The sequence below is a fragment of the Hemitrygon akajei genome, chromosome 18 (genome assembly GCF_048418815.1).
Source record: "Hemitrygon akajei chromosome 18, sHemAka1.3, whole genome shotgun sequence".
Lineage (NCBI taxonomy): Eukaryota > Metazoa > Chordata > Chondrichthyes > Myliobatiformes > Dasyatidae > Hemitrygon > Hemitrygon akajei.
The window spans coordinates 24,076,497-24,320,289 of NC_133141.1; the positions used below are offsets into that span (position 1 = coordinate 24,076,497).

Consider the following 243,793-nt stretch of genomic DNA (forward strand, 5'->3'; position numbering starts at 1 on the left):
AAGTAGGTACAGAGGAGATGTCAGGGGTAAGTTTTTTATGCAGAGAGTGGTGAGTGCGTGGAATGGGCTGCCGGCGACGGTGATGGAGGTGGAAACGATAGGGTCTTTTAAGAGACTCCTGGATGGCTACACGGAGCTTAGAAAAATAGAGGGCTATGGGTAAGCCTAGGTAGTTCTAAGGTAAGGACATGTTCAGCACAGCTCTGTGGGCTGGAGGGCCTGTATTGTGCTGCAGGTTTTCTATGTAATCCCTTTTGTCTACACAATGTCCATATCTCTGCACATTCAGGTGCCTATCTAAGAGCCACTTAAGCATCTCTATTGTATTTGCCTCCACTCGTCGTCGTGGCTATCCCTCGAGGTTGAGGATGATGGTCTTCGTTCCGTTGATCTATTTATGGGCTCTCGAGTGGCTTACGAGTCTAATCTTGGCTTTCAAAGTTCTTCAGCAATCCGGACAGGTAGTTCCAGATGGCAGATCAGACTTTGGTTGTTGCTGCCTCTCTTTCCCTTCTCTTCTAATTCTGCACATCTGTTGGCTTCGAAAGTTGTTGTTCCTTCTCGGATGATGGCTTGCCAGAGTTTCCTGTCCTTGGCATTGGTTTCCCAATTGTTGATGTCGATGTTACATTTCTTCATGTTGGCTTTTAAGACGTCTTTGAATCTCTTCTGTTGTCCGCCTCTTTTACGTTTGCCCTCTTTAAGCCGGGAGTAGAAGATTTGTTTCGGCAGACGTTCGTCTTCCATTCGAACAACATGACCGCTCCATCTTAGTTGGCTCTTGATGACGTAGGCTTCACTGCTTGTTGTTTTTGCTTCATTTAGCACGCTGACATTGATTCTTCTATCTTCCCAGCTGATATTTAAGATGTTTCGAAGACAGCATTGATGGAACTTTTCAAGTGCCTTCAGATCACAAAACAAAGAAGCACAATAGAATTCACCACAAAGACAGTCGTACATCCAATGTGAATGAACAAATCATGCAAGCAATTTTTTTAAAAAAAAAGTAAACAAGCAATCCACAGAACATGAACCACCGAATCCCCAAAAGTAAGTTCACAGCCACAGAGCCAGTTCAGCGTTGCAGCAGGTCCAGGAGCTCGTTGGCTACAGGCTACAACCGTGGAGCCAGGCTCAACGCTGATGAATGCTGATGACTGTAGGTCACGGCTGCAGAGTCAGTTCAGCGTTGAGAGCGAGTAAAGCCTCACAGAGCAGTGAACTGAACACTGGATCGTCCTCCACCCTCGCCCTCAACACCTTAATCTTTTTAATCTGGCCCGCCACTTAAATCAGCCAAGCTTTGGTTTGTTATGTACCCTTGGGATGGGCCCTGCCACTTCAGTCCAGCCCCAAGCCTGCCCCAGCACTGGCTGCCATAGCAGTGCCTCTATTCTCGAGAGTCCAGTTCACCGAATATTTCAGGGTACCACAAACGTCAGGTTATATAGAGGGGTCAGAAGCACGCCTCCCAGCAGGAAATTACACGCTGCAGATTGCAGTGATCATAGTCCCGAAAAGGTATATTTAGTAGAATTGTCACGAGTCTTGTTAGCTGCCTACAAAGCATTGCTATGCCTCACCAGCGCCATCTTCGGTGGAAAAACAGCCAGGACCTCTTCCCAGCCTTCCACTTTTTTGATCCCGCTCACCTCCTGGAGGAGGGAATAAAAACCAAGTTTGGCATGAAGGAGCCCGCACTGCTTCCCATCCACCGCCCATACAAAAGTCGTGGATACAGCCCAGCTCATCACAGGTAAAGCCTTCCCCACCACTGAACATATCTACGAGGAGTGATGTCACAAAAAAGCGGAATCCATCATGAACGACCCCCATCATCCAGGCCATGATCTCTTCTCACTTCTGCCATCAGGACGGAGCCTCGGGTCCCACACCACCAGGTACAGGAGCAGTCACTACCCTGCAACCAGCAGGCTCCTGAACCAGCATGGATAACTTCACTCACCTCAACACTGAACCGATTCCTTATGGACTCACTGTCAAGGACTCTACAACTCGTATTCTCAGTATTATTTATTTACTTATTGTTTTAAAAATTGCGGTTTGTCTTTTTGCACATTGGTTGTTTTTCAGTCTTTGTGTGGAGTTTTTCATTAATTCTATTGTATTTCTCTGTTCTACTGTGAATGCGGGCAAGAGTATGAATCTCAGGATAGTATATGATGACATATGTGTACTGTTTAATTTACTTTGAACTTGGATCTCTTGCTCACCTGGTTTAACTGGCAGCTGTTTTTGTTTACCCATTTCATCGTAGCAGGGAGATAGTAATTTCACACGGAACAAAGGACAGTCTCTGGTCCAGTCAGAAGTGTGCAGAGATTCTGGCTGTGTTGGAATCGGCTCCTTCTGTTGTTTTTATACCATTCTAGAGATGCTTTTAAAGATCAATTGGTGTTAGGTCACAAGTCAGAGGATGAATCACACAGGGAGATTAGGAGTTTTGATCTTCAAGTAAAAACTTGCTCTGTTGCGAGGGAAGTTAGGACAAGGCATGCCAGTGCACTACTGACTTTCCTGGAAGCAACCCAATCAGAAATCAAAAGTACAAACCGCTGGAGGAACTCAGCAGGTCTGGCAGCATCTATGGAGAGGAATAAACGGTCTGTGTTTCGGCTGTCTGATGAAGGGCCTTGGTCTGAAACATCGACTGTTTATTCTTCTCCAAAGATGCTGCCTGACCTGCTGAGTTCCTCCAGCATTTTATAGAACATGGAAACATAGAAAACCTACAGCACAATACAGGCCCTTCGGCCCACAAAGTTGTGTCGAACATGTCCCTACCTTAGAAATTACCTGGCTTACCCATAGCCCTCTATTTTTCTGAGCTCCATGTACCTATCCAAAAGTCTTTTAAAAGACCCTATCGTATCTGCCTCCACCACTGTTGCCGGCAGCCCATTCCACGCACTCACCACTCTCTGCGTAAAAAACTTACCCCTGACATCTGCTCTGTACTTACTCCCCAGCACCTTAAACCTGTGTCCTCTTGTGGCAACTATTTCAGCCCTGGGGAAAAGGCTCTGACTAGCCACACGATCAATGCCTCTGATCATCTTATACACCTGTATCAGGTCACCTCTCATCCTCCGTCGCTCCAAGGAAAAAAGGCCGAGTTCACTCAAACTATTCTCACAAGGCATGCTCCCTAATCCAGGCAACATCCTTGTAAATCTCCTCTGCACCCTTTCTATGGTTTCCACATCTTTCCTGTAGTGAGGCAACCAGAACTGAGCACAGTACTCCAAGTGGGGTCTGACCAGGGTCCTATATAGCTGCAACATTACCTCTCGGCTCCTAAATTCAATTCCACGATTGATGAAGGCTAATGCACTGTATGCCTTCTTAACCACAGAGTCAACCTGCACAGCAACTTTGAGTCGCCTATGGACTCGGACCCCAAGATCCTTCTGATCCTCCACACTGCCAAGAGTCTTATCATTAATACTACATACTGCCGATGTTGGCAAAACTTGCTGCAGAGTTTTAACTTAATGCGGCCGTTTACACTGCTTACAATCCACCTGTCTTTGTGTCATTGGCAGACTTTGATATGTGGCTTTCTATCCCATAATCATTATTTCATAAAGTTAGTCTGGAAACCTCGGTGGAAACTTACACCGTGCTTCACGTCAGCAATCCTGCAAAAAGCATTGGCAGAATGTCAAAAGAATCCAGGTCCCATCTAGATGAAGGGTTTTGACCTGAAACACACACTGTCCATAGATGCAGTCCGTCTTGCTAAGTTTCTCCAGCAGTTTGAATGTTGCTCCAGGTTCCAGCATCTGCAGTCATTTGTCTCTCTAAGTCTAATGAGTTGGCTGGAAATTTACTGATCATCCATTCAGACAGCCATTAACCCACCAGTCCTAGTCTGATATATTAATGCAGCCAGATTGGAAATATTAGGCCATTATTATGAAAAAATCTTTTACCTAGTTACCAGCACTGCAATATCCTGGGAGAAATCGTTAATAAGTTTTTTTTCACAAAACTTTGTGAAATGCATGTTCAAGTTTCAAGTTTATTTATCACATACACATTGAAACTTAGAGTGAAATGCATTATTTGTGTTAAGCAAGACATCTGAGGGTGTGCTGGGGGCAGCCTACAAGTGCCTCCACGTATTCTGGCACCAACAGAGCATTCCCACAATGCTCGGCAGAACAACACAGCGCACAACAAGCAACAAAACAACAACAGCAAAATAAGCCCCGTTCCTCCCTCCTACCAATGCACGTGCACAGTCTTTTAACGCCAGGTCAGTCCTCCAGCCTACAGCCGACACATACTCGGGCTTGCAGACACTGGGCTTTGACCTCCCCTGCCGTCTTGCACAGATTTGCAGACTTGGCTCCAGCCAACAGGCCTTCTGGCGTTCTGATTTGACCCTCAGGCCTCGATCCTCAGCATTGTTCTCCACATTCCTGTCCCTAAACCCTAACTTGACCCCTATCCATCCTTATAAACCTAAAAAAAATTATTTAAAAACTGCTAAATCTGAGCTACGATGCAACAGAGGTTTGCAGCTTGGCACCATCTAGAAAGTATATTCTGATGAAGATGCAGCAGGAAGATAGGAGAGTGTTATCTCCAGGTCTAAATAGAAGGCCTTCAGTACAGACTTCTAGTTTGAACTTTAATTGAGGGCACAGGGTTTTTAGGATTTACTTCTGTCTCAAATGAACCAATTAAAGAGTGTGAACCAGATCAGCTAGAAACAATATAAATTCCTGTAGTTCAGCTCATTGCCACTGTTCTGGAATTTATTTGAAAGCCAGCCTTCAGCTTTATGCAATAATCGTTAATGAGGCAGAGACTGTTGGCCAGCTTCTTAGCTAACAAAATTGGACAAGTGCCGAGCAGGGAAGTTAATTGTCCAGTCCCTTCTCAACAAGTCTTCAAGAAGTGGCAGCTCAACAACCTGTTACCCTGACTGTAAGCGGGAGGTTCTTTAATAAAATTCCTCTGAACCACGAGGGCAGGAGTCAGGCCATCTGGCCAAGAGCATTGTAGTTAAGAACATTGTGATGGAAATTAATTACAAATGACCTTTGGTCCCAGAGCTCAGCTCCTAGGAGTTCTTCTCCCTGACTGCACTGGTTGTACACACTCGTTCTGCTGTTTGCTGACCAACCCCAGCTGTGAGGGGAAACTTGCATTAGTTAAAGTCCTCAACACTTAGCAACGTTAATGAGCACTGCTTGGATCTGAGGCTGGGGTTGGCCCTTCCCTGGCTCATGCATCATCCTGTCTTGCAATTCTTCATGCATGATCCTGAAGTGTGGTTGCCAGGACTCTGCACCCCCACAACATAGAAAATCGAGAGTTCGAGTAAATGGGTCCCTTTCAGGCTGAAGGGATATAAGCCCTCGTTTGTTTACTATTTACGTGAATGACCTGGAAGATCGGACAAAATTAATGCTTCCAAGTTTTCCGTTCAGTGTTGTGATGAGGACGATGTTATTCTGCAGCAGGATATAGATAGATCGAGCGTGTGGGCAAAAACCTGGGAGATGGAGTTTAATGTGGGGAAGTGCCAGGACGTGCACTTCGGTAAGGGGAATCAAACGGCGGATTATTATCAAAATCAAAGTTCAAAATAAACTTATTATTAAAGTACGTATATGTCACCACATGCTATCCTCAGATTCATTTTCTTGCAGGCATTCACAGTGGAACAAAGAAATACAATGGATTCAATGAAAAACTACGCACAAACAACGGGACTGAAAAGCAACCAATGTGCAAAAGTAAACAATCTGCACAAATACAAAATGTATTGTTAATGATAATAATGAAGAATACAGGAAACCATGCAAGCATATGCAATTCCGACACCACTAAACTTAAACGAGAGCACAATCCAGAAAAGTGAAGACATTATCACTAATGAAGAAAAAGCTAACCAATGGAAGAGCATGACCCTCCATGGAAGACATCCCCACCATCTGAGCAGACTAGGTGTTGACAAGGAAGCATTAACCACCTGGCTCAGAGTTAGAGACCTATTCCCAGAAACAGAAGGGTTCCTTCAGGCAATACAGGTTAACACAAAAAAATCAAAAATACATAATAGAAGACCAACAAATGCAAGGTGATAAATGCAGAAAATGCTGGAAAAAACCAGAAACAATCTGACACATTACAGGATCCTGTAGCAGTTTAACTCAATCTGATTGCTTACACAGACACAATCAAGCGGCAAACATCATCCATCAAAATCTTGCTTTAAATACAAACTCATAAATGAAATCACACCTTACTATAAATACTGATCCAGTTTTAGAGTCAGAAGACCACAAATTACATTACGATTGATCCGTTATTACAGATAGGACAATCCATAATAACTGTCTGGATATAATATTACAGGATAAACAAGCAAGACCAATTTACTTAATAGATATAGCCATTCCAAACACACATAACACACAGAAATCAGTAGTGAAAAACACCAGAAATATGCTGAACTAAAAGAGGAAATTTTGGACACAAGGTATACATTGTCCCAATAGTAATATCTACAACTGGTGTCATCCCAAAGTCACTACACAAGGGCATTAAACAATTAGAGCTACACAGTAATGTCTATGTAAATGTTCAGAAAGCCACAGTACAAAACACCATTGGAATAGTCCATAATTTTCTACCAATGACAAATGAGTGTGCTTGGCTATGCCCATACCTCAGGTTTTACCAGCCTGAGCTGAGAAACAATAAATAATAATAATAATTTTTAAAAAACCAAATAAATAAATAAACAAATAATACTGCGATGTAGTGTCCTTGAAAGTACATCCACAAACTCAGTAATCAGTTTAGTGTTGTGGTGAGTGAAGAAGTCCATGCTGGCTTAGAAGCCTGATGGTGAAAGGGTAATAACTGTTCCTAAACCTGGTGGTGTGGGACCTAAGGCTCCTGTACCTCCATCCTGATAGCAACAGCAAGAACACATGGCCTGAAAATAGAGAGATAGCAAATTAATGAATTACAGAGGAATCTAGGTGTTCATGAACACCATGAATCACTAAAAGATAGCAGGCAGGTTCAACAAGAGGTTAAGAAGGCAAACTATTTTGGCCTTTCTTGTTAAGGGGCTAGAATTTAAAAACAGGGAAATATTGTTCCAGTTGCACAGGATGTTACTGAGGCCACACCTGGAACACTGTGCACTGTTTTGAAACCTTTACCAAAGAAAGGATACAGCTGCATTCACCAAGGTAATAACTGGGATGAGAGGGTTGTCTGATGAGGAGAAGCTAAATCGTTTGAGTCTGTATTCCCTGGAGTTTAGAAGAGTGAGTGGAGACCTTATTCAAACATATAGAATCTTGAGAAGTCTAGTGGGACAGTCACGAACAAGGGGGCATAGCTACAATGTTATAGCTAATTGTAATGTATGGGTCTATTTCTTTTAGAGCAATGACCCCCCCCCCCCAAGCACTATGTAGTGATCTGTTGTCTGCGTATGGCTGTTGCCTATACATGCGCATTGCTCTCTTGCTCTCTCTCTCTCTCTGCAATGTAAATACACCAGTTAAAGCCATCTCCTACCTGTGTGTATTTACTTAATATATATGTAGTTGTGTACAGATACAACAAATTGGCGACAAGTATGAACCTGAATGTCAGAAAGTATCACGACTGCACTGACAATTATGGGATGAAACATTACAGCACAAGAAGGCCAAAGGTTCTGTGATTAACAGTGAAAGATACTCTGAACTTAATGTGAAAATAATGTGGCGATGGCTTCAGTCGGGCAAGTCGATAAATTTGATAGCACTAATGAAAGCTAGGAGTCATATATTGAGTGGGTGGAACTGTATTGTAACGTGAACAATGTGAGGAAGCAACAGAAAGCCCTCTAGGCTTAATGGGTACAAGAACATACAGTCACTTACGCATCTTAGTAGCCCCTGAAAAGCCGGCAAACAAGACGTTCAATTAAATTGTTGCAATTTTACAAAATTACCTGAACCCTAAACTGCTGGTAATAGCTGAGAGATTTAGATTTTACAAATGGAACCAGTCAAAGGATAAAAGCATATCTGAAAACTGTACATTGCAGAGCTGCACAAAATTTCCTAGTACTGTGACTTTAGAGATGGACTTTCTGATGCATTAGGGGACAGACTTTTATGTGGCATGCAGTCAAAGCATTCAAATGAGGCAATTGGCATAAAGAGACCTAACCTTAGAATGGGCATTAACCTTTGCAATATGGTTAGAGACTGCAGCAAAGGATGCAGCAGAACTACAAAAAAGCAGGTTAGAATGTGAAATGCACAAAATGTCCCTGAATGGTTCAAAAAGCCAAAGATGTTATCAATGTGACAAACCCTCCCATGATGCAACTGACTGTTGGTTCAAAGAAAAAGTTTGCAAAAAGCGTCACAGACAAGGTCACATAGAGAGAGTGTGTGAGGCAGACAGAAAGCACAACTGAGTGAAAAGTCCCAAACACAAAACTAAGCACATGCATAAAGTTACCGAATGTACAACAGAATCAGACAATGTAAAGCCTGAAAAAGGTGAACTGTCATGCCTAGAACTGCATAGTGTAACTGAAGCAGATCACAAAATCATTTGGATCACAAATGATGTGTCCAGTGTAAAACTTAAAATGGAGCTAGACACAGGGTCAGCCTGGTCTATAATTCCAGAGGCTAACTACAGCAGACTATTTTCTAAGGTACCATTAGAGGTGACCTCAGTGATGCTAAAAGCCTACACAGGCGAAAAATGTGTCTCCAAAAGGCAAAATGAAGGTAAATGTGACATATGCAGGCCAAACACAGCAGTTAGAGCTTTATCTTTTGAAAAGTGGAGGGCCAGTACTTTTCAGATGTGAATGGTTGAGAAAAATCCAACTAGACTGATATTCAATCAAAGCTCTCAGCGTGGCATCAACAGGCAACTGCAGCCCAAATGGTAGCACTAATCAGAGGTTGTCATCGCTGCTTAATGCTGAGAAGGTGTTTGAGAAGGGGATAGATAAACAGATTGAAAACACGGCCAAAAGCTGTTCAGGATGCCAAAAAGATCAAATGCACCTCTATGGGTACTGTTATGCCCATGGGAGTGGCCGTCATTACCATGGAAAAGAGTACATATTGACTTTGCTGGGCCATTCATGAACTCCGTGTTCCTGATTGTTGTGGATGCTCATTCGAAGTGGCCGGAGGTTATACCAATGAAGTCAACTGCCTCAGCAAAGACTGTCTCCGCTCTGAGGACTGTCTTCACAAGAAATGGCCTACCTGAATAAATTGTGAGTGAAAACAGACCACAATGCACGTCATAAGAATTCCGAATGTTCATGAAGTAAAATGGCATCAGACATTTCAAATCAGCTCCTCACCACCCAGCTACGAATGGGTTAGCTGAAGGGTTTATCCAAACCTTCAAGAATTCCATTAAAGTGATGGACAAGGAGGATATTTCTCTACAGCACAAGGTGGACAACTTCCTTCTCGTATATCGGAACTCTGCTCAAGCAACAACAAATCCAATACCTGCAATGCTGTTCATGAGCAGGAATCTGAGATCTTGCATAGACCTCCTGAAACCAGACCTCCGGAGGGCAGTGAGAATACACAGTTCAGCTAGTTGCCAAGTGAAGCAACAAGGAGCTTCGAGATTGAACAGGATCTTAGCACATGATTACTGAGAAGACCAGTGGACACCCGGTAGGATAGCTCCAAGAACTGAAACACTGATGTACACAGTGGATGTTGGAGATCAGACATGGAGACGTCATGTGGACCAGATACTGAATGCTCAACCTGAGTGGACTGCATCCAACAAGATGGACACATTACAGTCACCGGACCTACCTCTCACTGATAGATAGATAGATAGATAGATAGATAGATAGATAGATAGATAGATAGATACTTTATTCATCCCCATGGGGAAATTCAACATTTTTTCCAATGTCCCATACTCTTGTTGTAGCAAAAACTCATTACATACAATACTTAACTCAGTAATAATATGATATGCATCTAAATCACTAACTCAAAAAGCATTAATAATAGCTTTAAAAAAAGTTCTTAAGTCCTGGCAGTTGAATTGTAAAGCCTAATGGCATTGGGGAGTATTGACCTCTTCATCCTGTCTGAGGAGCATTGCATCGACAGTAACCTGTCGCTGAAACTGCTTCTCTGTCTCTGGATGGTGCTATGTAGAGGATGTTCAGGGTTTTCCATAATTGACCGTAGCCTACTCAGCGCCCTTCGCTCAGCTACCGATGTTAAACTCTCCAGTACTTTGCCCACGACAGAGCCCGCCTTCCTTATCAGCTTATTAAGACGTGAGGCGTCCTTCTTCTTAATGCTTCCTCCCCAACACGCCACCACAAAGAAGAGGGCGCTCTCAACAACTGACCTATAGAACATCTTCAGCATCTCACTGCAGACATTGAATGACGCCAACCTTCTAAGGAAGTACAGTCGACTCTGTGCCTTCCTGCACAAGGCATCTGTGTTGGCAGTCCAGTCTAGCTTCTCGTCCAACTGTACTCCCAGATACTTGTAGGTCTTAACCTGCTCCACACATTCTCCATTAATGATCACTGGCTCCATATGAGGCCTAGATCTCCTAAAGTCCACCACCATCTCCTTGGTCTTGGTGACATTGAGACGCAGGTAGTTTGAGTTGCACCATATCACAAAGTCCTGTATCAGTTTCCTATACTCCTCCTCCTGTCCATTCCTGACACACCCCACTATGGCCGTGTCATCAGCGAACTTCTGCACATGGCAGGACTCCGAGTTACATTGGAAGTCTGATGTGTACAGGGTGAACAGGACCGGAGAGAGCACGGTACCCTGCGGCGCTCCTGTGCTGCTGACCACCGTGTCAGACCTACAGTCTCCCAACCACACATACTGAGGTCTATCTGTCAAGTAGTCCACTATCCAATCCACCATGTGAGAGTCTACTCCCATCTCCGTTAGTTTGTGCTTTAAGATCTTGGGCTGGATGGTGTTAAAGGCACTAGAGAAGTCAAGGAATGTAATCCTCACAGCACAACTGACCCCCTCTAGGTGAGAGAGTGATTTGTGCAGCAAATACGTGATAGCATCCTCCACTCCCACCTTCTCCTTATACGCAAACTGAAGCGGATCCCGGGCGTGCCTGGTTTGTGGCCTCAGATTCAGTATTATCAGCCGCTCCATGGTCTTCATCACGTGCGACGTCAAGGCAACAGGTCTGAAGTCATTCAACTCCTTTGGTTGTGGTTTCTTGTCACTGACACTGACACTGACAGCAACATGACACATTGTCTTTGACAAGACTCCTGCCAAACCTGATGCCATTCCACAGGTCCAAAGATGCTATCTTGAAAGAAACTGAGTGCCACCCTAAAGACTGAACCTTTCAAACTGTGAAGTTAGTCATGGACTGTTACTGTGAAAGCATGTTTATTTGGAATATGTATTTATGAAAGGAAAATTGAACATTTTGTACGTACATAGTTTATGTTGCATTAATCTAAAGGGGGAGGAAGTGTAATGCATATATCTGTTTCTTCAGAGCAACAACCCCTCCCTTAGCACCACATATCGATCTGTGGTTTGTATATGCACTGTTGCCTCGCTGCAATGTGACTACACCAGTTAAAGCTATCTCCCGCATGCATGCTGTTATTTAATTGATATGGAGTTGTGCACAGACACAGCACTAATCATTAAAAATATCTTCCTTCAGTGGGGCATGAATTCTCTGCCCAAGGGGTGGTGGAGGCCAGATCATTTGATATATTCAAGGTAGATATGGATAAATATTTGAAGGATCAAAGAATTGAGGGATTCCAGGTGAGCAGCCTCTGTTTGCAACATGAGAAAGACTCTGCAGAGACTCTGCCCCATAAGGCGGCCAGGCCAGCCAACATCCCAAGCTGAATACTCAGGACTCACTCACTCCTGATGAAGGGTTTCGGCCCGAAACGTCGTTATTACCTCCTCTCATAGATGCTGTCTGGCCTGCTGAGTTCTGCCAGCATTTTGTGTTTTTTATCTGAACACTCAGGAAGTGTGCACACAGCTCACTGATGTCTTCACGGACATCTTCAACACTTCTCTCACCCAGGCTGCTGTCCCCACATGCTTCGAATCAGCCACCATCATCCCTGTACCAAAGAACTCTGCACCTTCAGAATTAAACGACTACCTCCCAGTGGCACTGACGACTATCATCATGAAGTGCTTTGAACAGCTGATAATGGCACATATCAAAAACTCCATTCCTGTCACACTGGACACTCACCAATATGATTACCAACAGAACCGCTCTACGACAAATGCTGTAGCATCTTTCATGTACCTGGCCCTGCACCTAGAAAACAAGGACACTTATGTCAGAATGCTGTTTCTGGATTCCAGTTCAGCATTCAACACTTGACCCACAGACCTTGGTGAACAAACTCCTACTCCTTGGTCTAAATACACCTCTGTGCAACTGGGGTTGTTGGACTTCCTAACCAACAGATCTCAGGTAGTCAGGATGCACAATTGTTCCTCCCTCTCCATCAACCTCAACATGGCTGCCCCCCCCCCCCCCCAGGGCAGTGTGCTGAGCCCACTGCTGTACACTCTGCTCACACACGACTGCCCAGGCAAACACCCGAGTAATCTGTACAATGTACTGTGTATGTTAATCAAAATGGCTTCTTTGTTTTGTTAAGAGTAGGAATGCTTCTTTGTATGATAAGTGCTTTCTCTCGCAGTTGTTTAGCTTTAGACTTGCTGATATCGGGATTGTATTCATTTGTTGACCAATGGGGAATGTTATTTTGTCTTGGGAGGCTGGGAGCTTGGGGGTTTTCGCGGTCTTTTCAGGGGAGTCGGGAAGAAGATGCCGAGGAAGGTGGACGTGCGCCGGACTGCTCGGTCGACCACCCGGGTGGTCCCAGGTGCGAGGACATAGAGGTCGGAGGAAAGTGACGAGGGGTCGAATGGTTCGATGGTTGAGCTCCAACGATGTGCACTAAACTGACTGAACTTTGACAAGTTGGCACCTTTTACTTTATTTTCTTTTCCTTCATATATATTGTATTGCACAGTACTCTTTTAGTTTTAGTAAAATCTTTAAAGTGTATTCCATAACGGTATCTGGTGTGAGTTTGATATTGTGTGTGTGCGCGTGGCATAAACTTGATTCTCACAGCACCTGCATGTACGGGAGGTGGGGTTGGTGTGTGGCTGGATCTCCTTTTCCCCTAGACATATACCAGCCTGTTGGGTAAGTGTTACAAATCACATTGTCAAGTTCACCGACGACGCGACAGTGGTGGGGCTCATCACCAACAACAATGAGGCTACCTAGAGGGGAGGTGAAAGAACTCGAGGGCTGGTGTCAGACAAAACCTCTTCCTCAATGGCAACAAGACAAGGGAGATAGTTATCAATTTCAGGAGAACTCGCACCACTCACACCCCTCTGTATATTGGCGGCACAGCAATGGAAACTGTGAGTTTCAAACTCCTGGAATGCACATCGCACACAACCTCTCCTGGTCCCAGGAAAGGGCCAGTAACGTCATGAATGATTACACCCACCCTGCTCACGGACTGTTTGTCCCACTCCCATCAGGGAGGAGGTTACACAGCATCCAAACCAGGACCACCAGACTCAAAAACAGTTACTTTCCCCAAGCAGTAAGGCTGATCAACACCTCCACCCACTAACCCACAGCTCCAGTATCTTATCATATCCTGTCAGCCACCTTGTGCCGATCATCATTTTATGGCCATACAATCAATCTGAGTATATAAGCTATTTTATCTATTTATATTTATTGTATTTTTAAAAAATTATTGTGTTCTTTTTCTTCTTGTGGGTTTTTTCTTTGTGCTGCATCGGATCTGGAATAATAATTTTTAAAATTCTCCTCTGCACTTGTTTACTGGAAATGATATTACACAATCTTGAATGTTGAATACTTAATCTCATGGGGAACTGGCACAGAAGCCAGCATAGATCAGTCACGATCATATTGAATGGTGGGGGTAGCCTGAGATGCCGAGTGGCCTACTCCTGCTCCTGATTTCCTGTGTAACCCAAAGTTATGTAGCACATTCCTCTCAGCCCAAAGAGGATAGCACTCAGTAACCTGGGCAAAAAACAGCGCCACATCGTCCTTCTATCTAGAATTCAAAAGGCACAAAAAATGCAAATCCTTGATGTGGGAATTGTAGTAATGAGGAAGATCCTAGGTTCAATCCCTGACCTGTGCTATGAATTGACTTTAACAAGAGCTGACTTTATGTTTAATCGTAATGCCACTGTGTCAAGGAGGGAAAGTCATCCAGAGCTCCCCCTTTTGGTGTTGCTGGAAAGTGCATGTGGCTGGACATCAGGTGAAGGCTGAATCGGTTGAATATCCCACCACTGCGATCTCAGCCCACACATAAGGCATGACTTGAAATAGCGAAACAAAGCAGTTAAAGAACAGGTGGAATGAAGGAAAACATTTGAAAACTTGATGTTAAAAGGTCTTGACAAACAGCTGTACTCGTTCGCATGCTCCGCACCTCATCCTGATGACAGAAAGCTGTCCCGCTCCGTGGAAGTCACATGCATCTCATTAATTCCAAATGCCAAGTCAAAGTGCTTTAACACAGGAGCCTTTCTTTTCTACGGGACCAATGCCTGGTTTTAACTTCCACATTCCGGTATAGGTCAATACTCTGACCAATGACTTTGCATATAATTCTGTGCTTTTTTAATTCATGTGGGCTTAAATGTGTGGCTCCTTATATTTATTTGATGTAGCAGGTCTTGAGACTTTGCAAGGCCCCATTGTGCCTCACAGGCGCAGAGTTGCCTGTAAATGTCATTATATAATTGCCTCCAGTGAGACACAATTACGATAGTGTCACTGATTTATTTTTTTCATTTGAGGTCCAAGCAGAAACCTTCTTGAGGTCACTTCCTGTTTTTAGGTTTCTTCACTTGTGACTTCAGGGTCCTGCTAACTAGAAATATGTTCCTTTAACAAGCAGGCCACTGGCCTGCCCAGTACACTAATCCTTAAGGTGAGGCATTAAAATGAGGGCATTGCTCTTCTGGCTATTGACCTTATCAAGTCCTGCTGGATCCTAGTAACAGATTCTTGTCAGTCCCTTCATCCCTCTCTTTCCCCACAACCTGTAAATTATTCCCTTTACAGTGTTTTTCCAATTCCCTTTTGAAACCCGAATTGAGTTCCAGATCATCATCACTCTCGATGTAAAATAGTTTCTCCTTATACCCCCGCTGCACCTTTTGTCCATCACTTTGAATCCGTGTCCCAGACCTTAAGCCATCCACCAATTAGAATAGCTTCCATTTGTTCCTCCTCTCTAAACGGATTGTAATTCAATCCACCTCGATTAAAACCCCTCACAATCTCCTTTGTTCCAAGGAAAACAAGTCTTGCTTTTCCAGTCTAACCCTGGAGCTGACATCCTTTTTCCCCGAAATCATTTGAGTAGATCTCTCCCTTGTCCTTGCTCGGACCTTCATATCCTTCTCAAAGTGAGATGACCAGAGTTTGAGGTGATACTCCAGCTGCAGGCCAGCCAGGGTTTTACAAAGCATCGACATAACCTCCCTGCACTTGTACCCTATGCCTTATTTATAAATCCAGAATTCCATTTGCTTTACTTAACATACCCAAGCAGCTTCAAGTACTTGTGCACATGTTCACCCAGGCGCATCTGCTCATGAACACTCTCCAGAATAGTGCCATTTTACTGAGCCGACCCTCACTTCTGTCTTGAGCTCTCATTCATGAAGTTCTGATATCGGGCTGTGTGCTGTCACTGTCGGTCACTGCCGTCCCTCCTGACTGGTCTTCTGTGCCCCTTGCTCGATTTTCCAGCACCAGATGTGAACTCAAGTCCTCAGAATAATGCTATAAGTAACCCAGGGGGAAAATCACAGCTGCGTCGGTTAAGAAATGGTCCTCCTTTAGTTTTCCTTGAGCACATTTAACCAGTTATCAGCAATTCAAAAAGAGTTTGTTTGGCCATGAGAGATTTGATCATTTTGTAAGTGACATTCCAAGGAACCATGGTGATGAACATTTCCCAAATCCAGTGACAGGAGCCAGAGAATGGGGCAGTTGGAGGCAGATCAAGATAAAGATGGCGCCGGTGATATATGGCAATGTTTTGCAGGCAGATCACAAAACTAGTCGATATACTTCTTCTGAACTACAATCTGCAGTCTGTAATCTCCCTTTAAGCAATTTGGTTGTTTGTCGGGGTTTGTGTGTATTTTATATTGATTCTTTTACATTTCTCTGTTCTACTGTGAATGTCTGCAAGAAAATGTATCTTAGGGTTGACATATACAATGCGTACTTCGATAATAAATTTACTTTGAACTTCAATCATGTGATGAAAACTCCAGAAACATATCCAATTTAGAGCTGACAACTCTAAGTTCAGGTGACTGGGTTGCTGAAAGAAGCCCACTTTTCCTTTTAAGTCTAGCTGTTCCATAAACTAGCGGAAAGTGAGAGTAGAAGGCTGAATACATGTGCCTTTTTAGAGCAGCAGGCCAGAGAGATGAGATTGCCAACAGTCAGAAAAATGTAAGAGTGCAAGATAAGAAGCAGGCGAGACTAAACTGATAGCTGGCAAGCCTTCGAAAGAAAATTGCTTCCAGATTCTAATTATTTTCCTTGATGCTTCAGTTGGTAAAGGGAACATGTACAGATCACAGCTTCTCTTCCCTGTTGGCCAAAATCAATTTGAGCTGTTTTGATTTGCTTCAAAGGAATAAGGTTATTGAGCTGAAAATTACCCATGGTTCAATCTCCTGATTAGTATCATGAGACAGGTTTAATGTGAAAACTGTACTGAATTAATCTTCTGAATTAGATTGAACAGACCCTTGTCATTCAAAATAGAGGTATACCAAGTGGAATTGATTACTTTAATATAAATGGGAAGGAAATCAAAGAAAGACTAGAAAACCTAAGCAGATCTCAGGAAATGTACTGTATGTACTTTGAGACAATTCAATGTATAAAAGTTGAGATTATTGTCATGTGCACAAGTATATGTATGAACAGGTACAACAAAAAAAACCATCTTGCAGCAACAGCACAGGCACAGAGTATCAGGTAAGCCACATTCACAATTACTACAAGAAAGAACACAGAACAAAATACAACGAGGTCCATTTCGTGCAAAGTGCAAAATGGTCATAGTGTTACTGAACCATAGTAATTAGGGTTGTACTAATTGGTTCAAGCAACAACTAGATGAAGGGAAGTAGCTGTTCTTGAACCTGGCGATTTGGGACGTCAAGCTTCTGAGCCTCCTGCCTGATGGTGGCTGTGAGAAAATGCCATGGCCCAGATTGTGTGGATCTTTGGTGATGGATGGTGTCTTCTTAAGGAAGTTCCTCCTATAGTGGAGAGAGGAGTGCCCATGATTGGGCTGTGCCCGCTACTCTCTGCAGCTTCCTACATTCCTATGCATTGGAATTGACATTGCAGTTTGTGAGGCAACCAGTCGGGATACTTACAACAGTACATCTAGAGAAGTTGTTAAGACAAACCTCCTTAACCTTCAAAGAAAGTAAAGACACTGGTGCACTTTCCTTGTGATTGTATCTATGTTCTAGGGCAGGGATAGTTCATCCAGGAATGTAAAGTTATTGGTTCTCTCTACCACTAATCCCCCAGTGTAAACTGGCTCATGTTGACTTCATGAAGTACTGACTCTCACCCTGAGTGATTCAATGATCACAGGCTGGATTAGATTTGGACAATCAATTATGAGTCTGGTTTTAAGAATGGTGATGAACCAAACCTGAGTAATAACCACAAGACCACAAGACCATAAGACATAGGGGCAGAACTCGCCCATTCAGCCCATCGAGTCTGCTCCGCCATTCCATCATGGCGGATCCCGGATACCATTCAACCCCGTGCACCTGCCTTCTCGCAATAACCTTTGATGCCCTGACCAATCAGGAAGTGATCAACTAAAGCCTTTATCTTGCGTCAGCAACTACTGAAGTTGAGCAATTAGGACAAAGTTGAAGAGCAAATATTGAACATTAAGCATCAACCAACATCATTTTAATGGTCAAGATCCTACCTGAACAATGTACTTTTTCATTGTGAGGAAGTGACAATGATACCTCATACCCACATCTCCACAAAGCCTTCATAACATTTCAAATGAAATGTAGTCAAACAGATTTAAGGGATTGGTTACCTAGGAAAACGTTTACAGTGATTACTAAAGTGACCATCTGGTTCACTTAATACCCTTAAGGAAATGAAATCTGCCTTCATTATCTCTTGTAATTCTGGCTAATGTATGATTCCAGACAAACAACAATGTGATTGACTCATAGCTGGCCTTTGAAATGACCCAACAAGCCTTTCACTTGTATCAACCTTCTGCATTTAAATACAATAATAAAATCAGATGGAACTCCACATAAGCACTTAAATCACTTAGGCATAAAAGGGTTTGGGCTAAGTACTAGGAGATGGAATTAATGTAGAAGAGTTTCCAATGGTTGATATTGACATAGTTGGTCAGATAGCCTGTTTCCCTGGTGTACCTCTCTATGACTCTATGAAGAGGCATCAGATTCAGTTATTATAAATGTATAACTAGACCAGAAGATGCTGACAAGTCCGACGTGTAACTCTTTGGTTTTCATGAATGCTGTCCTACAAGTTAGTCAAGCAGTTGTCTGGCACAGCTGACAGCTATGATTCTATGTTTTGGTGAACATCCACTTGTATCCTTGAGTTTATCCTGTCCCACCAATAGCCCAGACCCATCAAAAGAGGCTGAACGTTAGTGTACAGACAGGTATGAGGGAGACCTTGGAGTTTTAACATTGATTCCAGACCTCATAAAGTCAAGTGACATCAGGTCAAACATGGGCCAGGAAAGTCCCTCTGATCCCAACTTCTCATCCTCCCTGAGATGTTTAATCAGGGCTCTGTCACATTGAACAACACACAGGAGAAGGACTGGAGAAGGAAGGGCACAGAATGTGATCTCTGGGGGAACTCAATGGCCATTGCTCTGGATCGGAAATCATTCAATGTCCACCACTGAGAGGTTTCGCAGCATTACCACTTATCGAGCTGGCCAAGTCCTGAAGGACCGGGTTTATGGCAGGCAGTGAGTGAACCATAACAGGGATACACCTACTGACCAATGCACAGTCCTTGTAGAGGCAAAGTCATGTCTTCAGACCAAGATCACCCTGGAAACTGCTTCAAACTGGGCATCCATGAAATGCTGTGGAACATCAACAGCAGAATTGTCCACGGCCCATGTGTAACCTCACTGCACATCCTTCACTCCACAACCACAGATTGAAACTCTGCAGCACCATTTGCTATCCCACCAACAAAGGAGGGGCAAATTTATTTGGACAGAAGGTTGAAGGGGAAAGGGATAAAGGGATGTGGTGCCAGGTAAGCAGAGTGGATCTTGATTGTTGCTCACATGGACGATGAATGGGTGGGCCAAGTGTTATAAGGCTGGGTGACTGAAACAGAGCACATCCTGTTCCTCTGGGCCCGGGCAGTGGTCCCTCACCTATCTCTACATCTGTTGCATCAGGTGGTGCCAACCATCCAGCAGTATGACAGTGGCAAGGGGCAACTTCTCCGTACCAGACCAGCATGCAGCAGAGCTAAACAATGAAGTCTGGAGCCAAGGTGGGCATAGGTTTATGGTTAGAGGGTAAAGATGTAAAGGGAATGTGAGGGGTGAGTTTCCCACACAGAGGGTGGTGGGTAGATGAAATGAACTGCCAGAGGTAGTGCTACAAGCGAGTACAATTACAAAAAGACATTTGAACAGGTATGTGGATAGGAGACCTAGAGGGATACGGGCCAAATGCAGGCAAATGGGACTAGTTCAGTTTGACAACTTGGTTGGCATGGACCAGTAGGGCCAAAGGGCCTATTTCCACGCTCTCTAACTCAAAGAACTTAGCTGATTTCTTACTCTTCCGATCCTGATGCACGGTCTTGACCTAAAACATCAACAATTCCTTTCCCCCCCCCATAGCTGCTGCTCAACCTACTGAGCACTTTGGTTTTTGCCCAAGACCGCTGAACCATTGGTGCTTTAAAGCTGAGGTAAGAGGGTGGAAGAGGATGGCTCCTTAAGCATCATGGACAGATAGGACTGTTCCTCCACCTACTCCAGCACGGCTTCTTTTCATGTCCAATTCCCAGAGGAAGTCCTACCACCCCACCCATATCTAAGACAGCTATGTCAACACAAGCTTTTAGAGCACAGAACACAGGAAAGTACAGCACAGTTCAGAAAATTTGGCTCAGTGTGTTGTGCTGACCTTTTACCCTACTCTAAGATCAATCTAATCCTTCCCTCCTACACAGCCCATAACCACATTTCTTTCATCCAAGTCTCTTAAGTATCCCTGAGGTATTAGATTCTGCCATCACTCCCTGCAGTGCATTCCAGGCACTTACTGCTCTCTGTGAAAGAAAACTACTTCTGACACCCTCCTATACTTTACTCCACTCATCTTGCATTAGCTGTTGCTGCCCTGGGGAAAAGGCATTGGCTATCCACTCTTATGATCTTATACATTTCTATGAAATCACCTCTCATCCTCTTTCACTCCAGAGAGAAGAGCCCTAGCTTGCTCGACCTTCCCTCATAAGACATGTTCTCTAATCCGGGCAAATCCTGGTAAATCTCCTCTGCACCCATCTTAAGCTTCCACCTCCTTCTTATAATGAGGCGACCGAAACTGAACACAATACTCCAAGAGTTTTATAGAGCTGCAACATTACCTCATGGCTCTTGAAACTCAATGAAGGCCAGCACACCATACACCTTCCTAAGCACCCTAGCAACTGGCACGGCAACTTTGAGGGATCTGTGGTCTTAGGTTCCAAGATCTCGTTGTTCCTCCACGCTGCTAAGAATCCTGTTTTCTGCATTTGAGCTTGACCTTCCGAAGTGAATCACTTCACACTTTTCCAGATTGAACGCCATCTGCCACTTCTCAGCCAAGCTCTGTATTCTTTTTTAAACCCCTTGTAAAGTACTTTTGTACGCTCCAGGCCACTCTCTGTAAATACATCAACCTTCAGGCAAGTACAGGAACCCACCAGATGTTCACATAATTGCCCTGGCAGCAAGAAAAAAATAATACTGCAATGGATCTGTCCATAGCTCATGATTTAAGTAGCACTGGTGAGGTGGGAAGTTGGGGGTGGGGTGTTGCTGTGTGTTCAGTGCACCATAGTTCTTCAGGGATCTTCAGTCTGAGACATCCTCCTGTTGATATTAACTGGCTCCGATATTTCTGTTCCAGTGCCTGGAGGGCTGTATTTAACTTTCCAGACTGAGTTTTAGCATTCAAGTGAAATTCAGCGAGATTTTCCCTTGCTGAGAATTCTTCCAGTTTTCAATGTTCCTGGGTCATTTTCCAAACTATAATTTGTTCCAAGAATTATTTAATATCTCTCCTTTATTAGATTAGTGGTAACAGAATAGCAGCCCTATAATGCCACAGTCCGAATTGGCACCCAATGCAGACTGCAGCCCAATTCAAGCACGTAATCTGGCAAAACGCAAACTGGTTGAATAACTTGCTAAGTGCTGGGAGGGACTCTAGCCATTTGGGTCCTTCAGCCCATCTAGTCTGCACCGAACTATTATTCTGCCTAGTTGCATGCACCTGGACCATAACCCTCCATGCCCCTTCCATCCATGTACTTATACAAATTTATCTTAAATGTTGAAACCAAACTCACATCAGTCACGTCTGCTTCTTTCTGTAGGGGCAACTGCCATGAGGGGCTCTCTAAGTGAGCAGATTCAGATTTATTTATCACATGTACATTGAGACAAACGGTGAAATGGACCATTTGTGTTGACAACCAATGCAGCCCGCAAGTTTCGCCACAGGTACAGGTACATGGAGCTCAGAAAAATAGAGGGCTATGGGTAACCCTAGGTAATTTCTAAGGTAAGGACATGTTTGGCACAGCTTTGTGGGCTGAAGGGCCTGTATTGTGCTGTAGGTTTTCTATGTTTCTATATTCCAGTGCCAACATAACATCCCCACCATGCTCGGCAGAACAACACAGAACAGAGCAAAACAGAATATACTATGTGGCAAAGCAACAGCAGCAAAGCAAGCCCCATTCCTCCCTCCCACCCGCCCACATACACAGTCCTCTAACCTCAGGACAGGCCATCTTTGGCCTCTAGCCTCCAGTGGACTAGTGGATTCACAGGCATTGGGCCTGTGACTTCCTCAATAGACTCACAGAGATTCGCAGACTCAGGACTCTGGCCACCAGGCCTCAACTTCTGGACTTTTGATTGACCTTTGGGCATCGATGTTTAGTAATGACCCAAGACTCGCTGATGACAATGAATGAGGACCCCGGATGAAGACCTGGAAACCAGGCCTTGAGTGGACCCCGAATACTAGCTGGTCTGCCGGCCCAACATCCAACCACACCCATGTTGCTGGCCTTCAAGCATGGAGTAGGGGGTCAGACTCCAGCCAGTCCTCGAATTCACCACATCCCTGTCTCTAAACCCTAACCAGACCCTTAACTCCCCTCCCTGTCACCAAAACCATCCCTACAAACCAAAAAATACCTAAAAACCAACAGTCTGAGTCACATGTAACAGGAAAAGGGATCTGGGAATACAGGTCCATAGTTCACTGTAAAATGGCATCACAGGTAGATAAGGTCATAGAGAGAGCTTTTAGCACATTGGCCTTCATAAACCCAGACGTTATGTTGAAGCTGTATAAGACGTTGATGAGGCCAAATTTGGAGTATTGAGTGCAGTTATGGTGACCCACCTACAGGAAAGATGTAAACAAGATTGAAAAAGTGCAAAGAAAATTTACAAGGATGTTGCTGGGACCGGAGGACCTGAGTTAGAGGGAAAGGTTGGATAGGTTAGGACTTTATTCCCTGTAGCGTAGGAGAAAGAGAGGAGAATTGATAGTGGTATACAAAATTATGAGGGGTGTAGATAGGGTAAATGCAAGCAGGCTTTTTCCACTGAAGTTAGGTGAGATGAGAACAAGAGGTCACAGGTTAAGGGTTAAAGGCTAAGGGGAACACGAGATGGAACTTCTTCACTCAGAGGGTGGTGAGAGTGTAGAACAAGCCACCAGCAGAAATGGTTGATGTGAATTTGGTTTCTACATTTAAATTAAATTTGGATAAATACATAGATGGGAGGGGCATGGAGGGCTAAAGTCCAGGTGCATGGGACTAGGCAGAATAATAATTTGGCATGGACTAGATGGGCCAAAGGGCCTGTTTCTGTGCTGTAATACTCTATGACTCTTAAACTGTGACTAATTTTACATCCCTTTCAATCTTACAACTATGCTATCTTATACACCATGTCCGGTCTTACACCCAAGTTTATATTCTGTCCCATTTTACCCCCAGTCCAATCTGATTATTCTTACACCTTGTCCAGGCTTAGCTACAGTCCAATTTTACATCATAGCTGCTTGACATTCCCTCCTCTCTGATCAGGCCTTGTCAGCTTCACCTGAGGCTGCTTGTGTTAAGTTTCCCAGCCCTGCATTGCAGCCCGGTGTGCCGTGTGCCGAGGGGGGAGTGAGATCATTGTGATTATCCTCAGTGCCTCTTGGTTAAGAAGGGAAAAATAAGCCCCAGTTACCTGATCTGAATGATGTCCAGAGATCCCTTCGTGAAGGAGGTTGCAGGACAGATGGACTTCCTCCGGGTACTCCAATTTCCTCATGCATTCTCATAATTCGGTTAATTGGTCACATGGGTGTAATTGGGTGGCGTGGACTCATTGGGCTGGAAGAGCTTGTTACTGTGCTGTAGCTCTGAATAAATAAAATCTGCAATCTGGGTCGACATCACTGCTTGCTCGATTCCCTTGCATTTCCTGTGCTCAGTCAACGTAGCGCAAGCACAGGGGCTGCATCATGGTACAGTGGCTAGAGCTGCTGCTTCACAGCTCCAGGGACTCGGGGTTTGACCTTGACCTCCAGTGTTGACTGTATACAGGGTTTTCACATTCTCCCCATGAACGTGTGGGGTTCTCTGGATGTTTCTGCCACATCCCAATGAGAGTGCAGCTGGTGAATTCAATCCGTAAACCACCCCTCAGAGAAGATGGGTAGCGTAAGAGTCAAAGAGCGCATGATAAGGTACAGGATAGTGAGGCTGATGGGATTGTTGCTCTGTGGGCTAGCATGGGCTCAGTGGGCTAAGTGGCCTCTTTCTGTGTTGCAGCAATTAAGTTAGGATAACATGCTCTATTGTGCATATGGAATGCTCGAATGGGCAGTGTCCAACACAGGAAATTGATCCTTTGATAGGATGGCAATGGTGGAAGATGGGGCAATTCAGCAGCGTACGCTTTGACAATCAATTCTTTGCCTTTAAAAGAGTTACTTACCAAACCCATGCCTCTCCAGTCTGGACAGGAACATTTGGGACTACCTTAAAATCCTCAGAAACAAATGGCTTGTTTGTTCAGTGCTGTTGGACATTGCAATCACATCAGGACATCCATGAACTCTTCTAAATTTAAAGTGCTTCACAGTGGAAGCCATTACTACCCATCTGTGAGGATTAATGTTGAAGTTATGACAGGAGGGCTTGAATCTATTCCAATCCAAGAATCCAAAAAAGTGTAGACTGATAGGAACTGTATCAATTGGAAGTGAGTGAAGAAGAAGTGACTTGATCTGTTAGAATATGAGACTTGGACCATGAAGCTTTCTTTTCTCAGGCTGGACTGGGAGAAGTGAAACTCTCTGGGTAATCTTTCACAGAAATATTGGCTTAACAGTTCACAGAAATCTGATACACAAAAGCAGGCTCCAGAACTTGAGCTGTGGACAATAACATCACAAACTCAGATGGATTATAGATGTTTCCCGTTCAGCCCATCAAGTCTGTGCTGGGTCTCAGAGTAATCCCATCAATCCCACTCCTCCAGTTATTGGTGCAATCACTCTCGGGAAGTGCGATAGGTCTGTTGTGCCTCTGTCAGGAGGATGAATTGGTTGTAAAATACGATTCTGCACCATTGCAAAGGGAGTTCAGGGAGTTAGGTGCTGAGTTAAAGGGCAGGACATCCAGGGTTGTGATCTCAGGATTGCTACCTGTGCCACGTGCTAGTGAGGCCAGAAATAAAAATATCATACATATGTGGCTAAGGAGTTGGTGTACAAGGAAGGACGTCAGATTTTTGGATCATTAGGCTCTCTCCCAGGAAAGATGAGACCTGTACAGAAGAGACAGTTTATACCTGAACTGGAGGGGGACTAATATCCTAGTGGTATATTAATATCCTCGGTTTGCTAATGCTGCCCGGTGGGCATTTAATTCGAGTTGCAGGAGGTGGGAACCAGAGCACCAGAACTGATAATGGAGAGGTTGTGGAGACAGATGTTAGTAAGACCGCAGACAAAGTCAGGAATCAAAAAGTTGAGTGTGGTAGGACTAATGTTCTGAGTTGTGTATATTACAATGCGAGAAGTATTGTAGAAAAGGCAGATGAGCTCAGGACATGGATCAACACCTGGAATTATGACATTCTAGCCATTAATGACACTTGGTTGCAGGAGGGGCAGGACTGGCAGCTTGATATTCTGGGAACACACACAAAATGCTGGTGGAACGCAGCAGGCCAGGCAGCATCTATAGGAAGAAGTACAGTTGATGTTTCAGGCCAAAATATCGATTGTACTTCTTCCTAAAGATGCTGCCTGGCCTGCTGTGTTCAACCAGCGTTTTGTGTGGGTTGCTTGAATTTCCAGCATCTGTAGATTTCCTCGTGTTTGCGTCAATATTCTGGGGTTCCTTTGATTTAGACCCAACAGAGCAGGAGGGATTAAAAGGGGTGGAATTACTGGTCAGGGAAAGTGCCAATGTCACGGCAGTGCTCAGGCAGGACAGACTGGAGAATTCGCCTAGTGAGGCTTTATGGGTGGAACTGAGGAATAAGAAAGGTATGCCCACATTAACGTATGCAATACTTGGTCTGCTATTAGGGAATGAGACTGAGCAGGTGACAGGTGTTTGTGTCAGAGAACACTTTGCATCCAGTGATCATAATGCCGTTAGTTTCAAGTTAATTATGGAAAAAGATGGGTCTGGTCCGCGGGTTGTGATTCTAAATTGGAGAAAGGCCAACTTTGTTGGTATCAGGAAAGATCTGGCAGGTGTGGATTGGGACAGGCTGTTTTCTGGCAAAGGTGCACCTGGTAAGTGAAAGCTTGTTTGTGTCTGTCAAAATAAAAGGCAAGGACAACAGGTTTAGGGTACTTTGGTTTTTGAGAGATCTTGAGGCTCTGGTTAAGAAAAAAAAAGAAGGTACATAGCAGATATAGGCAGGCAGGAACAAATGAGGTACTTACGGAGTATAAGAAATGCAAGAGAACACTTAAAGAAATCAGGAGGGCTAAAAGAAGGCATGAAGTTGCTCTGGCAGACAAGGTGATGGAGAATTCCAAGGGATTCCACAGATATATTAAGAGCAAAAGGATTGCAAGGGCCAAAATTGATCCTCTTTAAGAATAGTAATCTATGCATGAAGCAAAAAGAGATGAGGAGATCTTAAATGGGTATTTTGCATCTGTATTTACTCTGAAAACAGACACAGAGTCTATAGAAGTGAAGCAAAGTTGCAGGACCTTAAACAGATTACAGATGAGGAGGTATTTGCTGTCTTGAGGCAAATTAGAGTTGGTAAGTCCTCAGGACCTGACAAGGTGTTCCCTCAAAACACATGGGAGGCAAGTGCAGAACTTGCAGGGGCCCTAGCAGAGATATTTAATTCATCCTTAGTGACAGGTGACGTTCTGGAGGATTGGAGGATAGCTGATGTTATTCCGCTGTTTAAGAAAGGCTCTAAGAATAAGCCAGGAAATTATTGGCTGGTGAGTCTGACATCAGTAGTGGGAACGTTATTAGAAGGTAACCTAAGGGACAGGATGTGTAAGTATTTGGATTGACGTGGACTGATTAAGGATAGTCAGCATGGCTTTGTGTGTGATAAGTCATGTCTAACCAATCCTATAGAGTTTTTCAAGGAAGCTACCAAGAAAGGTGGATGAAGGCAAGGCAGTGGATGTTGCCTATATGGACTTCAGCAAGGCATTTGATAAGGTCCCAAATGGGAGGTTGGTGAAGAAATTTCAGTCGCTTGGCATTCAAGATGAGGTAGTAAATTGGATTAGTCATTGGCTTTGTGGGAGAAACCAGAGCGTGGTAGTAGATGATTGCCTCTCTGGTCCCGGGATAGATCCTCTTGAGATGTTGACACTTGGGAACTTGAAACTGCTCACCCTTTCCATCACGACCCCTCAGTGAGGATCAATAACGAATATTACAAATATAAACAGAGGAAATTTCCATCTGATTCCCTGTAATCCTACATAACCTCTGTACTTTTCTGGGATTTCCACAGTTCTCTCCAGTAGTTGCGGGCACGGAGAATTCGCAAGTGAATCGCTGAAGGTGCTGACTTGCAATGGTTCCGTTCTACCACATGGTGGCAGTGACATACTTTCTGCACAGTTCAAAGTTTTATGACTGACGGTTAAAAATGTGATTGTGGGATCCTTTCTCATTTCCACCAAGATTACTTTTATCTTTTTATTTTAAGGGTTTTGTCACTTAAAGGTTAATCTCTTCTCCAAATTTGACTTGTTTTTCTATCTTGATATCTCTACTGTGAGCCACTTACAGAGTGTGGCAGATTGAAGCAGAACATTAGCTGCACAGTGTTGTCTTGAAAAGGCCGCATTATGCGATGTCGTGTTGGCCTGCTGCTGCCTTTAAACCGTATTTGTCAACGAGAAGACAGTCCTGCATGACCCCTCCAGGCGAATCTTTCTGGCTTCTCGGTTGAGTGTGAAAAGGTCGAATGCCAGTGTTTCAAAGAAGAGCTGGAGAGCTGCACACGGTGTCCTGGGCAATATTTATCTCTCAAACCCCAACACAGGTTCATCTTTTTATTATCAATCTGCTTAGCTGTGTGTAAACTATCAGCTGTGTTTCTTGTATCGCAGCACTAGCTGCACTTCGGTATCACTTCATTAACTGCACAAGTTTATGATAATCTGAGGTTGTTGAGCAAGGTGCTGTATAAATACAAAATTTTATGTAGGTGAAAGCACTTCAGCAGCACTGAAGGACTTCTGAGGCACAGATAGCTTCACAGTGCAGAGAACAAGGCGGCCAGTTCCAATAACTGACCAGTGGATGCCGGCTCAAGGTGCCACCCTGAACTGATGTCATAAACTCAGCGCAGGACTGGGAAATGCAAACTGACCGAGCCACCAGGAGGAGACGTGAGTCCAAATTAAACAGCTCAGTGGTGGCTGAAGAGAAATGAGTACTTGGGTTCTTCAGATAGGGGCAGGCGTGAGTGAGTGGGGGAGGGGAGGAGCTGTGGGGGTGAGTGGGCAGGGCGGGGAGTGAGTGACTATGGCAATGTGTATGGATGAGTGAATGAGACTGGGTTTGTGTGGGTGGGGTTTAGTTCAGTGAGGGGGCGAGTCAAGATAGCTGAAGTTCCCTGCTCCCAAAGCCAGGGGTTTATTCCAAGGATGAATGTTTTACATGAGCAACAGTATCGAGCGGCCACGATGTAGCTCACAGACGAAACAGGCAGGAGGGGCTAGATGTTCTCCTCCTGGTCTTGTGATCCTAAACATCCTGAGATTTGCCTGCTACAGCCTTAATGTGACTCACATCCCTCAGCATGTGGCTTGCTCTAAAGTTGCAGTGGTGCATTCAGGGCCTGGCAGCCTTGTGGCTATGCCCCTTCCATTGAGAATGAATTCAAAGGGGAATTGAAACTGCTCATTTGGTCATGACAGCAGCTGTGGTCTGTCATAGTTGGCATCCTCCAGCCATTGGGGATTAGAGTATGTTGGCTCCATGGGCTATTAACCCCCTAACAACACCCAATGCAAAGCAACACCCACAAAATGCTGGAGGAACTCTGCAGGTCAGACGGCATCTATGGAAATGAAAGAAGAGTTGGCGTTTGGGGCCGAGAGCCTTCATCTGGTCTGAAAAGAAGAGGAAAGAAGCCAGAATGAGAAAATGGACGGAGAAGAAGGAGAACAAACTGGCAGGTGATAGGTGAAACCAGGTGAGGGGGAATGAAATAAGAAGTTGGGAGGTGATAGGTGGAAGGGGTAAAGGGCTGAAGAAGAAGGAATCTGATAGGAGAGGACAGTGGACCATGGGAGAAAGGAAGTGAGGAGGGGAACCAGAGGGCAGTTATGGGCAAATGAAGAGAAGAGAAGGGGCAAGAATGGGGAATGGAAAAAGAGAAAAGGGGAAGTGGGGAGGATGTTAGAAAAAGGCAGACATTAGGGAAATTGTTCGTGCCCAGACGGAATATGAGGTGTTGCTCCTCCACCCTGAGGGTTGCAGAGTGTTCCGTTTGCAGCGGCTGACCTCAGAGCAGTTCTTTAGGAATCAGAATCGGGCTTATTATCACTGACATATGTTGTGAAATTTATTGTTTTCTGGCAACAGGACAGTGCAAGACATTAACAAATACTATAAATTACAAACTAAATAAGTAGTGTAAAAGAGGAACCATTCAGGAATATGATGGCAGAGGGGAAGAAGTTTTACATCTTTTGTAGCAGGCAAATGGACAAATCCTTAAGCCACTGCCTTCACACTCACGATGCCCGGGTGTTCGGTATGCACCCTTTCAATGGATGCAAGACACTGGAATCTAGAGAAGCAAGCAATCTGCTGGAAGAACTCAGGAGGTCGGGCAGCATCTATGGGGGGGGGGGGGGGGATAAAGGTATTGTCAATATTTCAGGTCAAAACCCTGCATTAGGACTTTAGTCTCAGGACCTGGTCTTTCTGTAATCGTGTGGATCAATTCCTTCTACCATTTGGAGACATAGGAGTCTGAACAACACACAAATATGCTGGAGGAACTCAGCAGGAGGAGCAGCATCTGTTGGACGAAACGGACAGTCAACGTTTTGGGTCAAGACCCTTCATCAGGACTGAAAGTAAGAAGGGAGATAGACAGTATAAAGAGATGGAGGGAAGGGGTGGAGCAAAAGCTGGCAGGTGATAGGTGGATCCAAGTAAGGGCAATAGGTAGATGAGAGATAGAATGATGTTAGAAGCTAGGAAGTGATAGGTGGAAGTGACAGAGGGCTGAAGAAGGTGGAATTTAATAGGAGGGGACAGTGGAGCATGGAATAAAGGAGACAAAGTGGGGAGGGGTACCAGTAGGAGGTGTGTGTGGGTAGGGAAGGGAAACAGGATGACAGTGGGATAAGGGAAAAATAAGGAATGGGACAGAGGAGGGTTATTGGAAGTTAGAGAAGTGGATGTTCATGCCGTCAGGTTGGAGAATACCAAGGCAGAACATGATGTGCTGTCTTCTAATCTGTGTCTAGTCTCAACTTGGCAGTGGAGCAAGTCATGAACAGACATATCGGTGTGGGAGTGGAAGTAGAATTCAATGGGCTGGCCACCAGGAGATCTCAATTGGTACAGTGAGCCTGATCTGGTAGACAACCCCTCTGACGGTGCAGCACTGCAGTGAAACAGGGCTTGAAATCCACATCTATATTCCTTAATAACATCCCACCTACAGAAAAAGCTACACCCGAATAAAGGGCTTCATTTTACTTACAGAACTGTTTCCAGTCTATGGGTCATTGGGCCTAGCTGTTGCAAGCTTCTGTCATGATGCCAATGGAGGATGAGAGGTGACCTGATAGAGGTGTACAAGATGATGAGAGGCATTGATCGTGTGGATAGTCGGAGGCTTTTTACCAGGGCTGAAATGGTTGCCACAAGAGGACACAGGTTTAAGGTGCTGGGGAGTAGGTACAGAGGAGATATCAGGGGTAAGTTTTTTTTAACGCAGAGGGTGGTGAGTGCGCGGAATGGGCTGTCGGTGACAGTGGTGGAGGTGGATATGATAAGGTCTTTTAAGAGACTCCTGGATAGGCACATGGAGCCTAGTAAAATGGAGGGCTATGGGTAACCCAAGGTAATTTCTAAAGTAAGGATATGTTCGACACAGCTTTGTGGGCTGAAGGGCCTGTATTGTGCTGTAGGTTTTCTATATTCCCACCCTGTTTTCTCAACCTGCCCCTTCCAGCTCCCTCACTAAGTATCCAGGTTGTCCAGGGAATGAGCTTGCTCCCAGTGCAGGAGGGAGACGAGAATTGGCGTGCCTGGCTGAGTGACCTCTTTGAGACTCCTCGCCCATGCTCTCTGGCAGTTCACCGAAAGGGCAAAGGGTGGCAAAGCCACCCTGCTAGATGTAGACACCGACTGCTTGTTTTCTCTGCTCTCACCACCCCCATCACACCTTTGCTGCCTTTCTCCATGACACAAATACATCGATGAGTCATACTTGTCTTTCAGTCATCCTCTTCCGCTTCACTAACCCTTCTGTCACAATACCAAGGTTTTCAGAGCTTCCGCCCCCTCAAGTCAGGGAGCTCACACTCTGCCTCAGTGCCTTTTGCTGCACCACTTCCTCATCCCTATGTGAGAGACAAGACCGATCCATTGTCTTCTTGTACCATTTTACCCCAGGTTCTAATAGCACTCCCACCTGTCAGAGGATCAACGTTCAAAGTAAATTTATTATCAAAGAGCATATATGTCACCAAATGTGACTTTGAGATTCATTTCCTTGAAGGCATTCACAGTAGATGCAAAGAAATACAACAGAATCACACACAAGCAAAAGAAGACAATCTGTGCAAATAGTAATGATAAAAAATAAATAAATAAAAGTTCAAAGTACATTTATTATCTAAGTATGTATAAATTATACAACCTTGAGTTTGTCTGCTTATGGGGAGCCACAAAACAGGAAACCTGAAAGAACTCAATTAACAAAAAGACCAACACCCAACGTACAGATAGAGAGAGAAAAAACAAATTGTGCAGACAATAAAACCAAGCAACAGCTTGCAGAATGAAAGAGGCTCCACAGACCTGAAGCCCAGAGCAGCCAGAGTAGGCCTATAGCCTCAGCCTTGCCTCAGTTCATCACATCACACAGTGGGGAAAATCGTTGCGAAGCTCACCAACACGAAGCCTGGATCAGGCGGAGAATAAACCCTTCAGCCCACCTTGTCCATGCTGCCTATCTACTTTAGTCCCATTTGCCCTCATTAGGCCTGTAAGCCTCTACTGTTGTAAACAGTAGATTCCAGTTAATTGGGACACATCAGGATCAGTACATTTTGGCCCAATTAAATGGCTGCACCAATTAGTCAAAGTTTCATGGAAATAGTTAGAAGGCATTAAAAAAAAGACAAACTACTGTTTACCTGAGTAACAAATTATGTATTTAAATGAAATGCAGAACAAATTAGAACACTACCAATACTACTACAGTACTATAAAATGGTGTATTAGTTCCCAATAGTTATTGACAGAGCAATTCATCCAGTGTACACTGCCACACTCTATTGATTGACTGTAAATGAACAAAATCAGCACAGGCACCTAGGGTAATTTTTCAGCTAGGTCAAATTGTTTCGTGGCTTCTTGGAAAGGGTCTGAAATTTTTTTCAAGTTAAACTAACAAACAAAATGATCGAAAATCACTGTTTTTAAAATCAGCATCCGATAGCCCAAATGGATAACATAACACAAGCACATGCAACTGATGCTATTTAAAAACTGTTCGCTCCAAGCACACAAGTGCACATCACTGATGCCAGTTAGAAACTGTTCGGCAATAGTCTCCTGCCCCATTTAAGCAGCACAGTGTCCCAAATAAACTAATCCTGGCTATTTTCTCAATTAGTTTTTTTCTCTTTAAGAGTTGCCCTAAATACACACTGCCCCGATTAACAATGGCCCAATTAACTGGAATCCATGTATTTGGTTAGCTCGAACTTGGACTATTGTGTGCATTTCTGGTCACTCTGTTATAGGAAGGGTGTGAAGACTTTGGAGAGGGTGCCGAAGAGGTTCACCAGGGTGCAGTCTTGATTAGAGGCTATGAGTTATAAGAAGAAGCTTGACAAACTTGGGTTGTTCACTCTGGAGTGGAGGAGGCTGAGGGTGTTCTGATGGAGGTTTATAATATTATGGGAGGATTTGATACAACAGACAGTTGGAGTCTTTTACCCCAGGGTAGAACTGTTAAAATACTAGAGGATGTGGTTTTAAGGTGAAAGGGGGAAAGTTCAAAAGAGACTTTTTTCATAGAGAGTGATAGCAGCCTGGAAAGAGCTGCCAAGAGAAGTGGTGGAAGCAGTTACAATGGTGACATTTATGATGCATTATAGAGGGAGATGTGAAGTTCAAATCAAACCTTTGTTATCTTTGCTAGCACAGACATTGTGAGCTCAATGGGCTTATTCCTATGTTGTACTTTTCTCTGTACTGCTTCTATCACCTCCTCTGCCAGCTTGTTTCAGATAACCACCACCCTCTGTATGAGCCCTCAGATTCTGTTTATATCTCTCCTCTGTCACCTTAAACCTGTAACCTCTAGTTCTTGACTCTCCAGCCCTGGGAAACAGACTCCAGCTATCTACCTTATCTTATAAGCCTCTATAAGGTCACTCCTCAACCTCCTGTGAAGAATAAAGCCAGCCTATCCATATAACTACAGCAAACTACATCCCAAAGACATGTTAATGTCCACTTCATTGACCTCTGTAAATTGCCCTGAGTGTGTGAGTGGGGGGGACAACCTGAGCGGTGTTGATGTGAACGTGGAAGAATAAAATGGGATGATTGTAAGATTGGTGTAAGTGGTTGGTTGTTGGTTTCATTGACCTGAAAGACCTGTTTCTGTGCTTTGTCAATCAATTACTTGATATCAGCTATTTGGACATTTGGTATGTCACCAAAGACTCCAGCAAATTTCTACAGTGTCAGAATCAGGTTTATTATCACCGGCATGTGACATGAAATTTGTTAACTTAGTAGCAGCAGTTCAATGCAATACATAATATAGAAGAGAAAAAATAATCATCATAAATAAATAAGTAAATCTTATTCCATATACTTTATACAGTATACGTATATTGAATAGATTAAAATTGTGCAAAAAAAACAGAAATACTATATATTCTTTAAAAAGTGAGTTAGTGTCCAAGGATTCAATGTCCATTTAGGAATCGGATGGCAGAGGGGAAGAAGCTGTTCCTGAATCACTGAGTGTGTGCCTTCAGACTTCTGTATCTCCTACCTGATGGTAACAGTGAGAAAAGGGCATGCCCTGGGTGCTGGAGGTCTTTAATAATGGACGCTGCCTTCTGAGACACTGCTCCTTGAAGATGTCCTGGGTACTTTGTAGGTTAGTACCCAAGATGGAACTGACTAGATTTACAACCTTCTGCAGCTTCTTTCTTCGGTCCTGTGCAGTAGACCCCCCCCCCCACACCCCCATACTGGACAGTGATGCAGCCTGTCAGAATGCTTTCCACAATACATCTATAGAAGTTTTTGAGAGTGTTTGCTGACATACCAAATCTCTTCAAACTCCTAATAAAGTATAGTCGCTGTCTTGCCTTCTTTATAACTGCATCAATATGTTAGGACCAGGTTAGATCCTCAGAGATCTTGACACCCAGGAACTTGAAACTGCTCACTCTCTCCACTTCTGATCCCTCTATGAGGGATCTGCCGTAGAGAACATTCTAATTGGTTGCATCACCATCTGATATGAAGAGACCACTGCACAGGATCAGAAAAGGCTGCAGAGCTTTGTAGACTCAGCCCACCCTATCATGGGCACTAGCCTCCCCAGCATTGTCTCAAAAGGCAGTGCCTCAAGATGGCGGTGTCCATCATGAAGACCCCCACCACCCAGGACATGCCTTCTCCTCATTGCTACCAGCGGGTTGAAGTACAAGGGAGAAGACCCATACTCAACACTTTAGGAACAGCGTCTTCCTCTCTGCCATCAGATTTCTGAATGGGCAATGAAACAACCCATCAATACTATCTCTATATTTTTGCTGTCTTTTCGAACAGCTTATTTATTTATATACTGTATATTTCTAAATGTGGTTCCTTAAGGTTGCCATAGCTGGGGGTGGTAGTGGGGACAAGCTCTCACTGCCTACTAAAAGCTCCCAATGGTGTGCATCTCAAATAGCCTCTGACAACCGCGTCCAGCTCCTGGCCTTCATATGTGGCTTAGCTACTAAATCTGGTGGAATTGTTTCTACTGACAGGAGAAGGGCCAAAGGCGGGCTACTGGTCTTAAAACCAGTTGCTTCGGGCAGATGGGGCTCGTCAGCTGTGGTTGGCGGCTCATCGGGGAGAAGGAAAACTGAGCTCAGACCTCCACTGCCTTGTGGCTGTACCCACTGATGGAGAAGGCTTCGGGAGTAAGCCGCAAGGGTAAAATCCAGAGCCCCTAAGGCAGTCCTACACTGAGTTTGATGCTGACTGGCAACTCCTGCGACACTGCTGGTGCCAAACTGTATGGGTCTCTGCCGTACATCAGATGTGTGGAGCGGGAGAGCTTGCTCACTATATTGTAGTGCCCAGGCTTGTGTATCCAGACAGCCAGGACGCAATATCCATGGTCAACTCTGAATGATGGAGGCCTTGGATTTCATATTATAATTTATAGAGAGTGAGCAATTTCAAGTTCCTGGGTGTCAATAATTCTGAGGATCAATCCTGGGCCCAACATATTGATGCAGCTACAAAGAAGGCATGACTGTGGCTTTATTTCATTAGGAGTTTGAGGAGATTTGGTTTGTCACCAAAGACACTTGAAACTTCTACAGAAGTACTGTGGATAGCATTCTGACTGGCTGCATCAGCGTCTGGTATGGGGGGTGGGTGGGGGCTACTGCACAGGATCGAAGTAAACTGCGGAGAGTTGTAAAATTAGTCAGCTCCATCATGGGTACTAGTCTCCATAGTCTTCAAGATATCTTCAAGGAGCAGTGCCTCAGACAACAAGCATTCATCATTATTAAGGACCCCCACTACCCAGGGCATGCCCTTTTCTCACTGTTACCATCAGGTAGGAGGTACAGAAGCCTGAAGGCACACACTCAGCGATTCAGGAACAGCTTCTTCCCCTCCGCCATCCGATTCCTAAATGGACATTGAAGCCATGAACGCTACCTCACTACTATTTATATTTCTGTTTTTGCACTACTTATTTTAATTTAACTATTTTATATATATTTACTATAATTCAGTTATTGTAATATATTTATCATGCATTGCATTGTACCACTGCTGCAAAGTTAACAAGTTTCATGAGATGTCAGTGATAATAAACCAGATTCTGCATTCTGAATGACTCAAATTACACTAAGGTTTGGCCACAATGATCACCACATTACAGGATGGATGTGACAGCACTGGAGAGGGACCAACAACTGGAGAATTGTCATAGTTACAGTGAGCAAACGGTACAGAAACAGGCACTTCCACCCACCGAGTCTGCACTGACCATCGTGCATCCCTCGATACCAGTAACTTGGTGGTGGTTTTGCCTCAGTGATGTAATGGGAGCATCCAGGAGTGAGCACTCTGCTAGTGGTCGATGAAGTCACAAACTCTGGCCTGCACTTCACACTAAGAGAAAAACAAAAAACTAGAAACGTGCAATAAAAACACAAAATGCTGGAAATATTCAGCTGTTCAGACAGCATCTATGGGGAGGGAAACTATTTATGTTTCAGGTAGGGGACCCTTCATAAAAGCTGCGAAAGAAAGAACAAGAACATTTTCAGTAATAGAGAAGGTAGGGGAAATTATAAGTAAAACAAATGTGTCTAATAGAATGAGACCAAGTAGGAGTAGGGGGCAGTTAAGTTTCCATGTCAGTGTAATCTGTTGTACATGTTGAGGCAGTGGGACATACTGGTATCTACATTGTCCTAGAGAGCTCTTGGCTGTGCACTAATGAGGCAGCAAGCCAAACTCTCTGGACACTGCTGTATCCTGAGCGTTATGTACACAGTTACTGTAGTTTTACTTAAAATAAAAGTTGTCTGCACTTTGAATTGACCCTAGCTACACTTATTGATTAGGTTGGTTGCAGGATGGCTTCGGGCAGTTCTCTGCTGTCACCACGGGGTCTGGAGTCGTTTCGGAAAAGTGGATGATTTTTGAGATAATGTGGCAAAACTGCCTTGCGGGGACGGAACTGAGGCAAAATCCAGCGTGTCCAAGAAATGATACTTCTTACCAGGACAGAGCTAGAAGATTACTCCACCTGGAAAAACGGGACCCAGTAGAAAGGTGAGTGCATATTGCGGAGGCAGTTTTCTCGGTACTGTCAACTATGCAAAAATATTCCCTTTTAACAAGGGAAGGAAGGATGGTGTTGAGGCATGTGGCCAATGTAGAACAGCACTGCAATTCCTCTGGAAGAAATGGTAAGAGGCCGAATTGGGTTTTGAATTGCGAAGTTGAAGCGTTGAGTAAGATCCCACCAAGAAATCATAACTAGGTTTATTATTACTGGAATATATCATGAAATGTGTTGTTTTGTTGGAGTACAAGGCATAAAATTACTATAAGTTACAAAAATAAATAAATTGTGCTGAGGTGGTGTCCATGGGCTCATGGTGGAGGAGCAGACATTGTACCTAAAACTTTGAGAGTGGATCTTCAGACCAGGTGAAGTAAACTACGTGGAAGTAAGCATGGAATTCAACTTAAAGCAGCTTAAAGAGAGAATGCACAGAAAACTCATGGGTGAGAAAAAACAAACTGGAAGCCAAAGCTAAAGAGACCCAAGAATGCAAATATGTCAGAAATGTGGCAGGGAACTGAAATTCTGCAGGAGGGAAATGTGTCCTGCTTTTGGGAAAATAATGCTGAAAGATGAATCCTTTATCAGAGAAATGCCATGGGAAAAGAATCACCTTCATGTAAACAAACAGGACAATTGATGAGGAACTGGGGACAACAAGTTCCATTGTCAGGCAGGTCAGTGCTTTGGTCTGGGAGATGTCTGTGTAAACTGTAAGTCAGACTACCTGAAATTCCTTTTCACTTATACGAGAAAGGAATAAAAATTTCACAAAGACAGAATAATTTCGCTTGTGATTGGAGCATAATGGGAGAGTGGCCATCTTGTTAAATGCAATGGCTTCACCATGAGCTTGTGGGTAGCAGGACTGTGACCTCCTCTGGGCAGTATGATATGTTTGAGCATGAATATTCTTAAGCGTAGAGGTGGAGTTGTTATTCACAGAACAGCATACACTGGGGTCATGTTCTAGGCAAAGGGTGACTGTCAGTAATTAAAGAATGTTTAATGCAGAAATGTCTTTGAATGTTTGATTGGTCGATTTGGGCCCAGTGATTTGGGCAGGCTGAGAGAATAGATCCGGTGCTACATATGACAATGAGATGATTTGGTTTTGGCATGGATGTTCTGGTGAACAGTCAACATATTTAATCCTTTTCCACACACCTTCAAGAGGTACTGCCTTTGGAATTTTACCCCATTGTTGTAAGACTATTGAACAGCCCCTATTATGATAAGATGGACTCTTGACCTCACAATCTACCTTGCACCTTACTGTCTACCTGCATAGCACTTTCTCTGTAACCATAACACCATGTTCTGCACTCCGTTATGGTTTTATCTCAAAGTACTGATGTGATGAATTGATTTGTATGAATGGTATGCAAGACAGGTGTTTCACTGTACCTTGGTACATGTGGAAATAATAAAACAATTTACCGACATCTGCAACTCGAGGTTTTCCAAAGGAGAATGTGAGAGTTGGTGGAAGAACTTCAGCAAGTAGAAGTGGATGCTGATGACTGTAGCTGCAGCTTTTGGCACATCTACAGGGAGCGCTACCACAAGAAGCAGCGTCAATCATCAAGGACCCCACCATCCAGCCACACTCTCTTCTCACTACTGCCATTGGGCAGGAGGTATAGGAGCCTTAGGTGCCACACCACCAAGTTCAGGAACAAATATTACCCTATAACTTCACTCACCACAATTCTGAACTAATTCTACAACCCACGGATTCACTTTCAAGGACTCTACAATTCATTCTCAGTATTATTTTCATTTGCATAGTTTGTCTTCTTTTGCACATTGGCTGTTTGTCAGTCTTTGTATAGTTTTTTATAAATTCTATTGCATTTCTTTATATTCCTGTCAATGCCTGGAAGAAAATTAATCTTTAGGTAGTATATGGTAACACTAATAATAAATTTACTTTGACGTTGACTTTGACTTTGAAAGCTGGAACCATGATAAGCAACAGGATGGACACTCAGTGGCCACTGTAGCACGTACCTCCTATACCCAATTAAGTGGCCAATGTGTATGTTTGTGGTCTTCTGCTGCTGTAGCCTATCCACTTCAAAGATTGACGTGTTGTGCATTCAGAGATGCTGTTCTGCACTCCATTGTTGTAACGCCTGGTTATTTGAGTTATTATCACCTTCCTGTCAGCTTTAACCAGTCTGGCGATTCTCCTCTGACCTCTCTCATTAACAAGGTGCTTTCACCCACAGAACTGTCGCTCACTGGATGTTTTTTTCTTTTTCGAAGCAGTTTCTGTAAACTCTAGAGACTGTTGTGCGTGAAAATCTCAGGAGATCAGCAGTTTCTGAGATACTCAAACCACCCAGTCTAACACCAACGTGGTCAAAGTCACTTAGATCACATTTTTTCTGCATTCTGATGTTTGGCCTAAACAACAACTGAACCTCTTGACCATGTCTACATGCTTTTCTGCATTGAGTTGCTGCCACATGATTGGCTGATTAGATATTTACGTTAACAAGCCGGTGTATGGTGCACCAAGTGCGCGATCTGCTGGAACTCACCAGCTCAAGCAGCGTCTGTGAGGATAAAAGAATTGTCGATCTTTCAGGTTGAAACCCTGCATCAGGGCTGAGAGGAGAGTGGAGATGGCCAATATGGATATGTTGCTTTGGGCCAAAGACTTTGCTCAGGTTCAGCCAAAGTTGAATCAGGTTTAGAGATGCCAACGTTGAGAGATAGAGCAGGAGTGCAGTGTTCATTGGGACATGCCCAGCATTTCAATATGTTTCTCCTTCATCTATCAGATGTGGTGAAGCTGCTCAGAGACCACAAAAGCATAAGGACTAAAAGCAGAAGGGATGCCAATCCTGTGCTGTGTGATGTCACTCTACTGTTATGCCCGCAGCCCCCTCCTTTGTGAGAATCGCAAGAGCACTAGTGGGTTGGGTCAGTGGACCCAGGAAATGGGAGAGAGACGTGCCGGATGCCTCGTTCCCCGGCGATGCAAAATAACGCGACATTGGCCATTGTCTCTTGGAGACACATTTGTGGATTGGGGACTAGGCTATGTGCAAGCCCTCGGGCAAAGTGGGCTGGTTGAGAGAGAGATTGCATCACCCCCAACCTGATTGACATCTACTACCCTGCGAGTCCAGATAAAAGAGGGGCTGTAGAGACAGCCCCTCAGACGCACCAGAAGAAACGCTAGCGATCCCGTAATAGCGGGAAGCCATTTGAAGGAAGCCACGTGCGTTCGGTTCCCTTGCCTGGGAGCCGGTAGCGGATACCACAGAAACGATTTTCTTGAACTAACAACGGGGAACCAACTCCCCCGACTCAACGGATTGGCCTCATCAAAAGACCCGGGCAAGTTTCTTTTCTCACAAATCTCTCTCTCTCCAACAAGTGAAAACCCAGCGGTCCCCAAAGGCTGAAGCCTGCAGGAACTGAGTGACTTTTATATTTCCATCGGACAATATATTATCCCCTAGACAAACGATAGAGATACGTTTGAGATACATTTCAGGACATGCCCTGGGTGCTGGGAGTTCTTAATAATGGATGCTGCCTTTCTGAGACACCGCTCCCTGAATGTCTGGGTACTTTGTAGGCTAGTGCCCAAGATGGAGCTGACTAGATTTACAACCTTCTGCAGCTTCTTTCTTCGGTCCTGTGTAGTAGCCCCTCCATACCAGACAGTGATACAGCCTGTCAGAATGCTCTCCACGGTACATCTATAGAAGTTTTTGAGTGTATTTGTTGACGTGCCAAATCTCTTCAAACTGCTTATAAAGTATATCCGCTGTCTTGCCTTCTTTATGACTACATCAATATGTTGGGACCAGGTTAGGTCCTCAGAGATCTTGACACCCAGGAACTTGAAGCTGCTCACTCTCTCCACTTCTGATCCCTCTATGAGGATTGGTATGTGTTCCTTCATCTTACCCTTCCTGAAGTCCACAATCAGCTCTTCTGTCTTACTGACATTGAGTGCCAGGTTGTTGCTGCGGCACCACTCCACTAGTTGGCATATCTCACTCCTGTACACCCTCTCGTCACCACCTGAGATTCTACCAACAATGGTTGTGTGGTCAGCAAACTTATAGATGGTATTTGAGCTGCCTAGCCACACAGTCATGTGTATACATTACACAGGTGCAATGAAACACTTGCATAGCCACATTGCATCAGATACACAACACTCAAAAGATAAAATATAAATTATACACAATTTTTACAAAAAATAACTCAATTAGAACAAAACAAAATCTATTTTAGTGCATTGTGGTCAAAGTGGTCTTACTGAGGTAGTGCTTTAGTGAGGTAGTGATTAAGGTTGTGTAGGTTCAAAGGGATCAAAGGGGAATAACTGTTTTTGAACCTAATGGCTTATGTATTTCCTGCCTGCTGGTATGGCCTGGCTGGTGGGGATCTTTGATCTTGCACGTTGCCTTCTTGAGGCAGCACCTCCTGTAGCTACGACTCATGTTAGGGAGGGTTGTGCCTGTGATTTATCAGACCGAGTCTACTAGTCTCTGCAGCTTCTTGCATTCCTGCTATCTGAATCACCCTAACAAAACATGATGCAACCAGTCAGGATACTATCAACAGTACCTCTGTAGGAGCTTGTTGGAGTGTTCAGTGACAAACCAAACCTCCTAAGAAAGCAAAAATGCTGGCACATTTCCTAGTGATTGTGTCTATGTGCTGGGCACAGAATAGGTCATCAGATATGTTACCCGCCCAGGAATTTAAAGCTGCTGACTCTCTCCACCACCAATCCCCCAAAGATGACTGACATATGTTCACCTTCTTTCCCTTCCTGAAGTCAATGATAGCTGTTCAGTTTTACTGAAGCTGAGCAACGGGTTGTTGTTGTGACACCACTCAACCAGGTGTCCTGCTTCACTCTGGTAAACTGACTCACTGCCTCCAACAACGGTGGTGTTGTCAGCAAATGGTCAGGCCCATTCATCACTATACTGGGCACCGGTCAAAAACCCCAGCATGTATTGACACCTGCTGCTCCCATTGCCCATGGTCTACGCACAGCTTGATGCAGGATCACTGTCAGAATGATAGCCGCATTAGCTACGTTTCTCCACCCTCCCGCCCCCCCCCCCCCCCAATTTCTGAGGATCTGTACATTATGCCCATGTGGACACAAGCCATTTGGATTCTGTGAATAAAATTGGATCTGCGACCCATCAGAGGTATTGGGAGCAGCTTGCACTTGATGACAGAGTGTACCCACCTTTGAGACGGAGCCCCACTCCCACAGTGACAACTTTTCCTTGCACGCTGACTATCTGCTCCAGCCATGCTCCTGCCTTTTCCAAACCAGGCTCCCCACGCCTTTGGGTAATTGGATCTGACGGTGAAGGGAGCAAAGTATTAGCTGGTCCAGGGTCCGAACAAATCATCCGTACACAGGTGGATATTTGTCTGAGCGCTGAGATCATTGCCTTTCTTGTGTTGGTATCCTTCCTAATGGACTCGGTAAAAGACTGATTTGGAAAGCATGTCCATAATATACGTGTGTGTGTTATCCCATCAAAGACCTTTACCCGGCCCAAACCGACCAGCCAAATTATAACCCTGACTAATGCAGACAAAATGCTGGAGTTACTCAGCTTCCATGGAGAGAGATGACGAAGAATAATCTCAGTCTGAAATGTTGACTGTTCATTTCCCCCCATGGATGCTACTCGTCTTGCTGAGTTCCTCCAGCAGTCTGTGTGTGTTGCTCAGCTTTTCTAGCATCTGCAGAATCTCTTGTAACTAAGTTCTCGCGCCTTTCCCCACACAGCCAATCAGAGGTTTTCTGCCAAGTACAGTGCAAGCGTGTTGTGTGTGGATTTCCTGCCCCAGAGCAAACCTGATTCAGTCAGCAATAACCTTGAGCAGAATCTGGTAATCCAGATTAATCGGTGAGATGGGTCACTGATTTCTGCTTGTCGATGAGGGTGGTAATGCCCTCCTCGTGGATTCCAACACACTGCCAGCCAGAAGCACTGCATCGTACGCTTTCAGCAAATCGAGGCCCATCCACTCCCACACAGTTGAGTCTTAACTTCCTGAAGTTTTATTCATCACAGACCTGGTCCAGGGTTAGCAGCTGCTCCACATTCACCCGCTGGCTGCTGACTGAAACCAGGAGGACAGGAAGTTCCCGGAGGGTGCACTGTCTGTCATACAGTCCAGCACATTTGGAATCTTGTTATGTCCACTGTGAGGATGTTACTGAGCCATCCTGTTCTTCAAGGTTGTGAATCATAGAGCTACCCCTGTGAACCTGCGGGAACAAAGTAACAAGAATATCCTGCTCCATCGAGCAACTCTGGATCATGAGTCCATAAGACATAGGAGCAGAACTAGATCATTCAGCCCATTGAATCTGCTTCACCATTCAATCATGGCTGACTTATTTGTCAACCCCATTCTCCCATATTCCCCTGTAACCATTTACCTTTTTTTTAACCAATCAAGAACCTATCAACCTCTGCTTTAAATGCACCCAATGACTTCACTTCGACAGCCACCTGTGGCAATGAATTTCACAGATTAACCACCCTCTGGCTAAAGAAATTCCTCATCTCTGTTCTCAATGGACGTCCCTTAATCTGACACTGTGCCCTTAGAGCCTGGGCTTTCCTAGTGATGGAAACATCATCTCTACAGCTACTCTATCCAGGCCTTTCAGTACCTTGTGGGTTTCAGTGAGGTCTCAGAGGATTCCAAGGCTTGCCAGCCCTTGAAGCTCCTCATCCACATCTAGCCATAGCAGCAGGTGTGGATTCTGTATGCGTTTCTGGAGCTTACATAATTCCCTCTGACTCTGTCTAGCTTTCTGAACCCCTTTGGCGATGAAGAACCTGATAATATAAGAACAGAGACATTCAGCAAGTCAGGCAGCATCTGTGGAGAGAGAAACAGAATTTAACATTTAAGGTTGAAGACTGCATACATCTCCTTGTGTCACAAGTCCTAAGTCACAACATAATGGCTGTCCCAGGGGAAGGGTAGGCTCCTCCACACCCTAGTTCTGGGATTCCAGGATTGGAAAAGGCTTTTTCACTTTCATCTCTAGGATTCTGGGATCAGGGGAGGCATCTCCGCACCAAGAGCTTCTAAATTCTGGGAGTGGAAAAGGCATCTCCACACCCCACCTCCAAAAATCCTGGTCTCAGCCCGGAACATATGCAGCCAGCTGTGCATGCAGCACTGCAGCTAGAAAGACTGCTGAAGACGTCATGCAGCTCTGCATTTCTTACCACTTCATTCTGGACACCCACAGTACTGCTGCATCTGTGCGACATCTTCAGCAGCCTTTCCAGCTGCAGTGCTGCATGTGCAGGTAGCTGCACATGTCCCAAGCTGAGACCAGGCCCCGATCTCCCCCAGGCACTCAACCAGAAAATGTCAGTGTGGACACAAGGAGAAAAGACGGAATAGGGGCATACATCAGTGGCAGGAGTTCACTGGACTTAATTTACAGTAAAGGAAACTGGTAACAGAGCAATTCACAGGACCTGCTGTGGCTCAGTCTGCAAGGCCAAACCATTTAAACTTCATGGTGTTCAAGGAATAGGTAAGTTAATTGTAGTTATGTTAGCCATAGTTTTTCAGCGCTCTGCATGTTTGGAAATGTGGCATTGAACCAGAAGTTTGCAAGTGTCACTCTATTGTCCAAGAAAGGTGAGAAAGTGATTGAGATTCAGTTTCAGGTTAGTTTATTGTCATATTCATCAGGTTACATTGTTTGTGTAAGGCTCACAGAGTAAATTCTGTAATAATAAACACAGCAATGAGTGCAAAACAGCAAAATGGGGCAAAGATCAGAATCAGGTTTATTTGACCTACAGCATGTTGTGAAACTTGTTGTTTTGTGCCAGCGGTACAGTGTAAAACATTAAAAAATCTTGATGTTATAAATTGACAGAAAGATCGATAATAGATAGTGCCAAAGAGAAATAGTGAGGTAGTCTTCATGGGTTCATTAACTGCTCAGAAATCTGATGGAGGTTGGGAAGAAGCTGTTCCTAAAACATTGCCTGTGTGTCTTCAGGCTCCTGTACCTCCCCCCTGATGGTAGTAATAAGAAGAGGGCATGTCTGGATGGTGAGGGTCCTTAATGATGGATAACACCTTCTTGAGTCATCGCCTTTTGAAGATGTCCTCGATGGCAGGGAGGCTAGTGCCCATGATGAAGCTGGCTGAGTTTACAATCTTCCGCAGCCTCTTGTGATGCTCTTCACAGTACTTCTGTACATCACTGTATAGATTGCCAGTTGGTTAAGTACAGTTCTTCAGAAATTCTATTGTATTTCTTTATTTTCCTGTATGACTGCAAGGAAATTAATCTCAAGGTAGTATATGGTATGTACTTTGATAATACTTTGATACTGCTTTGACTATAGAAATTTGCTAGAGTCTTTGAGTAGAATCTCTTCAAAATGCTGATACAGAACCTCCCTCTGCAACTGGATCCTCGACTTCCTAACTGGAAGACCAAACTCTGTGCAGATTGGAAATAACATCTCCACCTTGCTGACAATTAGCACTGGTGCTTCACAGGGTCTGTGCTTAACCCACTGTCCTACTCTCTCGTCACTGCGTGGCTAGGGATAGCTCTATAAATTTGCTGATGATACAACCATTGTTGGCAGAATCGCAGATGGTGATGAAAGGGTGTACAGGAGCAAGATATACCAGCTAGTTGAGGATGTCGCAGCAACAACCTTGCACTCAACGTCAGCAACACCAAAGAGCTGATTGGGCACCTCAGAAAGGTTAAGACGAGGGAACGCCAACCAATCCTCATAGAGGGATCAGCAGTGGAGAGAGTGAGCAATATCAAGTTCCTGGGTGTCAATATCTCTGAGGAGCTAACCTGGTCGCAGCATATTGATGCAGCTATAATGACAGCAAAACGGGCTATATTTTATTAGTAGCTTAAGAAGATTTGGTTTTGTCACTTGAAAACTTCTTCAAATACACTGTGGAGAGCATTCTGACAGGCTGCATCACGGTCTGGTATGGGGGGGCGGAGGTGTCTACTGCACAAGATCAAAGTAAGTTGCACAAACCTGTAAATTTAGTCGGCTCCATTTTGGGTACTAGCCTACAAAGTACCCAGTACACCTTTAGGGAGCGGTGTCTCAGAAAGGCAGCGTCCATTATTAAGGACCCCCAGCACCCAGGGCATGCCCTTTTCTCACTGTTACCTCAGGAAGGAAGTACAGAAGCCTGAAGGCACACATTCAGTGATTCAGGAACAGCTTCTTCTCCTCTGCCATTTGATTTCTAAATGGACATTGAACCCATGAACTCTACCTCAATACTTTTTATTTCTGTTATTTTTACATTACTTATTTTAGCGTAACTGTTTAATAGACATGTACTGTATATACTTAAATGTAACTCAGTTTTTTTCTCTATATTTACTTATCATACATTTCATTGTACTGCTGTTGTAAAGTTAACGAATTTCACGACATATGCCGGTGATATTAAACCAGATTCTGATTCTGATGCAGTACAGGCGTGGGCATGCCTTCTTCGTGATTGCTTCAATGTGTTAGACCCAGGACAGACCCGCTGAGGTGTTGACACCAGGAACTTCAAGCTGCTCACACTTTCCACCCCTGACGCCTCAATGAGGACTGGTGAGTGTTCTCCTGACATCCGCCTTCCTGAAATGTGGTGTAGTGCAATCTGAAGTGGAGCAGAAAGAAATGCTAAAGTGACAAGAGGTAGAGTTAAGAGTCTGAGAACATGCAGCTCCACCGGGAAGGGGATGAGAGGGAGATGATTGGTCCAGGAGTCTGACAGCAGTGGGGAAGGAGCTGTTCTTGAGTCTGGTTGTCTGGGCTTTAACTTGGAGCAGCTTGTCTTTCAGGGCAGAGTGACTGAATGCTTGAACCAATACGAGCTGGCCAAAAAGAGGCAGTATTGCTTTGTTTAAGTGAAATCATGACTGTATTGAGAACGTCATCAACAAAATGCCATCAAGGTCTTGTTCAAAAGCTGACTCGAAAATGAGAAGGCATCAAACCTTGTGACTAGGTTTGAAAGTTGACTGGGTTTTACAATACAAATGTGCAATAGTGTATTGAATGGCATGCATAAAAAAAATAGGTATGCTGATTTGCAGAAAGTGACATGTGACCTTGCCTTTAGATCTGTTCTGGATTCTTAACATGTTATGTTCTTAACATTTCACCTTATTCTGATTCAAATTCAGATGTATTTATCACGTGTACATGTTAATGCAGAGTGAAATGCGTTGTTTGCATTAACAACCAACACACCCGAGGGTCTGCCAGGGCAGCCCACAAGTGGTGCCAGACATTCCGGTGCCAATATAGCATGCCGACAATGCTCGGGAGAATAACACAGAACTCAAGCAACAAAACAACAGCAGAAAAACAACCCCACCCACCCACTCACACGGACAGTCCTCCAGTCTTAGGTGAAGAGATCAATAGTTACACATCCAAGTCTGGTACTCATAAAAATCAGGAGAGTCTATATTAGTACAAAGGTACTTGTATAGACTGAGTGAGGGGGGAAAAGCTAAGGAAAATGAATTCAATATGATGAGGTAGATGAAAGTACTTTCTGAATTCTCAAAAACTTCCTTAATAAATGTTCAGTACACCATTGCAAGGACTCTAAGAGTTATTTAGATTACATGATGGAGTGTTTAGTAAGCCCTCACCACCCTGTCTGTCAACACAACCGGTATCTGCATCACTGCATTCAACAAGGTCTCCACCCTTGCCACTCGCACCCCTTCCCCTCCCACCTCTCTATTGCAACTTAAATTAAGCTTCCTTTCCAACTTTGCTTGGTTCTGATGAAAAGTCTTCAACCTGAAGCATTAACTCTGTTTCTCTCTCTACAGAGACTGTCTGACCTGCTCAGTGTTTTTAGCATTTGGTCAACTGGTTTTGTAGCTTTTCCTGTTTACTTGTGTGTTTCCTTGGTAACCTGGAAAAAGCCCTTCTCAGCCAAATCCAGAGCAGCTCCAGTCTCTGACCTGTTCCTGTAGCCACAGCATTTATGTGGCAGATCCAAAGAAATCTCTGCTCACTAGTTGGCCCAAGCTGTTGACAGTGAGAACCTAGAAGTGGTAATAGAATTCACAGGTCGATCATTAGACTCTCTCTTGTCAGAGGTGGTCATTGGCTGGCACTTCTGTGGCCAGCGATACTTGCCACGTCCATTAATGCTGTCTGGGCCTTGCTGCAGGCAGGTGCGGGCTGCTTCATTCACTGAGGAGTTGTGAATGGAATGGAACTCTGTTCAATCAATGAATAATCTCACTTCTGACCCCATGATGGAAGGAAGATCACTGATGGAGATGGTTGGGCCTGGGACACTGCCCTGAAGAACTCCTGTAGAGATGTCCTGGTGCCAGGATGATTAACCTCCAACCACTTCCCCTTTACTGTAAGTCTCTACGATATTCACTGATCCCTGTGCAACCTCCTCTAATCGCTGAGACCCAATGTAGAACATTGTCGAACATCTTCACTCCTTCCACCACTACACGCAGGTTTTCCCAGTGGCCACCTCCTTCACATTCACATTCCAACATGTCTGTCCATGGCCTCCTGTACTGCTATGATGAGGCTTTTCAGGTTGGATGAGTAACACCTCATAATCTGTTTGGGTGGCCTCTAGCTTGATGGCATGAACAGTGATTTCTCTAACCTAGCAATTTCTCTCCCTCCCCTTCTCTCTTTTTCCATCCCCCATTCTGGCTCCCCTCTTACCCTTTCCCTTCTCCTCACCTGCCCATCACCTCACTCCAGGGTTCCTCCTCCTTCCCTTTCTCCCATGGTCCACTGTCCTCTCCTATCAGATTCCTTCTTCTTCTTCAGCCCTTTGCCTCTTCTACCTATCACCTCCCAGTTTCTCACTTCACACCCCCTCCCCCACTTACCTACCTTCCACCTCACCTGCTTTCACCTATCACCTGCCAGCTTGTACTCCTTTTCCTCACCCCAACTTCTTATTCTGGCTTCCTCCCACTACCTTTCCAATCCTGATTATTCCCCTCCAAAAATGCTGCCTGACCTGCTGACTTCCTCCAGCATTTTGTGTGCGTTGCTCTGGATTTCCAGCATCTGCAAAATCTTTTGAGTTTATCATTTCCCTTTGATACCAAAACACCATGATGTTTTACCGAGACACCTTGATGTCACACTCGGTTACTTGCTGTCTTGATGTTAAGGACAGTCACTCTCACCTCTGGAGTTCTTCTCTTTGGTCTGTGTGTGGATCAAGGCTGTGTAGGGTCTGGAGCAGAGTGGCCCTGGTGAGTCCCAAACAGGCATCCTTGAGCAGGTTAATGATGAGTAAGTGCTACTTCACAACATTGCTTCTGTAATTTTGCGCCTTGATGTAGACGAGGTGTTAATTAGATGGATTGCATTTGTCCCATTTTTATGAACAGAATGTACCTGGGCAGTTTTCCAAATTGTCAGGTAGATGCCAGTGTTGCCAGTGTGATGGAACAGTTTGGTTAGGGGTGCAGCTAGTTCTGGAGTTCAGGTATTCAGTATTACAGCTGTGACGGTGTCTGGTCCTAGAGCCTTTGCTTTGGGATTCATTCGCTTATTCATTGGCTCTTAACGTTCCCAGATCCTCTTCTTTATTAGTCAGACACAGCTAACTTATAATAGTCACTGGCTGTACTTCAGACAGTTGTCCCTTCATCTCTGTAGCACCGTTTGAAAGCAGTCTCCAGTTAGTTTCACTCTCCCCACCTCTCCTCACAGCCCTGAGCACTTTACCTCAGTAAGTATATCTCCATTTCCCTTTTGACAATCCTTGCTGAACCTGCTTCCAGTTCAGTCTCACAGCATAAAAATAATCTTTATTTCCCGTCTAGTTCCTCTGGCCACAGGTCCACCTGTCAATGGATGCTCTTTTCTACTGTCTAATGTGTCTGAATCCTTCATCCTATAAGAATTGACTATCAATGTGGCAGCTCCACTGTAATGTCCTCTTGTCTAAAGAATCATTTTCTCCTGATCTCTTGCTGCACCTTTGTTCTTTTATACCAGGTGCCAACCACACACCTTGCTGGGGGGCAGGGCAGCATCAACCTGGGAAATTCAAGGCCAGTGCATGGAACACAAAAGTCCACAGAAAGTCTACAGAAAGCCCAGTCCATCACAGGCAAAGCTCTCCCCACCCTTGAATACGTTTACAAGGAATGTTGCCCAAGAAAGCAGCATCTGTCATAAAGGACAGCCATCATCCAGGCATGCTCTCTTCTGCAGGAGGTACCACACCACCAGGTTCAGGAACAATTATACTTTGATAATAAACTTACTTTGACTTTTTGACTTGGAAAGGACTGACCCCCCCCCCCCCCCCATGTCCAACCCTCCATCTCAGAACCCTTGAGCTCAAGAACAGCTTCTTCCCCACTGCTGTCAGACTCCTGAACCGTTCACCTCTTTCACATCCCCTTCCCGGTGGTGATGCCACGTTCTTGGACTCTTTATCTGTATTGTTAGCTCCATTATTGTCACTTTAGCACAACCTCAGATAGCACTGCTATACTTCCCACCCTTCTGTTGCATTGCTCTCATTGCTGTGTTTATTGTTGTATTTATTATTACACCATTTACTCTGCATGCTTCACACATGCAAGGAATTTCATTACACCTTGGTGTATATGACAAATAACTAGACAAACTAACCAAGATGTTGACCATCTGTGGAGTTTGCCTTCCAAAGGGTTTGACTTAACACTTAGATCATCTACCTGGGGATTTCACCAGTAAATGCTAGTGGGCCTTTTAACCAGGGAATGGATCACAGTTTAACCTGAAAATGTCTAAAATCCATGTCTGCATGTGTTTTCTAACAGGATCTGATGTTTTGTGAGCTGAGGTGGTTTTCCTACTCCTCCTTAGACCAGTGACACCAAGGCACACTAAGTGTCTGATGAAGCCAAATTGTGGAAGTGGAGTTGGGATATGTGCCAATCACAACTAATGTCAGTGCCACCTGACCTCTCACTTGATGATTGAAAAGATAATACTGAGTTATCCTCTCTTGAACCTCACACTATAGAACCTTACCCTGAAGGGATGCTTAATAATAGGGCAATGTGATTAAAAAGACTGGCTTTTACAAGGAAATCTGTCATTTGCTAAGCCTTCCCATATGTGTTTTATAGCAGCACAATGAGTTACCAATGACTCAATTATTCAATGAACAGACTAATTTTAGACTTTGTGTTAGTTGGACCTCCCACTTAGGCAGTTCCTCTCACTCTTTTGAGGTCCTAGCCTTGTTTAACATATGAAGTGTGTTTGATGGCTCTGACCTATTACTTGATGGAGTCAGAAGGATTAGGATGATTTGAAATATACCAGATACTGAAAGGACTGGATATGTTGAATGTGGAGAGGTTGTTTCCATTAGTAGGAGAATCTAGGACCTGAGGACACAACCTCAGAATATGGGACACCTCTTTAGAACAGAGAAGAGGAGGAATTTCTTTAGCCAGAGGAAGGAGAATCTGTGGAATTCAATGCCACAGAAGGCTTTGGAGGCCAAGTCATTGGGTGCATTTAAGTTTTTGTTTGGTAAGGGGTTAAATGTTACAGGGAGAAGGCAGAAGAATGGAATTTAGAAAAAAATTATCAGCCATGAATTAATGGTGGTACAGACTTTGATAGATTGAATAGCCTAATTCTGCTCCTGATGATGGGTCATCAAGTTCATCAAGAGAGGTACACAGTTGCAGAGAGTTAACCACCAACTTTGGGTGGTCTTTGCCTTTTCCATTCCCCTTTGAGTTGCTGGGGTGATCTTACCACAGACTCAAGTTCAAGTTTAATTGTCATTCAACCATACATGAATACAGCCAAACAAAACAGCGTTACTCTGGAGCCAAGTGTAAAACACAGTACCAACTGTCATACACAGCACAAGGCACATACAGTATAAGACAGCAGTAAAATACAGCCACACAAAAAAAAATCTTGTTCAAGTCCCTGAGTCCATGAATGTTGCAGCAGTCTGCAATTGAACACAATGCATTTTGCCTTCTGCCAAGCAAACACTGGAGGGGAGCACTGACTCCAGCCTGTATGATGCGTCACACTGGCTCCCGCACTCTAGTGGAACACCCCGACTCCAATGCCTCTCTCCTGGGCAGCTGCAAACAGGCGACACCCAGGCTTAAGGCCTAGTCCTCACTGCAACTGTGGCAACGCAGCTCTCCCGCTGCTTGCCAATAAACCAGTGAATTGGATTTGCAACCTTTCCACATTAACAATGTCCAAAAGGGTCCTGCAATCAGAGGAAAGGTGACTGGGATGGTCACTTGCTATTAGACTGCACACCACCTTCGCACACCGACTCCTCTGACACTTCCCTGACGCAGGCAGCAGCACGATCCACACCAAGTCCAGCTCCTTCAGTTTCTCCGCCAATGAGGAACTCGCTGATGGGGTAGACCTGCAGTACTTTATTCTCTTAATGTCTAGCAGGGTCTCGCAACCTAGCGGGGTAACCTTTGGTTGGCCCAGTAGAAGCCACTGTGTTTGAGCGTGTCACCATTGTACCAGAGGGCCTCCTGGAGCCCATTTTGGTTTCAGGCCATTGATTTACATACTGAAAGGGGCCCAGTTGTTTGAAACAGGTGGCTGTTTTGGAGTGCTGGAGGTCGGCCCTAGACAAAACTGATGCAAGCTTCTTCACCATCGTAGTGTTCTCTAACTTATGGTAATTTCTCCCCCCCCTTTCCCTTCACTCAGTTGCTAAAGGTTGCCATAGCCAGGGAGGTAGTGGGGATAGGCTCCCACTACCTACTAAATGCTCCTAATGGCATGCATCTCAAATAGCCTCTGACAACCAAGTCCAGCTACTAATCGTCATGTTTGACTTAGCTACTAATCCCTGCAGAGCCATTTTTACTGACAGGAGGAGGGGCAAAGGCAGGTTACTGGTGCCTTAAAACCAATCACTTCGGGCTGATGGGGCTCGTCAGCCGTGGCTGGCAGCTCATCTAGGAGAAGGAAAACTGAGCTCAAACCTCCACTGCCTTGTGGTTTTACCCACTCATGGGGAAGGTGTTGAGAGTAAACCCCAAGGAAATATCCAGAGCTGGGGTCCCTAAGGCAGTCCTACACCGAGTTCAATGCCGACTGGCAACTCCTATAATGTCGCTGGTGCCAAACTATTGGTCTCTGCCATTCCTTTGGATTCTTCAGCTGCATGGAGAGGGGGAGCCTGCTTCATGGGCAACAGCTTGCTCTCCATATTGTACTACCCTGGCTTGCGTATCATAAGGACAGCTGGGACATAACATCTACGGTTTATCCCCACCAACAGAGGTGGTGCACTCTTCACTCTTTTCCCATCCCCCATTCTGATTCCCCTGTCACCCCTTCTCTTCTCCAGGTCACCTCCCTCTGGTGGCCCTCTTCCTTCCCTTTCTCCCATGGTCCACTCTCCTCTCCTATCAGATCACTTCTTCAGCCCTCTACCTCTTCCACCCTTCACCTTCCAGCTTCTTTCTTCATTCTCCCCACTTCCCACCCATACACCTTCCTCCTCACCTGGTCTCACTAACGCCTGCCATGTTATTTCGAAGTTCTCCCCAAATGACTTTGTTAGATGATCCCTCAAGAAAATCCTCTCTGACCATTGCTGTATTTGTGTTTGTGTATGTTGTGTGTGTTTGTGTGTGTGCATGTTCATGTGTGTTTCTACATTTGTGTGTGTGTCTGTGTTGTCTGTTGTGTATGTGCATTCATCTATGTATTGTGTGAGTGTGTGTGTGTGTGTGTGTGTGTGTGTGTGTGTGTTTTGTTTGTGTCAACATGGCATTGACTGAAACTAAATAAAATGGAGCCATCCTGAAACTTTGCTCTGAGCTGGATCCACTTGCAGTTTCTAAGTTATCTCAGATTGTGTCCCTTAGTCGCTGTGTAGAGCAGTTACACTTGAAACCAATTCCAATCATTCATTCCAGGGCTGTAGAGGCTACAGGTCATCATTGCTTTTCCCTGACGAGTGGTTAATTATATGGGATGTCTAAAATTAAATCAGCATTAAGTTGCGTTTAGAACCAAAACTGCATTTGCAGAATGTCAGGTTGCTAATCTTACAGCTGGGAGCCTGCCCAAGAGGCCGGAGTAAGTGTCCCCTACCAATCTGCAAACTCCAGCTCTGCTTTGGTCCTTAATCTTCCATTGCACAATTCCCTACGCTCTGCATTCCTCCAATTCTCCCCCTCCTGGGCATCTACAAATGGAAACCCACCCCCCCCCCACCCCTAGTGGCCATACTTCAGCTGCCAAGGCCATAAGCTCTGGACTCCCTAAACCACCTCACTACTGATATGCATTTTGTGTTTGGAGCCAGTCTCATAGAGCTTACAAATATCATCCATATCTACAATAATCACTTCAGAGACATTAGGAGCTTCACTACATGTGTTGACTCTTTTTTAAAGACTTTGAAATACCAGTGCATGTGTTTACATCATGCATGATGACATCATTTTGTCAGGTGCAAATGTGACTGTCCGCACTTTTCCCTCCGAGTACACTTCTCCCTCTTTGAAAATGTGTTTCACAAACGTGCGCCGTGTACAGGTTCACTTTGTTGACTGGCTTTCTTAGATGTGTGTTTTGTCTCTCAGCTGTCTTTGACTTTGTAGTTATTGATGTAACACGCTATAAGGTTTCAGTGCTAATGTAATGGCTTCTCTGTAATGGTCCACTGCTAAGGTAATGGTTTCTCTGTGGCAGCAATGTTTGGATTATGACTAGAGATAACGGGGCATGATAGCCAATGAGCGGGATGTTGTTCTTTCTTGTGTGTCCGGGAGCTGGGAATTCACGGTCTTTTGCCGGGGAGAGATGAGGAGAGAAGACGCGAATGGTGAGAGTTGGTAGACCTCGGACAAAGTGGACCTGGAGCGAGGGTCCAAAGGTCAGCGACGATCGGAGGAGGTCGATGGTGGATGAACAGCCTTATCAGTGAGCTCCAACGTTGCGCATTAGACTGTTTCATGAGAATGGGCCCTTTCTCTTTTCTTGTTTTCTTTACTAACCATATAATCAAATTAAGAATTGTAAAACTCAATCGTTTAATTGCATATTGGGTGCTGTTTGTTATTTTGTGGTACTGATTTGTAATGGGGACACATCGTGCAGCATCCACCCAAATGAGATTTCTTAAGTTTGGCCGGACCGGGGGGCTGTCACCCCTTATATTAAGCTGCTAGCCAAACTGAGAGTTACATTGAGATTAGAGATAAGCTTTATTTGTCACATGTACATCAAAGTATACAGTGAAATGTGTTGTTCGTGTCAAATCAAATCAGCGAGGATTGTGCTGGGCAGCCCACAAGTGTCACTTTGCTTCCAATGCCAACATAGCACGGCCACAACTCACTGACCCTAATCGATACGTCTTTGGAAGGTGGGAGGAAACCAGAGCACCCGGAGGAAACTAGCACTGTCATGGGGAGAATGTACAAACTCCTTAGAGGGAGCGGCGAGAATCGATTCCTCATCTTACAGCTGCTGTTTTAAAGTTTTGAGCTAACTGCTACACTGCCGTGCCATCTTTTGACTCGAGGAATGTGTGACATCTTGACTCAAGTTGCTGTTGGCATTGGTCGCCTCTTTAGTCATTAGTTCTATATCCACTTTCAGAATAAATTTGTCAATGGATCTTTTCTGAGTGTCGCCTCATGTGCCTCTTCCTACAACAGCTTAGCCAACCTGGACCCCTCGGACTTTGGTCTAATTTAAACAAGATTTTGTTGAATACTGAGCAGCACACACAAAATGCTGGAGGAACTCAGCAAATCAGGCAGCATCTATGGAGAGGAATAAGCAATGACATTTCTCAGCCCAAAACATTGACAGTTTATTCCCCTCCATGGATACTGCCTGACTCGCTGAGTTCCTCCAATATTTTGTGTGTTTGCTCAAGACTCCCAGCATCTGTTGAATCCTTTGTGTTTATTATGCCTACTGCAGGGTTGTGCCAACTCACCTCTATCCCGCTCGGTGTGGTACTAGTTCGCTAGCCTCAATGCCCCCACTTTCCCGTGTTGCTTGAACTGCTTCCCAATGAGCTGTTTGGCTGTGAATCGTGATTTTGCTTTTTTTTCTAAGTCCCTCTGCACTCTCTTCCAAGCTGGGCTCCAGCGAACTTGAGTGCATTTGGCGTCTGCAGTGCCCCAACAACGGGCAGGGCTGGCTCTGAAATTAGAATGTGGCCTTATTCTACGCTTGAATGGGAAGAAAGTTAAATGATGATCCCTGGTTGGACTTTAACAACCTTGCAAAATTTGTCTTTTGGGCGTTTCCTTGAGAATGCATACAGAAATTGGGCGGCATTGTCAGAGGCTGCAGGGCATGGGGAAATTAATGAGTGCTTAATACCACTGCATCTCATGATCCTTTCAGACTTGAACTGAGGTGTGCTGTCTGACACCAACTATCTGAGATCAGTCTCAACCTCTGGACATGTACAAAACCACGTTATTGAACTTCAATCCACTTAGAAGGAGCATCGATGAGAATACGTGAGACACTGTTGCCTTTCTGACTAGAAAGTAAAATATTTAAGGGGAATCTGAGGGGAAACATCTTCACTCAGATGATGGTGCAAGTGTAGGAAGAGCCACAGGTGAAGTGGTGAATGGGGATCCAAATGCAACATTTAAGAGAAGTTTGGATAGGTAGGGGTATGGAGGGTTATGGTCCAGGTGCAAGTAGATGGGACTCGGCAGAATAGCAGTTCTACACATGCTAGATGGGCTGAAGGGCCTCTTCCTGTGCTGTAATGCTTTATGACTTTATAGTTGCTGTGGGTTCTCTGGAATGGTCAAGTTGACCATCTCTAAGGGCGAGAATGTATTGCTGGTAGTCAAGCTCCACATTGTTGACAGACTTACATTTGATACTGAATCTTCTAGTTCAACCCACCGGATATGAAGCTTCTGACAACATTGTTAATTTTTACAGCCGAAACATGCTCCAAGTACAATGCATCTAGGATTCATCTTCTCAGGAGATTCTATGGTCCTACTTTAGACATCATGAAAAAACGTTCTGATGAAGGGTCTCAGTCCAAAACGTTGACTGTTTATTCCTCTCCATAGATGCTGCCTGACCTGCCGAGTTCCTCCAATGTTTTGGGTGCGTTACTTAGGTCTCATACCATCGGGTTCAGGAACAGTTATTACCATCAGGCTTCCGAACCAGCATGGATAGTTTAGCTTACCTCGACTCTGAACCACTTTCATAATCCACGTCCTCACTTTCAAAGACTCTACAATTCACGTTCTCAGTATTATTTATTTCTTTATCTATTAATTAATTGCTTAGTCTGTCTCCTTTTGCATATTAGTTATTTGTCTGTCTTTGTTCATGTGTAGTTTTTCATTGAATCAGTTGTAGTTGTCTGTTCTACTGTGAATGCCTGAAGAAAATGAATTTCAATATAGTATATGGTGACACATATGTACTTTCATAATAAATGCACTTTGAACTTTGAACATCTGGAGCCTTGTTTGTATTGACCCTCCCTTTGATAGTGTTATGACACACACCCACCCGGGCCAGCTTCCGGGGTTCAGACACTCTAACTCTGCGGAATATGGATAGCTGGCATGGCCCCTTTTAAGACTTAGGACCATCTCATTAATTGGCAATCATGGTTTGTGCACCAATAATTGAGGATTTAAAGATCACCTGAGTGGAGCCTCAGTACTCAATTGTAACTCCTTCTAGTGATGTTGTTTTGTGCTCATTTCTCAATCTAGTTTGATACGGTTTCTTCATCCTAGCCTTGGATACTCCAGCATTTGGGTCCAAACCATCCTTGTCAGGGACTTTTGTCACAGGTAGGTGTTCCTTACCTATTTCAGAAGTCTCAGTGACTTCTGCTGTAACTGGAAGATCATCCACCAGCTCTAGGGTAAAGACTGTGTTTCCATTTGTTTGGAGGAACAATACACAATCATGCAATTTATATTAGGATGGTAGAATTAGCCTATATCTGCATTCTGGAGGCAGCTATGGTTAAAATCACTTGTCTTGAACCTACAGGGGTCTATGAGGAGAGAGAGATTTAAAGGGGTTTTTGGTGGCACAGTCATGATTCATTGATGAGGACAAATAAAAATAAGGCAGGGACAAGTGGAGCAGCCATTGTTGGAGTGGGCCAGTGTCAGAGCAAGTAGGCTTTGGTGAGATAAGTATCTGGTGAGAGCCTTCTTTTCCATTCTTCAACCATTAGTACATAGTTAGAGCATTGAGGATGGTTCCAGGGGCTGTGTTGTGTCCTTTGTGTGAGACGTGGGAATTCTAGGAGACCTCCAGCTTCCTGGATAACCACATCTGCACCAGATGTACTGAGCTGCAACTGCTCAGAGAATGTGTCAAGGAACTCAATGACCTTTGACTTGTACAGTAAACTAAGGAAATTATAAATAAGAGCTACAGGAGGGTAGTTGCCCCGAAGCTGTAGGAGGCAGGAAAATGAGTGACTGTCAGGAGAAGGAAGGGAACTAGGCAACCAGTACAGAGTACTCCTGTGGCCATTCCCCTCAATAATAAGTAGACCATTTTGAATTACATTGAGGAGGACAGCCTGCAGTGACTGGGTCTCTGGTGCTGTGGCTCAGAAGGGAAGGAGGGAGAAGAGGACTGCAGTAGTGATAGGGGATTCCATCAGTAGAGGAGTAGACATGAGATTCTGTGGATGAGATAGAGACACCTGCGCGGTATGTTGCCTCCCAAGTGTTGGTGTCAGGGATGTCTCTTTGGGTCTGCAACATTCCAAAGGGGGAGGATGAGCAGCTAGAAGTCTTGGTACATATTGGTACTGATTGCATAGGTAACAAAAGTGAGGGGGTCTTGCAGAGAAAATTTAGGGATTTGGGTAGAAAGCTAAAAAGCAGGACCTCCAGGGTAGCAATCTCTGGATTGCTGCCTGTGTCCCACTCTAGTAAGGGTAAGAATAGGATGACTTGGCAGGTGAATATGAGGCTGAGAAACTGGTGCAGGGGAAAGAGGTTCAGATTTGAATCAGTGGGATCGCTTCTGGGGAAGGTATGACCTGTACAAAAGAAATGGGTTCCACCTGAACCCCAGGGGGTGGGGGGGGGGGGGGGGGGGGAAGGACCAATATCCTTGTGGGTAGGTTTTCTAGAGCTGTTGGAGATGATTTAAACTATTTTGGTATGGTGATGGGAACCAGAGTGACAGGGTGGTTGGTTTACAAGCAGTGGCAGTGTGTAGTGAGACTGTCAGGAAGGACAGGGCAAAATTGCAGTCAGTGAGGTGAGTTGCAGTATAAAAGGGGGACAAAATCTAAAAGGGTGATGATTACAGGACTGAAGGTGTTATATTTCAATGCAAGCAGTCTGCTGAAGAAAGTAGATGATCTTGTAGCACATTTAGAGACTGGCAGGTATGATGTTGTGGGCATCAGTGAGTAGTGGCTGAAAGAAGGTTATAGTTGGGAGCTTAACATCTGAGGATACACATTGTATCATAAGGACAGGCAGGTAGGCAGAGGGGGTGAGTGGCTTTGTTGGTTTAAAAAAAAAATGAAGTTAAATCCTTAGGAAGAGGTGACATAGGATCGGAAGATATATAATCTTTGTTGGTAGAGATAAGAAACTGCAAGGGTAAAAAGACCCTGATGGCAGTTATATAGATGCCTCTGAGCAGTAGCCAGGATGTGGGCTACAAATTACAAAGGGACATAGAAAATGCATGTCAAAAGGACAATTTTATGATAGTCATGGGGGATTTCAATATGCATGTAGATTGGGAAAATCAGGTTGGTGATGGATCCCAAGAGAGAATTTGTAGAATGCACACAGGGGCAGGAATGGTTACTTTGAGTACCAGGCTTTAGGTGTTTCAGAAAGGGCAGGCAGGGAGGTAAAAGAGAAGGGGGTGTGACACTGTTGATCAGAGATAGTGTCATGGCTGCAGAAAAGGAGGAAGTCATGGAGGGATTGGAAAGCATCAAGTTGGATAAGTCACAGGGACCGGACGAGATGCACCCCAGGCTACTGTGGGAGGAGATTGCTGAGTCTCTGGCGATGATCTTTGCATCATCAGTGGGGATAGGAGAGGTTCCGGAGGATTGGAGGGTTGCGGATGTTGTTCCCTTATTCAAGAAAGGGAGTAGAGATAGCTCAGGAAATTATAGACCAGTGAGTCTTTCTTCAGTGGTTGATAAGTTCATGGGGAAGATCCTGAGAGGCAGGATTTATGAACATTTGGAGAGGTATAATATGATTAGGAATAGTCAGCATGGCTTTGTCAAGGGCAGGTTGTGCCTTTCGAGCCTGACTGACTGGTTTGTTTGTTTGTTTATTTGTTTGTTTATTTTTTTGGGATGTGACTAACACACTGATGAAGGTAGAGCAGTAGATGTAGTGTATATGGATTCCAGCAAGGCATTTGATAAGGTACCCCATGCAAGGATTATTGAGAAAGTAAGGAGGCATGGGATCCAAGGGGACATTGCTTTGTGGATCCAGAACTGGCTTGCCCACAGAAGGCAAAGAGTGGTTGTAGACGGGTCATATTCTGCATGGAGGTGAGTGACCAGTGGTGTGCATCAGGGATCTAATGTGGGACCCTTACTCTTTGTGATTTTTATAAATGACCTGGATGAGGAAGTGGAGGGATGGGATAGTAAGTTTGCTGAAGACACAAAGGTTGGAGGTGTTGTGGATAGTGTGGAGGGCTGTCTGAGGTTACAGTGGGACATTGATAGGATGCAAAACTGGTCTGAGAAGTGGCAGATGGAGTTCAACCCAGATAAGTGTGAGGTGGCTTATTTTGGTAGGTCAAATATGACGGCAGAATATAGTATTAATGGTAAGACTCTTGGCAGTGTGGAGGATCAGAGGGATCTTGGGGTCCGAGTCCATAGGACACTCAAAGCTGCTGTGCAGGTTGACTCTGTGGTTAAGAAGACATACGGTGCATTGGCCTTCATCAATCATGGAATTGTGTTTAGGAGCTGGGAGGTAATGTTGCAGCTATATAGGATCCTGGTCAGAACTGACCCTGGTCAGTTCTGGTCGCCTCACTACAGGAAGGATGTGGAAACCATAGAAAGGATACAGAGGAGATTTACAAGGATGTTGCCTGGATTGGGGAGCATGCCTTATGAGAATAGATTGAGTGAATTTGGCCTTTTCTCCTTGGAGTGATGAAGGATGAGAGGTGACCTGATAGAGGTGTATAAGATGATAAGAGGCATTGATTGTGTGGATAGTCAGAGGCTTTTTCCAAGGGCTGAAATGGCTAGCATGAGAGGGTGCTTGGAAGTAGGTACAGAGGAGATTTCGGAGGTACGTTTTTTATGCAGAGAGTGGTGAGTGCGTGGAATGGGCTGCCAATGACGGTGGTGGAGGTGGATACGATAGGGTCTTTTAAGAGACTCATGGATGGGTACATGGAGCTTAGAAAAATAGAGGGCTATGTGTAACCCTAGGTAATTTCTAAGGCAAGGACATGTTTGGCACAGCTTTGTGGGCCGAAAGGCCTGTATTGTGCTGTAGGTTTTCTATGTTTCTAAAATGGCTTTTTTGAGTAGCTCATGGTTGAGGCCTCTAGTCTGGAATGGGGGTTGTGTAATGAGCCAGATTTGTTTAGGGAGATTAAGGTAAACGAGCAGTGATCATAATATGATAGAATGCACCCTGCTGTTTGAGAAGGAGAAGCTAAAACCAGATGTATCAGTATTACAGTGGAGTAAAAGGAATTACAGAGATCTGAGAGAGGTGCTAGCCAAAGTTGATTGGAAGGGGACCAAGGTGCTGAAGGTTATGGCGAGAAGGCATGTGTATGGGTTTGAGTGGGATCTGGGATCAGCCATAATGGAATGATGGAGCAGACTCAATCAGCTGAACGGCCGATTCTGCTCCTATGTCTTGTGGTCTTACAGGACATTAGCAGGATTGATGGCAGAGCAGCAATGGCTGGTGTTTCTCTGAGCAATTTGGAAGGAACAGGAAAGATACTCCCCATAGCTGAAGAAGGGATGACGAGGCAAGCATGGCTGACATGGAAAGTCAGAGGCAGCATAAAAGCAAAAGAGTGTCATGTAATAGAGAAAATATTAGTGAAAAGTTAAAAACCAACAGAAGGCAACTTTTTAAAAAAAAAAAGCTATAAGGGAGGAAAAAGTGGAATACGATGGTAAGCTAGTCAAACATTTTTTCAGATTATATAAAGAGTAAAAGATGTGAGAGATGATATTGGATCACTGGAAAATGATACTGAAGAGGTAGTAATGCAGGACAAGGAAATGATGGGCAAACTGAATAAGTATTTTGCATCCGTCTTCACTGTAGAAGACACCAGCAGAATGCCAGAAGTTCGAGAATGTCAGGGGGCAGAAGTGAGTGCAGTTGCTATTACTAGGGAGAAGGTGCTTAGGAAACTGGAAGGAATGAAGGTCATTAAGTCACCTGGATCAGATGGACTACACCGCAGCATTCCGAAAGAGGTAGCTGATGAGATTGTAGAGGCACAAATAATGATCCTTCAAGAATCAATTGATTCTGGCATGGTTCTGGAGGACTGGAAAATTGCAACTGTCACTCCACTCTTCAAGAAGTGAGCGAGGCAGAAGAAAGGAAATTATAGACTAGTTAGACTGACCTCAGTGGTTGGGAAGATTTTGGAGTCGATTATTAAGGATATGCTTTTGGGGTACTTGGAGGCACATGATAAAATAGGCTGAAGTCAGCATGGTTTCCTGAGGAAAATCTTGCTTGACAAATCTACTACAATTATTTGAGGAAATAACAAGCAGGATAGACAAAGGGACTTGGGAATCCTCTTGCAGGATTCCTAAAGGTTAATTTGCAGGTTGAGATGGTAGTGAGGAAGGCAAATGCAATGTTGCCATTCATTTCAAGAGGACTGGAATATAAAAGCAAGGGTGTAATGCTGAAGCTTTATAAGACACTGGTGAGCCTCACTTGGAGTATTGTGAGCAGCTTTGGGGGCCTTGTATAAGAAAGAAATTGCTGTCATTGGAGAAGGTTCAGACGAGGTTGACAAGAATGAAAAGCTTATGAGGAACGATTGATGGCTCTGTGCCTTTACTCGCTGGAATTTAGAAAAACGAGGGGGATCTCATTGAAACCTATCAAATGTTGAAAGGCCTAGATAGAGTGGATATGGAGAGGATGTTTCCTCTGGTGGGGAGTTTAGGACCAGAGGGCACAGCCTCAGAATAGAACCATAGAACATTACAGCACAGAAACAGGCCTTTTGGCCCTTCTTGGCTGTGCTGAACCATTTTTCTGCCTAGTCCCACTGACCTGAACCTGGACCATATCCATCCATACACCTCTCATCCATGTACCTGTCCAAGTTTTTCTTAAATGTTAAAAGTGAGCCTGCATTTACAACTTCATCTGGCAGCTCATTCCACCCTCCCACCACTCTCTGTGTGAAGAAACCCCCCCCCCCCAATGTTCCCTTTAAACTTTTCCCCCTTCACCCTTAACCCATGTCCTCTGGTTTTTTTTCTCCCCTAGCCTCAGTGGAAAAAGCCTGCTTGCATTCACTCTATCTATACCCATCATAATTTTATATACCTTTGTCAAGTCTCCCCTCATTCTTCTATGCTCCAGGGAATAAAGTCCTAACCTATTCAACCTTTCTCTGTAACTCAGTTTCTCAATTCCTGGCAACATCCTTGTAAACCTTTTCTGCACTCTTTCAACCTTATTAATATCCTTCCTGTAATTCGGTGACCAAAACTGCACACAATACTCCAAATTCAGCCTCATCAATGCCTTATACAACCTGACCATAACATTTCAACTCTTATACTCAATACTTTGATTTATAAAGGCCAATGTATCAAAAGCTCTCTTTACTACCCTGTCTACCTGTGACGCCACTTTTAGGGAATTATGTATCTGTATTCCTAGATCCCTCTGTTGTACTGTACTACTCAGTGTCCTACCATTTACCTTGTATGTTCTACCTTGGTTTGATCTTCCGTAGTGCAATACCTCACATTAGTCCTCATTAAACTCCATCTGCTGTTTTTCAGCCCATTTTTCCAGAGTCAAGTCAACTTTTATTGTCATTTTGACCATAACTGCTGGTACAGTGCATAGTAAAAATGAGACAACATTTTTCAGGACCATGGTTTACATGACGCAGTACAAAAAAACTAGACTGAGCTACGTAATTAAAAAAACACAGAGAAAGCTATACTAGACTACAGACCTACACTGGACTGCATAAAGTGCACAAAAAAGACACATATGTTCAGATGCTGTTCATAGACTTCAGTTCAGCATTCAACACAATCATCCCTCAGAAACTGATTGGAAAGCTGAGCCTACTGTGAGGATTACATTCCTTGACTTCTCTAGTGCCTTTAACACCATCCAGCCCAAGATCTTAAGGCACAAACTAACGGAGATGGGAGTAGACTCTCACATGGTGGATTGGATAGTGGACTACTTGACAGATAGACCTCAGTATGTGCGGTTGGGAGACTGTAGGTCTGACACGGTGGTCAGCAGCACAGGGGCGCCGCAGGGAACCGTACTCTCTCCGGTCCTGTTCACCCTGTACACATCAGACTTCCAATATAACTCGGAGTCCTGCCATGTGCAGAAGTTCGCTGATGACACGGCCATAGTGGGGTGTGTCAGGAATGGACAGGAGGAGGAGTATAGGAAACTGATACAGGACTTTGTGATATGGTGCAACTCAAACTACCTGCGTCTCAATATCACCAAGACCAAGGAGATGGTGGTGGACTTTAGGAGATCTAGGCCTCATATGGAGCCAGTGATCATTAATGGAGAGTGTGTGGAGCAGGTTAAGACCTACAAGTATCTGGGAGTACAGTTAGACGAGAAGCTAGACTGGACTGCCAACACAGATGCCTTGTGCAGGAAGGCACAGAGTCGACTGTACTTCCTAAGAAGGTTGGCGTCATTCAATGTCTGTAGTGAGATGCTGAAGATGTTCTATAGGTCAGTTGTGGAGAGCACCCTCTTCTTTGTGGTGGCGTGTTGGGGAGGAAGCATTAAGAAGAGGGACGCCTCACGTCTTAATAAGCTGGTAAGGAAGGCGGGCTCTGTCGTGGGCAAAGTACTGGAGAGTTTAACATCGGTAGCTGAGCGAAGGGCGCTGAGTAGGCTACGGTCAATTATGGATAACTCTGAACATCCTCTACATAGCACCATCCAGAGACAGAGAAGCAGTTTCAGCGACAGGTTACTATCGATGCAATGCTCCTCAGACAGGATGAAGAGGTCAATACTCCCCAATGCCATTAGGCTTTACAATTCTACCGCCAGGAATTAAGAACTTTTTAAAAGCTATTATTAATGCTTTTTGAGATAGTGATTTAGATGCATATCATATTTTTTACTGAGTTAAGTATTGAATGTAATTAGTTTTGCTACAACAAGTGTATGGGACATTGGAAAAAAGTTGAATTTCCCCATGGGGATGAATAAAGTATCTATCTATCTATCTATCTACTGGGCCTGAACACCTCCCTCTGCAACTGGATCCTAAACTTCCTGACTGGGAGACCTCAGTCAGTCCAGATCAGGAGCAGCATCTCCAACACCATCACACTGAGCATAGGGGCTCCCCAGGGTTGCGTGCTCAGTCCACTGCTGTTCACTCTGCTGACTCACGACTGTGCTGCAACACACAGCTCGAACCATATCATCAAGTTCGCCGATGACATGGCCATTGTGAGTCTGATCAGCAAGAACGATGAGTCAGCTTACAGAGAGGAGGTGCAGCGGCTAACGAACTGGTGCAGAGCCAACAACCTGTCTCTGAATGTGAACAAAACAAAAGAGATGGTTGTTGACTTCAGGAAGGCATGGAGCGACCACTCCCCGCTGAACATCGATGGCTTCTCGGTAGAGATCGTAAAGAGCACCAAATTTCTTGCTGTTCACCTGACGGAGAATCTCACCTGGTCCCTCAACACCAGCTCCATAGCAAAGAAAGCCCAGCAGCGTCTCTACTTTTTGCGAAGGCTGAGGGAAGTCCATCTCCCACACCCCATCCTCATCACATTCTACAGGGGTTGTATTGAGAGCATCCTGAGCAACTGCATCACTGCCTGGTTCGGAAATTGCACCATCTCGGATCGCAAGACCCTGCAGCTGATAGTGAGGTCAGCTGAGAAGATCATCGGGGTCTCTCTTCCCGCCATCACGGACATTTACACTACACGCTGCATCCGCAAAGCAAACAGCATTATGAAGGACCCCATGCACCCCTCATACAATCTCTTCTCCCTCCTGCCGTCTGAGAAAAGGCTCCGAAGCATTCGGGCTCTCACAACCAGACTATGTAGCAGTTTCTTCCCCCAAGCCATCAGACTCCTCAATACCCAGAGCCTGGACTGACACCTTGCCCTACTGTCCTGTTTATTATTTATTGTAATGCCGGTACTGTTTTTGTGCACTTTATGCAGTCCAGTGTAGGTCTGTAGTCTAGTATAGCTTTCTCTTTTTTTTAAATTACGTAGTTCAGTCTATTTTTTTGTACTGCGTCATGTAAACCATGGTCCTGAAAAACGTTGTCTCATTTTTACTATGCACTGTACCAGCAGTTATGGTCAAAATGACAATAAAAGTTGACTTGACTTGACTCTGGAAAAATGGGCTGAAAAACGGCAGATGGAGTTTAATGCGGACAAATGTGAGGTATTGCACTACAGAAGGTCAAACCAAGGTAGAACTTACAATACCTCACATTTGTCCGCATTAAACTCCATCTGCCGTTTTTCAGCCCATTTTTCCAAAGGGATGTCCATTTAGAATGGAGATGAGGGGGAGTTACTTTAGAGAGAGGGTGGTGAATCTGTAGAATTTGTTACCACAGGGGGCTGTGGAGGCCAGGTCAATGGGTGTACTTAAGGCAGAGGTTGATTGGTCAGGGCATGAAAGGTTACGGGGAGAAGGCAGGAGATCGAGTTTGAGAATGAAATGTTTCGGCTGTGATGAAGTGGTGGGGCAGACTCGATGGGTTGAATGGCCTAATTCTGCTCCTGTGTCTTGTGGCCTTATGATCTGTGACGAGAGTGAAAAGATTGTCTTCATCAGGGTTGAGTTATCCTGGGTGGAGAATATTCTGTATATGTCCTCTTCTTGCTGCTATCAGATATATAAATTTTGCAGTAATTTTAGTGACTTTTGTGACATTGCATTGCACTGCTGCCACAAAACAACAAAACTCTTTTCAGATAAGTAACTGATAATAAACCTGATTCTGATTCCTTCCTTGTTCCAGGCTCATTGCACAACCTCCACCTTAATCATTGCTTGAAGGCTGGGAGGAAACTGCAAGGTGCAGTTCCAGGAGGGTAACAAGTTTCAGCAAGGTTCTTTTGAACTGCAGGAGCCAATTGACATTTTTTTGTCTCAGTTTTTGATTGCCGTTTCTCTCTGATTGAAGGGATGGCTGGGGTGGTGGGGGAGCTTCTGTTCTAGTGCAGAAAGACAAAGGTGAGTGGAGGAGAAAGATGGAGGCCCAAAGGCAGTGAGTGTCACAACCAGATGAGTGGAGGGGAAGACAAATGGTAGAGTTGTGGGGGGAGCATGTTGCTAAGGGAAGGACAAACTCTAGGTTTAGAGGCCAGAGCAGAGATCTTGCACCAGATGGACTTCAGGATCAATGGTTGGAGATGGGTGCATTGGTGGCACAGCAGTTGTCTACTGCACTAATAAACCTAAGGCTAGGGCAGGAGCAATCCAAAGATAGGAGTTCATGTCAGGGTCAGGATCAGAATCAGACTTAATATCACTGGTGTGAGATTTACTGTTTTACAGCAGCAGTACATTGGAATACATAGTAATAAAAACTATAAATTATAAAAAAGTACAGTATGCGTGTTGATATACATTAAATAAGTAGTGTGGAAAGGAAGGGGGAAATACTGAGATAGTGTTGATGGGTTCATTGTCCATTCAGAAATCTGATGGCAGAAGGGAAGGAGGAGTTCCTGAAGCATTGAGTGTACGTCCTCAGGTTCCTGTAAATCCTCTCTGATGGTAGCAATGAGAAGAGGGCATGTCCTGGGTGATGGGCTCCTTAATGGTGGATGCCTCCTTTTTGAGGCATCACTCCTTGAAGGTTTCCTGGATCCTGGATTATCACAAAATTCTTGCCTTATAAGTGACTCTAAAATCTGCTAATGTTGTTTATCCTGAAGTGGCCCAGCAAGCCAGTCAGTTGTACTATTACTGCAGGACAGACCACCCAGCATCAATCTAGGCACTAAATTTGGACATGGCATTTAACCTAGCAGAGCCCTTTCCATAAATATCCAAGGAATACTGTCAAAGTTGGGAGACTGGCCCTGCCCAATCCTTCAACAGTCTGGCACAGTTGTACTCACCAATTCCAATACTGAGCCAGACTCTGGATTCCCAGTTCCCGGGTATGCACAGCTGGGAGGGACCAGCCTTCGGACATCTCGTCATTGACTCCGGACCCCATCAGCACAAACATTGGGAACCATGGAATGTGGGGGACAGTGTATGAAAATGGAGCTGAGGTAGAATGTTCACGAATAGTGGAGCAGGCTCAAGGGTCAAATAGTCAACTCTAATTAATGATGCTATGTGCAAGGAAATTTCTTCCTGATTGCCACCTCCCATCCTCTTTTAGCTGTTTAATCAGGAGTCCTCCACATTGAGCAACATAGAGCAGAACATGGAATATACTGTAGAATAGTACAGCACAGTATGGGCCCTTCAGCCCACAATGTTGTGCCAATGTTTTAACATCTAAGCTCAATCTAACCCTTCCCTCCTACACAGTGCATAACCCTCCATTTTTTCTTTCATCCACGTGTTTATTGAACAGTCTCTTAAATGTCACTACCACCACCCCCGCAGGACATTCTGGGCATCCATCACTTTGTGGGGGGCGGGGGGAGGAACTTCACTCTGACATCTCCCCTAAACTTTCCTCCAATCAGCTTGAAAAGATGTCCTCTGGTATTAGCCATTACTGCTCTGGGAAAAAGTCTGACTGTCCACTACCTATGCCTCTTATCTTGTACACTTCTAACGAGCCACCTTCAACACTGGAGGGAAAAGCACTGAAAGCCCCAAAGTGCAGAATGCAATCTCTGGATTGGGGAATAGGGTTCGATGTACAGCATCAAGAATGGCTTGGCAGGACCCTCACTGTCCTGAAGGACACAGCGGCCAGGTTAGATCTGCAGCAGGTAGTGACTGAACCAGCTCAAGTTAAACTTGATCTCACTCTCACCAGTCTATCCGTGGAAGATACATCACTCCGTGGCAGCAGAAGTGGAACTGACAACTGCTAAGTCCCTGCAGAGACAAAATGCCATCTTCACACCAAAGACAACCTCTATTGTGCCAGTTGTGCTGAATGGGTCCGGCTTGGACTGCCACCATCTGCAGGTTCTTCTCCAAGGCGCATGCCATTCTGACTTGGAAAGAAATCATTAGTGGGCCTAAATCCTGGAATTCTTTCCTCAGTTGCATCCTGGGACTGATAGAATCTGAGGGGTGTTGATGGGAATATGGGGAGCATTCTATTTGCCTGTCTACTTGGAAAGAGCTAGTGCCATAAAAGTAAAAGGCGATGGCTGACATCCTGGATGAGGCTGGGGTATTGACTGCAGCAGGTACCTCAGAGGACCAACTATCTTGTCCCTGTTCCTCACTTCAAGTTCAACCTTCCGCAAATTCTCTTGTACATTTTTCAAGCATATTTTACAAGATAGCAGTAACAATGACACAGGAGATTCTACAGATGCTGAAAATATTGAGCAGCACACATGAAATGCTGGGATGAGATCTTAGCAGGTCAGGTAGCATCTAGGGAGAGAAATGAACCGTCGGTGTTTCAAGTCGAGACCTTTCATCAGAAATAAAATGTGTCATGGTACTCATTAATGACTGGATGCAGCATATATTTCAGTAGTTTAATTATGGGTAATTTTAGAGTGAACATGAATGAAAAAAATTGTAGCCAATGTACGTAGAGCGATACCAAATGAGTACCTACAGAAAATGGACATTTCTGACTTGCAAACAAATTGTCTCGTGGGCAGTTCTCAGGGATTGATCCTTCCATAACCTGGGGACTGCATGCATTGTGAAGAGAAGCGTCAGAAAGGTAGGCACACTTCCAATATTACAGCAGCGGGCTAGTCTTCTACAAAACTATTGGTTGTCCCAGAACTCCCATTCTGAGGAACATCCATCTGCACTTAACATCAAAGCGCTGGGAGGGGGTAGAGGATTCCAACTGAAACGCACAAGAAGTGGTAAAGACCGAGCTGTTCTCAGCCAGCATTTCAGGTCATACTCTGCTGATTGTTGGATTCAAGCCTGGGCTCAGTGACCTAATGTGCTAACCCAGTGTGCTGATGTCATTTGCATATCCTGAATTACTGAGTGAAATGTGTGGGTGGTGGTGAATTTATCCCTGCATACTCACTCCAGTATTGCTGCTCAAGCGCATTGCCTGTGCCAGCTGAGCTCACACCAAGAATGTGAGGCATCATTCTGAGCAAAACAACCAAACTCATTTACAGCCCTGCCAGGTGTACTCAGGGCACCACATCACTTGTTTAATTTCAACCTGAGCAATTCTTCAGGCAGCGAACATCAGCCATTGTTGCTTGGAAATTGATCCAATGCCACCTGGCATTCAAATTACTTCAGGATATGCAAATACTAGCAAGTGGGGCTCTGTGGATTTGGTTCCTCAGCTGGGCCTGAATCCAAACACAGCTTTCACAGTGGACACTACAGTTCCCTAGCTGCATGGCCACTTGCTGGATTTTTCGGTCCTTGGAATGGGTTGCCTGGGAAAGTGTCCAAATACTAAAGTAATGGTGCAAGTATCTTGCTTTTAGTGGGTTTCATGCAATTCAGACAATCGGACCTGGGAGCTTTGCAATAGATATCCTGGTCAAAATGCTGGGTGGGGGGGAGGGGTGGGTACGAGGGTTTCAAAGGGAGGTCTTCACTTCTACTTCTCCCCTCCCACCAAGACTGCAGAGAAGGGACAGCGGAGATCTACATAAACATACAGTTCTATTGTTGAATAGGCTGAATCTCCTAGGAATGCCATAGATGGCCGAATAGAAAAAGATTGTGTGCTGATTGTGGAATTCTGTACATTGAAGTACTGAGTCGCACTGTGTACTGAAACCTATAAGGACATAACATAAGAAATAGGAGCAGGAGTAGGCCATCCGGCCCATCCAGCCCGCCCCGCCATTCAATAAGATCGTGGCTGATCTGTCCGTAAACTCAGCTCCATCTACCTGCCTTTTCCCCATAACCCTTAATTCCCTTAATATGTAAACACCTATCTAACTGTATCTTAAATATATTTAGTGAAGAAGCCTCAACTGCTTTCCTGGGCAGAGAATTCCAAAGATTCACTACTCTCTGGGATAAACAGTTTCTTCTCATCTCCATCCTAAACCTTCTCCCCTGAATCTTGAGGCAATGTTCCCTAGTTCTAGTCTCATCTACCAATGAAAACAACTTTCCCACTTCTATCTTATCTATCCCTTTCAAAATTTTGTATGTTTCTCTAACATCCCCTCATTCTTCTGAACTCCAGAGAGTACAGTCCCAGGCGACTCAATCTCTCCTCATAGGTTAACTCTTTCATCCCTGGAATCAACCTGGTGAACCTCCTCTGGGCTGCCTCCAAAGCCAGTATATCTTTCCTCAAGTATGGAGACCAGAACTGCACACAGTACTCCAGGTGCGGCCTCACCCTGTATAGTTGCAGCATGGCCTCCCTGCTCTTGAATTCAATCCCTCTAGCAATGAAGGCCAACATTCTGTTTGCCTTAATAACCTGTTGTACCTGCAAGCCAACTTTTTGAGATTCATGCACAAGCACTCCCAAGTCCCTCTGCACAACAGCATGCTGCAATCTTTCACCATTTAAATTTTAATCTGCTCTTCTATAATTCCTTCCAAAGTGGATTACCAACATTGTATTCCATCTGCCAGACCTTGGCACACTCACTTACCCTATCTATATCTCTCTGCAGACTCTCCACATCCTCTGTACAATTTGCTTTTCCACGCAGTTTAGTGTCATCAGCAAATTTTGCTACGCTACGCACCTTGTCCCCTCTTCCAAATCATCAATGTAAATGATAAACAGCTGCAGGCCCAGCACTAACCCCTGCGGTAACTCACTCACCACTGACTGCCAACTGGAGAAACGCCCATTTATACCAACTGTCTGCCTTCTATTGGTTAACCAATCCACTCTGCATGCCAACACACTTCCTCTGACTCCATGCATCTGTATCTTACTTATAAGTCTGTTGTGCGGCACCTTATCGAACGCCTTCTGGAAATCCGAGTATATGACATCCACCTGTTCCCCTCTATCCACTGCACTCATTATGTCCTCAAAGAACTCCAGTAAGTTTGTCAAACAGGACCTGCCCTTTCTGAATCCATGCTGCATCTGTCTAATGGAACCACTCCTTTCTAAATGTCTCGTTATTCCTTCCTTAATGACAGCTTCAAGCATTTTCCGGACTACAGATGTTAAGCTAACTGGCCTACAGTTTAACATCGGTAGCTGAGCGAAGGGCGCTGAGTAGGCTACGGTCAATTATGGAAAACTCTGAACATCCTCTACATAGCACCATCCAGAGACAGAGAAGCAGTTTCAGCGACAGGTTACTATCGATGCAATGCTCCTCAGACAGGATGAAGAGGTCAATACTCCCCAATGCCATTAGGCTTTACAATTCAACCGCCAGGACTTAAGAACTTTTTAAAAGCTATTATTAATGCTTTTTGAGATAGTGATTTAGATGCATATCATATTTTTTTACTGAGTTAAGTATTGTATGTAATTAGTTTTGCTACAACAAGTGTATGGGACATTGGAAAAAAAGTTGAATTTCCCCATGGGGATGAATAAAGTTATCTATCTATCTATCTATCTATCTATCTATCTATCTATCTATCTATCTATCTATCTATCTATCTATCTATCTATCTATCTATCTATCTATCTATCTATCTATCTCATCCTTTTTAAAAAGTGGTGTGACATTTGCTGTCTTCCAATCCGCCGGGACCTGCCCAGAGTCTAGAGAGAGTTGATAAATGATTACCAACATGTCTACTATAACCTCGGACAAATCCCTCAGCACCCTGGGATGCATCCCATCAGGACCAGGGGACTTATCTACCTTATCTAGTTTGCTCATCACTATCTCTTTAGTGACAATGATTTTATTGAGGTCCACACCTCCCATTTTGTCCGTAATATCATTTGGACATGAGGATAGGAAAACATTGTATGCTTTAGTCTGTAGTAATGCTGTTAGTGTATAGAGGCACACTGAATCTCATGGAAATACCATAGACTGCAGATTAGAGGTACATCGTCTGTTTGTAAGAATACGCTCCATATCACGCAAGCATGCAGCACACTGAGTCACATCAGAGCATGGTACACTGCTTTGTACTGCACCATTTAGCTGAAGTTTTAAACCTATCAGGTTTCCCTCAGCCTCACTCCAGAGGGTGGTGAATCTGTGGAATTCATTGCCACAGACAGCTGTGGAAGCTAGTACATTCGGCATAATTAAAGCAGAGGTTAACAAGTTCTTGATTAGGCAGAATGGCAAAGATTACGGGGGGAAAAGGAGAAGAATGGGGTTGAGAGGAAAAATAAATCGGCCATGATTGAATGATGGTATAGTCTTGATAGGTCGAATGGCCTAATTCTGCTCCTATGTCTTATGGTGTACTTCTGGGGACACCTCCATCCCTGAAACATGCAACATATCTGCACTTCTCCAGTTCCAGCCCCAGCACAACATTCAGAGTTACACAGCACGGTTACAGGCCCTTTGGCCCAGCTCATCCGTGCCAACCAAGTTGCCTAACTGAGCCCATTCCATTCACCTGCGTTTGGATACTGGCACAAAATTCGGCCTGTCAACAGTCTGGGCTTAGGGTGGCTTCAGGGGCCAAAGTGATTCCAGTCTGGGGATTGTTATGCATACAGGTATTCATAACACGGGCCTTGCTGGCTCCCAGGTTGGGAAGGACATTAACACGTGTGGTGTATATCCTCTGCTGCAAGTATGCAGGATAATTGGGTTGTGACATCAATAGGCAAGTGATGTGATTTTAACACCAGAGCTTAAGGCCCCAGTTATTGTCATGTTTAGCTGACAAGGTTCAGTAACAGGAAACGCTCTTCACCACAGCTGATTAACCACTGACAAGTTGCTGCCTGACTTCGACTGTCCTTTGTTTTGTTTGACAATTCGTTGCTGTCCACGTTACTTTTAAGTTTCCAAAATCTAGAGGGAGTGCCATGTCAGAGGCTGGAGTAGGTGGAAGCTTCTGGACAAACCAGTTGCTCCCAGCAGCGGGCGTTCCCTGGGTGGGGAGTGACTCGGTCAGGACAAGCTTCTGGGCCGGGGTGGGAGTGATATGATTCCAGCAGGATGTGTGGTGCGCTGGGAGAATCTCTTGAATGTGAGCTGTCATGAGTGACGAGGTGTGAGATGTAGATTTTAGAAGAACGGAAGATGTAGAATATTCAGCCCATCAAGTCTGCTCCACCATTCAACCAAGGCTGATTTTTTTTTCAACTCCATTCTTCCACCTTATCCCCGTAACCCTTAAACCCCTTGCCAATCTAGAATTTATCACTTAAATACACCCAGTTCAGATTCAGGTTAGTTTATTGTCATATGCACCAGGCTGCAATGAAGTTCCTGGTTTGTGAGAAGCTCAGAGTAAACAGTGTACATGGTAATAATACAAGAGAATGGTGAAAAAATTGTTATGCAAAATAAAAGTCTGATCTTCAGTAGTAAGACATCTGATTTCTCATGCAACTCCTTGCTGAATCTTCCACTTGTTCTGGCTGTAGATCAACCAGAGGAAATACTGCTACAGCAGAGTGCTTTCACACCTCTGGCTCCTTGCAGACTACGGATGGAGATATTTGCATTCACAGTACTTGAGGTTCACAGACACATTGCTCCAAGAAAGCGTGCTGCACTCCTTTCTTTTGACTGGGCAGTCGATAGGGAAAACCTTCCTTGTGAATATTGTGCATGGCACAGGGTGATGGTGAACACACACACTCAGAAATGAGCTGCAGCCAGGAAGGATTCCGTTTTCTTGTTAGCCATATTCACGGATAAGAAAGCGTGTCAATGCCTCTTCAGCAGGCCGAAGAACTTCAGCTTGTCTGAGACTCTCAACAATTGTCACAGATGCACTATAAAAAGCATCCAAACAGGATGCATCACCAGCTTGGTACGGCAACTGCTTTGCCCAAGACCACAAGAAACTGCAGGGAGTTGTGAACACAGCTCAGTCCATCACAGAACCAACCTCCCATCCGTTGACTCTGTCTACACTTCCTGCTGCCTCAGGAAATCAGCCAAAGTAATCAAGGACCCCTCCCACCCCAGGCATTCCCTCTTCTCCCCTCTCTGGCTGGGCAGAAAATACAAAGCTTTAAAGCACATACCACCAGCCTGTTATCAGATTCTTAAGTGGACCTCTTGCATGATGAAAGGTGGAGTCTTGACCTCATTATCTACCTCCTTGTAGCCCTTGCACTGTATTTGTCTGCCAGCACTGCACTTTCTCTGTAACTGTAACACTCTATTTTACATTCTGTTTTCCTTTTGTACTAACTTGATGTACTTATGAATGGAAACTAAAGATTTTCACTGTATCTCAGTACATGTGACACTAATAAACCAATATCAATTCCATTAGATTGAGGGCATTATCAAACCAAACTTTATTTTCTCAGTGGGCAATCAGCACAAGAAGTCATTTGTTGGTGACACAGCGCGAGTTTTAAAAAGACCTCTGGTGCTTTTGGCATTTTTCTCAACGGCAGCGATCAGCGCAAGAGATTGTTCATTGGTGATGCAGCGTAAGGTCTAAAGAAAGCTCATGCTTTTCAACTTTTTTTCCCTTAGTGGGCAGCAATCAGCGTGAGGCCACTAAGAAGAAAGGAGGTGTAAGCGGAGTGGCCATTGTGTGAGTGGGCAGAGTTAGAGTGGTCCAGCTTTGGCTCAACAGGCTCAAGCAAGAACAGGCAGAGGTTCTAAGTAAGCAAGTTTATAATATTTTTTTCTCTGTTAGTACATAGCTAGTGCACTGAGAATGGGTCCAGAGTTAGTGGTATGTTCCTTGTGTGAGATCTGCAGTCTACCTGATAACTATGTCTGCATGAAGTACACAGAGTTGCAACTCCTTAGAGACTGTGTTAAGGAACTGGAGCTGCAGCTGGATGACTTTCGGTTCCTGTGGGGAAAATGGGAGGTAATAGATAGGAGCTACAGGGAGGTAGTCACCTCTAAGTTACAGGGAGCAGGTAACAGGGTGGCTGTCAGGAGAGGGAGAGGGAATAAGCAGCCAGTGCAGGGTAGCCCTGTGGAGGTTCTCCTCAATAATAACTATAGAGCTTTGGATATTGTTGTGGGGACGACCTACCAGAGGGAAACTGCAGTGATCTGATCTCTTGCACTGGGTCTGTCTCTGTGGCTCAGAAGGGAGCTGAGGAGAAAAGGAGTGCAGTAGTGACAAGGGATTCCACAATTAGAAGAGCAGACAGCAGATTCAGTGGATGTGTAAGAGACACCTGGTTGTCATGTTGTCTACCAGCTGCCAGGGTCAGGGACATCTCAGATCAGGTCAACAGCATACTAAAAAGGGAGGGTGAACAGCCAGAAGTTGTGGTACACATTGGGACAATGACATGGGTAGGAAAAGGGAGGAGGTTCTGAAGAGAGAATGTGGGGAGCTTGGTAGCAAGCTGAAAAGTAGGACCTCCAGGGTAATAATCTCTGGATTGCTGCTTGTACCACGCACCAGTGAGGGTAAAAATTGGATGATTTGGCAAATGAATGTGTGGCTGAGGAGCTGGTGCAGAGGGCAGTGCTTTAGATTTCTGGATCAGTGGGATCTCTTCTGGGGAGGGTATGACCTGTACAAAAAAGATAGGTTACACCTGAGCCCGAGGGGTCCAATATCCTTGTGGGAGGGTTTGCTAGAGCTATTGGGAGGGTTTAAACTAACTTGGCAGAGGGATGGAAGCCAGAGTTGGGATGGGCTAGTTGGTATACAAGTAGATGCTGTGTTTTAGTGAGACTAAGGAAGGACAGGCAGATGATAGTCCAAAAATTACTGTCAATGGGATGAGTTAAAGTGTAACAGGACAAAATCAAAAGAGGTGATGAATACATGACTGAAGGTGTTATACCTGAATGCACACAGTGTATGGAATAAAGTTGGTGATCTTGTAGCACAGCTAGAGATTGGCAAATATGATGTTGTGGGCATCACTGAGTTGTGGCTGAAAGAAGATCATAATTGGGAGTTTAACATCCAAGGATACACCTTGAATCGAAAGGACTGGCAGGTAGGCAGAGGGGGTGGAGTGGCTCTGTTGGTAAAAAATGAAATCAAATCCTTAGATAGAGGTGACATAAGATTGGAAGGTTTTGAATCCTTGTGAGTAAAGTTAAGAAACTACAGGTGTAAAAAGACCCTGATGGGAGTTTCATGTATACAGGCCTCAGAACAGTAGTCAGGATGTGGGCTGCAAATTACAATGGGAGATAGAAAAGGCATGTAAAAAGGGCAATGTTGTGATTATTCATGGGAGATTTCAATATGCAGGTAGATTAGGAAAATCCAGTTGGTGCTGGATCCCAAGAGATGAAATTTGTAGAATGTCAATGAGATGGCCTTTTAGAGCAGCTTGTGATTGAGCCCACTGGGGAAATGGCAATTCCGGATTAAGTGCTGTGTAATGACCCAGATTTGATTAGGAAGCTTATGGAAAAGGAACCCTTTGGGGGCAGTGATCATAATATGATAGAATTCACCTTACAGTTTGAGAAGGAGAAGCTAAAACCAGATGTATCAGTATTACAGTGGAGTAAAGGAAATTAGAGGCATGAGAGAGGAGCTGCCCAAAGATGATTGAAAGCAAGCACTAGCAAGGTGATGGTAGAACAGCAGTGGCTGGAGTTTCTGGGGACCAATTCAGAAGGCACAGGAAAGATGCATCCCAAAGATGAAGTATTCTAAAGGCAGGATGAGGCAACTGTGAAAGACAAGGAAAGTCAAAGGAAGGCAGTATAAAAGCAAAAGGAAGTGCATACACTATAGCAGAGATTAGTGGGAAGTTAAAGGATTAGGAAGCTTTTAAAAACCAACGGAAGACAACCAAAAAAAGCCATAAAGAGGGAAAAGATGAAATATGAAGGTAAGCTAGCTAATAGCATAAAAGAGGATACAGAAAGGTTTTTTTTTCCCAGATATATAAAGAGTAAAAGAAAGGAGAGTGGATATCGGACTGCTAGAAAATTATGTTGGAGAGGGAGTAATGGGGGACAAAGAAGTAGCGGAGGAACTTAATAATTATTTTGTCAGTCTTCACTGTGGGAGATACCAGCAGAATGCCAGAAAAGCAAGAATATCAGGGGGCAGAAGTGAATGTTGTTGCTATTACCAAGGAGAATGTGCTAGTGAAGCTGAAAAATTCTGAAGGCAGATAAGTCACATGGACCAGTTGAACTGCTTCCCAGGGTTCTGAAAGCAGTAGCTGAAGAAACTGTGGAGGCATTAATAACGATCTTTCATGAAACATTAGATTCTGGAATGGTTCTGGAGGACTGGAAAATTGCAAATGTCACTCCACTCTTGAAGGGAGGGAGTCAGAAGAAAGGAAATTTTAGGCTAATGACAAACAAGAGAAAATCATCAGATGCTGGAAATTATAGGCCAGTTAGCCTGACTTAAGTGGTTAAAAAGATGTTGAAGTCCATTATTAAGGATGAGGTTTTGGAGTACTTGGAAGCACATGATAAAATAGGCCAAAGTCAGCTTTGCTTTCTAAAGGGGAAATCTTGCCTGGCATGTCTGCTGGAATTTTTTGAGGAAATAACAGACAAGATAGATAAAGAAAAATCAGTTGAAGTTGTGTATTTGGATTTTCAGAAGGCCTTTGACAAGTGCTGCATGTGAGGCTGCTAAACAAGATGAGAGCCCATGGTATTACAGGAAAGATGGTAGCATGGTAAGAAGATTGGCTGACTGGCAGGAGGGAGAGTAGGAATAAAGGGGGCCTTGTGGTGCTCCTCTACTGTCGCAATGAGGCCACGCTCAGGTTGGAGGAGCAGCACTTGTATTCTGTCTGGGTAGTCTCCAACCTGATGGCATGAACATCGATTTCTCAAATTTCCAGTAATGCCCCCCACCCCATTCCCCATCCCCTTTTCCCTCTTTCACCTTATCACCTTGCCTGCCCATCACCTCCCTCTGGTGCTCCTCCCCCCCTTTTCTTTCTTCTATGGCCTTCTGTCCTATCTGATGCACCATCAATAACTCTCAGAGACGTGAGTTAAGGTAGGCTTTTATTGGCTGGAAGAAAGCACAAGCAGCAAGTGACCATCACACGACATCCTGGAGACTGAGGGAGGAGCAGTGCCTCCAATTGCCTTTATACCGGGGTCTGTGGGAGGAGCCACAGGAGCAGTCAGCGGGGTGGGGGGGGGGCGTGTCCAGACAGGTATATGTAGTTCACCACACTATCAGATTCCCTTCTCCTGTCCTGTATTTCCTTCACCAATCAATTTCCCAGCTCTTTACTGCACCCCTTCGCCTCCCAGTTTCACCTATCACCTTGCATTTCTTCCTCCCCTCCCCCACCTTCTAACTCTGACTCCAGTCCTCCAGTCCTGATGAAGCGACCTGGCCCGAAAAGTCAACTGTACCCTTTTCCGTAGATGCTGCCTGGCCTGCTGAGTTCCTCCAGCATTTTGTGTGTGTTGCTTTGGATTTCCAGCATCTGCAGATTTTCTTTTGCCTGTGATTGGACCTTCAAAATGTGTTGTTTTGTATCTTTGCACTGTACTTCTGCTGCAAAGCAATATATTTCATGTCATATTTCAGTGATATTAAACATGATTGTGATTCTGAAATATGAAGGTAAGAGCTGTCTGGATTCCTTATGTAAAGAGTGTAAAGTAATTCATTTTTATAGATACTGTCTGACCTGCTGAGTTCCTCCTGCATTTTGAACATGTTGCTCTGGATTTCCAGCATGTGCAAGAATCTCTTGTGTTTATACTGTAATTCAGCCAAGCACAGCTTTACTGGAATAAACTGCACAACTATCAAATGTCACCTATTGAAGTGCATGATTGGCTTCAACACCAATTTAATGTAACTTTGAACGTGCTTTCAGCATTGTGGAAAGGAGTCGTTCACAATGGAGTTACTATCAGTGAATCCCTCAATGGCCTCTCGTATCACTGAACAGCAGCTCCAAGTGCCGTTGGCGTTGACAGCGCATTTATCTCATTTGCTCTCATTTGAACTGATGGGATGAGGAAAAGCTCAAAAGAGTTCACACCCACTCAGTGCTATCAGCAGTGGTCAGGTCACCAAGCGAGAGGGGCATAGGGGAACACACAAGCAAATGGAAGGGAAGAGACAAAGGGGGGAAAGAGTTCTCTGGTGCCCTTCACTCCCCCCCCCCCCCAGAATGTCTTGAAGCACATTCCAAATGATATAAGCATTTTTGGAGTGTAATTTCTGCTGTCATTTAGGTTTCATGGCTCACTGATTAGGGTGATGCAAACCCCCTTGTTCTACAGGACAAATCAGCTTAACAAAAACTTCAAAAGTGCTTAAGTAGCTGGGAAGTGCTTAAGGAAGTCATCAAGTCAGACAGGATAGAATTGGGCCCTTAGCCCCAACTGGCTGATGAGATTTTGACCTATTCACCCCATTGCCTGTGTTTGGCCCATATCCCTCTAAACCAGGAGTTCCCAACCTGGCTTTCATGAACCCCTCAGTTATTGGTAGGGGGCTGTGGCATAAAAAAAGGTTGGAACCCCCTGCCCTAACCCTTTCCTGTCCCTATCCAACCAAGTATCTTTTAAATGTTGTGTTCTACTTGCCACATATACAGACAATTCTCTTCATTGAAAAGTTGCCCCTCTGGTTCCTATTAAATCTCTCCCCTCTCACCTTAAACCAATGCCCTTTAGTTCTTGATACTGCCACCCTGGGGGAAAGACTGAAGGCATTCACCCTATCTATACCCTTCATTATTTTATGCACCTCTATGCTCTATCATGTGTGAAAATGAATCGCAGGGTAGTATATGGTACCATAAATGTACTTTGATAATAAATCTACTTTGACTTCATTGAATAATATCCTAACCTGCCCAACCTCTCCCTGTAACTCACTGCCTTGTGTCCTGACAACATCCTCAGAAGTACTGGAGAAAGGTAGAACTCTCTTTTTCTCTCTCTTGTACGTGTGTGCGTACCCACACATACACACACACAATCTGTTATCTGTTTGGTAGCGCCTTGGCAGCAATGAATATGGCTCATAAAAACAGACCACACCCTCATTTACCCACTTTCTGGTGTGACATAAGGACCTAAAATATAAGAAAGTGGCTATCCCCCTTTAACCCTGCTTCATTTCAAAAAGATAGTGGCTGATATTTTATTTCTCCTGTCTTATCCATATATCCCTCATTTCCCATCATATTCAGAAATCTATCAGCCTCTGTGTTGAATGAACTCGGTGACCAAGCTTCCTCTGCTCGTTGGGATAGAGAATTCCAAAGTTTCACCACTTTCCAAATGAAGCAATATCTCTTCATTTCAATCTTAAACTGCCAGCCACATATTCTGAGACTGTGCCCTGGTTCTAAATTCCTGAGCCAGAGGAGTGTCCTCTCCATATCTACCCCATCAATCTCAAAGAACTTCGTATGACAGACCTGCTTTTCCAAGAACTAGTCTGGCAAATCTTGCTGCATTCCTTCAATAGCAAGTATATTTTTTTAGATGAGGAAATAAAAGCTACACAATCTTCCAGTTATGGTCTTACCAAAGCCCTGTATAATTATTATAAGATATCTTTACTGTCTTACTCAAATACTTTTGCAATGAAGGCAACCATATTTTTTGCCTTTCTAATTGCCTGCATCTGTTTGTTCACTTTCAATGGCTTGTGCCCCAAGAAGCCCAGGTCTCTTTGAACATCAAGACCTCCCAGTCTATCACTTGGTAAAACTGCACAGCTTTTGTTTTACCCACTGACCTCACAACTGTTTCACATTCTGCTCCACCGGCCATGACATTACCCAGTCACTCAGCTTGTCTACATTCACTTGAAGCCTCTTGGCATTCTTACCAAGATTCCAACTTGGCTTCATATCATCAGCAAACTTTGAAATGTTGCATTTGGACCTCTCGGGCAAATCTTTGAGAGAGGTTGTGAACGGCTGGGGTTCAAGCACCGATTCCACTGGTCCCAGCCTGCCAACTCGAGAGGGATCTGATTGTTCTTACTTTCCATCTTCTATCTTCTAGTCAACTCTGGTTCAAAGTGGAGTTTATTGTCAGGTACACAGTACGTCTAAACACGGGTGCAATGAAAAGCTTCCTTGCAGCAGCATCACAGGCACACAGCATCAGATAAGCAGCATTCATAAGAAAAAAACATTTATTAAACATAAATTATGCACAAATTTTACAACCAATTATAACAAGGAAAGGCAAATTCCATTTAAGTGCAAAGTGGTCATGGTGCTGCTAGACTGTAGTGATCAGGGGTTGTGCCAGTCAGTCCAAGAACCAACTGGTTGAAGAGAAGAAGCTGTTCTTGAACCTGGTGGTGTGGGACTTCAGGCTTCTGTACCTCCTGCCTGGTGGTAGCTGTGAGAAGATGGCATGGCCCGGATGTTGGGAATCTCTGATGATGGACATTCCACATTAATGCATCAACCTCAATACCATGTGCTTTAATCTCGTTCAACAACCTCCTGAGAGGAATTTTATTGAAAACCTTCTGAGAATACAATCTCTCTCCATCCACTGGTCCTCCTCATCTATACTGCTAGATACATCCTCAAAGAACTCCAGTAGATGTGTCAAATTTGATTTCCCTTTCCTACATTCATGCCGACTCTGTTCAATCGTGATTTTATTTTCTTGCTTTTCAATAGAGAGCAATGCTGCATTTCCCATGTGTATTTCTGATGAAAACAAAACACTTTCTTTAAGTAATTCATTGAGACAAATGACGCTTTGTTTTGAATTACAAATGCTTGGCCTGCGTACCATTGCTAGCACATTATCGCTGGTTGGCATTTCAGGGATCCTTAAAAAATGGATGTTGCAGCATAGAATCATAGAACACTAGAGCATGGAATCATGCCTTTCAGCCCATCTAGTCAATGCTAAACTCTTATTCTGCCCAATTCCATTGACCTGCACCTTGACCATAACCCTCCATACTCAACCCATTCATGTACCTACCCAAATTTCTCTTGAATGTTGCAATCCAACCCGCATTTATCACTTCCACTGGCAGCTCGTCCCACACTTGCACCACCCTCTGAGTGAGGATGTTTCCCCTTAGATTCCCCTTAAATATTTCACATTTCACCCTTCACCTATGATCCCTAGTTCTAGTCTCACCCAACCTCAGTGGAAAAGGCCTGCTTGCATTCACCCTATTTATACTGCCCATAATTTAGTATACCTCTATCAAATTGCCCTTCATTCTCCTACACTCCAGGCAATAAAGTCCCAACCTATTCAGTTCTTCCCTATAACTCGGGTCCTCAAATCCCAGCAACATCCTTGTAAATTTTCTCGTACTCGTTCAGTCTGTACATAGGTAACCAGAACTGTACACAATACTCCAAATTGTTTATTAATTTTTATGCATTTCTACAAACCAACTACAAACAAAATAAACATATCAATTGTATAATTCATAACAATAAGGAAACAGCAGCCAGAATAAAATCGTATAAAGTTAGTATCCTCCCCTCCCTCCCACTAAAAAAAACTCCAGGCCAACCATTACAATATGTAAAAAAATATAATCAGAGCATTCAACCCCCCCCAAAACTGTAAATATAAGTAAAAAAAAGAATAATGCCTACTACCAAAACTATAATGTAATTTCCATCAAAAAGAAACCATAAAACTTACAGAGAGAAAAAAAGCTGTGAAAGTAAGGGATTAAAAAGTATAAGCTTAATCTAAAGAGGAGTTTTGAAATTTTATGTCTGAATTGAGAAGTAATGATTTTTTCCAAGGTCTAAACAGGACATAATATCATTAAGCCATTGAGCATGAGTGGGTGGGGCAACATCTCTCCACCTAAGGAGAACTAAGCGTCTAGCCAAAAGAGAGGCAAAAGATAATGTTCAACGTTTAGTCAGACTCAAATGCATGTCTACCTCACCCAAAGTACTAAAAAGGGCAATCAGAGGATTAGGTTCTAAGTGGCAATTAAGAAAATAGGATAAAGATAAAATAACTTCTCTCCAAAATTTCTCTAAACTAGGACAAGCCCAGTACATATGGATAAGAGAAGCCTCAACACTTGTCACAAACAGGACTAATGTCAGGATAAAACCGTGACAATTTAGTTTTAGACATGTGAACCCGATGTACAACTTTAAACTGCAAAAGACAGTGGCAAGCACATAAAGAGGTTGAATTAACTGACTTAAGAATTGAATCCCAAACTGCATCAGTTAAAGAAATATTTAGATCATGCTCCCAAGCAGTTCTAATTTTATCAAAGGGGGCACGCCTCAAGGTCACAAATTTATCACAAATAAAAGATATTAAGCCTTTGCCCAATGGATTAGTACAAAGAAACAGGTCCACAATGTTTTTCTTGGGCATCTCAGGAAAATTAGACAATAAAGGGTTAATGAAATGTCTAATTTGAAGGTATCTAAAGAAATGGGTATTGGGTAGATTAAACTTCGCAGACAGTTGTTGAAAATTTGCAAAACGATTATCCATGAAAAGATCTTCAAAGTGCCTAATGCCCTTTCTATACCAATCATGAAATGTTGAGTCTTGCACAGAAGGTAGGAAAAGATGATTGTGTAAGATAGGACTAGAGAGAAAGAAACCATGAAGGTCATTAAATTTCCTGAACTGAGCCCATATTCTCAGAGTATGTCCAATAAGAGGATTAACAATTAGTCTAGGCAAGTGACAAGGAAGTGCAGAAATAGAGATATTCTTAGAAGAGTTCAAAATACTCCAAGTTTGTCCTCGCCAGCATCTCATACCAACAGAACGTCCCAAGTCTTAATACTGTGATTTATGAAGTCCAATGTGTCAAAAGGTCTTTTTACGACCCTATCTACCTGTGTGCCATTTTGAAGGAATTATGGATGTGTTCTCAGATCCCTTTGTTCTTCTGCACACCTCAGTGCCCCACTGTTCACTGTGCAAGTCCTCTCCTGGTTTATCCTCCCAAAGTGAAATATCTCACACTTGTCTGTATTAAATTCCATCTGGCATTTTTCTGCCCGTTCTTTCTGATAGATGGCACCAGCTTTGGGAGGCTGGGAATCCACCTACTGAGTGTCCATTCACAGGTTTCACAGGGTCAGAGCTGAGCATCTGCTGTTGACTGCCTCGTGTCCTGGGTCGGCACTTCCCCGAGCCACTTACTGTGGGTACGGGCCTTTGCGAGCAAGGGAAGCCGATCTGGAGCTCATCTCTGTGTCAAACAAGTGATGTTCATTGTGGGACACAGCCACATCGCTACCACAGAGGGAAGGGCAGCCAGCTGGATTGGGTATCAAACATTGACTGCTGATGAAGTTGTATTTCGCCCATGATCCCATGACTTGTACTGACAGGAAAGAGCATCAATCCAGGAATCAGCCACGCAAGTCTCAGTCAGTTAAGTTGGATACTAATCCTGCTCCTGTTGTTGGTAAGTTTGCCTGGAGCCCAAAATGAACACTTAATAACCAGCAAGCCATGAAGTTGGGCCAAGGTCATGGGGCAGAACACAGTGGCACAGCTCATAGAGCTGATGACTCACAGCTCTAGCAACCTGAGTTCAATTCTGAGCTCTGCTGCTGTCTGTGTGGAGTCTGCACATTCTACCTGTGACCCCACAGGTTAACCCCCCCCCCCCCCACCCCAGGTGCTCTGGTTTCAAACAACTTCCACCCATCCACTATTTTAAACACTCCCTCCCTCCACTACAAGTGTGCCCATGTATAAAATGCAGTGCAGTTGCCCAGGCTGTTCTAACAGCACCTTCCAAATGGGAGTAGGGAGACACCAATTTTTGTAGGTTCCCCTACAAGTGCCACACCACCCTAACTTGAAAATACATCGCATTGGGTCTTAAAACAGAAACCCCAACAGCGACTAACTCTGACCTTAATCAGAAGAACTGTTCAAGAAGGGAGATCACCCCACCTTCTCAAGGGGTGGCAAGGAATGGGCAATAAATACTGGTATTGCCAACAATGCCCATATTCTAAGAAGAAATCAAAAAAGCCAGCAGGAGCTCTTAAGAATGGACTATGAAATTTACATGCAATTAAGAATTTCAAATGAATCAGAATTGGGTTTGTTATCTCTGGCATATATCGTGAAATGTGTTGTTTTACAGCAGCAGTGCATTGCAAGACATAAAAATGCTCTAAGTTACAATAATAAATAAACAGTGCAAAAGGGGAATAGTGAGGTAGTGTTCATGGGTTCATTGTCCATTCAGAAACTTGATGGTGGTTGGGAAGAAACTGTTCCTAAAATGTTGAGCAGAAATGCTATTGAATATCTGAGTTCTACTGAACGGAGAATGTTCACAACATCTCTTAGACCTGCTTGCACAGCAAAGTGGAAGTTTAAAACTAGGTACAACTCTAGTCCTAATGGATCTGGGCAGTACAATTTTCTGATGACTTTTGTACACAAAATGCAGGCTGGCATTAGCATATCAAATCGAGGGGGGAGGTGCTGGCAGCTGCAAGATCCAGTTGCAGACTGTCTCGAATTTATGTACCAAAATCTCTGCTATCACACTGAATACAATGGCCTTACTGTATGTTATAGAAACTCACACTGAGCGCCAGCTGATGATCCAACACTTCGGGATTTGCAGAGCGCAAGAGATGGGAGGGTACACGAATCCCCAGCTTTGACACAGTGAGGAGGTTATGACCTCCTTTATTCAAGGTTCCACCCTCCATGGATGCCCTAGCTAATCTCTCTGAAGGGCCAAACCTCCCTGCTCCATTCATCCTCAAAACACCTGAATATATCTGCCTCAAAATTTCTCTGATGTCTCTCTTCTAGTTAGATGGTTGATTGACAGTTGGGGTGTACAGTGTATCGCTGAGGAACCTCCTTCATACCTGGGAATTTGATGGGCAGCAGATGATTTTCATTTTACATTTGCCCACCATTATTCATTGTTGTGGACTTTGCCAGCACAAACACCATTTATTGCCCATTCCTAATTGTTCTTGGGAAGGTGGTGTGAGTAGCTTTCTTGAATGAAGTTTGGGTTTTGTCCAAGAAGACAGTGGAAGATCAAAACCCTACACTAACGATGGTTTGAAAACTTATTTATTTAGAGATATAGCATGGTAACAGGCCTTTCTAGCCCAACAAACCCATGCCACCTAATTGCACCAATGCGACCAACTAATTCATACATTTTTGGACTGTGGAAAGAAACCAGGGCACCCAGAGGAAACCCACACAGTCATGGGGAGAATGTACAATCTCCTTACAGCCAGTGGCAGAAATTGAACCGGGGTCACTGGCGCTGTAATAGCAATACGCGAGCCACTAAGCTACCATACCGCCCCATTTTTAAAACACGTGAACTCCAATTACCTTCCAAGCTTTAGCAACGAAACAGTCTGCTGTTGGAATTCAGCAGACGAACAGCATATGGGGTTGGGGGCGGGGTGAGGAGGAAGGAGGGAAATTATTGCAGGTTTTCAAACTGAAGGGTTGATGACTCCTTTATAGAGGGCACAGGTTTAAGGTGTGAGAGGATAAATTTAAAGGGTTTATGAGGGGAAAATTGATCATGGATGGTGGTGGGTGTGTGGAACGAGCTGCCGGAGGCAGATCCTTTAATAATATTCGAAAGACATTTAGATGGGAAAGGTTTAAAGCAGTGTTTCCCAACTTTTTAGCCCAATGCCCCCCCCCTAAGCACTTTGGCTTCTTTCTTGACAAAAGACCCAACCAGTTCCCCTCCACCACCACCACCACTACCTTCCATCTGGCAGAACTGTTCCTTATCCTCAACAATTTTTCCTCTGGCTTCTCCCAATTTCTCCAAACTCAAGGGGTAGCCATGGACACTCGCATGGTCCCCAGCTACGCCTGCCTTTTCATTGGCTATGTAGAAAAGAAAATTCAACCACAGTGTCAAAAAGATCAAAGAAACATTTTAAGCAGCAGCCTTTTGACAGCCAATGCTGTGTGAAGAAGCAAGCATTCCAACTCTTCATTGTTATCTTGACGTGAAATATTCTGCTATTTAATGGATGCGCTTTAAATTTTTTGATAACTGATATTACAAGAGTCATGCTTGAAAAAAAGTTGCTGACTGAGGTTTTTTGGCTGCAAGATCTTGATGATGAATCACACAATAGATTGCAAACAGACTTAGAATGTCTTTTTTCATAAATGCCACTAAACCAGAATGATGACCTTTCATCTATGATGCTCAATCTGTTGCACAAGAAATGATATTCCTAATCAAAATACTTTTATCCTCAATATACATTTTGAGCTCGCCATAGATTGATTCACTGTTGATATTTGTTAACTTTTTACAAAAGAGAATTTTTTCATAAACTTTTTTTCATTTTTGATAAATCGCACATACGTCATTAGCAATGCCTCATTATCTCACACAGTTGACTCATCCAGTTGTATCCCAAATTCTGTTTTCTGTAGCTCTGTGCATCATTGATACTCAATGTCTTCACTCGTTTTGTCAATACGACAAGCTACAAAGTTATTACTTAGAGGAATTGATTTTAAAATACTGGTATCCATTTTGAGAACAGTGATGAGCACTTCTGATACAGCACGCATTATTAATCCACCAATTGCATGAGATTTTCCACGCTTTTGCTATCATTTTGGAAATGTTGTAAGAAGCAATGAGACCACTATCAAAGTAATTTTTAGCTTTCTTGGCAAATGACTCGTGTGTACAATGCTTTTCAAATGTTTCTTTCATCTTCTGGAACTGAGTAATACCATAAGTAGCCTTTTCAGGGTACCTTTTACAGAAGTGTTACTCCAATCTTGACGGTTTCATGGCTTCATTAGACAGTACTGTATTACAAATTAGACACGTGGCGTTGCTAAACTGACGAAACAGAATAAAACCATAAATTGTAACATTGTATTGACACACCTTCTGTAGTTTCTGTATCTTAGCAAGATTAGAATTCAAGACTTCACCGCCTTCAGACTCATGAAGATCTGAAGACCATATGTATTTATCCATCATTAACAGGGCTAACTAAGAATTTAAAAATCTCACAAACTGTGAATGTCTATCAGATGTTGATGATGGCAGTGAGTTGGCACAGTCGGTCAGGTCTCATGCCTCAAGTTAGGGTGCCGCTTACGGACCCCCCCCCCCAGGAATATCTTGAACAACCCACGACAACTTCTATTTCCCCTAATGCCCCATCAGGACACATAACCGCCCCTTTGGGAATCACTGGTTGGCAAGGACATGCTTGCTTTTCTTTGTGACCTGGATCTGTAGTGAATGGTTATAGAGTCACAAACTCATAGAAAACTACAGGTCCTTCGGCCCATCTAGTCTGCGCCAAACCATTTAAACTGCCTATGCCCATCGACTTGCCCTCCATCCCTTCCCATCTATGTACCTATCCAAACATCTCTTAAAAGTTGAAATCAAAATCACATCCTTCACTTGCACTGGCAGCTCATGCCACACTCTCCCAACCCTCTGAGTGATGAAGTTTTCCCTCATGTTCCCCTTAAACTTTTCACCTTTCACCCTTAACCCATGACCTTTGGTTGTAGACACCTGCGACCTCAATGGAAAAAGCCTGCTTGCATTTATCCTATCTATACCCTCATAACTTTGTATACCTTTATCAAATTTTCCCTCAATTTTCTACGTTCTAGGGAATAAAATTCTAACCTATTCAATCTTTCCTTATAAGTCAGGCCTTCCAACATCCTTGTAAATTTTCTTTGTACTCTTTCGATCTTATTTACATCTTTCCTGTAGGTAGGTGCCCAAAACTGCACACAATCCTCCAAATTAGGCCCCACCAGCATCTTATCCCAACTCTATAACTTAAAACTTTGATCTATGAAGGCCAATATGCCAAGAGCTTAATTTACGACCTTAACTACTACCTGTGATGCCATTTTCAATTAATTATTCACCTATTTTCCTAGATCCGTTTGTTCTACCACACTCTTCAGTGTCCTACCACTCACTGTGTAAAAACAATCCTCCCAAAATGCAACACCTCACACTTCTCTGCATTAAGTTCCATCTGCCATTTTTCAGCCCTTTTTTTTCTAGCTGGCCAAGATCCCACTGCAAGCTTTGATAGTCTTTTTGGCTGTCCACTTCATCCCCAAGCTTGGTGTTATCCACAAATTTGCTGATCCAGTTAACCACTTTATCAACCAGATCACTGATATAGGTGACAAACAACAACAGACCCAGTGCTGATCCCTGTGGCTCATCACTAGTGACAAGCCTCCAGTCAGAGAAGCAACCATCTACTATCACTCTTGGGCTTCTCCTGCAAAGCCAATGTCTAATCCAATTTACTACCTCATCTTGAATGCCAAGCGACTGAACCTTCTTGACCATCCTCCCATGTGGGACCCTGTCAAATGCCTCGCTGAAGACCATGTAGACAACATTCATTGCCTTGCCTTCATCCACCTTTCTTGGTAACTTCCTCGAAAAACTCTACAAGATTGCTGAGACACGACCCACCACGCACAAAGCCATGCTGACTATCCCAAATCAGTCCATGTCTTTCTAAATACTCATATGTCCAGTCCCTTAGAATACCTCCAGTAAGTTTCCCACTACTGATGTCAGGCTCACCAGCCCATAATTTCCTGGCTTATTCTTGGAGCCTTTCTTAAACAGCGGAACAACATTAGCTATCCTCCAATACAACGGTACCTCACCTATCACTAAGGATAATTTGAATATCTCTGCTAGGGCCCCTGCAATTTTGCACTTGCCTCCACGGAGTCCAAGGGACCACCTTGTCAGGCCCTGTGGATTTATCCACCTTAATTTGCCTCAAGACAGCAAACACCTCCTCCTCTGTGATCTGTATAGGGTTCATGACCTCGATGCTGCTCTGCTTCACTTGTACAGGCTCTGTGTCTGTCTTAAAAGAAAATACAGATGCAAAAAATCCAGTTCAGATCTCCCCCACCTCTTTTGCCTCCACACATAGATACCATTCTGATCTTCCAGAGGACCAATTTTGTCCCTTGCTATCCTTTTACTCTGAATATATCTGTAGAAGCCCTTAGGATTCTCCTTCACATTGTCTGTTAGAGCAACCTTTTAGCCCTCCTGATTTCTTTCTCAAGTGCTCTCTTGCATTTCTTATACTCTTGAAGTACCTCATTTGTTCCTTCTGTGGTTGTGAAAGGGGCTATATTAATGTAACTCCTTTCCTTACACTGTACTGGATTCATGTACAGAAGGAGAATCAGGTGTTTGAAACATTCGGCACCACAAGCAGTTGGATGAATGGCTATGCCCACTCATACTCAATAATGGCTTGTGGATGACTTGAACACAACCCCTACAGGTCATGCTTTATTGCTTACATCAATGAAATGTGGTCATGGTGTTAACAAGGAATTGTAAGCAGCAAATATACACTCAGCAAACTCCTACAGACAGTAGCATGGATTTCAGCTGATCATAGAGTCCCATAAGGTTATACAGCACAAAAACAGGCCCTTCTGCCCACAACCACCCAATATCACTGATCCCGTTTAGTTCTCTTCACATTGCCATTAACTCACCCCAACCCCCAGGATTCTACCATCCAGCCATGCACTGGGGCAATTTACTGCAGCCAATCAACCCACACACTGTTGGGATGTTTGAGGAAAGAGGAGCACTCAAGGAACCCATGTGGATGAATATGGAACCTCCATAAGACAGTGTCCAAGACCAAGATTGAACCTGGGTTTCTGGCGCTGTAAGGCAGCAGCTCTACCTGCTGCACCACTATGCTGCCTCCCTCCTTCAGTACAGTTGGCTGAGAGATAAATATTGGCCAGGATTTAAGGGAGGACTACTAAACGTTTAGATGCCCCTGGGAAGTTGGTGAATACCTCATGCACACCGCGTCCCTGACAGAACAGCACCACATCAGAGGACCAGTCTAGATTTTGCACTCAGATTAGAACCCATGACGCAACTCAGAGACAGAAATAGGACCCGCCAGCCAGCAGTCATTATGCTGGTTATATAATGTATGCTGGGAACTATAGCAGATCGAGTTCAGCACAGAAATAGCCCCTTTGGCCCAACTGGCCATGCCAACCAAGATGGTAGGTACTTTATTATTGTCACGTGTTCTGAGATACAGTGAAAGACTTTGTTTTGCAAGTCATCCATCCAGATAATTTCATCACATCAGTACATCAATGTATAGGAAAAACATTCATAAAATGCATGATGAAGTGTTATACCTACAGAGAAAGTGCAGTGCAGCCAGACGATGAAGCACAAGATCATGACAAGGTAGATTGTGAGGTCAAGAGACCATCGTATTGTACCAAAGGACATCGAGTAGTCTTCTACAAGTGGGATAGAAGCTGTTCTGGAGCCTGGTGGTGCGTGCTTTCAGACCCGATAGGAGAAGAGAAAAGTGACAATGCCGAGGGTGGATCTTTGATTATGTTTGTTCCTTTATCTAAGGTAGTCCTTAGGCTTGTATCCCTCCAAACCTTTCCTATCCATGTACCTGTCTAAGTGTCTTTTAAGCGTTCTTATTGTACCTGCGTCAAACATTTCCTCTGATAGCTCGTTCCACACAGCACCCTCTATGTAAAGAAGTTGCCTCACAAGTTCCTATTAAATCTTTCCCTTCTTATCTTAAGCCCGTGCCCTCTAATTCTTGATTTTTCTGTATTTATTTATTGAGATACGGAAGATAGGCCCTTCTGACCCTTTGAGCCACACTGCCCTGCAACCCCCAATTTAACCCTAGCCTAATCACAGGACAGTTTACAATGACCAAGTAACCTACCCACTGGTACACCTTTGGACTGTAGAAGGAAACCGGAGCACCCGGTGGAGATCCGTGCAGTCACGGGAAGAATGTACAAGCTCCCTACAGAAAGCGGCAGGAATTGTTACCGGGATGCAGCAGTTGCAAACGGCAGGAAGCCAGAGTGCTCCATCTCCAACCCTGGGAAGCACAGTCTTGGCATTCTTCCTGGCCGCCTACCACTGTGTGCAAAATCCTACTGCAATGCAGAGTGCTCATTATGGATGGGTTAAGCTGATTATCACAGTTGTTGAAACTGCACCTTTGTTTGGTGACTTAGCTTGTCATGGGCAGCAGGTTTATATGTATGATTGCTGAAAGGATAATTCTGCTTCTAGTTTACTTTTTTGTTAAATTGCACCCACAGTGTGCCTCATGCAGAAACACAGGAGCAAACAAGAGCTCAAGACCATTCAGGCTGACATCAGTTGTAGCTGTAATCTATTATTAAAGCAGTGGTAACAAGGCAATTAGAAAATAATAATAGGACTGGGCAGAGCCAATGTGGATCTATGAAAGAGAAATCACGTTTAACACATCTGTATGAGTTTTTTAAGGTTATAACTGATGATAGTTAAGGGTGAATAAGATGTTGTGGTGCTTTTGAACTTTAAGAAAGTCTTTGATAAGGTGCCACCTAAAAGATTATTAAACCAAATTAGAGCATGTGGTGGTGGGTGTTTTATCTTGATATCGACTGAGGATTGGTTAACAGAGAGAAAACAGAAGGTAGGAATAAACTGGTCACTTTTGGGTTGGGAGACCATGAGAATTGGTGCTGAGGTCCCAGCTCTATGCAATCTACATCAATGACTTGGATGAGAGAATCAAGTGAGATATAACCAAGTTGCTGAGTGCCAGTTGGGGCTGTGAGGAGGATGCAGGAAGACTTCAATGAGATATGGACAGGCTAAGTGAATGGGCAAAGACATGACAGAAGGAATTTTTCAGGTCATTTACTTTTGATGGAGTATTTTTAAAATGGTGAGAGGTGTTGTACACAGATCACTGAAAGCTGACGTGCTGGTACAGAAGGCAAGTAGTAAATTGGCTTTTAATGCAAGAGGATTTGAGTACAGAGGCACCTTAATGCAGACATACACAGTCTCAGTAAACTGCACCTGGAGCATTGTAAACAATTCTGATCTTCCTATCTAAGGAAGGATGATAAAGAGAGTGCAGTGGAGATTCACCAGATTCCTGAGACGGCAGGTTTGCCATATGAAGAGTTTAGGCAGCCTGGGACTACACTCCCTTGAGTTTTAGAGAATGAGAGGTGATATCATTGAAATACGCAGTTCTTCTGGAGCTTTACCGGGTAGATTTGGAGTTGGTACTTCCACTGACTGGGATGTCCATAACTAGTTGGGGGCTGGGGCAAGGACACACTCTCAAAGTAAGGGGTTCAGCATTGAGGACAGAGATGAGAAAGAGTTTCTTCACCCAGAAGCTGGTGAATCTTTGGAATTCTCGATCCAGAAAAACTGCAGAGGCGCCGATTGATTGTTTATTCCTCTCCATAGATGCTGCCTGACTTGCTGAGTTCCTCCAGCATTTTGTGTGCCTTGCTCAGGTGATTGCATCTTCTGTCATGGTCCGGTCCATGAAGTCCGCGTTCCGGTTCACGGTCCAGTCTGTGGGCTCCAGACTCCGGGTCTTCTGGCTGTCCGTTGTTTCACCTGGGCTTAATCACAGGCACCTGATTCTCATATTGGGGCTGGAATATAAGTGGCCCTGGGTTCAAGTGTGGTTGCTGGTTTGAATTGTTGGTATCCTGTCCTTGCTTCTGTGGGGTAAGTCAGGCTGTCTTTGCCGTTACCCTGAGGCTGGACTGTTCCCTTTCTTCCCTCTGGAGCCTGGCCGGGAGCCCTGCTGACCACCCATGCCTGAATCCCTGCTGGCATCCTCACCTGTATTGCTGTCAAGTTCAGCTGCCAGAGTGAGACTGGAGCCTTGCCACGCCAACAGTAGGAACTATCTATTGTTGAGCTTGGAACTGTCTCTTTGTGTCCCTGTGTTTAGTGTCCGTGTATGAGTCCTGGCCCTACGTCCTGTCCCCAAGGAGGGGTTCCAGCTCTGTGTTCAGTGTTCCTGTGCTCCAGTCCAAGGCTCCGAGGAGGTTCCAGTCCATGTCCAAGGCTCCGAGGAGGTTCCAATCTGTGTTCAAGTCCAAGTCATAGCCTAGGCCCTGAGTCCTGGTCTCGTCCAAGTCTAGTGTCCATGTCCAGCTACGCTGCTTCTGCTTTGTTCTCCCTCGACCTAGGTTCTGCGTTCCTGCTCTCCCTTGATCAAGACCAAGTCTGAGCTTCATGTCCTCATCCAACCCTGGAGTCCCGAGTCCTGCCCCCACGTCCAGTCCTCGCCTGGATCCGGAGTCCAAGCCCGAGTCAAGACCCAGGTTCCAGGTCCCTGTCCAGTCTGTGGCTCGGAGTCCTTGTCCAGGTTCCCAGTTCCTCATCTAGGTCCCACTTTCCTACTCTAGTCCTAGCCCATACTCTGTCTCCTAGTCTTGTCCAGTGTCATTTCTTCCCCACTTCCCCTGCTTTCTTGACACACCTAGTCCTCTCCCTAGTACTTCAGTGTCTGTGTCTTGCATTTGGGTCCATTCCCAACGCCCACCTTATGACATCTTCTGCCCAATGGGAGGGGGGAGAAGAGAGAGCGTTTGGGATGTGTAGGGTCTTTGATTATGCTGGCTGCTTTAAACATCTCTCAACATCCACCTCACTCAAAAAACTTGAGTTTGTATAAGGTTGCCTGAGTGTCAGTCTGATAATGAACTTTGTAGAATGGACTTTCTGACATGGGCACCGGACCATTCGGGCTCTCACGACCAGACTATGTAACAGTTTCTTCCCCCAAGCTATCAGACTCCTCAATACCCAGAGACTGGACTGACACCAACTTACTGCCCTCTACTGTGCCTATTGTCTTGTTTATTATTTATTGTAATGCCTGCACTGTTTTGTGCACTTTATGCAGTCCTGGGTAGGTCTGTAGTCTAGTGTAGTTTTTTTTCTGTGTTGTTTTTACATAGTTCAGTCTAGTTTTTGTTTTGTTTCATGTAATACCATGGTCCTGAAAAACGTTGTCTCGTTTTTACTATGTACTGTACCAGAAGTTATGCTCGAAATGACAATAAAAAGCGACTTGACTTGATGCACAGTGTTTTTGTTTCCATGAGGTTTTAAAAACAGGTCACCGCGATGCCCCGGTGTCATTGGGTCTGCAGTACCGGAAGCTGCCAAATAAATTCGGGCAACAAGGGGTTAACTGGCTAGTTGCGGTTTCATTTTAAAATGCTCGTTTTGCGCTGCTGCCGGAGAGAGTGCACTTGCCGTATCGGTAGGTGGGTAGAGGGTTGGGCTGTCAGACTTTGGTAAAGTGTGATCGGAGCAGCATTCTGCGTAATCCTCGCTCCTTTCATACACGAGAGCGGCCACTTCAGAACTGTGATAAGATTATCATTAAGGAGGGAAACTCTGCTGTTGTTTTTACATCCTGCTGATGTCAGAGGGTTGCTCTTCACTGGGTGTAGGTGTGTCTTGCTTCCATTGAGCTGCCTTCCAGTTCTGCGGACAGCAAGAAACAACACAGAAATCAGTTTACAAGCTGACCTATCATCTGTCTGCCTTTTTTATTTATACTGTATTTCCACCACTTTGACATTTGGTGACGGGAGTTCCTTCACAGTCAAGGGCCGATTTTTCAGGGTAAGAACAAATGCAGTTCTCGGCGCTTGGCTTCCTCTTCCTAATAATTGGGAGAACGCGGGCACTGCCTAAAACTGTTAACGATCTGAGAGACTGAGTTCCAGAGTTAACTGTCAGTTTAGGCCAAGGGCTGTGCTTCAATATCTTATCCACTTAAACTTTATTTCCTCATTTTTAAGAGCAAGTTAAAGTACAACTCTTGCCCTTTTCAATATTGATGTTTGTCCAGTGTTTTGAATTATTAGTTTAGACCTACAGTTATATGCAAACTTTATTGTGACAAGTATTAAATATTAACCTTTGAAGTTGAAGATTGTTATCTTGCCACAGAGTTCAGTCACAGGAGAGAGAGGTAGCTAGATACTCTTGTGCGGGTGACCAAGGATATTAATGCGTTTTCTCGGGATATTGGCTTTCTTCGCCATGTTAAATGTTTGTTAATGAGCGGTTTGTACTTGGTGTAATTAAGCACGGATTCTTGCCTATATTTTAGCGTGTTCAATCTCAGTAGAACTCACTCTGTAAAGATGCATGCGTTCCGTGGATTGGGCCACCACGCTTCATCGTGGGCAAGTCTGACCCACAGGTGTTCTCGGGAGGGGCTGCGCTCGGCGCATGTGATGTGCTGACAGCGGGGAGGAAAATGGTTTGCTTTCATTAATGGTACATATCGATGTGCGGCTCGCTAAACCTGCTCCCCAACCAAAATGTTAACTGAGGTTCTCGGGGGCTGCCGACTGCCTGAAATCAGCATATGACATTTACCCAGGGGGATCCCAAGGCTGTTCCACAATCTTGAACAAAATTCAAAGAAAACTGTGAAGGACAGGCGTTCAGCAAAAATAATAAAACGAATCTATTCTTTAGATTATATTAAGCAGATAATTAACCAATGATTGCAGTGAATTATACTTGGGGAGAATGTGTTTATTGACAGTGATACACAGGAGATTAGAGTCCCGTGTTTACTATCATTACTGTTCTAACATCAAGTATAGAATTTATTTGGTTAGAATTGAGAAACTTTCAGGGAACCCCCACGCTGTTTGGGGATATTCTACAGATCATCAGCCAGTGAATAGGGCAGAAGCTACAGAGACTTTCAAGAACTACAATGATGACATTGAGGGAATTTGTTGATCCTAATCTTGACTGTTCTAATGTCAACCAGCAAAGCAAGAATAGAATTTTTGTAACATTCACTTTGTGGGTAGAATTGAGGAACCACAAGTGTAAAAAGACACTGATAGTGTTAAGTATAGGCCTCATAATAATAGTCAGGATGTACAAAGTTCAAAGTAAATTTATTATCAAAGTGTGTGTGTGTAAGTATGTCACTATATACAACCTTGAGCTTCATTTTCTTGTGGGCATACGCAATAAATCCAGTACCATAATAGAATCAATGAAAACCTGCACTAATGGGGCAGACAACTAGAATGCAAAAGTCAACAAACTGTGTAAATACAAAAAGAAAGGTAATAATAAATGAGCAATAAATATCCAGAACATAAGATGAAGAGTCCCTGAAAATGATCCATAGGTTGTGGGAATAGTTCAGCGATGGGGCAAGTGAGTCAGTGAAGTTATCTCTTCTGGTTCAAGAGCCAATGGTTGAGGGGTAAAAATTGTTCCTGAACCTGGTGGTGTGAGTTCGGAGGGTCCTGTACTGTCTCTCTGATGGCAGTAGCAAGAAGAAAACATGATTTTGGTGGTGGTGGTGGTGGTGGTGGTGGTGGTGGGGGGGAGGGGGTCCCTGATAATGGATGCTGCTTTCCTGCAATAATGCTCCATGTAGGTGTGCTCAGTAGAGGCGAGGCTTTATGTGACGTGGATTAGGTCATGTCCACGACTTTTTGAAGGATTTTCCATTCAAGGGCATTGGTGTTTCCATACCAGGCTGTAATGGAGCCAGTTAATATACTCTCCACCACAGTTAGTCAAAGTTATAAATGTCATGCCGAACCTTCACAAACTTCTAAGAATGTAGAGGTACTGCTGTGCTTTCTTCATAATTGCACATGCTGGGCCCAGGGCAGGTTCTCTGAATTGATAACACTGAGGAATTTAAAGTTGCTGGCCCTCTCCACCTCTGATCCCCCGATGAGGACTGGCTCATGGACCTCCGATTTCCTCCTCCTGTAGTCAATAATCAGCTCCTTGGTCTTACTGACATTGAGTGAGAGGCTGTTGTTGTGGCATCACTCTGCCAGATTTTCAATATGCTGATTTGTCACCACTTTTGATTTGGCCTACAAATTGGCAAACTTAAATATGGCATTGGAGCTGTACTTAGCCTCACGGTTATAAGTGTAAAGTGAGTAAAAGCAGAGGGCTAAGCACACAGCCTTGTGATGCACCTGTGCTGATGCAGATTGTGGCGGAGATGTTGCCAATCCGAACTTAACTGGGGTCTTGCAAGTGAGGAAATCGAGGAGCCAATGGTACAAGGAGGTATTGAGGCCAAGGTCTTGAAGCTTATTGATCAGTTTTGAGAGGATGATAGTATTGAATGCACCTGGAGATAGAAAACACATGTGAAAAAGGTAATCTTGCAGTGATCGTGGGGGATTTCAATATGCTATAATGAAGAAAAAGATTAAACCCAATGGTAAATGAGCCAATAATAGAGTTCAAGTTTATTCTCGTTCAAGTTTATTCTCATTCAAGTTCAAGTTTATTGTTACCCAGCCTAACAGGCCTTGTTCTTATTCTGTGGTGCCTTCAGTCTGACTGTAGAGATTGTGGGATGAATGGGAGGGGTCGTTGACAATGCTGAGGGTTCTGTGAACGCAGCACTCCTGGTGTATGTCCTGGATTGGTGGGGTGTGGGGAGAGACCCCGATGATTCACTCAGCAGTCCTCACAACCCTGCAGGGTCTTGCGGTCAATTCCCATACCAGACAGTGATACAGCTGGTCAGGACACTTCGATGGTGCTCCAGTAGAATGTGGTTAGAATGGGGGCAGGAAGTCTTGATCGCCTCAATGTCCTCAAGAAGTGGAGGCGTTGCTGTGCTTTTTTGACTAAAGAGGTGGTGTTGTGGGACCAGGTGAGATCATACATGACGTATACTCCAAGAAACTTGGTGCTTCTGACTCACTCCACAGTGGAGCCATGGCTACGTAACATCTATACTAGGACCACCAGATTCAAAAACAACTATATTCCCCAAGCAGTAAGGCTGATTAACACCTCCACCCACTAACCCATCCCACCACAGCCCCTACCACCACTACTTTATCATTTTATCATAGTGTTCACACACTATCTTACGTATTTATATTATTGGGTTTTTATATGCTGCAAGGTAACAATTATTTTATTCTCCACATTTCTTTACTGGAAATTACATCAAACATCTTGAAACCTGAATTGATGTGCAGTAGAGAGTGGGCACCCTGCATCTTCCTGAAGTCCACAGTCATTCAGTGCTCCTGGTGTGGCCTCCTGTGCATCAGTGAGACCCGACATAAATTGGGACATTGCTTCACCGTGCATCTACATCAGTCAGAAAAAGCAGGATCTCCCAGTAGCCACGCATTTTAATTCCACTTCCCATTCCCATTCCGACATATCAGCCCATGGCCTTCTTTCGTGATGAGGCACACTCAGGTTGGAGGATCAACACCTTGTATTCCATTTGAGTAGCCTCCAACCTGATGGCATGAACATCGATTTCTCAAACTTCCAGTAATGACTCCCCATTCACCATTCCCCATTCCTATTTCCCTCTCTCACCTTATCTCCTTACCTACCACCTTCCCTTTCTTCCATGGCCTTTTGTCCTCTCCTATCAAATTCCCACTTCTCCAGCCTTGTATCTCTTTCACCAATCAACTTCCCAGCTCCTTACCTCACCCTCCCTCCCCTTTCAGTTATGCCTATCACCTTGTGGTTCATCCTCCCCTCCCCCCACCTTCTTTCTCTGATCCTCGTCTTTTTCTCCAGCTCTAATGAAGGGTCTTGGCCTGAAACATCGACTGTACTCTTTTCCATTGAAATAAGAGCCTAACCTGCTGAGTTCCTCCAGCATTTTGTGTGTGCTGCTTGGATTTCCAACATCTGCAGATTTTCTCTTGTTTGCGATTGGACTACTACAACGCAAAATCTTTTTAGTCTTATCCACACTGAGACTCAAGTTGTTGTGTTCACACCAGTCCACAGAAGTAATGTAACGATAGGAACGCTCTAAAGAGGAGATGTTTCAGATACATCTAGGACCCTTGCAGGTCACAAGGCAGCATGGTGGCGTAGTGCATCGCTTTACAGCGCCAGCTGTAAGATTGGGGTTCTGTTCCTGCTGCTATCTGGAAGGCATTTGTTCATACCCCCTGTGAGCGTGTGGATATCCTGTGGGTGCTTCTGTTTCCTCCCACGTTCCAAAGAGGCATGCAGTTAGGGTAAGTGAGTTGAGGGCACTGGAAGTGTGGCTACACTTGTGGGCTGCCCAGCGCAATCCTCGCTGATTTGATCTGACACAAGTGACGCATTTCACTGTATGTTTTGATGTACGTGTGACAAACAAAGCTCATTTTTGTTCTTTGAAATCTTTACAGGCTCGGTCAATGAACCAATGCCAAAACTCCTGCTACAGGAGCTGGAGAAATGATAAAAAATCAAAGGAAAGGCTGAATAAATTAGGGAATGATTCAAGTGAGAACTGGGCTGAGTATTTTAATCTATAAGAGAAGTGAACAGGAAAATAAGATGGGCTAGCTCAGACTTCATTCTTTGAAACGTGGGAGATTGAGAGGTGACCTTACAGAGGTGAATAAAGACATGAGTGGTATGGATAGGGTGAATGCACACACTCTTTTCCCCAGGGTTGGGGAATCTAAAACTAGAGGGCATAGGTTTAAGGGGAGAGGTGAAAGATTTAAAAGGGACCCACGGGGCAACTTTTTCAGCCAGTGGGTGGTCAGTAATGGTATGAGCTACCTGAAGAAGTGGTTGAGGCAGGTACATTAACAACATTTATAAGTTACTTGGACAGGTACATGGATGTAGGCCAAATGTGTGCAAATAGGTCTAGCATAGATTGTCAACAGGTTGGCAAGGGCTAGTTGTGACAGAGGGGCAATTTCTGTGCTGAGCTCTATGACTCTATCTCCCATTGTTCCCAGCATGTATTATATAACTGGAATAGTGAGTGCTGGTTGACATTTCTGTCTCTGAGTTGAGTCGCGGGTTCAAGTCCCAGTCCAGACACTTGAGTGCTAAGTCTAGACTGGTCCTCTGATGTGGTGCTGCTCTGTCAAGGACGCTGTGTGCATGAGGTATTCACAGCCCTCTCAGGGGCATCTAACCGTGAAGTAGTCCTCCCTTAAATCCTGGCCAATATTTATCTCTCAGTGAACAGGACTGAAGAGGAGAGGTGGCAAAAATGGTAAAGCAGGTACTGGTAGAGCCGCCACTTAGATGGGATCCAAAGAGTTAAAGATAGAGATTATGATACAGCATAGAAGGAAACTATTTGGCCCATTTGAGTCATTGATTAATACAGCACAGAAACAAGCCCTTCAGCCCTCACGTCTCAGTCTTGGAATCCCATCTAAGCAACTAAGTCCGATCAGGAATGGTCTGTTTGTTGATGATTTTTTTTTCTATGAAGTGTTGTTGACAGAAGAGGGTCATTGACTTTCACGGATTACTTTGATCACATTCCCGACAAATCAAGCAAGTTACTGAAAGTCAAATATAGCTGCAGATGCCAGAATCTAAAACCAAACCTAAAATGCTGGAAGAACCCAGTCACTCCCAGATGCATTTGTGGGAAGAGAAGCCAGTTAACATTTTGGGACAGCTATACTCTTGGCCCGGTTCTGAGGAAAGGCCGATGAGCCAAACTGTTAGCTGGCTTCTCTTCCCCACAGACGCTACTGTGTTCTTCCAACATTTTCTTTTTTGCCTTTCAAGCAAATCAATAAGTGAGGCAGGAATTTGGCAAGACGCTGTTAACTGGAGCACCAGAAATGGTATCACAGCCAGTTCTAATATAGCATTCGCAAAGCAACTTGATTACAGAGATTACTCATTTGCTGTTTGTTCTTACCACAGTCTCAATGTTTTTACTGGATGAGTTTTACTGTCCTCTGTGTTTTGTTACGCAGATGGCATGAAGAATGACAAAGGAATGACTTTAGTACTTGATTTGTTTATTTTTATTTACAATACAGCGGAGAGAAGGCCCTTCCAGCAACCACCCCACCCCCCACCGACAAACCCGATTAACCCTAACCTAATCATGATACAATTTAACATGAGCAACTAACCTACCCGGTATGTCGTTGGACTTGGGGAGGACCTGGAGAAAACCCACACATGGGCAGGATGTACAGCGACTCCTCACAGAAAGGTGCCAGATTGAGGTCAAAACTCTTGACCGCCCCGAGCTGTAATAGCATCACGCTAACCGCTATGCTGTGTGGTTTAGGCCTGGCCTGCCTGTTTTTCTAACATTAGGTGTCAGAACCAATTGATCACAGGGCACCTGCAGCCTTAGATTGTGTCAGGTAGGCTAATACAAAGGGAAACAGGAACTGAAGTTGACCGTTCAATCCTTTGAGCCTGCTCTTTTGTCCCATTAAACCTCTGCTCCGGGCTTTGATTCACGTTCATTGCCAGAGTGGCAGCTTGTTACGAACCAACGTCCATCTCAAGCAGCCTGGGAGCTGGTGATTCTGTCTTTCTTTTTGTGAGATGCCTCCCACAGATGAATAGCTTGTAGCTATTTACCCTATATCTGTGGGAGGCACACATGCCCTCTTACCACACGGGGAATGCCCGTGCCCAGTGGATGAAGCAGAGGAAAGGAAGGAGGTCTAAACTGAGAGTCTGCATTGGGAATGGAGTCTGCCAGAGCCCTTCGGCTGGGAGTGGCGGACAGGAACCCCTTTTCATTCCAGGCCGAGCAGATTTGACTAAAGTGCCAAGTTCCAGCCGATACAGGTGAAGGTGAGCTGCTGACGCGCACCACAAGTCACTTGTCCTACATTCACATTTACAAAGAAGAGTCTTACAACCACATCCGTGCACCTGCTCCTATAAATACAGCTTAAGTAGCATTTCATTTGGAGCCATAGGCGTTCACCACTCATAAGGAGGCCACTTGGTCTGTGCTGTCACCTTCAATCGCTTGCTGTCTCCCTGCAGCCCAATATTTATCCGCTGTTTAAAATGGCCTCTGCTTCAGTTACACTCTGTTAAAGCATTGTGAGCTTCAACCCAAAGGCATTTGAACACTGCTCTCTCCCTACACTGGAGGGATAATTCCCCCTTTTTAGCTGACTTCCAGAGCAATACGTATAAACTATAAATTGCAATAAGAAATATTTTTTTTAATTAAGTAAGTTTAATTAAAGCTATATAGGACCCTGGTCAGACCCCGCTTGGAATACTGTGCTCAGTTCTGGTTGCCTCACTACAGGAAGGATGTGGAAACCATAGAAAGGATGCAGAGGAGATTTACAAGGATGTTGCCTGGATTGGGGAGCATGCCTTATGAAAATAGGTTGAGTGAACTCGGCCTTTTCTCCTTGGAGCGACAGACGATGTGAGGAGACCTGATAGAGGTGTATAAGATGATGAGAGGCATTGATTGTGTGGATAGACAATAGACAATAGGTGCAGAAGTAGACCATTCGGCCCTTCGAGCCTGCACCGCCATTTTGAGATCATGGCTGATCATCTACTATCAATACCCGGTTCCTGCCTTGTCCCCATATCCCTTGATTCCCCTATCCATAAGATACCTATCTAGCTCCTTCTTGAAAGCATCCAGAGGTAGTCAGAGGCTTGTCCCCAGGGCTGAAATAGCTAGCACGAGAGGGCACAGTTTTAAGGTGCTTGGAAGTAGGTACAGAGGAGATGTCAGGGGTAAATTTTTTATGCAGAGAGTGGTGAGAGCGTGGAATGGGCTGCTGGCGATGGTGGTGGAGGCGGATACGATAGGGTCTTTTAAGAGACTCCTGGATGGCTACATGGAGCTTAGAAAAATAGAGGGCTATGGGTAAAGCCTAGGTAGTTCTAAGGTAGGGACACATTTGGCACAGCTTTGTGAGCCGAAGGGCCTGTATTGTGCTGTATGTGTTTCTATGTTTAGCAAAAATAGTGAGGTAGTGTTCATTGTCTATTCAGTAACCTGATAGTGGAAGGGAAGAAGCTGTTCCTAAAATGTTGAATGTGTGTCCTCCAGCTCCTTACCCCCTCCCTGATGGTACCATTGAGAAGAGTGCGTGGTGATGGGAGTCCTTAATGATGCATGGTGCCTTTTTGAGGCATCGCTTTTTAAAGATGTCCTCGATGCTGGGGAGGAGGGGGGGCTAGTGCCCATGATGCAGCTGGCTGAATTTGCAACCCTCCACAGCTTTTTCCAATCCTGTGCGCTGGCCCCTCCATACCAAACGGTGATGCAGCAAGTTAGAATGCTCTCCATGGTACATGTGCAGAAATTTGTAACCGTCTTTGGTGACGTACCAAATCTCCACAAACTCCTGTCATGCCTTCTTTATAATTACATCGATATGTTGGGCCCTGGATAGAAATTCAGGGATGTTGACACCCAGGAACTTGAAATTGCTCACCCTTTCCACTTCTGATCAGTTGATGAGGATTGGTGTGTGTTTCCTTGACTTCACCTTCCTGAAGTCCACAATCAATTCCTTGGTATTACTCTTGTTAAGTGCAAGTTTGTTGTTGTAACACCACTCAACCAGCTGATCTATCTCACTCCTGTACGCCACCTCATCACCACCTGAGATTCTGCCAACAATAGTTGTGTTATCAGCAAATTTATTGATGGCATTCACATGAAAGTTCATCTTTTGGGCTCCTTTCACTTCGTCAGGATGGCCAAAGTCAATGACACAAGAGAGCCTGCAGATGCTGGAAACCTGCCTCTCCCAACTATCACACCCTATCTTCTCACATTGTTCCCTTTTCTGCCCATCCCCCACCCTCCTGCCTTCTCCCTCTCACCTGATTTCCACCACTTTTTGTAGACTTTTCCATTCCTGGGCATTGGTGTTTCCACACCGGGCCGTGATGCAACCAGTCAGGATACTCTCCGCCGTGCATCTATAGTGATTTGTTAAAGTTTTAGATGAATTTGTGCAAACTTCAAAGAAAGTAGTGGCACTGCCATGAACATCAGTTCCTCCAATGCTTCATGTTTAAAGCTCCCTTCCCTATGTGCACTTCATGCTGTTGCCCCATCCTTATCTGTGCACGTTCCTCGAACCCTGCCACTGCGATCTTTACCCCACTCTTACACTGCCTTGGGCTGTTAATCCAACCTGCCCTTCATGCATCATTGACATGCATCATGATCTGCCCCGTAAACTGGCTGGGCAGGAGATCCCAGACGTGACTTAATCACTCAGCGTCACAAGTTCAAACACCCTTTTCATTTTCTGAGTTCACAGCATGAAATACGATATTGGACTGAGCAGTTAAAGAGGGGTGTATAACCCAGCCCGAAGCCTGGACAAAAATTATAGGACAGAATAAGCTGTTCTTTAAAGGGAATGCTAAGTGTGTAATTTAAATTTAAGAGACTTTAATTATTTTCCGGGAATGCTGTGAGACTCTCAAAATCTCTGGACAGAATACCACATCAAAAGTCACACAAGTCACCAAAGTAAAGACGAGGGAGGTTATTCCTAACGTGTAGGTTGTGTTTCTTCAGAAGTGACTGGCCATAATTAGAGTAGCTCTGGACTCATTAGAGACTCCACAGACATTCGGGTGGCCTTATTTCATTTATTTCGGAATCATCTAGAAAAGTGTCAGCAGAGAAGGCTATTCCAGTGGAGCCTTTCTCCTGAGAAAATGCATGGAGCACAGTCTTGTTAAAACCAAGACCATTTTTATCGGAGAGACAAGCAGTAGATATGGCACTGCCCATTGGGTTATGGCGTTGTTCGAGCAGAAGACTGTGAGGATGTCTGCATCTCCTGTGTTATGACAGGTGCCGATAAATGTTGGACTGACCACTGCCTAATCTCAAACAAGAGAAAATCTGCAGATGCTGGAAATGCAAGTAACACACACACACACAAAATGCTGGAGTTAACTCAGCAGGTCAGGCAGCATTTATGGAAAAGAGTTAACAGTCGACGTTTCGGGCCTGCTGAAGTGTCTCGGCCAGAATTTAGGGTGGGGGGTTATATGGGAGGCAGGGTTTGAGGGTCGGCACAACATTGTGGGCTGAAGGGCCTGTAATGTGCTGTACTATTCTATGAAACATCAACTCTTTACTCTTTTCCATAGATTCTGCCTGGTCTGCTGAGTTCCTCCAGCACTTTGTGTGTGTTGACTGCCTAATTTGTTCCTTAACTTCCACCAGACTGACCTCAAGACAATGGTGGCAACAGAAACATTCTTGCAAGAGAATCAGTGTTGCAACTGTATAAGCCTCTGGTTAGGCCGCACGGAGAATTGTGTGCAATTGTGGTCAGCTTGTAACAGGAAGGATGTGGAGGCTTTGGAGAGGGTTCCATGGAGGCTCACCGGGATGAGAGGGTATGAGCCATAAGGAGAGGCTGGACACACTTGAGCTGCTTTCTCTGAAGCAGCAGAGGCTGAGGGGAAAACGAATGGAAGTTTATAAAATTATGAGCGGCATGCATAGAAAGCTGGTATCTTTATTTCCCAGGGTCAAAATATCTAATACTAGAGATTATGCATTTAAAATGAGAGGAGGAAAGTTCAAAAACAATGTGGGGCAAGAGGGTGGTGGGTGCCCTGGAATGCGCTGGAGATGGGATAGTGGTGTTTGGCCAGTTTTTAGATAGACACATGAATATGCAGGGATGGGATGGATATGGATTATGTACAGGTAGAAGAGAGTTTAATTTGGCATCATGTTAAGCACAGACAATAGTGGGCTGAAGGGCCTGTTCCAGTGCACACTGTTCTACAAATGTCTCGAGGACCATACATCAATACATGTTCTCAGGAAGCACCTCACAAACAAGCTGATAACCCTCAACCAATAGAAGTCATGGTGAAAAATCAAGGAAGAACTGCAGTTACTGGAAAGCTGAAATACAACCAAAAAAAGCTGGAAAAACTCAGCAGGTCAGGTAGCTTCTGTGGATGGAACGAGTTAACATTTCAGATCAATGGCCCTGCTTCAGAAGTGAGAAAGGGAGGAAGCAACTTAATTAAAGAGGCAGAGATAGTGGGGGAGGGCATTCGGGAAGGCAATAGGTGGAGCAAGGAAATTCTCTGATAAGGTGAAATGATATGGCTGTGAAGGGGTAGTTAAGCTCCATTTCTGTGGAATGTGTTGCCGGTGTAGTGAAGTTTGGGGGGATGTCGTATCGGCTAGTCTACTGGGATATGTTGAGCAGGCCACAATATACAAATGATACGAATGGAAGTGCGAGTGGACATTCCTAATGCAAACAGGATGAAAGAGGGAGTTCTCTGAAGTTGTGGAATTCAGTATCTACTCTTGCAGACTGCATTGTGCCCAGACAGTAGATGAGGTATTGTTCCTTGGGCTTGTGTTGGGCTCATTGTAACACTCCAGGAGGCCACAGACAGAGGTGGGAGAGTGATGGGGAATTAGAGTGGTAGGAGCCAGAACTCAGGGTCACTCCACCAGTTCCAGCAGTGTTGTATCTAAAGTCCGAGGTATACAGGGAATAACAGTTTACACTTCAGATACAACTCTGAGCCATGTCATCTGCAGAGATTCTCTGATGACTCAGCAATAGTTGGGTGTATAAAGGGAGGATGGGAGGATGAACACAGGGCCCTGGAGAAGGACTTTGTCGAATGGTGCAAGCTGAATCATCTGCAGCTCAACATCAGTAAGACAAAGGAGACGCTGATGGACTTTAGGAAGACTAAGACTGCACTGCACCCTGGTACTATTGATGGTGAGGACATGGATGTGGTGAGGACCTACAAGTATCTGGGGGTGGACCTGGATGACAGACCTGAGTGGAGCATCAACACAGAGGCTGTGTACAAGAGGGGCCAGAGTTGTCCTGAGGAGACTGAGGTCCTTTGGAGTGTGCAGGCTTCTCCTTCACATGTTCTACCAGTCTGTTGTTGCCAGTATAATCTTCTATGCAGTGGTGTGTCACAGCAATGGTATCTTCACGGGTGAGGCCAACAGGCTCAATAAACTGATTATAAAGTCTGGCTCTGTTATAGGAGTCAAACTGGACCCACTGGAGGCTGTGGTAGAACAAAGGACCCTACGGAAAATCCTGGCAATTCTGGACAATGTTTCTCACACTCTGCATGCCACCTTGGCTAAACAGAGGATCACTTTTAGTAATAGACTAAGACAACTGTGGTGTTCCAAAGAGCGCTGTATGAGGTCATTCTTATCCTCGGTCATTAGGCTCTATAATCAGTCAACCAGCCAGGAAAGTGATAACCCCCTCCTGTTAGACTGCTTGAGGTAACTTTTTTTATTGTTTCTTATTTCTAATATTTGTATATTTGCATATCTCTGCTCTTGTAATGCTACTGTGACACAGTAGTTTCCTTTGTGATCAATAAGGTATCTATCTATCCCACTACCAGACACATACAGCACTGCCCTTTCAACATTTCAAAGGGATTTGTTCCCTAATGACTCCATGATCCACTCTTCCGTCTCCGCCCTCTGTTCAACACCGCTTGCAACTGGAGGAGGAGCAACTCCTGTTCTGTCCCCTCTTCCCTTCCCCACTTCTAGATGCCCAAACAGTCTTTCCAGTGTGGCAGCGATTCACGTGCACTTCGTCCAGTCCAGTGCCCTGCATTCAGTGTTGATGATGTGGTCACCTCTACGCTGGGGAAACATTTGAAGATTGGGTGATAGTATTGGCTCACTCAACAGGCGTGGTTCTGAGCTTCCTGTTGCCTTCCACTTTAAGTTCCTCATCCCACTTCCACTTGGACCTATCGTAGTCAGTGGTGTTGCTGGATTATTATCCCCATGCTTTCTCTGAGCTCAGTTCACTTTAAACCTGTCCTCTTGTTCTGCATGTAAAATCCATGTCAAAGAATCATTCAGTAGGGTACCCTTCTATTCCATTTTGTCCAATTAAAGTAAATTAATTCACCACAACATGAGTTAGATGTAGGGCTTTGACTAAGCACTTGTCGCCCAAACTTGATTTGGCGTCAATCATGCCAGCCCTAGGACATCGCTGCAAGGTAGTGTCCTGGGCCCAAAATGTGCAAATCAAAATAATAATAAATCAGTCAATCAATAGAAAATACTGAGAACACGAGTTGTAGAGTCCTTGAAAGTGAGTCTGTAGGTTGTGGAATAAGTTCAGTGTTGAGGTGAGTGAAGTTATCCACACTGGTTCAGGAGCCTGATGGTTGAAGGGTAATAACTGCTTCTGAACCTCCTCAGCAAATGAAGCAGCAAGACCTGGACAACATTCGGTGAAGGGCTGATAAGTGATCGATAGCATTCAAACTACAGAAGTGCCAGGCAGTGGCCATCTCCAGCACGGGAGAGTGGAACCACCCACCCTTGACATTCAATGACATTATATTCATAAGTCCTCCACCATCAAAATCTCATAGTCACCATTGACTAGAAACATAGTGGAACTAGTCACATAAATACCATGGTTACAAGAGCATGTTGGGTACCCGATGATGAGTGACTCATCTCCTGCACCCCAAGGCCTTTCCACGTCATGAGTGTGATGAAACTGTCTACATGTCTGGGAGTGTGCAACTCCAACAACTCTCAGAAAATTCCACACCATCCAAAACAAAGCAGCCCTGTTGTCAGGTTCCCAACCCACCTCACTGAACACCCCCTCCCTCTATAACTGATGCCCAGAGACTTCAGTGTGTACCATTTCCAAAACACACTGCCGTTGCTCAGCCAAGTTGCTCCACAAAGGACAAGAGTGGCAGGGGAATGCCACCACCTGCAGGTTCCCCTCCAAGTCATACACCACCCTAACTTAGAAACAATCTCCATTCCTGCACCATCACTGGATCGAAATCTTGGAGCTCTCTCCCCAGCAGCGCTGTGGGAGCACCTTCACCAGAAGGTCTGGAGTGTTTCACCCCCCACCTTCTCAAGGGGCATTTAGGAATGGGCAATAAATGCTGGCCTTGCCAAGATTGTGTAGCTCCTGTAAACTAGCAAGAAAGATCGAGCTTTGGCAAACTTCATTCTGCAACATTTTAAATTTCCAGACCAGAGAAAGAAATGAGATCCTGAGCAGCTGCATCACTGCCTGGTTCGGAAATTGCACCGTCTCGGATCGCAAGACCCTGCAGCGGATAGTGAGGTCAGCTGAGAAGATCATCGGGGTCTCTCTTCCCGCCATCACGGACATTTACACTACACGCTGCATCCGCAAAGGAAACAGCATTATGAAGGACCCCATGCGCCCCTCATACAATCACTTCTCCCTCCTGCCGTCTGGGAAAAGGCTCCGAAGCATTCGGGCTCTCACAACCAGACTATGTAACAGTTTCTTCCCCCAAGCTATCAGACTCCTCAATACCCGAAGTCTGGACTGACAACTTGCCCTACTGTCCTGTTTATTATTTATTGTAATGCCTGCACTGTTTTGTGCACTTTATGCAGTCCTGGGTAGGTCTGTAGTCTAGTGTAGTTTTATTCTGTGTTGTTTTTTACGTAGTTCAGTTTAGTTTTTGCACTGTGTCATGTAACACCATGGTCCTGAAAAAATGTTCTCATTTTTACTATGCACTGTACCCGCAGTTATGTTCGAAATGACAATAAAAAGTGACTTGACTTGAAATGGGAGGATTGATCATGAGAATGTTGATAGAATGATAGAAATGTGGAGAGGTGGCGGGTGGGCTGTGACATGAAAGTAATGCACCAAACAATGCAGGTGCAGGAAGTTCAGTGAGTTTGCTGAGGTGACCTGGTGAGGCTGTGTATGAGTATTGTTGTTACCTTGAATCCATGGTCTTATACACACTTCCTCTGATGTAAATGTCACTGTAAAAGCAACAGCTGTGTGTGGTTAGTTAAAAGGCCTGAACAATAAGCAGCGCATCCTTGGTTGTGAAATTTTTACCCTTTTATTGAGATTGAGACATCAACAGGCTCACTCTGCGCTCGGCCACGCCAGAGACTGCAGATCCTGGAATCTTGAGCAACATACAAAACATGAGAGGACTTGAAATGTCGACTGGCCCATTTCCCTCCACACATAGCGCCTGACCCACTGAGTCCCTCCAGTATTTTGTGTGTTGCTTCTGTCTCTTCACGGTTCACAGCTGCGTCAGGACAAAAATTCAAAACAGGAAACTGGGATCATTTGCAATAGTTCTTGGGAAATCCCAGCGTGCTTGTGCCAGGCATTGTTTTGGTCAGGTTCCTAGAGTGAACATATGCCAGAGGTACACGGATCAGGAGGGCACTGCGCCAGGCTGTATGCATTGAAGCCATTCCGGAATGGGGTGCACCAATCAGTTCTCTGCAACTGAGTGAGAGTCTGACACTGGATGGTGCTTCCTGCAGTCTCAAAGGATCATCTTTTCTTTACAGGATCAAAAGTCAAAATTGAGCAAAGGTTTATTGTCATATGCACAAGTACATATATAAACAGGTACAATGAAACATTTGCAGCAGTATTGCAGGCACATAGTGTCAAGTACACAACATTCACAAGCAGAACATAAATTAAGCATAATTATCACATAATTTTTGTGAGAAAGAACACAATAAGAACAAAAAAGTCTATTGTAGTGCAAACTGGTCGTCATGTTGCTGTACTGAGGTTGTGATTAGGGTTGTGCCAATTGGTTCAGGAGCTGAATGATTGAATGGAAGTAGCTGTTCTTGAACCTGGTGGTGTGAGACATCAGGCTTCTGTATCTCCTGCCTGGTGGGAGCTGCAAGAAGAACATGGCCTGGATGGTGGAGATCTTTGATGATAGATGTTGCCTTTTTGAGGCACCTTCTACTGTAGATGCTACGAGTGGTGGGAAGGAGTGTGCCCATGATATATTGAGCTGAGTCCACTGCTGTCTACAGCTTCTTATGTTCCTGCACATTCAAATTCCCATACCAGACCATGATGCAACCAGTCAGGATACTTTCATTTATAGAAGCTTGTTAGAGTGTTCAGTGACAAGCTGAACCTCCTTAACCTTTAGGGAAAGTAAAGACGCTGGTGTGCCTTCTTTGTGATTGTGTCTATCTGCTGGGCCCAGGACAGGTCATCTGATATGTTAACGCCCAGGAATTTAAAGCTGCTGGTGCAACGTTACAAGTACTTGGCACTTTCCAGAGTCATTCCAAGTTGTAGCAATCTGCAGAGAGCAGGGGTCAGGAGAGGTGGGACTTTGCCTTAACTGCAGAATGTAACGTGACTGGGAGTGGAGCAGAGGACCTACAGAACAGGTCCAAATAGATAATTATATAAGTCTTTATATTTTAAGACAAATGGGTGGCATGATAGCGTAACAGTTACAGTACCAGTGACCTGGGTTCGATTCCTGCCACTGCCTGTGAGGAGTTTGGTTAATCTCCCCATGTTCACATTCACCCGGTGTCTGTACGTTTACCCGTTTTTTTCCCCAGGTGCTCTGGTTTCATTCCACAGCCCAAAGACGTGCTGGTTGGTAGGTTAGTTAGTCATTGTAAATTGTCCCATGATTGGGCTAGGATTAAGTCCGGGGGTTGCTGGGTGGTGTGACTCGAAGGGCCTACTCCATGCTGTATCTCAGTAAATAAACAGGACTGGCTACTGGGAAAGCAGTCAGGAGGAAGGGGGGCTGTCTGCTGGCCAGATCCACCCAGGGCAGCAGGATGAGGGTTATTTGCATTTTCACAGCATTTTTCAGATCATCCCAAAATACCTCACAACTAAAGAATGCTTTTTGAAATCAGAATCAGGTTTATTATCACCGGCATGTGACGTGAAATTTGTTAACTTAGCAGCAGCAGTTCAATGCAATACATAATCTAGCAGAGAGAGAAAAAATAAAACATAACAATAAACAAATAAATCAATTATGTATATTGAATAGATTATTAAGAAGTGTGCAAAAGCAGAAATACTGTATATTTTTAAAAAAGTGAGGTGTCCAAAGCCTCAGTGTCCATTTAGGACTCGGAAGGCAGAGGGGAAGAAGCTGTTCTTGAATGGCTGAGTGTGTGCCTTCAGGCTTCTGTATGAAGATAAAGGTCAGGTGAGAGAAACACTGCAACCAAATTTTTGCACAGCAAGCTCCCATAAAGTGACCTGATGATGACTGAATCATCTGTTTTAATGATTTTGAATGAGGAATAAATATTGACCAGATCTCTGGTTCTTCTTCAAAATACTTACATGGCATGTTTCGCATCCACCTGACAGATCAAAGGGTGCCAGGAGGTTCGCTCTGATATCCTGTCCAAAGGCAGCACCAATATTTGATGAACAACTCAATCTGGATGCTTATACTCTGTGTTCGAGCTTGGACCAAGAGCTTTCTGGCACTGGGAGGGAAGTGAACTTTAACACGAGGAAATCTGCAGATGCTGGAAATTCAAGCAACGCACACAAAATGCTGGTGGAACACAGCAGGCCAGGCAGCATCTATAGGGAGAAGCGCTGTCGACGTTTCGGGCCAAGACCCTTCGTCAGGACTCACTCACGAAGGGTCTCGGCCCGAAATGTCGACAGTGCTTCTTCCTATAGATTCTGCCTGGCCTGCTGCGTTCCACCAGCATTTTGTGTTACGTGAACCTCATACAGGTTTGAAGGGAAGCAGGATGTTAGAAGACAGTTAAGTTTGAAAATGTCGCCATTTATGATTTATATATATCCTATGTTCTGTGTGTTGTCTGTGTCTAGGGGCCTGTGATTCTGCTGCAGGCACGTTTCTCAGTGCAACCGTGCCTCATTGGACTTGCAGAGGAGATTTACCAGGATGCTGCCTGGATTAGAGAGCATGTCTTCTGAGGATTGAGCAAGCCAAGGCTTTTCTCTTTGGAACAGAGGTTAAGAGGTGACTTGATAGAGGTGTATAAGTTTATAAGAAACATAAATTGAGAGGATAATCAGGGACTTTTTCCCAGGGTAGAAATGGCTAATGCACGGGGGCATAATTTTAATGTGATTTAAGGAAAGTATAGGGAGGACGTCAGAGTTAAGTTTTTTACACAGAGTGAATGCGAGGATCACCCTGCCAAGAGTGGTGGTAGAGGCAGATACGTTAGGGACATATGTGAAACTCTTATGGATGATAGAAAAATAGAGGGCTATGTAGGTGGGAAGGGTTAAATTGATTTTAGAGTAGGTTACAAAGTCAGCACAACATCATGGGCCTTAGGCCTGTACTGTGTGTAATATTGTATGTTCTGCTATGCACATGACAACATGCTTGACATGATTTGGCTTGTTTGCCTCTAGCACAACCACAGGCTCAGCAGTGCCAGCTCCAACCATGGTCAAACTTATTCACGGGGCACAAGGATGTGCGGGCACCACTACCTCCTTCCGCTTAGCGAGCACCACCTCAGGTTAAACATGGAGCATAGAACAGTACAGTACAGACCCTTCGGCCCACAATGTTGTGTCAACCTTTAAACCTAACCCTTCCCTTCCACAGAGCCCTCCATTTTTCTTTCATCCATGTGCCTGTCCAAGAGTTTCTTAAATTCCCCTGGTGTATCTGCCTCTACCACCACCCCCAGTAGCATGATCTATGCACTTACCACTCTCTGTGTAAAGAAATTGCCTCTGACATCCTCTGCTATGCTTTCCTCCAATCACCTTAAAAATCACACCCTCTCATTTTAGCCATTTTCCTGGGAAAAATTTGCTGCTATCCAGCCTATCTATGCCTCTTTTCTTATACACCTTTATCAAGTCACCTCACATCCTCCTTCATTCCAAAGAGAAAAGTCCTAACTCACTCAACTTATCCTTATTAGACATGGTTTCTAACCCAGGCAACACCCTGGTAAATCTCCTCTGTGCCCTCTCTAAAGCTTCCATATCCTTCCTATAGTGAGGCGACCAGAACTGAACACAATACTCCAAGTATGGCCTAACCAGAGTTTTATAGAGCTGCAACATTACCTCAATCCCCCAACTAATGAAGGCCAACACATCATAGGCCTTCTTAACCATCCAATTGACTTGCTATCCTGTAAGTGAGAGGGAAGTGTGCTGTGCTATGGGTTTGGATGATGTGGTCTTGTCTGCAGCTGGGCGGCACGGGAATGAGCCTTGGAGAAGAGTCAGGTTCAGTGACCTCACAGGGGTCATCCTGTCGGCTCCATCAGTACAAAGTGTGCGCAGGTGTGTGAGCTGCCAGTTGTCGGCTCACAAATCTGACTGATAAGATTGAGTTCCGGCAGTCTGGTGCATTGAAGTTCTTGCAACTTTGGGCTTAAAAGCCTGAATCTCACCACCTGATGACGTGGTCAGTTGGTTACCTCTAGGTACAGGACATCACTCTTCCTCCTCTGCGTAGAACATAGAGCACAGATCAGAACAGCACAGGAAGAAGCCCTTTGACCTACTATTTAATGCTGAATTCATCAAGCTAGTAATTAAACGGCTAGTTAAGCTATTCCCTTCTGTCTGCACATAGTCCGTTTCCTCTATTCTCTGCACATTCGTGTGCCTTGCCTCTTAAATGCCTCTATCACACTTGCTCTCCCCACCACCCCTGGCAGCACATATCAGGCCGCCATTGTCCTCTGTGCGAAAGCAAACCTGCCCTGTATAACCCCTTTGAACTTGCATCTTCTCACCTTAAATGTATGCACTCTAATATTAGACATTTTAAAAAGATACCAACTGTCTACTCTGTCTGTGCCTCTCATAATCTTAACTGCTATCAGATCTCCCCTCAACCTCCACCTATCTCAAGAAAGCAAGTCAAGTTTGTCCAACCTCCCATACCCTATAATCCAGGCAGAGTTCTTGTGAATCTCTTCTGCACCCTCTCCACATCCTTCCTATAATGAGGTGAACAGATTGCCCTCCTCCTGCCCACCTCATCCTGTGCAGCGTGTCAAAGCCTCAGAGCCCACTTTGTCATTCCACAGGTCGGAATTACCTCTGCCTGGGTGACCACCATTTGTTCCCGGTCCAATGACCTCCCTTTGAGAAGCACATGCTTTTTTAATGGGACCTGGTCGCTCGCCATTTTGGTTCTTTGCTGCTGTCTCCAGGCAATGAGCAGTCAGCGCAGTGCTCTCAGCATGCTGAACTCCTTGAAGTTAACTGGCAGCATAAAGTTGGCTTGTTGCCTGTGTTGCCATCAAGGGGCACAGGATAATCATACACGAACAAACTGTGAACATTTTTGATGCTGCGCTCTGTGGGAAATTGCATCTTCCTTCTCAAGCCACAAGAGACTCAACTACAACAAGAGGCTTCCCGTATTTATAACCTTTGCACATCCCACAACTCGCTGCCACCGTGTGCCAGAGCGAAATTGACTTCAAACAAAACCAGTGCAGTGAGATACTGACCAGAAGCATCACAACCTGGTATGGAAACACCAATACCTTTGAATGGAAAATCCTTCAAAAAGTAGCGGATATGGCCCAGTCTATCACGGGTAAAGCCCTCCCATCCCAACCAATGAGCACATCAAGGAGCATTGTTGCAGGAAAGTAGCATCCATCGTCAAGGAACCCACCACCCAGGACATAAGACGTAGGAGCAGAATTAGGACATTCAGCTGATCCAGTCTGCTTCACCATTCCATCATGGCTGATCCCGGATCCCACTCAACCCCATACACCTGCCTTTTCACCATATCCTTTAATGCCCTGACCGATCAGGAAACTATCAACTTCTGCCTTAAATATACCCACGGACTTGGCCTCCACCCCAATCTGTGGCAGATTCACAGATTCACTACTCTCTGGCTAAAAAAAAATTCCTCCTTACCTCTGTTCTAAGAGGTTGCCCATCAATTGTGAGGCTGTGCCCTCTAGTTCTGGGTGCCCCCACCATAGGAAACATCCTCTCCACACACACCCTATCTAGTCCTTTCAACATTCGGTAGGTTTCAATGAAGTCCTCACGCATTTTTCCTAAGTTTCAGTGAGTACAGGCCCAGAGCTGCCAAACACTCCTCATATATTAACCCCTTCATTCCCGGAATCATCCTCATGAACCTCCTCTAGACTCTCTCCAATGACAACACATCCTTCTGAGATACCAGGCCCAAAACTGTTGACAATACTCCAAGTGTGGCCTGACTAGTGTCTTATAAAGCCTCAGCATTATCTCCTTGATTTTATATTCTACTCCCTTTGAAATAAATGCCAACATTGCATTTGCCTTCTTTACCACAGGCTCATCCTGTAAGTTAATCTTCTGGGAGTCTTGCACGAGGACTCCCAAGTCCCTCTGCACCTCTGATGTTTGAACCTTCTCCTCATTTAGATAATAGTCCACATTATTGTTCCTTTTACCAAAATGTATTATCATACATTTCCCAACACTGTATTCCATCTGCCCCTTTTTTGCCCGTTCTTCCAATTTGTCTAAGTCCTGCTGCAATCGCATTGCTTCCTCAGCACTACCTACCCCTCCAACTATCTTCATTATCATCCACAAACTTTGCCTCAAAACCATCAATTCCATCAGCTAAATCATTGACAAACAATGTGAAAAGTAGCAGTCCCAATACTGACGTCTGAGGAGCACCACAAGTCACTGGCAGTGTACCAGGAAAAGCACCCTTTATTCCCCCTCGCTGCCTCCTGCCTGTCAGCCATTCCTCTATCCATGCCAGTGTCTTTCCTGTAACTCCATAGGATTTTATCTTGTTAAGCAGCCTCATGTGACTTCTGAAAATCCAAGTAAATGACATCCACTGCCTCTTCTTTGTCCACCCTGCTTGTTACTTCCTTGACGAACTCCAACAGATTTGTCAGGCAAGATTTCCCTTTTCAGAAACCATGCTGACTTTGACTTATTTTGTCATTAGCCTCTCAAGTACCTCGAAACCTCATCCTTAATAAAAGACTCTAATACTTTCCCAATCACTGAGGTTAGGCTAACTGGCCTATAATTTCCTTTCTTTTGCCTTCCTCCCTTCTTAAAGATTGGAGTGACATCTTCAATCTTCCAGTCCTCTGGGACCATGCCAGAATCAAGTGTTTCTTGAAAGATCATGACCAATGCATCCGTTATCTCTTCACCAACATCTTTCAGGGCTCTGGGATGTAGTCCGTCTGGTCCGGGTTACTTAACCATCTTAAGACCTTTCAGTTTGCCTGGCACTTTATCCTTTGTAATAGCAATGGCACTCACTCCTTCTCCCTAACACAGACCTCTGGCACACTGCTAGTGTCCTCTTCCACTGTGAAGACAGATGTAAAGTACACATTAAGTTCATCTGCCATTTCTTTGTCCCTCATTACTACCTCACCAGCATCATTTTCCAGTGGTCCAATATCAACCCTCACCTTCCTTTTACTCTTTATATAACTGAAAAAACTTTATAATATTCTGCTTTATATTATTGGCTAGTTTCCCCTCATATTTCATCTTTTACCTTCTTATAGCTTTTTCAGTTGCCTTTTGTTGGATTTTAAAAGCTTCCCAATCATCCAACTTCCCACTCACTTCTGCTACCTTATATGCCCTTTTATGCAGTCCTTATTTTCTCTTGTCAGCCACAGTAGCCTACCCTTGCCATTTGAGAATACTTCTGTGGGACATGTCTATCCTGCGCCTTGTGAACTATTCCCAGAAACTTCAGCCATCTCTGCTCTGCCGTCATCCCCGCCAGTATCCTCCTCCAATCCACCGGGGCAAGATCCTCTCTCATGCCTCTGTAATTCCCTTTATTCCATTGCGATACTGATACGTGCGACTTATGCTTCTCCCTCTCAAACTGCAGTATGAATTCAATCTTATTATGATCACTGCCTCCTAAGGGTTCCTTTACAAGCTCTCTAATAAGATCTGGCCTATTATGCAACACCCAATCTAAGAATGCCTTTCCCTGAGTAGGCTCAAGCACAAGCTGCTCCAAAAAGCCATCTTATAGGCGTTCAACAAATTCCCTCTCTTGCGATCCGACACCAACCTGATTTTCTCAATCCCCTTGCGTATTGAAGTCCCCCATTACAGCTGGGTCAATACCCTTACTACATGCCTGTTCCAGCTCCCTTTGCAATCTCAACCTTACATCTTGGATACTATTTGGAGGTCTATATATGATTCCCATAATGTTTTTTTTTAAACCCTTGCAGTTTCTTAACTCCACCCACAAAGATTCAACATTCTCTGACCCTATGTCACCTCTATCATCTCTTTCCAACAGAGTCACACCACCACCTACACCTTCCGGCCTGTCCTTTCAATACAAAGTATATCCTTTGATGCTAAGCTCCCAACTTCGGCCTTCTTTCAGCCACGACTTAGTGATGCCTACAATGTCATACTGAGCAATCTCTAACTGCGCCACGAGTTCATCCAGCTTATTCCGAATGCTACATGCATTTAAATACAACACCTTCAGTCCTGCATTCTTCACCTTCTTGAATTTTGTCTCTGTGGTACAATTTAACTCCTTGCCCTGTCTACATTTGTACCCAATCATTGGCTTGTCCTTCCTTACATCCATGTTACATACATCATCACCTCATTGACTCATTCTCAGCTCTATCATCCTAAGTTTTAACCCATCCCCCTGCCATATTAGTCTAAACCACTCCCAGCGGCTCTTGTAAACCTGCCTGTAAGCAATCCCAAGATTACTGCCCTTGAGGTCCTGTTTCTCAGTTTCCTTCCTAACTCCCTGTATTCTTTTTTCAGGACCTCCTCCCTTTTCCTTCCTATGTCATTGGTACCAATACGAGCCACTTCTGGCTGCTCAGGATATTGTGGATACGTTCAGAAACATTATGGACCCTGGCACCTGGGAGGCAAACTACCGTCCGTGTTTCCTTTTCGTATCCACAGAATTGCCTACCAGTCCCCCTGACTATGGAGTCCACTATCACCGCTGCCATCCTCTTCAGTCCCCTACCATTCTGAGCTACAGGGCCAGACTCTGTGCCAGAGGCACGGTCACTGTTGCTTCCCCCAGGTCGGTTCCCCCCCCCCCAACAGTACTCAAAATGGAGTACTTATTGTTGACATTTATGAGACTGGAATAATACCAGAAGAAATGAAAAAATCAGTATTTATCACTCCTCCTAAGAAACCTGGAGCAATAGAATGTGAATTACATAGGACCATAAATTTAATGAGTCATATCACTAAGCTACTTCTAAGAATTTTGATGACAAGAGCTAAAAGTAAGATACAAGCTGAAACAAGTGAAGAACAATGTGGTTTTGTGAAAGACAAAGGTACAAGAAACGTGATATTGATGTTAAGGATACTATCAGAATGAGCTATTTCTTTGTTTTATTGACTACAGAAAAGCATTTGATAAAGTAAAGCACAATAAGTTATTTGAAATATTACGAGAAACTCTAGATCTAGATTCGAAAGACCTCCGCCTAATCAGAAATCTGTACTGGGAACAAACGGCCGCTGTAAGAATAGATGGAGAAGTGAGTCAGTTTACAAAAATCAAGAGAGGCGTTAGACAAGGGTGTGTTTTCTCCCCTGATTTGTTTAATGTGTACAGTGAAACAATATTACAAAAAATAAGAGACATTTTGGGAATCAAAGTTGGCGGTGAAAACATCAATAATTTCAGATATGCAGATGACACTGTGCTAATTGCAAGTACGGAGGAAGAACTACAAAACTTAATTGACATAGTTGTTGAAGAAAATGCAAAAATGGGTCTATCAATTGCAAAAAGACAGAATGTATGGTGATATCCAAAAAGAAGGAGAATCCTATCTGCAGGCTGAGAATAAACGGGGAAGACATAAAACAAGTACAGAACTTTTGCTACTTAGGAAGCTGGGTGACATCAGATGGCAGGTGCGACATGGACATCAAAAGAAGAATAGGGATGGCAAAAGACACCTTTACGAGAATGAAGAGTACATTGACCAACACTAAACTAGGCATGACAACCCATCTCAGAGTACTGAAATGTTACGTTTATCCAGTTATGTTATATGGTTCAGAATGTTGAACAATATCTAGTAACATGAGGAAATGAAGTGAAGCAGCAGAGATGCGGTTTTTGAGGAGGATGCCAAGAATATCATATGGACGAAACAAATATCTAATGAGGATGTCATGAACAGAGCAAGCACAAAAAGAGAAATAATGTATGAGATCATGAAAAGACAGCATAACTTCATTGGACCTGTGATGAGGAAAGAGGAGTTAGAATGCACGGTAATTATGGGAAAGATTGAAGGGAAGAAAGCAAGAGGAAGGCAAAGACAAATGATGATGGAGACAGCAGCCAGAGAACTGGAAATGAATACCGATGAACTGATCCACTTGACCCGAAACAGGAGTGTGTGGGCCATGGCAGTCAAAGCTCAAACTGGGCACGGCACCTGATGATGATGATGATTGTTGAGGGGGGTCAGCCACAGGAGTGCTCTCCACTACCTGACATTCTCCTTTCCACCTCCTGACAGTCACCCATTTATCAGTTTCCTGTCGCCTTGGGCTGACAACCTCTCTGTAGCTCCCGTCTATCACTGCTTCACTTCCCCTAAAAAAAACAAAGGCCAGCGAGTCCCCTAACATTGTCTCTAAGGAGCTGCATCTCAATACACCTGGCACAGATGTGGCCATTGGGGAGGCTGCGAGTCTCCTGGAAATCCCTCATCTGACACCCAGAACAGAACACTGGTTCTGTCGACATACCCATTATTCTCTCAAGATTTAAATAAGAAATAAGGAATGAACTTGCTTACTTACCTTGCCTCCACCTGTGCTCACTGAAGCCTTGTTTTTACTACTCTGCCTCAGACTACTCCAACGGCGACCACTCTGCTAGGCGGTACCTCTCTTTTATAAAGATTGAGTTTTTAAAGTTCTTTGCTGCACCTGCACAGGAACACTTCTGTTGTGTTTGTGCAGTACTCCAACCAACGACACCCATCGAAAAACTTCCTGTTTTTTAAAGTTCTTTGCCAGACCTGCACAGGAATGCTTCTGTTGCGTCTGCGTAGTTCTCCAATCAATGACATACTCTCTTCTCGCTGCTGCCATCAGAGAGAAGATACAGAAGCTTCAGGACTCACGCTGCCAGATTCAGGAACAGTTATTACTCCTTAACCATCAGGGTCTTCAACCAAAGGAGATAACTTCACTCAACTTCACTTGCCCCATTATTGACGTGTTCCCACAACCAATAGACTCATTTTCAAGGACTCTTCATCTCATGTTCTCAATATTTATTGCTTATTTATTTATTTTTTATTATTTCTTCTTTTGTATTTTCAGTTTGTTGTCTTCTGCACTCTGGTTGAATGCCCTAGTTGGGCAGTGTTTCATTGTTTCTGTTATGGTTATTATTCTATAGATTTATTGAGTGTGCCCACAAAAAAACAGATTTCAGGGTTGTATATAGTGACATATATGTACTTTGATAATAAATTTACTTTGAAGTTTTGAACTTTGAACTTCTTGGTATCTGTCTTCTCAGCCTAAAGCTTCCAGTGAGGGAGATGCTTCTGAAAGCCAATGTCGATAGAAGGTGATTAGGTATAGCGTGAGGTCTGCAAAACACCAAACCTCATGCTTCAACTACCAAGCAGCTGCCTACAGGTTCATAAGCTAACAGGAGGTTGCCATAGGAACAGAAGTCTGTGGAACCTCTTCCTGTCATTCAATAATCATGGCTGATCTGTGACCTGACTCTAATTAAGTAGGCATGATGTGTGATCAGCATTAAGTATTAGAAGCACAGAAGCCAATTTACACACAATACCCTCCCACAAATTGCACTGTGTTAATAATCAGATAATCTGCTACTTGTAAAGTTGAGAAGGTAGAATAGTGAGACAACTCCCCTCATCTCTCTGCAGAGAGTGGTGCGGACAGCCCAGCACATCTGTAGATGTGAACTTCCCACTATAAAGACAGGTGTGTAAAAAGGGCCTGAAGGATCATTGGGGACCCGAGTCACCCCAACCACAAACTGTTCCAGCTGCTACCATCCGAGAAATGGTACCACAGCATAAAAGCCAGGACCAACAGGCTTTGGGACAGCTTCTTCCACCAGGCCATCAGACCGATTAGTTCATGCTGACACAGCTATATTTCTATGTTATATTGTCTGTCTTGTTCTACATACTATTTATTATAAATTGCACATTTAGATGGAGATGTAACATATAGATTTTTACTCCTCATGTATATGAAGGATGTAAGTAATGAAGTCAATTCAATCTTCAGAACAGTGTGATAAGTTTCATTAACAGGGCCTCGGCTTAATGTTTCACATTAAATGGTGCAATGCTCCCCTTGTGCATTGTCAGCCTAGAGCTTTGTATTCAGATGTCTGAAATGGGATTTAAACCCGCAACATGACTCAAGCATGTTTGCATAGGGAAATCCCAACACTCAAATTATATTCTGCCATCTATGTTAGTCATGATGTTGGTGTGATAAAGAGGAAGCAGATGACAGAAAGGTATTATTGGATCTGAGATTATAAATATAGAGAACACCTTCTTGAAACCAGTCTTACTCCAATAAAGTAGCAATCTAATTCAATCATCTGGATCCTGGACTGTGGATACAACATTTATACCTGATTCTCCTTTCCTCGAATCTGATACATAGAGCAAGCTGCCAGGGACAAGTTGAGCCAAAAGGCCTCCAGCTATGCTGTATAACTTGATGACTCTAAGTGCCCCAGTGGGGATTCTGAATGAGGATATTGTTAGACCTGGCTATAAGATCCAAACTCTACTAGCCCTTCCTCCATTTCCAATTCTGCAGACAAGTATCCATCCGGAACTCCCTGCCAAGATTCTTACTTGAAGGGTACCACTGAGGTAACGGAGAGTGAATTGAACTTCACTCAGCCAGGTGCAGCACCTTCAGGTGGGAGAAGAGAAAGGGAAGCAGACATTCTCTGACCCAGCAGGAAGCCTTGTCAGCAAGGAATACAGTTACGGGCAGCCCTTTGGTGCAATGGGTAGAGTCGCTACCACACAGCTCTAAAGACCCAAGATTGATCCTGACCTCTGTTGCTGTATTTAAGTTATTGTACTATGACCCCCAGGTGCTTTATTGTCTTCCTACATTCCAAAGTGATTCAGGTCAGTAGGTTAATTGACTGCTGTAAATTGTCCCTAGTGTGGTGTGGGTGGCCAAATCTGGGTAGAGATGGTGGGAATGTGGGGAGAATAAATATGATGAGTCACTGCAGGATTAGTTTAAGTAGGTGGTTAATGGTCGACATAGGCTCAGTGAGCTGAAGAGACAGAGGTTTCAATGGAAATCATATGGGAATTCCTCACCAATGGTCCAAATTGATCCCATCATACTTGGGTGTGTAAGGAAGCTGAGCATTTTTTTTTTTTGCTGGTGGAAAATGGTTGTCACTAGTATAGCCAACAATAATGGTTCGTCCTGAATTGCTCTTCAGAAGATGGGTAGTGAGACATCTCATTGAACACCCACAAGCTTTGTGCTCTCATGTTGTTCTTGGTGAGGGATTTCCCAGATTTAGACCCAGTGATAAAGAACAAAGAGCAATGCAAGTTGGTGGTTGAGGTCACAGGTTTGGGAGAAGCCTAAGCAAGACACACAGACATACTTTATTGATCCCGAGGGAAATTGGGTTTCATTACAGCTGCACCAAGAATAGTGAAGAAATATAGCAATATAAAACCATAAATAATTAAATAATAATAAGTTAATCATTCCAAGTGGAAATAAGTCCTGGACCAGCCTATTGGCTCAGGGTGTCTGACACTCCAAGGAAGGAGTTGTAAAGTTTGATGGCCACAGGTAGGAATGACTTCCTATGATGCTCAGTGTTACATCTCGGTGGAATGTGTCTCTGGCTGAATGTACTCCTGTGCCTAACCAGTACATTATGGAGTGGATGGGAGACATTGTCCAAGATGGCATGCAACTTGGACAACATCCTCTTTTCAGACACCACCGTCAGAGAGTCCAGTTCCACCCCCACAACATCACTGGCCTTACGAATGAGTTTGTTGATTCTGTTGGTGTCTGCTACCCTCAGCCTGCAACCATAGTGCTGGTGGAAATCAATCTTTAAGTGGTAGACAAGGTGGCAATGGAGCAGGCTGCTTTTTCCTGAATGGTGTCAAGATTCTGGAGAGTCATTGCAGCTGCACCCTTCCAAACAAGTGAAGAGAGCCATGCTCTTTTCTCACTGCTGCCATCACCCAGGAGGTACATGAGACTTAGGTGTCATACCACCAGGCTCAGGAACAGTTATTACCCTAATACCATCAGGCTCCTGAACCAGCGTGAATAATTTCACTCTAAACTGATTCCACAATTTTCAGACTCACTTTCAGGATTCTACAACTCATGTTCTCAGTATTCTTTCTTTCTTTCTTTCCTCCTTCCCTGCTTTCCTTCCTCCTTTCCTCCCTTCCTTCCTTCCATCAGCCCTTCCTCCTTCCCTCTCCAGCCTTGACCTTTCCCACCCACCTGGCTTCACATATCACCTTCCAGCTAGCCGCCTTCCCCTCCCTCCACCTTTTTTATTCTGGCTTCTTCCCCCTTCCCTATCTGTCCCGAGGAAGATGCTGAGTTCCTCCAGTGACTTGTGTGTGTTGCTTTGGATTTCTAGCATCTGCAGACTTTCTGGTGTTTATGGTCTTTTGCACACTGGTTGTTTGTCAATCTTTGTGTGCACTTTTTCATTGATTTTATTGTATTTCTTTGTGCTACTGTGAATGCCTGCAAGAAAATGAATCCCAGGGTAGTATCTGGTGACATATACAGTGGATTCCAGTTAACTGGGTCATCGGTTAATTGGGTCAGCCACATATTTGGGACAACTCCTAAAGAAATAAAACTAAATTGAGAAAACAGATGGGATTCCTGTCATTTATTTAGGACAGTATGCCACTTAATTGGGACAGGAAACTGTTGCCGATCAGTTTGTAACTAGCATCAGTCGTTAGTCACTACTCTGTGATTAGAGAGAACAGTTTTTAAATAGTGTCAGTTGCATGTGCTTGTGTTCAAAAAGCAATGATGGGATAAATGGGCGGGAGTGAAAATGAAACTATTTCACTACTTCAGCAAATTAGGAACTCCGAAGAATCTGAAAGTATCGACCATCACCTTGAATGTTACATTGAAAATGAAGATTTGGAGGATGATATCATCGAAAATATTGCATGAAGGCAGTCCAGTATCTGCACTGATTTTGTTCATTCACAGTCAATCAAAAGAACATGGAAACATGCACTGGATGAATTCCTCCGCCGATAACTATTAGGAACAAATACAGTTTTATAGTTCTGTAGTAATATTGATAGTGCTCTAATTTGTTCTGTATTTCACTTACATACGTAATTTGTTACTCAGTTAAAACTAGTTTCTTTTTTATACCTTCTTAATTACTTAATTACTTCCATGAAACCGGCTAATTGGGGCAGCCACTTAATTGGGCCAAAAAGTACTGGTCCTGATGTGTCCCAATTAACCAGAATCCATTGTACAGATTTTACTTTGAACTTGAATTTATTTTGTACTTTGAAGTTTGTGTGTTCCATCACACTCCCAACTCATGTCTTGTGGATGGTTGAAAGGCCTTGGGATGTTTCACTCACCCCAGGTAGGAACCCCAGCCTCCGACCAGCTCTTGCAAGCTTGCTGTTTTAATCAGTGACCTGCTGGAATGCTGATGGTGGGGGATTCAGTGACAGTAATGTCAAAGAGTATCATATAGGTTTTCTGACCGGAAGCTTTGAAGTATGAAAGCAAATTGAGAATGTCTGTTTTGTGTTATTAGCACATAATTTTAATTCTTTAAATGTGAAGAACATGAAACAGGAAACTGGAGAAGTCCATATTCCCCATTGTTAAACCTCTGCTACAACAGGAGCTCTCGCTCCACAATATCCGTCCTCAAATCGTTTTCCTCAATTCAGTCGGCTGTAAGTGACTCCCCATAGGGTCACAAATTGCTGAGAAACTCAGCTTGCTGCTTATTGACTGACCTAGTGTAGTCTCAACATGCATCCTGCAAACAGTCCGTTAATAAAAAGCGTTCATTTCACTGTGACTTTGATAATAAGCCCAATCTCACTGTGCATCTTCCTGGAGCTTATGCTGTCAGGATTGTATATAGATCTGTTTTCTTCATGTGTGCAGCCTTGTCTCTCTTATAGATACAAGGAAATCCCAACACACATCCCACTGTTTTGGCTTTTTACTAATGCAGCAGGATCAATTTAGATTTTCAGTGGCTGTGGAAATGATACAGAGCCCTTATTACATCCTAGACAGTTTTCTTTTTTTTTATTTTTTACAAGATCTGTGCAGCATTTGCAAGGTCAGCATTTACTGGTGTCTCCTTGACCTGCTGCAATCCTTCTGGTGAACGTGCTGTTGGGGAGTGAGGTCCAGAGTTTAGACCCAGTGCCAGCCCAGGAGCGGACACATACCTGTAAGCCAGGACAGAGTGTAACTCAGAGGGGAGCCAGCTGACGGTGGTGCCGCCCTCATCCTTCTTGCCGGTAGAGATTGTGGGTTTACGAAGAGACATCACAGTAGCCTCGGTAAGAGACCGCAGTGCATTTTGTCAACGGTTCGTGCTACAGATATCGTGTGTGGTGATAGAGGAAGTGAACGTTTCGGGGGGTTGAAGGGCTGGCAATCAAAGCCAATGGTCTGTCCTATGTTGAAGGATTTAGAATGGGGCAGCTGCTGCAGGGTTGAGATCAGTGCAGTGAAGACACGGATACCGAAACTGCCAATCCATCTTACAACCACTTCTTCAAGCTCCCGACTGAGTCACACAGAAAAACGCTCCAACTGAGTTTGTGACTAACTGTCAAAGCACATTTATATCAGGGGTGTGAACAGCCCACACTGTGGAACTGTAGTTCAAGGTGTAGAGAAGCAGTTTCCCGTTCTGGAGCTATGAGTAACCTTTTCTAACATTCACACCAGTCACATGTAGGGTACAAACAGGAGTTAAGGAGGGACTTTTTAATGCCAACTATGTATCTTTTTCACTGCTTTTTTTCATTTTGTGCTGATGATAATGGAAAATGTGCAATATTTAACCTTGGTCAGTAAAAGGGCAATTATATCTCTGGCAAGATGCTGATATGATCTGGGGAGTGTCCACAGGAAACCAAGACAGGTTTCATTTAAGGTCTAGTTTTTCATTAGCTTGTCCAGTGGCCTTGGAGAAGGACACAGCGAGCTGTTGGTCATGGCGTTCCATAATTTAGACCCAGTGACAATGAAGAACAGCAATATATTTACAAATGAAGATGATGTGTACCTTGGAGGGTAACCTAAAGTTGTTGGTGTTCCCCTACACCTACCACCCTTGTCCTTCATGGTGGCAGAGGTCATAGATTTGAGAGACGCTGTTGCAGTAGCCTGGGTGAGTAACTGATGTGTGTTTTGTAGATGGTGTGCACTGCAGTCACTGTGTACCAGTACCCAAGGAAAGGTGTCTTTAGCTGTCGATGAAGCAGGTAGTTTTGTCCTGGATGGTGTTGAGTTTCTTGACAGTTCCTGGAACTGCTCTCACCCAGGCAAATGGAGAGTGTCCCATCACACCCCCCGACTCGTGATTTGTAGATGGCAGAAAACCTTTGAGGTGTCAGGTGGTGAGTCACTCACCACAGAACACCCAGCCTCCGACCTCAAGTTCAGGTTTGTACTTATTGGCATTGGCACACATATACCCGGAATGAATACCGTGAAAATTGGCTTATTGCAGCAGCAGCATAATACATTACACGATGAGGACCGACATAAGTTAACATAAACTTAACATGGTTTACACATAGCTTACATGTGCGCAAAAAATAAGCAACAAAATAAACAACAAGACTGAGAGAGAGAGAGAGAGAGAGTCCAGAGTATTGTTAGGGTTTTTCAAGTCAGTTCAAGAACCTGAGGGCAGTGGGGAAGAAGTTGTTGTTGGGCCCCTTGTGTTCCTGTGTATTGAAGTTTCCATACAAGGCTGTGATGCAGACAGTCAGGATGCTTTCCACTGTACATTTGTAGAAGATTGTCAGTCTTCAATAACATGCCAATCTCCTTAAACTTTCAAGGAAGTAGATGGTGACATGCCTTCTTTCTGGTTGCCTCTATATGCTCAACCCAGGATAGACCATCAAGATGTCGACACCCAGGATACCTTGGATCCACTTTCAGGTTCTGGTCAACCCAGGATGTTGATCCGAGGGATTCTAATCCCACTGAAAATTGTGAGTAATTGATTAGAAATGGACTTGGCCACTGCCCTGCACTTTGGCAGTGCAAATGTTACTTGTCACTTATCAACCCATGACTGCATGTTGTCCAGATCTTGCTGCACAGAGGCACGGACTGCTTCATTTGCTGAGGGCTTGTGAAGTGTGTACATCGTGGCCTAATGATGGCAGGCAGCTGATTGACGAAGCAACTGAAGACAGTTGACACCAGGACACTGTTCTGAGGAACTCCTGCAGTGATGTCCTGGGGCTGGGGTGATTGACCTTTGACAATCACAACCACCATTCTTTCTGTGAAGAAGGACTGCCGTGTTTGGGATGATTTCTCCTTTGATGCCCATTGACTTCAGATTTACCAGAGCTCCTTGATGCCACATTTGGTTAAATGCTGCCCTGATATTGAGGGCTGCTTCACCCCCTATTCATCTCTGGAAGTCAGCTCTTTGGTTTAAGTCTCAAAATTTTCTCCCTCAGTTAAATTCCCAGTCTCCATTGTGCATGGAAAATAATTCCAGCCTCACCAATCCCTTTTCAGTTGCATTGATCTTGGAGTAGGTTAAATGGTCGGCACATCATGGGCCAATGGGCATGAATAAACTCTTCTTGAGCTTCCAGACTGTTACAAGTATTGATTTTAACCAACGTTTCAATGACAAACTCTGCCATCTTCATCAGGGATGATGCCTACACATGTCTAATCCAGTGGTATTTATACTGATGTTGTCCATCCCTCCTGATTGGTTTGTCCTCATCCAATCAGGTTTCCGCTGTCCCACCTTGTTTGCAATTGAATTTCAGCTCTTACTTACAGCAAGACCTTCGTCATTAAAATTCTTTTCCTTTAATTTTAACAAAGATGAAGGTCTTGCTGTAAATAAGAACTGAAATTCAATTGTAAACAAGATGGGACAGCAGAAACATGATTGGATGAAGACTAACCAATCAGGAGGGACGGATGATGAGGGTATAAATAAAATCGGACTAGACATACCCAAGCATCATCCCTGCTGAAGATGGCAGAGTTTGTCATTGAAATATCATTTAAAATTGATAACTGTACCTGGCTGGAAGTCCGAGAAGAGTTTATTCATCATAGCACCATTCGGAAAAGCACCAGATCCTGTTTCATACACGTGAATCTTCTCTGTACCCTTGCTCAACCAATCGCACCGCACCCTCCCTGTCATGCAGTGACCAGAACTGTACAGAGTACACAAACTGTGGTCTAACCAGTGATTTATGCAGTTTTAGTGTCACCTCATAAGTATTCACCTGCTTTCTTAAATACTGTATTACCTGTCCTACTGCCTTCAAAGATCTCTGCACAAGATAATTTTTCTCATGGGTGTAATTGGGTGGCGTGGACTTGTTGGGCTGGAAAGGCCTGTTACCATGCTGTATCTTTAAATCTAAATAAAATAAAGATCCTCATATATCCCTTGTTACTGTCAGGCATGGGGTACAGAAGCTTGAAGTCCCACACAACCAAGTTCAGGTGTACCTTCCATCAACTCTCAGGTTCTTAACTGACCAACACAACCCTAACCGTACCTCAGCAACAGGCCACTGTGGACTTCCTTTTGCACTACCAGGGACTTTTCCCTCTGTGTTTATCCTTGCACAAATATCTTGTTTTGCACAGTCTTTTTTTTAACTTTGAGGTGTATAATAATTTATGTTCGGTGTGTTGTCTGAACCTATGTGCCTGTGATGCTTTTGCAAGCAAGTTTGTTATTGTACCTGTACCTCACCGTATTTGTGCACACATGATGATAAACTCAACTTGACTTGAATTTTTTTGCCCTCAAATGTGTGGTACCTCACATTTCGTAGCCGTGGCCCTAGATGTAAGTTTAAGTCACTGATGTTCACCATAAAAAGCAAGGGACTGAGCCCCTGAGGTACTCCACTGCATACTTGCCTACAGTTACTAGAAATTCCTTTCAACACTACTCTTTTTCTTCCGCTGATCCAATAAAAATTTAGCTTACCCTCGGATCCTGTGGGGAATCTGCCAATGCAGTTTATCAAATGCCTTGCTAAAATCCATGTTGATTACATCAGATGTGCTAACTTATCAACCCTCTGAGTTACCTCCTCAAAAGTTCAATTGAATTAGTCAGATGTGACCTTCTTTTAACAGATCCATGCTGACTGACTGTGGTTAACATAGGCCTCTTGAAGTGCTGACTTATGTCATTGCTCAGAATTTTTTCCAATCATCCGCCCACAAGCAATGGTTGGTCAGTGGTTACTCAGTCTATCCTTTACTCCTTTTATAAAATAGGAGCCATCTTCCATTCCTCCAACACCACACCTCATTGAACCAATGGACTGGACCATACCCTTCAGACAGCCATTAAGACAGAGCCATCTCATAAGAGAGGGTTGTAATTGACAAATAAAACACTTCTTCTTTCATCCAGGTTTCTGAGGGCAGATTCCAGATCATAGTTAAACCTGCTCATGTTTAATAATAATGTTAATACTAAAGATTTAGCTTGTGTTCTCCTGGTTCAGTGAATAAAGACCTCAGCCAGTGCGTCAGTGGAAGAATCTGCATGGTCAGAGCAGAAGCAGCTGAACTCAGCTTGAGAATCACTTTGCCAATGCATTGTGTGATCCAGGACTCAGTAATGTAGCCAAACTGAGGGCTGGGTGAAAAATGTGGGCTGGATCAGGTTCAAGATGTGGCTTGTACACTGGGTGAGTCAGACCTTTTGAGGAGAGGACAGTCAAGTCCTTTCAGCAAAATCTCCAGTTCCGTAATGCAAAGATACCTTCATGCGTTGTGAATAGTCAATGTGACTGTTACACATTAGACGACACATCAGTGTTAGGGAGCAGAGCTTTACTTTGGCTGTGCATAGATCGGGTGGGGTTACTCAGCTGGGTTTCTGACACGTAGAAACCCTTCACCACAGTTACCGATCTGAGAAATAAATCCCCGTACCCAACATGTAGCACAGAATCTCTATTCATGGTCACAGCTCCCACTTAGGTTGTGGAATGGTGCCACTTTTGTTGCCTGTTTTGAAAGCTATTTCATGGCCATTTGAACTCACAGAGTTATAGAAACAGATCCTTTGGCCTACCATGTCTATGCTAACCATCATGCCAGTCTATACCAATTCCACTTGCCTACGTTAATTCCATATCTCCCTATGCACTGCTCATTCAAATACTTTCCAGATGCCTCTAAAATGTTATTACTGTTCCTGCTAGCCCCTCTGGCAGCTCATTCTAGATACCAGCTATACTTTATATGAAAAATATATCCCTCAGGTCACCTTTAAGCCTCTCTCTCACCTTAAAGTCATGCCCTCTGGTTTTAGACCCACCCACCCTGGAAAACAGACTCTGGCCCTACCCCCTTGAGGTTTCTGTTAATTTTATAGACCTCTATCATGTCGCCTCAGAGCCACGTTCACTCCCGGGAAAAATAGCCTATCAAATTTCTCCTTACATCTCAAGATCTCTAGTCCAAGCAACAAATGGTTGTGAATCTTTTCTGTGCCCTCTCTGGATTAATCACATCTTTCCTGTGATGTAGTGACTATACTTCCAAGTCAGCCTATTCAGGATTTTGTACAACTGTAACATGGTGTCCAAACTCTTGTACCCCATTCCTCAGCTGATCAAGGCAAGCGTGTCAAATTTCACTACCCTGTCAGCCTGTGACTCCACTTTCTGGGAACTAAGGTCTCTCTGTTCAACACCACTCACCAGGGCCCTTCCATAACTGGAACAGAGCGATAGAGCAGTGAAAGAAGTGCATGGAGCAAAGCCAGATCCAATAAATAGAGAGGCTTTGAGGAAAGAGAAGCAGAATAAAGGGTGTAAAGGTAGAAGGGCTAAAGTGCATGTACTTCAATGCAAGAAGCATCAGGAACAAAGGTGATGAACGGAGAGCTTGGATACATAAATGGAATTATGATGTAGTGGCCATTACAGAGACTTGGCTGGCACCAGGGCAGGGATGGATTCTCAATATTCCTGGATTTCAGTGCTTTAAAAGGGATGGGGGGGGGAAGGGGAGGAGGGGTGGCATTACTGGTCAGGGATACTATTACAGCTGCAGAAAGGGTGGGTAATGTAGCAGGATCCTCTTTTGAGTCAGTATGGGTGGAAGTCAGGAACAGGAAGGGAGCAGTTACTCTACTGGGGGTATTCTATAGGCCCCCTGGTAGCAGCAGAGATACCGAGGAGCAGATTGGGAGGCAGATTTTGGAAAGGTGCAAAAATAACAGGGTTGTTATCATGGGTGACTTTAACTTCCCTAATATTGATCGGCACTTGATTAGTTCCAAGGGTTTAGATGGGGCAGAGTTTGTTAAGTGTGTCCAGGATGGATTCCTGTCACAGTATGTTGACAGACTGACTAGGGGGAATGCCATACTAGATCTAGTATTAGGTAACGAACCGGGTCAGGTCACAGATCTGTCAGTGGTTGAGCATCTGGGGGACAGTGATCACCGCTCCCTGGCCTTTAGCATTATCATGGAAAAGGATAGAATCAGAGAGGACAGGAAAATTTTTAATTGGGGAAGGGCAAATTATGAGGCTATAAGGCTAGAACTTGCGGGTGTGAATTGGGATGATGTTTTTGCAGGGAAATGTACTATGGACATGTGGTCGATGTTTAGGGATATCCTGCAGGATGTTAGGGATAAATTTGTCCTGGTGAGGAAGATAAAGAATGGTAGGGTGAAGGAACCATGGGTGACAAGTGAAGTGGAAAATCTAGTCAGGTGGAAGAAGGCAGCCTACATGAGGTTTAGGAAGCAAGGATCAGATGGGTCTATTGAGGAATATAGGGTAGCAAGAAAGGAGCTTAAGAAGGGGCTGAGAAGAGCAAGAAGGGGGCATGAGAAGGCCTTGGCGAGTAGGGTAAAGGAAAACCCCAAGGCATTCTTCAATTATGTGAAGAACAAAAGGATGACAGGAGTGAAGGTAGGACCGATTAGAGATAAAAGTGGGAAGATGTGCCTGGAGGCTGTGGAAGTGAGCGAGGTCCTCAATGAATACTTCTCTTTGGTATTCACAAATGAGAGGGAACTTGATGACGATGAGGACAATATGAGTGAGGTTGATGTTCTGGAGCATGTTGATATTAAGGGAGAGGAGGTGTTGGAGTTGTTAAAATACATTAGGACGGATAAGTCCCCGGGGCCAGACGTAATATTCCCCAGGCTGCTCCACAAGGCAAGGGAAGAGATTGCTGAATCTCTGGCTAGGATATTTATGTCCTCGTTGTCCACGGGAATGGTACCGGAGGATTGGAGGGAGACGAATGTTGTCCCCTTGTTCAAAAAAGGTAGTAGGGATAGTCCAGGTTATTATAGACCAGTGAGCCTTACGTCTGTGGTGGGAAAGTTGTTGGGAAAGATTCTTAGAGATAGGATCTATGGGCATTTACAGAATCATGGTCTGATCAGGGACAGTCAGCATGGCTTTGTGAAGGGCAGATCGTGCCTAACAAGCCTGTTAGAGTTCTTTGAGGAGGTGACCAGGCATAAAGATGAGGGTAGTGTAGTGGATGTGATCTACATGGATTTTAGTAAGGCATTTGACAAGGTTCCACATGGTAGGCTTATTCAGAAAGTCAGAAGGCATGGGATCCAGGGAAGTTTGGCCAGGTGGATTCAGAATTGGCTTGTCTGCAGAAGGCAGAGGGTCGTGGTGGAGGGAGTACATTCAGATTGGAGGGTTGTGACTAGTGGTGTCCCACAAGGATCTGTTCTGGGACCTCTACTTTTTGTGATTTTTATTAATGACCTGGATGTGGGGGTAGAAGGGTGGGTTGGCAAGTTTGCAGATGACACAAAGGTTGGTGGTGTTGTAGATAGTGTAGAGGATTGTCGAAGATTGCAGAGAGACATTGATAGGATGCAAAAGTGGGCTGAGAAGTGGCAGATGGAGTTCAACCCAGAGAAGTGTGAGGCGGTACAATTTGGAAGGACAAACTCCAAGGCAGAGTACAAAGTAAATGGCAGGATACTTGGTAGTGTGGAGGAGCAGAGGGATCTGGGGGTACATGTCCACAGATCCCTGAAAGTTGCCTCACAGGTAGATAGGGTAGTTAAGAAAGCTTATGGGGCGTTAGCTTTCATAAGTCGAGGGATAGAGTTTAAGAGTAATGATGCAGCTGTATAAAACTCTAGTTAGGCCACACTTGGAGTACTGTGTCCAGTTCTGGTCGCCTCACTATAGGAAGGATGTGGAAGCATTGGAAAGGGTACAGAGGAGATTTACCAGGATGCTGCCTGGTTCAGAGAGTATGCATTATGATCAGAGATTAAGGGTGCTAGGGCTTTACTCTTTGGAGAGAAGGAGGATGAGAGGAGACATGATAGAGGTGTACAAGATATTAAGAGGAATAGACAGAGTGGACAGCCAGCGCCTCTTCCCCAGGGCACCACTGCTCAGTACAAGAGGACATGGCTTTAAGGTAAGGGGAGGGAAGTTCAAGGAGGATATTAGAGGAAGGTTTTTCACTCAGAGAGTGGTTGGTGCGTGGAATGCACTGCCTGAGTCAGTGGTGGAGGCAGATACACTAGTGAAGTTTAAGAGACTACTAGACAGGTATATGGAGGAATTTAAGGTGGGGGGTTATATGGGAGGCAGGGTTTGAAGGTTGGCACAACATTGTGGGCCGAAGGGCCTGTAATGTGCTGTACTATTCTATGTTCTATGTTCTATAACAATAACCGACATATGTGGCTGGGCATAAAGGGCATTACTGACTACTCAAGGGAAAGCAGCATAGACTGTACCAGTGGCATCTCCCTCCCTGATGCTCTAAACAACTTTTATACACGCTTTGAGGCACGCCACAAAAGCTACCCCCACCCTCCAGGTGAGCAGACACTGTCTGTCAGATCACCAGACGTAAGAAGGACTCTGCAGAGTCAACCCCCGTAAGGCTGCCGGGCCAGACAACATCCCAGGCCTGGTACTCAGGGAGTGTGCACACCAGCTCACTGATGTCTTCACGGACATCTTCAACACTTCACTCACCCAGGCTGCTGTCCCCACATGCTTCAAATCAGCCACCATCATCCCTGTACCAAAGAACTCCGCACTTTCAGAACTAAACGACTACCTCCCAGTGGCACTGGCGACTATCATCGTGAAGAGCTTTGAACAGCTGATAATGGCACGTATCAAAAACTCCATTCCTGCCACACTGGACACACTCAGCAGCAAAACCGGTCTACGACAGATGCCGATGGATGCCATAGCATCTGTCCTGCACCTGGCCCTGACACATCTAGAAAACACGGACACTTATGTCTGAATGCTGTTTCTGGATTCCAGTCCAGCATTCAACACCATTGTCCCACAGACCTTGGTGAACAAACTCCTACTCCTCGGTTGAAGTACACCTCTGTGTAACTGGGTGTTGGACTTCCTAATGAACAGACCTCAGATAGTCAGGATGGACAACCACTCCTCCCTCTCCATCATCCTGAATGTGGGTGTCCCCTGGGCAGTGTGCTGAGCCCACTGCTGTACACTCTGCTCACACATGACTGTACGGCCAAATGTGTGAGTAATCACATCATCAAGTTCACCAATCACACAACAGTGGTGGGGCTCATCAGCAATAATGATGAGGTGGCCTACAAAGAGGAGGTGGAAGAGCTCAAGGCCTGGTGCCAGACAAATGAGCTATCCCTCAATGTCAACAAGACAAGGGAAATGGTTATTGACTTCAGGAGAACTCACGGCACTCACACCCCCTTTACATCAGTGACACATCAGTGGAATGCACATCACACACAACCTCTCCTGGTCCCAGAACACACTCCACACAATCAGGAAAGCTCACCAATGCCTCAACTTTCTGAGGAGGCTGAAGAGAGCTGGACTGTACATCTATACTCACTCTTTTGACTGATGTGCAGTAGAGCGCAATCTCACAAGCTGCACCACTGTACACAGACAGGAAGGCTCTACCATGGGTAGTCGAAACTGCCCAACACATCACCAGCACCAGCCTACCCGCCATGAAGGACATATACACAGACAGCTGCTGGAGAAAAGCCAGTAGGATCTCACCCACCCTGCTTATGGACCGTTTGTCCCTCTCCCATCAGGTAGGAGACTATGTACCATCAATGGCAGGACCACCAGACTCAAAAACAGTTCCTTTCCTCAAGCAGTAAGGCAGAACAATACCTCCACCCAGTAACCCACCCCACCACAACTACTATATCATTTCCTGTCAGATCACCTTATGTACAGACACTCCTGTACTTAGTGTCACTTTATGTACATACAATCAATCTATGTATGCAAGCTATCTTATGTATTTATATTTATTGTCTTTTTTTATTATTATGTTTCTTTTTGCGCTGAATTGGATATGGAGTAACAATTTTTTGTTCTCCTTTACACTTATGTACTGGAAATGACATTGAACAATCTTGAATCTTGAAACTACTGCACGTGTCCTACCCTGGTTCGGATGGTTACTTTTGTAAATACTCCCGATTTATTGTTCATCAAAACCTTGTGGAGCGCATGTTGGGAGCTTTGACAGTAGCGTTAGAAGTGTTATAGGGTCAGCCACTTCGCAACAATCTCCTCCTGATATTCGGCCTTAAACTGAGCTGAGGAATATGATGTGTGGGATTCCACTGGGATTTCTACCCCTTCTGGAAAACCCAAAAGTTTTGGGAAAATAGTAAAGTTTCTAGAAAAATATAAGACCCAAAAGATTAAAATATATTGGCTTTAATCATGCCTGGAAAAGGAGAGAAATAAAAGTAGAGAATGCTGAAAACACTCATCAGGTCATGTAGCATCTGGGGAGAGAGAAATAGAATTAGTATTTCAGATCAAAGGCCCTTCTCTGTGGAAAGAGAAACAGAGTTCTTGTTTCAAAAAACACTGAGGATTTTTTTAAAAATGGTTGGAATATTGCAAAGTCTTGCTTTAACTCCTTGGTGCACTGGTGGGAAACAGTCAAGGTAAACATCATAAGGTACTGATGAAGGGTTTACAACCCAAAATATTAACTCTGTTTCTCTCACCACAGAAGCTGCCTGACCTGCTGAGTGTTCCCAGAATTTTCTGTTGGAGCCTTTGATTTTCATTTGCTGAAGTCTTCCGGCAGATTATTGCTCCAGATTCCAGCATCTGCAGTCTCTGGTGTCCCTTTTGGGCTGAAGAGTCTGGTTTGGGGTTAGTTGGTCTGCTTTGTGGTGCCCTGTCTGTGGGTTTGAGGTGGACAGGATTGAGTAGAGGGGAAAAAGCTCTGAGCAAGTCAGCCCTCCTTCATCTGACTGGGAGAGTTTCTGCAGATAATGCCTAGCTCATTTACTGCAACACTAAAGCAAACTATTCATGGGAGCACCATACCAGCTCCCACCAATCCCATTTTCATCCTCTACCTATTTCCCCTGTAGTCCTGGAAATTATTCCCTCACACATGGCCATTTTCTCTTAAACAGTAGGGCAATTTACAGAGGTCAGCTAACCTACCAGCATTCCTTTGGGGTGCGGGAGGAAACCAGAGTACCTGGACAGGAAACCCAAATGGTTCAAAGGTTCAAAGGTCAAATTTAATGTCAGAGAAATGTATAAAATATACATCCTGAAATGCTTTTTCTTCACAAACATCCACGAAAACAGAGGCGTGCCCCCAAAGAATGAACGACAGTTAAATGTGAGAACCCCAAAGTCCCCCCCAGCTCCCCCCCGCGTGTAAGCTTCAGTGAGCAACAATCCCCCTCCCCCCACCAGCAAAACAAAAAGCGCACCCACCACCGTGCACAAGCATGAGCTAAGTGATAGCAAAGACACCAAAGCTACCCCAAAGGTTTCGCATTTCATCCGACATTCGACAACCCACAGCTTCTCTCTCTCTCCCTGGCCATGGAGAGGGAGGTGTCCCCCATTTGCACAGTGAGTAGGAGTCATAATAAAAACCCGCTGATTTACGATGTTAAAAGTCCATTTCATCGCTTTTTTGAGTTCTGTGTCCAAAGATCACAAAGATCTCGGGTCTTTGGGCCCACAGCGAAAGATTTTCCGGCCTCCCTAACGACACACGAGTCTCCTGCCGTGACACCAACCCTCGATCTGCCCGTCTCCAGAGCCCCGAGATCTTCGGCTTCCAAACACGATCGAGACTCTCAGGCCAAACCCTTGGCATGTCGAATAACGCCCGGTCGTGGAACCCCGAGAACGGGTCCCATTCCCACAAAGAACCATAGTCAGCGTGTAACTCCAGGTCAGGGTCTTCAAAAGAACCCTGAAAGGGAAAAATAGAGATATTTAAGGTGGAAATAGAGCTGTTTCCGAAGATGCAAGCAAAGGAGTCGCTGTTAGGGAAAACATGCAAACTCCACACAGACAGGGACCAAGGACAGGATCGGACCCAGGTCTCTGGCACTATGAGGCAGCAGCTCTACCCACTGTGCCACTCTGCTGCCCTTTGAGGAATCAAGAATGGTAGATGAGGCGTGTGGTGGGGTGTGGGTTGCTGAACGGGATAATATAAGATGCGATGAGTTAATATATAAAGGTAATATGATCAGAAAATGGTGGGAGCTGACATCAGGCCTGACACTGCCAGCTCCATCCACCCAGCATGGGAGTGGTGAAAGTGTTGGACTTTGATCATACTCCAAAAGCACATTCCCCCCCAAACTTGGTGATCCCTACCAACAATCAGGCCAAAGGCAGCGAGCACAGAGGAACACCACCACCTGCAGGTTCCCCTCCGAGACAAGCACCATCCTGACTTGGGGATCACTGTTCCTTCACCCTCACTGAGTCTAAGTCCTGGAACTCCCTCCCCAACAGCACTGGGGGTACACATTCATCAGAATGACTGTAGGCATTTCTGAATGCAGCTCACCCCCACCTCCTCATAGAGTACTACAGCACAGAAACAGGCCATTTGACCTGTCTAGTCCACGCCAAACTATTATTCTGCCTAGTCCGATCGGGCTACACCTGGACCATAGCCCTCTATACCCATGCACTATACCATGTACCATCTGAATGGTGTCAAGTTAGGAAAAGAGGAAGTACAACAAGATCTAGGTGTTCTTGTACATCAGTCAATGAAAGCAAGCATGCAGGTACAGCAGGCAGTGAAGAAAGCTAATGGCATGCTGGCCTTTATAACAAGAGGAATTGAGTATAGGAGTAAAGAGGTCCTTCTGCAGCTGTACAGGGCCCTGGTGAGACCACACCTGGAGTATTGTGTTCAGTTTTGGTCTCCAAATTTGAGGAAGGACATTCTTGCTATTGAGGGAGTGCAGCATAGGTTCACGAGGTTAATTCCTGGGATGGCGGGACTGTCATATGTTGAAAGATTGGTGCGACTGGGCTTGTATACACTGGAATTTAGAAGGATGAGAGGGGATCTGATTGAAACATATAAGATTATTAAGGGATTGGACACGCTAGAGGCAGGAAACATGTTCCTGACGTTGGGGGAGTCCAGAACCAGAGGCCACAGTTTAAGAATAAGTGGTAGGCCATTTAGAACGGAGTTGAGGAAACTTTTTCACCCAGAGAGTTGTGGATCTGTGGAATGCTCTGCCTCAGAAGGCAGTGGAGACCAATTCTCTGGATGCTTTCAAGCAAGAGTTAGATAGAGCTCTTAAAGATAGCGGAGTCAAGGGATATGGGGAGAAGGCAAGAACAGAGTACTGATTGTGGATGATCAGCCATGATCACAGTGAATGGCGGTGCTGGCTCGAAGGGCCAAATGGCCTACTCACGCACCTATTGTCTATTGTACCCTCTGTACCCCTCCCATCCATGTACTTAGTCAAACTTCTCTAAAATGTTACCATTGACCCCACATCCACCACTTGCACTGGAAGCTCGTTCCACACTCTCACCACCCTCTGTGTGAAGAAATTCCCCCTCAGGTTCCCCTTAAACATTTCACCTTTCACCCTTAACCCATGACCTCTAGCTCTAGTCTCAACCTACCTCCGTGGAAAAAGCCTGCCTGCATTTACCCTATCTATACTCCTCATATTTTTTCAAGGGACATTTAGGGGTGGGCAATAAATGCTGGCCTTGCCAGTGGTACCCAGATCAGAATAAAATTAATAGAAATAAAACATTAAGCTGCCTTTAAAAAATACTGCAGATACTGGAAGTCTGAAATAAAAACAGAAAATGCTGGGAACATTCAGTAGGTCAGGGAGCTTCTGTGGAGAGAGAAACAAGGTTAACATTTGTGGTCAGAGACTGTCTTAGCCATAGAAAGAGCTCTAGCAAAGGGACCTTGACGTGAACTATTAATTCTGTTCCTCTCTATACAGACACTGCCTAACCTGCTGAGTGTTCCCAACGTTGTCTGTTTTCATTAAACTGCCTTTTCTCACCACTAATTCTGTCAAACCTGCTGTGAGATTTGAGCTTGGATGTCTTTCTCGCAACGTTTCCACATTTCCCTTTATTTAGAAGCAGAACCTTGAAGCCGCTTTAAAACTTGTTCCTCCAAAGCTGGAGGCTGCACAGCCTGGCAGGGTGCATTCCTGTACATTCCCGCTGAGGTGTCTTTCAGTGCTGGCAGACGGCTGGCAAGGCAGGGAAGTGCACAGCCCCAGCAGAATCCTCGGAATAGGCCCTGGAATGGTTGCAGATCGCTTGCATCCAACCTCCTTTGCACCTTTCTCCAAAGCCTCCGCATCCTTCTTGTAAAAGGGTGACCAGAATTGGCTGTGGATGGAAGACTGTGGGTTCACAATTATGAATAGGTAACTAAAGGGAAGGAGACTAAAGAGAAGAAGAGCCAGGGGAGGTACAGAGGATGAGTGAAACAGTTCCCTGGGGGTAATTACCAATTCAAGGCTGCAACAGAAACTGTGGAACGGCCTGAGGAAAAACGAATCCAACAAGGGAGACAGCACTGGTAAAGCAAACAAAATTAGCTGTGTCCATTCTGTGACCTGATTTGAGGATTTCAAACGCATGTATTTGTCGAACAATATTCCAGCACTACAAGGGATGTTCTGGTAGGCGACCAGATCCTTTGTGCAAGAGCTAACCGACTCTCATGGTGGTAAGTGCTTGCTGCCACCTTTCTGCTGGTTTGAATCTCGTGCACCAAACACAAATTCCAGAAAGGGTGACATTCTCATAAATAGGTCAGTGAAAGACATGTCAGCTGAAAATAAGGCTTTCCTGATAGCATCATTTTGTAACTAACCTCAACTTTTTTTCTCTGGTAAAGCAACATTGATAATATCACAACACAGACAAGCTTTTCTTGTTGTTAGGTGAGATCTTTTTGATATGAATGATGTTTTGACAAACCAAACCAAACCAAACCAATAAATCTGCTTACATCTCTCCCCAACTTGCACACTCCCAGGCACTGTTACTGACATCTTGTCAGGAGCTTTACTTGCAATCAATATCACCGCCGTTGTAAATGAGGTCACTGCAATGCTGCACCTGTAATGTTAGATCATAGATCCCTGCTTCAGATGCACCTGCAGGCCCACAAACCATTAGAGCTACAGAGTCAATAGAATGAGTCTCCATATCATCTGGGGCAACTGAAGTTTTTGCAAATTAAGTATCAGCAAGAATGAAGCCAGTTTCAAGTGCCCACTACTCTGTCAGCTTTTTCATGCTAAAACTCCCATTCATACCTTTGTCACATTTAGAATTAACTTTTAGGCAACTTTCCCCTGGCTGCCCTCATCCAATTTACCTTCCATAAACTTTAGGCCATATATTACTCAGTTGCTAACTTGTACTGTCTTGTTCACTGACCCACATTGGCTTGGCTTTAAAGTTCTTATCTTAGTATTAAGTCCCACCTCTCTGTCTTGCATCTCCTCCAAACGTGTGCCATTCAAGGTACTGTACACCTGCAAATCCAGATACCTGCTGTGGCTGAAGCCCAACAGTCTTGAATTCAGAAATAAAAATTTGAAATTCTAGGACTGATCAGCAGATCAGGCAGCATCTGTGGTGGGAGAATCAGAATTCGTTTTTTTTTCAGATCAAAAACCTTACATCAGAAGGGCCTGGAATTCCTTCTCTAAACCTCTCTAACTCTTATACTTCTCTTAAGGCATTCATTAAATTCTTCATTTTGATCACCCCACCTTCTGCAGTTTAGTGTAAATTTGTCAACAATAAAGATAGAAACAGTGCACTATATAAATGGACAGTATTTTTGCTGTTGCAGATCCACAGAAATATGGGATTATAGAGCTGTAGACTCCACCACTAGAACCATTAGACCCAGTGATTCATAGAAGCATTTGACCCATAGGACCAATTGACCTGTAGAACCATAGACTTACAGAATAATGGGTGTATAGACCCATAGAATCACAACCTCATCAATTTGTACACTTGCAGGTCTACAGAGCCATTGACTATGGAAATGTAGACCCAGTGTCCCAGCAATTCTAGGAGCCATTTTCTAGTAGCTTACAAACCCATGGCAATATCCACTCATAGGTTTGCTAACCTTTGACCTAAAGAACCAGAGACACAGTGGCTTTGGACTGACAGAGCAGTAGATGCACAGCCATGCAACTCATTGACACACAGAGTATGGATTTATGGACAAGAACATGACCACAAGAAAACTGGAGTAGAGTAGCTCACTCTGCCCCTGACATTCACCATGAATATGATTGATATGTCCATGGCCTCAGCACCTCTCCGGTGCCAGTTATGCATAGTCCTCAATTCACCGACCTTTGAAGCATTTATATCCCTCCTCTTTAAATATCTCCAGTGTTTGACCCTCAGCAACCTTCCAGGGAACAGAATTCCAGAGATTTGGCACTCGCTGTGCAAAGAAGTTCCTACCCACCTCACTTTTTAATGACAAGACCCTTATATTGTAGACCTAATGATCTGAAAAACATCACCCTCAGAGGAAAAGGAGCATAGAACCATTGAACCATGCATCTCTGGTATTAAGACCACAGAAACATCAAACTGCAAACTTACAGAGCCATTGCCCTATAGCCTAGAGAGCAACAGAACCATGATCCCTTAAACAGAAAAAACTATAGACCCGTTTCTCCAATGATGCAGAGCTTCATGGAGCCACAGACTCAGCGACCTGTAGACACAAAGAACCCTGGATCCTTGGACTGTATACAATAGACATGTAGAATCAAGGACCAGTTATCCATAAACTGTTGTCCCATATCACCAATGACCCATAGCCACAGGCCCATATACAGAATCACAGTCAACTATAAATAAACATCGATCCATTGAACCATACGTGTGACCCAAGTCTCATGGGATCATAGTCTGACAGACCCATGGAAACATATGTTCATGGACACACAAAATTATAGAATTATAGACCCATGGAAGAATAAATCCACATAACCTTAGTTTCATAGACACAGAGACCCATTGACTACAGGCCAATGATTTAAAGTCTAGGCCAATAGGCTATTGCATCATGGTACATAGAGTTATATACTATTGATCTATGCTCATAGACTATAGACTAATAAACTATAGACCTGTAGTCTATAGATTATAGATCCACAGGCTATTGAGCTAGGATCCAGAAGTTATGGTCCCACGGACTATAGCCTCGTGGTCGATACATGATAGCCCTGTAACCTATGGACCCATAGAATTATAGACCCATTGATCTTCTTTCCAGGCATTCCTTCAGATTCAAGGATGATATGCTTTCACTCTGGTTTGATAATCCTGAAGTGGTTGACTGAACCCCAAACTCCTTCACAAATAGGGAAGAGGTGCCTTGCAGGGTGATGGGTTGTTACTCTCCATGCCTTGTGGTGCACTGGGTGGCAATTGTCATTTCCTTTAGCATTTTTGTCTGTTTTTTACGAGACCGAGTTGCTCACTCGATGCTCAACCCAGCACAGATGGAAAGTGTGCAAGAAGCTGGCCAGATTTGAAGCCGGGACCACTCGCCTCAGCGTCCAGTGCAGATGCCACTACACCACTGGCCAGTTAAGATAGATAGATAGATAGATAGATACTTTATTCATCCCCATGGGGAAATTCAACATTTTTTCCAATGTCCCATACACTTGTTGTAGCAAAAACTCATTACATACAATACTTAACTCAGTAATAATATGATATGCATCTAAATCACTAACTCAAAAAGCATTAATAATAGCTTTAAAAAAAGTTCTTAAGTCCTGGCAGTTGAATTGTAAAGCCTAATGGCATTGGGGAGTATTGACCTCTTCATCCTGTCTGAGGAGCATTGCATCGACAGTAACCTGTCGCTGAAACTGCTTCTCTGTCTCTGGATGGTGCTATGTAGAGGATGTTCAGGGTTTTCCATAATTGACCGTAGCCTACTCAGCGCCCTTCGCTCAGCTACCGATGTTAAACTCTCCAGTACTTTGCCCACGACAGAGCCCGCCTTCCTTATCAGCTTATTAAGACGTGAGGCGTCCTTCTTCTTAATGCTTCCTCCCCAACACGCCACCACAAAGAAGAGGGCGCTCTCAACAACTGACCTATAGAACATCTTCAGCATCTCACTGCAGACATTGAATGACGCCAACCTTCTAAGGAAGTACAGTCGACTCTGTGCCTTCCTGCACAAGGCATCTGTGTTGGCAGTCCAGTCTAGCTTCTCGTCCAACTGTACTCCCAGATACTTGTAGGTCTTAACCTGCTCCACACATTCTCCATTAATGAAATATAGGCCTAGATCTCCTAAAGTCCACCACCATCTCCTTGGTGGGTGGCTAGTTTGTAAGGTGGTGCACTCTGTCATCTCCCTCACAGGGTATCTGTGTGCTCCTGATGCACAGACCCAAGGTTCTGAATGCAACTTCTCTGTCATGAGTGAGTATGGTCAGAGATCTCCAGGAGTCAGTGGGGATATTGCATTTCTTCAAGGAATCTTTGGGACATCTTTGAATATTTCTTGTGTCTACCTCATGAGAGCAGAATCCTGAGTAGAGTATCTGTTTCTGGATTCTGGTGTTGATATAAGACTAAGTGGCTACCGAGTATACATTCATGGTCTTTTGCTGCTGTAGCCCATCCACTTCAAGATTGAATGTGTTGTGTGTTGAGAGATGCTCTTCTGCACACCACTGTTGTAACACATGATTATTTGAGTTACAGTTGCCTTCCTGTCAGCTTGAACCAGTCTGGCCATTTTCCTCTGACCTCTCTCATTAACCAGGTGTTTTCGCCAACACAGAACTGCCGCTCACTGGATTTTTTTTTTGTTTTTCGCACCATTATCTATAAACTCTAGAGACTGTTCTGCATTTAAGTCCCAAGAAATCAGCTGTTCCTGAGATGCTCGAACCACTCTGTCTGATACCAACAATCATTCCACAGTCACTTTGATCACATTTCTTCCCCATCTGATGTTTGGTCTGAACAACAACTGAGCCTCTGACCACATCTGCAAGCTCTTATGCATTGAGTTGCTGCCACATGATTGGCTGCTTAGATATTCATATTAATGAGTTGGTGTACTGGTGTACCTAACAAATTGGCCACTGAGTGTATATCCATCGATAACAGATCCATTATAAACCCATGGAACCAAGGACTTCATAGAGAGATCCATAGAGAGATAGAACCATAGATCCTGGTCTTTACACTATGAAGTCACAGGCTGTGGACTCATAGAATAATAGACTATAACCTGATTATTCCAGGTTCAAAGAATATAGACTTACAGATTATAAACTCAGTTCAAAGCCTGTGCATCCACGACAATAGACCCATATCATCAAATAACTATATACTGATTTATATACTGTAGCTCTAGAATATAGAACCATAGACTATAAACCCATAGATCAATAGACTAATGATCCACGGATTAGAGACCTATAGATCCACAGTCCATTGGTCTATAAAACTATAGACCCACAGACCAAAGATCCACAGAACCATCAATCCGTTGGCCAAAGATTGTAGACCCACAGAACCATGGAACAACTAATCCATTGGTCCCACATAACCAGGGACCCCGAGACGCTCTTCTGTGGGTCTATTGATACACAGGACTAAATATTTATGGTGTCACATAGTACCATAAAGATTTAGTCCCATGTATCAATGGACCCACAGAAGCATATATTCTGTGACCAAATTACCTATTTACCCACCAACCTATAATCTAGTGACCCAACGATTCACAAACCCATAACAACAAGAAACATAGACCAATGGATAAATTTATAGCCTCATAGATCACAGACCCTTGGATCCTTAGACTCATGAGGATTTTAGCACCTGTAACCAGAAACAGATTAATGGAACAATAGACCTATTAACACACGTAAGCACAGAAACAAAAATCCATCATAGATTCATAACCCATTGAATCAGATATCTATTTACACCTATCCCCACAGAACCATAAAACCATAAACTTATAAATTCATGGTCTGATATAACCATGGGCAGACCCAGAGAACCCCAGGAACACTTCTCACACACACACACACACACACACACACACACACACACACACACACACACACACACACACACACACACACACACACACACACACACACACACACACACACACACACACACACACACACCTATCAATTCATACTTGCACATAATCAATGATTCTTTGAACCACAAACCAGTAGATTTATAGAATGAAGGACCCATACACTCATAGACCTCCTCCCCCATGGATGGGTAGATCCAGAGGGCCATTAACCCGTACATTACTAGACAGGTAGATTTACAGACCCATTGCTTAAAAGGCCCATACGTCCATAGGACTACACATGGATAAATCTGTAGGTCCACAGGTGTGTAAACCAATGAACAGGGGTGAAACTGGCTTACATTTCTTTCTAAATGGTTAAATCACTAACTTAATTGTACCTAATTGTGCTAATTGTATCAGATACTTTCTTGTTGGTATACTGGCCCAGATAGTAATGGCTAACTTTCATATCTGCCTGCAGACTCACGTACCCATATGCCCTTGGACTATCGAACAAAATACCCACAGTTCAGGGAAACCATACAATTATGGTATATACCATACCAATCCATTCAATGGATACCTATCATCCCAAAGGAATGTAGAAACACAGATGAATGAATCTTTCTGTGGGAGTAAGATTCTTCATTTCTACAGATTCATTCCAAAAACTGACTCATTCACCCATTGACAAATAAACTAATAGATCGGTAGAACTGTGCATAGACACATCGATTTTAAAGAATCATAAAATGGTATTTCCAAAAAACAATAGACCCATAGATCCAAATACCCACACCAATAGAAGTGCAGGCAAATAGAACCATAAAATGATAGTAAGTAGCAATAAGACCATAGAATCATAGATTATAGCATCATAGAACGTAGTTATAGAACTATAGTGCATTTAAGCATAAAATAATAGGCCCGTAGAACATAGAGCAATGGACCTATACACTATAAAGCCACCATTACAAATACAATAGACAAAATGATCTAAATCTATAGAATAACAACACACACAAAATGCTGATGGAACACAGCAGGCCAGGCAGCATCTATAGGGAGAAGCGCTGTCGGCGTTTTGGGCCGAGACCCTTCCCGACGAAGGGTCTCGGCCCAAAACATCGACAGCGCTTCTCCCTGTAGATGCTGCCTGGCCTGCTGTGTTCCACCAGCATTTTGTGTGTGTTGTTGTTTGAATTTCCAGCATCTGCAGATTTCCTCGTGTTTGCTCTCTAAATCTATAGAATCATGAAATCATAGGCCACTGGATTAAATCATGAATTTACCACCGATAAACCCTTGGATCCATAGATCCATATTACTAGACTGAAAAACCTGCAGTGCTATAGATTCTTTAAACCATGGACCCCCAAGACCATATCCTCAGAGAACTGCAGACATTCATAACACTGAACACATAACACAAGCCTACATTACGTAATGCAATAGGCCACTGGAACACTTCACTCCATAAAACAGCCATTGAAACATACAGAAAACAGAATGATAGATCCCTAGATCCATGGATGCTAAGAAACCAAATCAGAACACAAGATGGCTGGAGGTTCTTTCACCGGCTTCCACTCAGCTGGCTGCTTTCAGCCAGAAGAGCAAGATGGAGGTAGGCAGAATTCACAACTGACCTGAAATGAACTAACGAATGACAGAAAAGGAGGCCATTTGGCTCTCTATAGCCATGCCAGTTCCTAGGGAGAAATCCTATTAGTCCCATTTCCCCTGCTTCTTACTTCCCTCTGACCCTGCATTGTACTTGACTCAGGTAAATCCAGGAATACTTCGAAAACTGTCCAGCATTTGTCAAGGGCAGAACCAGTAGAGCCCCTTCAGGACCAGCTGGGGCTCTATCAGAGCTTTACTGAAAGGTCTGGCAGGGAATGCCCTCTGCTACCATGCTTGGATGATCAAGCAGCTGACAGTGCTTCAATAGAGCTTTGTACATGTCCCCTTGGTGAAGCAGGGTGTTGGTTTTGAAAAATCTGTGTTCTAAGCCATTCCTGAAGAGGTGGACTCTGTTGAAGCTAGCTTTCCGTTGAAGTTATTTTTTCACAGATACACCACAGAAAGCATCCTATATGGATGCATCACAATTTGTATGGCAACTGCCACAAGAAACTCAAGAAAAGAGTTGTGAACACAGCCCAGCCCACCACACAAACTAGCCTCTCCTCCCCTCCCCTGTATACTTTCTGCTGCCTTGGGAGAGCAGCCAACATAATCAAGGACCCCCTCCCACCTGGGCGTTCTCTCTTCTCACTCTCCCATTGGGCAGAAGATACAAAAAACCTAAAAGCATTTACCACCAGACTTGAGGGCAGCCTTTATATGACTCACTGTTATACGACTCTTGATCAGCTCTCCTGTACAATAAAAGTCAACTCTTGATCTACCTCTCTCAATTTATCTCATTGTGGCCCTTGCACTTTACCCTCAGCCCACACAGCACTTTCTCTGTAACAGTCACACTGTAATCTACATTCTGTTCTCCTTCTGTACTACCTCAATGTACTGATGTACGGAATGATCTGCTCAGCTGGCCTGTAATACAAAAGCTTTTGACTGCATCTCAGTACACATGACAGCAATCAACCAATAACCACTAATCGTTCTTTCCCAACTCCCTCATTACCAAATGCACGTTTCTTTCTGACCCACAAAGGAAGTTCCATTTGGTCTGTGCACCACAGATAGTGAAAGGTCAATATCAACAATGAAATTCAGTATTTTCTTCAGGGTTCCTGCACAGCCTTTGGTTGACAAATGGAAAGTGTGTTTGAAGATCAAGACCTCATCAAATGTAATGTCATGGTAGCAGTAACTGACTTGAACTGGGCTATCTACATCAGGCATCTCAAGGCACTGGAGAGGTAACCCCAATCCTAACCCCACAAAATCTTCAAAATCCCATGGTAAGATAAGTGAACCGCCATCAGTGACCTCTCCCTGCTAATGTCCCCGCCATCAAGCTTCGAATCGTGCACAACCATCTCCACATTGTCCATGTGCTCAACACTGGTCTCCTGTACGGGGCAATCTGATTGATGTTCTATCACCACAAGAAATTTCCAGGAGGACAGTGAAAGTAGAACTTGTGGGTATCCCTAGCATGTGTCTGCTCCAAGTAGATAAGGAGAAGCCAAGAAACAAGTGCAAAACAAGCCACCCTTGACACAAAGAGAATGACAAAAGTATGAAGGTAAAACCTAAAGTATGAACTTGCCTTTTTTTTGCAAATGCTATCTCACCCACAGTGCTTTCCAACAAGTCCTGGCTTTGCTTTAGTTTTCTGCACTTGTATTTTTGCTTCCTAAAACTTCTGCTTCTCTTCATCTCACCATTCGCATTCACAGTTCTAAAAACAGCACCGGGGGGACAAAAATAAATAGTGCGCCCAACTGTAAATTGTGCACAAGCTCCCTGAACAGTTTGATTTCTATTAACAAGAGGCATTAGTATTTGCAGCAGCTCTTTGCTAATAAGACAAAGTTTATCTCCTCTGCAGCTTTGGGATCAAATTCCACCTGCATGTGGCAACCCATGGGTACTCAGTGAGTCAGGACTGTTCCTGACTCTGGCTTGCCCCCTAGTGTGTGATAGCTGAATTGACTCATCAGACGTGAAAAGCAAGTTTAGCTCAAATTGGAGACACAGGGGATTTTGCTGATGCTGTAAATCATGAGCCGGAGGAACTCAGGAACTCAGGCGGCATCTATAGAGGGAAATGAGCCAAAACCCTCTCCTAGCCTGAAATGTCAACTGTTCATTTCTCTTCATAGATGCAGCCTGACCTGCTGAGTTCCTCCAGCATTTTACAAGTTTAGCTCAAGTCAGCCACACTCAGCACCGGCTCCCGGGAGACCAGCTGCAGCCTGTCTTAAAGCTTTCAGAGACAAGTCTATTCCCTTTTTCAAGGGTGCAGGATGTTTGAGCACAAATTCCTTATCAACCACGGCGCTACATAATATTTAGGGCATTGAGTACAGGAGTTGGGACATAAAGTTCCAGTTGTACAAGTCATTGCTGAAACTGCACTTGGAGCATAGTGTACAGTTTGGTCACCCTGTCACAGGAAAGATGTGGTTAAAGTGGAAAGAGTACAGAAAAAGATTTATGAAGATATTGACAGGACGAGAGAGTCTGAGTAATAGGGAGAGGTTGTCCAGGCTAGGACATTATTCCTTGGACTGTAAGAGAATGAGGAGCAATCTTATCATTAAGTACTTCTATGAGAGGCATAAATGAAATGGATGGTTACAGTCTTTTCCCCAGGGCAGGAGAGTCCAAATCAATGGGGTATAGATTTAGGGTGAGAGGGAAATGATTTAAAAGAGACTTGAGGGGCAACTTCCTCATGCAGAAGGTGATGAGTATATGGATTGAGGCGCCAGAGGAAATGGTTGAGGCAGATTCAATAGCACTTGGATAGATATGTGGATTTACAAGGCTTAGGGGGAGATGAGCCAAATGCAGGAAATAGGGACTAGCTCCATGGAAAATATGGTCAGCAGGAATTGATTGTGCAGAAGGGCCAGTATCAACGCTGTATTGTTTTCTGACTCTATGATTCCATTAAACCTTTTGGGGACGGGCTTTGTTACTCAGTAAGAGTCAAGTTAGTTTTGAAGCTTGCTCAAATTTCCAAAATGGGTAGTTGAAACAAGGAAGAAAATACAAGATAATATAAGCCTCAACATTTTGGAGAAAAGATTCAGAAATGCCAGGGAAACAAGATAAGAGTAAAGGAGACACAAAAGACTGCAGACGCTGTAATCTAGAGCAATACACACAAAATGCTGGAGGAACTCAGAGGGTCAAACAACATCTATGGCGGGAAATGGACAGTCGATATTTGGAGTGAAGGCCCTTAATTTAGACCCGTCCATTTCCCTCCATAGATGTTGTCTGATGCTCTGAGTTCCTCCAGCATTTTGTGTGTAAGACCATTAGACACAGGAGCATATTCAGGCCATTTGAACAATCAAGTCTACTTCACCATTCTGTTATGGATGATTTATTATCCCTCTCAGCCCCATTCTCCTGCCTTCGCCCCATAAACTTTGACACCCTCACTAATCAAGAACCTATAAATATGCCCAGTGACTTGGCCTGCACAGGTATCTGTGGCAATAAATTCCACAGATGCACCTCCCTCTGGCTAAAGAAGTTCCTCTTCATCTCTGTTCTAAAGGAATGTCCCTCTATTCTAAGGCTTGCCCTCTGGTCCTAGACTCTCCCACTATAGGAAACATCCTCTCCACATCCACTCTATCTGGGCCTTTCAACCTTCATTTTAATGAAATCCCTCCTCATTCTTCTAAACTCCAGCAAATACAGGACCACAGCCATCAAACGGTCCTCAAACATTAACCCTTTCATTCCCGGGATCATTCTCATGCACCTCCTCTGGAACGTCACCAAAACCAGCACATATTTTCCGAGAGATAAGGGGTCCAAAACTGCTCACGATGTTCCAAGTGTGGTCTGACCAATGCCGTATAAAGCCTCAGCTTTACATCCTAGTTGATATATTCTAATCCTCTTGGAAAGAATGCTAACATTGCATTTGCTTTCCTTACCACTGACTCAACCTGCAAATTAACCTTTAAGGAACCCTGCACAAGGACTCCCAAGTCCCTTTGCATCTCTGAATTCTGAATTTGCTCCCTGGTTAGAAAATATTCTATGCTTTGTTTCTTCTATCAAAGTGCATGACCATAAGACCATAGGACATAGGAGCAGAATTAGGCCATTTGGCCCATCGAGTCTGCTCCGCCATTCAATCATGGCTGATCTTTTTTAATCTCCTTCTCTACCCCAGTTCCCGGCCTTTTCCTCATAACCTTTAATGTCATGTCCAATCAAGAACCTAGATGACCGTACACTTCCCTACACTATATTCCATTTGCCCCTTATTTTCCCAGTTCTCCTAATCTAAGTGTTTCTTGCAGACTCCCTGTTTCCTCAGCACTACCTACCCCTCCACCTGGCCACAAAGCCATCAATTCCATCATCCAAATCATTGACATATGACATGAAAAGAAGGGGTCCCAATTCCAACTCCTGCCAAACACCACTAGTTAGTGGCAGCCCACCAGAAAAGGCCCCCTTTATTCCCACTCTTTGCCTCATGCCAGTTAGCCAATTTTCTATCCATGCTAGTATTTTTCCTGTAATATTGTGGTCTCTTATCTTGTTTATCAGATACCCTGCCTTCGTTTGAAGGTAGGAAGAAAAGTAATATTCAGCTAGATGTTAAGATTTGACAGAGAAAAAGTAAACGGGAACATGAGAAAATTTACAAAGATGTTGCTGGGACTTGAGCTATAGGGAAAGTTTGAATTGGTTAATACTCTATTCCCTGGAGCATAGGAGAATGAGGGGAGATTCGATCAAGGAACACAAAATTATGAGCAGTATGGATAGGGTAAATGCAAGCGGGCCTTTTCCACTGAGGTTAGGTGAGATTAGAACTAGAGGTCATAGTTTAAGGGTGAAAGGTGAACTCTTTAAAGGGAAAACAGGTGGAACTTCTTCACTCAGAGGGTGATTTAAGTGTGGAACGAGCTGCTAGCGGAAGTGGTGACTATGGGTTCAATTTCAGCATTAAAGAAAAATTTGGATAAAAACATGGATGGGGTGGGTATGAAGGACTGTGGTCCAGGTGCAGATCAGTGGGACTATTCAGAAGAATAGTTTGGTATGGATTAGATGGGCCAAATGCCCAGTTTCTGCACTGCAGTGCTCCATGACTATGAGTAAGTGGGAATTTAATATGCCCTACTTGAATGAAATGCCTTTTATCATTGTACTTTGGTCCTTAGGATTGATATTACCATAATAAAGCTGGTGCTGATCTTTGAATGGTTTTGTTGTGGTATCGCACAGGTTCAAGGCAGAGTGTAGAGTGTGATTGTGTCATCCAAGCTGACACTGTATTCGGAGGGAGAGCTGAACCCTTTGAGGTGTCACCTTCAGGTAAGACATCAAACCAAAGCCTCTGTCTGTCCTCCCACTGGTTTGTAAAAGATCCTGTGACATCATTAGAGGAAGAGTAGCCTAATAGCTAATTGGCCATTAGCCTGGCCAATAGTCCTTCCTCTATCACTGCCACTGACTACAAGTTGGTTAACCCTGACCTCATTGCTGTTTCTGGGACCTTGCATTTTGATTAGTGGCTTTTGGGTTTGCCTATATTGCATAATTCACACAAAAGTAAAAACAGTTCATTTGCCGTGAACTGCTATAGGGTATTCCAGCAGTTGAGAAAGGACACTATATAAATTAATGCTCTTGATTTAATTGGTAAGTATGAGGATATCTGCAGATGCTGGAAATCCAAAGCAACACACACAAAATGCTGGAGGAACTCAGCAGATCAGGCAGCATCTATGGAAATGAACAGTCAACATTTAGGGCCAAGACCCTTCTTCAGGACTGGAAAGCAAGGGGGAAGACAGCAGAATAAAAAGATGGGGTTAGGGGAAAGGAGTATTAGCTACAAGGTGATAGGTGAAGCCAGGTGAGTAGGAAAGGTGAAGAGCTGGAGTGGAAGGAATCTGATAAGAGAGGAGAGTAGACCATAGGAGAAAGGGAAGGAGAAGGGGACCCGGGGGAAGCGATATGCAGGTGAGAAGAGGTATTGTTCTTATTTTATTGGTGTTCCTTCCAGTCTTAGAGTAATTGAGATTAACATGTCTGTACTTATATTTTCCCATGCCATCTAAGGAGGCCATTTGGCCCACCCTATCTAGGCTGGCTCTCATCACCCTCAGTCCCAATACCCCACATATCTTCCTGTAAGCTGCTCTGCCACCAGCTTTTCCCGATTCTCCTGCCACTCATCTGCGCACTTGAGGTAGTTGACAGTTGCGAGTTAACCTGCTATCCTGTACATCTTTGGGATGTGAAAGGAAAGCGTTGTGGGAGCAGACAAGGGAAGCATACAGACTCCGTACATACAGCACTGGGTGCCTGAAGCCGTGCACCTGCAGCACCACTTTTGCACTATCGTGTGCACCTCAGAAATGGGGGTAGTTCTGCCAAGAACGTGCTTGAAAACGCTATTTTTCAAACCGATGCAAGCACAGAAGGGCTTGGATTTGTACAATGCCCTCAATAACCCCAGGAGAAGCAAACACATTTTGCAGGTGACTGAGTGCATTTTGAGACGTAATTGCTGGCTTATTTTAAGCAAACAATTTGGACAAAATCCTGGCAGCGTTGTGATGATAGCCAAATAATCCTGTGCAGAGACACAAGAGATTTTGCAGGCACTGGAAATCCGGAGTAACACGCACAAAATGCTGGAGCAACCCAGCAGGATATGTAGCATCTATAGAGGGGAATAGACATTTGATGTTTTGGGCTGCTACCCTCCATCAGGACAGGTGACAGATGAGACCAGGTGGATAGGTGGGGAAGGGGGACAAAGTGAGGAGCTAGGTGGTGATAGGTGGAAAAGCTAAAAGGCTGAAGAAGGAGGAATCTAATAAGGGATGAGAGTGCACCATGGCAAAAAGGGAAGGAGGAGGGTAACTAGGAGGCTATAAGACCATAAGATATAGGAGCAGAGTTAGGCCATTTGGCACATCAAGCCTGCTCCACCATTTCATCATGCCTGATCCAATTTTCCTCTCAGCCCCAATCTCCTGCCTTCTCCCCATCCCTTCATACCCTGACCAATCAAAAATCTATCAACCTCTGCCTTAAATACACATAAAGACTTGCCCTCCACCGCTCCCTGTGACAAAAAATTCCACAGATTCACCACTCTCTGGCTAAAGAAATTCCTCCTCATCTCCATTTTAGAAGGACATTCCTTTATTATGAGGCTGTGTCCTCTGGTCTCAGACTCTTCCACCATAGGAAATATCCTCTCCACATCCACTCTATCAAGGCTTTTCACCATTCGATAGGTTTTAATGAGGTCACCCCTCATTCTTCTGAATTCTAGTAAATACAGGCCCACAGCCATCAAATACATTTCACATGACTCAAATCCTGGAATCATTTTTGTGAACCTCTTTTGAATCCTCTCCAGTTTCAGCACATCCTTTCTAAAATAAGGGGCCCAGAAACAGCTCACAATACTACAAATGAGGCCTCACCAGTGCTTTATAAAGTCTGAACGTTACATCTTTGCTTTTTCATTGTAATCCTCTTGAAATGAATGCAAATATTGCATTTGCCTTCCTCACCACAGACTCAACTTGCAAATTAACCTTTAGGGAATCCTGCACAAGGACTCCCAAGTCCCTTTGCACCTCAGTATATTGTATTTTCTCTCCATTTAGAAAATGGTTAACTCTTTCATTTCTTCTACCATAATGCATGACCATACACTCCCCGATGCTGTATTCCATCTGCCACTTCTTTGCCCGTTCTCCTAATTTGTCTAAGTCCTTCCATAGCTTCTTTACTATCTCAAAACTACCTGCCTCTCCACCTATCTTCATATCACCTCCAAATTTTGCAACAAAACTGTCAATTCCATCATCTAAATCATTGGCATATAATGTAAAAAAATTGGTTCCAACAGACCCTTATGGAACACCGCTAGCCACTGGCAGCCAACCAGAAAAGGCTCATTTTATTTCCATTCTTTGCCTCCTGACAATCAGCCACTGCTTTATCCATGCCTTTACTTTTCCTGTAAAACCATGGGCTCATAGCTTGATAAGCAGCCTCTTGTGTGGCACCTTGTCAAAGGCTTTCTGAAAATCCAAGTACACAACATCAACCAATTCTTCATTGTCTATACTGCTTGTTGTTTCTTCAAAGAATTCCAACAGATTTGTCAGGCAAGATTTTCCCTTGAGGAAACCATGCTGACTATGGTCTATTTTATCATGTGCCTCCAAGTTCCCTGAGACCTCATCCTTAATAATCAACTCCAACAGCTTTCCAACCACTGAGGCCAGATTAACTGGCCTATAGTTTCCTTTCTTCTGCCTCTCTCCATTTTTGAAAAATGGAGAGATATTTGCAATTTTCCAGTCTTCCAGAACCATTCCAATAGCTAGTGATTCTTGAAAGATCATTAATAATGCCTCCACAATCTCTTCAGTCATCTCTTTCAGAACTCTGAGGTGTACACCATCAGACCTTTCGGTTTCCCAAGAACGTTCTCTCTAGTTGTGGTAACTTCACACACTTCATGACCCCTGACACATGGACCTTCCACCATACAGGTAGTGTCTTCCATGGTGAAGACTGATGCAAAATACTTATTCAATTCATCCACCATTTTGCTCTCCTCCATTACTACCTCTCCAGCATCGTTTTCCAGTGGTCCGATATCCACTCTCGCCTCTCTTTTACCCTTTATGTATCAAAGAAACCTTTGATATCCTCTTTAATATTATTGGCTAGTTTACTTTTGTATGCCATCTTTACCTTCTTAATTACTTTTTTAGTTGCCTTCTGTTGGTTTTTAAAAGTTTTCCAATCTTCTAACTTCCCACTAATTTTTGCTCCAGTATATGTCCTCTCTTTGGCTTTTATGTTAGCTTTGACTTCTCTTGTTAGCCACAGTTGTGTCATCTTTCCTTTAGAATATCTCTTCCTCTTTGGGATGTATATATCCTGTGCCTTCCAAATTGCTTCCAGAAATTCCAGCCATTGCTGCTCTGCCATCATCCTGCCAACGTTCTTTTCCGATCAATTCTGGCCAACTCCTCTCCCATGCCTCTGTAATTCCCTTTTCTCCACTGTAATACTGATACATCTGATCTTACCTTCTCCTTCTCAAATTTCAGGGTGAATTCAATCATATTATGATAACTTTCTCCTAAGGGTTCTTTTACTTTAAGCTCTCTAATCAATTCTGGTTCATTGCACAACACACAATCCAGTATAGCTGATCCTCTAGTGAGCTCAACTACGAGCTGCTCTAAAAATCCATCTTGTAGGCACTCTAGAAACACCCCCTCCTGGAATCCAGCACAAACCTGATTTTCCCAGTCTACCTGCATATTGAAGTCCCCCATGACTATTGTAACAATGCCTTTTTGGCATGCATTTTCTATCTCCCGTTGTAATTTGTAGGCTACATCCTTACTACCGTTTGGGGGTCTATAAACAACTCCCATCAGGGTCTTTTAAACCTTGCAGTTCCTTAACTCTAAAAGGAAGGGAGGAAATAGGCAAGTGAGGAGAAGAGTAGGGGTGAGAGGGTAATCAAAAATATGGCCAGAGCATGCGATTAAAGGACTAATGCAAATTGACACTTACAAATAGAATGAGGATATCTTAAGCAAATTAATTTTTAGCCCTTTTGTTTGCACACATTACACTGGTGACCGCACTGCAAATAAAAGCTGTATTGGAGTTAATGTGAGGCTTCATAAAGACGCATCTGTACAAATACAGTCTCAGGGAGAATTCGATACAAGCATGAGTCACTCTATCGACTGCTCGGATGTTGAACTAATCCACCTGATCTGGAGTCAATATTGCATCACCATCAACTATTGTAGCTCCATTATCTGCTTTGTGTTTATGTGGCCATGTTCATTTGCATTTCAGGCAAATACATCGGTGTCAATAATCTCGTGTTTGCAGCCACACCTGAAGTCCAATTTGCACAGAGCAAGGTTCCATAAAGGTTGATCAGGCAAATAAGAAAATTGAATATTTTTGTGACCTTGATTGAGAAATACTCATTGCCCCAGAACTGGGAGAACTGCCTATCAATTTATCGCAGGAGAATATTTTTTTGTTCATTTGATAGGACTAATATGGTCTCAGTTTAATGTGTCTTCTAATGGAAGGCCAGTATTCATTGCCAACTGAGAAGCCAGGGCTGAGCATCTCCTTGACCCACTACAGCCCTTCTGTGCCATGGCGCTGTTAGGGAGGGAGCTCCAGGATTTCAACTCAGCGATGATACATTTCAAAGTTCAAAGTAAATTTATTCTCGAAGTACATATATCTCAAGTCAAGTCAAGTCAAGTCACTTTTATTGTCATTTCGACCATAGCTGCTGGTACAGTACATAGTAAAAGTAAGACAACATTTTTCAGGACCATGGTGTTACATGACACAGTGCAAAAACTAGACTGAACTACGTAAGAAACAACACAGAGAAAAAAAACACACAACAACTACACTAGACTACAGACCTACCCAGGACTGCATAAAGTGCACAAAACAGTGCAGGCATTACAATAAATAATAAACAGGACAATAGGGCAGTAAGGTGTCAGTCCAGGCGCTGGGTATTGAGGAGTCTGATAGCTTGGGGGAAGAAACTGTTACATAGTCTGGTCGTGAGAGCCTGAATGCTTCAGTGCCTTTTCTCAGACGGCAGGAGGGAGAAGAGTTTGTATGAGGGATGCGTGGGGTCCTTCATAATGCTGTTTGCTTTGCGGATGCAGCGTGTAGTGTAAATGTCCGTGATGGCGGGAAGAGAGACCCCGCTGATCTCAGCTGACCTCACTATCCGCTGCAGGGTCTTGCGATCCGAGATGGTGCAATCTCACCATATTCTCAGTCAGAATGGGTGTGCAGCTTTTGTACAGGAATCTGCAGATGATGATGCTCTGAATCAATCCCCGACGGTGGTGGCTCAGGACATGATGGAGGGTGATGTAGGTGTGAAGGTGGGATTTTGTCTCTACAAGAGATGGGTGGTGGTTACTTTGCATGAACAGATATATCTGCTGCAGGTAGGCTGATGAGGTCTAGGAGTTATTTCACCCCGCTACCGGTTGTAAACCCTTCCTTTAGAACTCAGAAAGCTCAGCCAATGGGATGCCACCGAGCCACTCTTGGTAATGTTGAATTCTGACGCTTCTGCGATCCAAAGATTCTTCTGAAGTCAACAATGAGGCATAAAACTTGTTGCTTACAATCGTTTTGTTAAGTTTTTCAAGAGCAAAGAAAGAGAGGAAGAAAAAGCATGCCGTAAGACACAGAAAAGTTCAGCAGACAAAAAAATGGTGTGGTCTTCTCATACCAGACTACTGATAACAGATTGTGTTCTGCTGCAAGATATCAGCAAATAGTTGAGATCAAATGGTAAAGGCATTTCCAGAGAAAATTTCACTAAAGATGTTTTCCCTGCAAGTTCATTCCTAGCAGGAGTATGTGGGTCTTGAAAACAACAAACACTGGGTCAATCTGAAAAAGTTTTGCTGTCAATCAGGATCCCTGGGGCATAATTTCCTCTGCGAACCCTTCTCCATCATCAGGTGGTTGCATCAGCTGTGTTGCTTTTAACTTATTATTGTATCCAGTGCTCATAAATTAGTAATCTCTGTGCAAGAAAATTAATCTTGCATACTTATTAATATTAAAGGCTTGAATGGGTGAGGGGTTAGTGCATGGCAATAGTGCTAGTAATAGATCAACTACAATGTGAATGAATAGCCTCAAGGGGCTGAATGGCCTCCCTGCTTCTATTTCTAATGTTATGTTCTCATGATAGAAGTTTATGTGGAGATTCTGAATAAGTCTTCAATTTAAATATTAATTTAAGCAGATCCTTTGTGTGACATAAAATGCTACAGTGGAGATATTTGGTAATATTTGCAGATGTTCTTAATATTTCTACTAACACTTTTTTCTGGCTGCTACTTAGAAACCATACACCCTAAACAGAACAGCAACAAGTTGCTCCATATTATGTGAAGATATTCATTTTATGATAACTGTTATTTGTCTCAATGCATATCTATCTAAAGTGGGTATGGAAAAACGATTGATTAATTTTGTGAGAGTCATACCAAAGTACTTTCATTCCTGTCTTTGAGAAGAACACTTAACAGACTTCTTTCCAAAGCTTTCATCAGAGATGTGTCTGCTTTCATACTCTGCAGCCTTTCACTGAACCCATGACTCACTATAAGCAGTGCCACAGATGTATATAATTGTGTGTGTGTGTCTCTATGCATATACATGTGCTTACTGTATGTATGTGTGAATCTGTATGTCTTATTGTGTGTGTGTGTGTGTGTCTGTGATGTGTATGTTTCTACTTATGATGTGTGTGTTGTGTCATTCTTTGAGTTGTGTGCATGTACACAAGCATGTATCTGTATGTGTGTGTGTGTGCGTTAAGTGTGTGTTGATGTATTTGTGTATCTGTGTGTGTATTTGTGACTGTCTATGTATGTACAGTATGTGCTTACATGTGTAACTGCATGTGCGTGTGTGTCTGTGTTTGTGTGTGTGAGTATCTGTCTGTACCTGTGTGTGTGAGGTTGTGTATGTGTGTGTTTCTGTCTATGTATACGGTATGTCTGTGTCTGTGTGAAAATGTGTATGTGTCTCAGTGTGTGTGTGTTTCCATCATGGGATGAAAGTTTACCCATATAAAGGCTTCTTCTTTGGTGCAACTTTTCTACTTGTTTTTTTCTTTGCCCATCAAAGGTCAACTGCCAAAATTTTTGTTTTGAACTTTGAAGCCTTCTGTAATGTTCTGAACACATACTGTATCTCTTAGGTAAGGAAGTGCTGCACACTCTGATTGATGATACATTAGAGACTGCCTTTGCCAATGCTATCTTGAAGAAACACAAATGAGTCTATTGTCTAGTCCACGGAACTCTCAACCAGTGACAATAAAAGAGATCATCTCTGGCTGTTATCTGTTTGCCTTTGAGGGTGCCTTTTCTCTTGTGTGGCAAGAACCTCGTGTGCGTTTTATTCACCTTACCTACCTCTCCCGCTACCTTCAGGGATCTGTGACCATGTGCTCTGGGATCCCTCTGATACAGCACACTCTTGTGAGCAAACTGACTTATAAGGTAACTAAAATTCAACAGTACTTTGGCTAAGAAAAGTTTTGCGTGTCCAAAATTGGAGCTAAGAAAAAGCAATATCTGGATGTGAGATTTCCTTCTGATTTTCAACCTTAAAGAGAACCTTTTGCTTTAGGGTTGGAATTGGCATTGCTGTTGATCTATTACGTGGCAAGATACAGTGAAAAGCTTTGGTTTGGACACTATCCAGGCACACCATTCCATACATTGAGGTAGTACAAAAGGAAAATGGAATGTAAAATATAGAGTTACAGTTACAGAGGGAGTGCATTGCAGGGAGTCAAATAAAATGCAAGAGTCCATATTTTATCGTACAAAAGGTCCACTCAAGATTCTGATTAACGGTGGCATAGAAGCAGTCCTTGAGCTTGGTGCTCTCAAGCCTCTTTATCTTCTGCCCGGCCAGAGGGAGAAGAGAGAGCGTCGCAGCTGGGAGGGGAATTTGATCATGTTTGCTGATTTCCCAAAGCAGTGGGAGGCGTAGACAGAGTCAATAGAGTGGGGGTTGAATTCCATGATGGACTGAGCTGCAAAAAGCAGAATGCAGAATAAAGCTGATTCTCATTCTCATTCTGAGTGTAGTGTCGCAGTTACAGTGAAAGTGCAAGGGCCGTGGTGTGTTACCTGGATGTCAGTTTGTTGAACTGTTGTGCAGCCTATCAGTCAGCCTCTGCAGGGTGTTGTACTTCTCTATCTAAACATATCATTGATCTTCCTGTAACAGTTACTACCCTGCTGGTGGAATGAACCGGAAACAAAGCTTCTTCCTTTACTGCTCTCTCCTCCCTCAGACTTCCCGTCTCCGGGCCCCGGCTCAGTACCTGCAGGGTGAAGACGGATGGGAGTACAGGAGGACAAACAAGCCTCTCGGCTCTTCCCGATCTAACGTGGCTTGTCTGGCAGTGCTCTCCCCTCTATGTCTAATGGGGTGTGGATTCGAGACTTGCTACGGGAATTTGAGCAGGTCAGGCAGCATCTGTGGATCAAGAAACAGCGTTTCAGGTCAAATACCCTTCATCAGAACTGAGAAGGAGAGAAAGCAAGTTGGTCAAGGTAGCAGAGGATATGGGGGAGAGCAATGGGAATCTCTCTGATACAGGTCCTCCCCAGGTTACATACGGTAGGATTCCTTCCCTGTGAACTGTCTGTAACCTGGACACTTCACAAGTCATAAGTGAGGCCACCAACCAAGACGGCAGAGATGGACTTGAAATTGATTTATTATGTCACACGTACCAAGATCCAGTGAAAAGCTTGTCATGCATACTGTTCATACAGATCAAATCGTTACACAGTGCTTTGAGATAGTACCAGGTAAAACATTATCAGAATGCAGAATAACTGTTACAGAAAAACTGCAGTGTAGGTAAATGATAAGGTGTAAGGTCATAACAAAGTAGACTGTGAGGGTGCACCTTGTTGTGATAGGATGACGTTCACACCTAGGAGCCTGAAGCTCTCAAACCTCTCAACCTCAGCACCAGTGATGTAGACAGCAGCATTTGCACCGCTTCCCCCTTTCTGAAGGCTTTTGTTTTGCTGACGTTCTAGAAGATCCCTCTACTCCACTCTCCCCACTAGTCTTTCAAACATTCTTTCAATCGTACAGTATAGCTTGCATGTCAGACCTTTGTAAGCTAGGGAGGATTAAAACAATATGTCAGTTAAGGGGCAGTTAAATTCAGATAGTGCAATGTCTGACCTACTGAATGTTTTTATTTCAGATTTCCAGCATGTGCAGCTTTTGTTTAGAGTTCCAGGCATCTGATCCAGGTTGGCAGCGCTGGGAGAGTGCCAGCTTTGCCCCAGAGCTAGTCAGCCTCACCAGGTGGATGTGAACAACCACATGGGCATTTTCCCAGCCACACGTCACCTTCAACGCAGCACCGTGCGGGGAGGCAATCCCAATCTATGGCTTTTACGGAGGGAGGCAGAGAGGTTTGTGGAACCCTGGACACTTGTGGCACAGCGGGCTGAGTAAGGGTCACCGAGCCTCATCCCACTCGGTAGATCTGGAATGAGAGCTTGGCAGGATAGGGCATTTCAGTTAGATCTGTAAGTATCCTTAAACATAGGATATAGAATAGTATAGCACAGATACAGGCCCTTCAGCTTACCATGTCTATGTTGAACATGGTGCTGAATTAAATCCCTTCTGCCTGCACATGATCCATGGCTTCACATCCTTCCTGTAATGCACACAATGCTCCAAGACATAAAGTGCTGGGTGGGTTTCTGCCTCCCTACTGCAGGTTGCAAGCTCAAGCTGGATGAGAAAGATTCTTCTCAATTCCCCTGAAGTCCTTCTACCAGCTGCTTTACATCTGTATTCTTTGATTATTGATAGCTTAAGCAATGGCTTCAATCCAATTTGTGAGTGCCCTTCTTTACTTTATATAGTATAATTCAGCTGTACGGGTAGTTCTGTTATAATGTGTCTCCATTTGCTACATATTCATATGTCTACTATCTAATTACCTGTTGAATGTCACTATCACATCTGCCTCCACTACCATCCCTGGCAGCCTGCCCCAGACATTCATCAGTTCTGTTATAATAAACGTCTCCCTAATGCAAATTGGTTATAAGTTGATTGATGCATTAGGCAACAATATTTGCATTATGCAGACCACATTTGTTTATAGCGTGATCAGAAAAAATCTTTTTAAAACTATGCTTTGGAAAACTGAAGCCTAGTAACTAAATTGATGTATTATTTCACACATACTGAGGTACAGTGAAAAAAATTGCCATCCATACAGATAATTTCACCACATCAGTGCACTGAGCTAGTACAAGGAACAAGCAAATACAAAATTCTGATAAAGTGTTACAGTTACAGAAAAAGTGCAGAACAGATAGACAATAAGGTGCAAGGGCCATAACAAGCTAGACTGTGAGCCTGTTCGGTTATAATGGGACTTTCCAAAACATGAGGTTTCTTAGGAATATAACTACTGCACTCTGGCAGCACTGCCTGTATGCCTTGTCAGTAAATGAAGATCGAAATATTGGAAATCTGAGATTAAAAGATAACATGCGGTAAATACTCAATAGACCAGGCAGCATCTGCCCTGGAGGAAACAACCCTCATAATTGCTGTTCTCCAACACCAGCGGTGTACTTGTAAATCTCAAAGTTCAAAGTACATTTATTATCAAAGTACGTATATATTATACAACCTTGAGATTCAACTCCTAACGGGCAGCCACAAACAAAGAAACCCAAATGAACCAATTAAAAATAGGAGACTGTCAGAGAGAAAAAAGCAAATCATGCAAACAATGCAAGCAAGTAGCATTTTGAACTGAGGTTCACAGAAAGAGTCTGTCCATAAACCCTTAGTTCAGTGCAGAGCAGAGCAACAAGCTGATCTGCCCTGTCCCTCTCCTCAGACCTCAACACCTTGATCTTGGAACCTTCTCAAGTGTAGACACAACCTGCCTGTAATCTGGTGAGCAGAACTACAAAAGGTACTCCTGCCTGTGTTACATACAAAAGCAAAATTTTACAGATGCTGGAAATCTGAAACAAAAACAGAAAATGCTTGGAATACTCAGCAGGCCAGGCAGAATCTGAGGAGAGAGGGACCATTAATAGTTTGGTTTGGCAACCAAACTGGTTTGGCAGCAGAACTGGGAATAGTTGGAGGGAAAACAAATTTAAATTTGCAAGGAAAATAGGGTGAAGGGGTGAGAGGAGGGTAGAGAGATCAAAAAGAAAGGTACATCATGAGATTGAGATGTAAGGAAGCGAGAGCGTGAGTAATGCAAGTGGTGGCGGCCCTGGCTGAGAGTGAATGGTAAAGGCTTGTGAGCAACAAAAGGTGGCCTGAGGGACACGTAAATAGGATTACCCTACTCTAGAACCAATCTCACCCTTCCCTCCCACATAGCCCTCCATTTTCTATCATCCATGTGGCTATCTAAGAGTCTCTTAAATGGCCTCTACCACCACCCCTAGCAGAGCATAGCCTGCATAGGCAGGCACCTCCCAGTCACTGTCCAGCTGACAGGAGTCACCTGCCTCTCATTTCCAACTCATCACCTACAACCTATTTAAACCCAGCTCTCATCCACCGTCCTTGTTCACTCATTGAACCAGTTAGCCCTAACCAGTTGCTCCTAGCCTTCAGCTGCCTTGTTGTCTGTGGTGTTTGTTCTCTCTTGTTTTGTGGCCCCTCATGGCTCGTTATTTTGCAGGTTATTATTAAAGTTATCGTTCCCGCTGAATGGCCTCTGCCACCTCTCTGCTTTTGCATCAAGCCTCCTCTACATTTCCTGACAGGCAGCGGGTTCCATGCACCAAACACATCCTGTGTAAAGAACTTACCTCCAACATCCCCCCCTTAACTTTCTTCCAATTACCTTAAAATTATGCCCTTTCATATTAGCCATTTCCACCCCGAGAAAAAGGTGCTGCTGGTTACCCACTCTACCTGTGCCTCTTATTGACTTGTACACCTCCATCAAGTCACCTCTCACATTCTTTATTCCAGAGAGAAAAGCCCTAGCTTGCTCAGCCTTTCCTCATAAGGCCTGCTGTTTAATCCAGACAGCATCCAGGTAAATCTCCTCTGCACCCTCTCTAACACTTCCATATCCTTCCTATAATGTGGTGACCTGAACTGAACACAGAGAAGCTGAATGATTTGATAGAGCAGAAGAGGAGAAACAGAAGAGGGGTGACACAGTAGCTTAGGGGGTGGCAGGTAACTTCGGGGTGACACGGTTATGTAGTGGTTAGCATAACGCTATTACAGCACCAGTGACCCGGGTTCAATTCCACCAATATCTACAAGGAGTTTGTACGTTCTCCCCGTGTTTGCATGGGGTTCCTTTGGACGCTCCGGTTTCCTCCCACATTCCAAAGGCATAGAGTTAGTAGGTTAATTAATCATATGGATGTACCTGGGCAGCACAGGCTTATTGGACCAGAAGGCCCTGTTACCACACTGCATCTCAAAAGAAAGAAAGAAATAGAAGTTCTGGTAATGTGAGATAAAAGGCAGGAAAGGCTCTTATTTGAAATTGTGGAAATCAATGTTGAGGGTTTCAACCTCTCTGGTCAGAGGGTGAGGTGCCAATCCTTGGGCTTACACTGAGCATCCTTGAAACACAAAGACAAAGAGTGGTGGAGAATTAAAGAGATGGACAAATGGAAGCTTATTGTGAGCGCTGAATGGAAAACAGATCAGTACAGCACAAGAAGAGATACAAGTGAATCTCTGCTTCACCTGGAAGAAGCGTTTGGGTTACTGGATGATGGGAAGGGAAAAAGTAGGATGACAAGTGCTGTATCTCCTGCGGTTTGTGGGAAAGAGTTATGATAAAGTGAGTGGCCAGTACAGATGGAGGAGTGGAGCAGGCAGTCCCCTCAGAATGCTGAATATCGAGGGCAAGTTTATTCGCACGGAGTTTTGAGTGCCTGGATCGTGCTTCCAGGGGTGGTGGTGGAAGCAGATATTAAGGGGGTCCTAGAAAGGCAGATAAATAGGCAGATAATGGAGGGGCATGGACATTGTGTAGGCAGAATGGATTTGTTTAATAGAACATAGAACACAAGAGCACAGTGCAGGCCCTTCAGCCCAAGACATGGCAACTGTTTAACCTACTCTATGATCAATCTAACCCTCGACTCCAACATAGCCTCCATTTTTCCATTATCCATGTGCCTAATAGAACATAGAACACTACAGTACAGTTAGGCATTTACTCATGAACTTAGATGGTTCAGTACAACATCGTGAGGCATAAAGGCTGTTCCTGTACTATACTGTTCCATGTCCTATGTCCTTTCATACTGTTCCAGTAACACCTCCCTTCTCTTAAATTCTATGGCTCTACCGATAAGGGTAGGCATCCCCTGTGTGCTTTTAATCAGCTTGTGTACTTGACCTGTTGCCATCAGGGATCTATGCTCCAGGATCCCTCTGTTCCTCCATACTGTTCAGTATCCCACCATTTATTGGACAGCTCCTTGTCTAGGGATAAAGGTAAACTCTAATGAGTGGGTGCCTCAGGACTCAGTGGTGAGTTAGGTGACATGACCGATAAGACAATCACAGACTTTGGAAGAGAAAAGGAAGATCACAAGAATGGGTTGTTTGAGAAGAGGTTGATGGGGGAAAGAGTTGGGACTTGAGGAGAGAGAATAATTCACGATGTCAGCTGACACAGGAGCAAGGGCAGCAGATGGGTGGAAACTGGAGTTGCGTGGGTCTGGTGGACAAGGCACAATCTGAATCATGCTATCTCTTGCAGCAAGCAGGAGGTACAGAAGCCTGAAGACCCACACCACCAGGTTGAAGAACAGCAACTTAACTACAACCATTCAGATCTTAAACCAAACAGCACGACCCTGATCACTAGCTCAGTTTATATATGAGTTACATGTACATAGGTTTTAACTTCTATACAGATATATACAGTATACTATATAATACAACTACTATAAAAACATAGTCAATTTTAAATTGTCTCATTTGGGCCTGAAGACTTACTCAATGTGGAGGATTTCTTACTTTTGTGGGATAATGTCTTTCCTGACAAAAGGATTTCTCTGCTTGACAAATGAGAATTGTGCTGTGTTACAATATCAGGTTCTGGGCTCTCCTCCATGGTGGTTGACTCTGGGACTGACAGCTCTAGCCACCTTTCCTCTCAAACAATTGACTCTGCTCTCCTCAACTGATCAATGTGTCATCTTCAGTTCTGTCCTTAATCTTTCCAAGTATCCACTTTTGATCACCTCTGTAGTTCCTCACAGGACTGTTTGTCCAGGAGTGAAACATCAAACCCCCTTGTTGGAGGATCCCTCAGTTTGTCTCAGATGTGTGTCCTGCACACTCCTTCTGACGTTGTGTTTGAGGAGATCCAAGTGTGGGCACAAGGGACGACCCAGTGATAGTATAGCAGGTGAGTTGTCGGTTGTGGTGTGTACTGCATTGCGACACGCAAAGAAGAAATTGGGGAGCTTCTGATTCAGTGTCAGTGTGGTGTGTTCTGCTGACGTTGACCACAGTGTGTTCTTTGGACTCTGAACAAACCTTTCCACCAAGCCATTTGTAGCAGGTTGGTATGACGTAGCTGTAATATGTCTTATTCCAATCATTTCCAGGAATGACTGAAACTGTTCCACAACAAACTGTGGTCCATTCTCACTGACTGTGTTCTGGAACACCAGTCCTTAAGAAGAGGTTTCTCAACACATCAACAGTGTGTGAGGGTGTTTACTGGAGGCTATGGGGTATTCACTTCTTTCACTCATAACATGTGACATGACTGCTCCTATACCATAAGGTGAGGTATTGCAGGCAAACTTCACTGGACAATGTGGATCATAATGTGTGAATACAGTGTCTGATGTCACTGTTTCCTTTGTCTTTTGGAAAGCCACCTGACACTGATTAGTCCATTGCCATTTCTTCCTGATCTGTAGTAATGAGTTCCAAGGGATGGAGCACAGTAGCCAGGTTTGGCAGGAACCTGTTATAGTCATTGACAAATCCTAAAAAGGATCACAATTGTGACATGTCCTTTGGCCTTGAGGCATCCAGCACTGCTTGAATTTTCTCAGCACACTTGTGTAGTTCTTGTGTGCCAATGGTGTGGCCACAGTACGTGATGCTTGGTTTGAAAAATTCAAACTTGTTGCATTGTGCTCTAAGCCCATAATTTTCTAAACTTCTTTACACTGTTTTGAGATTTTGGAGATGTTCCTTGGCATCCTCACCAGTAACGATGATGTCATCCAACTAAAACTGAATGCCTGGGCAGTCTTGCAACACCTGGTCCACAGCTTTCTGCTGGTGTAGATGTTGCTCCAAAAATAAGCCTATTATAGTGATAAAGTCATTTGCCAGTGTTTATGGTGAGAAACACTTTGGACTCTTCTTCCATCTCCATCTGTAGGTAGGCCTCAGCTAAATCCACTCTACTGAAGTGTTTCCCTCCAGAAAGATTTGCAAAGATATCATCTACCCTGGGCAGAGGGTATTGATCTACTTTTAGTATGGGTTGATGGTGACCCTAAAATCACCACAGATCCTGAAAGACCCATTCTTCTTAGTTACTGGGATCACTGGCATTGCCCATGGGCTCCATTCAACCTTGGATATAATTTCTTCAGCCTCCATGCAATCTAGCTCACTGGCTACTTTATCACGGATGGTATAAAAACTTTGGTGTGGCATTTTCATTTAGCACTAATTTACCCTTGATATGTTTGAGTTTTCCAATGCCATCCTTGAACGTTGCTGTGGCATCATCCATTATTTTTCTTAATTTGCTTTCAGTTGACTCTTTTGCGGGGATGTGGCATGCAAATGGTGGATGGATCTCCAATCATATTGTAGTTGTCTCAGCCAATCACAGCCCCACAGTGCTGGCCCTACTGTTTTTACTACATACAAGCCCAGTGTGGCTTATTGGTTGTTGTATTTCACTGTTACAAATGTCATTCCCACAGGGGTTAACTTTTCTCCAGTATAGGTTCTTAGTTGGATATCTGCAGGCTTCAGCTCAGTGTCTTTGAAATACTGTTCAAGCTCACTTTGTGGAATGACTGAAACAGCTAAGCCAGTGCTCAGTTCTAATTGAAAAGTAAACAGGGGCAGCTAGGATAATGTACACACTCACTTCATTTTACTTTAGTGAGGTGCACACTTACAATTTGTAATGATATATGCCATTCACATCCTCTTACATATAACCCGTAATGAACTATGTAAGCAACAAAGAATGCTTAATCAAATAATATATTTACATATTACTGAAAAATGAAGTACAAAACACCTGTAATGCTGCTGCAAGTAAGTTTTTCATTGTACCTATGCACACATGTACTTGTGACAATAAACTTGACTATGAATTTGACTTGAAGCAGACATAAGGAGAGAAATTAGAAGATGTTCCTTCCCTCCTTTTCTCTCCCCCTCCAAGTCAGACTTCCTGGAGCGAGGGAAGTAGGTGAGGGGAAAGGAGGGAAGTGGCAGATTGAAAGCAGTCAAACTCAGTGACATTGTTACTGGAAGTAATTTGTTAGTGGCTTATTATTGTCACATGTACGAAGATGAACTGAAAATCTTCGGTTTGTGTGCCATCCAGACAGATCTTTCCATACATAAGTACATCAAGATTGAGAGAGATGATAATTAATAATTGGTTTATTATTGCCACAGGTACCATGATAAGTGTGTTTTGCATACAATTTAGCCCAATCATTTCATTGCACTGGTACATCGAGGTAATACAAGAGAAAAGCAAGAACAAAGTGTTACAACTGCAGAGAATGTGCAGTGCATGACAAGGTAGATTGTGAGGTCAAGTCTCTCACCTTATTGTACATAATGTGGCAGGGGGCCTTAAGGTGCACCGTCGACGGCAGCAGTAAGCAAGTTTAGGCGCCACCATCGCGCTGCCTTTTGTGGGAGCTTGTCACGCAAATTCATCTGCACGTTTGTAGCACTGACTGTTCTTCCCTGGGTGTAAGGCACCCTGGGGTGCCCTGAGGTCGTGAAGTGTATTTCATGTGGGTTACCAGTGATCGCCAGGCAGCGAGGAGAAGAGAGTGGAGTGAGGGGAATAAAGAGAGGGAGAGAGAGAAAAAGAGAGTAAAGCTCTCCGAGAGATTCGGGCAGAGAGAAACTACAGACAGAGAAGAAATTTATTATGTTATAACTTGATTTTTTCTGCTGATACAGGAGATTGGTTATATAAGGAAGTACACCTTATATTGGGTCAAGGTAATTGAAGGGAAGTATTAGTGAGAAGATGGGTTCAGAGTCAGGATTTGTTAGAGGATGTGATAACAGATAAACATGTAACATAGACATGTGTATTCTTAATACGCACACGTGTGAACACTGATAGAAAGTCTGAAGCGAGTCAAAGTATTGGAGAAATACAGTGAGAATTCAATGAATACGCTCTGAAAGGATTTGGAGCTTCGGGAGTAAAGGAATGGGAGAGGCAGGTGACGATGAGAGAGAGCCAGAACTTGAGATAGACAGGCTGGTGGAGTCAGCCACAATTCATAAAGTGCGCACAGCAGCTTGTTATTGATTTTTTTAAAATTCAAGAGCAATAACTCGTTATTGAAAGAATACTTTATTCAAATCCAAGAGCATTCCCTGTAGTTTGCAGGACCGTCAGCTCAGGGTCTGAGTTCCTACCAGTCTTTTGGGAATCTTACGCGCTCCAATGGTCAGCGTTAAGTGTTGGGCCTTACGGGTAGTCTGTGTGCAAAGCTGGGAGATTTGAAGGGGTTTTGGCATGGCATCTGCTTTCACTGAGGTAATGTTTGGTAGATGGCGTGAACCAGGTCAGCGTGAGAACCCCATAAACAGCCAGGTGAGCGCGAAAAAGCCCGGCTTCCTTGGCGCGCCTTTAATGGGACAACCGCTGGCGAAGTGCATCGACTCCCCACATGGGTTATGAGACGTCCAATTGTCACAGAAAGCGGAATGCCCAGCCGACACGGCGCTCGGGCGTTGGCGTCCCGAGCCACCTGAGCCCTCAAGCCCGTGCGCTGTCGAGCAGCCCGACCTGACGGTCTGCGCGACTGGAATACCTGCTGCAGAGAGTGCAAGTTGCAACCCCTGTGACAATATCGCAAACAGGAAGTCTGTAGGTTGGAGGTGTGAGTCACCGTCGTTTTTTTATTTTCCTGGTGCCAGGTTGTACATAAACCTGCAGTAAGAGGAAGCAATGCTCTAAGTGTTGTCTGAATCTATTTTTCCACTGGCAATGCTCGCTTTTATTGCACAGAGCATCGTATCTCTGTGCGCCCTCCCCTTTCCTTACCTCCACGCCCTCCCCTGGGCTCCGCTGATTATTTAACCTGCCGGTGCCCTTCCTTCTTGTGGTCGCAACCGAACGAGTAAGGTTGGGGCTTTGGTTTTTCTCTGACCTGATTCACAAGCTAAGCTCTCTGCACTCTACTGCAAACAAGCAGTTAGGCAGTGCTCGATCTGCAGAAGGTTGCTCGCCTGGATTTCTTTGAACTGTGCAGTGACTCCTCCTGCTCGAGCTGAATTGTAGATGCTGCACTGCAGTGTGAAACAAGACCCGGATCCAGACACATAGTGCTAGGGGTAAGGGTGCGGGGTTGATGGTGAGGAGGTGGCGGGAGGGGGTAGCTCCCTGGCTTCTGCTGCCCATCGGTAGGGAGAGCGCTTCGGCAGGAGCGTGGTGCGCGGTCACGGCCGCGAGGTCACATCTTCAGCCCGACCACCCGAGGGAAAGGAAGCGACGCGAGCAACGCTGGGTTTCGCGGGGCGTGCGTGCAGGGACTGTGCATATGGGTAAAAGGAAAGCTGCTGCGGGACCTCGCGGGTGAACCCGGACAGTAAGCAGTTAGTTAAACGATTAGCCGGTCTGTGAGAGAGTGCTGCCTGCCGCGGCTGCAGACGTTCCCCAGAGCTGGTGTCTGTCCGCAGTCCAGTCACTTGCTGGCTTTTGTTAATTGTGAGCTGCTCTTTGATGGTTTCCACCTTTATGTCTGAACACGGTGCGTTTAGAAACCAGTCTGCTCGAACTTCCCAATCCCGACCGCGTTTTTTATTACGGTGCGGAATGTAAGTTTAAAGAACTGAGTTGCATTGAGACCTTTGCAGGTGGTACTATCCAATCCCTCAACCACGTTCATTCAGATGTCCCTTAAGGCGGCTTTTCTGCTCTTTAAGGTCTGACTTCAAGACTAGACTCTTTGGCCAGAGTGCGCATCACAACGCGGCCTGATTCTCTTTTCCGATGACCGCGAGCACAACTGCGGTATGGGCCAGCTCGGAAAAGGAGGGATGTTTTCTTTCCCTGAAGGGCATTGGTCAGTTCAATAGGTTTTCAAAACAACCCGCCAGTTTCCTGCTTGCTGCTGCACGGACGGGCTTTAATTTCAAATTATTTCCTCAACTGAATCTGAATTCGGGGATTACCATGGTGGGATCGAACTCCCCACTCCCCGTGAATGGTCTAAGCCTCAGCGTAGCTGGACTGTAGACCGAAGAACTGTGCCACTCCACCCATGAAGTACAGCCAGGGCTCCCCCCCCCCCCCCCACCGAATTGGTAGCGGCAGGGCGGACTGCCTGGCGATGTTCCGGAGTATGTCCGTGCCCGGGTAACCGTGAAGAGAGAGCACGCAGCCTTCACGGGTGTCATGGAGGTGTTCCGGGACCGTTAGGCACCGCAAGAGTTAAATGCCATCCGTGACAGGGATGGAAATATTTTAATTTAGTTCGTGTTAATAATTGTGTTAGTCACTGTTATTGTATCTATTGTAGTATTGTGTGTAGAATGTGATTTGTAGTAAACGTATTTTTGTTAAAAAGGAACTGGGGTCGTTCCAAAGGGGTTTGATGAGTATTGTCAGTTGGTAATTGATTTATCATTTTCACATGTACCGAGATACAGTAAAAAGCTTTTGTTTGAGTGCCTTCCAGACAGATCATTCCGTACATAAGTGTATCAAGGCAGTAAAAAGAAAACCGAGATGCACAATGAAGTGTAACAGTTACAAAGAAAGTGCAGGTAGGCAAGAAGGTGCAAGGTTACGAGATAGATTAGGAAACCAAGAGTTCATCTTGTGTTTAGGAGTCTGTTATCTGTGGGATAGGAGCTGTCTTTGAGCCTGGTGGTACTTGTTCTTAAGCTTTTGTATCTCAGTGAGGGGGGGAGAGAGAATGTCCCGGTATGGGAGGGGTCCTTGATTATGTTGGCTGCTTTTCTGAGGCAGCTGGAAGTGTAGACATTGTCAATGTAGGGAAGGCTGGTTTGCACAATGGACTACGTTTGCAGTTTCAGGCAGGACAAACGCTGTAATGCATCCAGATAAGATGCTCTCTGTGGTGCTGAATCTCCTTAGCTTTCCTAGGAAGTGAGGTGCTGGTGGGCTTTCTTTGGCCATAGCGTCCACATGGCTGGATGCTCAGAACCAGGTGCATCCATATACGGGATGTTCCAAAAGCAGAAGTTGGGAATTAGATAAGCCCGTTGAGGAATTTAGTAGAAACTGGATTCCCACTGGGGAGGGGTGTGGGAGAAGATCTCACAGTCTACCCCGCTCCTGTCCCCACCCCACCCCACCCTCTTTGCTTTGGATGCAATGTCACGCAATGCAAGAGCTTCCGGCCTTTTCTGCTCCTGAAGTGACAGCCGTTTCCCACTGCGTGGGTCGGCCGTCGGAAGGGAATCCTATCCCCTATGAATCCGTCAAACTTAACTTGTCGCGTTGGCAAGGCCCGGGAGCTATTTGCACTACCCCACCGCCACTCAGGTCTGTGCTTCAAGGCAGAGGAGGCTCATGGGCAGCCGGTAAATTACAGGGGCTGTGAGGGTGGCAGTGTTGTCGGTGTGCTAGGTGAGGAGGCAGACCGCCCTACCCACCTCCTCTCACCAAGTGACCTGGCAGCCGCGAGTAGCGCTGCTGACGGTGGGTTAGAGGCTGGGACGCTGGTGTAGAAACTGTCATCTGACCTCTCCCTCTCTCTCCTCACCCTCCTGTAGGTGTTCCCTGCTGGAGCCAGTCCCCTGAGGAAGCGCCGATGGACGGGAAAGCGTGGACCACCCTGAGTCCCGATGAGTTCGCTCAGCTTCACCAGTACATTGAGTGTGAGTAGGACCCGGGATCCAGTGAAAACGGCCCGTGCGTCGCAATGGGTCGATGTGGGCGCAGCATGCTGCCGGAGGGAGGAGGAGGAGGAGGGTAGGGGAGAATGAGGGGGACGCCCACCCCACCTTGGCGTCTCAGCGCGTCGGGACGAGCCTGTCCCCTACTTGCCCCAAGCCCGGTCAACCTCATCCTTCCCCTGCAACACCTCCCCCAACTCCAGTCAAGTTAGAGGCAGAGTCCCGTGGTGCGCGGGTACCGAAGGGCACCGTTACACCCGGTACTTCCAGCAGCTGGTGCTCAGCCCGGGAGCTGCAACTAAGTGGTGGTGCGGTCAGGTCCTCAGTACAGAGAGGTGAGAGTGTCTGTATGGGTGCGTTAATGCCTGAGTGCATTTGTAGGTCAGTGTGTCTGCATGTGTGTGTGTGCTTGTATTCGTGTCTGTGAATGTATTTTTGCATATGTGTATGAGTGCATGTAAGCTGAATGTGCATTTGTGCACGAGCAAGTTTGAGTGTTGTGCGTATGTTTGGGTGTTTGTGGTGCGCATGTGTGATGTATGTGTGCATTTTGAGTGTATGTACATATGGTGCAAAGCCCTTGTGTGTGTGTCAGTTATATTTGCTTCTGTGTGTGTGTTTGCATGTTTATATGTGTGTGCTTATGTGTTTGGTGTGAGTTTGTGATGTGTGTGAATGTGTGCTTATATATTTGTATGCACTGGCATTGCATATTTACAACTGTATGTAAACTGCATGTGCATGTGTGAGTGTGTTATGGATGTTTGTGGTGCAAATATGTGTGCACGTGTGTACACATTAGTTGCCGTATAGTACAGGCATGGTCAGATCTTCCATGTTCTCCTGCTAACAGCTTCATTTTAAACTGACCTGAGTAGCAACTTCAGGTCTTGTGAGCACTCATTTGTGTGAGACTGTTCCACTCTGATGTTGCCATAGTATCTACAGGATAGGAGCTGTTGTTGCCATGGAGTCTGTAATTACTCAGTCTCTACACGACCCTTCAGACTTCAGTCCCAGACACTCATTCAGCTCTTTGTTCAAGTAATGAACCCAACTCACACTTCCCAGCTCCCTGCTTCAAGCTTCCTTAGATCTCCAGTTTCTGTTTTAATGCCTTTGATCACCACTTGATGATATCAATGCATGCCCACTGATCACTTACTTGCTTGGGGTTGCTGTTCTATCTCAAGCTGTCTTTAGCCAGACTGTTTAAGCGCAGTTCATCACAGGCCACAACACGATACCAAGCCCAATCGTGCTTGTGATTCATGGGACAGGCAAAATTTCCACTTCCGAACTTGCTGTCTCCCACTGCATAAACCTACTCTGATTGGGAGCAGCACTAATTTTCACCAAAGATGGACATGAGCCTCATTGGGGAGCATTGGAACAAAATGAGCAGAGACAGGAACCTGTTGCAAACATCAGGGCAAGCTCATGAGGGAAGGAAGAGGTCAAACTAACAAGGGGTTAATTACACAGGGGTGGGGGACAAGGAGCAAAACTGCCAAAGGGAAGGAAGTGGATGAACTGCCGATGGCAAAAGTGGGGAGCAACAACATCAGTGGGAGTCTTTTAAAAGAGTTAGTGAGAGTTCATAGCCAACATGATTCAGAAATGCAAGGCAAAATATTGAAGGTTTGATCCGCATTACTGTCTGGTTTAGTGCAGCATCCTCTCACAACACACAAAAACTACAGCAAGCTGTCAGGTCAGCTGAAAACATCGCTGGCTGCAGTCTCCCATCGCTGCAGGACTTGCACATGTCCAGGACAAAGAAGCGGACAGGAAAAAAATCATTGCAAATACTACCCACCCTGCAAACTGCCTTTCCCAAAATCTCCCTTCTGGAAGGTGCTATAGGGTGGTTAAAACACAAACTTCACATCATTCTTAAAAATTTCTTCCCCCAGGCAGTTAATCTGATCAACCATTCCAGTTAGCACCACCCCGCTCCCCTCTATTTATTATCTCAGATACTGCACTGTAAACTCTTTAAACCTCTTTTTATAATGCTGTTTAAATTGTAAATACAAGATGGTACTTATGCCCATTTTATTCCCTATCCGTACTTTAATCTCTAACTTTATTTTTATATAATTCTTTATAATTGTTGAATATCGTCTTTTGCTGTATACCACAGCAAGTTCCTAATGCGTGTAAATACATGGTGAATAAGTTTGATCCTTCATCCTTGAAATAAAAGGAAGCATATGACAATAAAGTCAACTGGACATGAATGAGTCTGGCTCAGAAGTTGAATGGTGTGTTGGCAGATGCAACTTAATTCCAACAATTGTAAGGTGGTAAATTGGTTTATAATTGTTGCATGTACCAAGATACAGTGATAATCATCGTTTTACGTGTCATCCATACAGATCATTGAGGTAGTACAAGGGAAAAGCCATAACAGAATGCAGTGACACAAAAAATGCATTGTGAGACACTATATTGCAACTTTACAAACTCTTGGAATATTGTGTGCAGTTCTAGTCATCACCCTACAGGCAGAATATGGTTGCACTGGGGAGAGTGCAGAGGATCAGTTACAATCATTACTTTTGATAGGCACTTCAGTCAGGGAGGCATAGAGGGATACGGTCCTAATGCAGGCAAGCGGGTTTAGTGCAGTTAGACAAAAAGGTTGGCATGATCAAAGTGCCCAATAGGTCCAAACAGTCTGATTATATGATAAGTAATGAGAGAGCGAAGTAGGTGGATTAATGAAAGAGGAAAAGGGTGAAGTAAGTAAAAATTAAAGCAGGCAAACCAATGAGCGGAGGAAAACATGCCGGCCATCTCATGTAATCTTGTCATCAGTCACTCACAGGTTCTTTTCAGTAAGTACCTCTTGTCCGATTCTGTTGGTACTTAGCAAGCCATGTCCTGTAAGCTACATCCTATCTTGCAGTTTGGTCACTTTTCTCGTTCACATCAGCATATGAACTTTGGCTTTGAAATGCTTGATGCTATCAATAGCTTATTACCAAGAGAGTTCTCTCAGCACTAACCCTAAACTCTAATGCTAACCACCCATCCCAGACATTCTCTCTTCTCTCCCCTCTCATCAGGTAGAAGACATGAAAGCTCAAAAACAAGGACTAGCAGGCTCAAGGGCAGCTTCTGCTCTGATGTTATAAGACTATTGAATGGTTCCCTATATAAGACAGACTCTTAACCTCACGATCTACTTTATCATTGTCTACTTGCACTGCACTTTCTTTCAAACTGTAATACTTTATTTGACAGAATCAGATCCGGTTTATTACCATATTGTCGTGAACTTCATTGTTTTGTGACAGTACAAGGCATTAACTGTTTCTCTCTTCACAGATGCTGCCTGAGCTACTGAGATTTCAGATTTTCAGCATCTGCAGTTTTTTTTTGATTTTTCACATCAGGTCGCCTGTTTTAGTGGGTGAAATCTCTTTAGCTATCCTATTGTTATAGAAAGCATGTTTGTCCTTCCTCTCTACCTCTATCTGATTATAATGCTGTTGACATTGTAAATACATGCTGGTATTTATGCACATTTATTCCTTATCTGTCCTTTAACCTATTTTTATTTAATTACTCTTTACAATTATTGATTTTTTTTGCTGCATGTCACACCCTGACCAACACACCACCGTGAATTACTAAGTCATTATAAATGTGTACGGTGAATAAAGCTGATTCTTGATTCTTATTCCAACTGGAATTTTAGTCTCCAGTAACCTTGCCAGTCCTGGCAAGTGTTGCCTTGTACACTTGTTTGTCAGGTTGCAGACTGTAAACCCAGAGACAGGGGCGCTGCCTTTCGTGTAAACCTTGTTCATCTGCCTCTGAAGGAATGGGTGATCTTACCCCGTTCTCGGCCTGTGCTGTAGACAGTGGTGAGAATGTTGCAATGGTAAATTGCCCCCAATCTTTACAGTGACCTGACTGCAAAAGCAAAGACAGCAAAAGGAGAGCTGTCTTAGACCATAGGATGTAGGAGTAGAATTAGGCCAGTTGACCCATCAAGTCTGCTCCGCCATTTCATCATGGCTGTTTTATTATCCCTCTTGCCTTCTCTCAGTAACCTTTCACGTCCTGACTAATCAAGAACTTATCAGCTTCCACAGACAACTGTGGCAATGAATTCCACAGATTCACCACCCTCTGAAAAAAGAAATTCCTTCTCATTTTTTTCCTAAAGGGATGTCCTTGTAGGCTGTGCCCTCTGGTCCTAAACTCCCCCACTATAGGAAACATCCTCTCCACATCCACCCTGTTAATTCTGTTCTGTTCATCTTCTGTTACAACCTCATCTGGAACTCTATATCCGAAAGAAGAGTTAATGAATGGCATTCTCTCGACTCCTCCATTTAATAAGCTTGTGGCTGATCTAGCTATAACCTCAGCCCCGCATTCCTGTCCACCCACAGTAGCCTTTATCTTCTTTTCATGAATCAATCTCCGCCTGCCTTAAAGGCATACACACACTCTGCTTCCACTGCACATTGAGGAAGAGAGTCCCAGTAATTGAATGCCTTCTGAGAGAAGATCCCTCAGGATATTACATATTTCAATCAAGTCTCCTCTCACTCTTTTAAGATCCAGTCAATGCAAGGCTATCCTACCCGACCTTTGTTTTCAAGATGAGTCGAGTTTATTGTCATCTGCTCAAAAGTGTGGTGAGGTACAGTTACAATGAAAAACTTACCTGCAGCAGCATCGCAGGCACCTAGGTACATATATCACATTAGTTTAAAGATGAGTGTCTGCACTCCATCATTTCCTTGCTCGTGAGTGTCAGTACCACCGCTCTCCCGCCTCAGAAAGATGTGTTTAAACTGGAAAGGGTGTAGAAAAGATTTACAACGATTTTGCCAGGACTGGAGGGCCTGAGTTATAGGAAGAGGCTAGGTCTTTATTCCTTGGAATGTAAGAAGGACAAGCAAATAGAAATGTTTAAAGTTATATGAGGCATAGATAATGTGGATGGTAATTGTCTTTTCATCAGGGTGAGCTGGTTCGAAGCTAGGGGGCATAGGTTTAGGGTGAGAAGGGAGAAATTTAAAAGAGGCAACTTTTTCACTCAGAAGGTGGCGAGACAATGGAATGAGCTGCCAGAGGAAGTGATTAAGGCAGGTACAATAGTATTACTTAAGAAGCACTTGGAGGGGTGGGGCAGGGCAGCTGGATGGACATCTTGTTCAGCGTCGGCTCGTTGAGCTGAAGGCCCTGTATCTATGGTGTATTGCTCTATTACTCCAAAGCTCTGACTCACCTTCAGCAAGGACTCTGCGGAGTTCCCTTCCCTTCTCTGCCCCCTCCTCTCCACCCATAACAAGTGCAGGCAGTTCCCACAGTGTTGCATCTAGTGATATGCCTCGCCAAACCTTCTTCAATAAAAGAAACACAGGAGCAGAAGAAATCAAGGTAACAGGAGGCCTTTTAGCCTCTCTATGCCTTATCCGCCGTTCAATAAGATCATGACTAATCGTTTACCTCGACGCCATCTTCTTTCAGAAACCTCAATTCCCTCAAGATTCACAAATTTATAGAAAGTTGAATGGTACTGCTGCTGCAGAACAACAAAATTTCACCTCATATCAATCAATGATAATAAGTGTGGATCTGATCCAGAAATGTATTGATCACTATTGTGTATGCTCAATGACTGAGCCTGCACAGTCCTCTTGGACAGAAATGTCAGTTACTAGAGGGCATGTATTTAGGTGAGGGGGAAGTTTCCAGGGCAAGTTGTTTTGCACAGACACTACTGAGTGCCTTGAACAGTTTGTTAGGGGTAGTGGTGGAAGCAGATACAGTCGAAACATTTAAGAAGCTGTGAGACAGACACACGTACAGGCAGGGAATGAAGGGATGTAGATCACGTGTAGGCAGAAGTGATGTAGTTGTTAACTTGGCGTCATCTTTGGACAGATATGGTGGCCTTTTGCTATGCTGTCCCATTCTATGTTATATAGAAAATTCCAAATGTCCACCATGCTCTGGAAGAAGAACTTTCTCTTCATTGGTTAAGAAAGCATACGGTGCATTGGCCTTCATCAATTGTGGAATTGAGTTTAGGAGCCGAGAGGTGATGTTGCAGCTTATATAGGACCCTGGTCAGACCCCACTTGGAGTACTGTGCTCAGTTCTGGTCGCCTCACTACAGGAAGGATGTGGAAGCCATAGAAAGGGTGCAGAGGAGATTTACAAGGATGCTGCCTGGATTGGAGAGCATGCCTTATGAGAATAGGTTGAGTGAACTCGGCCTTTTTCTCCTTGGTGACCCGATAGAGGTGTATAAGATGATGAGAGGCATTGATCGTGTGGATAGTCAGAGGCTTTTTCCCAGGGCTGAAATGGCTAGCACGAGGGGGCACAGTTTTAAGGTGCTTGGAAGTAGGTACAGAGAAGATATCAGGGGTAAGTTTTTTAAGCAGAGAGTGGTGAGTGCGTGGAATGGGCTGCCGGCAACGGTAGTAGAGGCAGATGTGATAGGGTCTTTGAAGAGACTCCTGGATAGGTTCATGGAGCTTAGAAGAATAGAGGGCTATGGGTAACCCTAGGTAATTTCTAAAGTAGGGACATGTTCAGCACAGCTTTGTGGGCCGAAGGGCCTGTATTGTGCTGTAGACTTTCTGTGTTTCTATTTCTTTCTTGAACTGTTAACCACTTATTCCAAAACTCTGACCCCTGGGTTTAGACACCCCAGCCAGGGGAAACACATTCTCTCCAACTACCCCGTCAAACCTCATATGAAGCTTATAGGTTTCAATGAGACCACCTCTCGTTCTTCTGCAGAAAAGTTCACACAACTCTGTATCCAACTGAAAATCCATCCTGCCAAAAAAAAAGCTGCAGATGTTGTAAACCTGAAACAAACCCAGAAATGTTGGAAACACTCAGCAAGTCTGTAGAGAAGGGTCACCAGTCTAAGCTGTTAACTGTTCCTCCTTCTACAGATGCTGCCCGACCTGCTGAGTATTTACAATATTCTCTGGTTTTGCTTATGTGCTTCTATAATGGATATTACATGGTCCACACACCACCCATCTGTAAGCACAGAATTAGTCACTAACACCTCCTGGTGCTTGGAGGGGATTTTTCATCACCACCACCATGATTGTTCTGCACATGTATACATCTACCATGCGTGTACTGTTGGCGTCTCCATCTCCTAAGCATCAACAATGGCTCTATCTCAGTTTGAGGACAGAGTTTTAAGGTGAGGGGGAAAGATTTAACTAGGACCTGAGAGGCACCTTTCCTCACAAAGAGGGTGGTGCACATTTTGAGTGCGTTGCCAGAGGAAGTGGTAGAGGTGAATATAATTACCACATTTAAAAGACATTTGGACAGATAGATGGAAACATTTAGAAGAATGTGGGCCGAATGTAGGCAAATGGGACTCGCTCAGGTTGGCATGGATGAGTTGGGCCAAAGTGCATGTTTCTGTGCTGTAGAACTCAATGGATTTACGAGGGTCGCACTCACCCTGCGCACATCTTTGGTCATCCGGGGGAATGGGACTGTGAGGAGTTAGCATCAGCCCAATGGGCTGAATGGCCTCCCATTGTCACATAAATAAGTAAGTAACTAGGCTTAATCATTGTTGTCACTTATTTTTGCAGATTCCACAAAGAAAGTGAAGGATGTCCTGGGCGAGTTTGATGGGAATGGCCGACTGTCGAAGTACAGCACGGAGCAGGTGAGGGTTACTGCCAGGTTTGTGACGGACGTTGCGTAGTGTGTGCACGTGTTCTTCGTTCAGACCCATAAGGGAAGTTGTACAGGTGCCATGTCACCTTGCCAAGGAAAGGTATCTCTGGGTTCAGAGCTGCTGGGCACTGCAGCTCCCGCTGAAGAACTTTGATATCTGATAATCATTGATCTGCTTTGGAATGAGGAACCTGTTCACTCCTCCATTTTGAGACATTGATTCATATCACAAAACCTGCCCCCGGTATAATGTCCTCAAAGTAAAAGTCAAATTTATTGTCACATGCACAAATCCATGTGTGCTCAGACATAATGAAAAACCCACTTGCAGCAGCATTGCAGGCACATACCCTCAGATACACAACGTTCACAGGAAAAACATAATTAAACATAAACTATACACAAATTTTCAAGAAAGAGCAGGTAAGTCATGCAGACAAGTGCAAGGTGTTGCACTTTGGGAGGACCAGCCAGGGTAGATCCTGCACAGAGAACGGTAGGGCACTCAAGACTGCGGTCGAACAAAGGGACCTGGGAATACAGATCCATAATTCATTGAAGATGGCATCACTTTTGGATAGGGTCATAAAGAAAGCTTTTGGCACATTGGCCTTCATAAATCAATGTATTGAGCACAGGAGATGGGATGTTATGTTGAAGTAGAGTAAGATGTTGGTGAAGCTTAATTTGGAGTATTGTGTGCAGTTATGGTCACTTACCTACAGAAAAGATGTCAATAAGATTGAAAGAGTACAGTGAAAATTTACAAGGATGTTGCCAGATCTGGAGGACCTGAGTTACAAGGAAAGATTGAATAGGTTAGGACAATATTCTTTAGCGTGTAGAAGATTGAGAGGAGATTTGATAGAGGTATACAAAATTATGAGGAGTATAGATAGGGTAAATGCAAGTGGGCTTTTTCCACTGAGGTTGGATGGGACTACAACCAGAGGTCATGGGTTAAGGGTGAAAGGTGAAAAGTTTAAGAAAAACATATGGGGAAACTTCTTCACTTAGAGGGTCATGAGAGTGTGGAACGAGCTTCCAGCACAAGTGCATGTGAGCTCAATTTTAATGTTTAAGAGAAGTTTGGATAGGTACATGGATAGGAGGGATATGGAGGGCTATGGTCCCCGTGCAGGTCAGTGGGAGAAGGCAGTAGAAATGGTCTAGATGGGCCAAAGGGCCTATTTCTGTGCCTCCTTTAATGGCTCTTCGATGTCTGGACTTTACTCAGTTCATTCTGGCACCAAATGAGATCAAGATACACTGCACTAAATTGCAGCCTGCAGCCCTACAAGGGAACTGTTGCTGAACCTAGGAACTTGATGCTCTCAACCATCTGCACCTGAAGCCCATAAACTTCTGCTTTAAATATACCCAATGACTTGGCCTCTACAGTCATCTGTGATGATGAATTCGCAGATTCAGCACCCTCTGGCTAGAGAAATTCTTCCTCATCTCTGTTCTACCATCCACCCACGCACTGGGGGCAATCTACAGGGGCTGGTCATTGTTGGGATGTGGGAGGAAGCTGGGATATCCAGGGTAAAGCCATGCAGTCACAGGGTGAACATGATTAATGACTGGGTTCATTATAGCCATATGGTACCAAGATGCAGCGAAAAGCTTCCCTTTGCATGCCATCCAGACAGATCATTTCACACATAAGTACATCCAGATAGCACTAACAGGGAAAAGGAAACATTGTAGAATATGGTTTTGCAGTTACAGAGAACGTGCAGTGCAGGGAGACCATAAGGTGCAAGGGTCACAATGAGTTGATCTAGAGATAAATGTTCATCTTTATCATATGAGACATCTGTTCAATAGTCTTATAACAGGGTGGGAACTGTGGGGGGTACGTGTGCCCAAGCTTTTGTATCTCCTGCCTGATGGGAGAGAGGAGAAGAGAGAATGTCCCGGGTGGTGGGGCCCTTAATCATAATGGCTGCTCTCCCGAGGCAATGGGAAGCGCAGACAGAGTGAATGGATGAGAGGCTGGTTTGTGTGATACACTGGGTTGTGTTCACAACTGCAATTTCTTGTGGTCTTGTCAGAATTAAGACTTAATAGAATCTAACAATTATATTGAAATGATCTGAAGCCATCTCGCAAAGAGTTGACACAATCTGGCTCCCTCCTGGAAACCAGTCTTGCAGACTCCACCCAGACAGCAGAGGTCAGGATCAAACCAAGGTCTCTGGCTCTGTGAGGTACCGGCTCTACTCGCTGCGCCACTGTGGCATCCAGCTGCCCCTCAATCAAACAATGCAGATGCTTCAGCAGAAATGAAAGGCAAAGTTAAAAAAAAAGTTGCAGGGTATCAAATGAGGGTAGGTTGACACTCTCTTTTAAATGAGTCTGACTGCGAAGCCTTTCCTGCTTGCCTCTTTGTGTGGCTTGCTGATGGGGGAGATGCTGTGGCAGTGTGCAGCATTGCCATCTATAGCTCTGTTTTGATTTTGCAGAACATAGACTTCGAAGGCTTTCGAACACTCATGAAGATCTACCTGGATGTGGAAGACATTCCCAGTCAGTTTTGTCAGCACCTCTTCTGGTCCTTTCAGACAAGGCCAAGTGAGAAAGGTGAGTAGTGAAGGCCCAAACCCTAGTCAGTCCCCAGCACCTTTACATCAGGACTGCATTCGGTCCCCGTGCTCACAGCCACATAAAAAGATCACAAATTCAGTGCTTGGCTGCTCTGCCTTTGGTCTTTATTATCACACATCTTCTGTGGCTGACATTTATCTCACGTGTTCTACCATTGCAGAGTGATGCTGACTGTCCAGTCAAATACCCGCCCAAATTCATACTCCCTCACCCTCTTTCTCACTCACTTGCTTTTACCCTCACTCTCCCACTCACTCTGAAGCACTCTCACACGCTCTCCGTCTTGCGCTCTCTCTCACACTCACTCCCTCTCACTTGCTCTTACTGTCCCTCACTCTCTTTTACACACCCTCTGTCTCTCACTTCACTCTCTCTATCACTCTCCCTCACTCTCTTTCCCCCTCACAGAAACATAGAAATGGTACAACACAGAAGGTTACTCAACCCATTAGGATTTATCAGTCCTATTTCTCTGCTTCTTTCCCCCAGCCTTGCAGATGATCCCCTCAAAGCGCTTTTCCAGTTCCCCTTTGAAGCCTTGATTGGGACTTCACGCCTCCTGAAGATCCCATAAGTACTCCCTTCATCAACCTTGCCTCTAAACTCATCAAAAATTTCAGTCAGGGCAATCAAATTTGCCTTGAAAATATTCTGTCCTGACGCTTTATTTACTCGAATGCCCATAATTCTTGGCTGCTAATTACAGTTCCTGCACTATCGAGGTCACATTGGCTGCTCCGCAGTTACCGACATGTCCTGCTCTGCTTTGTCTTAAGCTCCCCATTTCCCAGCGACCTGGCACCTCCCTTGTATCAACACACACAAAATGCTGGTGGAACACAGCAGGCCAGGCAGCATCTATAAGGAGAAGCACTGTCGACGTTTCGGGCCGAGACCCTTCGTCAGGACTCACTCACGAAGGGTCTCGGCCCGAAATGTCGACAGCGCTTCTCCCTATAGATGCTGCCTGGCCTGCTGTGTTCCACCAGCATTTTGTGTGTGTTGTTGTTTGAATTTCCAGCATCTGCAGATTTCCTCGTGTTACCTCCCTTGTATGGAAGGAGGGTCGGAATATCAGCACAAGTTCTTCAACAAACTTCACCCCCTACTTCCTTGCCCCCTCCTACTCAAACTAGGTGCCAGCCTTTGAAACACAGTGTGATCAATGTCCTCCATGTCCATTCTCTGTCCTGTTGTGGTTTCACACCATTCCGTTGGAACTAGAGTTCTCACTCTCATACTCCTTGAATGTGATCTGTTGATGGCCATTTTATTCTTCTCTTTCTATAGACAGTAACAGCTCCAAACCAGATGATGCAGCAGGACAAGAGGTGGTCTGTGTAAAGGACGTTGTCTGTTATTTATCCTTTCTGGAGGGGGGACAGCCTGAAGACAAACTCAAATGTGAGTGTTAAGATGAAACAGAATTCTTTGGGATTTTATAAAGATAGGAGCACTGTGGCATAGCACACATCGAAACTGAGTGGGATGGTTAATTAGTTTATTACGACCACATGTACTGAAGTACTTGGGTGGCAGGGTGGAGGTAAGTCTCTACCAAAGGAGGTACAAGGTGCTCCTTCCCTCCGCCAGCCTGCAGGTCGCCCCTGGGCAAGGTGTAACCCCCCAATCGAGATCACATGAAGCCGAGAGAGCAGGCCGGATGAGCAATTGGTGCCTATCACAAGTCCTGGTTCTGTGACCACTGACGCCAGGCAGACAATCTCTGAAGAGTATTGATAATGGCATGAGAGCCACCAGTCTAGTAAAGACTCTGCCCAGAAGGAGGGAATGGCAAACCACTTCTGTAGAAAAATTTGCCAAGAATGATCATGGTCACTAGATCATGACTGCCCATGTCGTGCGACTTGGCACATAATGATGATGGCTGAGGTACTGTGAGAAACTTAGTTTTGTATGTCATGCATACAGGTCAATGTATTGAGGTAGTACAAGGCAACACAATAATAGAATGCAGAATAAAGTTTTAAAGTTATTGAGAAAGTATAGTGCAGGTAGACAATACAGTGCAAGGTCATAATGAGGTAGCTTGTGTGGTCACTTCAACTTATCATAATAGGGAACCGTTTGGTAGTCTAATAACAGTGGGATAGAAGCTGTCCTTGAGCCTGGCCATATGTAGTTTCAGGCTTTTGTATCTTCTGCTTGACAGAAAGGTGGAGAAGGGAGAATGTCTGGGGTGTGTGGGATCTTTGATTATGCTGGTTGTTTTACTGAAGCAGCAGGAAGTATAGACATAGTCCATGGAGGAAGGCTGGTTTCCATGACGAGATCTGCTGTGTCCACAACTCTCTGCAGTTTCTTGCAGACACCGACAGAGCAGTTGCAATGCCAAGTCATGAAGTCATTAGGTCGTGGTTTTAAATCACAGGGTTCGACAGGCTAGGTACATGGAACAAGTTTCTGTTGTGTCTAGGACCAGGGCCACAGTCTCTGAATAAGGTGTCAGCCATGTAGGACTGGGATGAGGATGTATTTCTTCACTCAGAAGGTGGTTAGTCTCTGGAATTCTCCACCCAAGAGGAAGGTGGGGGTTCACTCCCTCAGTTTGTTCAGAGCTGATTAGAAGGTGTTTGGGTATTAAAAGGATCAGGGGATAGTGCAGGAAAATGATGCCAAGATAGAAGGTCAGCCATGATCTTAACAAACAGGAGAACAGACTCAAAGGGCCAAATGGCCTCTTCCTGCTCCCAAACCTTATGCTCTTCCATCCTCTATTGCTCATTAGAGAACTTAAATAATTTGGGAATGCTAAAGAAATAGTTTACCAGAGTGAAAGTGAACATGAAGGCAACATGAGTGACTGAAGACGCCAGAGACTGAAGGAAATAAAACAGGACAATGAAGCAACTCAGTGGGTCAGTTGGCATCTGTGGAGGCAAAGCCATGATACAGGGTCTTGATCGGAAACATCAACTATCCCTCTGCTTCACAGATGCTGCCTGACCCACTGAATTCTTCCAGCTCACCTTTTTAAGGCGAAGGGAAACCATTGTGGAAGCATAGCTGGCTCACTAATGTTCTCCAAGCTCACTCATTACCTGCTTTGGGCCTACACGTGACCCTAGGTCCTCTTCAACGTGTTTGTCTCTTACCTGCTCCCCAAAGTGCCCTCAACCAACCCACCAAGATGGTTTAAGAAGCAACCCCACTACCACATTTCAACATCAAGTCCTGGTCTTTTCAGCTATGTGCACTTAAAAACTGACATTAAATTACCCATCTGTGTGTGGGTGGCCAATTGCTTCTCATGCCTAATTTTCCTTTGTGAGGAAAGCAAAGCCAAATGTGAAAGGTCATTGGCAGGTTTGATAAGTGCTCGAGACTTATTATAACTAATGGCTGGTGCTGATTCATTAGCAGGGTGCTGATTGTGGGGAGGATTGGTCAGAAACAGAAAGCTTTTCCTGTACAAGCATTTGTAGTCTGTCTCCATGCTCTTTAAACCTCACACCTTCACAGACGGAGGACAGTTGCCGAGAAGGAAAGAAATACTTGGCAAAATGGGTGAATCAGAGATACTCATGCTCTCTTTAGAAATGAAGTCACTGGAGTTCCATTCATACTCAGAGAAAACAGTGAAATCGGCAAAGGTGAGGCATGCTCTCTGCGATGCCACCAGTGGGAGGAGTGAAGTCTTTGGTGTCTGGATGCATTGATGCTTCAACCAAGAGTGAAACTGAGCACTAGGTTTAGAAGTGCAGCCCAGTATGTAACATGGGAGCACTTCAAGATGTGAGTCACTATTGGTTCAGAAGTATAACAGGGAGAAATGGACGGAGTTACATGTTGGGAAGAAACGTGTGTAACCCAAGAAGTCAGAATGAATGATGGACCTGACACAGAAAGAGACACAGCATGGGACCATGGAGTCATCACTTTGAATATTGAACAACACACACAAAATGCTAGAGGAATTCAGCAGGTCAGGCAACACCTATGAGACCTGATGAAGGGTCTCTGCCCAAAACGATAACTGTTCATTTCCCTCCATAGATGCTGCCCAACTTGCTGAGTTCCTCCAGCTCCTTTATGTCTTGCTCAAGATTTCTAGCGTCTGCAGAATCTCTTGTGACTTTGAATATTGAACCACTCAATCAGCAGGAATCCTTCCTTTCGAGGTGTAGTTTCAGTTCTGTTGTTTACCGCTTCATGCCTCACCTTAGTGGTCAACCGTTCACGTGTGAACATCCCTGAACAGCAGCCCCTCCACTTCCTAAGAAGATTGAGGCAAACAAGGCTCCAGCCCCCTCTTCCCCCCCCCCCATCTTAACTGTGTTTTACAGGAGCACCATTGAGAGTGTCCTGACAAGTTGCATCTGGTATGGGAGCAGTCAAACATTGGACCAAAAATCCCTACGTAGGACTAGGCAAACAGCTGAGAGGATCATAGGGGTCTCCCTACCATCCACTTGGGGACATTTATCAGGAGCACTGCATATGCAGGGCCCCTAGTATTATTCAGGATCCCACCCATCCATCCAGCGACCTCTTCAACTTTCTACCATCAGGCAGGAGACTCTGATGCATAAAAACAAGAACAGTCAGGATGAGAAACAGTTTCTTCCCCCAGGCTATTGGGCTTCTGAAATCTCGGCCGCGTTGTACTTGAGGTGTCACTGGTTAATCTGTTCCATATCTTACAAAATTTAATTGATGCAGTTTAGTTTGTTTGTTGGTTATGTGTGATTCATCTGTAGACTTTATCCTTATCTTCATAAGTTATCGTGTGTTATGTGTACTGCTGTGCTTTACACCCTGATTCAAAGAAATGTTATCTCGTTGCTATAAACATTATATGATTATATACATTATATGTGTACACGTATATAGTTAAACAACAATAAACTTAACTTGTCACTTGTCAAGGAGTTCTGGCATCCTCTCCCGGCCAACGCACATGAGCGCCTCTGATCCACTGTATATCCTGATCACTGAGCACCTGGTTGCATTTAATTGGCTCGGCCCTGACTGAAAGCTCTATTTAATTTGTAGTTAGAAACTACACCTGTGAGTTAATGATTTAACTGAGGCAGGTATTCTTAAAGTGCTGTTGCCCTTTCTGAATAAAAAGCTGAGGGTTTATCTGATATTCGTGTCCTAAAAAGCTGAGGGTTTATCTAATATGCGTGTCGTTTGTTTTTTCTCCTAACAGTCACGTTTAAGTTGTATGACACTGATGCTAATGGACTTCTGGACAGCTCTGTAAGTTTTGCTGTTTGTTCCTGGTATTCCAATGCACTTCATGCTCAGTGTTCTGTCTGGGATATATGTTATGCACACCTTATTTGGGAATCACATCTCTTAGTAACTAGAAGGATTATGGGCAACATAAACACACCATGTGATGAGTGTTGCTGGGCAGCATGGAAAACTATTTGTGGCTGACTCATCCTCCTCCTGCATGTCAACATCATCTCCCCACCACTGCTCAGCTACCTCCCATTGAGAAATCGTAGGAGCCAAGCCACAGTCCAGGGCCATCTCTGTGCCCGCAGTGCGCAGCACCAAATTCAGAATGGACACCCAAGAGAGATTGCAGATGCTGGAAATTTTAAGCAGCACGCACAAGATGCTGGAGAAACTCGGCAGGGAGGCAGCATCTGCAGAGGGAAATGAGCAGTCAACATTTTGGGCCAAGTGCGGAAATGAAGAGGGCAGAAGCTGGGATAAAAGAGTTGGGGGGAGGGGAGGGAGCAGGATCTGGCAGGTGATGGGTGGATCCAGGTGAGAAGTAGAAGATAGGTGTGAGGAAGAGGGGGAGAAGTGAGAATGATGTGAGAAGCTGGGAGCTGATAGGTGGCAGAGGCAAATGGCTCAAGAGGAAGAAATCTGATAGGAGAATGGACCATGGAATAAAGGGAAGACAGGGGGGAAGGGGGACCAGAGGGGAAAAACGTGAAGGTGATGCACAATTCATGAGGGTAAGGGAGGGTTTTTGGGAGCCGGGGAAAATGAAGGAAAACAAAGGGTGAGGGGGTAGGGCACAGAGAGGAGTGTTTACTGGAAGTCAGAGAAATCAGTGTTAATGCCGCCAGGTTGGAGACTAACAAAATAGAATTGTCCTGATGAAGGGTCTTGGCCTGAAACTTCAACTGTTCATTCCTTTCCGTAGATGCTCCCTGACCTGCTGCATTCCTTCAGCATTTTGTATGTGTTCCTCTGGTTTTCCAGCATCTACAGAATCTCTTGTGTTTTTTTCTCTAATCTGCATCTAGCATCAACTTGTAGAGGAGGCCATGGACAGACATGTCAGTGTGGGAATGGGACGTCAGAAGCTGTGAATTCAGAACTCAGGATCTGTGCTTGGAGGAAAGCATCCCCTTGCTGGATATCTGGGTCGCTAGCACATGGGATCTGCTGACAGCAATTGTAGTCAGCAAGTGTGAAGAAAGGCTCACTTAAGACAGCATTCCTGGGGTATCGCTGAGGTGGAAGTGCTGTATTTATTGCCCCTGAGGAGACAGTGTTGAACACTGCATTCCAAGATGCGTTTTGAAGTTTCATCCTGGCACATGACATCCATTTATCAGCATTGAGATAACCTGCCATGGCTGGAATACACTTCCCAACTCTCCCACTCCCCTGCTTCACTTATCTGATGAGGCAAAAATTTTACCTAAATAATAACTTTCGGTTAGAACAGAGAACAGTACAGCTCAGGAACAGGCCCTTTGGCCTGCAATGTGGTGTTGAACTAATTAAGTGAATGACACCTAATCCTTTTCATCTGCACGATGTCCATTCTTTGCACATTCTATGTAAGCCTATGTAAGAGCTTCTTAAACACCTCTATTGTACCCGCCTCCACCACCACCCCTGACAGCGCATTACAGTCACCCGCCACTTTCTGTGTAAAAATAAACTTGCCCTGCACATCTCCTTTAAACTTTGTGTTTCTCACAGTAATGCAGGCCCTCCTGTATTAGACATCTTAACCCCGGGGAAATGTACCCAATCTGTGCCTCTCATAATCTTATAAATTTCTATCTGTTCTCCCCTCAACCTCCGCCACTCTAGAGAAAACAATCCAAGTTTGTCCAACCTCTCCTTATAGTACGTGCCCTCTAATCCAGGTAGCGTCCTAGTAAAGTGGAGTTTAGAAGAGAGTGGGGGGGAGGGGAATGTGGAATCTCATTGAAACATGCCGAATATTGAAAGGCCAAGATAGAGTGGACATGGGGAGGATGGTTCCTGTAGTGGGAGTGTCCAGGACCAGAGGGCACAACCTCAATACAAAGACATCCCTTTAGAACATAGATGAGGGAGAATTTCTTGAGTCAGAGGGGGTGAATCTGTGGAATTGATTGCCACAGGTGGCTATGGAGGCCAAGTCATTGGGTATATTTAAAGCGGAGGTTGATTCTTGATTCATAAGGGTGAGAAAAGTTACGGGGAAAGGCAGAAGAATGGGGCTGAGAGGGATAATAAATCAGTCATGATGAAATGGTGGGGCAGACTCAATGGGCTGAATGGCCTAATTCTGCTCCTGTGTCTTATTGTCCTATGGTCTAAACCTCTTTGGCATCATTTATAATGGAGGTGACCAGAAATAAATACAATACTCCAATAGCCAATAAGGATTAGTCTTGTTAGCAATACCCATATGGCAGGAATTAATTGGCCTCCTGGACTATCGATGGTAACAATAGAGTGTGAGATGGCCTTAGGGTTACTGTGTGCATGTCTGTGCCTGTGTGTGTCTGTTTTTGTGTGTGTGTGAATGTATGTGTGAGTGTTTCTGTGCCAATCTGTGTGTGTGCATGTATGTGTGTGTGGTGTAGGTAGGCCCCGGAGAGGGTTGGTGGGGTTTGAGGTTGAGATTAGGGAAGATGCCCACTCTCTCCGTCTTGTCCCGAACCCCTCTACCACCGCACACACACCAGCAATGTCCCAAACCCTTCAGGGCTGCACTTCAGTGCAGTGTACCCTCCAAAGACTGGAGCCTGGATCTCATTTGGCACTGGAATGAACCGTGCCAGGCCCAGACAGTGAAGAGCCATTTACGGAGGCATTGAGCAGCGTGAAAGACATCTGCACGTATTCTTAAAGGTCCCGCGTAAGATCTCAAGCTCCAGCGACATGACAGGGCCACCTTTTAACTGCACAGTGCTGCTCCCATTTAGGAGAGGAGGAGTGACAGGAGCCCCTTTGCTTCACCCATTTCAAATTGTCTGTGTGTATGAGACATTGTGCCAGAAGATAATGATCTCTTGTCATCAGAGTAGGGGTGCTGCTGTGATGGCAGTGCACTGTCACCAAGAGCCCAAAGTGCTCTTTCTGATCTGCGGCTGTGTCTCTTTCTAGGAGGTCGATCGTATCATTGCCCAGATGATGCATGTGGCTAAGTACTTGGATTGGGATGTGACAGAGCTTAAGCCTGTGAGTTTTCAGTATGCTTAACCCTAAAATCACAATCCCACAAATTATAACAACACTCTCATCGACTGGTCTAACATCTGTGTCCCCACATGGAATAAATGGGTTAACCCATATCAAACTGGTTAATATAGATGTGTTTATTCTATCTATCCATCATAGCAAAAGCATGAGATCATTTGGCTTGGAGCAACTTCTGCCCTCCCCTTCCTCCTCCTCTCCTTCCCCTCCTGCCTCCTCTCAGTCCTTCCTCTTCTGACCTCCTCCCCTCCTCCTCCTCTCCCTCCTCCTTCTCCCTCCTCCCTTCTTCCCCCTCATTCTGTGCATTCTGTCTCTGTTCTGAACCCTCCCACTCTCTGTGCCCTAACATCATGTTTCATGCAGATAAGATAATCACTGCCTCGAGTCACATTCATCTAATTTTAAAACTCATTTAGATTTTAAAGGATATGATGAACGAGATTGATTATGACAAAAATGGTACAGTTTCATTGGACGAGTGGATCAGAGGAGGGATGACAACAGCTCCGTTATTGGTTCTTCTCGGGCTGGAAGCTGTGAGTAACCTATCAGGCCTTGGCTATGTGAGGGTACATTGCCATGGACAAGGTGTGCTGAGAGCTGGTTTACTCGATGGTTGGTTTTCACATTCCTGTCACGTAATGGGGTTGTGAGTCTCCCGATAAGTTGGTTTCTCCCTGCAACTTTTTAAACAAATAAACAGAAGACAGGCGATCGTGAGTGGTTGGATAAGCAAGGGTCATTGGGCAGAGGATGCAGTGCACATGCGTGCATGCACACACACATACATATACACACACACACACATACATATACACACACACACACATACATATACACACATACACATACACACACATACATATGTGCACACACACATACACATGTGCTCACACATACATATACACACATGCATATACACACACACGCAATACATGTACACAACATGGATACACAGTATACACACACACTGCGCGCACACATACACACACACACACACACAGGCACACACAGTTCACTCACATGCACACTTGTAATGCTTGTACACACACAGTACACACACAATGCACACACACAGCTTGCACAGTCATACATACACAAATGCGTGTGCACACACAGTGCCCACACAGAGAGTGCATGCACACACACAAACTGAACAAACTCAGTGCGCGCACGCACACACACACACACATGAACAGCACACATGGACAAGCACATACTAAGCATACACAGCATGAACACATACATAGAAACATATGCTGACACAAACACACAAACACAGACGCACACGCGCGCGCACACACACGCACAGATGAACACACATACAGACACTCTCAAACACACAGACACACACACACTTACACATATCCATACAGGCACACAGACACGTGCACACATATACAAGCATTGACACACGCACATACCCATTCATACAAACACAAGTGTGTACAGACATACACACATATATTCACAAACACAAGCATATACACACATAATGCACATGCACAAATGTATACACATCCACATACAGGCACAAGTATACACAACATGCTTATACAGGCCTACATGTACACAAATTTCTCCCACATCTCTCACTCACAAACACTTGCACACTCATACACTCTCTCACTCTTTTACTCTTGCACATGCTGTCACCTTCAAGTTCAAGTTTAGTCGTCATTCAACAATACATTCACGCTCACATACTCCCTCACACTCTGCCACACTATCAAGCATACACATTCTTGCACACACTCACATACACTGCGTCTCTGTCTCTGTCCCTGTCTCACTCTCACACAGACCCTCACGTTGTTTTCTCAGACTAACACACACCCTCACACTCTCTGTCACTTGTGCTGCTACACTCTCTTGCACACATCCGCCGGCACTCTCTCCCGCTCCCTCTGAAGCTGTGGGGTGTGATGATGTTGTGACTTGCTGCTCCTTTCTGGACGGTCTGTTGCAGTATCAGCATCCATTTGATCGTTCCCAGGACTCTACGGTTGTTAATTACTCAGTTCCTCAACACACCTTTGTTTTTGCAGAGTTTGAAGGATGACGGGCAACATATTTGGCGACTAAAACATTTTAGCCGACCAGTGTTCTGTAACATGTGCCAAAACATTCTCCTGGGAATCAGAAAACAGGGATTGTGTTGCACGTGTAAGTGTTTAGTTCTGCAACTCTCTCCCTGACCCCCCCCCCCCCCGTCCCTCTTCTCTCCCCATCCCAACAACTCTGCCTCCCCCTGCTCCTCTGAGTCTCCTTCAATCCGAGGTGTCACTTATTTGTCAAATGATATTCCTGTGAAGCATGCTGGGGATTTTAATGATGTAAAAGCTGCTCTCGAAATGCACACTGGTGGTTTTAAAAGTATCAGCTTTACATAACAAGTGTTTAGATCCTGTTTCCCACTTCTCTTATGAAGGCTTGACCTATTGATAATGGCCATTCCAATGGTTACACACTTCCTTTTGTTCACTGTAGGATGTGGAAGTTTGCTCTGGGGCTGGGCAGGCTGCCAGTGGTCAGGAGGGTCAGCAGCAAAAAGCCATTTAGGCCCAAACATTGGAGGGCAAGGGGGCACCATGGTTAGGGTTTGGGAATACATTTATCTAATAGTGTTTTCCCAAACTATTCATGGCACTATTGATAAGTTCCTTCTCCCCCCCAAAAAAAAGTCCTTGCACATGACGTTGGCATTCAACTTTAAAAGAATCTTGAACTTACAATGGGAGTTCATTTTGTTGGAGAGCCGGGGATGAGAAGATTCAGGGATTGACAATCCGATGAGCTCGGGGCAGGGAAGAAGGAATTCCAACTGGAAGTTGGGGCCGGATACAATCAGTGCAGATGTAGTATGGTCTGAGGGAAGATGTCAGGGCTGCGTGTGATGGAAGAGGTGAGGTACAGGCAGTGGGACATGGCAGGAGGTGCAGGGGTGAGACTAGGTGTGGGACCTGTGGGGAGGTGTATTGGGGATCAGATTGGTTGTTGGGGGTCAGATGCAATTGAGGGGATGAGGGGGGTTGAAGGGCTGCTGGTGGTGGTTGGGGGCTAGTAGTGGGATGGGATAGGTGGCCCCAGATTAGAGCAGGACTCACATTTGTGGGGGGCATTGGGGGGGGGGGGTCCCAGTTCAAGGCTGTGTGGATGCCAATAATGGAGTTGAGGGAGTGACATGAGTCCAGATTATAGGGTAACTGAATGCTTTGCTGTTTGTTTACAGTTTGTAAGTACACCGTGCATGAGAGATGTGCCTCAAAAGCTCCTTCATCTTGCATCCGCACCTATGCCAAATCCATCAAGGACACAAATGTAAGACTTTGCCTTTCTTCTCCCTGACCTTGCTTCATTACGCTCTCTCCTTCCTCCCTACCTGCTACCAATAGTGGAGGAGTCTAGGACCAGAGAATTTCTTTAGCCAGAGGGTGGTGAATCTGTGGAATTCATTGTCACAGACCGCTGAGGAAGCCATGTCATTGGGTATACTCAAAGCGGAGAATAGGTTCTTAATTAGCAAGGGTGTCAAAAGTTTCAGGGAGAAGGCAGGAGAATGGGGTCGAGTGGAAAATTAAATTAGCTATGATGGAATGGTGGAGAAGGCTTGGAGCCAAATGGCCTTATTCTGCTCCTAAATATTATGGTTTTATGGTCTTAACCTCTCCACTCCATGGCCACTCAACACTAGCTGTCCTTGTCCCAATTCAACAGTACTGCCTCTCCGAAAATGCAGGCAGACACAGAGGTAGTCCTGTCCTGTTTAGTCCCCACCTATCCGGCATCCACACTTGGCCCACAGGAAACTTCTGAATGTACATTATCAGCAAGGAAACAACCTAACCTCTGCCTGGTCTGGGGTTTGGGCACTTTGGGCAGTTCCTTCCGCCATCTCTGGGTGTCAGTGCAATCCCAGGTGTGAGCAGATTGTCACGCATACTGGAGCCTTCCCCTCCGGAGCACCTTGCTTCCCACGTGGGACAACGGCGCGAGGTCTTACCGCAGCAACATTACAAAACGGGTGACCAGAATGGAGCTGCCTCCATCCCAAACAGGCTTCTTTGTCACTTCAAACTGGAAATCTGGAGAGATGGACAGAAAGGCGGCCAATCTAACAGAGCCACTAAAAGGCTGGGCACTGGACTCAGTTAATGGACATAAAAAATCTGACCATCTGCAACCCCGTGTCATCTCCACCTCTGACCACCCAGCCTCTGTCACTATCTCTACTCTCTCCTCCTCCATCTGCTCATCTAACCTCCTCACCTGGATCCACCTATCACCTTCCAGATCTTGCCATACCTCTTTATACAGTCTATCTCCTCTCCACTCTCAGTCCAAAAGGAGGGTTTTAACCCGAAACATTGAATGACCATTTCCCTCCACCGATGCTGTCTGACAGTCTGTGTGGTGCTTCAGATTCCAGTGTCTGCAGTCTCGCTTATTCTAAGCTGGTAATCCCTGGCTCTCAATCCCTCAGCCAGGGTAATCGCTCTCCCTGCAACCACCATGTCAAACCCAGTATGAATTTTGTAGGGTTTGCTGCAATTAGCTCTTGTCCTTCTGAGGTTTAGTCTCCTTAATCACGTAATAGCCACCATTCCAGGAATCGATCTGGTGAACCTTCCTTCTGCTCCCTCTATTGCAAGTCAATCCTTCATTAGGCAGGGTGATCAGAACTATGCAAGATATTCCAGCTGCAGTGTCACTAGCACCCTATGTAATTGTGGATGTGAATTAAAGAACAGCGGGTGCAGAGGGCAGAGGTGTCTCAACCAACAGCCATGCCATGTGTGGGTTCTTCAGTGTTGTAAAGAAGAGGAGAAAAGGGGGTAAGTTCTTAACAACTTCAGGTCATTTCCTTCCTCCCTCCCTCATTCTCTCTTTTCCTATTTCCCATCTGGTTATCCCCTTTTTTCCTCACCTGCCCATCATCACACTTTGGTTTCCCTTCTTCAAAGTCCAAAGTAAATTTTATTACATCTTATACAACCCTGAGATTCATTTTCTTGTGGGCATACTCAACAAATCTATAGAATAATAACCATAATAGAATCAGTGAAAGACTGCCCAACTAGGGTGTTCAACCAGAGTGCAATAGACGACAAACTATAAATACAAAAAGAAAGAAATAATAATAATTATAAACAAATAAGCAATAAATATCGAGAACATGAGATGAAGAGCCCTTGAAGGTGAATCCATTGGTTGTGGGAACATTATGATGAAGCAAGTGAAGTTATCCCCTTTGGTTTAAGAGTCAAAGAGTGTGGGTTAGTAAATGTTACTTCCCTTCCTTCCATGGTCCACTGTCATCTTCTATCACTTCCTTTTTCTTCAGCCATTTACCTCTTCCACCTATCGTCCTCCCAGTTTCTCACTTTATACCCCCTTCCCCCACCCCTCACCTGGTTTCACCTATCACCTGCCAGCTTGTACTTCTTCCCCTTCTCCCACCTTCTTCTCCCTTCCTTTCCAGTCTTGATGAAGGGTCTCAGCCCAAAATGTCAACTGTTTATTCATCTCCGTAGATGCTGCCTGACCTTCTGAGTTCCTCCAGCACCTTATGTTTTGACACTGACTCCTGTAAGCATTTTTGTTACAGAGAGAGAGAAGTGTTTGGAATTAACTGTGCTTGCCTACCTATCCTGAGAAGTAGTGTCTGAGATTCATCCCAGAATGACCCAATTATTGCATCAGCATGACTCCTGGATCTATTGATTCAATTTTATTCAAGTATTTTGCATTTCTTGGTTCAGGTCATGAAGCACATGTGGGTTGAGGGGAACTGCAACATTACATGCGGAAGCTGCCAAAAAACCATAAAGAGTTTTCAACGCCTTACCGGTGTCCACTGTGTCTGGTGCCACAACACTGTGAGTCCCTCTTCAGGAGATCATTCATTGTTTAGCACATAAAGTCGGTACATCTTAGGAATAAAAATCATTTCAGCAATAGCTGTAATACAAGTGATATGCCAATTTGTAATTATAGTCTTGGTGCTAATTTATCATAGCAATAACTTTTGTAGGATTTGTAATTTTATGCTTGTGTCAATTAATATTGCACTGTATTCTTAATTGATTCAAAAAGTTGGTAAGTCAAAGATCTTTGATGAAAACAAGCAGCTTTATTACAGTTTTAGTAAACCCAGTTCATTTAGAACATAGAACAGTACAGCTCAGTAACAGGCCCTTCAGCCACAATGTTGTGCCAAACCAATTAAATTAGTAATCAAATGACCGACTAAACTAACCCCTTCTGCCTTCACAATGCCCATATCCTTTCATTTCTTCACATTCATGTTCCCATCTAAACATCTCTTAAAAGTCCCCAATGTTTCTGCCTCTACCACCACTCCAGGCAACCACCACTCTGTGTTTTAAAAAAAACACAATTTGCCCTCATATCTCCTTTGAAATTACCCCAATTACCCCCTCCCTCTTTAAATACTCACCTTCTAGTATTAGACGTTTTAACCTTGGTGAAAAAGATACTGCCTGTCTATTCTATGTATGCCTCTCATAATCTTAACAACCTCTATCAGATCCCCCATCAGCCTCTGCTACTCCAGAGAAAACAAACCAGGTTTGTCTAACTTCTCATGATAGCACATGCCCTCTTATCCGGTCAGCATCCTGGTAAACCCCATCTGCACCCTCTCCAAAGTTTCGACATCCTTCCTATAATGGGGCGACCAGAACAGTATGCAATAATCCAGATGTGGCCTATAAAGCTGCAACGTAACTTCCTGACTTCTGAACTCAGTGTCTCGACTAATGAAGGCAAGTATGCCATATACCTTCTTCACCAGCCTATCAATCTGTGTAGCCACTTTCAGGGAACTATGAACTTGGACCCCAAGATTCCTCTGCTCAGCAACACTGTTAAGGGTCAAATGCATAGTCTCTTTACATTTGACCTACCAAGGTGCATCATTTCACATTTGGCCAGGTTAAACTCCATCTGCCATTTCTCTGCCCACATCTGCAACTGATCTGTATATCCCACTGTATTCTTTGTCATTCTTCTATGCTATCCACACTACCAATCTTTGTATCATTTGCAAACTTACTAACCCACCAGGTCATCCAGGTCATTATATACATGACAAACAGCAGAGGACACCACTAATCACAGACCTCCAGCTAGAATATGTCCCTTCTACCACTACCCTGTATCTTCTATGGGCAAACCATTTCTGAATCCAAATGGCCAATTCACCAGGATCTCATGCATCTCAGTCTTCTGGAAGAGCTTCCCATGAGGGACATTGTCAAACACCTTACTAAAATCCATGTAGACAACACCCACAGCTCTACCTTCATCAATCACCCTTGTCACCTTGTCAAAAAGCTTAATCAAGTTAGTAAGACACAACTTGCCCCACACATAGCAATGCTAGTTCTCTTCTGGCCTCTTTATAATCCTGAAGGGCTTGATTTGATTCTAGCTTTCTAAGCTTTACATACTTTTCCTTGATCTTCTTGACTAAATTCATCACCTCTCTTAACATCCAAGGTTCTCTTACATTGTCATCAATGTACTTCTTTCTGCCTTTAGTAACATTAATAGAGTTGAAAAGCAATGCTTATGTTAAACTTTCACTGAACCGTGAATCGACCAGGTTTGGAGTGCTGGCCTCCATAGTGACACAGGAATTCATTTGAATAAGATGAGCCCAAATGGAAAGTTTATGTCAGTTGGCAAAAACAAAACAGCCTGCAGTTCTTGCCTCCAGAAAAGAGAAGGCTGACAAAGAGTCTTCAACCTGAAATGTTATCTCTATTTCTCTCTCCACAGATGCTGCCTGATCTGCTGAGTGTTTCCAGAATTCTCTGCTTTTAGCTCAGATTTCAGAGAACATAGAACACAACAGTACAGGCTCTAAAGTCAATCTAACCCTTCCTTGCTACATGGCCCTCCATTTTTCTGTCATTCATGTGCGTATCTAAGAGTCTCTTAAATGCCCCTAATGTATCTGCCTTTACCACTGTCCCTGGCAGTGTTCCACTCATCTACCACTCTCTGTGTTTTAAAAAAACAACTTACCTCTGACATCCCCCTTATACTTCTCTCCAATCACCTTAAAATTATAACCCCTCGTATTAGTCATTTCCAACCTGGGAAAAATTCTCTTGCTACCTACTCAATCTATGCCTCTATCAAATCACCCCACATCATCCTTCATTCCAGAGAGAAAAATCCTAGCTCTCTCAACCTATCCTCATAAGACATATATCTTTTGATTTCCAGCATCTACAATTTGTTTTGATATAGACTGAGGGACTTTAAAATAAAACAGTCATGAATAAATTGAGCAAGGATTTTAGGAACCAGATTGGTGAGAATGAGGCCCTTGGCATAAAAGGCAAGTGAAAGGACAAAAGTATTTAAGGGGAGACACAAGAGACTGCAGATGCTGCAATTTGGAGCAGCAAACAGCTACTGGGAGGACTCAGCAGGTCAAACAGCATCTGTGGATGCAAAGGAATTGTCAATGATTTGCGTCAAAACCCTATGTTAGGTCCTGATTTGAATTGAAGTTCAATGAAGGCGGGGGGGGGGGGGGGGCGCGGTGGAGCCGCATTGAAGCTTGCCGCATGTTAAAAACCCTAGATAGAGTGGAGGTGGAGGATGTTTCCAATATTGGGAGAGTCTAGGACCAGAGGGCACAACCTGAGATACAAGGGCGTTCCTTTGGAACAGAGATGAGAAGGACTTTCTTCAGCCACATGGTGAATTTGTGGAATTCATTGCCACAGAGAGCTGTGAAGGCCAAGTCATTGGGTATAATTAAAATGGGAATTGATAGGTTATTATTAGTAAGGATGTCACGGGTTATGGGGAGAAGGCAGGAGATTGGAGTTGAGAGGAAATATTAAAGCAGACTTGATGGCCTGAATGGCCTGATTTTGCTCCTGTGCCTTATGGTCTCAGGAGCCCTTGAATTGGGAAGAAACCTTGAGTTCACGAAGCCACACCTGACAACGGAAGCAAACGCCCTGTGAGTGAACTCTGAACTTTGTGCTAAATGTGATGTCATCTTCAGGTTATTTATTTTCCAGTTAATCTTTTAACATGCTTCTAACCATCAATTGCCTGTGCTGCTTTCTTTGATTGTGGAACAGTCACCTGGGTTTCCCAGTGTTGTGGACAGCTCAGTAACACCATCCCTCTTGTACTGACAGCTCCACAATGAATGTGTGCCTCAGGAGAAGGAGGAATGTGACTGCGGACCACTTAAGGATCATGTGCTTCCGCCCTCTGCCATATATCCTGTGGTTCTGGTAAATTTTCACCTCTCTGTATTTGTTCATTGTATTTGGTTTCCGAGGGATAACTAAATGGTATTGATTTGTTATTGTCACGTGTACTGAGATGCAGTTAAAAGCATACTGTTCATACAGGTTAAATCATTACGCAGTGCATTGAGGTAGAACAAGATAAAATAGTAATAATGCAGAATAAAGTGTAAAAGTCACTGGAAATGTGCAGTGCAGGTAAACAATAAAGTGCAAAATCATAAAGCGGTAGATTGTGAGGTCAAGAGTCCATCTTATTGTACAAGAGGCCTGCTTGAGAGACCTCATTACCATGGTGTCAGAGAACTGGACAAAGGTCCAGGCACAAAGAACGTCCCACCTGGACTTCTTTAAGCATAGAATTCAGTGGCTCTGGGAAGATGGATGGAAGAAGTGAGGGGAAAGCAGCTCCTTGTGGTGTACACAAATATGGGGAATCCTGGACTTCTCAGCCTATCCTCATCCAGCCTCCTCTCAATTCTGTCTCAGGTAACACACCAGCTCCACCTTCTCCCCCACCCACCACCACCATAACTCTCCTCATCAACAAGGCCTTCTTCAGTCTGTCCTCCAAGATGGACTGGCCTTTGAACAGTGCCCGTTAACCTCAGCCTTGGCCATTCATGTCAGAGTGAGGTCATAGCCACAGTCTGGGTTAGAGCCTTGTACACCTCATTGGGATCCTACGGAAAGCAACTCATTGGTCCTTCTGCAATACTCTCTAGTATAGTGTGGTACAAGCTTACGTCTGATCCAGTACAATAACTCTCTCCAGGTACTCTGTGTTCTTCCGGTGCATGTACTATATAGAATAAGGTGGCACAGTTGGAGGTGGGCAGCTATGATGTGTAGGCGTCACTGAGTTGTGGCTGAAAGAAGATCATAGTTGGGAGCTTAACATCCAAGGATACACCTTGTATCGAAAGGACAGGCAGGTAGGCAGAGGGGGTGGGTTAGCTCTTCTGTTAAAAAATAAAATCAAATCCTTACAAAGAGGTGACATAGTATCAGAAGATGTAGAATCCTTGTAGGCAGAGTTAAGAAACTGCAAGGGTAAAAACTGCCTGATGGAAGTTGTATACAGGCCTCTGAACAGTAGCCAGGATTTGGGCTACAAATTATAATGGGCCATAGAAAAGGCATGTAAAAAGGGCAATGTTATGATAGTCATGGGGGATTTCACTATGTAGGTAGATTGGGAAAATCAGGGTGGTGCTGGATCCCAAGAGAGAGAATTTGTAGAATGTCTACAAGATGGCTTTTTAGCAGCTTGTGGGTGAGCTTATTAGGGAATAGGCAATTCTGGATTAGGTGTTGTGTAATGAACTAGATTTGATGAGGGAGCATAGGTTACAGTGATCATAATATGATAGAATTCACCCTGCAGTTTGAAAAGGAGAAGCTGAAGTCAGATGTATCAGTATCACAGTGGCGTAAAGGGAATTAGAGAGGCATGAGAGAGGAACTGGCCAGACTTGGTTGGAAGGGGACACTAGCAGGCATGACAGCAGAACAGCAGTGGCTGGAATTTCTGGGGGCAATTTGGAAGGTGCAGGATATATAGACTCCAAAGATGAAGTATTCTAAAGGGAGGATAAGGCAACCATGGCTGACAAGGGAACTCAAAGATAGTATAAAAACAATTGAGAGGGCATATAATAGAGCAAAAAATAGTGGGAAATTAGAAGATTGGGAAGCTTTTTAAAGCCAACAGAAGGTAACTTTAAAAACCATCAAAAGAAAAAAGATTAAATATGAAGCTAAGTTAGCCAATAATATGCATCAGGGAGGATACCACAAGTTTTCTTCAGATACTTAAGGAGTAAAAGAAAGGGAAGAATGGATATTGGACCACTGGAAAATGATGCTGGAGAGGTAGCAACAGGGGACAAAGAAACCTAATAAGTATTTTGTGTGGGTCTTCACGGTAGAAGACATGAGCAGTACACCATAAATTTGACAGCGTCACGGGGCAGAGTGAGTGTCATTGCTATTACTAAGGAGAAGATGATTGGAAAGCTGAAAGGGCTGAAGGCAAATAAGTCCAGAAGAGATTGTGGGGGCATTAGTAATGATCTTTCAAGAATCACTAGATTCTAGAATGGTTCTAGAGGACTGGAAAATTGCAAATATCAGTCCACTCTTTAAGAAAGTAGGGAGGCAGAAAAAAGGAAATTATAGGCCAGTTACTCTGACCTCAGTGGTTGGGAAGATATTGAAGTCCATTATTAAAGATAAGGTTTCGGGGTACTGTACTTGGAAGCACATGATAAAATAGGCCAAAGTCAGAAAGGCTTCCTTAAGGGGCAATCTTGCCTGACAAATCTGTAAGAACTCTTTGAGGAAATAATGGGGAGAATACATAGAGAAGAGTCTGTGGATGTTGTGTATTTGGATTTTTAGAAGGCCTTTGACAAGGTGCTACACATGAGGCTGCTAAACAAGATAAGAGCCCATGGTATTACAGGAAAGATGGATAGAAGATTGGCTGATTGGCAGGAGGCAAATTTGGGGAATAAAGGAAGCCTTTTATAATTGGCTGCCAGTGACTAGTGGTGTTCTGCAGGAGTCAGTATTGGGACCATTTCTTTTCATGTTAAATGTCAATGATTTGGATGATGGAATTGATGGTTTTGTGGCCAAGTTTGTAGATGATATGAAGATAGGTGAAGGGGCAGGTAGTGTTGAGGAAGTAGGCAGTCCGTAGAGGGACATAGATAGGTTGGGAGAATGGGCAAAGAAGTAACCGATGGAATATAGTGTGAGGTAGTGTATGGCCTTGGTAGAAGGAATAAAGGAGTAGATACTTTCTAAATTCAAAAATCTGAGATGCAAAGGGACCTGTGCAAAATTCCCTAAAGGTTAACTTGCAGTTTGAGTCAGTGGTAAGGAAGGTAAGAGCAATATTAACATTCATTTCGAGAGGACTGGAATATAAGAGCAAGGATGCAATGCTATATTACCTTATAAGGCATTGGGCAAGACCACGCATAGAGCAGTGTAAGCAGTTTTGGGCCCCTTATATAAAAAAAATGTACTGACAGCGGAGAGAGTCCAGAGGAAGTTCGTGAAAATGATGGCGGGAATGAAAAATGTATGAGGAGCATTTGATGGCTCTGGGCCTGTACTTGCTGGGGTTTAGAAGAATGGAGGGGGGGGGAGGGTGATCTCACTGAAACCTATCGAATATTGAAAGACCTAGAGAGAATGGATGCAGAGAGGATATTTCCTAAAGTGGGTGTGTCTAGGACTAAAGGGCACAGCCTCAGACTAGAGGGACATCCATTTAGAATGGAGATGAGGAAAAATTTCTTTAGCCAGAGGCTGGTGAGTCTATGGAATTCATTGCCACTGATGGCTGTGGAGAAAAAGTCAATGAGAATATTTAAAGTGGAGGTTGGTACTTTCTTGGTTAGTCAGGGCACATGGGTTATGGGGAGAAAATGGGAATGGGGTTGAGAGGGTTAATAAATCAACCATGATGGAATGGTGGAGCAGACTCAATGGGACAAGTGGCCTAATTCTGCTCCTATGTCTTATTGTCTATTTACAGCTTTTAGACTCCTCTTCACCCCCCCCCCCACTCCCATTGCCTCACCATTGATGTCAGTGTTTTCGACTTAAGTTCCAGAAATCCCTTCTCTTTATTCCCCTCTCCTGTTTTAAGACTCTTTATAAAATCTACTTCATTGAGAAGGAGAATAAGGGGAGATTTGATAGAGCTATATAAAATTATAAGGGGTATTGATAGGGCAAACGCAAGCAGGCATTTTCCACTGAGGTTGGGTGAGACTACAACCAGAGGTCATGAGTTAAGGGTGAAAGGTGAACTGTTTAAGCGTAACACGAGGGGAAGCTTCTTCACTTAGACGGTGGTGAGAGAGTGTGGAACAAGCTGCCAGTGGTTGGATGCAGGTTCTATTTCAACCCTTAGGAGAAGTTTGGATGAGTACATGGATGGGAAGGGTATGAAGGGCTAGGGTCCAGGTGCATGTCAATAGGACTATTCAGAATAATAGTTCAGCATGGACTAGATGGCTGAAGTGCTCTTAGGACTATGACTCCATGTGCTCTGTCAAATGTTTAAAAATTTGGTTATAATCTGTGTCTTTTCATTCCTGGTTTCCTACTCTGAGAGTTCTTACCAGGTCACCACAGGCAAGATGGCCCAAAGGCCCCATTTCTGTAGCTCCCCATGACTCTATAGGTTGTTCAGACAGGACATTCATGTCACTGTTGCTAGACACCAGGGAACCTTGTGAACGGAGCCATGGTAGCAGTCGACGCCGAAATGCATGTGATAGGAATGGCCAGCCAGCTTTCTTTGGGATCGTTGGCAGACTCCATCACCAGTGAACATAAAATCCAGAGAGGGCCCAGTGGAGAACAGGCAGCATTCTCCTATAGAGGGAGCAAATTCCACTGAATTTGGGTGTTGTTTAAAGAACCACAAGGGCATATTTTGGTCTAGGAAAATAAGCTTCTTGGACATAATGAACTTTTGTCTTACATCAGATTTCTTTTTTTCCTTTTTTAATATAAAGGACAGGCAGAACAGCCTGAAGAAGAAAGAAGAGGACAGCTTATCGATCGACGGAGAGCATCCCATCACTACAGTGGACGGAAAAGTTCTCCAGGTACTGTAGATATTCAGAGAGGGAAGGTGGTGTCACGCCAGAGGACTGCACCAGGACCTTCCCGTGGTATTCCAGTCACTCAGCAAGGTTCTATGTTTCCCCCATAATTTTCTTTTCTCCTTTTGACATGCAAGGAGGCCTTACAGCCCATTGAGGGTATTCCAGCTCACAGAGCCGTCCCATTCCCTTACTAATTTTCCTACTTTTCCCACATTCGCATCAGTTCTCCCACTCACTTGCGCACCATGGACAGCTTGCAACGACCAGTCAACCCACTGACCCACATGTCATTGGGATATGCGTGGAAACAGGAGCACCAGTGTGGTGGTGGTGGTGAGGGTGGGGGGAGAAGGTGCAAACTCCACACAGACCACCCCAGGGTTCAGGATCGAACCAGGGTCTGTAGAGCTGTAAGGCCGAGGCTCCACCAGCTCTACCACTCAGAGAGCTGCTCAGTTTTACACCCCTTTGCCCTTCTAACCATGTAGTATATCACAACAGCCCACACAAATGCTCTCTCCGTCACATAGTGTTCTGACAGAAACATCCTCCCCCTATTGGGTTCCTGCATAGTGCATCTCACATTAGGTGCTTGTGCACGATGGCCCAAATAAGATCAGTCGAGTGTAAGGCAGGCTGATGGTATTTAGATACAAACCTTAGCAAGGGAATGTCATACCCTCACTACACAATTTAGATGTACCTACTAGTGACAGAGTGGCCTTAAGTGTAGTCTCCAGATTGATAAGAAAGAGACCTCAATGTAGTTGACCAAAGCCTTAACACACTGATACTTATGGAGCATACTCCAGAGTGGTACTTCCCTTCTGGAGAAACTTCTCTCGCCAGAGGGTGGTGAATTTGTGGAATTTGTTACCACAGGCAGCTGTGGAGGCCAGGTCGTTGGGTGTATTTAAGGCAGAGATTGATAGGTTCTTGATTGGACATGGCATGAAAGGTTACGGGGAGAAGGCCGGGAACCGGGGTAGAGGAGAAGATAAAAAAAGGGATCAGCCGTGATTGAATGGCGAAGCAGACTCGATGGGCCAGATGGCCTAATTCTGCTCCTATGTCTTATGGTCTTATGGTCTTCTCTCATTCCCCACCACTGTCCTTACAAGGTATCCGGAAAGGCTTTCCCTCTGACTACAGATATCACATGACACTGATCTGATAGCATTTTGATACTCTCCCCGTATCTCCCCTAGGACTGGACAGTTTCCCATCACTGCCTGTCCAGGCTTAACAACTTGAGTGTCAAAACCATCTACTGGAGGAGTTCAGTAGGCGAAGCAGCATCTGTTAAGGGAGTAAGAAACTGTTGATGTCTTGGGTTGAAACCTGTGGGGTTTTGGCCCGGAATATCAATAATTCCTTCCCTGGTGCTGCCCAACATGCTGAGTTCCTCTAGCAAATTGTTCGTTGCTTCATGTTCCAACATCTGCAGTCTCCAATTCTTTTGCAGCCTTTGGAATATACCCAGTTGGAGGCAAGAGTTGATCCCTCTTCCTTATCTTTAAGTCCTCCCCGCGGCCTTGTCTCTAGCTTTTTTCTGTGGACTACTCCAGCTCTGGAGGGCTCCGGGCTCTGCCCACCGCCAGTATAGGCCTATTGAACATCTTGAGTTGAGATCACTCCATCACTAGCAGCTCAAAGCTGCCGTAAGCTCCAGAGTTTCCTACCTGATCCTCTCCACCTGTCCATCCACTAATTTAACATACAACATAGAACACAACAGCATAGTACAGGCTCCTCGGTCCATGATGCTGTACCGATCTTTTAACCTAATCTACAATCAATCTTAACTCTTCCCTCCTACATAACCCTCCATTTTTCTCTTATCTGTGTGCCTATCAAAGAGTTTCTTAAATGCCCCTAATGTAGCTGCCTTTACCATCACCCCTGCCAGGGCATTCCATGCATCCACCACAGAGTGAAAAAAACTTACCTCTGATATCCCTTTTATACTTAAAATTATGCCCCTTATTAGTCATTTCCACCCTGGGAATGTCTCTGGCTATCCACTTGGTCTGTGCCTCTTAGCTTCTCTATCAAGTCACCTCTCATCCTCCTTCACTCCAGAGAGAAAAGCCCTGTCTCACTCAACCTTTCCTCACAAGACATGCTCTCTAATCCAGGCAGCATCCTAGTAAATCTCCTCTGCACCCTCTCTAAAGCTTCCACAACACTCCTATAATGAGGTCACCTGAACTGCACACAGTGCTCCAAGTGTGATCTAACTAAGGTTTTATAGAGCTGCAACATTACCTCACGGCTGTTGATCTCAGTCTCTGACTAATGAAAGCTAACACACCATGCGCCTTCATAACCACCCTATCCACTCGTGTGGCAACTTTGAGGGATCTGTGGATGTGGATCCCAAGATCACTCTGTTCCTCCATGATGCTAAGAATCTTTCCATTAATACTATCAAATCTGATCTTCTGAAGTGAATCACTTCACACTTTTCCAGTTTAAACTCCATCTGCCACTTCTCAGTCCAGCTCTGGATCCCGCATCCCGTTGATGTCCTATTATAATCTACCACACCCTGCTACACTATCCACAACTCCATCGTGCAATTCTCCTTAAAACCTTCCTCTTAGACCAGGCCTCTGGTTACCTACCCTAATATGTGGCTCGGTGGAAATTTCTTTTCTGGTTATGTCTTTATCAAGTACCATTTGCTATGTTCAAAGTCAAAGTTGAGTCCGTGTTGAGGATATTGTCATGTGCAGAGGTGCAGTGAAGAACTTGCAGCACTTTCACAGGTACACAATATCAGATAAGCAGCACTCACAAGAAAAATAAAGTAAGCATACATTATATACTAATTTTACAAGAAATAATACTATTAGAAAAAAGCAAAGTGAATGTTAATGTAACTAAATTGTGGAGCTCAATATACTATATATATATAGATTTCAGGGTGCTATGTACATTACTTTGCACAAGTCTTAGGTACACATATATATCTAGAGTGCCTAAGACTTTTGCACAGTACTATAGTAATTTTATGTGTTGCACTATACTGCTGCAAAAAAATCAAATTTCATTCAACCCACAATATTGTACTGACACATTACCTAAGATCAATGTAACCCTTCCCTTCTACAGAGCCCTCTATTTTTCTTACATAAATTTATGTGCCTATTTGTTCTTTAAGGTTGTTATATCCCGGGGAGGGTAGTGGGGATAAGCTCTCACTACCTATTAAATGCTCCCAATGGCGTGAGTCTCAAATAGCCTCTGGCAACCAACTCTAGCTCTTGGCCTTCACGTGTGGTTTAGCTACTAAGCCCAGCGGAACCGTTTCTACTGACAGGAGAAGGGGCAAAGGCAGGTTATGGCACCTTAAAACCAGTCACTTTGGGCAGATAGGGCTCATCGGTTGGCAAAACTCTGATCTCAAACTTCCGCTGCCTCGTGGCTATACCCACTCATGGGAAAAATCCGGAGCTGGAGTCCTTAAGACAGTCCTATGCTGAGTTCAATGCTGACTGGCAACCCCTGCGATGCCAGTGGTGCCAAAGTGTATCGGGCTCTGCCATTCCTTTGGATTCATCAGATACGTGGAGAGGGGGAGCCTGCTTCATGGGCAACAGCTTGCTCTCCATATCGCACTGCCCAGGCTTGTGCATCACATAGACAGCTGGGATGCAATACCCATGGTCATGATTGGGAAAAGTGGAAGAGGGAGGGGAGGGGGCGGGAAGCACCAGAGAGACATTCTGTAATGATCAGTAAACCAATTGTTTGGAATCAAACGACCTTGCCTGGTGTCTCAGGGCTGAGTGTGTCTACACCAGAGCCACCCCCACCCCAGCACTCCTTGCCACCTGTCCCACACCCCTCCCAAAGCCCTCCACCCTCACCATTCCCAACATCCTTTGCTCCCGCCAGATTTACAAAATCGCTCTCCGCTCCACATTGACAAGTATAGTAGCGTGCAAAAGTCTTACACATATTATATATGTGTGTGTGTATCTATATATACACATTCGGGGATCAAATAAAATGTGTCAAATCTTGGCTGCTCTGTACTCTGCAGGGCTGTGGAAGCTCAGTCACTGATTCAAACCTGTGATTGATAGATTTCTAGTAGGGAAATTGAGGAATGTGATATTGTTATTGATAACGGGACCTGCACCCAAAGCCTTTGTATGATAAACAAATGCTTGGGGAGGCTGTAAGTGAAAGTATTGTGCTCTTGAAACTGACCGCTGCATTTCTTCTGCTCACCAACAGATTATTCCTGTGCCAAATACTCATCCTTTGCTGGTGTTCGTCAACCCAAAAAGTGGAGGGAAACAAGGTGAAAGGTAAGGGAAATGGCCCACGTTATTACCTTGAACTCCTGGCATGTAAACTGGGGAGATGGCTGCTTGAATCTGCATGTTATTTTGTTTTGTCCTCATTTTGGTGACCCTCTCATCCTCACGACCTGACCATCACCTTCCTCTGGTTTTGCTCCTGCTTCCCTTTCTTCCATGGTCCACAGCCCTCTCCTATTAGATTCCTTCTTCTTCAGCCCCTTACCTCTTCCACCTATCCCCTCCCAGCTCCTCACTTCATCCCCACTCCCCCACACACACACCTTCCCCCACACTTGGCCTCACCTATCACCTGCCATCTTGCACGCCTTCCCCTTCACCCACCTGCCTATTCTGGATTCTTTCCCCTTCCTTTCCAGTCCCATAGAAGGGTCTCGGCCCAAAACATGGACTGTTCATTTCCCTCCATAGATGCTGCCTGGCCTGCTGAGTCCCTCCAGCATTTTGTGTGTGTTGCTCAAGAGATAGGGCATTCAGGGATCAAATAAAGTGTGACAAATCTTGGCTGCTCTGTACTCTGCAGGGCTGTGGAAGCTCAGTCACTGATTCAAACCTGTGATTGATAGATTTCTAGTAGAGAAATTGAGGGATGTGATATTAGACAGGAACATGTTGAGTTAGAAGTAATGATCTTGAAAGATCGGAAGCATATTGAAAGAGCCAAATGGCCTGTTCCTGTTCCTATTTCTTGTTATGATGCAAGTGTCTGTTTTATTTCTGACCTTATGTGCTTCCTGCTCATCAATTGCCTGCCCTCTTTTTCATAATCATAAGATGTAGGCCATTTGGCCCATCGAGTTTGCTCTGCCATTTCACCATGGCTGATCCAATTTTCCATTCAGCCCCCAATCTCCTGCCTTCTCCCCATAATCCTTCATGCCCTGACCAATCAAGGGTCTATCAACCTCTGTCTAAATTATACATAAAGACTTGGCCTCCATAGCTGCCTGTGGCAATGAATTCCACGGATTCACTGCTCTCTGGCTAAAGAAATTCCTCCTCTTTTCCGTTCTAAAAGGATGTACCTCTATTCCTATCACAAACGAGAAAATCTGCAGATGCCGGAAATCCAAGCAACGCACACAAAATGCTGGAGGAACTCAGTAGGCCAGGCAGCATCTATGGAAACAAGTACAGTCAACGTTTTGGGCCAAGACCCTTCAGCATCATCTGTACTCTTTTCCATAGATGCTGCTTAGCCTGCAGAATTCCTCCAGCATTTTGTGTGTGTTGCCCTCTATTCTGAGGCTGTGTCTTCTGATCTTAGACGCTCCCATCTTAGGAAACATCCTCTTCAAATCCACTCTATCAAAGCCTTTCACCATTTAATAGGTTTTAATGAGGTCACCCTCATTCTTCAGAATTCTAGTGAATACAGACTCAGAGCCATTAAACACTCTTCATATGACAAACCATTCTATCCTGGAATCATTTTTGTGAACCTCCTTTGAACCTTCTTCAGTTTCAGCACATTCGTTCTAAGATAAGGAGCCCAAAACTGCTCACAGTACTCCAACTGAGGCCTTAAACTTGCAAATTAATTTTTATGGAGTCCTGCACAAGGACTCCCAAGTCCCTTTCCACCTCAGTTTTTTGTATTTTCTCACCATTTAGAAAATAGTTAACCTTTTCATTTCTTCTACCAAAGTGCAAGACCATACACTTCCCATCTGCCATTTCTTTGCCCATTCTCCTAATCTGCCAAATCCTTCTGTAGCCTCTCTACTTCCTCACAACTACCTGCCCCTCCTCCTACCATATATTGTCTGCAAGCATTACAACAAAGCCATCAATTCCATCATCCCCAATGTCCGTTAATATATAACGTAAAAAGAATCGGTCCCCATCGGTATTTTGAATGTTTTTCTGCATAGCTATTGTAGTCTGTATCCCTTCCTCTGGGCTCTTATGGAACTGGGTTAATAACTACCATATTGTGCTCTGACCTTATAATCACCACAGAACCCATTAATTTGAAGATCTATATTTTATATTAGCAAATGATCATTACCACAAACAAAGAGGCAGCTGGAAGAAACTCAGCAAGTCAATCAGTGTCTGTGAGGGAAAGGAATTGCTAATGCTTCAAGTCAAAATCTTGCAACGGGACAGTTCCTTTTCTCACCACAGATGCTGCTCAACCCACTGAATTCCTCCAGCGGATTGTGTGTTGCTTCAGGTTCCAGGATCTACTCTCTCTTGTGTCTCCGATCAGTGACGCAAGTGTGATCTGTGCACACCATCTCTTCCTGTTGCTATCATTTAACCGGAAAATTAGAGTCAGCATGAGTGTGGTGGGCCGAAGAGCCTGTTACTGTGTTGCGTGACTCTATTTGTTGTGCATGTCTTTGGGGTGAGCTTGGTTCCGGAACCGTACCTGCTGAAGGTCTGATTCGTCCTGGAGAAGAAGCACAGCATCGCGGTATGAAAGATTGAAAAACGTGTCAGGGCACTGACGTGCTTTGTTTGACGCTGGCCCTCATTGAGATTGTCTCTGTGACCAGGTTGCCATCATGAAGCGTGACTCCTTGACGTGTTTCGTCTACACAATGCACTGAGGTGCTGAGTATTCACTAAGTGGTGAGAGATTGGGAAACGTTAATGCACAAAGTGATTTGGATGTTCTTGGACAGCTGTCTCTGAATGCCAACACTGAGGTGAAGCAGGCACTTAGGAAAGCAGATGGTGTGGTGGCCTTTATTGGCAGAGGACATGGATTAAAATATCTTGCCACAATTTTCGGGCCATGGTGAAGTAACAGCTAGAATACTGTGTATATTATTTTTACCTAAAAGATGGTACATATGGTACAATGAACATGAAACATAAGAGTTGTTTAGATACTCCTAAAGTCATCTTTAGTTCAGAATCCACTTTCATCTGATTGTACTTCAAAAGGGTGCATTTGGATATTTTTGCATCTTTAAACAGTTGTATCTAACTAGTTGAGAATGCCATTCAGTGGAATTATAATTCTTTGATTAGTGTGTATTTTCTAAGCCAGGTATTCTGTAGAAATTACATATTCAAGGACAAAGAAAGGCAACAAAATAGGAATAGACCAAGGGATATATACTTTGATAATACATTTTTCAAAGTTCAAAGTAAATTTATCCTGTGAGAATTGTGGGCTTTGTGGGTTAACTATCACTAGCCTTTCCCTTGAGTAGAGTTAAGAATTTCAGGAAAGTCAAGATTAGCTTTATTTGTCAAATATACATTGAAACATACAGTGAAGTACATTGTTTACGTCAACAACCAACACAGTCCGAGGATTGTATATGGTGACATATATGTACTTTGATGATAAGTTTACTTTGAACTTTTGAAGACTCCCAGGCGAGGCTCTTTCAGTCTATGGTGATCAGCTGAGTTGAAAGTGTTATTGAAGCCTGTCGCAGAGGTAATTAGAGGCTGCTAATGATCTGTCACTGTGTATTTGCAGGGTCTTAAGAAAGTTCCAGTACCTTTTAAACCCAAGACAAGTCTTCAATTTAGCCAAGGATGGACCAAAACCAGGGTAAGGCTGAGTGGATTTTGAAAGAACTGGACAGATTTAATTACAATCACTGCATGGCAAGGTCTCTCAATACCAGCGAGTCACATAGTAGTCGATGAATATTTTCCTGTCTCTTATAATCTGCAATGAGCATAATGCTTGTGACTGATATTTTCAGCAGACGTCTTGTTTTATTTTGCCATGCATGGAGATTATTTCTTTCTAATTTGAAGGGTCATTTTACTTTGCTGTGTGGCTTTGATTGAAATTAGACTTGTCACAAAGAGTGGAGCCTCAAGGGATAATAATAAGGGGACATCACAATGAGGCAGTGCTGAGTACAGGCTCAAAGGAAGAGGAGATGGGTAATTATCTGTCTGTGGAAATTTCTGTGGGGATTTCCTGTGATCATCTGCCCTAAATTTAGATGCCATTTCTCAGTGGGTTGGTTTAGCCAATCTCCTGCAGGAGAACCTCAAATGGAGCTAAATACACACCAAGACCTTTTCAGGCATTAATGAATCAAGGGGTTGCTGCCTTGAATAAGGAGACAGTGGCATTTGAACAATGGGAGATGTAAGGATGGATGCCAGTGGCATTTTGCTTAATTGCATTTGGGAATCTGTGATGTTTAGTTGCATATTCCTTCAGTAAATTAAATGGGAGAAGCTTGATCAATGAATTGAAGGATTATTTCATTGCCAGTGACCTGTACCTTCAGAATTTTCTTTTAAAGATGCTGACTCCAAATGATGAGAACATCTCCCCTCCTCTCCAGTTCCCCCCCCCCCCCCCAACCAGGCATCACTCATCCAATTCTTCAGGGGGATAATTGGTGTCTAAGAGAGGGTGCCAAGCCATGCCAGGCTGCTGCTGGGGCATTATGTTTGTCGCATCAGTGCTTGTTTTGTTGCTGATTACTGCCTGGTTGCCCTTACTGTACAGACAGAGAAATGAGAGGCTTGTGCTGGTGGCTCACAGCCTGCTGGACTTCCCAACCTTCCAGCAAGATTGGAGCCAGCCTTAAACAGAGGTGAACTTCAACATTCATATGGTGGGTGGACTATAGCAGATCAAGTGCTCCATTATGTCTCAAAGTGCAATGTGCAGCCAGTACTCTGTCCAGAGCTTAGGCCCAATTTAAATTCGGGAAGGCATTTGACAAGGTGTCTCATGGTAAGCTGATCCAGAAGGTGAAGATGCATGGGATCCATGGTAACTTGGTAGTTTGGATACAGAAATGGCATGCCCAGAGAAGACAGAGAGTAGTGGTTGAAGTCTATTACTTTGGCTGGAGGTCCATGTTCAGTAAGGATCAGTGCTGGGACCTCTGATGCTTGTAAAGTATATAAATGACTTGAATGAAAATGTAGATGGGTGGATTAGCAAGTTTACAGATGACATGAAGATTGGTGGAGTTGTGGACTCTGGTTGCATAACGTACTTTAAAACATAATGGGGCACTTGCTCTGCTATTGTTGAAGGTTGCCAAAGGATAATGCAGGATATAGATCAGTTATAGATTTAGATGGAGAAATAGCAGATGGAGTTTAATCCAGACAAATGTAAAATGTTGCACATTGGAGGTCAAATGTAAGGGTGAAACTATACAGTTAATGGCAGAATCCTTAACAGCACTGATGTACAGAAGGATCTTAGGATCCAAGTCCATACCTTCCTGAAAGTGGCCACGCAAGTAGATAGGATGGTAAAGAAGGCCCTTGAGCTGCTTACCTTCATCAGTTGGGGCATTCAGTATCAGAGTATGAAGCTGTATGAAATTTTGTTTAGGCCGCACTTGGAGTATTATGTGCCATTCTGATCGACCCATTATGGAAAAGATATGGAGGTTTTGGAGAGGGTGCAGAAGAGATTTAAGACGATAAGGCATAGGAGCAAAGTTAGGCTATTTGGCCCATCAAACCTGCTCTGATTACCTGGATTGTAGCATATGAGCTATAAGGAGAGGTTGGACAAACTTGGGCTGTTTTTGTTCTGAGCCATCAGAGGCTGAAAGGTGACCTAATAGAGAGGCATAGATAAGGTAGACAAATGGCATCTTTTTCCCAGGATAAGACTGTTGATTATTAGAGGGGATGAATTTAAGATAAGAGGAGGAGAGTTTAAAGAAGTAAGGGGCAAGTTTTATTTCACACAGAGTGGTGGGTGTATAGTGTGCTGCCAGCGGCGGGTGGTGTAAGCAGATACGATGCTGGTGTTGAGAGTTTTTTAGGGATCTGAATCATGAACAGGCAGAAAGGATTTAATTCAGCTTGAGCCAAAGGGCCTGTTCCTGGGCTGTGCAGTCTACGTTCTGTGAGCTTCAGGGCTTAATGGTGTCATCACAAGGTGGCAAAATTTGATTGACCTGATAGCATCAAACTGATTAACAGTGACTTAGAGCAGGAAACCACTTACAATTGCCACTTATACCATGCAATGCATCACGATTCAGCGCAATAATTCCCAGAGCCTGTGAACACACTGCAGTCCCAATTAGATCACAGCGCTAATGCGTGTGGGAAGGGTTATTAGAGCTCTCGCCTCTCGTGATTTATCACCTTCATCAAATTCTTGTTTCATTTTCTGAGTCATAGTTCCTCATGGCATCAGTCCTTGGCAAACGCGGCTTTATTTTTTTCTAATCATCCCTGTTGGCAAGACTAGCATTTATTACTCACCCCTAATTACCCTTGGGAAGACAGGGTGAGCTGCCCTCTCAAATCCCCTGCAGTCCTTCTGGTGAGGGTGCTCCCACAGAGCTGTTGTGGGAGGAGTTCCAGGACTTCGACAGTGAAGGAAGGGTGATATAATTCGGGATGGTATGTGACATGGTGGGGAGCCTGCTGCTGGTGGTGGTGTTCCCCTACTGCCTTGGTGGCAGAAGTCACAAGTTTGGGAGGTGCTGTCGGAGTATCATGAGTGAGTAACTGCAGTGTGTTCTCTAGACAATGCACACTGCAATCGCTGTGTGCGGGTGGTGGAAAGGGGGAATGTTTAAGGTGGTGGATGGGGTGCTTGAACTCGCACTGTGCAATGCGCAATTTTGCCCTGTGGGCACCGGCAGCCTGTCTGTGCTCAACTGGGCACACAGCAGTGGTGATGTGACAGCACCATTACTGCAGTGATTTTCGCTGTCCTGTTAGCGAGGCACTTTAACAAGCTGAAAGCAGCGACTCTTCACACACTGCCGGGTGGCGCAATGCTTGCGGCTTCTGTGCTAAACGGTTCTGGCAAAAAGAGCCTTGCAGCCTGCGTGAAAGGCTTCTGTTTCCCTTGTGACAATGCAGTCAACTGCTCCTGAAACACACCACTGGTCTCCTGAAGCTGGTGAGTTACACCTTTACACAATGTTTTCTTTCACACACATGCCCTTAAATTGAGGGCGATGGATATGTGGGAGCATATCTGATGTATGATGAACCTGTTGAGGAAAAGAATGACTGCCCTCTCAGAGTGTACTACATGATGTCAAAGTATAGCAGCAATTCTGTGTCTTTTTACGAGTCTTGTTCAGTCATTTGGAGAATATTATAAGAACTTCCAAATGGAAGAGTACAGGTTAGACATTTGTGTTGTTACATTACACACTACTTACAGGGTCTGTGACTCAGTTTAGTTGCTTGAACAAGTATGTGAGGAGCGGAGTTCAGCCTCTAGGCTCCTTGATCCTGCTCTGTCATTTAAGTAAGCTCATGGCTAATCTGACTGTGATCTCCTGCCTAACCAAAGTAACCTTTTATCCTTAAATATGAATCCTTTAACCCATGAGGCCATTTTGACATCCTGCCTGTGCTGCCCTGTGAAGGAGCAGCTTCTTCACTCTCACTCCCATGGTCCATTGAATCTGCCCCCACCTCACATACAGAGGATTCCAGGCTACAACAGGTCCCCTCTGCTCTACTCTGTAGCCCACTACTGGGAAGGAAGTGGGGTTATCAGCAGCTTCCCACTGTCCTGTTCCTTGGTCCCAAGCAACATGAATGGCAGGGGGCAAACACGAGGAAATCTGCAGATGCTGGAAATTCAAACAACAACACACACAAAATGCTGGTGGAACGCAGCAGGCCAGACAGCATCTATAGGGAGAAGCACAGTCGACATTTCGGGCCGAGACCCTTCGTCCTGACATTGCTTCTCCTTATAGATGCTGCCTGGCCTGCTGCGTTCCACCAGCATTTTGTGTGAATGGCAGGGGGATTCAGGCGTTTGGAGCAAGGAAGGACAGAGGCATGTCAGAATTGCATCCCGGCAGAGACGCCCTTCCAAAAAAAAAGGCTCTGCAGCATTTCTTAAACCACTTCTCTTTATAAAGAGATCCAATGAGTGTCAGTTCCTTAACCTTTAAACCATGACCACTGATTGGCTGTTCCATCTCCCTTTCCACAATCAGAGACCTGTACTGCAGTAAAGAAGGTCAACGCACAAATTGCTGGAGGAACTCAGCAGGTCAGGCAGCATCTATGGAGGGAATAAACAGTCAATGTTTCGGCCGAGAACCTTGATCGGGTCTTCCTCCATAGATGCTGCCTAACCTGCCAAGTTCCTCCAGCATTTTGTGTGTTGCTCTGGATTTCCAGCATCTGCAGAATCTCTTGTGTTTATAGTGAGGAAGGTCAAATGGATTTATGGACCTCAGAACGATTCCATGCATGCACAGTGTATTTACATTTGAGTATCAATTTATGATTTCACAGTCATCCCAATAAAACACCTCTCCAAGCAACAGAAGGCTCACAGTGATTGATACTTCGGCAGTAAATTTATCTACTGTCACCTCCTGCACCCACTTTCAGAGTCATCCTGACAACTTATTCTGAGTAATTATCTTCAGACTTCTGAGAACTCTGTTTGGCCCTTCATTCCAAATGGCTGCAGATTTTTGAATTTTGAAACAGAGCATAAAATCATTGAGGTTGTTAATAAGTTAACAAATTTCACGACATTTGCCGGTGATAATAAACCTGATTCTGATTTTGATAAAATCACTGTTATTGAGAGAGGTCTACCCAGCAGCCAGTTTGGTAGATCCAAGCAGCCCAGTTATTCACAGTCCAACTTTGGCCTGTTCCAAGGGCAGTGTAACACTCCTCTTTTTAAACTGCTTTCCCATGGGAAACAGCTTTGCAGATAATTGACTGGTACCCTTGACATTGGTGACATCTCACCCTTGGCACATCTGGCAGTCGCCAGATACTTTCTCCCTCAGGGACAAGGTAGGATCTGCTCCCTTTGCTTGTTCTTTTTGTCTCTGCTTCCCCAGTCTCTCCAGGTTCCCTTTCACTCAGGGACAGCAACCAGTCTGCTGGAGGAACCTAGCGGGCCGAGCAAGTGCTGATTCCCTCCAGCGGATTATAAACACAGGAGATCCTGCAGGTGCTGGAAATCCAGAGCAACAGGCACAAAACACTGGAGGAACTCAGCAGGTCAGGCAGCATCCATGGAGTGAAATAAACAGCCAGCGTGTGAGGCTGAAACTCTTCATCGATTCCTTTCCATAGATGCTGCCTGACCTGTTGAGTTCTTCCAACGTTTTGTGTGAGTTCCTCCAACAGATTGGTTGTTGCTCCAGATTCCAGCATCTGCAGTCTCTAGTCACTCTGATTTAGTTTAGCGTTCTCCCACTGCGGGTAGCCTCTATCCACCATATTGTGTGGAGAACTATTTGGATGTCCCAACTGCAACCACTCACACAATTGCCATTATTAACACGAGATGTCAAAGGGAAAGATACTTTCACTGTGTGAAACTCAAACTAGTGAAAATGGGAGAATTTGCCCTGCCCCACCTGAACCAGAGAATGGGCCTGAGCTAGACTTTGCAGGGAACTGCGGGCAGTCCGGTCACCCTTTCCGTTTGAGATCCGCAGAAGATCCCAAATGAACCAGTACCAGCACTCTTACCCCCCCCCCCCCCCAAGTCATTCCGCCAGCTGAGAGGTCAGACCTCTGCAGGGGGTGCCTGTTGCTCAGTTTCGAGTCTTGGTAATGCTGCCCTGATTCCCTCTCTTGCAGGCTGAAATTCTTTCATGACGTTCCGAATATCCGTGTCTTGGTGTGCGGAGGCGATGGCACTGTGGGATGGATTCTAGACTCCATTGGTATTGTATGCTTTAATGACCTTTCAACAAAAAAAGATGGTTTAAAACTGAGGGATGTCAGGTGTAAAAGGAGTGCTTTTGATTTCAGGGAGGCAGACAATATTGGAATAAATCTCCCAGGGCAGGGACAACATGGGTTAGACATATTGAAGTTCCCTCTACGCCATCCCATCACACACTGCCAGGTTCAGACACAGAGTGAAACTCCCTCTGTACCATTCCAGCGCACACACCCAGGGTCAGACGCCGTGAAACTTCCATTACACTATTCCATCGTACACTTCTGGGGTTAGACACAGAGTGAAGCTCCGTGTCACACACTCCCAGGACGAGGACAGCACATGTTAAACACAGAGTGAAACTCCTTCTACATTCATCTCCTGTGATGTACCTCAGTTCTGCTGTTGTTTGCTGCATTAGTGTATGACTTTTTTCCACATCAGCCCCCTTTGTGGCTTTGAGTCAGACTGAGAACTGGTATTGAGTTAGAGGAAACTTTGTGTTGTCAGCTATTGGAACTGGATTGGAACTGCTCATTTTGCATGGGAAGCACATGCCCACGTGAAACTCCTGCTCATGAGGCTTGTTTGTCTAGAGTCAAGGGTTGGTCAAATGGCTCTGATTTAAGACCTTAACGTGAGCCTATGGACCTCCCTTCTATCCAGCAGTCAAGTATTGCTCATTCCATTCCTGATGTGCTTTGAGGTTCTGACACTTGGCCTCTGAGCATTGGAAAGAGCGCCGCTAATCAGGCTTTGGTGTTGCGCAGTGAATTTGCGCGGTGAATCTGCACTGGACGACAGGCACTTGTGGCTCGCACCCAGGATGTGGTCTGGTGGTTTCCTCTGCTGCTTCCGAACTCCCTCCCCATCAACCCGAGGCAAAGGGGGGGGGGCTTTGCTGCAGCGCATTGCGCTAATTGTCCGTGCTCAAAAAGGGGGGGGTGGAGCCAGGAGCAGCTGTCTGGAGGGGCAGAAAGAGGGAGGGAGGAGAGGAGAGAACAATGGAGGGAGTTCATAAATATGACAAATGCAAGAACAATGAGGAGGAGGTAACTATCAGAGACAAACAACTGATAGGTATCCTGCCCAATTCAGGGGGAGTGCATCTGGAACTCTCTCTCTCTGCCTCTGTGTGTGTGTGTGTGTGTAATGTGGACATCCACTGAAACTGTCAGTAAGAAGCAGATTCACCACCATTTGAACAGTGCTTGTCCCTACCAGCAAGAAATGCTACCATGGCCAGCCAGCTAGTCTTCTGTTGCCCATTCCCCTGCCTCCAATAGAGAGCTGATGCCCTCTCGAAGATGTATCACCACAGACCACAATGAACACTGCAATGTCCAACACAATGTATGACAGCAGCAAAGCCAGTGGACACTTGGACAGGGGGGGCTACAGCAATGCAAGTGCCTGTCATTTACAGCCATGAGCAAGATGTGACACTTCTGCACATTGATGCATCTTCCCTATGCCGTTGCCTTGTGCTGATGAATTCCCCGCTGACCTTCCATGCACCATCTACCCCGCCTATCGCATCCTTTTTTTTACCTGAGGCCTGTTCTAGCATCCCTCAGGCCATCGGCAATGACCAGTGGGGCCTCGTGTAGGACTGAGGTGCTCCCATTGGCTCCCACCAGTGCAGTGGGACCTAGACTATATCTCACACCTTTGGATAGAAGCCTGCATGATGTGTTGTTGGCTGGGCTAGCAGCGCCAAGAACTGAAAGCTGATTGGCTGCACGATTGCGCAACAGCACCCGCGGGCCTGATGTTGAGAGAAAAAGATTGAAAAGCAGTTGGCATTCGCTGAACTCAAGCCTGCATCTATGTGCAAGGGGCAATCACCCTCTGATGGGAGTAATTTAAAACATAGAACAGTATACCACAATACAGCCCTTCAGCCCATGACGTTATGCCAGCCTGTTAACCTACTCCATGATCATTCTAATCCTTCTGTCCTCTACATTCCATTTTTCTTATATCCATGTACCTACCTAAGAGTCTGTTAAATGTCCCTATTGTATCAGCCTCCATCACCAGCTCCAGTAGTGTATTCCAAGCACTTACCAATCTCTGTGTGAAAACAAACTACCCATAAGACCATAAAACATCGGAGCAAAATTTGAGCTTTTGGTCCAATGAGTCTTCTTCACCATTCCTTCATGGCTGATTTACTTTCCCTGTCAACCCTATCCTCCTGCCTTCACCCTGTAACCTTTGATGCTCTTACTAATCAAGAACCTATCAACCTCCGCTTTAAATATACCCAAAGACATCCTCCACGGCCATTGTGGCAATAAATTCCATAGATTCACCGCCCTCTGGCTAAAGAAATTCCTCATGTCTGTTCTAAAGGGACGTCCTTCAATTCTGAGGTTGTGCTCTCTGGTCCTGGACTCCGCCACTATAGGAAATACCTTCTCCACATCCACTCTATCTAGGCTTTTCAATATCTGATAGGTTTCAGAGAGACTCCCCCCTCAATCTTCTAAACCCCAGCAAGTACAGGCCCATAGCCATCAAATGCTCCTCATATGTTAGCCGTTTTATTCCTGGGGACCCTCTCCAATGCTGTCACATCCTTCCTTAGACAAGGGGTCCAAAACTGCTCACAATACTCCAAGTGCAGTCTAACCAATGCCTTTTCTCAGAAGACATGTTGACATGGGTTCTTGGCAATGATTCTTAGACAGGTCCCAACCCCAATCCTGCTACTTTTGATGGTATCTCTTCATTGATCCTGAGGTGTTTGGATTACTTACAGTCTGTAGGTCTGTTATATCTCTATGTAACGTACTTGTACTACCACAGGCCTTTCATGCAGTTCGCATTACAGTCACCTTTCGCTTTTCTTTCAGACAAAATGCACTTTCCGGTGAAGCCCCCTGTCGCCATTCTGCCACTTGGCACAGGGAATGACTTGGCACGCTGCCTACGATGGGGAGGAGGTAAGAACCAGCTCCAGCCTTTGAGTGATAGAGCACAGAAGTTGGCCCTCTGAGTCCATGCTGACCAACAATCCCATGCATTCTCCCTGCTTCCCCATCAATTTCCCCTAGGGGCAAGTTACAATGTCTAATTATCCTACCAACATAGGACACAGAAGAGATGTGGGAGGAAACCAGAGCACCCAGGCAAAACTCACACTTTTACAGGGAGAGCATGCGAACTCCACACAGACAGCACCAGAGGTAAAGATTGAACCCTGGTCTCTGGAGCTGGGAGACAGCAGCTTGACCCACTGTGTCACTATGCCACCCTTGTGGACTCTGCTGACAGGTAGAGGGCAGCACCCAGTGAGGTTTCAAGACACACTCAACTAACTTCTCCGTGCCACTGGCACACAGTCCTTAACACCTTGTAAAAGATTCTTAATAAATGGCTTCACTTGTTCGTATTAAACAGCTTTGTGCCATTGTTAAACTAGCAGCCAACTAAATTTGAACTGGAAGACGTGTTCATTGTTGTTGGGCAGGTTTTCACTTCAAACTAAGAACAATGATCAGCTGGAGAGATGGTTGCAAAGATAATGTGCCCAGCTCATTAGTGACAGTGACTCACTGTCTGATTTTGCTGATGAAACTCAAGCTCCCAACAGCTGAACATCGCAAATGAACCTTCCAATCAGACCTCTAAAACTGTGACTTCCATATGCTATAGCTAACTTAGATTGCACTGAAGTAATCTCCAATCCAGAAAAGCTCTTTCAGTTGCAGTGAGATAACCTTCAGTTGGGCAGGAACTGAGGTAAGATTTGAATGTTTGACAAGAACAGCTATTGTCAATTGGTAATCAAAACCACTGCAGAAAATGTTGGAAATGCTCAGCAGGTCAGACAACATCTGTGGAGAGAAAAACAACATGTTTCAAGTCAAAACACCTCATTTTCCTTCAGGGCACATTCCAATCTGCAGGACTTTTACAACTTCAGCTATCCCACTGTTTCTATCTCTTTGCAAAATAATTAGGCATTTTTATCTGCCATTCTTTTCTCTTTTTTTAATATATTGTCTACTTGTCCTCACTGACTTCCCATTGCTTCTCCTTTGGAGGTTGAATAACAGCCTTACAGAATCCCATCTCTTTAACCATCGAGCCCCACAATAAAGTTCCTTTGGCTTGTCCCTCTCCCATGGTCCTGTTCTAAACACTTTAACCTTCAGCCTTCCCCCACTAAAGCCCACCGCCTCTCTTGCCTATGGCATCCAAAAGTAGTTCGTCAAAATATGAAAGCCTCCCTACACTGTTCCTGGGAGCAATTATTTTACTGTATACAGAAGCAATATTTGTCTCACCCTGTGACACATCAAGTTGCTGCCTTGATTAGTAAATTTAGATTATATTTAGATTTATTTATCACATGTACATTGAAACATACAGTGAACTGGGCCATTTGTGTTAACAACCAACACACCCAAGGATGTACTAGGGTCCACACACATTTCAACACCAACGTAGCATGCCCAAAATGCTCAGCAGAACAACACAGAACATACCAAGCAACAAAGCAACATCAGCAAAACCGACTCCCTTCCTCCCTCGCTCCTGCCTACCCACCCATGCATACATGCAGTTCTCCAATCCCAAGCCAGGCCATTTTCCTCAACATCCCGCAGACTCATGGATTCACATACCTCCCCAGACCTCCCCAATGGACATGCAAGAGTTTCATAGTCTAAAGGTTCCGGCCATTGGGCCTCATCACCTGGATGTTCGATTGACCTTCAGGCTTCGATCTGTTTGCAGATAAAATGGGTGGTGGTGTAGACAGTGAAGATGGTCATCAGAAATTACAGGGGGATCTTGATCAGTTGGGTAAGTGGGTCAAAGAAAGGAAAATGGAGAAATATAACACTTCACAAGCAAGAGAAAATCTGAGGATGCTAGAAATCTGAGCAATACACACAAAGTGCTGGAGAAACTCAGCAGGCCAGGCAGCATCTGTGGAAAAGAGTACAGTTGACGTTTCAGACCAAGACCCTTCATCAGAACTTTTGCATGATGTTTTGCATTTTAGGACTTTCACAGTGAATGGCAGGGCCCTGGGAAGTGCTGTAGAACAGAGGGATCTGGAGTACAAGTACCCTGACTGTGGAGGCACGAGTAGACAAGGCAGTGAAGAAAGATTTTGACATGTCACTGAGTTGAGAAGTTGGGATGTTGCTGTTGTACAAGACGTTAATGTGGCCACATTTGGAATATTGTGTTCAGCTTTGGCCAACCTGCTATATGAAAGATGCCATTAAGCTGGGCAGAGTACAGAAAAGATTTAAGATGATATTTCTAGAAATTTAACAACTGAGTTATAGAGAAGGGTTGGACAGGCTAGAACTTCATTCCTTGGAGTGTAGCGGAATGAGGGGTGATTGTATAGAGGTGTATAAATTCATGAGGGGCATGGACAGGATGAACGTGCGCAGTCTTTTTCCCAAAGGTGGAGAATCAAGAGGGCATACATTTACGGTGAAAGGGGAGAGAATTAATAGGAACATGAGGGGCAATTTTTTCACTCAGAGGGTGGTTCATATATTGAGCAAGTTGCCAGAGAAAGTGGTTGAAGCAGGTACATTAACAACAATTAAAAGGCACTTAGATTGGAAAGGTTTGGAGGAAGATGATCCAAACCTGAGCAAATGGGACTAGCTTAGATGGGAATCATGGTCATCATGGATCAGTTGGGACAAAGGGCTTGTTTCCGTGCTGTGTGACTCTATGTCTCCATAACTCTAACATGTACCACCTCTTGTATCATCATCCCATCTCACTGTCACTGAGAGGTGAGGGGAGCTTTAATCTGTTGCTGCTGAATCTCTAATGAGAAGGGCAACATTTGGCTGTGTTTCAAAGGATACGAAGGTGAGAAGTTAACCAAGGTGCTGAAAGACATTGAGGTGGGCACTTCAACGTTGCTGGATCGATGGAGCTTTGAGGTGACAGAATCTGGTCTGGAGAAAGGAGATCCTGTCCCTTACAACATTATTAACAACTACTTCTCCATTGGGGTGGTAAGTCCACAAAGATATATCAATATATATTTTGCATTCATCATTTTGTTGTATTTATTCATGGGGTGTGGGTGTGGGGAGCAAGGTCTTGCTTTTTTGGCCCTCCTCAGACAGAGGAGTCAACAAACTTCAGATGAATTTTAGAACAGTAACAGGATAGGAATGGGCCTTTGTGCTGAATTAATTAAACTGGTAATTAAATGCCTAACTAAAGTAATCCCTTCTACCTGCACGTGGTCCATATATCTCTATTCTCTGCACATCCACGTGCCTATTTGAGAGCATCTTAAATGTCTCTATATCGTATTTGCCTCTACCACCACATTTGGCAGTCTGCTCCAGGTGTCCGCCACTCTTTGTATAAATAAGTTGCCCTGCACATCTCCTCTGAACTAGTTCCTTCTCACCTTAAATTCATGCCCTCTAGTATTAGACATTTTGTCCCTGTCTATCTGTGCCTCTCAAAACCTTAGGAACCTCTGTTAGGTTTCTCCTCAGCCTTTGCCACTCCAGAGAAAACAGCCCTAGTTTGTCATACCTTCTAATCCAGGGGGTAATCTCGTAAACCTCTTCAAAGCCTCAACGTCCTTCCTGTAATGGGGCAGCCAGAACTGAATAGAATATTTCGGATGCAGCTCAACCAAAATTTTATAAAGCTGCAACATAACTTCCCAACTAATAAAGGCAAGCATACCACCATATTGAATTATATAGCCACTTTCAGGGACACCAATGTTCTATGGATTGATGCCGGACAAGTTTCATAAATAGGCCAGAGCAGGCAATAAGGGTAAATTCCCACTTCTGTTCCTATACCAGCATCTTGAATGTATTGCCTTTACGACAACCCTAAAGCTTCCCAGTGTTTCATAAGTGACAAAGGATAGTCTCTGATATTGCCCAGGAAAACATGATGGTCACTTCACAAACAGCAAAGTCCCTTTAACAGCTGTGAGATCAGTGTTGGTCTAACCAGTTTCTGGGTGAGGGCTGAGTGTTGTATTTTGGCCAGAGCCATCACTTATTGCCTTATCTTCAGCAACACTGGAGTCTTCAACCAGGCTGCAGCTAAATCTTGGAATAGACTTTGAACTTGTGACCTCAAAGTCAAAGTTGAGTTTATTGTCATCTGCACAAGTACGTGTGCACAGGTGTAATGAAAAATTTACTTGCAGCAGGATCACAGGCACATAGGCACACAACATTCACAAGAAAAACAAACATGAATTAATCACAATTTTTACATGAAAAAACAGAACAGAAAATTCCATTGTAGTGTATAATATTTATATAACAAGGTAGTGATTAGAATTGTGCCATTTGGTTCAAGAACAGAATAGTTGAAGGGAAGTAGATGTTCTTGAACTTGGTGCTGTGGAACTTCAGGCTTCTGCACTTCCTGTCAGATGGTAGCTACGAGAAGATGGAATGGCCCAAGTGGTGGGGATCTTTATTAATGGACATTGCTCCTTGAGGCAGCATCGGTAGATACTACCGATGGTGGGGGGATGTGCCTATGATATATTGAGCTGTATCCACTGCTCTCCACAGTTTCTTACGTTCCTGCACACTCGAACTGCTGTACCACACCATGATGCAACTTCATTTGGTGACAAGCCAAACCTCCTTGATCTTCTAAAAAAGTAGAGATGTTGGCACAGCTTCCTTATTGATTGCATCTATGTGCTGGGCCCAGGACAGATCATCCAGCAATTTTAAGCTGCTGACTCTCTCCACCATCAATCACCTTCCTTCCCCTTCCTGAAGTCAACAATCAGCTCTTTAGTATTACTGACGTTTGGCGAGAGGTTGTGATTGTGGGACCACCCCACCTTTGACCAAGAGATGAGGATGTTAATACCGAACTAGACTGCTGCACAACAATTGTGACAGGGAAATGGTGGGTGGGTGAGTCTGAGGGGCTGTGATGAATTCACCTTCTTTGTGCTACAGACTTTGTGGTTAAAATGTGGGCTGCGGGCCAATGGTGAGATCTGACTGCAGCATCTTTTCTTTCTTTAAAGGATGCCTCAATTGCTCATCGGTTTCACATAATGAGAGAGAAATATCCAGAAAAGTTCAATAGCAGGTGAGTCCATGAGCAGCTGTATACAGTCTGAGCCCGTGGTGTCTGCAATACAGTGAAGACCACAGATGCATCAATAGCCATGGTGATACATGTCAGTGTCACTTCTTGAGCTGTGCAGTGTCAGGGAGAACACGTTCAAAGTTCTCTGGATGTACAGTAAGTGTAACATGCCCAAAGAACGGGTGACTTTGGCCAAAAAGATCTCCACCCCTAGACCCATTCATCACCTCATGGCTTGCTTGGTTGAAGGCTTATTTATTTTTATGTTATTTATTTAGCGATACAATGGGAAGTGGGCCCTTCTGGTCCTTCGAGCCGTGTCACCCCAGCAACCCCCAGCAAAACTGACTAACCCTAACCTAATCACAGGATAATTTACAATGACCAGTTCACCTACCTGATACATCTTTGGACTGTGAGTGGAAACCAGAGCCCCCGGGGAAAACCCCTGCGATCCACGGGGAGGACGTACAGAGGCTCCTTACAAATGGTGCCAGAATTGAACTCGGAACTACTGAGTGCCCTGCACTGTAATGGTGTTGCGCTAACCACTACGGCAACATGGCGGCCTTTATTGATAGCTGTTCTTAATGGATGCCACAGAGGTGCAGCGGGTAGAGTCTATTACCCCACAACCCCAGATACCTGGGCTTAATTCTGTCTGTGTGGAATTTGCACATTCTCCCTGTGACTGTGTGAGTTTTCCCCCAGGTGCTATAGGTTCCTCCCATGTCCCAAAGACTTACAGATTGATGGGTTAATTGTCCAATGTAAATTGTTCCCTCGTGTGTGGGAGAATTTGATGGGAATGGATAGCAGGGAAAGATTAGTAGAGAATGTGACCACCCTGTGAGCCGGCAGAAACTCAATGGACCAAAATGAACCCTTGTGTTGAATGGAGAATTGAAATATGACATCGGCGACTTGATGGTTGATTGGTGGGCCATATGACTACCAGGATGAACTAGTAGATCCCTGACTGTTTCTCGTTCAGTATTTAATATGTTCTGACCGTGAACTCAAGATCTGTGAGGTGAGAGATGTAAAGTAATGAGTATTTTACTCTTGTAAGTTAGGCAAGATATGCCACCTCATTTAAAAAGACTACAGCATTACTCTGTATTTATTAAAGCTATCCTGCAAACTTAAATTGCTTCCAAACTAACATTTTCTTCTTTGATAGGATGAAGAATAAGCTATGGTATTTTGAGTTTGCAACCTCAGAAACCGTCTCTGCCACATGCAAGAACCTGCAGGAGGTTCTGGAGATAGATGTGAGTTACTTTGTATCCAGCTCAGCTTAACAAGTGTCGTTGGACTCAAGGAAATATACTTTTAAAATTTATTGGTCCAATGTACTGAAGTTCTTTGAAGAAATGACACATGTTGGGCACACAGAGAAATTAGTGGATGTACTAAGATTTTCAGAAGACACTTGGCACCAAAGGTTATGGCAAAAAATAAAAGCTCATGGTGTAGGTGGAAGACTGGCTAGAAACAGAGAAGGTATTAAAGGGGTCTTTGATTGCCAAGATGGTTACCGCAGCCTCAACTTTCGAGGATTTAGATAAAGGCATAAGGTCTTGTTGCCAAATTTGCTTATGACCTAGAGAGGGGTAGGAAAGTAAGTTGTGACAAGGATATTAAGAGGCTGCAGAGGGATATAGAAAAGTTAAGTGAGTGGGAAAAGATCTGGCAAATGGAGTATAATGTGGAAAATGTGACATGGTTCATGTTGTCAGGAAAAAATAAAAAGGAAGTACGAGAGTGCTAGTTTCCAAGGTACAGGGATCAGAGTGGCAATGCGTGATTAACAGAAAGCTACTGTGTGGGTTCAGCAAGTAATTAGGAAAGCTAATAACAGAATGTTAGTGTTTACTTGAGGTAATTTGACTATAGAAGTAGGGAGGTTATGCATTGGTTAGACCATACCAGCGATATGTTAATGCACTGGAAGCAGTTCAAAGGTTTACTGGACTAATAATGAAGCAGTTCACATCTAAAGAGCTGAGCAATATGCAGGCCTGGGCTGGTAGTGCAACATACAAGGTGCTGGAGGAACTCAGCGAGTCAGGCAGCATCAATGGAGGGAAGTGAGCAGCTCAGGATGATGAAGGGCCTCAACCTGAAACATTGGCTTGTTCATTTCGCTGCGTAGGTGCTGCCTGGCCCACTGAGCTCCTCCAGCATTTTGCATGTTGCTCCAGATTTCCAGATTCTGCACTCTCACTTGTATCTGGGCTGGGTGGTGACAAATACCATGCACGGTACACCAGTGCCAGGCAATGATGATATTCAACACAAGAAAATCCAGCTATCACCCCCTGACCTTTAATGGCATTATCATCACTGAATCTCCCACTATCAGTGGTGAATCTGTGGAATTAATTGCCACAGATGGCTGTGCAGGCCAAATCATTGAGTATATTTAAAGCAGAGGTCGATAGGGTCTTGAATAGTATGTGTGTCAAAGGTTACGGGGAGAAGGCAAGAGAATGGGGTTGAGAGGGAAAATAAATCGGCCATGATAGAATGGCAGAGCAGACTTGATGGGCTGAATGGTCTAATTCTGCTCCTATTTCTTATGGTCTTATCGATATCCATTGACCAGAAACTGAACTGGAGTTGCTATGTGGCTACAAAAGCAGGTCAGGGGCTAGGAATCCTGCGGTGAGAAACTCACCTCCTATCTCCACCATCTGCAAGGCTCAAATTAGGAGTGTGATGGAACACTCTTCATTTCCACAATTCAACACCATTCAGGAGAGAGCAAGTCACTTGAAAGGCACTCCATCCACAACCGTTCACTCACTCCACCATCAGCGCACAGTTTGCACCATCCACACGATGCACTGAAGCAACTTACCAAGTCTCCTTAGACATTACCTTCCAAACCCACTGCCTCTACCAGATGGAAGGACAAGCTCAGGGAAAATCACCTCCTAGAAGTTGCCCTCCAAGCCACACGCCATTCTGACTTGGGAATATAGAGTGTATCCATTTCTCCACCAGGTCAAAGTCCTGGAACAAACTCCCCAACAGCACTGTGGAAATACCCACACCTCAAGTGCCACAGTGGTTCAAGAAGGCATCTCTCAACCACCTTCTGAAGGGAAACTGTGGATAGGCAATGAATGCTGGGTCAGCCAGCAAAGCCCATGTCCCTGGAATGAATTAGACAAGCGATACCAGGAATGGGCAGATTATACGATGGTCAGGCTAGACTTGCATCTGTTAAGAGTTTAGTCAAGTGAGAGGGGAATTGATTGAAACGTATATGACCCTGGGGGCGCTTGACAGGATGGGCATGGAGAGGGCTTTTATTCTTGTAGGACAATCTAGAATTAAAGGTCACAATTTTTTAAAAAGTGGTTGCCAACTTCAAGATGCAGATGAGGCAAAATGGTCTCTCTCGAAGAGTCCTGAGTCTTTGGAACTCTCTTCTTTGAAGAACAGTGAATATTTTTGGAAATTTTTAAAGCAGAAGCAGGTAGATTCTTTCAGATCTACGTGACTATCAGATCAGCACTGATCTTAACAATGGTGAGGCAGACTTGAGGGACGAAGTCTTCTGCACTGAACTTGAGGGTACATACGTAAGTCACGTTGCATCTGTCACATTCCTTTATCTATGTAGGAGAAAGTCGTGTCTAAAATGGGCTGGAGTATATTTTTTGGTGAGTGGGATCCATGAACAATCCTCCTACACACAAACAAAAATGTTCAGAGCTTACAAAAAGGTTTTAGACCTTATCTCCAATAATCCATTCAAGAGAACAGAATCATCTTTATTATCACTGTCTTTTATGATATGAAACTTGTTGTTTTGCAGCAACAGTACAGTGCAAAGACATAAAATTGCAAAAATAAGCAGTGCAGTAAAAGGAACAGCAAGGTTGGTGTGTTTATTGACCGTTCAGAAATCTGATGGTGGAGGGAAAGAAGCTGTTTCTGAATCATTGAGTGTGGGTCTTCAGGCCCCTGTTCCTCCTCCCCAAGTGGTAGTAACGAGAAGAGGGTACATCCCGGATGGTGATGGTCCTTAATGATGGATACCGCCATCTTGAGGCACCACCTCCTGGAGATGTCCTCGACAGGGGAAAGAGTTGGGCCTGTGATGAGCTAGCTGAGTCTACAAGCCTCTGCAGCCTCCTCTAATCCTGGGCATTGGAGCTTCATGATTGTGGTTGGGTGTCAGTTAATCTCCTGGACTAGTGTCCCTTGCCTGCTGGGATGGTCAGGCAGCCTCTCACAAGTTTAGGAAAGGAGGCCAATCCCCTGTCCACATACCCGCATTGGGCACTGATGAGACCATCCAGTGTCTTGGATTTGGAAATCTTTTTTCTAACCACCCCCCACTCCTTAAAGGCAGTGTTCCTTTGGGTGTCCTTAATCATGTTCCTTCTTCCCTTCACAGTGCTGTGGGACCCTTTTAGACCTGAGCAACCTTTCATTGGAGGGGATCGCCATCCTCAACATTCCCAGCATGCATGGGGGCTCAAACCTGTGGGGCGAGAACAAGAAAGGAGAAAGCAAGCCCCTGCCAAACAAAACCTACGCAGCCATAACGGACTCTGAGGCGCTGAAGTCATGTGTGCAAGGTGAGCAAACATGGTGAAAAGAAAGGCAAGTATCCAGCTTTGTCTGGAAGGCTCAATGGATCTTTTGAGGCAAATACCATAGCCTGCTGCCTGGGAATCAGGAACCCAATCTTCAGTTGGTAGTCACAGAGTCATGGAGCACAGAAATAGGCCTTTGGCCCAACTAGTCCATGCCAACTAAGATGCCCACCCAAGCTAGCCCCTTTTGCCTACGTTTGGCCCACATCTCTCCAAACCTTTCTTATCCAGGTAACAGTCCAAATATTTTTTGACCTTGGATGTTTCCAAGAAAAATCACCATGCACTGTGAGTGGGAATCTGCGGTTGCCCCCAGGTGCCATGTGTTATGGGGTTGAAAGGAGGTGTTGAGAAGATGATGATGATGGAGAGGTCGCAGTTGGGTAGGAAAGGGCAAAGTTGTGGGAGTGCGGGTCACAAAGTGAACAGAAATTGAAATCTTGGCTGGTGATTGGGAGTGGTGTGGAGATCGGGGAGGGGTCACTGGGAGGCAGGGTGGACTACAACACACACACAAAATGCTGGAGGAACTCAGCAAGCCAAGCAGCATCTATGGAAGAGAGTAAACAGTCAACATTTTGGGCAAGTCCCCTCATTGGGACTGGTAAAAGGTCTTGGCCCGAAACATTGACCGGTTACTCTCTTCTATAGATGCTGCCTGACTTGCTGAGTTCCTCCAGCACTGTGTGTGTGTGTGTGTGCGTGTGCGCGCGCTGCTTTGGATTTCCAGTGTCTACAGATTTTCTCATGAGGGTGGAATACACTCTGTAGGAGTGGGTGTGGCGGGGGGTGCTAGAGAAAGCCAGAGTGAGAAGAGTTCCCCTTTGGCCACTCGGGACTGAGATGAGGAAAAATTTCTTCATCTAGAAGTAGTGAATCTTTGGAATTCTCTCCCCAAGAGGTTCGGTCACTGAGTGTATTTGTGTATTCAATTCAATTCAGAGATTAATATATTGAATATATATACTGAGTATTAAGGGAATCAAGGGATATGGCGATTGTGTAGAAAAATGGCACATCCACAATGGGCTGAATGGCCTCCTCCTGATTCTGTTACCACCTACCAAGTGACTTAGAGAGAAAGTGCCTGGTGTGTGACGGATGAGCAAGGCAGCCTGCCTGTGTGCAGCCACATTGTCCGTAGGCCGGTGATGTGAGTGGATGCCGAATCTCCTGATAGTCAGGCCAGTTATGAGGGAGGTTGGCCAGGACCCGGAGAGGAGGGAGCTCCATGCCGCTCCTAAGCAAAGGCTTTGATACTCTTTACCAGGCCACCACAAGACAAGGATGCCATCCACAATTTTGTCAGCGCCCCTCTGACAATACTGTGCACCTGCGGACTGCGCACATACCATCTTGGCTCAGAGAGAAGTGTACAGCACAGGAACAAGCCCTTTGGCTCATGAGGTCTGTGACGAACATGATGCCAAATTAAGCTAATCTGTTCTGCTTGTACGTGATTCATCTCCCTCCATTCCCTGTTTATTTATGTGTCTATCTAAAGGTCACTAAGTACTGCAGTTGTATCTGCTTAGACCACCACCCTTGACAGCCCACCACTCCCCGCACATATCCTTTAAGCTTCCCCCCCATCTTAAATGCATTCCCCTGGCATTTGACATTTCAATAATGGGGGGAGAAAATTCTAACTCCCTACTCTATCTGTGCCTCCCATAATCTTATAAATCTCTATCAGGTCTCCCCTCAGCCGCCGACACTCTAAAGCATATATGTCAAACTCAAGGCCCACAGGCCAAATCCGGCCCGCGGTGGAATTATCTTTGGCCCGCGAGATAATATCTAATTACTATTAAAGCTGGCCCCAGTAATCGAAGCGCCTATGGCGTATGATATGGCTAATGCTGAGTTTATTCAGGTACCAGGTTTTCAGGGTTTTTAGTGTTTATTCGGCAGTCTTGCTCGGCAGTCTTCTTCATAAGAAACGGAATTTGTAAAGTGAAACACTTTGTAGTTATAGCAGAGACTGAGACACATGAGAGCAGGCTGAAAAAACGGAGGCAACGAAAGCTGCGTTCGCACGCGTCCGACTGATCCGACCCGCATGAAGCTGCATTTTGCTCAATCCGGCCCGTGACCTAAAATGAGCTTGACACCCCTGGTCTAAAGAAAACAGCCGAAGCTTGTCAAACCTCTCCTTAGTGCTCATACCATCTAATCCAGGCAGCACCTCCCTAAAGCCTCCACATCCTGTAGTGGGGCAGCCAGAACTGCACGTGATATTCTAAGTGTGACCTAACCAAAGCTTTACATAGCTGCGGCATGACTTCCTCAGTACGGTGAACGATGAGGGCCAGATATCTGCTTGCATCGCCACTCTCCGGGAGCTGTGGACTGGATGGAGTGTTGAACCAACAGCTATGTGAATCTGAGCAGTGGCTGCAGATGGTAATTGGTAGATTAGCTTGTTCGTGACACAAGTACCAAGATGCAACGAAAAACTTCGATGCAGATCATTTCATCTCATTGAGGTAGCACAAGGAAAGGCAATAACAGAATGCAGAGTATAGTGTTAGGAAAAATGAGGCAAATTGTGAGGGTAGGAGTTCATCTTACCGTACTAGGGAACCACTCGATAGTCTTACAACAGTGGGATGGAAGTTGTCCTTGAGCCTGGTGGTACGTGCAGAGGGGAGTAGAGAGAAGTCAGGGGTGGGAGGGGACTTTGATTTGCTGGCTGCTTTACCGAGACGGGAAGTGTAGATGGAAATGGAGGGGAGGCTGGTTTGGCTGAGCTGTGTCACTCTCGGCCACCTCTTTTTCCAGCTACAGGGTCCCCACTCTCCCTGCTGGTAGGTGCCCTCCCGGGCTGAGACCCCCAGCTACAGCTGTTCCAAGCCCACTGTGCGTGAGGTGAATGCACAAACGCTGCCAGATGTCACGTCGTCCGACCTCACATGACCTGATGTCACATGCTCGCTGTGTCATGTGGTCAACCCCCCCATCAGAAACAGCGCACATTTCCCCCCCTCCCCCCAAATTGCCCACCGCCACAGTGCGCCACCGTATCGCCTGCCGCGGCCTATGAGGGCTCCAGCTCGATGCGCAAGAGTGTTCGGTGCAGAGGGGACTCGCTGCCGTGTTTCTCTTTTGCAGAGCTGAGCGACCAGCTGCTGGAAGTGGTCGGACTGGAAGGGGTGATTGAAATGGGGCAGATCTACGCGGGCCTGAAGAGTGCCGGCACACGACTGGCTCAGTGCACCGAGGTCACCATCAGGTAACAGAGTGCGAGTGGCCTGATTGGGCCGAACCCCACGGGGACAACCCTCTCGCTGAGCTTCCTTCAGTCAGCAGATTCGACGGTGCTGCACCTCGCCTAGTTTTGACCATTTTTCCTTCCCCTTCAGGACCAAGCGACTACTGCCGATGCAGATTGATGGAGAGCCCTGGGTCCAGCCTCCATGCACTGTAAGTCACAGCTCCTGCCATCCGACATTGCACCCCCCCCCCAAACCCTGTCTGACTGAGTGACAGCCCCTGTGGTAAGGCAAAGCTCAGCCCATGCCACAGTCGCGCCGATAACACTGCCAGCAGCCTGGCACGGATTGGGTGTGGGCTGACCGACACTACTTCACTCCCTTGCAACTGCTCAGAAATGCCAACCTGGATGGTATGGGTGTCTCTCCAGAGGGGGGGGCTTGAACTGACATGTTGCCTCATTGGTGGGAGTGCTGTGTCTTTGGGACACCTCCTTACCTTCCACTACTGTCCCATGTCCCCAGCTTCCATCTAGCCCCAGCTACCTTTTGTTTGTGTGGCTGGGAGGAGTCAGTGTATATACAGAGTGTGAGGGGTTGCAGTCTCTTTTTGAGCATCTGCAGCTCCTCAAACCTCCACACTCCTGATCTTTGGTCACCCAGTGTGAAGGGAGGTGGGGATGGGTCGGTTGGGCTGGGGGTGTGGAGGCTTTGCTCTTGGGCATTCGCTTTCCCCTCGGGCCCTCAAACCCCATTCGCAGCCAATCAACATCCAAACCAGTGAAACTCAGTGGAAGGTCTCCAAAGGTCCTGGTAGCTCAACCCAGCGACGATCGTCAGAGCAGTTCCCCTTTTAGACACCATCAAACCACCACCAGGGGTGATGATCATTCCAAAGTCCACTATACTGCACCGAGATGCTTGAGGCCTGGTAATCACATGGCTTTGGGTGGTCTCACTCTGGTGAGCACTGAGAAATGACTGGCAGTGTGGTTGTTTGTGAGAATGTAGCCAGGAGGTGTAAGTCTTTCCAAGCTTTCAGGTGCAGTGAAATCATTGAATCGCTCATCAAGTTTAACCTGCTGACAGGCTTCTTTTGTGTGACTCTTCCAGATTAAGATAACTCATAAAAACCAGTCGCCAATGTTGATGGGCCCCTCCACAAAGTCATCTGGATCGAAGAAGTGAGCCAGCCGAGGCAGACATTCCCATCAAACTTGATTCATGTTACTCGATTCCAAATATTATTAGACCCTTTGCTTTGTCAGAGCCCCTAGTTTAACTAGTTTAGCACACACCCTTGTAATCTTTCACACCCTCTCCCAGCCACACAATGTGTCCTTTAAGACGTGTGTGTAGTGCCTTTGATCTGTCAAACACATTGATCCTGCTGAGATATTACGGCACAGATTTTTTTTGCTCTGACACTACCCTGTGATACTTTGACTGACATTGACAAATATCTGGAGTATATTCTAGGAATGAGCAGTATCTTGCATGCAATTTACAGGTGCTAATTGTACAGTTGTTGAAAGTTTCTATTTAACTGGGAGGCAGTGATACTTCACAAGTACTGCATGTCATCCTAGGAGATCTTACTTTAGCCTTTCCACAACAGAAGATAAACACTGGCCTGACTGCTGAATGCAAAGCTATTTAATCACAACTGGTGACAAGTCTATCGGGAGCGAACATGTAACTCCATCAAGAATTCCGATGGCCGTATTAGAATTTCTTGACACTGTTTATTGCAGACGCCTCACCTGTAATGTTTATATCACACCACACTTAAGCTTCTGCAACCAGGTCTAAATTAAAGCCTTTACTATTTGACAATGTGATGTATTAATGTGATCATATATATATATATATATATATATATCTATGAAGAGCTTGCCTGAAGTATGCTGGACGAATGGTATCAAATGCAGGCAGTGAAATCTCAAGTAACTGGCCACATTTAATGCTTTAGATTGAATTCTGTATTCACAGCATGCAAACTATGTGAATTATTCTGTGTGACAAGCAAACACAATGCAATTTGCTCAAATGAATATTTCATAGTGGGAGTGAAGGAGACTTGCCTTGTCAGTGTGATCATTGAGAAATGTCGTGAATCCAGGAGAGTGTAGCTGTGATTTAGTGCGTTGGACTGCACAGGACTGAACAGAAGAATTTGGTTCACTGGTATCCTGACTGCTGGGAATATAATGGAACCATTTGGAGTCTCTGCTTGGTTACAGCTTTGGTTGGTAATGGATTCAATGCAATCAAACAAAACCTAAGTCATTGAAGGGATCCAACCTCCCCTCACCTGAATTATTTTGGGCCCTTAATCCATTCAGGAGCCCAAGAATAAAAATAAAGGTCTTATAATTTACAACAAGGGTCTGAATTTCTTAACATTCCTTTCTGCCTGGTTTTTGTTGTTAGCTGTGGCATATATTGAGCAGGTTTTAAATCTTAGATACAAGAAGAAAGGGGAAGTGAAGACACAAGGAGAAGGCAGGAGGGACGGCAGAATATTGCTCTAGAAATGCAGATGCCAAAAATCTGAAATAAAAACAGGCAACACTGGGAAATCTCTGCAGGTCAGGCAGCCTCTGTGGAGAAAGGAACACAGTTAACGTTTCAGGCCGAGAAGCCTTACACTTGAGACGTTAACTGAATTCCTCCAGATAATTTGGTCCATTGACAGCACCTGGCACCTCCTGAACACCTTAGCATAAGTCTGATTTATTTTCCCCCACCCCCCCCACCCCCACAATGGCTAGCTCACTTGCAGGTAAATGGTAGAGGTACAGGTAAGAAGCTTAATGTATTTTTGTATCTGTATATTGAGGTATGTGGATGATGGAGTTGTATAGACATGCACACTTTTAAATATTTTGTAAATATAACAAATAAAAGCTTCAGGTTGCCAATTCGCTTGTTACTAATCTCTTTTTTTTTTACTAATCCCAGCACCGTTCCCACCCCTATCCCTCTGGTTCTGTACTCGATAGGATTAAGTATTCTATCATTGCAGCCTGTTGAATATTGAAAGTCCTAGATAGAGTGGATGTGGAGAAGACATTTCCTATAGTGGCAGAGTCTGGAACTAGAGGGCACAGTCTCAGAATAGAGGGCCGTCCACTTAGAAACGAAAAGAGGAGGAATTTCTTCAGCCAAAGGGTGGTGAATCCCAAGTCAGTGGGTGTATTTAAAGCAGAGGTGATAGGTTATTTATTTATTTTGCATTACAACGCGGAGTAGGCCCTTCTGGCCTTTCGAGCCATGCTGCTCCCGCAACCCCCAACAAGCCTGATCAACCCCAACCTAACCTGATCACGGGACAATTTACAATGACCGATTAACCTGCCTGGTATGTCTTTGGACTGTGGGAGGAAATCAAAGCACACACGGAAAACCCGTGCACTCCACAGGGAGAACGTACAGGCTCCTTACAGAACTGTGCCAGAATTGAACTCTGAACTCTGCAACGCTCTGAGCAGTAATATCGTCACACTAACAACGCCACTACTGTGGTGCCCAGGTTCTGAATAAGCAAGTGTCAAAGGTTACAGGGGGAAGGCAGGAGAATGGGGTTGAGAGGGAAAACAAATCAGCCATGATCGAATGTCGGAGCAGATGATGGGCTGAATGGCCTGATTCTGCTCCTAGGTCTTATCATTTTAGAAACATAGAAAACCTACAGCACAATACAAGCCCTTCGGCCCACAATGCTGTGCAGAACATGTCCCTACCTTAGAACTACCTAGGCTTACCCATAGTCCTCTATTTTTCTAAGCTCCATGTACCTATCCAGGAGTCTCTTGAAAGACCCTATCGTATCCACCTC

General features: G+C 44.6%; 1 protein-coding gene and 1 long non-coding RNA gene across 11 annotated transcripts; both read left to right on the plus strand.

Annotated features, from left to right (window-relative positions):
• The first annotated feature begins 37,050 nt into the window (after positions 1-37,050).
• Positions 37,051-51,419, plus strand: LOC140741204 (uncharacterized). The gene is made up of 3 exons (XR_012102030.1): positions 37,051-37,290; positions 46,834-46,962; positions 51,189-51,419. It is a non-coding gene; the product is annotated as an uncharacterized lncRNA (long non-coding RNA).
• A 45,468-nt stretch (positions 51,420-96,887) lies between these two features.
• Positions 96,888-241,788, plus strand: dgkaa (diacylglycerol kinase, alpha a). Of its 10 annotated transcripts, none has more exons than XM_073071113.1 (26): positions 96,888-96,903; positions 130,437-130,539; positions 155,903-155,992; positions 177,287-177,391; positions 185,023-185,099; positions 187,582-187,699; positions 189,014-189,127; positions 192,900-192,949; positions 196,052-196,126; positions 196,561-196,680; positions 198,193-198,310; positions 199,377-199,465; positions 201,907-202,023; positions 205,339-205,437; positions 209,997-210,089; positions 214,338-214,411; positions 217,869-217,943; positions 223,937-224,022; positions 226,883-226,972; positions 229,872-230,029; positions 232,054-232,118; positions 233,302-233,392; positions 236,536-236,719; positions 239,852-239,972; positions 240,103-240,163; positions 241,066-241,788. In XM_073071113.1, the coding sequence occupies exons 4-26, from the start codon at positions 177,325-177,327 to the stop codon at positions 241,138-241,140; spliced, it is 2,217 nt and encodes a 738-aa protein (XP_072927214.1). In that variant the 5' UTR covers positions 96,888-96,903; positions 130,437-130,539; positions 155,903-155,992; positions 177,287-177,324; the 3' UTR covers positions 241,141-241,788. The 10 variants fall into 10 exon arrangements, with proteins under 10 accessions (XP_072927214.1, XP_072927213.1, XP_072927219.1 ...); XM_073071112.1 differs by lacking the exon at positions 96,888-96,903 and adding an exon at positions 96,967-97,271; XM_073071114.1 differs by lacking the exon at positions 96,888-96,903 and adding an exon at positions 128,801-128,865.
• The last annotated feature ends 2,005 nt before the right edge of the window (positions 241,789-243,793 follow it).

Coding starts and splice junctions, on each gene's coding strand:
- dgkaa (XM_073071111.1), top strand. CDS start 174,895: ATGGTGAGGAGGTGGCGGGAGGGGGTAGCTCCCTGGCTTCTGCTGCCC. Junction 189,128..192,899: donor GCCTGAAGACAAACTCAAAT/GTGAGTGTTAAG, acceptor TTCTCCTAACAG/TCACGTTTAAGTTGTATGAC. Junction 196,127..196,560: donor ATGTGACAGAGCTTAAGCCT/GTGAGTTTTCAG, acceptor AAACTCATTTAG/ATTTTAAAGGATATGATGAA.